This window comes from Ochotona princeps, chromosome 5 (genome assembly GCF_030435755.1).
Source record: "Ochotona princeps isolate mOchPri1 chromosome 5, mOchPri1.hap1, whole genome shotgun sequence".
Classification (NCBI taxonomy): domain Eukaryota; kingdom Metazoa; phylum Chordata; class Mammalia; order Lagomorpha; family Ochotonidae; genus Ochotona; species Ochotona princeps.
In genome coordinates, this window is record NC_080836.1 from 83,349,432 (window position 1) to 83,599,622 (window position 250,191).

Here is a 250,191-nt window from a genome sequence, read left to right on the forward strand (position 1 = left end):
AATATGTGCTGGGCAGAACCAGACTGGACAGCAACACCCATTGGTTCCAGTGCAACTCGGGACTGAAAACAGAACCAACCCAGCAATTGAAACCACCAGCTGATCGGGGTGATGGACTGTGCCGGGCCCTGTGCTTTCTAGAACATACAAGAATCTAGTCTGAGAATACCTCAAAGTTTCTTTGGAGATCTCCCCAATCGAACTGCTGGACTCAGAACTCTAACCAAGAAAAGACAGAAGACAGAACAGGTCAATCATTCATCTCAGCTGTGTATTGTTGGCAGCGACATATGGGGCGAACGGAGACTTTATGATGGACCATATCAATCAGTGGACGACCTCATCGAGCGAAACTGGCAGCGATTCATAACTGGAGAACTATTAAAACCACTTGAGCAAATATCTCAGAGCATGCCCCACATCCGGGACTTGGGGTGGGCGTGAAACCGGGTGAGGATTCTCCCTCAATATCCCCCTTTACCTCGGATACATGATGGAAACAATATGGACATAATAGTATTACCCACTTCCCTATACCCCCGAACCTTTTTATTTTTTACCCGTAATTAACTATGTAACCATTGTCAACAACAATACAATAAAATAAATTAAAAAAATTAATTCATTGCATTACATTGATTACATTGATTACATGTACATTGATTACATTGCATTATGTGACACAGTTTTACAGGCACTGGGTTCCCCCCCTCCCCCCCATGGTGGATTCCTCCACCTTGTTGCATTACCACAGTTCAAAATCAGTTGAGATTCTTTCATTGCAAGCATCTACCAAGCATAAAGTCCAGCATATTGTTGTTCAGATAAGTTCAATGGTTTCTTGGGGAGACCATCCCTGGTCTGAAGGTAGAGCTGGCAGAGTATCATCCCGATCAATTAAAAGCCCCGGCATTACATCAGTAACAATTTATAACGTTATGGAATTAGTTGACATGGTATCGAGTAACTAATATGTTAAAAGAGAAAAAAAAAAAGAATGCAAGTTCTGAACCACATCCTGTGACTTCTACATTGACATTTCAATTATTAGTTTATATACAATTGGGTTCTATACACCTTAAATATCATTGAGTTCTAACAACAACATATGTAGGAGTTAAATTCCCTGGAATGACTGAAGTGAGAGTCTGGTTCAGGCTCCAGAAATTTGTGGAATGTTCCAGTTTGGCTTACTGCTGCCTCAACAGAGTTTTCAGGAAATTGGAGCTATGGGGAGCAACTTTGCTTTATTGTTTCAGGATTGCCAATAGCTTGTACATTTGTTTGAAATTCAAGTTTTGCTCAGATGATTAGATGATATTTTGACAGATTTAGCAAAATGTAGACTTCCAAAAATTGAAGAAAATCTAGATATTGACATTAATGTTTAACTGAGCTGTTGGAAACAAGAAGAGTATAAAGCATGCCTGGTGTGTGGCTCACATGTGTAACACATCTTTACAAAATACAGGTGTAAATTCGCGTGTTAGTGAGATGCTTCATGAAAAATTTTCTACTAGTAATTAATAATGCATCCGCTTTACAAGGAAATCTTTCAGAAGAGACATCAGAGTTTAATAACTAATGATTTGTGTGTTTCATACAGCTAAAAGTAAGCCTTCTTCCTTTTGCAGATTCATTATACAACATGCTACCTCATTATTCAAAAAATATATCAAAATTTGGTGATGTTTTGGTTTTCAAATAACTTCTTAATTTCTATGAGTTTTTTTTTATTATAGACCTTAATTTGGTTAACTTCTTAAACTATGTCTATGCTTAACTAACATTGATAGAAAATATTAGTAAACTAATTTTTTAAGTAAAAAAAAAAACCTCGAGAGACATTTTGGTTAAGGTTTTTGTTTGTTTTGGCTGAGTTCTTAAGTAAGGCCACCAAAACTTTCAAAGGAACATTGCTTTTGTATTATTCCACTTTTTGATACATTTACTAATTACCCAAGAGATGCTTCTTGTGTAGGAAAAGAGTTATTTCAGCTTATACACTGCAGGTTACAATTCAGGATCAGGTGACCCACAGCATGATGTCTGTTGAAGTTTGTCATGATGTGTGTGGAGTAGGAAGGAGAGGGAGAGAGAGAGGTAGGCAGAACTGGAAATGAAATGTCAGTCTTCTCCAGACGCATGACATGGGTTACCTAAAACACTTGGCACTGGCCTCCCCAGCTAGCCACCACAGTTAGGGCAAGCCTGCACCACTAATCTGTCAACATTCAAATGACAGAAGTTTAACGTCTGCCTAAGTCTTGGAGAGAGATCAGCCAATAACAACTACCAAAGTGTTTGCCCCATTGCAAATTATTAGAGAATGTACTAAAAGACACTGACTTCTTAACATTTCAAAAATGTGTCTTTATTTTATTTTTCCAAAATATAATTTTTTTCTGAATTTGAGTGTACCAAAATTTGGAAAGAGAAGAGCATACAGTTAGGAAAATCCATCTCTGGTCCTAGCTTAGATGAAATATGAAAACAACTTAAAATACACTGGTACATACACACACATCCAGTGGGATATTGACAATCCACTTAATTGCTGATTTGTTTTGTCTTTGCCCTAGTAAAATACATTAACATAATTTCATTTAATTTGGAATATTTACTTTCCTATGGATACAGAATATTTAATCTTTAGAAATAATAATAGTATCTGTTATGTTTGGTCTTTTGAGGGTTAAATTAGTAATGCGTGTGAGTTACTTTGTGTAATGCCTAGGTTGTATTTAATATACAATGCTAATTTCTTACTGTTGTTGCTGTTGTATTATAAATACTGCTTTAATTTTCATATAGTGAATTGCATGATTCAGGTATTTCAAAGTACTTCATATTAAATGAATGGTCATTACTTCTAGTTACTATGACACCCAATGATTTTGTTTGTTTGATTGATGTTGTGACAATAGATGGATGAATTATGTCCAATTCCTAGCAAATAAGCACTGCTGTTAAGCCTTTACTTTTAGCTGCCATTTTTATGGCTACTGCAACAAACATGTCAGAATACAGAACATTCCATTAAAAGCAATACTTAATACCTAGCTTCCTATGATGCTGTTTTATATGAATAATACACTGTCCAAAGGCAAAATTAGTTGAAGCTTCCATGACTCAGCCTCTTTTTTTCTGGGAAATGACTCACTCCATGCTTATGGATTCCAGATTTTGTGACATATGCTACGCTAAGTGCTAGAGAAATAAAAATGGTTTTGATGGGTCACTAACCCCAAGCAGCCCACGTCTGGGTCAGCAGGATATGGTATTCATTAAAAATAAATGGGCTTACACATAGCCAGTACTCTATTAACGTTATACCAACCTGTCAAGGCAAAGTGTCATTACATGTACAATAATGTGGGCTGTCTAGACAACTTAATTTCTATAACTTGGAACACATACGTCTGACTGCATATTGATTTTTTTTACAAAATTATATCATCAACATGAAAAATATTTTTAATTTTGTTTTAATATGACGATTTCACCCTCCTGTATATCATATCCCCTCACGAAAAAGTCAGTTTTCTGATGAATACCTTCATTTTTTAAATGTTTATTTATTTTTATTAGAAAGATTTACAGAGAGAAGGAGATACAGAGAGAAAGATATTCTGTCAGTTGGTTCACTCCCCAAGTGGCTGCAATGGCTGGAACTGAACCAAAACCAGGAGCCAGGAGCTTCTTCCAGGTCTCCCATGCAGGTGAGAGTCCCAAGGCTTTGGGCTGTGCTCTACTGCTTTCCCAGGCCACAAACAGGGAGCTGGATGGGAAGTGCAGCAGCCAGAATATGAACCAGGACCCATATGGAATCCTGGCCAATGCAAGGCAAGGACTTTAGCCTTCTAGGCTACCATGCCTGGCCTGGATGCCTTCATTTTATTAATCTTCCAGAAACTCTAAGTTTATGTGTTTTTAAAAGCCTGCCATTCTGATAGGTAATTCATAGACACCAGACTCGAATCAGCATTAAACAATAGTTAAATTACAAAGACATATAGGGGGAGCCAGGAGCAATCCTGACAACATCTTAGCAGTAGGTCATATGCACAGAACAGGGGGGTACCCCAGAGTGGACCAGGTGGACAGGAGAAGGCTTGTATTCCAACTCTGAAGACTCTGATCCTCACCAAAGACTATCAGTATGGGCACCAAGGACTACATCCCAACAGACAAGGAGAACAGGCAGAATTGGAGTACCTTCGGAGGCCGAAAACTCTGAGGTCACCCAGCCCCGTCTGGATCTACCACATGGGATGGAAGAGGTCCAAATCCTCGCAGGACCCAAGGTCATCAGAACAACAGCCAGGAGCCCTGAGGGATCTGCAGAAATAGAAGAACAGCAGACTTCCTTTGGGATTAGGGAGAGGAGCTTCTCCTGGTCCTTACTTGGTTCCAACTTTGGATCCCCATCCTTGCTTGCAGTGATCATCAGGATCGCTCCGGAGCACCCCCTCCCAAAAAAAATAGGATAGATAGTCAGAGAAATACAAGGAAAGCTTAGAACCAAACAGGAAACGATCAGCGTGGATCCACATATACCTTAATACATAGCACACAAAGATTAATTACTCCTCACTAGGGGATGGAGGATTTCTCTGCACACCCCTCCTAAAACTGTTCTGCACCTCAAGTGTTGACAAAGGCCTTGTTAGATTTATAAATCAGTTTAGATTATCCTAAAATCTACCAAGTTCAGCAAAATTATGCGTCAACACAATAAACTGCTAAATACTAAAATGAGAACAGACACGAGACAGCTGAATAGTACTCTATAGCCACTTTAAGATGTATAGCAGCCGGTTCTGTGTACAAACAAAAATTGAAGGGTCAATGAAGTAGTCACAGGATGTGGTTAAGAACTTGCACTGTTACAACGTATTGATCACTCAATACCATGTCAATTCCATAATTTTGTAAATTGTTGTTGATGTGCTGGGGCTTGTAATTGATCGGGACAATATTCTGCCAGCTCTACCTTCAGACCAGAGATGGTCTCCCCAATAAACTGTTGAATTTATCTGGACAATAAGATGCTGGACTCTATTATTGGTATATGTTTGCAACAAAAGAATCTCGACTTAATTTGAACTGTGGTAATGCAACAAGGTGGAGGAATCCACCATGAGGGGAGGGCATGGGAAGGGGATAGGGGAATCCCAGAGTCTATGAAACTGTGTCACATAATCCAACGTAATAAATAATAATAATAAAAAAACCTGTCATTCTCTATTCTTCACCAGCAACCTTATTTTCCTTTGGCCTCTTCTGTTTCTTAGAATGCCACTGCTTCTCTGGGAGTCTGCCTCAAATCTTCAAAATTCTCTTGGTTCCTTTTCTCTGACCTGTTCATATGATATCCAATCGAGCCCAGAATTCTAAAGATTAAATACTTATGTGAACTTTGCGGCCCAACCCCATTCAGGTGTTGAAGTCATCATCCTCAATGAAACAGTTTTCTGAGGTAATAAGTGCTAGATCATGCCATAAGAATCACAAGTGTCTCATCTAGTAGGATTGGTGGTCTTCTGTGAAATGCAAGAGATGGCTGATGTGTAGTTGACCAATCTTTAACCTCTCCCACTCTTGACATGTCTTTCTCTACCAAAAAGATGAGTCAAAGGGTGGCTACAAGCCAGAAAGAGGACCCTCCTCGAAACTGAACCTTCCTAATAATCCTGCATCAGGCTTCCAATTTCCAACACTATAAATAAATTCCTTTCTGTGATTCAAGCCACCCAGTTGGCTGTGTTTTGTTCTGGCAAATGAACACACGTGTCTACGAAATAGCTGGAGCATTTTTTGGCCAATGTGTTAATGGTGTCGATTTGCCTCTTCATTTCCATTCACTTGGACTTCTGAAAGAACTTAATGAATGAATTATTATCCTTTCATCTCTCCTTTACTTTGATCCAATCTACACAGCATTGCCAGGTTAAACTTCCTAATTATGCCATTCTTGAGTTTAAAATCATCAGTGGTTGACTTTGGCCTATGAAACTAAATACAGTTATATTTAGCTATCGAGCCTCCTCAGATATCATTCAAGTGTGTTACTCCCTATATAGACCAAATCTAGTCAGACTGCTGTTTTTTCTTTTATGAAGTAAAGCTGTTGGTGTTTTTAGACATCCTCTTCACTGCCGCTTCCTGTGTTTCTGCTGTGTCTGTTGTGTGAGTTCCTCTCCTTCCCATTCCATATCAACCTGTCAAAATGCTTTGCTTTTTTCCAAGACTAACTCAAATGTGATTACCTGTTTGAAAATTTATCTGCATAGAAGGATTTCGTTTTCTGTACTCCTTGAGCTTTCACGGTTTCTTGTTAGTATTCTCTTACGATGGTAAGGACTGTTCTGCTCTTTGTCATGGCTCTCCACGCATTAGCATTTTTATCGTCACCTCTACCCTATTTGATACTAATTTAGAGAGTTCTGATGGAGCCCCCAAAATATTACAACATGCTTTTAGGAAGTTAAACACAGAAGAATTGTAAACAAATAAAAGCCTATTGATGTATTTTAATAAAACAAATTGTTTTATAATATCTTATGAATGAATATTGTAAACATTCACTTCTATAAATTTTAATTCAAGCATTTCTATTATTGAATCCGTAACAATTTCTTTAAGTTAAAACTTAAGTGTAAATTTATTTATTTTGAAGAGTTACGTATTTACTTGAAAGGTAGAGTTACAGAGAGATAGAAAGGGAAAGACAGAGTGGTCTTTGATATAATGGTTCACTTCCTAAATGGCTGCAAGGGCTGCAACAGCTGGACCAGTCTGAAGCCAGGAGTCAGGAGCTTCCTCTGGATCTCATGCATGGGTGCGGGACCCAAACACTTGGGCCATCCTCCGCCGTCTTGTCAGAAAGCTGGATCGGATGCAGAGTAGTCCAGACATGAACAAGCACACATACAGAATGCTGGTGTTGTAGGCGGTGGTTTAACCTGTCAGCTTTACCCACTACACCACAGTGACTGCCCCTCAAGCAGAACTTCAGCAAGAGAAGGTTACTGTGATAGATTAAGTCTACTATTTTCAACTGCTATTCCATATGAGGTATAAACAGGAAGACATCTATTTGATATGAGGTTTATGTTATCTGATTATCCTAATGTAATATATAATATACAAGCTTGAAATCATTTTGCATTGGAAAAAAGAAAAAGATTTGTCATTGAACTCTGGGAATTATTTTCTGATGTTTTCCCTCCCTTTGCATGAGAAAAAAAAAGAGGATGGAGAAGTGGTATTTCTTGTATGCTGACACATTAAGTTACCTAGAAGCAGATACTGAATTTTATTGAAAAGAATTTCATTTGAGTTATGCCTGGGGCATTGTTTAGCCAAATGCCACACCCCAGGTCTTGACCTGTATGTTTGAAATGGCAGATGTTAGCAGTGAGTCCTGAACCTTAGGCAACATAAATCTTCTCTACTCTATTTGCTCCTTCATGTGCTTGTGTTTAAAAAAAAAAAAAAAGAAAACCTTTTAGATTTATTTATAAAGCAGCTGCCATGGTACTACAAATGGAAATGCTCCCCGGAAGATAACGAAAGCAAACAAATAAGTGCAAACCAAGAATAGCTGAAGCTATTCAGTAGGTCAAAAATGAACATTTCTTTTCCGTTAGAACTTTGCTTCCATCAAATATTTTAAAATTAAAGTATATTCATTTATACAACATGAACTTTGATATGCAGAGTAGAAATACTGACAGTGAAGCAAATTTGCATGACCTAAGACCGTTTGGCATATTTGTTAGCAGATTTCAACATACCTCAGATTATCATTAAATGTAGTTGTCATTGTGCTGTGCATTCACCTTCTGTGACTGCGACTTCGTGGTCTTTGACCAACGTCTTCCCATTCCCTCGCCTCCCCACACCTCATAGCTGCTATTCAACCCTCTGTTTCTATGAATTCTGTTGTGTAGATTCAGAACATGACATCATGTGCTATTTTTCTTTCTGAGCTTTATTCTACTTAATAGAATGTCTTCCAAGTTTATTTTGTCGCAAATGACAGTGTCTCGTTTTTAAAGACTGTGTGCAGATTTGTAGATCTCATACTTTCTTTATCCATTCATCTAATGGTGGGCAATTTGGTTGAATCCATATTTTGCTTTCTGTGAGTAAGGTTGTACTTAACATCTAAGTGCATCTATCCTTTGAGATACTTTTTCTTTGGGTGTATGCCTAGGAGTGTGATTCCTAGCAAGCTGCCTACTAGTCATCACAATGAAAAGGCAACATATTAAATGGAAAAAATTTATAAACCATGCACATAGTAATGGATAAATATACAAAATAAATAAGGAATTCATACAACATGGTAGCAACAAACAGATGAATCCATAAAAAACAACCCAATCAAAATATAAGCAGAGGATGAGTTTTATCACTAAAAAAAAATCACAAGTGTGGGAGCATGTTCAATGTTACTAATATTAAAATGAAAACTAAAACCATAATAAAATGTTAACCTTATAGTTACCAGGATCTCTATTATTAAAACAATAAAAGGTAAAACATACAATGAAAAAGAAAAAGAATAATATTTATATTCTTGTGAAAGATGAGTTACTACAGGTATTCTGGAAAATAGTATGGCATTATCTCAAAACACCTATTTCTGGCTTAAAAAAGGCTTTGTTGATTTCTTTATTTGAAAGGCAGAATGATGGAGAGACATTGAGAGGGAAAGAGATCTTCCATACACTGATTTCCTCTCCTCAAATGCTCAACCAGGATTAAACCAGGAGCCTAAATGTCCTGTGGGCTGTCCACAGGGTGGCAGAGTATCAGTATGGAAACTGGAGTGCAAGCAGAGGAGTCAGGACTCGAATCAACAAACCAAAATGGGATATGGAAGTCTCAGGCATCACAGTGTGTACCCCATTTTTTTTTGCTTCTGTTTGAACTTTCCCTATCAGATCCAAAAAAATCCTTACAGGACTACCATTGTGACATAGCCAGTAAAGCCATTGTCTGCAATGCTGGCATTCATTATGAGCACCAGTTTGCTTCCTGGATGCTCCGCTTACAATCCAACTTCCTACTAGTGGTTTGGAAGAACAGTGGAAGATGGCCCAAGTGTGTGGGCCTCTGCACCCAAATGGGGTCCCAGATGAAGCTCCTGACTCTGGTTTTGGCTGGCTCAGCTGTGGCCATTGTAGCTGTTTGGGGAGAGAACAACATGTGGGACATATCTGTCTCTCTCCCTCCTTGTAGAATGTAAGGAATAGAATATGGTAAAAATTCTACCCCAAGTAGGTAGAAACAGCTGAAAAGAGAAACAGAGTCTAATGTTGGCATTTAATATGTTCTTTAAAAGAAAATGTACAGGGCCCGGTATGCTAACCTAGTGGCTAAAGTCCTCGTCTTGCGTGTGCTGGGATCCCATATGGGCACCGGTTTGTGTCCTGGCTGTTCCACTTCCCATCCAGCTTTCTGCTTGTGGTCTGGTAATGCAGTCAAGGATGACCCAAAGCCTTAGGACCCTGCACCTATGTGGAGACCCAGAGGAATCTCTTGGCTCCTGGTTCGGGAGTGAACCAGCGGACAGAAGATATTTCTCTCTGTCTCTCCATCTCTCTGTAAATCTCACTTTCCTATAAAAATAAATAAATCTTTAAAAAAAGCCAAATCTAGAAAATAGTCTTAAGTGTAAAGTGCTATTGAATTTTAAGTTTGAAGTATTATATAACTGTGTTATCAATATTTGTGTCTCAGCCAGTACATTTTGTGGGGTGAAAAGCAAGTCATTTACTTTCTGACTTTACTTTTCAGTGTAATATGGTCTACATTTTTATACTGACTTAACATCCTGAATGTTTTTCTCTCTTTTTTTTTTTTCAGATTTTATTGCTCTGACTGAAAGTGTCATATGACTACTGGCTGGAATTAAGGTTGGTGCTCTATTCATATTGATCGTATATAAACTGCAAAATAAAATAAATGCTATCTTGGGTCTTCATATGGCAGGGTTAGAATGTTCATGTGAATTGTGATGGAAAGCTCATATTTTGTAGGAACCGGAATGTATTTCAAATGTTATACAACGTTGGTCACTTATCACAATGTATTTTTGTAATGAATTGAATTGCTTTGGCTTTTTGAATGTTGCACTCATTTTACTTTTCTGAATTTTAATTATGTGAAAATAACTCTAATTCATTCACTTAATTTATAGAGTATTGATAGAAATTCTTCAGAATACTAGCTATTGATCAGTTTTCAAAATTTCAGGAAAATCTTTTAAAAAATCACATAGTACATTTCCAAAGGAGAATAGAGTTGAAAATATACTTATGGATCACAAATTCCAGTTAGTTTGCATTCTATTAAGATGTCAATCCTGTTGTTCTGTTTTCTCATTAACTGGATTTTGTAGGCGACTCAAATCCAGCTTAACTGAAGTTAGAGTAACACTAGACTTAGAGGGCCCCCCAAAAAATCAATAGATTCAGGATGTTATTTATCTTTTCTGTCTTTTTCCCCCTAGAATATGTATTTAGATTTAAAAATAAAATAAAAAGTTAAAGTTTGAATGAAATGATGGCTTTGCTGCTCATAAAAGAGCGAAATGCCAGGTATTGCTAAACCATTTAAATGGGCCTTTGTTTAAAGATTAACAAAAAAGGAAAACATTGACTTTCATTTATGCTTCCATTAACCAGGAATTTTCCCTTTTACAGCCCGTATTTTACTCTTCCCATGGTGGAGTATAACATACAGTAAATATTCACCTTTTCTGTCCTCAAGTCTGACCTCATCCTCACATGCCCATATATACACCTTACACACACTCTAACAAAAAACTGCTGTTGTTTCTCTTTCTCCAGTAGAAAGTAGGGTTTCCTCTCTGAAATTTATGTTGAATGTAGCAAATAGAATATGCTGGAAGCATGCCTAATGATAGTTGTCAACATAATAAAGAAAACAATTTGAAATTTCTACACATGACAACTTAAAATCTACTTACACACTATATTATTTTATTATGTATTGATATTGTTTGGGATTGAAGTCGCTGAAGATGCTCAGCCTGGCTTCCCGTCTTGTTCTCTGTTTTCTGCATTCCTCCTAGTGTGGTATACTCTCACATGTGAAGTTTCTCTTAAGATATTTTGGACTTTTCAAACATTTTTCTACTGCTGATTTCCACCCCATATTCACAACATTTTTTTTTCTTTATGACTCATTTTCTATATGGAGACATTTTTTCTGGGTTTGTGAACATTTAGTGTGTTTGGATAAATTTGTAAGACTTTACTATTTTCAAATAAATATATCAATTATACTAATAAATAAACAAAATATATCTAGAAAGGGATACATTTGAATCTCTGTTTCCAAGTACTTCCGTTTGAGTGAAAAGAGTGTTAAATTAAATTTGACTACCAGTTATCTAAATCACATTTCATAAATGGCTAGGTGTAACAGCCTTTAAAAACTGTATTCACTCTCTAGAAACAGCTGGAGTCTCAATAAAGGATGTTTACATGTACTCAGATTTACTGTTTTCCCCTCCACTATAGCTAAGAACTTTGGATTACAAAAAATAAAGTTTATTTAACAGGAAAAAAATTTATGACATTAGCTGAACCAAGTAACCAATTTTTCTAGAGAGAGACAAGCCCTAATTAGGGATATACGAAATAGGATAGCGGAATTGCCACCATAATACTACATCATTCTTAAGATGTGTATTTTCACAATGCAAAGTCAAATCATGTTATTTCTAGGTGGTAAGTGATGTGTATTTTATAATGCATGATATTTTAGATTATGTGAAATACAATATTATTGAACTTAGGAAATAATTTTAAATCACAAGTCGTTGAGAAAGGGAATCAGAGTAAAGTCCAGAAACTAGAATGGCAAATATAGCACTGATTCTTAACATCTTTTGCTATACTTTCTGCTCTTTGCAAAATATTGATTTTTATGATTCTCCATTTTGTTATGTCATTTTTGCTATGATTAATACTGCTACCCTTATTTTACTGCATTTTCTGTCACTGTTTGTCATGTTTTGGTTTTCAAGAATTGAAATTCTCTAAAAACTTCATTGTAAATCCCAGTTACTTAAAATATGATTTTTTAATGGCTATGTAATATTTTGTCCTATAGTTGTTCTATAATTAATTTCACCATTTATGCATTTTGGGCTATTCAGACTGTTGTTAATATGCTACTGTTATCAATAGCACTGTCTTGAGTATTCTTCTACTAAAATGTTTATATTCACACACACACACACTGAAATTGTGCTTAAAATTCCTGTGTAGAAGTAGAAACATATAGGGGCTGCTGTTATGGTGTAGTCAGTAAAGCCCCTGTTGTAATGCCAACATCTTGTTTGGACGCTGGTCCAAGTCTCAGCTGCTCACTTCCAAGTTCCAGTTCCCTGGTAATGGCCTGGGAAAGCAACAGAGACTGGCCCACTTGCTTGGACCACCGCAGCCACTTGGGAGAACCCTAAGAAGTCCTGGCCCCTGGCTCCAGCCTGAACCTGCCCTTGCCATGGCAGCCATCTGGACAGAGAATCAGTGGACAGAGAAGCTCTTGCTCTGTCTCTTCTTCCTTCTCTGTAACCCTAGCTTTCAAATAAACAAATAAATCTTTGAAAAAAGATGTAAAATCATAATCTAAAGATATTGCTGTATTTGAAGTGACAGATACGTTTCCCAAAATTAATATATTCAGGTGCACTTCAATTGTACGTATGGAGTCAGAGTTTCACAATGCCAATGCTATTATTAGAACAAGGATTTGACTGCTTTTTCTCAATTTGATAAGCAACCAATAGTGCCTCAATTTTTATAATTTAGTATAAAACAGAAAACAGAGGGTTATAAATAAATAGCCACGAATCATTAAAAGTATTAAAGTACCCAGCATAGTTTCCTTTTTTGACAGGCATACTAGGTAATGTTGATTTCACTGGCTGTGTCACTGTCAGACCGGACAAGCTGTTGGATTATGTGCCATTGAAACAATAGAAGAGTTAGAAGCTTTGTGATTTCCTGCTGTAAAAATAGATGACATTGTTAATTAAATTAACTGTGGTTTTCTTGAGAAGTTGAGAACCCTGAGGAATAGAACAAAGGACACCTTTGATAGAGTCCTCAAGCTTACTGGTAGTGGAAATATTGCTTCTAAGTGATAATAAGACACCATGGTTTTTCCCGCAAGGTTTTGAGTGCTATAAGAAGAGAAGATTTAAGATCATTCTATAAATTAGAAAATAATCAAGGTTATACGGCACATAAGCCAATGCTAAATACACAAATGCCTTTTCTCAGTATTTTAAACATATTTATAATATTTTTCTGAATTGTTATTGTCCACTGCTTTGCAAGCCTAATTTTGCAAAATCAGAAGTTAAAAAAATACTATTTTATAAAACTGTTTGCCGTTGTTTATCCACATTTCTTTAAACAATAGTTTTCATTTATCCTTCTCCTAATGCAATCAGTATTTCACATCTGTAAGACCCAAAGTCTAATCCCACCGTACGCCTTCCCCAAAAGAGGAATGACATCTTTGGGATTCACACCTGCTGTTCAGGAATATAATGCTGCACATGAGGCTGTCAGTACCGTAATACTTCCCCTATGTTTGCCACAGCTTTTTACTATTTTGAAGTGTATCTGGAGGTATTGACTGGAGCACCTGTGGTTGAAGTTAGATGAGTTTATGATTTCTTTGATCTAGAATCTTTAAAGAGATGACATTGTGTGATTGAATTAATGACAATTGCATAAAATTTTTTGTTAGAGATCTGATCTTGATCCCTTATTATCCCTTATTTCAGATCAGTATGGATCTTCTATTGCTCTTTTTTTTTTAAAACCTGCCTCTAGGACCTACTTATTTATTTTATTTTTATTTGAAAGGCAGAGTTACAAAGAAGAGGAAAGAGAGAGAGAGAAAGAGGGAAGAGGACAGAGGACCAGAAGGAGATCTGCCATCCACTGGGTCACTTTGCAAATGGCTGCATTATTTTAACTGCTAAGCCAAGCCCTCATACAATGCAATATTTTAAATTAGTCCAAAAATAATATCACTATAAACTTTGTGTGATATAACAGACTTTATTTGATTTTGTTAACAAATCAAGCTTCGCACAGTGAAAGAGTATTATGCATTTTAAAAATAATCTGTATTAGAAGAGTGCTAACAGGATGATCTTAATACCTTGGAAGTATATCTTAGTGCTTTCAGCTTTTCAGAGTCAGCAAAGATCTGACCATCCACTTATTCATATATATAGAGACTCACTCCACTTGCTTATTTTTAATTTATTTCAAAGACAGAGTGAGAGAGAGAGTGAGAGAGAGAGTGAGAGAGATCGATCATCTGTTTACTTATTCCCTCCCCAAATAGACACAACAGCCAGAGACCAAGAGTCAGAAACTCCATTCTGGTGTTCCATGTGAGTGGCAGGGAACAAGTTCCTGAGCCATCTTCTGCTGTCTTTAGAGGTATATGAGTAGGGAATTGTCTCTATGGCACAACAGTAGAACTTAAACTGGTGCTTCTATAGGGGATGCTGTTATCAAAAAAGGTAGCTTAGCTTGCTGTTCCATGCCAGCCCTAACTTTATCATTTTTCTAATGCCACATCAGATAGAATGTTCTATTTCTTCTTCAGTTTGCTTTGTGTTGTTCACACATTTTTTTATAACTGACTGTGCTTCTTCATGTAAGGATTATTTCTGGATATGTCCTATGTTCCTCAGCAGTGCAGGTGCTCTGTGAGGAGGACTGGAGTCCTTATCCTTGTCCCTCCGGCCCCTGTAAAACTGTAGAAAGTGAGCACATAGGAGTTACTTAAGTGATGAATTATCTAGATCCTCCACTGAAAATAGCAATTTTATTTCATGCCTATGACTAAATATAGAGCTATAAATATGTGGATATATGCCGTAGTTAATTATTAGTAACTGCATTCTCACCTTTGGTGATGGAGCACGTTAAGCAAAAAAGAGAGCTTTAAATAATGATCACTCAGTAAAACTTCCAAATAGCAATAATCATTAGATTGAATTTGAGGAATTTAGAAAAATAGGGCCTCAGTAACATATATACTGAGCTGCATATAAGAATGTAAGAAAATGATAAAAAAAGAATTTTTATTGGATTGGCTTATCATACAAAGTGACCTCAAGATTCTTGAAAGATTTATTGAATGCCCAATTATCTGTTTACCCTTTACAGAGAAATACAAAGCTACTAGAATCACATTTCAAACTGGAAACACCAGTTAGACCTAGGATAGCTTGTTTTCTCTTGTGTAGATTTCAGAAATCTGAAGCCTCATAAATATGTGTTTTCTTCCATTTTTTAAAGTAACCCTTTTCTGTTAAACACATTACTATTAAGGAATTAGCTAAGAGTAGGATTCAGAATGGGAGAGATGAGAGAAGGGTGAAGTAGGGTGTCAAGCAAACTTGCTATCATTTCTTATCTCCTCCTTGGGAACATATTTCTGCAACGGTTCCTGTATTTTGACAATCATGAAAAATAATGTCCCCCATTTGAAAATGTATTTATTTTGCTTAAAGAGGAGAGAGAGAGATCTTCCATCTGTTGGTTCCCTGTCGAGATCCAGAGCTGAACCAAACAGAAGACAGTAACCTGGAGCTCCATAGGTTTTCCATAGTTGTACAGGAACCCAACTATTTAAGACATTTCCTGCTGACTACCAGGATGCTTCTTAGCAGAAAGCTGGATTGGAGACATAGTAGGCACTGTGATGGGATGAAGGTATCCTAAGCATTGTCTTAGCTGCTGTGCTAAGTCCCCACCCCTTGGCAGAGTCATTACTGAGGAAGGAGCCTTGTTCGAACAACAGAAAACAAATCTGAAAGCACCTTAGCACTGGAAGCATCTTAAGGACAATGTTGGATCTATCATTTCCCTTGTGAGAAGTGAATATTGTAGCTGGATCCTTGCTTCTTATCTGAATGTATTATCAAATGGTTACTACAGACCACCTTGTGGATATGCTTTTATAAATGCTGATGAAATCAGTGCTGTGAAGTTAATTCACTGACTAGCTAATCTTTATTCATTTTCTGGAATCATTTGAAAGAAAAAGCATAACAAAGCATATATTTTCAGACTATTTACATAATTGAAGAATATTATTAATTAAATTCAGCCTTTATTTCTTAAGAGCAAAGTTTGGAATATTTTAAAACAAACATATTTCCTTCTTATGTAAAAAGTAGTTTAGTCATTTAGAAGTCCTTTATATTTCACTCATGCACAATAAAGAATTTCTGTCATCAAAAGGGAGATGCTTCCTTATTCTTTCTCACTTCTATAAACTGACAAAAGATGGTATTTTTATCAGTAATTTATCTCATAATGGAAAATTATCAATTTTGTAACTTAAGCACAAATATAACATATACCATGCATGTAAATGTTTGTGATGGATGGATGAATGGATGGATTGGAAGACAGGTGCTGAACAGATAGGTGACAGCTACTCAGATGGATGACAGATAAATAGAGGATAAGTAGATAATGAGAGAGAGGAAGGAGAAAGAAAGATGATTTCTGGTTTGGTATAGTTTGTCAATAAATAATAGTGGGGCTTCACTGGGAGCACATTTTCAGGTTCATTCTTTTTGACATGGGTGAAATCATCTGTGTTTTCAAAAAAAAATCCCTTCCAGTTATTCAGTAACATGAAAGCATTCATTGCAAGGTCATCTGTGATCACAAATTGATTTGGATTTTGTTTACTACGTATTATTTACTGTCAGATATGTGTTATTCTAATGCCATTGATTTGTTTACATTTCTTTCTCTCACTTCAAATGTAGTGAGAAAAAGAGACCAAATACATTATAGGCATATAGCTATCTATGAATTCTTATGTATTCCCTCTCTTTCTTCTCTCTCTCCTCCCATTATTCCTCTCTGTAAATGTCATATGCCTATCAAACAAAGCTTATGATTCAAAAATGAAGTGATCGTTTTAAAAAACATTAATCTTTATATGTAAATATGTATGGTAAATTTCAAGCACTATTGTCCTCATTTCTGAACAGAGAAATACAGTCAATAATCTAAACATGATTATTAGAATAGATTATTTTTGTAAGCATGAATGCTCTTAAAATCTAGAGAAATGTATTTTGATGGGATTACAGAAAGACACATTTTCCCAAATATTATTATGTGCTTATACTGTGCATGTGTGCATTATTTAGTAATAAGTAATAAGATTTTGATATTCAGCATGGCAAACAAGAGATTCATCTTGATCTTTTGTCTGAAGAAGTTTCAGCCATAGGATGGAAATGTTTCTTTCAGTTTTTCCTCAAACCTCTTGCTGTGTTAGTATCCTGCTACAAGTCTGTCTGGTACATAGCCAAGGTGCAGGTACTATTAAGTAGCAGCTACCAGGGATATCAGCCCCAGGGGAAAAAAATAAAACAGCAAGGAGCAGTGATTTTTAGAACGTGCGACCATGAAGGAACAAAGGATTTATTTCTGGGACCATTGGTGACAGTAAGATTGTTAAGTATTTGCTCTTGCAGTTGTAATTTTTATTTACTGTCATGATTTATTTCTTAGGTTAACTACTTGATAAACTTGGAACTAAGGAAAATTGAGTCAGCAAGCAGGATATTTGACTTCAGTAATTAACTCAGTAGATTAGAATCCTTTAAAACTTTACTATGACTTTGCAATATCTCTTGAGGGCTCTGAGTCCTAATTTAAAGCTTCTGGGTTCTGATATCACAGAGACAGAGGACTGTATACTTGGGAGAGCACTTGGAGTTTTCTATTTGCTTTGTATATTTGGAAATTAAGGTAAAAATCTTTGGCTGTTAGTGGTAAACTTGAGGTTTATATGGAAGCAACCACCAGAAAGAAATTGCAAACACATATATATACAGATGAGGCTATATTGCCTTTTCACTGGAGTGTAATTACCTGTTCCTCTGTTTCAAAAATGTTGTACAACATAAAAAATGCATTTGTTCCACTTTAATAATTTATAAGATCCCTTGAAAGATTATATGCTACTTGAATAGCATGCATCTACTAGAAATATAAACCCCCCAGTGGAGTTAAGCAGTTTTTGCTGTCAAGCACCTTCCTTCTTCTCCATCATACACAAGTCTACTGCCTTCCTTTACTCTCCAAAGACTAAGCAAATATTTGTCAATTTTCATAATTTCTCCTCTTTGGACAGTTGTGATAAACTTTCCTGGTGCATACAACTGAAGTTCTCTGTCTTGGAGGGAGGCTCAGGTGTACAGCACATCGGAGTCTGCCTCTTCTTCCTTTCCTTTTGTATCAGTCTTCCACGTGTTTCTTTTCGTAGGTACTTTGAGCCACTTTTATGTGTATGTGTGTATTTTTAACTGAGCAGAAACCAAGTTCGTCATGAGGTCAGGCACATTGTCTCTATGAACAGAGGATAGCTATACAGAGCTTAGGGGTGTGGATGAGTCAACAGCGTCCTCTAATAAGAGTACACTTTTATGGTAGGTTTTGTGAAAAGGAGAAGTAAACACTGGTATCTCAGCACATAGGAACTAAAATGTTCCAATTAGCACTCTTGATAGCTGTATTTATTTTATTTTGTGTTAATATTACAGATCTTGGGATGGATGTTTGTTCAATAGGTTAAGGTGCCAATTGGGATATTTGCCTTTTGTACTACAGAACCTGGATTGGAGAGTTCTGATTCCAACTCCAGATTCCTGCTATTGTAAGCTCTGTAAGGCACCAGAGGGTATCTCAAGAAGTTGTCTCAGCTCAAGAAGTTGGTTCCCTGCCATCCACCAGGATTCACTGAATGAAGTTCCCAGCCCTGGGCTTCAGTTTCCAGAACAGGCATTGCAGGCATGTGGGAAGTGAATCAATGGATGGGGGTCCACTCACTGTCAGCTCCTTTTCCTTTGTCTCTCAAATTAGACTGTGTGTATGTGTGTGCACAAATATAACTAAATGCAAAACAAATGGTAGAATTATTATATCTTTATTAAAATTTCAGATAGGCAAATTGGAGTGTTACTCCTTTTAAATCCTTTGTTTAGTATTTAAAAGGGCTTCATTACAGCAAAAAAGATTAATTGGAATAGAAGTTGTCAGAGAAATACAATGAAAAATAAAATCTTTTACATCCCTTAAATCCTCTGCAAGGATGGTAGAAAAGGAAAACATTTTTTAAATCAAAGAAGTATTAATATGAATGTGATGCACATAACAAGCAAGCGACTAAAAGACTGTAAAGGCAAAATGAAATTTTGCTTTTTAAACACCACACAAACCCAGCCCACTGCAAGGTACAGAAAGCTAGTTCTCAAGCAGAGACTCAGTTCACATGTAATTTTGTGATCTTCTGTGTTTGGTAACCCGGAGAGAAAATTTGTCCCTACTCCATGACTGCATGACTCACGTCTCCTCTATGAGCTGTGCAGCTCGAGCAGAGCACACTAGTCCTGCGGCACAGGGGAAATAGGGGGACTATCTCCCTTGGTGCTGTGAGACTGACAAGAGGGGTGTTTTGCCATTATAAAAATTTGCATTCATTTGAAAGGATAGAGAAATCCTAAAGAAAATGTAGAAAACTCTACCCTTTTCATGTGGGATACATGAACCTCTTAAGTTGTAATTTGTATTTGCTTTTGTAATGTAAGTGCATTAGATATTTCTCAAAGGAAGAGTCAAGGTTTGCTTTTTTGTTTCTCTGGATATATTGTTAAGTATATTAGTCTCAGAGACAAAAAAAACTTTGAAATAAAAAATGTTCAAATCATAACTACTTCTTTGTAGACATAGAAACCTGATTACAGGGTAAATTTTGGGGGACAATACTCTTGTGATTGGCCCTTGAAAGGAAGGCGGGTCTCCTTAGAGAATGCAGGATGAACAACATTAAAAAGAACTTAAATTACTACTTGAAATGTGTTTGGGGCTAGACATTTGCAGCTTTCTGGTGCATTTAACCTAAATCTGCTCCCATACAAGATCTCCAGTGTTCATTCAGATGTTAATGCTTGGCCATCTGCCCTTTTAATTTTTTTTTCAAACAAGAACAAGCTGAAGGTCTTGTGACCCTAATTACAGCAATTATGAGCTTTCTGGCAGTAATCACTCAGGGTGCACCCAGAGTGGGCATCTGCTGATGATAAATAGATCTAAAGATTACTAAAGACAGCCCACACTATGAAACATCCAAAGTTATAGACAGATAAATCCATATGCTCTAATAAGAGCACATTTCCCCCCATTTGTGCCTTTAAGTTCTTCAAAATTTAATAGAGACAGTTTAGCATGTTCAGTGTGTGTGTGTGTGTGTGTGTGTGTGTGTGTGTGTGTGTGTGTGTGCAATATAGCCAGAATTTTAAAAAATGTGGGCGGAAATGTTGTAATGATTACTGATAATGAAGCTGCAGCCTTTACCTGCACAGATTTTAGTCTTTTAGTCTCTCTTCAAGGACATGAAAGTCACGGGGGCTGAGTCTTCCAGGCAGAAGCATTACTTTGCATTATTTTAGTTTGTTTCACTAATTTAGATTTTAAGAACTAATTTGTAATGCTAGGATTGTTAAGGAAAACAGTCTTCAGGACACGTAGGAGCCTTCTGAGAATCACTATTTGGTAAGGCAAATTATTTTCCCTTTTATAAGGCCATATGCTTCTTAAAAGATTTATGTTTCATAGGATTTTTTAACAGTGCTATTTACCTTGCTCCCTATACCTCAACTTTTCATATTGTAGAGTACTTATAACTTTAAATTTCATGGATTTACTTCTAGTGTTTCTCAGCTCACTCAGTAAGTTCTGCATGAAACTGACCACTTTGAATTGCCACTTGGATATGTATGTGGCAGTATCTTTTTGGTGTCATTGGTTGGTTTAACCCATTGGGTTTTTTTTTTAGTTATCTTTTTTTTTATTAATTATTTTGCATTATGTGACAGTTTCATAGGCTCTGGGAATTCCCCCACCCCTCCCCACGCCCCTCCCCCCTGGTGGATTCCTCCACCTTGATGCAGTATTACAGTTCAAATTCAATCAAGATTCTTTCCTTGCAAACGTATACCAAGCATAGAGTCCAGCTACTTATTGTCCAGATGGGTTGAACAGTTTCTTGGGGAGACCATTTCTGGTCCAAAGTTAGAGCTGGTAGAATATCATCCCAGTCAATTAAGAGTCCCAATATAACATCAACAACAATTTGCAACATTATGGAATTGACATGGTTTTGAGTAACCAGTATGTAAAAAAAAAAAAAAAAAAAGCAAGTTCTTAACCACAACCTAGGATTAGCTCACTGACATTTCAATTTTAGTTTATATACAGGACCGGCTGCTATATACCTTAAAATGGCTATAAGGTACCATTCAGCTGTCTCGTGTCTATTTCATTTTAGTATTTAGCCATTTGTTGTGTTGAAGTATAATTTTGCTGATCTTGGCAGATTTTAGGATAATCTAGACTGGCTTGTAACTCTAACTAGACATTTGTCGACAATTAAGGTGCAGAACATTTTTTTGGGGGGCTGTGCAGGAAAATCCTCAACACCATGGTGAGGAGTGACTAATCTTTGTGTCCCACCCAGCGAGGCATGGGCCAATCCACGCCAGCTCTTTCCTGTCAGATTCCAAGCTCTACTTTTTGTTGTTTGTCTATTTATTTTAGGTTTTTTTAGTTTGTATGATTGTTTGCTGTGAGGGGTTTTCGGAGCGATCCCGATGGTCATTGCGAGGGAGAGTGGGGGTCCAGAGTTTGTGAACTGAGTGTTATGCCAGCTTGCTTCCAAGGTTAACTTTAGAGCTTCTCATGATTTCCTATTTTAGTATTTAGACAAGCTGCACTTCCATTCTGAATTAAATGGCTCTAAATGAATTGTTTAATCATAAAACCTATGCTTTCTTGACCAGCACTCTCTGCCCTGGGTGCTGCAAGAGAACATGAAAAGTGTAGGCTCACTCAGCTGTGATGTATCTGTGTACATGTATTTTACAACACAAATATATAGTGCACTGAAGTATAATGTGTTTGCTGAATGAGTCATCCTCATTTTAGACAATTTTAAAATGAATGAATTAGTAGATTTTTGGCAGTCACACCTGTCATCTCTTTGCCAGTTCCCTACTCTTTTTAGGGGTATTACTAGAAACTGACAGATAATGCAGTTTGACTGGATTGTAGCTTTTTTTCCTCTTGCTTTTATCTGTATGTCTTCATGCTTTCTCCTTACTTCTTTCAAATTCCTTGATCTTTCAAAAAAATAAAAGCTGCCTTAGCTGAAGGATATCTCTGCCTTTTAACTTCCTAGAAAAAAGAACAGGAATGGGAGTGCAGGGTTGGAAGTCTGTCTACAACTCCCCTACGCCTTTTAAAACACAACATTGGAACTGCAGGAAATTGGGAGTTTAAAATCAGTGTTTTACATAGCCATATCTATATTATGTTTCAAATGAAAAGCTTTGAATTCCGAATTCCATAATTATTGTTTTCATAGGTACTAGAACTTCTATAATAATATTTTATCCAGTAAAGTGGGAAAAATAAATGTATGATAATGTAGTTCAAATTTGTAGGATATCTTATCCATTAGATGATGAATCACACACAAAAGTTTCTGGAAAGGCCATTTGTGCTTGGACTTTTGGCTCAACATGTTGTTTTAGAAAGTAAAATTCACCTAATAGTATGATCTTTCACTTTTCAAAGATGTATCAATTTGCATTTGAAATGCAGAGTTACACAGTGAGAAGGAGAGACAGAGAGAGATCTTACATCTGATGGTTCAGCCCCCAGATGGCTACAACAGCAGAGGCTAAGCTGTTTTGAAGCCAGAAGCCAGAAGCTTCTCCTGGCTATTCCACATGGATGCAGGGCCACAATGACTTGGGCAGGTGAATTATCAGGAAGCTAGATTGGAAGTGGAGCAGGTGAGACTCAAAGCAGTACCCGTGTGGAATGCTGGCAATGCAGTACAATAGGCATTGGCTTGGCCTACTGTACCATCATAGTGCTGAACCCTGATATTTCACTTTTTAAACAATAGTAAATCATATAATAAGCCATTTCTCTTTCTGGGTGTAGAATCAGATAATTTCTTTTAGCAGTGTTTTTACCAATGTCCCAGTATAAATGACACAAGGTGATTGATTTTACCAACTGCATCTTAATTGTAACATGTGAGAAGCATCAAGAGTAACATGCATACCAAAGAGCAAATCAGACAACACAGTTCATGCAACTTTGGGTAAAAGCCGAAGTCAGGGGTGTTGTAAACATGGCCTGAGAATCAACCTTACAGTTCTCACAGAGCAGCATTTTTCACTTGCCAATTAAAGTAGCAGAAGAGCAGGGGAAGAAAGTGATCGGGAAGAAGTCTGAAAGACTCAGATACGTACACCCTGAATGAGGGTGAAGTGAGCTGCTGATTCGTAAATCTCAGCTGGAGGGAAATATCTTATGTGTTAGAAAATCTTCACAATAAACTTTTTTTTTTTAGGAGCTATAAACTTTATTTTTTTAATTATTTATTATTTAACTTCATTAATTACATTGTATTATGTGACACAGTTACATAGATACTTGGGTTCTCCCTCCCCCCCCAAACCCTCCCACCATGGTGGATTCCTCCACCTTGTTGCATAACCACAGCTCAAGTTCAGTTGAGACACAATAAACTTTTAAAATAACCTGTGAAGGTTCTCTGATTATATTCTGAGCTGCATGATTCAGGGTCACTGATTGAGAGATCAAGTCAATATATAAATTAGTTTCAAAATCATTGATGTATTTTAGGAGGCCTACAGTGTTATTTTCTGTAATTCTGCAGTCATGGCCTAGGATATAAATCCAGGACATTGGTTTTAACAAAGTTATTAATTAGGCTGCTTTTCAAAGCTCTACCTGGAATTTAGTTTTTGTTTTATTAACCATTGGTGCAACCTTAAATTTTCCTCTTTCAGGAAACCTATCAGTTGATGCTACTTTCCCTTCAGTAATAACAGTGGGCCAACACATAGCTTGTGGACAGGAAACCGAGACCAGTGAATCAAAGAGGCATTGGTTTATTGCACCCCACAATTATCCATAACAAAATAAGTGTAGTTGTGACTTTTGAACTGACAGTTCCTTTTCCTGTTTGTGACTGCCTGAAGCAGGTCTTCAGATACAATATGTGGCATACTTAAAAGTCTGCTAAGGTACAAATTAAATTGTCATGTGTAGGCATCCTAAATTAATTGATAATGGTAAGTAGTCATTCAGTTTAATATTTTGCAATCTTTGGTCCTTTTATTCCCTGTTTTATTTTTTGTTGAAAATCAGTGCTTAAAGTATCAGTTGCTTAGAATTAATGTTTGCTTCATGAGGCTTGGTTTCTGCAGGGTGAATTCCCATCAACGCTCCAAGTCTAATATGTCGCAATATTTCCGTTAATGCCCATTCCCTAATCAAAACCCTTATCATTGTTGTTATCATTTGTTTTTTAGTATTAATCAGACTGTTAGTTCCTTGAAACCGGAGGCCATATACATGTCATTACAGTTGTCTCACTGTGTGATACAGCCATTGTTGATTATTGTTGGTATTCTGGTACCTTTTGGGTCCCTCACTATTATTCTGCTGAGCATTCTCTTTCCGAGTGCCCTGTTCTCTTTCTGCCCAGACCTTCTGCCTCTCAGAAGCTGGGCGTAGCACCACACCCCACTTGTTCTCCGCATCTTAGAGGAGCCACTTCTTCCTCCACTTTGGAGTTCCTGCCAGACTTAGTGGTCAAGCAAACCACAGTGCTTTACCCTTAAGGAGCTTGGTAAATAAGCAAATATCGCTTCAAACAGCAGAAGAGGAATCAACAGACCTGTTTGGTTCCATGTGGCATTTTAGTCGTTTGTTTTCTGTCTTGCTGGGTGGTCTGATCAAGGCTTGAAGTGTGATAGATATCCAGATTTGTCTCCCAGGGTTTAGTGTTAACTATTTAACATTGTTTATACTCAAAGCATAGCTTTTATTTAAAAAAAAAATCTATTTTGAAAGCCTATGACTAACTATGATACACATAAAAAGATATTAACAGAAATGAAAGTGTCCTTCAAAACTGTTTATTTAGGACTTCCCACATTTCAAAGGACAAAAGTTAGGCTGTTTGCCTCACCAATGACTGGTAATAATTTTATTTTCTCCCATTTGCTAAATTTTCAAAGCTAATTTGGGGTTATTAAAAAAATACAGGGAAACAGTTTAATGCATCAAAGGCTGCAGATTGTAGTGTGCATAAATGTTGTCTCACTTCTTATTTTAGAATTCGAGAGACGTTGGCATGGAAACCACAAGAAGGCACTTTAGATGCTCAGTAATACAGAAAAGCTTTCATTCTGAAGGCCATGGTTCACTTTTGTATCTTTATTTAGGATCTGTTTTAATACTTATTTCTATAAAATTTTAGAAATATGCAGTTTATCCACAAACAGCAGGAAGCAGGTTCTTCAACATATATATTTTTAAAGGCTTGTAATATTGCCGGACAATTGTATGGAGATAGGCAGTATCACAATTTAACTTTCTTGAGAAATAAACAATATGATTTACTGTATAAAAATATACATTGTGGACTCGTATGGACCTAAGGTCAGAATGCTAATGCTTAGCTTTGTGGCAGTTGCTGTGTTAATAATGTCCAAAATGAGGTTGGAAACTCACAGTACTAATCAGTGGAAACACTGAAGTAACATATATAATGCTCTATATATTGTATTAGCAGGTAATCTATGTAATGGACTTGGTAATATACACATTAATCAACTTTCATTGTTATATATAAGAGAGAGGATAGTGGGCTAAAGAGAAATTCAAGAAGCTGTTTTGGTTGAAAAAGCTTTCCTGACACCGGCTCTTAATCTTTGTGTGTTTTTCCTGAACATTGTAAAACGATTATGTCTCAAGACTTCTGTGAGCTAGCTTCTGTGGGTTAAAGCATGCATGAGAAAGAGTTTCATATTCATCTTTGTGCTATTTTATTACAACCAGACCTCTCTTAGCCCGTGATAATTAGTGATTATCAACATCTTTTTGACTCCTGAGACCGGTGTTCAATTTTTGCCTCTTGGGCTGTTTATATAACCCTGAAAATAAATCTCAAATCTCAAGGACTGGGTTTTCTTGTATATGAATTAAATGGAGATGAGTCACATTGTTTCTAATGCATATTCCAGATTTCTCATACTTTTCATATGTTTCACATAAGATATTTGAAACAAAATAGATTCTTTCCCATCATGTACCATGCTGAACCTGCTGTCTCTGCAGATGTGCCTGGAAGCTATCCGAGTTTTACCAGTGACCTTCATTAAATGGATTAGTCAAGGATTTTTTACAATTTAGAATCTGAAAATTCGACAAACTTGATAATACTGGCTTTCCATAAACCTCCTGCAAATAAGTGTTGATTATTTCTAATCTCTTTTAGAAAGCACAAAAATCAACTCTCTATGTCTGTTTAGGAATTTTTTGCTTAAACTTTTACCAAGGCATAAAGTAGGCATATAATGGGCATATTTAATACTAAAATAATCAAATAATGTAAGTTAAGATTAATAAATAACAGCAACAACTTTATTTTATAAAATTCGTGGAATCTAATCATGGTTTTAATAGTATAGCAGAAAAATTCCAAGATAAGCTTGGGAAATTCCATTAAGTAAAAATCCTGTTTTTTTTTTTTATGGTACATTCTAAAATGTAGATTCACATAGAATTCTGTATGCTTAGAGACTATACAAATAAGTTTGTCTAAACTGTTGCTTCCTATATAAACTTGATAGTTTTCTTTCTCTTCTCCGAAAAAAAGTCTGGGGAAAAAATCCTCACTAGGATCTGCTTAGTTCCATTTCCTGCCCTATTTCTTTTCTTGTGGTTGCTGGGCTCCAGCCAATTCTATTTTTGCATTTATTTTCCCCCATTAAATTCTGGTTATTATTTTTTTCTGGGTAGAAGAATTTTTGTGTTTGTCACTTTGTCAAAATGAAATTCTCACATTATGATTTTCTTACTTTCAAATCTTAAAAAGCAGCACAGAAGGGTAGATCTACATAATTCTACATTTTTGTGGGCTTTAAATAAAACCGCATAATTGAGAAAGTATTTTCAACTAGCAGAATATTGGGAAAGCCCGATAACTTTTTTTTTTTTTTTGTATCTCATGCTGTGGAATTCAGCAGTCAGTGTGGTGCAGCTGTGGTTTAAAAGAGAACACTAGGAGTCTAGGAGGTGAACTCATGAAACTCAGAAGGCTGAGAAATGAAATAGTGATGATCTACAAAAAGTACACAGCACATTTCACTAAATGGGGACCTGGTAAACCTGAGAGCGGTGGGAAATCCTTGAAGAGCACTATCCACAGGAGAGCACGGAGAGCAGGGTATGAGTGAGGACAAAATGGTTCTCAGGCTTTAGTTTAGGGTTTTGTGTGTTTTTTTGGAATACATGTTTGGAGCATTCTAGACTTGTATAGCTGAGACATAAGAGCATTTACTGTTCAGGATGTGAGCATTTACGCATTTAAAAGAGCAAGGATTCTCCCACGGGCAAATGTCTTTGTCCCCTATTTGTTCGCTGTATGTTGAAAAATAACCACAAAGTACTTTAGAATTCATAAGAATTGCCTTCGGAGGAAAAGATTTTTGTTACAGAAGCATAAGCTAACCTATGTTTTGACCATTTCTATCATCCTGAAAGTGAAAAAAGGAAATATTACTATAACAAAAATTGTAACGAAGTCCGTGGCTGTTTTCTGATGATGAGCTGAGTGTGTTCGAAAAGTTTCACTACAGATCTGAGGTGTAGAATATGCACACCTGTTTCTGAAACCCATTTAGATTTTGGATGGGATAGAGTATGGATCTTCAAAGCTGATTGATGTCAAAACTGACAAATACTTTCTCTTTTCTCTGACAATTGTATTAGGAATTCTGTGAATGTATGAATATAGAGGTAACTAATGGAAACACTTCAGTAAATTCTAGATGCACATCTGGATTTTTTTATACTAATTAGTGGCTTAGGGGGAGGAGTCTTACTAAAGTTACGGGTTGAAATTACCCCAGTTTCTCGTCACAGCTCTTATGCCTCATATCTGTTAGGCATCCTTCCTACATCACTTTGTGAAAAACAAATTGTATCTGTCAACTACTCTGTTTTATTTCCTCCATAGCTTATACATTATTGATGTGTCTTTTATGTTTTGTATTTTATTAACATTTTGATTTCCATATGTTCGTGGGGATAGAGATATTTTCTGTTTTCATCACTGATAAATTCCTAACTCCTAACTCATTTTTGGCATGTAATAAGTGCTTGATAATATTTATTAAAGGAATAAACCCAATCATTATTTTCTTTCTTTTTTTAAAGATAGTATTATTATTATTATTATTATTATTATTATTATTATTAGAGAGGCAGATTTACATAGAGAAGGAGAGACAGAGAGAAAGACCTTCCATCCACTGGTTCCCTCCTCAAGTGCTTGCAATGGTGGGAGCTGAGCTGATTCAAAACCAGGAACCTGGAGTCTCTTTCAATTCTCTCACATGGTTGCAGGGTCCCAAGATCCTGGGCCATCCTCTACTGCATTATTAGGTCACAAGCTGGAAGCTGGAAGAGAAGTGGAGAAGCCTGTACATGAATCTGCACCCATATTGGATCCTAGTGTTTGCAAGGCAAGGATTTAGCCACTAGACTAGAGCCCTGGACTCAGTCACTATTTTCATTGACCAGCCTTTGCTTTTCCCTTTCAAAAACTTACACTCTGCTTCTTTCTCTTAAACTCCCCACAATTCCAATCCTAGTAATAGCTTTTGTTTCACTACAATAATGTTATTACTTGACTAAAGAACCATCTCTTCTAGATCTTTCTCATCTGTTTAGTAGAAAACCTGATTAGCTGTGGTTTCCTGGATTTGAAGACTCTAAATATACATTTTCTATGAACTTTTTAGTGCTTCCCTTACATATCTTTAATATTTTTAACTCTTTGGAAAGCAGATTCACATCTTTAGCCATTATTTCTAGAGAAAACTAATTAATTACATTTCCTAAAGAATCACTGTATATGAACTAAGTGTAAGGTGGTGTTGCCTTCCAAAATGGAATTTGCTGTAGCATAGATAAGAACTAAGTAGGGTTTAAGAGGCGTACGGTGACATGAATGATACATCAACAGTGGTCAAAGGTAATGAGAACATCAAATCTTTCTTGTTACAGTAGGAAAGGAATTGCATATTGAAAGGAAATAAGAAACCATGAGGATGAAAATCTGTGACCAAGATTTCATTTAACTAACAGGTTAGTCAGTCTAAACCAATTCAATACACAATCATCAAACAGTTGGATATGTGACTTAATAAAGAGGTTGTGATTGAACTTGTTGGCAGAGGAGCATTGGTGTTAGGGAGGAAAGCATTTCTTCCCTGTGAAGATCATCAAACTGTATCAATCAACACTAAACCTGTATCAATTAACACTGAAACTATTATTCAACAGGAAAAACGTTTTGATAACCAGGAATTTTATTTGTCATCATATTCAGTAATTTAACACTAGATTCTATAAAATCACTTTGTAACTGACCTAAAGGTAGAATTCTCTTTGCAAAGAGATTCATCCATTTTTTTTCATATTCTTATTATTGGTATTTTTTCTATGTTATGGTTTTGTAGGTAAAGAGATTCTCCCCTCTACCTCTCCTACCTCCTTTCGCATTTTCCACCTCCACCACTTTCCCTCATATTACAATAGTATAGTCTTCGACCAACAATCACAAATCCACCATTCTGCTGTTTAAGAGCATCATTGCATTGTAGGATTTGGCAATAGTGGAAAATCAAGTATCATATTGTCAAGGTATATTTAACAGTTTCATTTGGGAGTCCTTTTATTCGGAAGTAGAGATGCATACTTGCAGATATCTTGACTTCTCAATATACTAGTCTCCAATATACAGTTCATCTGTGAGAATATATGTATATACATGGTTATGTATATATATATATCCGTTTTTTGTATTTTGCATGAATGTTGCCTTATATCAGAGAAATATATGTTCGAATTTTTGCAACTGGCTTATTTCACTGAGCATAATTGTTTTCTGTTTATTTTGTTGCAAATGGTAGAATTTCATTCCTTTTAATGCCTGAGTAATATTACTGAGTAGGTGTACCACAGCTTCTTTATCCATTCCTTTTTCAATGGGCATCTGGGTTGTTTCCACATCTTTACTATTGTGGATTGTGCTGTTATAAATAAAGGGTTGTAGGTCACTTTCACATATGCAGATTTCACTTGCTTTGCTGTATTCCCAGGAGTAGGATAGCTGGGTCATATGGTAGATTGATTTTCAGTTGTCTGAGCATGCTCCATCATACTGTCTGCCATAGTGGCTGCACTAGCTTACACTTCCACCAACAGTGGAATTGGGTACCTTTTCCCTCACATCATCATCATCAAGTTTTGTCAGTAGATTTCTAATTTTCTAAAGGGACCATGAAAATTGATCTAAATAGAAGCTAGGACTACTTTGAGGAAACATATATCACTAAATCCCTACATGCTATGCATGCATCATTTTCACCATTATCTTTTACTGTACTTCTGGCAATCCTAGACCAGTTTCTTCTAGATTGCTGGATATTTGTTATGATACAATATTTTGTTGCTGTTCCTTTTTTTAAAAAAATTAGTGATTGTAGAGGTGAAAGAGATTCAATGATTCTTGAATATTAGGTATTTTTTTTAGTTTTTATTAATTTTTTACTGATACTTTGTTCATGTTAATATGAAAAGCAAAGATTCAGTGTAGCTCATAGAATTCCAAGAAAGCAATGAGAATATAATTAAATTCACTTCCTCCCTCTATCCTTATTCCTCCTACCTATCCTCATTTTCGCTCGCTCTCTCTAGTTTTTTTAGATAGCATATTTTAAATTTATATTATACTCAATGGCCTAATACACCACGAAAAATAATTATACATGATTTTGACGTACCCAGAAGAAAATAGCAGGAAGTATAGAAAAACAGTACCTGAAATCAATCCAAGTTTGGCATGTTGCTCCATCATCATCAAGGGCAAGTTTCTCTATTTTCACCCAATCATTGTCAAATAGTGCGTTGGTATTCCAAAATATTTTGCTATAAAGATGAATTATGGTCATTTTAGCAATCATGTGCTCAGTTAATATTTGACAATTATTTTACTGAAGTAAAGTAGATAATAAAAAGTGTTTTGTAATCACCACTTTACTTATATAACCAAAAGGGGAAATACAGATTATTAGGGCTGCACTAAATGAAAAACCTGTTCATGTTTCAGTAACATGATCACAGGACAAATAAAGATGGGAAATGAAGTGCCTGTTCTAAATTGTGTAATTTGAGATCTGAAAAATACCCAAATTTTATGAGGCTAAGTGTTTTTCTCGACTTGAGTTAAATCACATTGTAAACCAGCAATTAGTGTTTTTAAACACAGGACATTTCCAGTCTACATGTAAAGTATCTCGTGTGTGTTATTGTTTTTATTGTAACCATTAAAAAATAGAAGTATTCATGTTTTCCTCTGGTTGCTTCATCTGAAGATTTTAAAAGGATTAGCCCTCTTCAGCTTGAATCCTAACCTTCTCTGTATGATTCATAAATTCGTGTTTTCCCACAGATTGTTCCTTGCCCTCTGTGTACTACCTAGCACTGCGTTCAGTTTGTTTTACCTTCAGATCTTCCATGTTATGAACAAATCATATCTACTAATTGAAAAAGTGAAAAATTGAAAAAGGATCAGCGTTAATAGGAAGTTGGAGTGAAAAGCCAGAGAGCAGATCCAGTGCTACCAGGTGCTCACATACGGGATGCAGACATGTTAACTAGTGTCTTAACTACTAAACCAAACACTCATCCCAGATTACTGTTTTAGAGAGCTCTATCATGTTATGTTGCTAAGTCCTCATCTATATTCCCTGTCTAGATGTCTGTATTCTTACAGCCTCCTGCGGTGTACCCCCCAGGCAGGCAACAAGGCTGGCTCCAGTACTTAGGTTCCTGTTGTTCTATGTGGGACATTTAAATTGGGTGCCTGGTTCCAAGCTTCAACCCAGCCCAGCCCAAACCATGCCAGACATTTGTGGAGTGAATGTTTGGGATCACTTTCCCTAAATGTTCCATGCCACCCTACCCCCTCTGCAACCATATCACTTTTTTGTCTCCCTCTCAATTAACTTATTAAATTAAAATGTATTAATGCAGGAAGTTGTTGGTTAAGGCTTTCTTCTGGTTCAGGCAATTACCTTGGATAATGTACTAGGTTTTCCTGGGTGTCAGTGAGTACATAAATTAGCTTGTGTTGGGAAGCTGAAGTAATGTAACTTTTTGTGGGAGAATAAGAGGTTTGCTCACCCATCAAAATCATTTCTGAGGAAACTGGGATGAGATGGGGGAAGGAAGTGACTGGTCTCGGTAAAAATGTGAGCAGTGTTTGTTTTTTGTTTTTAGAAAAATGATTGCAATTTTTTATTAATATAATTAAAATTGATTCATTCCACAGGTACAGTTTTTTTTCTTTTTAAAAATTATTTGTTTTTAATTCTTCATTTTTCAGGAACTGTGTTGTGAGCAGTGTTTCAGGTAGCTTTTTCAGGTATTCTATTAACAAGAGGAGAGTGGGAACAGAAACCAGCTCAGTTAAAGAAAATGGAACTGAGTGCTGAGGGCAGGAACTGGGGGATGAATCCCTGGAAACGGGTCCTCTGTCCTTGAACCTGGCTGCCCCACAGGGCAACACAAATTACCAAGGTAACAAACTGTGGGAGCTCCACCTCAGAGCATAGGTGACTTGATTATTTCTGAAGCCTGTAAGTAAGAGATGTGTGAAGCCTTTTATTGTTTTGCCATTATTGATGCTAACATTTCTTAAGTATACTATGTGTTAGTACAGGCTAATCTATTTCCTGGTATTATCTCACTGAGCTCTTACAACAAGTTAGTTGGCACCAGGATCTCCATTTTTGCAGATAAGGAGTCAGAAGTCATGAGAGCTAATGGTTTTGTCCAAGGTCACTTGAATGCCAGTCCAAGGATGGTCTGAAAATAGTTCCTACTATTAAACTACCACAAGAGTGGTAAGTTACTTGTTAGGATTGTGATGCTACTCTTACCTAGTAGAAGCAACTGCTGTGTGTGAGTTTATTCTGAGGCCTTGAATTAATGTACTGCGGCATTATTCGTCAAACTTTCTACATCACTGCATGTAAATTTGTTCTCTAAATATGTCAAATATTCATGTTAACTCCAAACTTTGAAATATTTTAGGCTCTTCATTTTTAGTTTTTTTGAAATAGATTATTTTGTAACTTAAATCATAAAATTGTGTAAGAATAGCTCAGCCAATTGATCCAAATTCAATAGGAGTTATATTTTAATATCAAAGGAAAGAATAGCTTTGTATTGGCATTCCAATTTTAAGAATTAATATTTACTAATGTAAAAGGCTAAAGGGCAAACAGAGATTGTCCATTCCTTAGTTTGTACCCAAATGCTAACAACAGCCAGAACTGGAGCAGGCCAACCTGGAAGCTGGAAACTCAGTCCAGCTGTTCCATGTGGGTGGTAAGAAACCAGATAATGAGTTACCATGGTTGTCTTCCAGGGTGCACAGCATTGAAAACACAGCCAGGAATTGAACCCAGGTACTCTGATATGTCACAAAAATTACTACAATCAACTTAAAAATGTTTCAAAATAAAATAATTTTTTTTATTATTTCAAAAAGAAATCTGTTGGTGCTACTTATCTACCACCTCCTGAACCTTCCTACCCTCTTCTCCCATCTCCTACGGTAATTCTAAGCAATGGCTCATCAAATTTGTATCTATAGATTTCACTGTGGGATATTTATATGAATGTGAGTTCACAATATCTTGGCCTTTGTGACTGCTTCTTTCATTGTGTAGTATCTTTCAAGGTTCATCAAAGTTGTAGCAAGTTCTCCAATTTTCTTTGAGTTGTGTTTTGCTTAAGTTTTCCCACCCTTCACTCTTGGTGTCAGGAACATATACCTTTCTATTTACCCATGAAAACTTTACTGGATCATGGTAAAAAATTCTAAGAATCCTTTAGAAATTCAAATTTTATATGTATTTTCTGATTTTATTTTTGTTTTTATTTGTCTTTTCCTTTAAAATTGACTTATTACTTACTCACCTGGTATAACATGTTCTAGGTTTTCACTATAGTTTAATGAAAAATAATATAGATATTTGGTAATATACTTGTAAACCTTAGGTAGATTTTGTATAATGCACTAGGAAATTAGTGTCCCAAGAACTTTCTCAGAATGAGATTATTGATAAAAATAAAATAAATTATATTTAATTGACTTGTTAAGCTATTATACTTTTGATTTCAGCACAATTTCAGATTGAGTTGACTGATTTTGTTATTATTTTCCTAAATAAATACTGATAACTTGAGCTGTGCCATAGACTGGACTAACTGCTTTTTAATTACTTATGCCAAATACAAATGTAGTATCTCTATATTATTATTCCAGCTGTCAGCATAACTCCTGATAGAGACCTAAATCGGTTGTTCATTGTGATTCACCTTGTGGTTGAAGTGACATCCAGAAACTAGACTTCCCTGGAAAATTTAGTGTTTCCATTTGTAGTTGTAGGGCTGATACATGGATTCAGATACACTGTAAATCTATTTATGGTTCTGCAAACATGGAAAAATTAAATATAGATGATATAAATTAATATAAAGAAGATATAGGTTCTATCACTGAGTACCAGTTCATTACATTTTCTGCTGTAACTGTAAATCATTCCTTCATTCTGATTTTTTTAATGGATTCAGTGTTTCTGAAATAAACTCTATACTTCTCAGGTCTTTAACCCCCGGATTTTGGTTGGTTTGTTTGTTTGTTTTTCATTCTAATACGTTTGGTTCACATCAAGAAGCCCCGTGATTATTTAATGCATTTTGTCTTTGCATTTGATAATTTGCTTTTCTTTAATAGCTCTGGAATTGCATTTTGATATTTTTATTCAAGAAATAAAAGACAATCTGAAGATAGTGTATACTGTCAAGATGTTAACTTAGAAACATTGGCATTTATCTAGCATCTTTTCATCAACAAACTAGTTATTGGAATGGGAAGATATTTCAGAATTATTTGTGGCCTTTATTTGTATTATTAGTAAAGAAATAATTCCTTATTATAGTCATGTTTTGCTCAGCAACAGGGGTTTGTTTGGAGAACTGTGTTCCTGGGCAACTTCTTCATTATGTGAACACTACAGAGCACCCTTTGTCAAACCCGATGGTATGGGTCAATTGTTAAATGTGGCCTCTTTTACCTTTTATTTTTTGTTATACATTTTTAGTTTTTATTTTTCTTTGTGATTTATTTTTATTTGAAATACAGATTTACAGAGAGAAGGAGAGACACAGAAGAGGGTCTTCCATGCACTGATTCACTTCTCAAATAACCATAATGGTCTCCTACGTGGGTTCAGCGGCTCAAGGAGTTGAATCTTCCTCCATTGCTCTCCCAAGCCATAAGCAGGGAGATGGACAGGAAGTAGAGCAGCCAGCACTAGAGCTGGTGACCATATGGGATGCTAGCACTAGCAAACCTGAGAATTAGCCTGTTGAACCGCTGTGCTGGCCCCTAGCTTTTTAGTTTTCTTGTGTTTGTTTGTGTTTAGCAAATTCAATATCTCTCTTAGGAACAAGTCCTCTACACTTTTCCCTCTCTGCTGTAGAGGATAGCTGCCTCATAAGAGTTCGGGGGCAGTTGTCACTGAGCCTGCTGTGCTTGGCTATAAAACATATTTATGAAGGATGTAGTTGGTAGGACAGTTGAGACACTGCCTAGGGTGCTCATATCACACGTTGCTGTGCCTGGCTTCCAGCCCCAGCTCCGTTCTGCTAATGTATTATCCACGAGGTAATGGCTCAAATACCTGGGTCCTTGCCACTCACATGGAAAACACATTGGAATTGCAGGTTCCTGGCACCAGCTTGGCTCATCCTCGGCTACTGTGTGCATTTGTGAATTGACTAATTGAAACACTCTCAATCGTTCACTTTTGCTGTGTGAGTGTGTATTTCCCTGTCTTCATCTCTGTGTTTTTCAACTATAATATTTATATATTGGTTATTATTCAATCACTAGAGTGATTTTTATGTGGCTTGAGTAAATCAATAAATGAATATTCTATTAATTTATACTATCCCACTAATGTACAGCCAGAAGTAAATTGCTAACTTTAAAAGCTCCTAGCACGGATTATTAAAAATAAGTATGATGAGATTATAATCTTTGCTTAAATGATATTCTTAAGAAAATACAATCCATGGAATCTGTAATCTCCCTCAAAATTAGATGTTTCTGAATATTCTTTTATGGACTCTATAATTTTCAAATCAGCATCACAGCATAAAGGCCAAATCCCCTTTTGTTTTCCTATGTTTTCTAAAAATTTTCATCATGAATTTTTTCCATTATTTTCCCTCAAAAAATACTACCTTCGTTTGTTAACTACCTGTGCTCTTCTGACTCATATCATAAGTTAGGTCAAATGAGTGGCTGAATTGTAAAGAAGCAGAGGTTAATATAAAATCAACTAAATCTAGCAAATGATCCCATACAAAGTGCATTCACATTTATTAGAGAAACATTCATATTTCATTTATTTTGTCTTTGTATGTTAAAAAATAATCCAAATATTTAATTAGAATCTTATAAATAATCTCCAAGCGGTAATGAAATTGGACAGTTGTAAGGTCAGCAGGTCAAATAAACACAATGTTAAATAAAGATTCCAGTATTCTTCCCTGTCATTCTTTCCTACTTTCAGTCATGAGGACTGAGCAGAAAAGATAAGTATCGTTTTTAACATTGTATTGAAAATCCAGAAGTTGTCTTGATCTACATTTGAGTTAAAATGCAGCATGCACTATGGACAATTACTCAGCCACAGAAAGGAATGAAGTCATGTCTTTTTTAGCAAAAGATATGCAACTGGAAACCATTATGTTTAGTCAAATAAGTCAGTGTCAAAGAGAGAGATATCGTATGTTTTCCAGGATCTGCAGTAGCCAATAGAGTACAAGAAATGTATTTTGTATGAATAAGGTTGATGTTTTGAGATCTGATTACTGCTTTAAAGGAGCCTTTGTCTATACTCCTGAGAAATAGTAAAAAGAAAAATTTTTAATGTTCTGTTTGCTATGTGTTGTAATCTTTATGTAATGGAGTGTTAAACTTGATTGCAAAATGAAAACAAAGTAGGCCATTGTAAAAATTAAAAGACAAAAAGAAATAAGGAAAGGGAAGGATGCGTAGGGAAAGCAGGCAGGAGGGAGAGTAGGGTGGTAAGTTTCACTGTGCTATTAAATGTAAATTATGAAATTTGTTCACTTTATATAAATAAACTAAGTTAAATAAGAAATCCATTAAGCTGTACCTGATTCTCAAAGACAAGATGGAAGCCATCAATGATTTTTCAGTAACTGACATAATAGCAAGGATGAGATTTTTTTGGTAAGTATTTTATATCTGATTGAGCATGAGTTAAGAACTTCCTGCTCCTTGAACAATTCAGGTACTCAGTTATAGGTTTGACAGAATCAGTATGAACAGTACTGGGAAGTAAATACCTCTATTTTCAGATTTTTTTTTGTTTCACAGGTTTATTGTTGTTAATTTCTGAGGTAGAGCGTGATAATATGAACGCCTGCACATATTAATTCCCATTGTGTTACACATTTGTATTCATCTTTCCAAATGCTCTGCAAAGCCAATTCATTATTCTTTAGTTTATACCCAGTACTCTATGCAGAGAAAAATAATAGATTGTCTTCTATGCTTTCCTTTGGCCCCACTGATTTCTTGGCCTGAATTATGTGGAAATACAGCAGCTAACACTAAGTTCACTCCTTCATTATTTTAATGGAAAAAAATTAGAGGATTTGCAGGTATGTCAGCATGTGACATGAGGGTTCATCAAAACATCCATGGAATTAATGTTGGTGGAAAAATTTTGAAACGTTTGCACATATTTTCCAAAAATGCACTTTATACAAACTTTCTGAATACCAGAACTGTCCAAATCACAGCAGGAAATTCAGTGATAAATCTTTCAGTCTGAATCCCTGTGGCCACAAAGGCCAAGAGGACAAATGTGATCCTGACCCTGTTCTTCCCTGTCTCCTCGAAACATTTCAACTTGTACTTCTTTTGTCTCATGGCATCATCAGTTGTTAAGCACTTTTGAATTACTTAACAAAGACAGTGTCCACAGACAGAAATCCAAAACCTCAAAGTCCCTGCGGGAAAAATCGGACAACAGATTTATGGATGAGATACTGTCAGACGTGATCTAGACTTAAGATCAAAATAGTCCACAGTTGATGCTCTGTGACCTTGTGTGAGCTGCTTAACCTTGCTGAGGCAGACACTGTTATCTATTTGAAGATGAATGATACAGTCCTGTGTAATGTGGCACCAGGGCCAAATGTCAAACACTGCCCTGAGACCTCTAAGAGTGAGAGAAGAGAAGGGAAGTGAAGTTCGTTTTAGTAATGCATCAATTTTGCTTCTTGATAAAATGGATGGAAGGCTGAGATGGAGGCAGTTGAAGGAAGAAAGTAGCACATGTGAGACCATCAATGAGAGTCTTAATTGTGAGCCTGGATTTTATTAGAACTGAGTCACCATTGCCCTAGAGCTTTATTCTAGATTTAAACAGCACAACTGATACAGAATGCTGATGTTCAATATACATTAATACATACATATATAATATCTTTGGAAATGACTGAATTATCATCTAAAGGCAGAAGAAAATTGCAAACAGAAATCACTCACTTGTTTTTCATCCAGTTTTTTTTATTATTATTTTTAATTCATTAATTACATTGTATTATGTGACACAGTTTCATAGGTACTTGGGTTCTCCCCACCCCTCCCCAAGCCCTCCCACCATGGTGGATTCCTCCACCTTATTGCATAACCACAGCTCAAGTTCAGTTGAGATTCCCCCATTGCAAGCATATACCAAACATAGAGTCCAGCATCTTATTGTCCAGTCAAGTTCACCGGCTTCTTAGGTATACCCTCTCTGGTCTGAAGACAGAGCCAGCAGAGTATCATCCCGATCAATTAAAAACTCCAACATAACATCAGCAAAAATTTACATCATTATGGAATTAATTGACATAGTAATGAGTAACCAATATGTTAAAAGTAAATGCGAGTTCTTCACCACCTTCTGTGACCACCTCATTGACATTTCAATTTTTGTTTATACACAACATATAACATACATAACATAACATGTTATGCATAACATCATATCATCTTAAATTAAGGCAAACATGTGGTATTTAACCTTTTGGGATTGGCTCATTTCCCTTAGCATTATGGTTTCCAGTTTGGCCCATTTGGCCACAAAGAACTGCATTTTGTTTTTTTTAATAGCTGAGTAGTATTCCATGGAGTAGATGAACCATAGCTTTCTTATCCAATCCTCTGTTGATGGGCATTTTGGTTGCTTCCATGTTTTTGCAATTACTGATTGTGCTGCTATGAGCATAGGAGTGCATGTTGGTTTCTCATAAAACAAGTGTTCTGGCTATATTTCTAGGAGTGTTATTGCTGGATCATACGGTATGTTGATTTTGAGTTGTTTGAATGTTCTCCATACTGATTTCCATAGAGGCTGTACCAGCCTGTAGCCCCACCAGCAGTGGAGTAGTGTTCCCTTTTCCCCCCCCGCAACCTCACCAACAAGTGTTGTTGGTGCTTTTATTCATGTGGGCCAGTCTTACTGGCGTTAGGTGGTACCTCATTGATGTTTTAATTTGGATTTCCCTTATTGCCAGGGAACTTGAGCATTTTTTCATATGTTTATTTGCCATTTGGGTTTGTTCCTTTGTGAAGTGTCTGCCCATTTCCCGTGCCCATTTCTTGAGTGGCTTGTTTGTTTTGACATTTTGGTTGTTTTGTAGCTCTTTGTATATTGTGGAGATTAGCCCTCTATCACCTACGTAGTGTGCGAAGATCTTCTCCCATTCTGTGGGTTGCTTTTTTACTTTGTTGATTATATCTCTTGCTGTACAGAAGCTTCTTAGTTTGATGAGGTCCCATTTGTTTATTCTGGTCTTGATTTCTATTGCTTTTGGTGTCCTTCTTAGGAAGTAGGGACCTACCCATAGATCTTGCAGAGTATTTCCAACATTTTCTTCCAAAAGTTTAAAGGTTTCTGGATGTAGGTTTAGATCTGTTATCCATTTAGATTTGATCTTAGTGTATGGTGAGGGATGTGGGTCTATCTTTTTGTTTCTGCAGGCTGTTAACCAGTTGTCCCAACAGCATTTATTGAACAGACCTTCCCATTTGCCTGGATTGTCGTTTGTCTTTTTGTCAAAGATTATTTGACTGTATCTGTGTGGGTTTCCTTCTGGTGTTTCTATTCTGCTCCATTGATCTTCCTCTCTATCTTTGTGCCAGTACCAGGCTGTTTTGATAACCACTGCCCTATAGTATGTCCAGAGGTCCGGAACTGTGATTCCCCCTGCTAACTTCCTGTTCTTCAGGAGGGTTCTACCTATCCGTGGTTTTTTGTGTTTCCAGATGAACCTTTGAATCATTGTTTCCACTTCCATGAAGAATGTTTTGGTCAATTTGATTGGGATTGCGTTGAATGTATATATTGCTTTTGGGAGTATAGATATTTTAATGATATTGATTTTACCTATCCAGGAGCATGGGATGTTACTCCATCTTTTGAGGTCTTGTTCAATTTTTTTTTTATTTTTATTTTTTATTTTTTTTAAATTATTTTGCATTATGTGACAGTTTCATAGGCTCTGGGATTCCCCCCCACTCCTCCCCATGTCCCTCCCCCACGGTGGACCCCCTCCCACCCCAGTCTCGCCATTCCCAGCTCGATGAGGTCGTTGCAGAGTTCACTGGTTGACACTGTCCATCATAGAGTCTTCATTCGCCTATTTTTTGCTGCCAACATATATCTGAGATGGTTGATTGACCCTCTCTGTCCTCTCTCTTTTCTTGGCTAGGGTTCTGAGTCCAGCTGTTCATCGCCTCAATCAGCTTGTAGTTGCAGTTCCTGGGCTGGTTCTGTTTTCGGACTTGAGTTGCACTGGAACCAGTGGGTGTTACAGACTGGGTTGGTTCTGCCCAGCACGCACTCGGCACTTACATCAGCCAGTGGGGGCTGCAGCCTAGTCGGGGCGACCTACAATGATCCCCACTAGGCCCGTCCCCTATCCTGGTTTACCTGTGTGCATAGCAGACTAGTCCAGTCTGTCCCACATCCCGTTTAGCTCTTGTATTTGTCCCTGGGTTTTAAAGCTTAGTTCTAACCCACCAACTCAGCCATGCAGCCCCAACAGATGTTAAGTTCTTCTCTGTCTAACCACCCCGGGCCCCTTCCATGTTATCATGTCCTCCCGCGGGAGTAGTGATCCAGGAGGGGGGAACCCATTGTTTCCCTCCTGGATCTCTCTCTGTCCTGATTTATGCACTCTTTGGGTGGTTCCGCAATTTGACTTAACAGAATTGGCCCCCAGAGCCATCATCTGCCAGTTGGTGTTGCGTCTAAGTCCTTACAACCCCCATCCATCCTAATTTATGCTTGCCCCAGCAGGGGATAATTTGCTCAACCTGGCTTTTCCCTGGTCTAGTTCCCATGCTGCGCTCAGGTGTTGTAGCCCTGCTTAGTGTGGTCTGTCCCCAACCCAGCCCACACTCTCCAGTAGGGGTAGCTGTCTGGCGAGGGGACCAGCCCCTAAATCCCCATGCCAGCTCTGCCCTTCCCGGTTCTCAAGTGTGCTGGGTGGGCGCTGCAGTCAAATCTAGTACCGGCAACCTCGCCCTGGCATTCCACATTGTACGCTGGTTTTGTCGCGACCAAAACCGTCCCAACCCACACTCTGTTCTGGTGCCTGGATTAGCCAGTGGATGACATGCACTGACCCAGCCTGGTCCGTCCCTGTCCCGTGCCAAATGCATGCCCGTGGGAAATTTTCCATGGCCTATTCTGGGCTGTTTCCTATCGTACTTCTTGCATTAAACTGGAGGGTCTGTGTCTTACCAGAGGAGTTGCCCAGGCATCTCCCTCTGAGCCTCTCCCATTGCCAAGTTATGCGCATACCAGGGGGTTTTGAGCCAGCTCTTCTCAGTTCACCTCCTGTCCAAGCAGGAACAGTGGCTTAACCTGGTTGGCTTTCACCCCATTCTGATTCTTGTTATAGGATGTGCCAGCCCAGCCATGGCTCGTCTACACCCACATACAGTTCACAAGTGGCTCAGTAGGGGGTCGAGACCCAGCCCAGCCAGTCCCATGTCTACCCTGATCATCCAGGAAATAAGACAGTGTTGGGGTCCAGCACAATCCGGTGCATCCAATCCCAGCCCGCACTGGTGCCTTGGGAGACTACAACTGTTTCTAAGTTAGAACACAGCCCCCATTTCAGCACACGTTCCCCCTGGAGGGAGCCTAAACCCGGTTAGGGTGTCCCCTTGGCTCCCACCCTGGGCTTGTTACTAGCCGTAGATCATATGCCTACCAGTGGTTGCTCTGACTCATCTTGTTTCATTCCCTCATTTGTCCTAGCCTCAGCCCTAGACTTTATGGCTTCGGGTCCTTGGTTCAAGCAGCATAGCAGGTGCAGTGGCCCAACTTGGCTTGACCTGTGCTCCATCTTGGCAGGCCCAGGCACAGTTTGCCTCGAGCACCTGGTGGCTGGAGTCAGGATCTGAGCAAGACGCCTCATCCTGCATCCCCCTGGCAACCTCCCAGCTGCAGGAGGTTTGAACCCCCGGGCCCTAGATCGCGCCATTTCCCAATCCCGTTCACCATCCAACAAGGGCGGGGCTGTGTTGTCCTAGAGATTCAAGCCTCTGTACCTGGAAATGGCAAGGAATCCTGTCTCCCTTATACCAATGTTGGGCCTATTGATGGGTGTCCCCAAATAGCTTTCCACATCGTAAAACCTCTGAGTTCGCCGCGGGGAGGCCAGCAGGCAAAGCCTGGCCCCGCTTGGTGCACTGTCCGCCCAGAACAGAGTACTCGCCCACAGCCTCCCTGCTGCGGGTTTGGCGAATGGAACTCATCCGAGGTACTCTGCTCCCGCCTAACTGGAGCAGGGTGGAGCTCAGGCCTTAGCACGGCTCTGAGGTGGACCCCTTGGCTGCTAACCTGGGGTCTCCATTGCCCCCTGGGTCTGGGGAACCGAGAACGCGCCCGCGGGGTTTGGCGCCATTCTGCGGCTGTATTCCATCGAATAGGGGCACCCCCGGCATGCCGCAACCTTGCCAAGGTTTCAATCTGCCCCCACCCTAAAAATGGAACTCACCTGAGGTACCCTGCTCCCGCCAACTGGAGCAGGGTGGAGCTCAGGCCTTAGCCTGGCTCTGAGGTGGACCCCATGGCTGCTAACCTGGGGTCTCCATTGTCCCCTGGGTCTTGTTCAATTTCTTTTTTAAGTAGTTTGTAGTTTTCTTCAAAAAGGTCTCCTACATTTTTGGTTAGATTTATTCCCAGATACTTCATACTTTTCTGTGTTATTTTGAATGGTATCTTGCTGGTTAAATCTTTTTCCATCTTGGGGCTGTTTGCATACACTATGGCTGTTGATTTTTGTTCATTAATTTTGTACCCTACCACTCTACCAAACTCTCGTGTAAGTTCTAGCAGTCTCTGTGTTGAGCCTTTTGGCTCTTCTACATAAAGAATCATATCATCTGCGTATAGTGAGAGCTTGACTTCTTCGTTTCCCATTTGGATTCCTCTGATTTCTTTTTCTTGTCTTATGGCCTCAGCAAGTACCTCTGGGACTATGTTGAATAGTAGTGGAGAAAATGGACATCCCTGTCTTGTTCCAGATCTCAGTGGGAAGGGTTCCAGCTTTTCTCCATTCAGTATGATGCTGGCGTTGGGTTTTTCATATATTGCTTTAATTATGTTGTGGATTTTTCCATCTATGCCTACCTTGGTTAGGGTTTTTAGTAGGAAGTGGTGTTGGATTTTGTCGAAAGCTTTTTCTGCATCTATTGATACTATCATGTGATTCTTGTTTTGCAGTTTTTGGATGTTGTGTATCACATTTATGGATTTCTGAATGTTGAACCACCCCTGCATTCCAGGGATGAATCCTACTTGATCTGGATGAATGATCTGTCTGATGTGTTTTTGAATTCTATTGGCTAGGATTTTGTTGAGAATCTTAGCATTAATGTTCATTAAAGAGATAGGTCTGTAGTTTTCCTTCTCTGTTGGTTCTCTGTCTGGTTTTGGGATTAAGGTAATGTTGGCTTCATAGAATGAGTTTGGAAGGGTTGCTTCCTTTTCTATTGTTTTGAAGAGTTTGTAGAGGATTGGGGTTAGTCCTGTTCGGAATGTTTTGTAGAATTCTGTAGTGAAGCTGTCTGGGCCTGGGCTTTTCTTTGTTGGGAGTTCTTTAATCACTGATTCAATCTCTGCTTCAGTTATGGGTTTGTTCAGGTCGTTTGTTGCCTCTGGGCTAAGTTTTGGCAGGTGGTAGAAGTCTAAGAACTTTTCCATTTCTTGGTGGTCGTCTGATTTGTTGGAGTACAGTGCTTTGTAGTAATTTCTAATTATGTCCTTAATGGTTGCGGTGTCTGTTGTTATGTTGCCTTTTTCATCTTTGATGCTATTAATTCTTGCTTTCTCTTGTTTTTTCTTTGTCAGTTGGGCCAGTGGGGTGTCTATCTTGTTTATCTTCTCAAAAAACCAGCTTTTTGATTCATTCATTTTGTGTATCATTTTTTTTATTTCTATCTGATTAATTTCCTCCCTTGTTTTGATGATTTCTTGTTTCCTATTGTGTGTGGGGCTCTTCTGCTGTTGTTTTTCCAATTCCTGGAGGTGTGTGTTTAGTTCCTGTATTTGGCGCCTCTCTTGGGCCTTGACATGAGCTCCAATTGCGATGAGTTTACCCCGTAGCACTGCTTCAGCAGTGTTCCACAAATTTTGGAATGTTGTGTCAGAGTTTTCATTGGTCTCCATAAATTTTTTGATCTCATCTTTAATTTCTTCTCTGATCCATTGTTCATTTAATAGCATATTGTTTAGCCTCCAAGAGTTTCTGTATTTCCTGGGGCATTTTGAATTGCTGATTTCCAATTTCATTCCGTGGTGGTCTGAGAGGGTACATGGTATGATTCCTATCTTTTTGAAGTTATTTAGATTTGCTTTGTGTCCTATCATGTGGTCGATCCTGGAGAAGGTGCCATGCACTGCTGAAAAAAAAAAAATCTGTGGCCTTAGGATGAAAAGTTGTATAAATGTCTACCAAGTCCAGTTGTTCTATTGTTTGTATGAGCTCTGTTGTTTCTTTGTTGAGTTTTTGTTTTGTTGATCTGTCTATTGTTGTTAGTGGGGTGTTAAGATCACCCACTATTATTGTGTGCATATCTGTGTTTCCCCTTAAGTCTGTAAGTAATTGCTTCACGTAGCTAGGTGCGTTTGAATTTGGTGCATATATGTTCACAATGGTAATTAATTCCTGATGGATTAGTCCCTTCACCAGTATATAACTTACTTCCCTGTCCTTTTTGGTGTGTGTCAGATTGAAGTCCACATCATCTGAAATTAGAACAGCTACCCCAGCCTTTTTTTCTCGTCCATTGGCATGAAATATCTTTTTCTAACCTTTCACTTTCAGTTTCTTAGAGTCTTTTCTGGTTAGATGTGTCTCTTGTAGGCAACAGATAGTTGGGTCCTGTTTGATAATCCATTCTGTTAATCTGTGCCTTTTGATTGGTGAGTTCAGGCCATTTGTGTTAAGAGTTAAAATTGAGAGGTTGTGATTTTGCACTGCCATACTTGTTTTTGTGGGTGTTGATATCTGTGTAATTGCCCTTCCTTGTGTGGACTTTAGTGGGGAGACCTTCCTGTTTGCCATCTTTGCTTATGATTCACCTCCTTTTTTTCTGGATTTAGTGCATTTCTAAGGAGATTTTGTAGAGCTAGTTTTGTGCTGGCATATTCTTCTAATTTCTCTTTGTTATGAAAGTATCTGATTTTGTTCTCAAATACGAATGAGATCTTTGCTGGGTACAATATTCTTGGTTGACAGTTGTTCTGATTCAGGATTTGGAAGCTCTTTGTTCATTCTCTTCTTGCTTGAAAGGTGTCTTCAGAGAAGTCAGCAGTGATTCTGATTGGTTTTCCCCGGTATGTGATCTTTTCTCTGCTTCGTACTTGTCTCAGGATTCTTTCTTTGTCTTCGTTGGAGTGGAACTTGAGCACCATATATCTGGGTGAAGATCGCTTTGGGTCATATCTGCTGGGAGTCCTCTGACCGTCCTGGATTTGGGCTGGGTTCATGTTCCAAGTGTTTTGAAAATTTTCCTGTATAATTTCGTCGAGCACAATTTGCATTCCTGACTCTCTTTCCGCTCCTTCAGGAAGGCCAATAATCCTATTATTCGATTTTCTGAGGTTGTCTTTCATTTCTTGTATGGTCTTATTGGCTTTGTTCAGACTTGTATCCAGCTGTTTAATGAGCTGGGTATGTTCATTTTGTGTGTCTTCCGTTTCAGAGATCCTCTCTTCTGCTGTATTTATTCTGTTGGTTAGGCTCTCAATTTTGTGCTCTAAGTCAAGGATTTTACTTTTCATTTGTTGTATTTCTGCGACTATGTGGTTCTTGAATTCCTTGAAGTCCTCCCAATTCTTCTCATTGTCTCTGACATATTTTAACATTATTTTTTTTAAATTCCTTGTCTGGTAGATCTTCCATGTCTTCATCTCGCATCTCCGAAATAGACATTGGCTTTTGATCCTTTATTGGTGGGGTGTTGGCTCTCTCATCTGGATCATTACCTTTTCTGGTATTTCTTCCCATTGTGTTAGTGTTTCTTTTTTGAGAGACCCAGGTACCAGCGTGCTGAGGGGTCTCCAAGTGCTATCCCATAGAGATCGGAGTCTGCAGGCGTGGAGTAGCAGGGTGCGGGAATTTTCAAGGCACTTTTGGTGCGTCTCCAGTACACTGGACCTCAGGGCACCACTTCCAAGGCCCAGCAGATTCAAAGCGCACTCTCAGCTCATCCCCTACAGGTATGCTACCATAGGGTGTGGGGGAATGAAGGCACTCTCTGTGCGCGCCCCCTGTGCGCGGGATCACAGGGCTCAGAGGATTCTAGGTGCTTTCTTGGTGTGTCCCCAGTGCCAGAGACTGCAGGGTGTGGAGGTTCCAGGTGCTCTCTGGGAACGCCTCCTGCACACGGGTCCACAGTGCCCTCCTGGTGCGTCTCCCAAGCACGGGACTATAGGGCTTGGGGTGTTCCAGGTCCTCTCTGGAAGCGCCTCCTGCGCAGGCCCGCCCACCCCAGCAGCGTGGGACAGCCCATCCCAGCGCTCGCACGGGACCGCCCAGCCTGGATGTGCACCCGGGGCCGGCACAGCCCAGAGTCGTGCTAGGGTTCCTGTGGGTCAGCACTGCCCAGCCGTGTGCCAGTCTGCAAGGCACAGGGGAGCACTCAGTGTGCCCCCCACCCTTCTCCTCAGCGCACAGGACCGCTGTGCATCACCTCCAAGACACAGTCCTGGCAGCTTCAATGCGCCTGCCCTGCGTCCCCAGACGCCGGAATCTCGGGGGGGGGGGGTGGGAAGACGAGCACCAAGGATGCTCAGGCTCTGTGCGTGCTCCTGGACGGCCAACTCCCGGAGCCTCTGACCAACCACCGCCCCCACCCAACTCACTCAAACCTCAGGTTCCCGCAGTCCACCTCTGCCTCTGGCGAGGACCCTCACTGCGGGTGCGTCTCCTGGCGACTGCAGGGGGCATGGGTTCTGGTGGGTCCCGGCGACTAGGGTGGGCGCGGGTCCCAGCGGGTCCTGGCGACTGCGGCCGGTGCAGGTCCTGATGACTGCGGGTCCTGAGGACTGCAGGTCAACTGCGGCTCCCAGCGGCTTCACTCAAAAGTGGCTCAGCAGGTCAGGAGTGGAAAGCCGTCTTCCCTGCCTTTTGTTTTGTTTTGTTTTGTTTTTCCCTGGTTGCTCTTCCGAGTTGTGTGGATTTTTTTGGCTCCACACTGTCCAGGGAACTTCATGTTCTTCTCCCTGCAGCTCTATGCTGCTCCACTTACGCTTTTGTCGCGTTCTAGCCCTCTCTGTCTGTGAGCTCCCTCACAGCCATCCTCCTATGTCGGCCATCTTGCGAGTCTCCCCTTTCATCCAGTTTTAAAACTAATTTAATCCAATAATGAAATTTAATTTTGGGTGTAGGCAACATCGCAAGCCATCAATATTTTTATGGAGTAAAAGTCATCTTTTGTGCACACTGAAACACAGTTATATCAAATGCTTCATTATTTTTGGTGTGAATAGCTAGGATCTAAATTGTATCAGTCTTTTTAGAATTTCAACATTGTTTTGGTCATTTCACGGTTCATTAAACTAACAGAACATGTGCATTGGAACGGAAAGCAGATAAGATGAGATTTAAGCTATCTTTGCCACTCTTTAAGGAAAAACACTTCTGATCATTTTCAAGTGGATTTTAGGCATGGAATAATAGTGAGTTTCTTATTTTGGATAACTGGGTGTGGGGATAGCAATTATTTGATTATTTTAGCACATTTAAATTAGGTTGCTTATAATCCAGCAATTACTAAAGGTAGTTGTGAATTTGCTATAATGTGGTTAATCTTAATTTATACTCTACCATCTCTGCTTTAAGGCCCCATAGATTTCTCTGTGTACTATTCTCTTGTGGATTAACGCCATCTCTGGCAAAGTATTTCTTTTGGAAAACTGCCTGGTCTGCACTTTTGGGTCTCTACATCAGAATTATACCACCTTTTACAATTCAAGAAGATAATTATTATTTTTTAATGTTGTTTTTGCTTTCATGGGATAGGACTTCGATAAATATTAATCAGTTGATCTGGCAAGAACAATAGTGTTGTAGTAATTTTGTTGACAATGTTGTAATATGTTAGTCCAGTCACATATCTAGTATTTTATTAACCCGAGACTTGTTCTCTTTATAAACTAACTGTGGACTTCTCTCATAAGAGAGAAAGGACAAGCCTGCAAGTGAAACTTTATCTCATTAAAATTAGCACTCAAATTAGTATTGTTTTTGCTTCAATTTAATTTTTTAAATAAAAAATGGCTTTATATAGTCATACTCAATTTACACATATATGGGTTTCATGCATTTATACAAAAATACCTGTCTCTCTGTATGTATGTAGATGTATCACTGAGTGAGTAGAATACATACTTATTCAGGGTCACAAATTCTTTATATGCATATTTAGTGCTACAGCTAAAATTTACACACTGATGTTTGTAGCAATTTAGTTTACAATAGCTAATACATGGAATCCACCTAGATGCCCATCAACTAATGATCAGGTAAAGAAAATATCACATATATGACATATATATGTGTGTGTATATATATGTGTGTGTATGTGTGTGTGTATAGGTATGTATGATAGGATGCTACTCAGCCATAAAATCTAATGAAATCATGTCTTGCAAGAAAATAGATGCAACTATGCTCACTGAGATAAGCCAGACCTGAAAAGACAAGTATCATGTTTTTTTTTCTGATTTCAGTAGTTAATATATAGAATACAACAAAAACCTGAATATATTCAAGTGAAGTTGACATCTTATGATTTGATTATTATTCATTGCCCTTGACTATATTCCTATGGAACAGCATCATTTTATACTTTGTTGAATATGATGGTTTGTGCTGTTAAGCCTGTGATTATGAAGTGAATTGGAAGTGTATAATTGCATTTTTTAAATGATAGAAATGAGGAGAAAGAGAGGAACAGACGGAGGGAAGGAAGTATCCTTATGCTTTTACAATTGTGTCTTTGATACACATTCTATAAGGAGATGCAGCATAAGAACAATATACATGAAATCTATTCTCTTTCTGTTGGTATATTTCTTAAAATTTAATTATGTACTCTCAGTGTTGTCATAGACAAATTGCCTGATCTGTGAGATCACATACAACTGAGTATCCACTGAATCTATCTCTTCCTGCTTATATTATTTTTTTTCATCTTGGAGCCCTCATTGCCTCAATAGAATTTACTCTAAGTCAGAGAAGGGCAACTTGAGTATAGTGATCAAGACCACAGAAATATTTCAAGCAGAGCTTCTGAGATATACAAGTCTCTCAGAGTTAGTTTACTTTCTTTTAGGAATGAAGCAACACATCATTTGAGTCTCCAAGGTCTTTGCAAATTAAAATACAAGATAAGAATCTGACAGGAGTGGCTTCCAAAAACATGCAGTTAGCCCAGATTATAAAACACTTCTGCAATATGGTTATGTAACATTCTCCAAATAATTCAGATTTTAGAGGGATTAAGTAAGTTCCCCTCTTTTATTTTGCACTGGTCTTGTATTTAAGGAAAACCGAAAGATCAACTAAAAGATGAATTTACCAATTTAAACAGACCATTGTGACTTCATATTGGTGTTAGAAACACAGTAAGCATTAACAGTCAAGTCCATATTTAACAACATAGTAAAGTTTAAATAAGGGGTTGTTGTTATAATTCCATTATTATTATTATTAATTGTGAATATATTAAATACAACACATTTGTGAATGGCCTTGAAAACCATAATTCTTTTATACCCTTTGTATTAGGATATAGTCAGCCTTTTTGATGATAATTACCAGAGAATCAAGATAGCGGAATAGGGTAAGGACATGTTTAAACAAATGGAGAAATATTAGCCATTGTAAAGCAGAGAGGGCACATTCCAGGAAATAGGAGAAGACAGAATAACGGCAGAGGGGTACCTGGAGACAGACAGACACAGGAAAGCATCGGACACAAAGGTATGGTGTTGCAGTGACTGATACCCCAGCGGCATTCAGCAAACGGCGATCTGAGCTCCACCAGCAAGAAGGTGGGATGGGACATTTACCGGGAGCTCTGGAGATGAACCCAGACAAAGAACTGCTTGTCCTCCTGGTCTGTTTGATTTGACCAGGGGCAGAAACAAAGCGGCAGGTCCCAGATGGGCAATGTGGGAACAAGGAGGATTTCACAGCCCAGTCTGCCTCCTAGAGCCAAATTAGGCACCATTTTAAGGAGGCAAGGGCTATGGACAGTACTGTGCATTCAATGAGGTGGGAGTTAACTCCTTGCTGACTAAATGAACTGCAACAACATGGCATTCTACAGGTCACACCCAAGACAGGTCCAGGCAGCCCTCAGACCTGATGGTCAGCAGATCAAGAACTAGTAGTGGCACAAACGGTGCCATTTCATACAGTGTGGCAGAGAATTTAAGATTGCAGGGACAACAGTGACTGCAGGGACCTACGTGCTGAGCTCGGCAGGAACTCACTGAGCTCAGTGCATTGCACTGGTTCCACAGGAAATAATACCAACTATGGCATCATACTGGTCAAAATAGGTCCGTGTGGCCCTCAGACCTAACGGTCAACAGGTTCCGGCAAGATCAGCACCACCAACACCCTAGCTATATAGGACACCTGGTGTCTCTCTAATTCTGTGAGCTGTTCCAACCAGAAGTGGGAGAAAGGTTGTACAGACAACGGTGCAGCCTCAGCACGGTATCACAGGAGGTGGAAACTGGTCAGTCAGGAACTGGGGCTAAGGAGACTATGGTAGAAATCTAACATAAGAACCCAGACCTGGAACTTGCTGGAGGGAGTGGCACAAGTGACTGCAAACAAAGAGCTGTGTACCAATGGCAATTAGTAAAATCGAACTGTAGACCTGTGGATGATACAGCTTAGAAACCTGCCCCCAAGGAGAAGAAACTGATAACGAGAAGTGCAATGACCAAGAGCAAAAGAAGAGGACAGATTCACAGTGAATATTACTGAAGACTCCCTTGCGAAGGAGCAAAACCCTTTGCCAACTTCAGAGTTCGAGAAAATTGGGGATACAGAATTCAAAATATTTTTTATAAAACTTATCACCAATGAGAAGCAAGTAAAGAAGGTGTTCAAGGAATTCAAGGAATATGTCACACCAGAAAATCAAATGAAAGCTGATATATCAGAAATGAGGAATACAGTGGAGCAAATCAAAAGTACAGTGGAGAGTCTCCAAAATAGAATGAAGGAGTCAGAAGAAAGAATTTGAAAATTAGAAGATATTTCCTGTCACCAGGGGGAAACAAACAAAAAACTGGAAGCAGAGCTGGATCAGGCCAAAAAAAGTATTCAGGAATTGAAAGACATGATTAAATGGCCAAATATAAGAGTCATGGGAGTCACAGAAGGTGCAGAAAGAGAAGCTGGGTTTGCAAATGTATTTAATGAAAAAATAAGGGAAAAATTCCCTAATCTAGAGAAAGAATTGGGAGACAACATCCAGGAAGGCCACAGAACTCCCAACTGGGTTAATCAAAAGCGATCTTCACCAAGATTCATGATAATCAAACTCTCTTCAATGAAACATCAGGAAAAGATCCTTAAATGTGCAAGTGAAAAAAAATCAACTGATATATAAAAGATGCCAATTAAACTCACAAGAGACCTCTCAGAGGAAACTCTACAGGCAAGAAGAGAATGGAATATGTGTGACATATTCCAGATTGTAAAAGCAAAAAATTGTTGGCCCAGGATAACATACCCAGCAAAACTTTACTTTGTCTTTGAAATTGAAATAAAATTCCTCCGTAGTAAAGAAAAGTTAAAAGAATATGTCTCTTCCAGACCTGCTCTACAAATGATACTTAAAGATGTTCTCTTGACAGAGAAGAGAAATAGCACCCACCAAAACCAAAGGCAAATGCAAAGAACATCCCAGTAAAAGAACAACAGAAGACTGAATCAATGAACAACCCATTGCTAAAATGACAGGACCAAATTACCACCTATTTGTGTTAACCCTGAATGTATGTGGCTTAAATTCATCAATCAAATGTCACAGATTAGTAGACTGGATTAAAAAACAAAACCCATCTATTTGTTGCCTACAGGAGAGATTTCACCAAAGATCAGCGGAAACTATTTCTCATGAATTTTGATTTTTTTTGTTAGTTTCGTCTCTTCAAAACACTTTCTTCCCATTAAACTCTTCAATGACTGATAATCATACAGAAACATCATTTTCTTCAACAAGGTTCTTGATTCTCATTTTCATTTCTTCAGCGACACATTAGTCATTCAGTAGCATGTTATTTGACATCATGGTAGTGTTAATTTGTTATTTTTTTTCTTCCCGTTGTTTATTTTGTGGGTTTTCATTTAAGAGGATGTATAGTAACTGTGTAATGGAGACTATCATATCTAGTAGCATGTTATTTAACTTCATGGCATTGTAAATTTCTATTTTTCTTCCTGTTATTGATTTTGTATTGTGGTTTTTCATTTAAAGGGATGTACAGTAACTGTGTAATGGAGACTATCATATCCAGATGTGAGTATACAATGCAGTATGCATCTCTACTTCCAGACAGAGATGGACTCCCAATGAAACTACTTATTATATCTTGACAATAGGATGCTGGACTCTCTGCCATTGTCCGTGCCTTCAATGATGGACATATGACTGTGTATGAAGAATTATACTGCAGTAATGATATAGGAGAACTCAGTGATGGAGGAGGGCATTGGGGAGGGGATAAGGGAAATCCTATGGAACTGATTGATAAAATGATAATAGTAAAAATAAGTAAAAAATTTTTTAAAAAGAAGCAAAGAAGGTAGAACATGAACCTACACACAAAATTAGGATGAAGGGGTCTCAGACGGTGTCTTTACCTGCTGGGCTACAATGTGCATCCTGTTATCACCAATTTTTGAAAAAACAAGCTGCTGTGACTTAGTCCATTTCATGCTGCTGTAACGAAATCCTGGATAATTTGTGAAAAATAGAAATTTATTTCTATTTAACAAAACTTTAAAATAAGCCTCAAAGGAATCTGTTTTCAAACCATTTAGCTGCATCCCAGAACAGAGCTCAAATACTTTTAAAGAAATATATAAATCTAGCATATTCAGCATAAAATTCAGTGTTTGTCATCCAATCAAGTATTAACACTTTGTGGAATAAGAATGGCTCCCCAATACTGTTCCCTAATCCCAAGGATTGTAAATACAACTTGAAAATATGCCCATCATTATGTACCATGACATACTTCAAAGGAAGTTTGAGGGAATATGATTATGATCACTACTCAGTTAGGCTGCACTCACAAATGGGGTTGGGGCAGGGAACCCGCTGAAGCTGCACCTTCACCATGTGAGGGCCATGTGAGGTCGTCAAGACCCTCATGCCCCTTCCTTGAAATCACAGTGCACCAAACTAGAGACATGCCAGAGGGGGCCACTGAGGGCTACCTATCGTGTATAAGATGGTTGCTTAGGACCTCCACAGTACAGACCACTACATACATCCACATGTGAGTAAGCGAGCTCGGACAGGTGGTGGAGCAGAGGGTCTCCCAAGGCTGGCCTGTTCATCTGCCAACAAAAGGAGAGCTAGACCTATGCCAACCAGGTGAGGGTGCATGGAGGATCTTCTGGGGCTGGGCTGCTGCACCCACTGATGCACATGTGGTCAGAGGATGGGGGCATTCTGTGCCAGAATGCAACATCCAGTCGCTCATGTGCAGGTGGTTGATACCTTGGTCTGGTCAGAGAGTGCAGTAGTCAGGTCTAGGAGTGAATCCAACCAGGCTCCTGCACCTGTCAGTACATGCAAAGGCTGGGCAGAGAGTGGGACCTGATCACCACTGGATGCTGCACAGGAGAACCAGGTCTAGGGATAGGCCTGGTGGGAGCTCTTGACTAGGTAGCTGCACTGACTGGTACATGTGAGTTAGGGCTGAGAGTAGGCAGGATCATTAAAAAAAAATTACCTTCATTTTCCAGTGTTCTTTTAAATGGAAGAAAGGAAAGAAACCAGAACACAAGGCATCCCTTTGTGGTACACTGAAGCCTTATTAGGTGTCGTTCTCAAAAGACACTAAAATTGAGTGCTATTTATTGTTTAAACACAGAGTATCCTTATTGCTTCATTGTATTTAGATGCATAAATCATGCAGCTTTCCACACTAAACTGGACATTAGAATTCAAGCATCAGTAGGAAAATATTCCCTGAGCAGCTTAACTAAATGTATGTTATTATAATAAGAACTTCTATGGCAACCCTGTGAGGAAACAAATCATTTCATTTTGATAATGAAAATGGGGAGTGCCATGAAACGCCTATTTTCTTCCAGGTCTAGTTAATGTCCATTCAGTAGCCCGCCTAGAAAGAATACATTGTTTTATTTCCATTTCCTCTTTCTCAGCAGGACCTGAGTCCCATGTTTGTATTTTTTCTTCACTGAATTAATAGCAGAGTGTATGTACCTGACCTGCTCTGCATATAAAGTTATGGTTCATTTTGGCAAACATGAAGAACTTAAGATATCCTAGATATGGATCCCAAGTGCGCACTGTCACGGATGTCATCAGCGAGCCAATGACAACATCGTCTTCTTCACATCCGTCTGTGTTGGCTGTATTATTGTTTTCAGTCATGCTTTTTGCCCTAAAATCACAAGAGAGCTGCAGCACTTTCTCACATCCTATCTATATTCCGGTCAAGAATGAAGAAGGATACCTTCCTTCTGCACCTAAGAGTTTGTGTTTTGATTTGGGAAGAAAGGCTTTCTCAAGGAGGATTTTTCCCTTGTATTTCACTAGCTGGAACTGATTGTTTCTCAAGCCTAACCTCACACCATTGAGAAGGAAACTGGCTGCCAAGCATCCCACTTCTCTCTTCAGCTGACAAAGTTAAGGTCAAAGCACTCTTGTGCAAGGATTCACAGTTAGCTGCAGAGATGAAAATTACCCTTATCTCTTCTAGATTCCTTGATACCACTCCATTAATGGCAAATCCTCTCTAGAAAATGAGTATTAATCTTAATTACACTTAAGGGATAGTTCAGATCATACCATATACTGCTGAATAATTCACCAAACAAGGTGCCAGGAAAAATATTTATTGGAAGATTGTTCTGTTTCTTCCACCTTTAGAAAAGCTGGTATAGGTTTTAATCTGTCAGATTCTTGAAGCATTATTGTTTTCGTCTCTGCAGCTACTGTATATGCTGCTGCCTGCTATTTTCATGACAACAGTCACAGGTTGGATGCTCTTTTTAGCTGTAGCAGTGTCATGCTGAATAAGCCAACTGAGAGCTATTTTACAACAAAATGTAGCAATCACTTTGTGGTAATGGATATGGGTTTGCGGCACATCCGTTCCAGTTGCTGCCTTGTTAAACATTTTAAAAGCAGCTTTGGTTTACTTAGCTTCTTGTTCTGACCCTCTGGGAACTACAGGCTTATGCATCTTCACTATCGTTACCACTGATTGCAAACAAAGCCACACTGGACTTCATCACTTATTGCCCATTCCCATTAATATGGAGAAGGTTACTTGAACGTTTTATGACTTTTGATTTTATGTTGCTTCACATAACGGAGATATAACTACTTATTTAGACCATAAAGAACCAGTATACTCTGGTTTCAGATTGTTCCATGTTAAGCATTTTTAATTGTTTAGAGAAAGGAAGCAAATAATTTGCTAAACCCACATTGCCAATTCTTATAGAAAATATATTAGTGAATTACCTTACCTTCCACAAGGGCTCTTCAAAACGTTCATGAAAAATATGTATTATGAAAAAACTATTCCTGGATTTCATTTATGGCACCAAGATAAACATCTCTTAATTTCATTTTACCATGAACTGTTTGAAATAACCTTATGTTTTAGTTTAGAAGCATTACATATATATATATACATATATATATATTTGGAACTACACCCTTGGTAAAATGTTTTGTTTAAAGCAATATTATAGCCTCTCCTCTGAGAAAAATTAACCATATTCAAAGCACTGAAGCTATTCCTACTATGTATTTTGTGGGCAAATGTATAGAGAGCTCAGGTATTTACTATGATAGAAATATGCATATATTCATAGAATGGTATTCTCAATTATAGTAGTGTGAGGTCATGAGTGTTGTGTTATAAATGCATTGGTACTTTATTGCATATTCATTCATGAAAATACAGTTGATTAATCTGATTCTAACTCCTACACTTAGCATATTTTCTGTTCCTGGAACAAGGTTTCTTCATTAGTGACAATTAATATGAAGAGTCTCTTGTATAGTATTTCCTGATTCCTAAGCCAGAGTAAATCAGGTGTAGCTAAATCTTTTCTTTTTAAAGATTTGTTATTGATTGTTATTGGAAAGTCAAATATACAGAGAAGAGGAGAGACAGAGAGGAAAATCTTCTGTTTGCTGATTCACTCCCCAGGTGGCCAAATGGCTGGAGCTGAGTTGATCCGAAGCCAGGAGCCTCTTCTGGGTCTCCCACTTGGATGCAGGATCCCAAAGGTTTAGGCCATCCTCTACTGCTTTCTCAGACCTCAAGCAGGGAGCTGAATGGGAAGTGGGGCTGCTGTGATTAGAACAAGCACCAAAGTGGGATCCTAGTATGTGCAAGGTAAGGATTAGCCATTGAGCATTTAAGGTGAGGACTTTTAGCTGCTAGGCTACTGCACCAGGTCCTAGCTGAATCTTAAGAAAAGAACATTTTTAGATTATTAACAGAGAATGAGGAATACTTATTGCAGTTATCTACAGGGTATAACTTGCAATATTCAGAAGACTCAAGAATAGATTGGTTTTGTCATGGATTAAATATTTCTGGAAACACTTCCTACTAATCACAGTTCTCATAATGTACTTTCACTTCATTTAATATAATTAAGTCATTAAAACCTCTCCAGTTTTGTCAGATCTCAGTTCCTCAGAAATGAATCCCTAATTGTATATGTAATTTGCATCAGGGATTTTAATGTGAATAGTTATCTTGGTCACCTTGAGGAGGTCAGCCTGATCCTTTCTTGCTTTTCATCTTCTGTTGCCATCAGTTCAGTTTCCTCTTAGCAACGTCTAATGTGAGGAAGATAAATATGTCACTGCTGTCAAATCTGTAGCACTTGTGAAACATTTTATATCATCATGTCATTAACTCTCAATTAGTGTAGGAAGAAAAAAATTCCTTTTGATGCACAGTTGTAGAACTAAGTAGAAAACAGAAAATCCAGCCTGTTTTGATGGAATGTTGAAGCTTTAAAAAAAACCAAGGGCTTACTTATTGTTGGAAATAGATTGTGGGGCAGGCTTTGTGCTATCACAGGTTAACCTGCCACTTGACAAGGCTGATAGCTTGTGTCAGGGTTCCAGTCGGAGTTAAGCTGTTCTGCTTCTGGTCCGATTTCTTGCTGATGCACCTGGGAATGCAGCAGCAGATGACCCAGTTACTCAAGGCCCTAGTGCCAACGCAAGAGACCAGGGCGGATCTCCTGGAGCTTGTCTTCAGTCCGACTCATTCCTGGCTCTTTTAACCATTTGGGCAGTGATAGAAGATTTCTCTCTCTCTCTCTCCCCCCCTCCCTCTCTCTGTATTCCTTTCTATATCACTCTGCCTTTCAAATAATAATAGTAATAGTAAACAGATTGCACTGTTATATCTATTAGAAAGAATTCCAAAAGTGTGGATTTATTCCTCAGTCTTTTCATAAACTACCTTCATGTATAAAATTCTGTTTCACTTTTTAGAGCTAACATACAGAAAACATTTCTTAAGATTTATTTATTTATTTATTTATTTACAAAGTCAGATATACAGAGAGGAGGAGAGACAGAGAGGAAGATCTTCCATCCGATGATTCACTCCCCAAGTGACCGTAACGGCCAGTGCTGTGCCAATCCGAAGCCGGGAACCAGGAACCTCTTCCGGGTCTCCCACACTGGTGCAAGGTCTCAAGGCTTTAGGCTGTCCTCAACTGCTTTCCCAGGCCACAAGCAGGGAGCTGGATGGGAAGTGGAGCTGCCGGGATTAGAACTGGCGCCCATATGGGATCCCAGGACATTCAAGGCTAGGACTCTAGCTGCTAGGCCACGCTGCCGGGCCCAACAGACAGAAAACTTAAGACATTCTTTTATATTTTATAGTTCACTCTAGAAAACCTGTCACACACACTTTATAAAGTTGATTTTCTTAAATAAATTATTTCATTTTGAATGCTATTATGTTCTTGCTTGAAGTTCAAAGAGCTCTTGAATAACTGCTCGGATTTAGAAGATATTTTGATAATTTCATTGTATTTAGAGTTAATGTAAACAAAATACATAACATTATTTTCAAGGTTTCCTGAACTTCTATATAAATTGTCATTTTGAAGATTAGCATTATGGTAGAGAGAAAGCATGTTCAGTTTTAGCAACTTTGCATGAACAGAAATAAATTCTTTTTGGAAGTCAAAAATTATCTTCTTTCCAGGGAAACCAAAATTTGGCATGTCTAATTAGGAAGAAAAGTAGACTCACCATTGAGAGTGGGTATGATGGACCATGGCTTTGTATACATCAGACTATTTCTCCTAATTATCTTGGAAAATATAAATTTATTGAACCTCAGGTGTTTAATGTCCAAAAGGTTTTTAGCTAGCCACGAACAAAATTCCTCTGTAAACTTAAAACTCATCAAAAACCACATATCCTTCCTACACTGTTCTGCTGTTAAAATCAAATGGCCCAAGTGAATAAATGCTCCTTTGGATTTAACAAGTTGTTTATGTCACAGAATCATAATTTTTAAACCCTGCCAAAGCAAAAAGGTTGCATAATTATTATTGAAAACAAATATTCTTATTTTTCTCTGCTATGAATTAGGAATAGCAATTTTGTAGGTAAAAATACAAAAATAAGACTTAATTATCAAAAGACATCCATTTTGTTCTTTCTTTTTTCCCATAAAATTGTCAAGTCCTAACCTGTTATAAACAAAATGTCTTCCAGAATATTTGTAAACTTTGCTTATGACAACTTCCGACATTCATTCTAACTACTTCTATTTTTAAACATTGGAATTTAGAGACTGACTTGGCACAGTTTTAGGAATGTAATGTGTTTACATAATGTTGAATTTGTGCTTCCAATAATACCAGGGTTTATATTGAAAGAGCGTATCTGATGTCACTAATCTTTTGTGCATTTGTGTGTCATTGCCATCTTTTCATGAATAAACCATTCTTTGGCCCAGTGCGGTAGCCTAGTAGCTAAATCCTTGCCTTCTATGTAATCTCATGTGAGTGCCATTTCATATCTGACTGCTTCACTTCCCATCCAGCTCTCTGCTTGTGGCCTGGGAAAGCAGTAGAGGACGGCCCAAAGCTTTGGGATCCTGCACCAGTGTGGGAGATCCAGAAGAAGCTCCTTGCTCCTGGCTTTGTATTGGCTCAGCTCTGGCTGTTGTGGCCACTTGGGGAGTGAACCAATGGAAGGAAGATCTTGCTCTTTGTTTTTCCTTCTCTGTGGAAATTTGCATTTCCAATAAAAATAAATCATTTTAAAAATTTTTTAAAAAAGAAAATTTTACTATGTGTGTAACCAATGCTCTTGGAAAACATTGGTGAAATTAATTCAAACATAATTAATTTAGCTTGAAAAACTTTAAGAAACCAGCAAACTCGGACACAACCTGCTACTGGATGTAAAAGTAGATGTAAAGCTTTATTGAAAAAATGTGGCACATATACATAATGGGACACCATTCTACAGAAAAAGAAGGAAATCCTGTTATTCTAGAAAACATAGATGAACCTTGTAAATATTATGTTAGGTCAATTCAAAATTGTGCTAGTGAGTTAGTAAGGCAGGTAATTGGTAAATTCAGTGAGAAGAGTGTTGTAGTAGCAATTGTGAAAAATAGATCCTGATGTTGTCTTGTCCATAAACTGTTTACATTGATTATCATATCATATCATATCATATCATATCATATCATATTTCTTAGTATGAGAAGTAAGAAACTCTTAGACCCTACAGATTTATAAGATTCTCATAAACATCAAAGGTATCATGCTGGAGGATGCTTGGTAAACAGTATACTGACATCCAGATAAAAATGCTTATGTGATTGCTGTTCATTTTAATCACACTATTTAATAGTGGTGACAGTCTTAGCAAATAACCACAGTTGTTGGTTCAACTGCTCAGCTGAAAAGGAATGAGTGATCTGAGTCATTTTCCCTCCTCTAATACTTTCTTTAAAGCCATCCCTACCATATTGCCTACTTTGTGCTTGCCCCTAATACTCCCAAATGGAAATGTTAGTGCTTTCTTGAGAGGGGTGTAAAATGACAGGAGAAGGTACCTTGAAATTGTTGGTAGCCTGGTAATTGGATCTTAATTGCAGTAGCAAGGAAATTAGTAAATCAGCCCTAGTATATGGAACTAGTGCGTTTTCTGTATGTAGATGGTCCTTTGACAGGCCATTTTAAGCTGCACGATGTCATCAATCACAGAGTTGAGAATAGATGCACACAGGTGGCTCTAATAATCTGGGAGTGTCTAAGGTTGGCATAAATGCCATGGATCAGGTTTCAGGAGGGTCTATTTGAAGTGATCGCTTCAAGACTTGTGTGCAACAGTGGCAACAAATGAGTACAAAGGCATGAAGGAAAGGCTTGCGCAGTCCCCTGCAGGAGTTTACCCTTTGGTTCTTTTACTGAGGTCTTCATACACATCTCTGGTGTCTAATGGAGAGTTGAAACTGAACCATTTCAACATTTGAATTTAAACTCCACCATCCCAAACTGTGTGTTGGCATGTTAGGTGGTCTCCAGGATGAATCCTCCACTCTTCTGCACCACTGGATTTGGTCCTCAGGCTGGCCACATATGTCCAAGTTCCGTTTATGTGTGCCTTGTTTCCCTCCTGACTCCCTCCTCCTAAAGATGGAGTATTGAGACATGCATGGTGTCACTGTGAGTTAGTAGGCTACTGTGAAGAATACACGGAACAGGGAACAAATTCTACAAACTTACTTGGAAGTTAAAAATTAAACTTTATCTTAATAACAGCAAAACTGAGAGCAAAGGATTTAAACAACTGGTAATTATTCTATATGCTTTTAGAAGTTTATTTCTTCATTGTGTTCTTTCTTGCTCCAGAAACAATTTAAAGAGTCTGAAAAGAATTTAAGGTTAGCCCTTGAATTTACACGAAATATTTCAGTTCTGGTACGCAGGTCTTTTAACTGAAAAATAACAAATGATTCACACAGGAAAGCAGCAGAAGAGTTCTGGCTTTCTAGCAAATTAGCGATCATCATTCACTTATGATACCTCTTCTCTTTTTTACTATCACTATTGTTGTTTGTTTCAGGGTTATAGCCCACAATTTAATTATGGGGATTCATTTGATAAAGTTCATCTGCCAGGAACTATTTCTTTCACTTAAAAATGTGTGCATTCTGAGATATCTAAAATGTTGGCAAACATGCATTAAGTTCAGGCATTGTTTACCTTCCAACAACATTCTGAGTAGAATCTGTTTTAGGGAGACATTTGGATTATGCAACATTCTGGGGAGATGGGATTTCCCCATTGAGATTTAAAATTTGGCCAAGCATATGGTAAATCAGCATTGAGAACATATGGAACCACAGGAAATGGTCCCACTTTTTATTCATAAAAAAACTTACCTGTAAGTTTTCAAGGCCTCAGCTTTATTCATTTTTAATCTAAATTTCTTGTATTTATCCATTTGACAATTGCAAAATTGTTAATATTTTCTGGACACAGTGCTACCAAAAACTCCTTAATATCAAATTGATACTGAGACTCAAACATGTTAAGAATTAAATATATTCTTTTGACTGGCCAGAAAATCCAGGTAATATTTAATAATCTTCCCAAGAATGATAGTATCCCACTTCCACCTTGCTCCCATGGGTACATTACAAAATGCAGGTTGACCCTCATCTTTCTGTGGTTTGTAATTGGTGTGACATTCATAAGTAGCCAGTGTTGTTAGCTCTCTTGTTTAGGGCAAGTAACTTCACTGTCTATGCTTCAGTTGCATTATCTGTGAAATGGAGACAATACGGATGCTACCTTCTGAATTTGTTAAGTATGACATGAGCCTTGTACAACACTTAGTACAGTGTCTGGTGAATACTAAATGCTACAATTCTGCCCTCTACTGCTTAAGGAAAAACATGGGGACCAAAAATTGACAACAGATTTTAATCTAATACACTTTCCTGCATCCTTTTTCAGGTGTTCCCATGCACAAGCATATGTGCCCATGAACGCATGTGTACACACACACACACACACACACACACACGGTGGCAACATAATTTGATCTATTAGCAATGGAAGAATGTGCTTTAGAAGAAGCAATCAAAATGAAAAGAATACTGTCAGCTATTAATGTACTTGAATAAAACCAATTTACCTGTATTGACATTTTTCATTACAAAATATTCTAGCCTGTTTCCTGAAGGTTCTTAAAGGTAATACATTATAAACCTACAAAGATCACATCTATAATGCTGAGATTTTGAATAACTAATCAACAATTCAAAAGAAAACATAATAATGATACAGAATGATGCTCATCATTCTCCTAAGGAAAATGCATGATTGTTGTGTGCGTATGGGAGTAACATATTATTCATACCAGGGAGGTCCATCAGATGAGGAAATGAGTATCTGTTATATCTAATTAAGCAGGAAACACTGTTCCTCCTTTTGAACTATTAAAAATAACTAAGCCTTTAGAACACAACTTAAAATTCAAGTTTGGACACATATACTGGATTTGTGTTCCTGCTTGCTTCTGATACCATACTCCTTTTAATGTGGGTGTTTGAAAGCGCTGGTGAAGATTGAAGTGCCTGGGTCCTTGCTGCCTCAATAGAGAATTGAACTGAGATCCTTGCTCCAGATTTAGCCTTCACCCCACTGGCCATTGCAGGCAATTGAGGTATGAACCAGCCAATGAGATTTGTTCTCTCTTTATATCTCTGCCTCTCAATTTTTAAATCATTTAACTTTTTAAATAAGTAACAACCCAGTGTAGGCTTTAGAAATTCCATAATCATATACTCACTATTGATTAAGAATATACCTATAAAGTACTATCCAATTTAATTTGAATTCTGAGATTAGACAACAAATTCATGGCATCATCTTGTTGAGTCGTGTAAAGTGAACACGTTGGCTGTGTTGAGAAGACTGAATCTTCAGTCCAGGATGTGAGTTTAGTGACAAAATGATGTCCATGTTACCTATCTCATTACAAAAGAACACATTTGTCTAGTGCTTCATAGGTAATACGAAGGTACTTGGAAGGAAATGGTGCTTTCTTTTTTATTTATTTATTTTATTTTATTTTTAAAGATTTTTTTTATTATTATTGGAAAGCTGGATATACAGAGAGGAAGAGAGACAGAGAGGAAGATCTTCCATCCGATGTTTCACTCCCCAAGTGAGCCGCAACGGGCCGGTGCGCGCTGATCCGATGCCAGGAACCAGGAACCTCTTCCGGTTCCCCCACAAGGGTGCAGGGTCCCAAAGCCTTGGGCCATCCTCAACTGCTTTCCCAGGCCACAAGCAGGGAGCTGGATGGGAAGTGGAGCTGCCGGGATTAGAACCGGCGCCCATATGGGATCCTGGGGCGTTCAAGGCGAGGACTTTAGCCACTAGGCCACGCCGCCGGGCCCAGGAAATGGTGCTTTCTCTGTTTAAGTTGCTAGGTCACACTTGGGCATGGCGTATCAACATGCCCAAGAGAGAAACTTACCTGAAGACTCTTGTCCAATACAACTGCTGTCCAGCTCCAGTATCAGGTATAACTGAAAGGTTTCCTGAAGTATACCAAAGTAGGTGCACAAGTACTAAAGTAGTGTCCCTAGGCTTGTACCTTCACGGGATCTGGGAACGGAGAGTGAGTCATGTCCTATTAGAAAACTAAAAGAAAAGGCTAAATTAACATGGAGAGAAAAGGTAGAAAAGTCATGGCTCAAGTCCAGAAGTGTAGGAGTGTGGAAAGGGCACTGGGCATGGCCATAGGAGCCCAGAGATGGAATTCTAGAATGCAGCTCATTATCATCAATGCTCTGATAGCATCCCTCTCTTAAGAAAAATTTTTGTCACTTCTGTAGGGTTGGATTTTTCTGTCTCTTACTCTCCCTCTCTCTCCTTTCCATTTCTGTTTCTATTATTCCCTCTTTCTCCCTTCATTCTTTTGTTAAAATGTTCTTTTACCAATTTCTTATACTCTAATATCATAATCAATCATGAGATTTTGTGTCAAATATAATATAACCTCAAATTTGGGCCCCTAGGGCCTCTCTGGTTTCTAGAATAATAAGGTGTCCAAGGACCCTCTGTATTTTCCCTCCTCCAGATGTGAAGTCGTCAATCATTTCCGTGATAGGTAATACTTAGAAACTAAGACCAAGGTAGTGCTGCTTCTAAAATAAAATGAAATAACTGGCATAAAAGTAGTTAATAAAATATGTAGTACTATAGTGTCATGCCTTTTATTTACAGCAATGCGGAGGCATTAACCAGAATCTTTTGGTCTTTAGAGATTGAGGAGGAGACCTAAGACCGTGACACATAATATGAATTTGTCTTTTAGACTCTAAGGAAGTAAACAGAGGTGGACTGTCATCTCATCTGTTCTTGCAGTTTCTTTGTTATCTAATATTTCTGACAGAAAATAATAAAATATGTTACTTTGTGGAGAGATTATAATTTAGAAAAAATAAGAAATTTTTTTTCTGTTGAATGATGAAACATAAATGTGTTGCTCTTAGCTTTTTGCCATTCTTAAATTTATTCACACTGAAAAAGTTGGTTTTGTGATTTTTAAAAATTTCAAATATATTAGCTTCTTATTTTCTCTGGTAGATGCTGAGCCTACATCACATTTAAAGTGTTGGTGTAGGACAGCTTTGGGTTTCTGTGTGATGGAAAAATGAATTTTTCTGAGTTTTATGCCTGTGATTTTATTATAAATACTGTATACTTGTTCTATATTGTCGATTACAACTTAAGAAATAGCATTTACCTGTGAGATCATAGGTTGTAAGAAATTGGATAAGATGCAAAGATGAATAAACAGGTGCTGCTTAGCATCTCATTAATTGCACAGAAGGAAAGCAAGATGGCCCAGATGTCCAAGAAACAGCAGTCCTTTTTTTTTTTTTTGAACTTTGCCAGGACTCTTCTTCTAACCTTAGTGGCAAAAGGAGGGACTATGGTAGAGTAGACAAACATAGAACTAATGGTTTCACAGGCCCTGTTTTCACATGAAGCCAGGCTCAAAACAGGGCAGAACAAAGAATGTGTGATTGTGTTATCTATGTTTGAATGTTGTTTATTTCTTTTATTTTTCTATTCTTGGTTTTGTAACATTCAAATGAAGGATGTCAGATGCCTGTAAATGTGGGCTGCCTAGGCTAGGCAAGAAAGTGACAGTGCTGTGTTTTAGCTGTTTCAGTGATTTCTTGATTTCAACTTTGAACAGAATGGACCATTTTCATGAAGAACTTGATACACATGCAGAAACATTCAGATTCATGGAGAAGCTCAAGCCAGACTGTGTAGCCCCAAAGACTACAATTTACCAGCAGCTTGTCTCAACTTGCCCTTCTGAAAGATGGGGGTAATAGGACCTTCCTTCTAAGATCCTGTTAATATGCATAAAGTGCCTAACATAGTACAAAGTATTAGCAGTATTAACTCTTATTTTAGTTGCTTTTCCATGTTCAAATAGAAATATTGACAAAATACGATCACTTCTTACCAATATTTGAAATTTTAACAAGGATCCCATCAACAAATAAATGAAGCATTTCATGTTTATATTTTCTAGCTATATTTTGTTACTGATTTATTTCCTTCTTTAGCAGTGTGGTAGTTATAAAGACTGCGATGACCTCTGTGTTACCCAGTTCCACCAACTCAATGTTTGATGTTCGTCACATTGATGGACCATTCACTGTGGCTTGGCATTTTTCTAAGGTGCTGGAAATAAACAAATACAATACAATATATGTCCTCAAGGAGCTCACTCTGGACTACTAGAACTGGGGAACCTTTATTTTTCTGCCAAAGTCCGTTTCAGTTTATAAAATCATTCACAAGCCACACAAAATTATCAGCTTAAAAATTAGCCTCTATACTTATGTTGAATTTTTAAACCTGCTGATGGTTGCCTTGGCAGGGCCAGACCATGATTTTATGGGCTTTATATGACTCATGGGTGGGCCATTTCTAACTACTGGAGAAATGTCGTTTGGTGTAATCATTGTTATCACAAGAAGCTGTTGAGATAGAAGCTTGGGATAATTAAAGAATTCTCTAAAGTCATAAAGGATGTTCCCTATATTCACAAATCAGTGATGAGTTTTCCAAAATGAAAACAAAGATGAGATAATTTGATTAGTGGCCAGAAATATTTTAAACAAAGTATGCTTTAACTCCAAAGCAAATGTGAACACATAGCTCATACTGAAGTGACTATATTTTATTCAATTTATCCTAATGCCCAAGGTTCCACTTAGAATAAATTTACTTTTTTCCTCTGGGCTTTTTGTAATTTAAGGGATTAAAATATTTCCTCCTTTATATCTGGAGCACATTGAGACACAAAGATACCCATGCACTGAAGGTACTTCCAGCTTGCAAAAGAGCACATAAACATAGTACCCGTAGGAAGTCCAGAGAAACTGAAACCAGGGTCTCCAAAGACTAACACTAGTTCCCCATCTCCACATCAGCTCACGTACCAAAAAACAGAGGCTTTGTATTATTATTATTTTTTAACGTGTCCACTAGTCTTCAGATATATATAGTAGGGTGGTTTTTTTTTTAATTTCACTAGATTACTCTTTGCTTAAAAAATTATTTATTTAAAGGGCAGATTAACATAAAAGAGAAAGACAATATTCTCCCATCTGCTGATTCACTACTGGAATGACTTCGATAGTGAACCTTTGAAAAGGCTGAATCCACGAGACTGGAGCTTCTCCCAGGTCTCCCATGTGGGTGTCATGGGCTCCAAACACTTGGGCCACCTTTCTTGGCTTTCCCAGATGGATTAGCAGTGAATGGATTGCAAGTGGAGCAGCTGGAAACTCAAACTGGCGCCTCTATAGAATGCTGGCATCAGGAAGCATTATAACCCATTTTGCTACAGCACAAAACCCTCATTTTAAAAAACTGAATGATGAATGTTGAAAATTGAAAAACAAAGAAAGTGTTTTGGGGATTCCAAAGCTCTCCGGGTATACCAGATTTTCACAGTTTGTATACTACTAGTGTCAACCTGTAAGTTTTCAGCTGCAGGATCAGTTCCAGAATGTTAGCTCTCTTCCTGCTACAGGAACAGTTTAGAGTTGATACAGACCATGCAGAGTACAGAGTAGTAGGATGTAGTTTTCAAAGCACAACTGTAGTTTAAAATTGAGTTCAGGTCCCTCCTGTGTTGCTGGGATCCATGCAGTGGGTGTGGAGGACATGAAGGTGTGAAGAGAACTATTCCATTGCAGGCAAAGCTGCAAGGAATTTCCCGCTGCATGGCAAGGCCCAACGGATGTCTCTGCATCCACCTGAAGGCAGTTCCACCTCCCTTTGCATGAACACCGGACAACCCTGCTGATAATTCAGTTATCTATCTAGGCATTTTCTGCCTTTGCAGAGTTGGTCCTTACTACCAATGTGAGCTTGGAAGTTGATGTTGCTGATAAAGCTTTGGCAAAAGGGTCATTTATAATTCATGCTATCTCTGTCTCTGCTGCCCCCATTGACCATCCTTGATCTTTAGCTCCCTCCTGCTGTGATGCATTTCTTCCCTTAACTGAGTCAAGGTTAAGTAGTAGAATGAGGATTGTAATAGGAATGTGTTACTGATTGATACGCACCATCTATTGAAAAGTTTGTGACCACAGGGTCAGGGTGGATGACATCCTGCTTTATGGTGAAATAAACGGCAGAATTATCCCTGGAAACACCCTCTTAACCATGACTTAAAAAGTCTGTGCCAGAGCTTGTGACTGCTTCTGTATAATTAAAGGGGACAGCTTTCTTGCATTGTCCATTATGATCCTGAAATTGTAGCAGTTCATTTCTTTTCTACGTCTATTCCACGCACCCTTCTCTAGTTCCGAACTCAGCTGGAGCTGGACTCCAGCACTGTGTCACTGTTTAATCATTTATAACATAAAAATAATAATAGTAACCACTTCACAGAGTTGTCAGGAGTATTGAATTAGTTACTATGAACGAATGCTCGAAAATGTGCCTAGTTCTTTACAAAACCTGATAAGATGTTTCTCATTATTTTCTATAGGGTCTCATGGAAGCAATTCTCCTTTTAGAGGGGATTGCCATTTAAATCCATAATGAAGTCTTGTAACTGCTCTCGAAGTGAACATTGTGCCTGAATTCCCTAGTTCTGTAGCCAGTCCGATATTCTGCAGACCAAATTAATATAAATATACTTTTGGGCATTTCCTTTTGTCAGCTGTGCTACCCCCAAAGACTTGTGAAAGTTATTGTTCCTCTACCAAGATATAACTCTGAGAAAGCTATTATCTGAAATGGATAAGTATCTTATTCAGTTCATATTTGCTTTTTGTTTAGAGAATAATCTTTCCTCTATGATCTGTTGGTTCTGAAACACCACGTACAGAAGTTGCATTAAATGGTAGAAATATGGCAAGAATGGTAAAGGTAACACTTTTATGTGTGGTATTTAGAGATTTTATTTATGTGCGTGTTAAATGCAATCTTGAGCTCCTCTCTATACTTTCATTTGTTTCTTAATGTGAAATGAAGGTCAGTTCTTCACAAAATTTATTGGAGCGTATTTTTCTAGATTTTGTGATTTTTATTGATTAGAGCTAATAAAGAAGAGGGACTAGGAAAGAAAAATGAGGAAAATAATAAAAGTGTTATGCCCTTTGTAAATGAATTTCTAATTTCAATGTAATATTTAAGTGTAGAAGATATTGATGTGGTTTGCGATATTTTGTTGGTACAAATATACCTTTACATAAAGGAAGCTTGTTTCTTTTGGAACTTCTCGTTGGTTTCATCCCTAAAAGAGACATACAATTTTGTATTTGGTGGAAACAGTTTATCTGAGTTATTTTGTTTTTCAAATTGCATTCCATAAACCAGTGGCACCTGAATTGTATGGGGTAGTTAATAAATGGGTCATCTCGAGATTCCAGAATCACATTAAGCAGCAGCTGCATTTTAGCCCAGTTCTGTACAGTCAAGAAGAAAAGATGTGAGCCACAGCCATGCTTTCTGATTTCAATCTTTCCCTAGTTGATTACGTGAGGGAAGTGATAGCAAGGCCTCCCCTCATAATCTGTTGCTTTTACACATTATCATTAAACTCTGAAAATCCCTTTTCTTGATTCATGTGGCTTTACATCGTTTCCTTTTTCTCTCTGAGATCCAATTCCATTCTTCTATCCCGGCATGTACTCCTTGCAACATATTTGATGTGTATTTCTTGTTGATACATATGTCATTCTGTTTCTGCTCTTTTGACTCAGCATGCGTGCTTACGTAGTTCAAAGATGTTAACAGCTTATACAGGATCCCGGAATTCCTATTAATATTTTAGGCTTGCCTAGACCTCTTACTGTCATCACCACTGTTGTCTTCAGCTCACACCATCATCAACACCAAATTGAACCACTTCACAAGGTTCACCGTTTGTTGGCTTGCTTGTGGTAAAGCCTCATGAACACTGTCAGAATTTAATCTATTATTGAATCAATACTTGAAAACCACTTGCTCATTTATGATGTTCTAAGCTAGCTGGATAATATGTTCTAGGTATTAAATTTCAGATTTAGTAGAAAATGTCTTTAAATTAGATTATAGAGTGAATGACACCCAGTTTTCCTTTAATCAACTCTTGCCAGCCATGATTTATAATTTCTCAAAAATATCTTTTTTGGGTAAAGTGTAATCTATTGGCAGAAAGCATCATTTGTCAATGAGATATCTACTTTGGATACAAAATCATGATTGGAAATTATTTTTGTATATGTGCAGTATCAAGCTCTCTTGGTCAGAAGTTCATTGAGTCTCTGTACAAATAATTTTAAGTAAATTTTAATATCCAAGCAGTGAAACATTAGACTGGAAGAAGAATGCAGCCATCCAGAAAGTGGTGGTGAAATACCTGTCTCTTTTTCAGTCTTACTCAGGACCTGCTGATGGTGCACCTCCAGGCCATAGGCATACTGTGGGTGACATTCTCTTTTTTCAAGATAAACTTCATGATAGGATACACTTAAGTCATACTGCTGATGAAACTTCACTGACCCAATTTGCATATCAGCAATGCATGGAAGTCCTAAATAAGGAATCAACCACAAAAATTAAAATATTCCCTGTCAAGGATATGCTGTATCAAGTAAATTCCTGAGAAATGCTGATGCAGTACTTGGTGGATATTGACATTGTTCACAATTTACAAGACTGTACTGGAAGGCATGTGAAACTTAAGATTTCCTTGGAACAATGACCCTGTTTAAAACTACTCTTCATTCAGACCCATCTGGCATTCAATAATGCCAGCCACTGAATAAGACCTTTCAGGAGCCTCAGCCTGCTTCACCTGTAAGGACTAACTTACTGCTTTATAAATGTAATCCATTTGCTTCCAGACTCTTGATTCCCTCTCTTCCCATCTCTCCTATTCTTGTTCTTTTGTCTCATTTGATCATCTTACCTCTCCTAACACACAGTCAGTTCTCTTTTACTTTTTTTTTTTTTAAAAATAAGACTTTTAAAAATTATTATTTTATGATACAGTTTCATAGGCTCTGAGATTTCCACTCTCCCTCCTCATGTCCACTCCCTCAACTACTGATTTTCCCTCTAGTATTACAATGGGTAGTCCTTCATGAGCAGTCATAAGTACATCATTCCACTATTGAAGTATTTCCCGGCATTGTAGGCATGGACAATGTCAGAGTCCAGCATTCTACTTTCAGGATTTGCTTCTTAAAGTGATGCACAGATTGCTGAGTCAACATTAGTCCTTCTGTACCATTTTATCATTTTCACAGCCATCCTTTTTATGTGAAGCTTTCTCCAGTGTAAAACAGGTTTCTCTTTCATCACACTTGCCTTTAACTGAATGTTATAAGTGCTAGTTTCTCATGATTATCCTTTCTGCATCTTTTATGCATTTCTTAACACAGACTTTATTGTTTGCTCATCAATCATATCTATTATTGAGTAACTCAAAATAAAAAAAATTATTTCTAAGAGTATAAGCAGCCCATTGCCTCCTAGGAAGGGCTACAGAAATGGTTGTTTAGCCTAGCAGACAAGATGCTGGTTATTGCATGTTCATATCATATTAGCGTGCCTGGGTTTGAGTCCCAGTTTTGCTCAGCTTCATGCTGCTGTGAGTATTAGGAGATAACAAGTGACATATCAGGTTGATGGTTCCTGCCACACAGTTAACAGACCGGAATTATGTTCCCAGCGCCTAGCTTCACCGCTTTTCAGGTCTTGCTGGTGTGGGCATTTGGAGAGTGAACCAGACGAATATCTTACTTTATGACTCTGTGCCTCTTAGATAATAAATATAAAATAAACATGCTCCTCTCTCGAAAAATATGAAAACCCCTTATTGAGGCAACTCCTGCATTTTTCTGTGTCATCCATATGATCACAAATATTTCATTAGGAAGTATCTGTGAACTGGGCATTTAATTCCCTTATTGTTGTTACTCTAGTTCTATAGGACTCAAAATAAACAGATACCCTGTTGAACTACTACAATCACACAAACAAATGTTTTTTTAGTCTCTGCTTCTCTTTCAACTTTCTCCCTGTGTCAGCATACACACACACACACAAAATAATAATTTTACTTATTGTGCATCTACATAAAAAGTGTCTGCTGGATATTATAGGAAGAGAAAATTATCTGAAATATGTTAAATCTGCCTTGAGTTAAAATGAAACTGAAGATATTTTACCACTTTTTCTTGCCTATATTTCCATAACCTTGAGATTGGGAGAAAAACCAAGAGAATAAAAAAGGTGAGCAAAAATCAAAACAAAAAGAAAGTGTGACGTTTTAGGAGAAAATTTAGTGTCTTTGGAGATACAGAAATTGAACAGATTCCAATGGCGACTATTGCCATGATCATATATTTTCAATTCATTTGAAACTAAGTCGAGAGCCCAGCATGGTAGCCTAGCAGCTAAAGTCCTCACCTTGAATGTGCCAGGATCCCATTTGGATGCCGGTTTAGTATCAGAAGCCCCGCTTCCCATCCAGCTCCCTGCTTGTGGCTTGGGAAAGCAGTCCAAGGCAGCCCAAAGCCTTGGGACATTGCACCCGCATGGGAAACCCAGAAGTAGCTCCTGGCTTCGCATTGGCTCAGCTGCAGCCTTTGGGAACACTTGGGGAGTGAATCATTGGATGCAAGATCTTCCTCTGTCTCTCCTCCTCTCTGTGTATCTTACTGTCCAGTAAAAATAAACCTTTAAAAAAAAAACCTAAGTCACAAGAGATAGGTAGTGGCTATCAAAATGATTATAGATTGGTCTCTACACTTTGACTCAACTGATTAATCCTCCTCTTGGAAGTGCTGAGATTTCATATGGTGCCAGTTCCCATCCTGGCTGCTCCTCTTCCAATCCAGCTCCTTGTGTATGGCCTGGGAAAGCAGTGGAAGAGGCTCAAGTCCTTGCACCCGTATGGAACACCCAGAAGAGTCTCCTGGCTTTGAATTGGATCAGTTTTGGCCATTGAGGAGTGAACCAGCAGATGGAACCTCTTTCTCTCTGTCTCTTCTTCTCTCTGGAAATCTGCCTTTCCAATAAAAATAAATAAGTCTTTACATTACAATAAAATGTTTATAGATGAAGAGCTGTGTATTTGGGGCTTTACCTACTTTCCCTGTGTCCTAATAAGGAATGCTGACTTCTCAATTTGCATCCTTAAGCCTACTGTGACACATTACCAGTACAAATATATCTTTAAATATTGAATTTGGCCATTAGATGATAATTTTGAAAACATGCATTCTTATACCAGAAATTGAGCATGTGTACTCTTTCCATTTAATTCAATAGTCAGTATGTATGTTTTTTTTTATTTTTTTTATTTTTTTTTAATTATTTATTATTTAACTTCAGTAATTACATTGTATTATGTGACACAGTTACATAGATACTTGGGTTCTCCCCACCCCTCCCCAAACCCTCCCACCATGGTGGATTCCTCCACCTTGTTGCATAACCACAGCTCAAGTTCAGTTGAGATTTCCCCATTGCAAGCGTATACCAAACATAGAGTCCAGTATCTTATTGTCCCGTCAAGTTCAACGGCTTCTTAGGTATACCCTCTCTGGTCTGAAGACAGAGCTAGCAGAGTATCATCCCAGTCAATTGAAAGCTCCAACATACCATCAGCAAAAATTTACATCATTATGGAATTAATTGACATAGTAATGAGTAACCAATATGCTAAAAGTAAATGCGAGTTCCCAGCCACCTTCTGTGACCACCTCACCTATACTTCAATTTTAGTTTATACACAACATATAACATTCAAAACATAACATGTTATACATAACATCATATCATCTTAAATCAAGGCAAACATGTGGTATTTAACCTTTTGGGATTGGCTCATTTCCCTTAGCATTATGGTTTCCAGTTTGGCCCATTTGGCCACAAAGAACTGCATTTTGTTTTTTTTAATAGCTGAGTAATATTCCATGGAGTAGATGAACCATAGCTTTCTTATCCAATCCTCTGTTGATGGGCATTTTGGTTGTTTCCATGTTTTTGCAATTACTGATTGTGCTGCTATGAACATAGGAGTGCGTGTTGGTTTCTCATAGAACAAGTGTTCTGGATATATTCCTAGGAGTGCTATTGCTGGATCATACGGTATGTTGAATTTGAGTTGTTTGAATATTCTCCATACTGATTTCCATAGAGGCTGTACCAGCCTGCAGCCCCACCAGCTGATGAAACATGAAATTTTAATGGAAATATGAAAGTTAATCTCTCCATTGTAGTTCCTATTTCTCCTCTCTCAAAGGAGTGTATATACATCACCTGTATTATTTGACCATAAATGATAGAATGTGTGACTTCAGTGCATGTTAAGATGCATAACTGAAAACATTTTAAATATTCAGTGTCTGTTGTAATTCTTGACTGTTTAACACCCTTAAAAATACCCACATAGCCAATCAGGTTTCTCTTTTCATGTCTGATTTTATGCAGATCAGATTTCATTGATGACCTACAGAGTATAGGGAGTAGAAAGATAGGAACTAAGATATTACCAATTTAATTCTTAATGACCATTTCTTTAGTATAATTTCCTCCTAAGTGCTACAGAGGATAAGTAGATTCTGTAAGTTTGGGGAATGTGGACTTCAACTATTTGAAAAAAAATAAATTAATATATACATTTTCAGAAATCATTCCACATTATGATACTTGCTGTCACAAAATATGTCATGATTTAAACCAATGATACTAAACTTTCAAAGTGGTATTGTGCATCTTGCAGAATTTAAGACTTTTCAGGATAATTATAACTTTAGATATAATGACTGCTTAATTCAAATGGAATGACACTAATTCCTCCAGGACTACCATCACTCCAACTGTGTTACTGAGTCCTGAAGGAAAAACACAAGTTTAAAATATTGAGATAAATCTTTTCAACACTGAAGAAGCAGTAAACAAAATAACTAATTTTAGCACTTCAAAACGAGATGAAGAATTTAGATTTAATAGTTAATGTAGCATTTGATTATATAGGATTTGACTGTGTGTAAGTACCAAACCTTCCTTTAAAAAGTCCCATTTGTAGAGACATCTGATAAACTGAAGGATCATCTCCTGCTTCCAGAAAGATCAACCAAGAAATTCTTGATTCACGAAGAAGGTTCTGCTTGATTATATACTAAATGAAAATGTGATTCAGTAAAAATGTCCTCCATACTAAATCTCTAATTTTTCCTTAATGGTTGGCCCAGTTCTGTTGCAGATACTTCAGTAGTTCACCTACAGGCAGGTTGTATCTCCAGTAGTAAAAGAAGCATATTTTTCAACTTTCAGGTAGTTCGAAAAATGAAGATAAGTTTGCAGGTTTTAACTACAGATTCACAGCTGGGTAAAAGAACAAAAATGACTATTAGAATTTTTTCAGAGATAATTAAACTCTGAGGTAAAGACAGAGAGATAAGCCCAAAATGGCCATAAATGTGCCAAAGATGGAAAGTCTAGCACTGTTACATTTAAACAGTTATCCAAGACCCCAAATTAAATGAAAACAAAAACAACAACAACAAAACTTGTTTGCCATGATTTCTGAAACTGAGCCCAGAAGACTTGTGGGTAATAATTTGTGCTTGTGATGTTTTTTCCTTCATTTGAGAGGCAGTAGGGAGAGGTGGAAGAAGATAAGGAGGTAGAAAGGAGAGAAATCTCATTGGTTAACTCGTTCTCCCAGTGCCTGTGACAGCCAGGGTTGTGCCATGCTGGAGCCAGAAATCAGAAAACAATCCACAGTGCCTATGTGATGGCAGGAACCCAATTACTGACCTCTCAGAGTCTGCAGAAATCTGGAAATGGAACTGGAAATTGAACCAAAGCAATCCGTTGTGGATACAGGTGTATTAACTACAAGTTTACATATTTAATTCCAATTTATGTTTTTTATGTGATTACATTTATTCATGAAGCCTAAATTCATTTTGATTGCATCTTGATTTTGTACCAGCTATAAACAAATCTAGTTCTCCATACTTTTCTAGTAAAGATAATAAGCAAAGAGTCTCTCCTTCATGAAGCTTACAGAGAAAAACATTCATGAAAAATAAATATAACATAAATAAATTGCAAAGTATGTTTGAAACTAAAATAGATAAGGCATCATAGAATTAAGGAGATAGATTGGATACAGGACTTGGAGATTGCAATTATAAATATAATGACTAGGAGACACCTCATTAAGAAGGTAATATGTAGGAAAGACTTGAATGTGCCCATAGTCTTCAACCACAAAAGAATTTAGCCTATATTATACTTGGATTATGTAAGATGATATTGATTCAATTTTCCAATGTAAAATTTAAAATCCACTGTGGTGTTAAATGATTTCAGATGATATAAAAGGAGAAGGACAATGATGGACTGTGTTAAGGAATGCACTCTATTATCATCTGTTCTTAGATACTACTTTTTAAAATCCTAAAATACTGTAAAAAATGAAATAAATCATAAATCAGTGGAGTTTTTAGTAACATACAAGCACGTATCTCATTGTATTCCTACTTTTTCTTCAAAAAGCAGATCAGATAAATAGTAAATAAAATCATATTTTGTTTCCAACAAACAAAATGTTTGTCTTTACACATATTATTTAACCATGAACAGATGTAATCTGATATAATGCCTGAAATAAAATGTGTGCTTCTTACCCTATCTCTTTGGAGACAGCATTCTGAAAGAATAAGTAATTTTAGAATACTTTGTGAGACAACATTGTGAAAGAGACAGAACTTCAAGTGGGCCAAAAAAAAGGATAAGATTTGGGCTAAAAGAGCAGATCATTCTGAAATAAACTATAAAGTATGATAGATATTAGGAAGAGTTTTTTTGAAAAAAATATTGAAACCATTTTAGTTTTCTATTCTTTAGTCATAATAGTACAGTTAAGTAAGGGATGCCATAGACAAATTCTTGCACTAGTTGATGTGTTCCTAAAATATGTGTTTTTTCTCATTATTTTTTTCCTTTTTCTTTTTTACTTATAGTTTCCAGTTGTATATTGAAACTCAGTGTAAAAATTCTCTACCGGAAAAATGTATTTGACATACACATAAGTCATATGACCTTCATTGATTCGGGCACTGTTAAAGCATGCTTTCAAAACATTTGCTTGTAATAAAACACTTTTGCATGATATTCGCTGAAGAACCTAAAACTTGCCCTGAATGAAGAGTTTGTAAGACAATTGGACTTTAATAGTGATTATTTCTGAGATTTAACATATGCTAGTAGAGTTCACACATCTTAGTTTCTCACCCCCCTTCTTCTCCATCCCATGACATGATCACTGAAGTAAATAAAACTGTACTTTTCCCCAAGTCAGTATTGTCTCTCAATCTATTCCTCAAAGTAAATTGGAGTATTAATTTTGTGTTTTTGAGCATAATATGATGAAACAATGAATTATAGATTTTACTCATTCATGCATTGTCATGCTTTTGGGATTATCTATGTAGCATGGCATGGCAATTTCTCATTTTGTTTTCCTTTTTAAATGTATAGTATTTATGTACTTTGTGATTTTTGTGTTATTATGAACAAAGCTAAGAAACTTAAAAAAATGTTTTTATGAGAGCACATGTATGTGTTTCTCTTCACTCTGTATACCTAGAAATGGAATTACTCAGTCATGGGGTACATGTGTATAACTAGACACAGCCAAAAAGCTAGCTTTACTATGTACTTCCAGGTAGTTAGCCAAGTGGTTTTAATCATTTAAACTCCCACAGAAGTATAGGAAAGCTCCAGGGTTTTTTTTACTGTGATAATTTTTCTACTGTGATAGTTTTCTTTTCAGTTTTTATAAAGTTTTTATTGTCCTCATAGGTCTTAAAGTGCGACGAGGTTAGGATTTAATTAACTGAAGTAGCAATTATTTTTCATAATTACATTTCATATCATACTTTTACAAAAGAACTTTGACTCACTTTACTTTGGTGAAAGTCTGTGAGCAGAATAACTTTATGGAAATGAATTCCTAAGCATAGATGATAGTTGCATACAAAATCTAAATATGGCTGTAGGGCTAGCTATTTCACTAAATTGCAGTCATTCTTTGAAAGCAAAAACTAAGAAAAATTTCTCTCTGTCTCTCTGCATTTGTACTATGCTATTGCTTTCATCTTGGTGTTTTAATAGAAAACACTGCCGGAATAAGGAAAACAACAGTATTTTTAAAAATTTATCAAATTTTTAATTTATGCAAATTTATCATTGAGTTATGAATATGCCTGAGGTTCAAAATAGATCCATAATGCAAGAACAGTTTGAAATGTGTTATCTACTTACACTTAAAAATATAACTGACCTTTAGAGAAAACCGCACAGATTCTTCACATGAAATTGTGAATCCAAACACTGATCTTGATGATGCGGAAAAATTAGAGCTGGACTCAAGAGGAATTGGGAAGTGCTTCCCGTTATCTTAAATTTCATCCTATTGGCTAAGAATAAATTCATCCTTCCACTGCAGGCCAAGACTTCTCACAGTGAAGATGTTAAAGGTGACTTCAGTTGGCCCATGTGCCCATTTGTTGCTTGCTTCTTTACAAATAAACCAGTTTGTTTTTTTTCACCTAGATTCACTCTTTACTTACATGTAGTGGAGATTTTGAGCATCTTAGCTTAAAATTGGTGCATCTATATGTCCCGACCTGCAGGACACGACGCTCAAACCCTGAGGGTGGACTGGGAATGCCGGCTGCTAGCCCCCAGGCTGCTGGCCTAAGAGGGCCTCCTGCTCTTTATTTTACTCCTCATATATATACCTTCTTCTTTGGGGAGGAGGAGAAGGGGAGGGGTTTCCTGGAAGTAATTACCTTCATTGAAGCAGGGAAGGAACTAATCATCTATATTGAAACGGGGAGGAATGAATTATCTATATTGAAACAGGGGAGGAGCTAATTATTTGAACAGGAACAAGAGTGGAGGTTCTGTTCCACTTGCTTTACACAGGATGTTCTGGCCTAGTATCCTGCTTGCTGTGGCCCTGCTTGCCCAAGGCAGGCTTTGCAATGCGACAGGCTGTCAGGTATGCCAAGTCTTAGGCCCATAAGTCTGTGGCTCCTAACACCTATGTGTGAATAAAAGTAAAGCAAATAATTATGAGACTTGTGGTCTAGACAATATCAACGTATGTTCCAACTTTAGTTGAATAAATCGTCCAGAACAATGGCTTGTAATTCCTAGTAAAGGTAGAAGAAAAAGATTGCACAATATGCAAGAAGCTTCTGATTGTAGACTCCTTGCTTCAGATCAGCTCAGCTCCAGCAGCCACTTGGGGAATGAACCAGTGGAAAGATCTTTCTGTATCTCCTTCTTTCTGTAAATCTGGATTTCCAATAAAAACAAACAAATCTTAAAAAGGGGGGGTTCAAGAATTGTTTCTAGAAAAATTTTCAGATCCTCAAATGGATCATAAAACTCATGACTTTGGATTTAAAAGTGAACAGCTTGTAGCCATGCTTCTAATAATTTGTAATCATTTGCAAGATGCAAAAGAATGAATTAGAAACTTGTCAGAATTTACTGGCAATTGAAAATTATAATTATTTTATAGTTAATTGTGGTTTATTGAAATATAATTCATGTAGTATGGATTTCATCTTTTTGAGGCATATAGTTAAATGTTTTCTTTAGAAAATTTAGTTATTAGTCATCACTGTCATCTAATTTCAGAACATTTCCGTAACCGCTAAAGAAGCCCTTAGGCCATTGGCCTTTATTTTCCATTGCCCCTTGGCCTCAGGCTCTTGCAAATACTATTGTGGATTCTATTCCTATTGATTCGTTCTAGACATTTTATATGCATGAAACTGGGCATCGCATAGCCTTTTGTGACTGTCTTCTTTGACTTAGCATGATCTTTTTGGAATTCATTCTTGTTGTGGCATGTATTCACATATTTTTGTTGCCTAAAATATTCTATTAAACTGATATACCACATGTTAAATTATTTAGTTTTTAAATTATTTTTGAAAATCAGAACTACATGTATTTATGATACAATATGATATTTTCCTTTGTTACAGTACAGTTTTATTACCTATCATCCTCTTGCTGCCTACTAGATGTCTAGAGACTTGTATACCAGTTTATCTTCTACTTTGTCTCCTCCCTACATGTCGCAATTTCTCAACCTCTACCCCAGCTAAACACTGGGTTGTTATGAATATCTATGCTTGATTCTTTTTTTAAAGATCCTGTATGAAAGCTTGATCATGCAATGTTTTTCCGTGAGTGTCTACTTGTTTCACTTAACATAATGATTTACAAGCTTTTCCACACAGTGGCAAATACTAAGACCTTGTTTTGTAAGGTCTAAGTAGTATTCCACTGAATGTAAATAACACAATTTCCTTATCCGTCAATCCAGCAATGGAAATTGAGATTGTTTCCTGTCTTTGATATTGTGAATAAAGCTGTTATAGCATGGAAGTCATTATATGCAACTCACTGTGTTAAAGAATGCATCATTTTATGGTTTCTCTAGGTGTTAGGTCAAATCGTATGAAATTACCATCTGTAGGTTAAATATACTAAAATCCTATCATTTCTGATAAGTCAGACTAAGATGAAGATGATAACACTTTCCTTTTCCTGCTTAAACACTTTACACTTTGGTTGAGGGGATCAACTTTGTGGTAGAAAGATGTCATCTGTAGTAAATAAGGAAGAACTTGGAAACTGACATCAAAAGAATTTGGAAGCTGTTATAGCAAATTCAAGAAGTTGAAAGTATAATTGTTGTTTTTAATTTAAAAAATAAGTATAACTGACTTTGTGGAAAAAAAATGAAGAAAAAAAGAAACTTGACTTTTTTAGACACCATAGAGATAAATTGTCAAACAGACTCAGACATTAAAAACTAATAATCCTATGCTAAATATCTCGCAAAATCTAATGAAGGCACAACTCTTATTTTGAATCAATTTTAAGCTAGAATGGAAATGACCAAAACTATCAATTTTATGACATTGATATATGGCTCAAATCAAAAGTGTTATTTATGAAAGAGACATACCTAGAACAGGGAAAGCAATGTAGGATTCAATGACTTGTGTTTAGATATGTAATTCATCACTATGAGTTTCTTTTTTACAAGATCTATTTATTTATTTTTAAAGTCAGAGTTAGAGAGAGAGAAACAGAATCTTCCATCTGCTGGTTCACTGTGCAAATATCCAGAATGGCCCATGCTGGGCCAGGGCCACAGCAAGGAGCCAGGGGCTTCAGACAAGTTTTCTACATGGTGGTAGGACCCCAAACACTTGGGTCATCTCCCACTTGTTTTTCCTGCGCCATTAACAGTGAACTGGATCAAAAGTGTGGCAGCTGAGACGGGAACCAGAGTCGATATGGGATGCTGGCTCACAGGTAGTGGCTTTACTACCATGCCACAATGCCAGCTTTCATGGTGATGTTCACAGCCCTTCATTTGAAAGGTGTTTCTTAGTGCCAGTATGCCCCAGGCATGGGATTTGGAGCATTAGATCCACCAATGCCCCAAGGCATAAACATGACTCCCTTCATGGAGCAAGCAGAATGAGTTTGGTACAAACTAAATACCTTCAATCCAAACATCTGAAATAAAAAATGCTCCAAACCCCAATATGTTTAGGATGCCGGATATACATGACACATAAATCTATTTCATATTTCGGCTTGGGTTCCATCACTGAGGTACCTCCTAATGTATATACAGCTTTGCAAATCCAAAAAGAAAATCTGTGATCAGAAACACTCACATCCCCAGTATTTTGTCTAAATATATGTAGCCTATAATAAATAGTAAACATGATAAAGGAGAGTATTTTAAGGTTATGGAAAGTACCTTGGGGAAGGGGGCAAGTAAAGTGGGAGCTGAACGGCTTGGTGGGGCATGGTTTCAATTTTTAAGTCAGGAAAGTCCTGGTTAGGAAAATCATGGAATAACAAAAGCTTCAAAAGGAGGTATGCAAGATGTGCTTCTATCATTTATTCTTCAGCAGTTTAGAGGGTCACATACCAATAAACAAGTCGGTTTGGTTAGGAAATAAAACCAAGGATCTTTCAAAAGATCCATGAGGATGAGTTCACTGAATTTGGATTTAGATTCCTAAAGAACAGCTCTGCAAGAAGGGGCACACCAGAGGGCAGAGTGATATTATCTCATGCAAGTAGACAAAGAACGTGAAGTTTAATTCTGTGTTATCCCAGCTGTACAAAATCTTTCTTGAGTTGTAAATACTGTTGCCCATTTTTTTGCATTCTTGGAACCTATTGAGGGTCTGAAATATATGTATATGTGTCATTACAGTTGGTAAAATGAACTGATGAATTGTGCTAAGGTTTGGACTTTTGTCAGAGAGGAAGAGAAAAATAAAGAAACAGATTAATTTCATAGAAATAAATATAAGAATCTAAATTCATGGAGTCTTAGTTATCTGTTGTCTTATATTATTAAAATGTGACATATAAAGAGCAGAATATCTTACATGTTTTTGAAAGCTGTGTTATGTTTTAGGTTGACCAGGGCTTGTATGTGAGCTATCTGAGCACTTAATGGAATATGATACATAATTGAAGAAATAATCTCTTATGTATAATTTTATCTGTTCATAAACAGATGACTTTATATTAAAATAAAACATTTTGGAAAATCATCTTCTCTAAAGTCACTGAATGAGAGTAAACACTTAGGGGCATGCACCATGGCCCCTTCACCCATGGGGAGACCCAAAGGAAGCTCCTGACTCCTGGCTTCAGATCAGCTCAACCCTGGCAGTTGTGGTAATTTAGGAAGTACATCAGCAGGTGGAAGCCTTCTGTCTCTGTCTCTCCTTTTCTCAATAATTCTGCCTTTCCAAGAAAAATGAGATAAATGTTTAAAAAATAAAGCAAACAATTTACAGAGAGATCATATTTAAAGGAACACTGGGATGGAGAAACTCACCAGGGTAATCACTGTAGGATTCAGTGTAGGACTCACTATAGGATTCACTGTAGGATACAGTGTAAGATTCACTAGAGTCTGAAGCCGCTTCTGAGTTCAATACTCACTATCACCTGAAACCTTTTGTTAGTCATATTTTTAAAAATGTGATTTGTTCATGTTATATAGCTGATGTTCTGTGGGAAGAGAGTGATAGTGTTTGCAGCAGTTGTATTTTAGACAGTGAAAAATGCAGTGTGACTTCATTTGCAAAGAAGTTCACCTGAAAGCCATGAGTCATAAGAACCAAATATTGAAAGGACACTTTAGAAGGAAAGTAAAACACAAGATCAAAACCATAACCACAATTTTCTTGGGTGGCTCAGAAAGATTTTAACAAATACTGAGCCCTCCAGTGGCTGCTTTTGAGACAGGGCTCCTTTTTTGGAGGGGGAGGTTTTGGGAGGGGGGATTTATTTTGTATCTTACCCTGGCTCTCAATTTGACAGCTTTATTGTTTTTGGATAACCCAGGAGTTTTGGGGTGTCCGTAACTAGGAGGGACCAGGGGAGTCTGCCTCAACACAATTGTTCAAGGTCATTTGTGTGTAAAGAATGATTCTCAAAGTGACGGTACCTAGTGATTAAGTTCAGGCAGTAATATAGATCTATAAAAGTGCAATCATGTTTGGTCCATATGAGTGCCAGACTAAAAAATAAAAGAAAAACTATTACCATAATTACCCCATATTCTTCAGACCTCAAATTCAATGAAGCACAGATTGCAAGCCAAGCTTACAATGATTGTAAGCTTACAAAATGATTGCAGTGCCTTTTACGCAGAGAAAGTATTGCTCTAGCAAATAAAATGTTTGAAGGATCAAAGACAAAAAATGTGTCTGGCATCTGCGTTGCTCCCAGCCGAAAGAGAAGAGAAAGCAAGTCACTCAGTGAGAAAGAAAAGCAGGGGCCTGAGTCAGCAAGCGGCTGGCATCTCTGTTTTGAGACTCTGGTCAGACAGACCCCTTGGGCCTCAGCTTTCCTAGCCATGAAACAAAGACTGTGGGCGAGGTTGCGTGATTTTCCTATATCTAGGACATAGGCACAAGCCAGAGTGGCAGGATCAATCTCATACGAAAGAACCATAACTTGAATATTGATGGGGAAAAAAATAGCTAGTGATCAAAACACAGGGAAGAGAGATGGCTGAAGGAGAGTGCCAACTCCTCTTGATGAGCTCAGAATGCAGCCTAGAATGGAATTGTGTCTCTAAATTCCATCTTCTGAATCTCATCCCCTTGTCTCTATCATCAGCTTATATTTTCTCCTGTACTTTCTGCTTCTGGTAACCATGGTGATGCTCCTTCCCAGCAACCTTGTTCCAAGCTGGTTTTTTGGGTAGACAGCAAGTTTTATTCCATTCACTGGTGCAGGGCGTTAACGATGCCGTAAAATTAATTTATTAATATTCTCCTCCTTCTCTCTTTTCCGTGAGCTAAATGCAGGGAGTTATTTCACACTTAACCTCCCTGCCTAAGGGGCATTGTAAAACAGGAATACTCAACTGGTAATTTCAGTGGAGAGCATGCAGGATTCTGCAGATGCAAGAGTCAGTTCTGTGCCTTGGCCCTCAGCAAAGTTGCAGTACTCGGACTCATGGGCACCTCCTCTTGCTTGTGTATGGAAGCGGAATAAGAATAGATTGTGCAAGAAGTCACATCTCAACCCTGGTTTCCTAACCCGCTTTGTGTTTGGCTTAAAGGAACACACTGCCATGTACATTATTGTCATAGTTACAAGGGGGCTGAATTTTCTGTAGGAAAATATATGTAAATATATGCATTTCTCTAATGGGCACAATTATTTATTTTGTAATATCAACTACCAGTATCCACCAGTTTTAATGCTATTCTAATTACGTGTCAATGACAAAACATTAAGCAGTCTCTGACATTCCTCATGAGGTTAATAAAAACTACCATAATCTATTATTTCATCACATTCATTTATATAGTTTAACTTGTTTAAATCAGACATGTCTGAAAACTATTTGTGCGTGCATGTGTGTGTGTGTGTGTGTATGCTCAGGGGTGTGTGTGTCTGGCATTGACACAAAGGGACCAGATGATGACATTTATAGGCATATAGACTCGACTCCAGGGGACACACTTGGATGGAGACAATTAAAATGCCTGTCAGGCATTTGGTGCCAGAAGCCCCTATGGCAAACCACTAAATCGTAAGCCACTACTGCACCCTATTGTCAGTGAATGATGGCGGAGCTGAGTGGCTTGTCATCATTCTCGAAAATTCTGAGGCTAGTGAGCTCGCTCTCCCTCTCCCACTCGCCTTATTTTCCTTTTCGCCACTGCGGGGACTTTTTCTAATTTGCAGCTTCCCTTCCCGACACACACAGACGCGAGCTGGTGGCTTGCAGACTGCGTCTGTCTGGAGCTGGAGAGCCAGAGAGCCAGCCCTTGGCGATAATGGTCCTGGAGGAGGATTCTGCAGCAGTTTTCAAAGGCTAGACTTGGGGGGTGTTGCTGCATACACGCTGGTAATAGTTCGGGCCTTTTTATTTTGCCTTGTTTTGTTTTTAATCCGTTTTTCAAAGGATCTGCCTTATGTGATCGCCGAGAGAAAAGCTTTTCTATTCATTATTGAGCTGCTTAAAGATTGAGGTTCTGCATATTTTTTTTTTGTACTACAGATTGCAAGGCATGGGCTTTTTTATGTCTGGATATAAAAGAATGCTTTTGCTTACTGGTGAGTCGCCTTTTTTGATATTTATTTAACAAACCTATATATGTATTTTCCCCTTTTGTTTTGTCTCGGTAGATTCTTCATCTTGTCTCTAACTGAAGAAGCATTGATTGGAAACCACTCACTCAGAAAATTAAAAGGTACCACATGTTTTGTTTGGATGTTTAAATGGGGGAAAATCAGGAAACAATTGGAAAAATGCTCTAATTGTAATTACCCTCTGTATAGTTGATCTTTTATCTGTAAGGCTATATTGGTTATCGTCTACAGCATGTATGATTTCCTATGCACATACAACCATTGTTCATGGTTATTTTGTTTAGATGGGGTCTAAAGAATTATGTCTTTTGTCTGTTGTAAATTATTAACAAATATCATCATATTTGACTTATTTCTAGATTTTAGCATTGTAACGGTTTTTAGAATGTCCAGAATTCTCTATCATCATGAGACTTCATTAGTTTCGTTTTAAGATATATGTTAACTGAGATTTTGTATGAACAAGTCTTGTTGCTAAGGTTGTTTTTTCTGTTTTTTTTTTTTTTTTAAACTGGTCAGATGAAATGGCTTACTCTTCCCAGGTAGAATGAGCACTAAGAGATGGAACCAGGAATGACTCAGTATTGTTGGGTTTTGCAAGTAAAAATCTGTCTTCTCCATTTTTGTTTTAACCTTTAATGAATGATCTAGTTAAAGGTTATGGTTTTTATTTATCCACAGTACTGATTTTATGTATGCTTTATTCAGAACTGATAACATGAGAATGTAATCCTTTATCTTGCCATGAAAGCAGTTGGAGCCAATGATCTTGGGCCTTATGCCTTTTGTGAAAAAAATAATTTCCAAATTCAGCATCAAGATTCATAATGATTTAGAAGGCAGTATTGGGCATTGTACATGAATTGGGCTTTAATACATGAATATTACCTTTGACTTTAGTATATATTCATATCAGTAAAACCTGTATTTATGATTTACCTTTTAAAAAATGGAAGACATTTTCTGCTTTGCTGAGAAGATCAATGGCACCATTTAAACCTTCTCTAGGCAACCATATAGTATTTCCCCACAAGGTATCAGATAAAAATGTTAGATGCAATAAAACTAGCTTTTCATAATAGACTTTAAAAACTGGTCCTGAAATACCCTAAGTAGATGATATGTAACTTATAAATGAAAATATTTGTAGCAGCTGAAGCATTGTCCTTGGTTAATTTTCTCTGCAGTGTTTAATCCTGAGAAAGTTAATTTATTCATTCCACAAGCACTTCTTAAGAGCCTCGCTGCTGTGGGTAGTTATTGTGGGAGAGAAGGAAGGGGCAGATGACACCGTCTGCAGGCTGCCAGGGTGTAGGCAGCATCACAGAAGCATTTTGAACAGGAGAATGAATTCGTTAAAATAAATCAGGGTGCTAAAAAAGGAAATTACATGGTTTCAGATACTGAAAACTGAGTAGACTAGTCTTCAGAAACACATGAAATTATATCGCATTTTCCTTGGTGGAATCACGTATGAAAACCTAAGCAGAACTTACTATTCCTCCAGGACAATAGAATCTGTGAGACCATTCTCCTTTTATTTTGCATCCAGAGTAAGGGAAAACATCTCATGTTTGGTGAAAACAAGTTTTTGATATTCCTTATCTAACTAAATCCATAGTGCATATTTTTAACATGAGAATCTGTTTCCTTGCTTTCGACCTCACTTGACAACTCCTATTAATTTGAACGTTCTCATATTTGTATGATTTGAAAACAATCATATTATCAATTAACAGCTGAAAAATGTTGAGTATATTGTCAACAGGAAGTAATGAGCTTGACTGGTATTTGTTGATTATTGGGTAAATTGGTATATACTCCAGCAAGAGGCTGCTGGTGTCTACACTTTCTAGAACCATTTTAAAATTCATCCAGGGATGTGTTAACAGATTTGCGCAAAAAACCACGACTTTATCAAGGCAGTGCATTAGTCATATCACAGCATAGTTTGACTATTGGATTCTAATCATATAGCTGTTGATACTGACTAGAAAACAGGATTGTCTGGATGTTGGTTAATTCTTTTGACAATGTGCTTCACTCATATATTTTGCCCATATAATACTGTCCAAACCACAGTAGAGATCTAATAAATATTCGTAAAATTGTTAAATATACAAAACATATTTATAAACACTTCCCTCATTACTTCTGCTCTTTTTCATGAGACTACATACTATGAAAAAGATATTTGATATTTGATATTTGTTACTCAAAGTACTCATAAGTCTCTGACCAGTAATAGTCAATTAGATATTTAGTCTGAATAGAAAAGCTGATGAACCATGTGTAGAGATTTCCCCAGGTGGTATAAAAGAGAAGATTTTTTTTGGTAAATTTTAGGTTAAGATATTAAGAATTATTGAAACATCCCCTTTCACTGGAATCAACTAGGAGAAAAATGTTAACCTGCAGTATGAGCTTTTCTTTTGGATGTTTCTTCAACATTATCAACCTTGACATTGATTACTGCTCCTCATGGCTCCAGCCAAGGTGCTGCAGCAGAGGAGAGGAAGCCTTTCCTCTGTCTCTGGAAATGTAATACTGGGAATGATGTCATAACTACCAGTCCTTAATGAGCAATAAAGCACTCAAAAAGTTCACGGAAATGTGTCAACTTCGAATTCCATTTTCTGTGATTTTTTGAAATATCCTTGTGGATAGATAGGTTTTTGAAGCTATTCACTCTGCAAATGAATCAAGGAGACAGCAAAGAAATTTCTAGAATCTAATAGCTTTTATAGAAGCTTTTTGTTTGTTTGCATTTCCATTATTTAAAAAGCTAAAATTTTTTGGTACTAATTAGGTACTAGATTGTATCCTGAGCCCTTACCATAGATTAGCTCATTTAACTCTCCCTGTAATCCTGAGTGTATGTATGATCCTCATTCCATGAATGAATAAACTGAGACTGCAATTTGACAATCAACCCAGATCTGTCCCTTGAGCCTTTCATATAAACCATCATACACTACATTTTCTTCTAGCTTTTTTTAACACTGTTTTTCTTAGTTGCTTTTTCAAGAAAATGATATATATTAGTGTACTTTACTATATAAAGTAGAAAAGAGCATACTTTTTCTTATTAATATGTTTTCAAATACTGAAATATTAAAGCTCTAATATATTTGTGTATTTTACATAACCAGAATAATTTTATTCCTCAGGGTGGAATATAACACATAAATTTTGAAACTTTAAAATAAGTGAATTCATATAGCATTTTCTGTGCTATCACAAAGTACAAAATACTATTGTTGAAATGTATAATCTATATAAGAAAATTACCCAGATAGCCGTATCCTACAAAAATATTTTTAGTAAAATAATGGCCAAAGATTTAAACAGCCAAGCTAAGTAAACAAGCAGAAAAAAGATATGAATGGTGAAAAAAGTACCAATTCAAAGTGGAAGACAATGAACCAATGCAGAAAAACCACTAGATGTGCTAACAATTACACAAATGAATATTAAAGTCCTGTGGTTGCAAAGAGGTTTATGCCCAATAAGATGCTTCCAGAACTTATAGTAAGAAAGTAACATGAAGCCCATCAGTATGATAAGAGAACCTTGAGTTGTTTCTTAAGGAACTTTATTCCAGGACAAGATGACCAACAGCAGAGAAGGGACTCACAGGCAATGTTTTATGGAGGATGACTTTTTTTCAGGTAGAATTTAGGAATGAATCAAATAGTCAGAATGAAAGAGGACATACAGAAAGAACAGACATTAGCAAAGGAAGCAAATACATTTGGAAAGCATAGAGTGTTCTCATTAGCACAAGGAGAGAAAAGGGTGGAAAGGTTTATGAATACTGTCAGACTGTGCCATGTGAACTAGCGAATTATTATCCTTTTTGTGGATTACCAGGCAAAATGTTTTTCAGTGCAATTTAATACAACGGAAGGAGTGTTTAAATGGCAAGCGGGGGAGCATTTTGTTCCATAATCAATAGAAAGCTACTAGTTGCTTTTTGCGTAAAGGATGATTCTCAGATTATTTAGTTCAGGGCTCTGCGGGAGTTCAGTTTGTGTGTGACAGCATGCTGGGAGACCATCACTACGGAAGATAAGATCATCTCCCCAAAATAAAGACCCAGTGTGGGTGTTGATTGCAGACATAAAGAAGCTGAGACAATGAGCAATGTTTCTGAGCTCAAATTCACATACAAAGAATAGTAGGTAGGAAGAATGAAGAGCAGAAAAAAGACCCTAAGGTGATTCCAAAGTTTGAATTGGATCATTGGAAAATACAGAAATGAAGGGCAGCCGAGAGTCCTGTGGGGAAAAGGCCGTTTTCCATCTTATTAAGTTTGTTGTCTGCAGCAGATTATCTAGACTGTGTTGGACAAACAGTTGATGGTAAATGAATGAGAATGTGAATAAAAAATGTAGAGGTATGTGTGGCTCCTACAGGCTAAATCCATGTGAGTAGATTGGGCAAGTAGATTGTAGGTCATGTGGATGCAAAGCTGGGGAGGGGAAGTAAGGCTGTGAGTGACAATAACAAGAAAGATGACAAGAAGAGGACGAGGCAGAGAGCTCATGGCAACACGTGCAGGGAGGGTTTGGAATGAGAGACAGAATTGACAGGTGGAAAGAAAGGTTCCTAAAAATACCAAAGAGCACAGGCAAAATAATAGAAAACAAATCAGATATTTAAATTCTCAAAAAAAGTTATCTGTATGAAACAATAAATTCACATTTTATAAAATTTAAAAGTGTATAAGGAAAAAATAATAGTCATCTTTAGTACACATGCAGGGATTATGATTAGCTCTTTTTTTAAAAAAAATAAAGATTTATTTATTTTTATTGGAAAGTCAGATATACAGAGAGGAGCAGAGACAGAGAAGAAGATATTCCATCTGCTGATTCACTCCCCAAAGTGGCCACAGCGGTCGGAACTGAACTTATCCAAAGTGGCCTTTTCCTGGTCTCCCACGTGGGTGCAGGATCCCAAGGCTTTGGGCCATCCTTGACTGCTTTTCCAGGCCTCAAGTAGGGAACTGGGTGGGAAGTGGGGCCACTGGGATTAGAGCCATTGCCCATATGGGAACCCTGGGCGCACAAGGCAAGGAGTTTAGCCACTAGGCTACCGTGCCAGCCTCATGGCTAATTCTTAAATCATCTGGGTTATTTACTTTTTTATTAATGTATTTTAAATTAAATTGTTTTTACTAGGATATTTTTCTAAATTCTGCCTTTTGGATATTCGGAGGCATCTTTTACAGCTTCTTGCCATGATTACAGGATTGTTTCTGGATTTTTTTTTTTGTCATTATCCTGCATCAAAATTGTTTGTACATTATTCTTACATGATAGTTAAAATTAATTCCAATGGATATATCCTAAGAAAATCACTGTATTTTATGTTGTTAAATTCTTGGCCAGGTAAAATTCAGTGGTTTATCTAGCACCTGCTGAGTGGTTTATCTAGCACCTGCTGAGTGCCAATATCTGTGACAAGCAGTTCAATTACCACAGTAACTCTAATGTCTGTTCTGTTCTGTCTTCATTACAGAGCAAGTGACAGAGGCACAGAGGGTTCCACACATTTTGGGATGAGTTGCAAATCTTTACCTCTAACCTCATCAGATTATAGGGAGAGAAATAAGATCTGGAGGAGGGAATCAGTAAGGATATGAAAATAGCAGCAAACAGTGCCTAAGTCCAGAACTCAAAGGAAACAGAGATGCACTGTGGGAGGCAGGGAAGCAGTGACTTCAGAGAGCTTTTGCTGCTTATTAACATGGAGAGTTCAAGCCAAATGGAAGGCAGATAGAGAGGGTGTAGTAAGTATGAAAGCAGAAAAAACACATTTATAGAACAATATCCAAATGGAGTTGGACTTGATAAGCAAAATGCATCTTTCATAAACAAGAGCAAGAAGAAAGAGTAAGACTTTTCAAATGGAGAACAAATATTGAATATCTCTGCTGAGAATGGGTATTAAAGGGATAAGCTTAGATCTCAGAGATGAGCTTTTCAAAGTTTAATGCGGAGTTGAGTAACTGAGGATCTTATTGAAAGACAGATCTAAAATCAGTAGGTCTGAAGTGAGGCTGGAGGTGATGTTTGTGAGAATGTTTGTGCTGGTGGTCCTTGGAACTTAGTTTGATGAGTGAGCAGTTGGAAAGTAAACATCCAGATGAGAGAAAATACATGTGATGAGGTCAATTATTATGGGCAAGAATGATGTAAGTCCTTTTTGTGAAACGATATGAGGTAATAATAAATTTCTTGGGAGATGCGAGAGAACCGTTCCCTTTTATTTGTGGGCTTTTCAATTGCAGCCAGGTGTTTTATGATAGAACCACCAAACATCTCTAATGAGCTACGGACGTGTTATACTGACCAGTGCTCTGTGCTTACTATGCTACCGAATGAATTCGTGTACATCAGGATTAGGGATGTGATTCCATCTAACCCTGTGCTAATTCTTTAACTCTCTCTGGGTACTGAATTATGATCTCTTCCTCTTTTTAAGCTCTTCTCTGCCTGGGTCCTTGCCTGTTGAACTCTGGCCTTTACCTCTTCATATGCATCACATGACTTTGTGGAGAGTTCAGGCCTCCTCATCTTGTCCTCTTTTATGAACATCCTACACAAACCTTTGGTTGTTCCCTACAGTTAGAAAAAGCATAAATGATGATCTATAGATTTTTTCCACTTCAAAGTTGTTTCTCTTTGCTGGACAGTTTTGGTAGCTGCCAGCCACCTGACTGTCTGTGAAAGATTCATCATAGCTGTGCACAGCACGATGGAAATGTTTGCAGACAACCAAGTTTGCAGGGGAGCTGAGTGGTTCTAGTGAGACTTTACAGGCTCTGTCAAGGGATATGTTATCGTTTTGGCTCTGCTGGTAGCTGTGACAGTCTTCTTGTTTTAGCTGCAGGAGCCCTCCTATCACACATCGAAACTGTGAAATACAGAAGTCAGATATGCCAATTTACCATTAAAGAAGAATAGCTTACATGTCTATGAGACATCTGAGATATTTTGTTCTTTATTCTATGTTTAAAGAGCCAGTTGTATCACTATACCATGCCATGACCTAGCTCAAGACTGTGTCGTGTCATTTTTGGTGCTCTGTACTTAAACAACCAAGTTGACATACACAGTGCCTTTAGAAACTTGAAAATAAAACTTTCAGTGAAATATAAAATATCATATGAATAGATATCAATCAGATTGGTAACCATATTTCTTTGAGAACACTTAGAAAACATCCTTGAGAAGAGAGCTAAGTCATCAGTACCTTGGCACTTTCTGTCTTGTCTGCACAGAAATGCTCTGAATCCTTCTGCCAAGTTGAGGCTAAGTAAATGAGAGTTATGCATGAGTGTGGGTGGGTGGGTGTGTCTGGTTGTTCTTTAAAGAACAGAGAATCTTTGCACCATCAAAAGAAAATTAGTAGAATTTCTGGAATTTGCATTTCACTTTCACTGTTCTTTCAAAAGTTAGAGGTCTACCGAGTACAGTTTTGATCCTCGTCTTCGTAACACAAATTCCTCTCTCTTAAGAAAAGTCTCAAGGAAAAAAATCTCCTTTCTTGTGGATGCCATTGATGTGCCTCATGTGGTTTGCATTAACCTTTGTTCAGATCCTCTCCTAGTGTTATTGACTGTGGATTACGGCCATTTAAAGAAGCCAGGTGTACATTGACCTACATCTGTTAAAACAAGGCTACTCCATCTAACACTTTACGAAAAAGATTTTTCTTTTTTCACAAAATGCAGATACTTAAGAAATAATGTTTCTTGTTTGGAAATATGTTTCATGCTAAGGATGTTGATTGTATGTTATTTGGAATTTTTTGTCACATGGGTCTAAGAAACCACCTGTTAGTTGGTTTGGAACCTAGCTGTGGAAGAATTTGTGATATTCTACAATCCTAAAAGATAAACTCCCTACATTTTCAATGGTGAGGTCATAAATCTCTAAAATTATTGATTCTCCAAGATTATATTGATACTTGAGGAAGTATGGGATCTAAAAATTAATTAAGCTTTAAATCATGTAGGAATTCATGATCCTGAGTTAAGTCACTTAACTGTAGCCATGCTGCTGTACTATTCCTCTAAAAGAAAGTATGTACTCCAAGGGATAAGCTAAATAATAAATGTAACATAAAGCTTAATACATGTACTTTTAGCTCTGCCCCCTATGTTATAAACACTCACAAGCATATACACACAGCCACCTAGGATGTAGATTTTGGACTATAAAATTGTTGAAATAATGTAACATTAAGGAATAGCATTTAGACTTTATTGAGGGCAAGGTTTGTGAACCACATTTCACATCATTCAAGGAACTTTCTCAAATGTGGTGCCCTAAACTTCTCAACAATCTCTACATGTGGAGGACAGACCTCGTTATATTTATTCCAGGTGAAAAAGTGTGAATAATGCAAATGATCTCTGCACTGTTTGCTTGGAAACAGTAACCCTGATGTTCTATCTTTGTTCTGACTCCAGATTTTACCTTCTCTTACAGTAAAACACAAACAAGTAAATGAGTATGTTTTTATCTAGAATGCTTAAATTATATATTGAGTTGGTTGCTAAAACAAAGACCCTGTCCAAGGTAGCAGTGATCTTTATAAATAGATTTTCCCAGCATCTCAAGACCTTTGGGGTCTTGGGTTAGTTTTGTGTGGAGCTAAGTAATAATTAGTAAAAACGACATAGTGTTTCCTGGCTCTGTATTTAAGGGGATGTATAATGGAAGTGTAGTGGAGGCTGATAGGTTCAGATGTGCAGACAAAGTGCAGTATGCCTCTCTGCATCCAGACCAAAGATGGACTCCCAGCGAAACTGTTGAATATATCCTGATAGTAGGAAGCTGAACTCTCTGACATTGTCCTAGACTATAATGTCAGGAAACACTTCAGTAGCAGAATGATAGACAATTGACTGTTTATGAAGGACTACCCAATAGAGGGGAAATCAGTAATAAGGGATTTAGGGAGGGGAACAGGAAACCCCAGAGTCTATGAAACTGTTTCATAAAATAATACTGAAAAAAGAGGGGGCATGGGACTCAGGTCCTCTGAGATCATCCTTGGTGCAAACCTATCCCTGCGTCCTCTTGCCCACTCTCTTCCATGTTCTCATTGGCATGTCAGGATTATCAAATGATTTCATTTTGTCTTATTGTCCCAAATACCTGTTGATTCACACAAAACCTAATATTCTCTTCATTATGTTGGCTTTCTTCTACTCCAGAGGTTCTCCATGATCTCCCTGGTCAATTAATATGGTCGCTCTTAGCCGCACATCACCATTAAAATTTAAATTAATAAAACTTAAAAAATGAGTGTTCACTTCTCTAAGTATACTGGCCACATGCTATGTGCTTGAGTTTTTTTCAGATTGTTGTATATCACACACAGAACATACATGTCCATCATCACCAGTGTCCTGGGGAAGTGTTGCTGTGCAGTTCAGTCAACTTCACACATAGCTTTCAGAGCCCACACTCTGTTCATCTCCCTCCCCACTCTAAGCACACAATTTCCACTCTACAGGCTCCATCTCTCTGCCTTGTTAACATTCTCACATTTATAATTACAATGATAATACTCCTTATTTGTTTAGTTCATACTGTGTTACAAGTAAATAAATGTCCTCACTAGGTCATCAAAGAATTAAACAAAAAGTCAAGTCTTGGAAGACAGTTTATTTTTTATCCCCATTTCACAGATGAAGAAAATCAGGCTTAATAAGGTTAAGTATGGAGAATAAAATAAAAAGCTAAGTTTATTTTTGCCGAAAAAAAATCCATGATTATAGGAGGCCTTAAAGTGTGTATTGCTCTGAAAATCAAGACTTGATCATTCTTTTTTTTTTTTTTGCCACAAAGTAAGCTTACTTTTAATTCCATTTTCAATGAATTTTTGAATGTCAGTTTCTCAAAAATGACTGATAATTGGTGGACCTTCAGATAAAACCCAGACTTGTCTGGCTCTATAGTTGGATCATTTCCCTGCAATAGAGGACTTCTTGTTTAGAGGTCATTTTGTGGGGAAAATGCCTGTAGATATTTTTGATTGTCACAGCTAGGACCAGAACATTTAATGGATGGAGATCAGGGCTGCTGCAAAATACCCTGTCATGATCAGCCCCCTACAACAAAGAATGCTGGCATTTATTATTTCCTGTATCTTCCATTAAGAATTTAAACTCGGGCCCGGCGGCGTGGCCTAGCGGCTAAAGTCCTCGCCTTGAAAGCCCCAGGATCCCATATGGGCGCCGGTTCTGGTCCCAGCAGCTCCACTTCCCATCCAGCTCTCTGCTTGTGGCCTGGGAAGGCAGTTGAGGACGGCCCAATGCCTTGGGACCCTGCACCCGCGTGGGAGACCTGGAGGAGGTTCCGGGTTCCCGGCATTGGATCGGCGCAGCACCGGCCCGTTGCGGCTCACTTGGGGAGTGAATCATCGGATGGAGGATCTTCCTCTCTGTCTCTCTTCCTCTCTGTATATCTGGCTGTAATAAAATGAATAAATCTAAAAAAAAAAAAAAAGAATTTAAACTCTAAGAAAGTGAGGACTTTGTCTACTGCTGTTTCCATAGAGCCTTGCAAACTATTTAGTTTAGAGTAGGCATATAGCATGTTTCTGGATGAGTTAAGCATATTTATTATTTTTAAATAAAAAAACAACCTCATGGTGAAAAAATCAAATCAAACTAAGGGGCCAAATTAAAATGAAAATTCCCCTCCCCTCCTTTTCATCCCTAATCTGACATCCAGTGAAGTCCATTTTCAAAACTGCATTTTTCAAGAGTTCTTCTGATTGCCATTTTAATTATAAATCACATCTATATCAATTTCTTAACTTTGGGAAGTGTCTATAGAAATCTCACAATAAAAAATAGTAAATTTGGATAACTGATACCTTCTCCTTTCCCCCATGTGTTAATTATGTTATCTTTTTATTGCCAAGGTTTGCAATGTTTATAAACTCTTCTATAACTATAATTATCTGCATTTGTCTATGCTGACTCAGAATATATGTAACTCCATATTTAAACAAATATTTTAACTAAACAGCTGAAAAATTTAATCTAGACTACTCGACTCCAGATTTTCAAGTGAAGAGTGTCAAAATCCAATGCCTTTAAAGTCTCTTTTTTAAATTGATACATAGGTAGGGTGGTTAACCTAGTGATTAAGGGATGGACACCTGCATTCCACTTTAGAGTGCTGGGTCCCATACCTGTTTTAGGCTCCTAATTACAATGTCAAATACTTTGGTTAAGTTCCCAGCTGCCAACTTGAGCTTCAGTGGGAAGGTAGTTGTAGGCATTAAAGAAATGAAGCAGCAGTTGAAGTAGCTCTTTCTCTGTCTCTTCCTTTCTCTCTCTCTCTCTCTCTCTCTCTCTCTCTTGTGCCTTCCTCCATCTTTCAAACACATTTTTAAAACATGCACTTACAAAGTGTGCACAGGTTTATAAAGAGAAAAAGAGATAAGGACAGAAAAATCTTCTGTCCACTGATTCAGTCCCCAGAGCTGGGCAGAGGATGGCCCCTTTTCATGGGTTTTCTTCTCTTTCCTCTTCTTTCTTTTTTAACCCTAATTAGTTGACAAAGATAAAATAGACTAGGAATGTAACATATATTATCAGTGAAATGTGATTTTAGGTTTGGCATAACTTATATAACATGTATGATCCTTGGTAAAAATTAAAATTTGAACATTTGTATTGAAAATGTACATAACTTTGGGCTACTGATTAGCCACCATCAACTATTATTACTATCTGCTTTCAGTTAACTGAAAGTTTTTGCTTTCCCAGAGTGAGATTGGAACATGAGACGTTCATCTAAAAATGAAAGTAATAGGGCTGACACTGTAGCATCCACATGGGCACCAGTTTGCATCCTGGCTGCTCCGATTCCAACGCGGCTCTTAGTTGATATGCCTGAGAAAGAAATGAAGGATGGATGGCCTGAGTCATTGGGTCCCTGCACTAACAAGGGATACCTGGAAAAGTGCCTCGATCCCGGCTTGTGATCAGCTTAGCTTCAGTTGTTGCTGTCATTTGGGAAGTGAATCAGTGGATGGAAGAACTCTCGCTCTCTCTTCTCTCTGTAAATCTGCCTTCCAAATAAATAAATGAGTCTTAAAAGAAAACAGATAAGTAAATATAAAAACAACAGGAAAGTCATATAACTAAACATGTTAAGAGGAAATGAAATACAGAAAGGGAGGTTTAATGATGGGGTGCTCGTCATTCTTAGTTTGGGTATTGGTAATGTGATCATATGAGAAAAAAGTATGTATACATGTATGTGCATTTCTAGGTATGTATGTTGTATTTCAGTCAAATGTTTAGAAACAAAAAAAAAGTTGGGATGGGGCAGAGGCTTTTAAATTAAATGTATAGGTGCATTGTCTGTGGATGATGAAAGGAATATTTTCCCTAAATTGCTTAAATGCAGCATGTTTATTGCTCACCTTTATTCTTAAAAAAATAAACTGTATTTATTCTATACCATATTAAATGTCACATACCAGAGAAAACATATGATATTTGTATTTTTGAGGCTGTCTTATTTCCGTAGGCACTATGGTCTTCAGTTACACCCATTTTGTTTCAGAAGACAAAGTAGTATCCCATAGTATACGTATATACCACATTTTCTTTATCCAGTCATTAATTAGAGGGCTTCTGGGTTGATACCATATCTTGGCTATTGTGAATTAAGCAGCAGTAACCATGGGGTACGAGTAACTCTTTCATGCTGATTTCATTTTCTTTAGGTAGGTTGCCGGGAGTGGGATGGCTAGATTATATGGTGGATCTAGTTTCACATTTCTGAAGAATTACCATAGTCTCTTCCAAAGTGGTTGTACTAGCTTACATTGCAAACAACAGTGTGTTAGGGTAACTTCTTCCCCATATTCTCACCAGCATTTATCGATTTTCTGGTTTTCAGGTGATAGCTATTTTAAATGGAGTGAATCCAAACCTCATGGAGGTTTTTGTTTGCATTTTTCTGAGTACCTACTGGTTCTGACCCTTTTTTAATGTATCTATTGGCCCTAAATTCATCCTTTAAAAATTGCCTGTTCGTGTCCTTTGCTCATTTCTTAACTGGATTTTTTGTTTTGTTGGTTTTGAACTTTTGAGCACTTCATAGATCCTGAATATGAATACATTTTCAAATATATAGTTGGCAAATATTTCCTCCCATTTTATTGGCTGTCTCTTCATTTGGCTGAGTGTTTACTTTACAGTGCAGAGAAGCCTAAGCTTGACGTAATCCTGTTTGTCTAATTTTGCTCTCATTGTCTGTGCTTCTGGGGTCTTTTTCAAGATGTCTTTTCCTGTATCACTCATTTGCTGAGTTTCCCTCATGTTTTGCTCTAGTAACTTAATAGTATCAAGTTATAGATTTTGACCTTTTATCTGTTTAAAGTTATATGTAAAGGTGTAAGGTATGGGTCTTATAGCTTCATGCATTCACCCAGTTTTTCAAGTACCATTTGTTGAAGAGACTGTCCTTTCTCCAGGGATTGATTTTAGTTCATTTGTCAAAGATTAGTTGTAAATTTGTGAATTAATTTTTTTTTACTTTTCCATTGGTCCACATGTCTATTTTTATACCAGTGCCAAATTGTTTTGATTATAGCTGCTCTATATTATGTCTTGAAGTCTGGTATTATGATACCTCTAGCTTTGTTTTTATTGCTTACGATAGCTTTAGCTGGGGCTGGTACTGTGGCATTGTGCGTTAAGAATCTGCCTGAAGCACTGGCATTCCATGTGGTTGTGTTTCAAGTCCTGGTTACTCTGCTTCTAATCCGGCTTCCTGTTAATGTGACTGTGAAAACAGCTGAAAATGATTTAAATTCTTGCACCCTTGCACCTCCGTGAAAGGCCAAAATGAAACTGCTGGCTCCTTGGATTGGTCTGGCCCAGAACCAAGCATCACAGTCATTTGAGAATGAACTGACAAGTGGAAATCTCTGCTTTTCCACCCCTAACGTTGTAACTCTGCCTTCCAAAATTGATAAATTTAAAAATTTTAAAGGTTAATTTATTTTTTTGGAAAGGCTGATTTATAGAGAGAAGCAAGACACAGAGAGAGAGAGGGAAGAAAGATTTTCCATTCACTGATTCACTCCCCAAATGCTTGCAATGACCAGAGCTGGGCTGATATGGAGCCAGGAGCCAGGAGCGTCTTTCTAGGTCTGCCACCTGGGTGCAAGGTGCCAAAGTCTTGTGCCATGCTCTGCTGCTTTCTCAAGCCCCAGGTAGGGACCTGGATGGGAATTGCAGCAGCTGGTACATAAATCTGCACCCATATGGATGCTGGTGCTTACAGGCATAGGATTAGCCAATTGAGCTATCAAACTAGCCCCAAATAAAATAACTCCTCAAAAAAGATTGCTTTAGCAATGCAGGGCCTACTGTTTTTGCATGTGAATTTTAACATCATTTTTCTAATCAGCAAAGAATGTCCTTGGCATTTTGATTAAGATCACATTGATTCCATAAATAACTCTGTATAGAATGGACATATTAGTTATATTAATTCTTCCAGTTCACAAACATGGAAGAATTTTGTGCTTTTGTGTCTTCTTCCATTTCTCAGCCAAGGCATTGCTTGTGTATACAAAGGCCAATAATTTTTGCTTGTTGATTGTATATCCATCAACTTTTACTCTGCTATGAGTTCCTGTACCTTCATAGTAGGGGCTTTTTATTCCTCTATATTTGGATCATGCCGTTTGCAAACAGAGGGTGACTGACTTTATCCCTTCAAACTTGTATACCTGTAATTTCATTTTCTTGCCTAATGCCTCTGACTAAAAATTCAGAACTATGTGGACCAGCTTGTCCCCATTCAGTATGATGCTGGCTGTGGGGTTTGTTTGTTTTGTTTTGTTTTGTTTTGTTTTGCTTGTTTGTTTGTTTTTTTACCATAAGTTGTGTTGATTGTGTTGAGGAAACCTTCTATACCCAATTTGCTTCAAATGCTTATCATCATCATTAAATGACTTACTTTATCAAATGCTTTTCATGCATCTACTGAGATACTAGTATGATTTTATTCTCCATTTATTACTCTGATGTAACATGGTTATACATTTGTGTGTGTTAAACCATCCCTGTTGATTCAAAACCTTCCGGCAGTTCCCATACACGTCATTATTAGGTCAAGTACCAAGAATTGTCCTGGGTACAAGGACATCTGCCATTTGGCCTATGCCTGACATCTGGACCCATGTTAAGTTGTTTGCCCAGGTGTTTACAAACATTTGAATCTTCTCCTCTTTCCTGGGACCCTCTACCTACACTTTTACCATTCCTTTCCTATTCGTATTTTCTTGTTCTTTGACTTACTGAAGTCCTGTTCATTGGTTAAGTGTCAGAATTTACGATTAAGCTTTTCTCAACTCTGCTCTAGGTGAGGCCTGCACATTACATACACTCATATCAGGTACACTTCACCCACTTATTTTTTTATCAGCTTAATGGCCACTCTTCTCAAAACTGGGATCTCTTTGAGTGTTTGTCCTGTTCCTAGCTTTCTGGTATCTAGTGCAAGGAGTGTTAGACAGTAAGAGTTTAAAGAATATTGGTGACCAACTAGCCTGTGTTTTATTTTTTTCTCTTTTGTTAAAAATATATTAACGGCTGTCTCTAGCAAAGTTCCACTTATTAAGAAAGTCATCTATCTTCTGGATCATAAAAGCCATGTAAGTGCTCTCTCCTTCTAATTAGGTTTTTACTATTTTTGTGACCATAATGTATATTTTATTCAGAAGTATTTGAAGATTTCTAAATCATTTGGGCACACATTCTAGAAAAGACGAAATATTTTAGAAAAGTTTTATTGTAACTGCCTGCATTGGAAAGCCATTTATCACTATTGAATTAATCCCAGTAGAACAAGAATTTCTGGAAGCTTTGGCTGGTAGCTTATTATTTTTGTAAGCAGAATATTTGGCATCTTAAATGTTGGACTGTAATGTAGTAGAGTAAGTACAGACTTTGAAGTTAGATACCCTTGGGTCCAAATTCAGGATATCAGCACCTGGGTAACAAGTTTATCAAGCCTCGGTTGTTGTAACAATGGTATGATAACATGACATTTATCTGGATTTTCAGAGAATTAATGAGGATAATTTGTAGAACAAAACCACATAATTAGTAGTGACTTTTACAACCTATTTACCATCTCTTTATCATATGCAGTTAGTGTGAAGTTCTTTGTATGTGCTGTGTTGAAGCTGCATAATAAAACTGGGTAAAGACAGGACCTAACATGAGGCCAAAGATAAGTCCTGCAAAGACACTCTCAGAAAAAAACTAGTTTCCTTTAATATGCCCCTCCTCTTTCTGCCTTCTTCACTTCTTCCAAACATCATAAAACAAAGATAAACAATATGACAGGCAGGTGAAAAACAGGAATGCAAAGATGAAATTATGCATTATCCAAGGTCACCAGAAAGATCATAAATTATACACAGTCTGAATTAACCCCCCTGAGGCCATTCTGTTCACAGGAGGGAAGCTGGCTGGGGATGCTAAGAGTTCAGCTGTCCCTGTGAGGCTTATCTGCAATTCAGATTTGTCTGAGCTTTCCTTGGAGGTTCAGCTTCCAGCTAGATCAGCTGCTCTCAACCCTCCCAGCTAGCTTAATAGGATTTATCTTCTCTATAGCCTGTTTCCTGGGTAGACAGTTTTCCCTCCTAGCTAGAATAGAAAATCCTTATCAGTATCCCCAGTTTATTGCCTGTCTCAAACAAAGGTCCAGTTATTGAAGAATTATGATCTGTTGTGTGCCTCTTGCCCCATGCACAGATATTATCTTTGCAGAAGACCTCTGCGAGTCCCTACAATTAAAATAAAAAGTGCCAAGCTTCCATGCGGTTCTGGTGGAACCAGAACACCATGAATAAACTGGAAAACAGTTGCTTGGAATTTGCAGACTTCCCCAGGGTTAGCGATGCTAGGCTATCTGCTTTCAAAGCATGTAGCAACAAAACATGTTGGCTTCACTAATGGAGTCAGTATTGTGTTTCTGAATCCGGTCCTGTAGAGTTAGGTTATACTTTTTTAACAGGTGCATATTGTGCTAAGTTTGTAATGACTGAGGAGATGTATTGCTGAGAGAATAACAGCTCAGATCAGTTTGAGATTAATCTCATCGAGACCACTGTACACTCTTAGCCCAGTTACTCTGTAGGGATAATATTCTCAGAAGTAAATTTCAACCATACATGACCTCATAGACTTCTTGTGAAGAATAAATGCTGTGTTGGTTATTACGTACTCAGTAAGGTGTCAAGCACTAGGACATAGCAATAAATTATGGCTGGAGAGTATAAGTTAGTTTGGCTACATTTACTCACATTATTTTTATTCTTTTCCATTTTCTTTAGTTACTTCGTTTCTTATTGATAGTTGACTTTGTTTTCTTTCTTTTTTTTGGTTTCACTTGCTTTTTTAGTCATGACATGGAATGGTGTCTTCAGAACATTGTTATGCAAAAGTATCTCATTCTTTTTGATAGCTTACACAGGCAATTTTTTCTTATTATGCTCGACTTCAACCATGCTTTAAATTCTGAGCATATGAACTTTTGTATCTACAGAGGAAATTATTATTTACTTTTAGTCTAGTTTCACATGAAAAACATTGCTTTAAAAAGGTAAATTGTTCCTTGTTTGCAAAGAGAACTACTGTTTTATATCTGAAATTCAGTGAGATTGGAACCACATCATATCATGGTATGCTGTTCGGAATTTTTATGGCTTTATGGTTTTTATGGTTTTCTCCTGTGCCACTAATGACCTACCAGGTGTGTAAATGAATCAGATGCTGATTTCTGCTGGGTTCTGTCAGTAAGGACTCTGGAGACAACAGCAAATCCAAACTGGGAAAGCTGAATTACACTTGCATGATAGAATATGTTTTCTGTATGGGATATGCAAAATAAAGATAATACATATTCAGAATTTTTATGTAGCCCTTCCTTAGTCTCCTTTGGAGTGTCATTTTTAAAAACAAATATTAATTTTTAAAAGTCTATTTTATTCTGAATATCTATAACCAAAATATAAATTATAAAATAAAACTGTACTGAATGACACAAGAATGTTATTCACTGTGTGACATGCATGAATTCCAAGCTTTAGTTTTCATTTTTAATAAATCCATATTTTCACACACATTGTACGTGAAAAGCTTTCCAAATACCTGGTTGAAGCATATACTGTTGTTTCGCTAAACTGCATTATTCATTATTTGTATATAGTCTGCGAAGGAATTTGACCAATATGTCTTCCTTCAGTTTTCATTTCAAAAAGCCTTAAATACTATCCTTTTTACGTTCACACTAAAGGAAATGAATTCGCTGAAAAAGATGAGAGTGTATATATTGTTGGAATTTATCATTGACTTTTAAAATGAATATTAAAACCACTGGAATTTTTCACATGTATTAAGGTTAAATTCGCAAACATGCAACGGGTTATCTGTTCAGTGGCAAACTATGTTCTTTTGACTATTAACTGCTGTTGTTTTCTCATGCTTCTCTCCAGTCGGGCTGGAAGCCATGTTGACTTCCTTCAGCTGTCAAAAGAATTGAGCCTACTCTAAACCCACTGCATTAGAATTCTTGAACTTAGAGGAGTTAGCATAAATAGTAAGGTGAATACAGTATTTAAGTCCTAAACCTTTATTACTGATACCCACTGTCACCATTGTGCATCTGTTTTAGTGAGCCCAGGGAAGAACAGGAGCCAGCTCTCCTGACAGCTGAAAAGGACCAGAAAGCCCAAGGTTCTTGTGAAAACCTTAGGGGATTGCAAGCACAGCAAAACCAGACGACTCTTCAATAGAGATGAAGTAGATCTGAAGAGCTTCTGGGAATCTGAAAGCCATGCCAGGAAAGCCAATACTATGCAGTGGAATCCTCCTCCAAACTTGACATGGCTACAGAGCTTATCCTGTTACCTGCAAACAGGAAGTTAGTGACTCCAAGTTCTCAGCCAGAAAGGAAAGCTAATCTCAAGCAGAAATTGCAAACTCAGAAATCAGTGCCTTGAAGCGTACACATTTATTATAGAAACCAAAACAACCATATATTGCAAAACTAAGCCATCATGAAGGATCACTAACTGTGCATAGCCTTTTGTTTTTGTTTTTTTTTTATTTGTTTTGTTTTGTTTGTTTTTTCATTTAGCTCCAAACTGGAGCCAAACTGGCTTCAAGTGCAGGGAGAATAGTAGTTGAACACAAGTGCCCATCAAAATAGAACTGAAAACTATATAGATTTAGGGTAGAAATAAATACTTTGGCTGATTTAAAACTGAAATGTAATGTAGAATGTAAAATTTTGAAGGTATCATTACTCTTTTTCTGTCTATCATGGTACTCATGAAGGATGACTTAAAAACCATTATCTGGGGCCAGCATTGAGGTATAACGAGTTAAGCTTCCACCTGCAACACTGGCATCCAATATACATACTGGCTCAATATAGATACTGCTCTACTTCCCAACCAGCTCCCTGCTAAAATGCTGAAAGATGGCCTGGGTGCTTGAGCCTCTGCCACCCATATGAGATACTGGAAAAACTTCTGGCTCCTTGCTTTGCTCTGACTCAACACCAGGTATTGCAGAAATCTGAGGAGTGAATCAGTAGATGGAAAATTCCCCCTCTCCTCTTTCTCTCTCCACCCCTTTGCTCCCTCCCTCCATCTTTATAAATCTTCCTTTCAAGACTAAGTAAATAAATCTTAAAATTAAAACCATGACACTAGTGATCAGGAAGAAGAGCTATACTACAGCAATATACATTCATATCCATCAATGTCACTTGATGGAGAAACTGGGAGAGTTTTGGTAGAATGGCAAGAACAACTCCCCCCAGTGATGGCCCATTTCCCTTTTTCATGTGGAGCAGACAAGCAGGTGCAGCATAAACACTTGAGCAAGCACTGTCAAAGTTTTGCGCAGATGGTGGGCAGCCTCTACTCAATAAATGCTAATTGCTAAGAGGAGGTTACTGCCAATCTTTGATCCCTGTATTGCCTTTTCTCAGATCTGTCTCCTCTCTTTTTGGACATATGAAAGAAAAGCTCTTCAGAGAATTTAACAGAATGTCTCCCACGTTTTGTGATAAATATAGTCATATAAGATAAAACTTTTTAGTCACTGTTCCAATCTTTTCCTTGGAGCAACAACCCAGAATTGCTGTCAGTGATTTTAATGTTAATCTAAAAATCTGAAGACTGTATGTTTTTTGATAGCAAGGAAACAAAACAAATTTGAAGATGTTTATATAATACAAGGAAAAGCCATAGACGCCTTGCTGTTGCTAGACAGAGGAATGTGCAGTTTTGCCAACAGACACTCTCAGTTTCATCTTGCCCAATATGAAGTTGACCTGCCTTTTTGATCAGCAGCTGTCCCCCTCAGTCGTTGGAGGGCTTTGTTTGCTTCCTGTGTGGATTCACTAGTTCCTAGCGGTTTGCACTCAGGCACTTGTGGAACTCACTAGTCCTCATAGCATCAAGAAGGAGAGGTACCAAAATAAGGCTGTAGATTAAGGTTGTGATCAAGGAACAGGAACGGACTTTTACTCAGCATATTTACACTTGTCTCATCATGGCTTCATGTCAGTATTCCATATAGATAAAGGCATATTTATTAAATCTTTGCCAAGGACTCTTGAAACAACAATGCTATATAAATCCTTATCTTAATCTACACTAATCCAGATGAGCTGATTTTATAATTTGGCTGTTGAGTTAATAAAAGCAATTAAAACAGGGAATCTGGTGCCTTATCTACATAATTATACATTATAGAAAAGGGGGTTTTACACTTGGTTTTTCAAATCTCATGAACATTCATTTTGGTGATGCCCCATTCTCCACTATTAAACATTGCCAGTAAAAATATAGTAGGAGGGCCCAGCATTGTATCCTAGTGGCTGAAGTCCTCACCTTTCATGCACCAGGATCCCATCTGGGCACTGGTTCTAATCCCCATGGCCCCACTTTCCATCCAGCTCCTTGCCTGTGGCCTGGGAAAGCAGCCGAGGACAGCCCAGAGTTTTGGGACCCTGCACCCATTTGGGAAACCCGGAAGAAGCTCCTGGCTCCTGGCTTCGGATTGGCTCAGCTCTGGCCATTGCAGCCTCTTGGCGAGTGAATCAGCAGATGGGAAGATCTTCCTCTGTCTCTTCTCCTCTCTTTATATCTGGCTTTCCAATAAAAATAAATAAATCTTTTTTAAGAAATGTAATTGGAACTTAATAAAGGGAGAACATCTTCAATGTGATGATCTTGTTTTTTTTCAGGACTTCTATGAGGGGTTTCTGTAAAGAAGTTTTGTATATGAAGAGTCTTCACAAAATGTGTTTTATGAAAGAACTATATATGGATTCATATCTTTGGCACCATAGTAAACTCCTCTGTATTTTCTGTGAAGTTATTGAGATTCCCTCATCTTACGATGATGTAGACAACAGTGGCAGGTGGTTGCATGGACAGCAGCTGGAATCTTTCTGATCTTGCGCACAAGCAGTCATAAAACCATACACATGCTCTTTGTGTGTGTGTGGGGGGGAGAACTATTAGATTCTTCTATTGCTTAAGCAGAAATAACAGATAATTACCCTGCCATCTAAGGAAATACTGATAATTACAGTTTGCCAGGCATGTTGTATAAGCAGACAGGAAAGACAAAGAGTTAGTGTCAGCACATTCCAAAACAGGATACTTGTGCAGATGGAAATAACCTCCCACAAAACTCTAACAGAGCCAGGAGCTGTTGTACAAGATTAAAGGGCTATAGTTTATTATGCATAAAAGATGAAAGTTTTAAACATAGTCAGGAATCCCCCAACTGTATTTTAGTGAGTCCAATGGAAATATTCTAAAACCATGTATGTGCCCCTTTACAAAAGACAGACACATAAATTCTGCCACAAAGCTATTTAGAAAGAGATAACTGGACTGATGTGGAAAACAAATATTAAAGTAGTTTTTTCTGTGTGCTGTTCATTAGCAGTCCTCTTCACTAACGTTGTAGGGAGGCACAATTTAAAGTCTTAGCTAGTTGTGTGTGACTTGTTGAGATTAGTTCTTTTGCAGAAAATATGTTAACAGGACCTCATAATCTGGCAATAATTTGTAACACAAAAGGGAACATTTGAAGTGAATCTTTCTCAAATACCAGTCAAGTTGCATTAAAAATGTAGTAACAAAAGTTTGCGAGGATCTTTCTTTTGAAAATATTGAAAATAGCTGTTATGAGAACAGGCTTATTCCTATTCTCATAGAAGGATTTGCACACAATTTATTCACAATATATTGCACACAATATATTCACTTTAAGAGGAATGAGTTAAGCTCATTTATTTGGCTTAGTTATGAATTATTTCCCCACAAATTTTATTCACCATCTTTTATATCACATTTGATATGGTCAGCAGCTTCCTTAAAAAGATGACTTCTCTTTTTTTCAATATGTATTTAATTTTATTGGAGTCAGATATACAGAGAGGAGAAGAGACAGAGAGGAAGATCTTCCATCTGACAAATCACTCCCCCAAGTAGCTGCAACAGCCTGAGCTGAGCCAATTTGAAACCAGGAGCCAGGAGTCTCCTCTGAGTCTCCCACATGGGTACAGGGTCCCAAGGCTTTGGGCCATCCTTTACTGCTTTCCCAGGCCACAAGCAGGGAACTGGTTGGGAAGCAAGACCCTCAGGACATGAACCAGCACCCACAGGTGATCCTGACAAGGACTTTAACCACTAAGCTGCTGTATCAGGCCCCTAAAAATATAGCTAAAAATTCTTCATAATTAATGTGATACTTAAATAAATATCTTTTAAACTGAACGTTGTGTTCTTGTAGTTTTCTCTTTTTCTGGTAACTGATGTAGCTATGCTCTGTTCTCATTTTTTTCATAGGAACTATTTCTCAAGCATTTCTCTAGCATTGTGCTCATGCTTTGTACACGGAGATGCATGTTTTCTAAGACTGAAAATTTTCATTTCCAGTGAGGTCCAATTTGTGCTGGACTCACAGATATTACCATCTTCAAGCAATCACCTGGGGCTCGGCTAAAGAGCCAAACGTTTGTTCTTCTGAGAAGTGATGTGAGCCAGTGTTAATCAATGAGTAGATGAAGATTTGAGTGAACACTCATTTCACACATGTGCAGTTTGTTAATGGCTATGTTCATATTGCGATGCAGAGAACCGAGAGAAAAGAAATTTTCCGGAGTTTAAATTATATACCAAGCGTTTTCTTTAAGAAAAAATGCATTTGATTCATGCAACCATTACAATAGCAACAAGTTGCTCAGTCATTTTTATTGCTGGCCTTTGGAAATATTTTAAAATATGTATCCATGGAAAAGTATAAAAGAAATACAAAATATCCTTAGGTAAGACTACCCATATTTAATTTCCAAGCATTGTAAAACCCTAAATTGTTCTTGTCACTGTGAATTGAAGTTAGAAGTATTCAGTCTACAGGACCCAGTGTAATCAGAAACTACTTAAATAGTATCCTCCTCTATTAAGTTGTGCATTAGAAGTGCTTCATAAAAATTGAACAAATCCTTCCCTTATAATGACACCATTTTGAGTGTAAAAAAGTAATCATTACATTTTAGAGTTGCAATCATGTCTGTGAGTCATTTGATTTTTCATCTGTTTTTCCTTTTTGGACCTTACAGCATAAAAAATTGTCATGTAATGAAATAGTAACAACAAAAAGTCAAATGTTGACTCAACAAGCAAGCAGTAAAGCTGTGAAATATTATTTCAAAAGACAACACAATAAGCTATTAGAATAAATGATCTTACATGTACCATGTGCTATTATGCACCTATTGATTTCAGCAGAAATACTTATTAACTTTATTTTATTGTGAAGTTGTTATACTAGTAAAGTTCAGACAAATCAGTAACATCCATCAGTTAGAATAAGATCATAGCCACTAACTCATCTTTTCACCAACTGATCTTTATTTCACCAACAGTTTATCAAGTAGGGAACATTCTACTTTCAAGTAATGCTAGTAACAGTGTAACTATTGCATATAATTTAACATTGAAGATGATTTTGAGACTTGAAGGATGCTGTGAACAGTCAACTGTTTTTTTCTTTCAGTGTTCTGAGTGACATTACTAAATGAACTTTTCTTCATTGACCAAGATGAGTTAATTAATGAGTAGATAGGATAATGGTTGATCATAGAGCCAGTCTGCACCAAGCAGATTTGGGAAGATAAATAATTATTCCCTCGCTGACAAAGATCTTCAGGGTGACATCCTGTGCATCCTTGCCCCAGTGGGTACGCACCATCACTGACGGCTGATGATCTGGCATTCTTTTACTGAAACATTCTTATATCTGAAAACCTCAGAATGAAAGCTTTCTACCCACATCTGCTAATACACGTTTCTATCTGTGATCCCACTTTGCCCCATTTTATGATTCATACTCTTTTAGCATTTTACTGGACATTTTTCCAACCTACTTCTTACTGTTCTTGCTTTTTGAGAAGCATCCTGTGATCATTTCATTAAAAATGAAATGGTTGCCTCTTATGCTGAATGACCTCCCTTGTGACAGCGTTGATGCAGTGGAAGGAGTCCTGGACTCTGCCACCTACCCCTGACTGTAAGTCCTATGCATTTGTGAAGCATCAATAGCCTGATAAAAAGACTAAATGCCATATAAATAAAAATAGTGATACTATGAAAAGACTAATAGTCACCAATTTCTTCTAATTTTTTTACTACATCCTATAATGCTGTTTTCTTTAGTTTTTATTGATGTCTTTACTGTCTTTTCCTCACATTACCCCTTTGTCATTTATCTATCCCACGATTCTTGCTCCATATTTATATATGAGATTTTCCAATTCACTGCAAAATTAATCTGCATAAAACACAACTGTTCATATCTCAAGATAAAACCTTTAGGAACTATTGTTAGACATAAATATGTAGTCCTGCAAGAGGGGTACCATATCCTCTGTCACAGATCTCCAATCTACTTTTGTAATCTTTCCTCCCACGTTCACTTCCAGATACCTGCAGCCCTCAATTCCCATCCTCCCTGCTACTATGCTGTTGCTTCTGCTATTTTCTTAATCTCTTCTCTTCTACCACCATCCCTTGCTTACTCAAATCATATGGAATTTTATGAAGTCTATCTTAAATATCATATTCTTCAGATAATTGAAATTGAAATCTTTCCTTAATTCAGCGTAGGCAGTGTTTCTTCTGCACTCTCACCCTGTGGTTTTATGATAATTTACACCCCAGATATGCATATAAAAGTTTCCTAAAGTCAGGAAGAGTCTTTCATGTATCTTCAAACAAAGTCTAAGGATAGAAGATATAATTTAATATCTGATATATAGCAACAAATGAAGAAATCTTTGGAATGAATATCTGAATCATTTGTTCCATTATAAGGAAACTTTATCATTACTTTGACTTAAGCATCCTTGGAAAAAATTTAAATCTCTTAAAAGCTCGATATTTAGTAAATCCAATTTCTATTTAAATATCAAAAAAGCAGTAATTAACATCATCTATAATTATTGCTTTTTGCTTTATAATAGTTATATTGGAATATAATTCACATATGAAATTAACCTTTTTGGGGTCAGCATGATGACTTAACTAGCTAATGTTCATCTATAAGTGCCAGGATCCCATATTTGTAGCAATTTGTGTCCTGACTGCTCCTCTTCTCATCAAGGTTCCTACTAATGGCCTGGGAAAGCAATAGCGAATGACCTTAAGCCTTAGGACCTTGAACCTGAGTAAGAGATGTACCTGGAGGAAGCCTCTGACCCCTTGATTTGATTGGGCTCAGCTCTGGGTTTGCGGCCATGTGAGGAATGAACCAGTAGATGGAAGAGCTTTCTCTCTGTCTCTCCTTCTCTCTGTAAATTTGTCTTTCCAGTAAAATAAATAAATATTTTAGAGAGAGAGGGAGAGAAACTCTTTTGATTGCATGCATTTATTCAAGAGGCAGAGAGAGAAATAGTGTGCTCACATTTATTTTTATTGCCTAGATACACCAATAGTTGACACTAGACCAGTTCAAAGCTAGAAGCCAAGAATTCAATCCAGATTCCTTACATGTATTCCAAGGACCCAATCAATGGAACTGTAGCGTGCTGCCTACCAAATTCTGAGGAGCTGGAAACCAAAGCCCAGTATTGTACCCAGGTATCTTAATTTGCTAGACCAAACACCTTCCTCCCACCCTTTTAAATTATACTGTTGACTTGTGTTATATGCAGTTTTACAACCATATTGACTATCCAATCTTAGAGCATTTTCTTCACCTTTAAAGGGATCCCCTAAGGAATCACTCAATCTGAACCTCTCCTCGATACAGTCATTAGTCTATCATCTGTATGGAATCATCTCAAAATATTTTATGATTATATTACAATATGTAGTTTCTGTTAAGAGGGTTTTTTCACCTTAGCCCCCAGCTAATACAATGTTTTCAAGGTTCTATCAGTTCATGGTGCATACGCAAGTTGCTGGACATTTGCATCGTTGAGTCACTAGATTTAAATATTTGTTTATTTAAAAGTCACAATTACAGAGAGATAGGAAGAGATCAAGATCTATCTGCTGGCTCACTCTCACATGAGCAATAGTAGGAGTCAGCCAAGCTAAAGCCAGAGTCTTTCCCAGACCTCCCAGCCGGGGACAGGGGCTCATGTGCTATGGCCACTCATTACTGCTTTTCCATCCCACTGGCAGGGAACTGGCTGAGACGCAGAGCAGCTGGACTCTAACTGGTGCCCATATGGAATAGCAGTGCCACAGGTGGTGGTTTTACTCACTATGTTGGCCCCCTGAGTTACTGATTTTTAAAAACTGAAAGGAAACTCAGTGAATATTTAATGCAATACCTTCACTTTATGTAAATAAAATTTGAGATCATGAAAGTATTCCAAGACATTTACCTAGACAGTTACTGAGTTTCTTATTTTAAATGCTATGTTGGAACACAATGCATGTATTCACGCATGCTTTTACTTGCTATTTCTCATAGTTAATATTTATGGAGCACCAAATATTTATGATATGAATAAACAAAAACAGTTTTGATCCTTGCCATCATTACAGTCTAGTTAGGAATAATAGTTTCATGCAATAATTACACAGATAAATGCAAAATTAGTGCTACGACAAGTGCTATAAAGAAAAAATTTACCAACTGACTTTGTTAGGAAGGATAATTTAACTGTGATAAATGGGTAAGTAATAATCCACTAGGGAAAGGAGATGGAGAAGAGTGTTCAAGATAAAACAAGAGCACATGCCTGGCCAGTAGCTCCAGGAGTGTGGGTTATAATGGAGAAAGATGGAAGAGCTGTGTATGAGGGGTAAAGACAGCATGAAGCTCAGAAAACAATGCTGGGTGCTATAAAGATTCCCAAAGCAAAACGGAGTTTTCATCTTTTCCAGAGAGCATGAAACCATGGGGGTAGTTTAATTCCAGGGGTAATACAAGTTAAAAAAAATTAGAAAGTGTTCATTCCCCTGCATTTTTCCTTGAACTTAAACGCATTACGAAAGATAATATCTGGATAAGAAAATATGCCAAAATTTGTGGAAGTTTGGTCTTTATGTGTTTAATGAATTCTTTATTTTCCAAAGTAAAAACTTGCTTTCTACAGAATAAGCAGTTTTTTAGTTTAAATTTTCCATGTTATGTAAAGAAGTGTTCTTTTCAACCCTTCTACAGCTATTGAAGCTACTTATGCAGTAATAGAAATTTAAAGCTCATATTTTCGTCTGTTACACAATAACAAAAATGTAAAGAATGTAGATACTCTTCTCTAAATTGAAATCGGTTTGTACCTTTTTCTTTAGCCCAGCTGCAGTCTACTTGAGGTACCTTTCTGCCAGGCCTGGGACTCGGGAGGCTTTTGTAAAATGTAAAGTCCGTGCCTGCTTTGATTCTGCTCAAAAGCTGTTGTTAAATTCTGCCAAGAAGATCGTCTTACACACATACACACAATTATAATCAGAGATTTTTAAGAGGAGAAAAAAAAAACTTACAACTTAATATGACTTGTTTTATCACTTTGAGAAATTTACACGCAGTTTTAAAAGAATGGAAACACTTAACAGCTACTTCTACAATAATATCTTAAGAAAAATATTTTTTCGTTAGGAAAAATGTTGCGGTGGTAGTCCAAATAATCCTGCTATTCCAATGGGGTCCATTATAGATTGTATGGTACTTATTTCTCACATTCCCGCCCCCAGTTCATGCTCTCGGGGATCACACTGGGACAGATGGTGACTCTCACTCTCACTCCATATCTCTGGACTCAGTCTCTTTGGAAGGGGACCCACGACTCACACTTCAGTCAGGATTCCAGATGCTGATGGTGCCCCTCCCTTTTGGAAAGTTTTGCACAGCGCAGTATAGAGCAGCACTCTTTCTTTGTTCAGTGTACTGGCAAAACAGCTTTCTCCAACTCATGGACGTATTTGATATTAGGACATGTAAGACACACTGAAAGTGCACACACGTACACAGACACAGTTATGTATGTATGTATTTCCATCTTGATCTATCTTCACTGATTAAAAAATCATTCTTTACAAACTTCAATATTATTGTGTATAACTTACAATTGAAGGAATTATGAGCCAATAAATTCAATAACTTATTACATAGAGGTTTGCAGACTCCAGAGTCTTGATTTGTATAGTGGGACAGCTTTTTGCTGTAACTACTGTCCTAGGTTTTACTGCCTGAAACATCCAGAAACATGAAGTGAATGGAGTTTTCCAGGATCCTGTAACAGCCTGAGACAGCATCCCCCGAAGCTCATGGTCATTAACAGTTGCAAATAGATAATGAGCAAGGTACAACACAGGAGCCAGTTGCAAACATAACCATCTAACTCTTCTAAAACATACTTTAAGAGACAAAGCTGAGTAATCAGTGAGATGCATGTCAGAAAATTGCTTCAGGTTCATACAATTTAACAAGCAGAAGACACAGGGAAAAAAAACTGCAGTCTGCAAACACTACTGTATGTAAAGTAACCCAAAGACTTATCAACATGTGTCACTATGAAGAAGACAAACTCTGCATAACCTGACTCAGGAACTCGGAGACAGGTATACTGGGTTGCTGTAAAACATGACGCTTGACAAGGTTTTTCCAAAGTTGGTTCTGTTGTATATGTGTGCTCAGTGATTTCATATAATATTTTTATGGGCACTAGAAAGGAAATCTTTTTGACTTTTTAGGAAAATGTTGGGAAAAAAAACCTCAGTTTAAAAGATTTACTCATTTGAAAGGTAGACTCTCTCTCACATACACACACACAGGAAGAGAGAGGGAGAAAGAGAGAGACAGGCTGGTTCATTCCTCAAATGGCGACAAAGCCAGAGCCGGGTCAAACTGAAGCCAAGCACCTGGAACTCCATTCAGGACTCCCTCATGGATGGCGGGGCCCAAGTACTTGGGCCATCTTCTGCTAGGTGCTTTAGCAGTGAACAGGATCAGAAACATAATAGCTGGTACTCGGACTGTCATTCATCTGGGATGCCACAACCATGACCCAATCTATCGTGCCAAAATACTAGGCTCGATTACCTCTGTCTTAAAGGATTGCTTGAAAAAGTTCAAAGCTTGTTGACTCTTTAATATGATCAAGCCTTGCAATATTCTGAGAGTGGCAAAAGTAGTTATTACTGCAGTATTAATTTTAAAATATGTGTACATTTCAGATACAATGTTATCTGACTTAAACTGTGTCACATAATACAATGTAATTAATGAATTAAAAATTAAAATTAAAAAAAATCAGCATGATATTTTAAGAAGTTCTATGGCAATAGCAACAATTTCCTTAAAAATACCTTCACAGTATTTTTTGAGAAAAAGGATTCTAACTCAGATTATTTAGAAAAAGTTATGGTTCATTTGTGTAACATTAAAAACAAATTCGCAGTGAAATTGGGAATCAGAAATTTTTCCAGGATCTGTTGTGATTATATCAGCGTTCAAATAATAACATAAATATCACTCTTTGTGGTTCCCACTGAGAACCCACTGTGTTATTCAGCAGGCGACTACAGTGAGAAATTGTTCATTGAATGAGACATTCATGTTGCACTAAAATGTTAGACTTTTTAAAAATGATGCAATAAATGGTCAATATTTGGGAACCTTATAGGTCTTTTTTAATAGTGCCCAGGCTTCATGAAAGCCTAAAAATGTTGCATTATGACAAGTTTCTTTTGGCTTTTTGAAATTTTATTTATTTTTATTGGAAAGGCAAATCAAAATTACAGAGAGGAGACAGAGAGAAAGAGCTTCCACTCCTCAGATGGCCACAATGGCTAGGGCTGAGCCTGTCTGAAGCCAGGAGCCGGGAGCATATTCACAGTCTCCCATGTAGGTACAGAGTCCAATGCCTTGAGTCATCCCCCACTGCTTTCCCCAGGCCATAAACAGGGAACTGGATTGGAAAGTGGAGCATCTGGGACATAACCCTGAGCCCATGTGGGTTAGAGGCATTTGCAGAGTGAGGATTTAGCCATTGAGAATATCGTGATTGACCGATGAAAAGTTTCTAAGGAAATCTTACCCAAGAACAGAGAAGGTTGTGGCATCTTCTGGCTCTTTCCACATAGCAGTGGAATTATATGTGTTTTCTAGCATCCTCGTTGAAGTCTGTATTCCAGATTTTATCATAATTTTGAGATTATAGGGATATTTGGTGCTTCCTTGTTCCTGCATGCCTGTCTTCTTCTGTGGTAGCTCTCGGTGAGTTCCTGGAGCCTTCTGGTAACAGTATCTTTTCTTAGATCAACGTTTAACTGCCACCCTGGAGATTTCTGAAGCACCAGTTAGAGAACTTCATGAGCTTCAAGTTGACTTGGTGCATCGGAAGAAGTATTCAGTTCATGTCACTAAAGTCATGAAGTAGAGAAGAAGTCATAAATGACTTCTAGTCTCTTTTTAATTGTATTTCTGTTCTTTATTTTCATTAACTACAGGAATTTTTAGATTTCTTTCAGCTTAATGACTTTAGGATAGATTTAAAAGAAAAAGAAAAAAAGTCCGGGGAGGGGGAAATGTGACAGGCCACACAGTGAGTGTCTTACGTAACTGGTAGCTGTGTAATGCTGCTGATGCGATGATCTCAGATCAGAGCTGAATCTCGGATGAATGCCAGCTTGTGTCCTTGCTTCTCTGCTTCTGATCCAGCTCCTTGCTAGTGACCTGGCAAAGGCAGCCGAAGAGGGCCTACTTGTTTGGGCTTCAACGCCTCACAGGAGAGACCTAGGTGAAGTTCCTGGAGACTAGCTTCTGCCGGCCCAGACAGGACTGTTGCTGCCATATGGAGAGTGAACCATAGAAGATCTCTCTGTCGCTCCTCCTCACCTCTGACTTCCAAATAAATCTTCTTGTGACCTGGGAAAGCAGTCAAAGATGACCCAAAAGCCTTGGCACCCTGCACCTGCTTGGGAGACCCAAAAGAAGTTCCTGGCTCCCGGCTTCGGTTTGGCTCAGCTCCGGCCGTTGCGATCACTTGAAGGAGTGAATCAGCAGATGGAGGATCTTCCTCTTTGTCTCTCTTCCTCTGTGTATCTGACTTTTCAATAAAAATAAATAAATCTTTTTTAAAAAATAGGATATGAGATTGACAGAAAAAGTAAAACCAAGTAAATCAAGTATAAAACCTATGGTGAAACTTGTAGCTTTGTTTTTTTATTAAGAGAACACTTTTGGAAGCTCCTTTATAGCTAAAACCTGCTAAATGCAATATCATGCCAATTCCCACTTGAAGGAACAGCCATAGCACAGGTTGCAAACCCTCCCCGTATTAGGAGGGCCCCAGACAGATGGATCAGTGGGGTTTGGTAGCCCCACGTTTGGAGTTAGCCCCTCAAAGACAGAATGAGGGTTTTTTAAATTGTAATGTAGTTATGCAAGGTATTATATTTTCAAATTCCGCCAACTAAAATAGCTCTAACAAATTGTCATAAGGTTCAAATCTATCTCTGAAATAAACTTTCCTTCCTATGAAAAACTAAACATGGGAACTGGTGCTGTGGCTCAACAGACTAATGAATTCTCCACCCGCAAGCCCCTGCATCTACTGTAGATACCAGTTCATGGCCCAGCTGCTCCATTTGCCATCCAGCTCCTTGCTTATGGCCTGGGAAAGCAGAAGAGGATGGAGCAAGTCATTAGGCCCCTGCATCTACATGGGAGACCAGAAAGAAGTTCCTGGCTCCTGGCTTCAGATCAGCACAGCTCCAGCCTTCGTTGCCATTTGGGGAATAAACCAGCAGACAGAAAATCTTTCCTTCTGTCTCTCCTTCTCTCTGTAAATCTGCCTTCCAAATATAAATAATTAAATCCTGAAAAAAATTGTCAGATGTTGCTGCGGAGCCTGGGAAAAGACAAACGTGGAATTAGCAACCTTCCTTTCTTCAGAATAGCAGTCATCAACCACCTCATTGGCTTCCTTACTGTGTTTTGTGCTCCAGATTTTGATTTTATTTTAGTCTTTCCTATGTTTTTGTGTAAATCAGACACATGTGGTTTAACTATGGATGCTCAGTGACCAATGAGAGCTTCAGGTGAAAGTCTGCCAGGGTTGTGACCTGCCTGTGTTGTCTCTTGCCCTGTTTGCCTGAGCACCTCCCTCTGTGTTGATTTTGAACCTCCCCTTCCTCCTCCAGTGCCCTTTCTCTTCATCTTAGTGGTGGTGTCTGTGTACATAGATCTAATCCTGTTGAGTAGAGAATAATCATAGAACATCCTTCTGAAAAGAACGAAGAGGAGGGGAATTGTGTGACCTCCCCCAACAGAATAATGGAAGAGGCATAAACATTTGAAAAGAGCTCCCAGAAGGCTGCCTGCCTCCTCCTTTGCCTTCTATTCAAGAGAAGATAACTCTTTGTTCCCAGCACCACCATGCAAACCCTCCCTCTTGTCTTTGCTGAAATATTAATAATATATCTTTATGCATCTCAATATTCTGAAAGTTGAAATGAGAATTATTAAGGCATGCATGAAGTAATGTTGTTATACAATTTGTAGAACATTTGGGAGTGCTAACACAGTGGATTCGTATCTATTTCAGGGCCAGCTTTTATGTTGATATATTTTCTCAGCCAGTAAGTAATATTCATACTCAATTAAGAGATCCCTACTTTTTAAAATGGATCATTACAGGCAATTTCTCTGGCAATAAAGTGTTGCCTGCCACTATTAGGAAAATAACTGAGGGAGGGAAAGAAGATCTTGCAAATTAACATGGCAGAAGGGGGAGGGGAGGCCGCTGACCCAACCCCCAAGGTGCTGATTAACTTGTCCTGTGTTGACTCTTGAACAAAACGCAGCAGAAGATAAAGCCTTGGGATCAGATGGGAAGTACTCTTAATTGTACTCTTCACCAACACTCCTGGGAGTGGATGAAATCCTACTTCTAGAGCTTTTAGCTCTTTGGGCTGAAAGTAGATTGGTCGGAATTTCATGTTTCCAGTATGATGACTACAGAATAGTCTGAATTTTGCTTTCCCTGGTGTGGAGTGTAATTCTTTTCCTCATCGGGAATATCAGTGCAGGAGCTCAGGCAAGCAATATAATCACTAAGCTGAATTCTGACTTCTGTAGACCACAGCTGGAATCTGAATGCTCACATTAACCTCAAAATAGCCTGGTACCGTCACCAGGGTGCAGCCACATGCCTTTTCCATGAAGTCTTTGTATGCTGCTGCAGGTTGACAGATGGCTCACAGCAGGTGAACTCTGGGCTATTATGAATAAAATGCTTGCTGACTCTGGCATGGTCCTTTTCAAAGACACCCTATGTCTTATTTTTAAGCAAAACTAAACAGTTAAAGCTGAGGAACTCATGGTAGTGTGAACATAGAGATTCTGCTCAACCTGATACATGATCATCTTATGGGAATACAGAGCAGTGCTAAGTGGTAAAAGAAATAAAAAATACTGTTGAAAGACTACAATTGACACTTCACAATTTTCTGCACTTGGCAAAGCACTTTTCCAACCTCATGATTTTATGTAACATTTGGAAGGGAAGTCCCATTAATCTTTTTCATTTTATTGGTAACACAGCATGAAAAAAGAAGGCTTATCTGATATTATCGACGTAGTAAGTCATGGTCTAGGTCTCTAACAGCTTCTGAATTTGAAAGTTTAGTTGTTTTTATTTAAAAAATGGGATACAAGTAATCCCTAATCAGAATGGTGTGTACTGTAGTTAATACAAAAGAGCTCTTCTAGAACTCATAGATCAGTTTAGGTGGAGTAGGGCAAACATTGAACCAATAAATAACATGCATTGTTGGTAACATTGTACAGAAACAGTGGTGGGGTTGTATACTAGTCCACTGTGGCTGCCATAAAAAGTGCCAAGTGTTAGTTATTTTAAAAGATTGGAGAGTTCTAGTTCATAGGATGTTACGATATTATTATGCACAGTTAATTCCCACAACCTGGTTCTTTATCGTGAGCTGAAACACACCAGACGCAACGAGGTATCTTAGGAGGTTTATTCCAACGGAGCAGGAACAAGGTAGAGGTGGTGAAGATCAGGAAAGAAGAGGAGAGAAGAGAGAGAGAGAGAGGGGAGAGACCAGAGAGACCAGAGAGGGAGGGATAAGAGAGACCAGAGAGCCGGCCGCACCTGGGGGGGGCCTTTTTGTCCGTCAGGTGTAGGGGGTGGGGATTGGGAGGGATTGAGGCCAGGCCCCCAGGGGATTGGCGCCTGCAGATGAATGCCTAGGGATGATTGGCGAGTGGGCAGGGTTGGGGAGGGGGCTGGAAGATTGGGGTGAGATTCAGGTGGAATGCCAGGTTACATCTGATTGGTGGACGGCTGGACCGGCGCAAACTTCATGAGCTGTGAGGAAGAAGGAATGGCGCTGGGTCCAGGGAGGGATATTGGAATAACTCCTTACACCAAGACTAGGTGGCTTCAGCAATAGAAATTTAGTTTCTCAATTCTAGTGGTAGAAGGAAAATCTGGTCATTTGAGACAATGTAGGTGATGAACTAGAGAATATTAAGTGAAATAAACCAAGCAAGAAACCTAAGTACCATATGATCTCACTCACATGAAAACTAAAAATGCTGATCTTGTAGAAGTAGAGGATAGGATATTGATAATCCCAAGCTGACAAAGGGGAGGCAGGAAGGATAAAAGGAAATGTTGGTCACAGGTTACAAACTTACCCAGGGCGGAGAACTTCATTCAAGAATTTTATTGTACACTACAGTGACTATGCTTAAAAACAATACCTTATATTCTCGGGAGAATGTGAAGGGAGTAGCTTTTGAGTGTTCTCACCATAAAAATCAAAACTTTGCAAGATATTACATTTGTTAATAAGCCTGATTTATACATTCCACAATGTACATGTTTTAGGACATCATGGAGCACATGATAATATATGCAATGTTTTCTGCCAATTCAAAATGAGTAAAGAGATTTATATTTGCATCAGTATTAGAAACAAATGAACAGATGGCTTTCTGTCAAGCAAAAATGTATTATATTCTCATTCTGAACAGAAAACAGCCATGTAACATACAAATGAGCAAAAATAGTGTTACATGTAGCCCATTGCTGCTCAGAGTTTTCTACATTTCATACAAATTCATACTTATGAAATGAGTTTTTAAAAATATGTATGCCTTGAGTCAGACTCAACATATGGTAACAATTTAGCAAAATAAGCTCCAAACTGAGGAATCACCCTCTCAACAACGAAAAAAGTCTAAAGTAGTCTGCTGGACCAATGTCATCATGCCTCATTCACCCTGTAAGGGAGATATTTATGGCTCACCAAACATGCATTTATCCTCACTCTCTCTCAATGTCTTGCATTTAAGCAATGCAATGCCAAGTTCGGTTCAGTGAGCTGAGAAGTAGGAAGTGTCATTTTCTCATTAAAGCTTTCAAGAGCCAGGGTTCAGCCATTCCGATACCTTCTTCCCCTACTAATGTAATCCTAAAGACCCAAAGTTGAGCCAGAAACACAGAGTTCCCAGTTATGTCAGTCAAGGCAAAGAAGAGGCCAGGAGAGTCATCCTATTTACATAAAGATCTGTGTACAGGATATAAAACTTTGTTATGTAAAGCCTCTGGGACTTTAGCCTGACTTCTCTGACTAATCTGATCCTTTATCCTTCACCTGTTTGTGTACTATTTTTACTGCCTTGAATTATGTTGAGATGTTTTGGACTGGGCTAAATCATTTATACTAAATCAGCTTAGTCCAACCTGCTAGATCAGCAGCAGCCTGGAGAATCAGGTTTTGAAGTGTAAGGAGAGAATTCTTATTGCCTGTCTTACCTTAGATTCTGTGCCCCACTAAAACTGCATTTTTGTTTTTGTTTTGTTTTGTTTTTTTATTTAGAGATTTTGATAATGTGTTCCCAACGAGCAGATACAAAGGAGCTCCACACTCTGATTATAACTTGAAAGTCATTTATTGCTGGCAGTGAAGAGGGGACTCATGTCCTGGAGTCGTCTTCACCCTGAACTACAGAATCAGCAAGGTTTACCTTAGGGATAAAACAAATACTGACTGTTGAGCCTTTGTTACTCTAGCAAGTGAAACTCCTTTTTTCCTACTCATGTCTGAACAGCCTAGCCAGCGGTTTGAGAATTCTTGCCAAGCAGGATGCATATTTCTCTGATTGTAAACATCCCGAGGAACGAATTATTGGCTCAGTGGCATGTGAGACCAAATGATCTTATTATGGCAGCTGGCTTCCTATTTAGACTGCTTGGATAATAAATATATTCCCAAGTGGTTTAGAAATTCAGTCCCCAGTAACAGAACTCTTGTTGTCCTGAACAAGTGCAGTGAATTATATATGGCCTGTTCTTAGTTTAATAGAGCAGCTGGATAACAGAGATGAAGAACAACGCCATTATTGCTTGTTTGAAAGCCAACTGAGTTTGCCAGTTGATGAGGTTAAGCTTATTCTTCAGAAACACTATTTAAGAGTCCAATAATTGCAAATGATAATGTTTTACTTGCTGGGGTCCGTGCAGTAGGTGTGGATGGCACCAAGGTGTGAAGAGAACAGCTCCCCTGCTTGGCAGGCCCCGGGGGAGTTTCCAGCTGTTTGGCAGGGCCCAGCGGATTTCTCTCTGACCACCTTGAAGCAGGCTCACCACCTTTTTGCATGGAAACTCAAGCACCCCACTAAGAATTCTGTGATCTATTGAGGCATTGTTTGCCCCTGTGAGATGGCTTTTGCCACTAACGTGAGCTTGAGAGTTAATGTCACTGATAATGTCTTGGTGAGTGGGCCTTTGACAATTTACACACGGGAGTACAATTAAGCCCATGCTATTTTTGGACACCTTATTGGGTATTTAACCATTGCCTCAGAATTTGGTCCAGACATGTAGCACTCCTTCTGGGAGGGGGCTTGAAAATATCCTAAATATTAATGCAAGTGATGGGAGTGAGAGCTGAAACTGCTATGGCAATAAATATAGTTATTGTTATCTCATAGGCTAGCCTGTCTTCGCAACTTTTTTGGAGCATAAAAAATGTAGCTGTTTTAGCCGCTTTTATAATTTTTAGCTAGAGGAATTAAGGTTGCTTTTATTAAAGCATTACTTACATGCAAAATCTGCAAGAACATGAAAGTAAATAACCACATAATACTTACACTGCAATGCGCTTCAAAGGCAAATGGAAAGTAAATATTGGTTCAACAATCCATGAGGACCTTATCTTAATAACTTTGCTATTTAATGAAATACAGGTTCTTAACATCAATTGAGGAAACCACACCTTGGCAATATTTCACCTAGAGGATTGTAAAAAGTCATCATCAATTTATCCTTTTAGCTTCTGTACTCTACATCTAAATAATGTGCCTATGAATGTGCCAGCAGCCAGGTCATAGTCTGTGCAGCAAACACTTCCATTTATCTAAGTAATCAGCTGATAAAATCTGATTTAATTTCTAGTTGAAAGTTGTTTATCTTAGATACCTCATATAATGGCTTACTCATCACAGTGTATAGCATGCATCATGTTCTGCATTACACAGGGTAGCTCTAACATGATTGTAAATCAATCCATTTTGTCAAGTGATTTCAGTCACAAATCTTTCTTTTTAAATTTTTTTATAATCTTTGCATAGTTGATTAGGGCACAGAGGGTCAGGGGTTACAGGAAAGTGGGTAAGACCATTGTTTCCACAATTCTTTGTGTGTGTAACTAGGATAAGAAGAGAGACAAAGGGAGAAGCCCCACCCAACCTCCCACCAATTGCTGGGTCCCCCACATGGGGCAAGCTCCGAGGGCACTGCTCAAGTGGTTTCAATAGTTCAATAGTTCTGAATTGCTGCCAGTCTCGCCATTCCAAGCATAATGAAATCTCTCTAGAATCCACTGGCTGACATAGTCCACCTTAGGGTCCTCTATTGTGGTACCAGGTGTCCTCTCCAGGCTCTGAAGGACCACCATTTCCTCCATGTGTACTTGGATATACTATCTACTGTTCCAATTGAGCCTCCAAGCAGGCTCTGCTCTGACACATGCACTCCATGATTAGACCATGGAACCTGCAATTGTCTTCATGATTGGGGTTCTGGGATCAGCAGTTCAGTTGGAGAGATCCCCAAAGAAACTTTTTCTGAGGTTATCCCAGTCCTGAATCTTGTGCGTGAATACCAATACAGGGTCTGGGACAGTCCATCGCTCCAGTCAGCTTATGCCTATGCTGGTGGTTGCAATTGGTGGATCACTTCTGTTTCCAGCCCTGTCTTCCACACTAACAAATGGGTGTTGCAGTCAAGCTTGCTTCTACCCACCTCATGCTTGACCCTCACGCAAACCACACTTGGCCCTCATGCAAACCAGTGGGAACTGCACTCTACTCAGGGAGACTTCCAATAACCCTACCAGGCCTTCCCCCTACCCTGGTTCCCTAGCTTGCCAGTATGTACAGCAGACTGGTCCAGTCTGTCCCACATCCCATTCAGCTCTTATACTTGTCAGTGGGCACTGAAGCCCAGTTCAACCCAACCAGCCATACTTTTCAGCCTATACACATGCTGGTGGGTGCCATTCTGTCTAGCCATCACTGCCCCAGTTGGGGTTTTCATGCTCTCCAGTGGGAGTGGTAACCCAAGAGGGAGGTGCCCACTATTTCTGTCACAAATCTTAACAATATCCATGCCCACTTACAAGAAGTTCTGGAAAGTGTCATGTGCTGATTAACATGCTGATTAATAAATATGTTAGTAAATATTTCTAATAAGTTGAAAGTTGTCATTAATAAAACGCCACTGCTCAGATGATTCAAAAGACTTTCTGTCTCAAATTGGCTTTAACTAGAATTGAATTTGAGAGCTTCTCACACGCCTTGATAACCTCATCTTCTATGATTCCGAGTTATAGACTCAGAGGATCAGAGCCAAGGAGAAAATAGCTTGACCCCTCTTACACAGAGGATGAGTGACCAGTTTTCTTAGATCTCAAGATACCTTTTCAATACGAGATGATGGAATACCGAGACTTATGGAAGTGTATTGCTTAGTACACATAAAATATCTATAACATTAAAAAAAATAAAAATAGAATTGGAAACCAAATGCCAAGTCTCAATTCTATCAAGAGTTGCCACAATCAGTAGGTATGGCTACTTCTGACTGTGTGATTCTGGAAAGGACACATAAGCCATATTGGACTGTTTTCTTGTCTTTAAAGTAAGAATAACTGTAGTTAGCAGGTGAAATTGAGGAATACATGAATGTAAATACTGGTAGCATTATTTGGGGGCTCCTACAACCACTCTATATAACATATCTGTTATTAAAACAGTGCCAAATGATATTGACATCAAAAACTGTGCTATAGTAACTTAATCCTTTTGAAGTCTAATAAAAATTACCACTTTGAAATAGCACTATGAAATTCAAAATATCTAATTTTATGTGCCTTATGAAATGGTCCATTAATTCCATTAAAAATAACTTCCAAGTGATACTAATCTCTTTATAATAAAATAAATCCACAGAAAAAAGGAAGTTGGTCATTCTCTTTTTTTCTTTTTTTTTTAATATTTATTCATTTTTATTACAAAGTCAGATATACAGAGAGGAGGAGAGACAGAGAGGAAAATCTTCCATCCGATGATTCACTCCCCAAGTGACCACAATGGCCGGTGCTGCGCCAATCCAAAGCCGGGAACCAGGAACCTCTTCCAGGTCTCCCACGTGGGCACAGGGTCCCAAAGCCTTGGGCCATCCTCGACTGCTTTCCCAGGCCACAAGGAGGGAGCTGGATGGGAAGTGGAGCTGCCAGGATTAGAACTGGCGCCCATATGGGATCCCGGGGCTTTCAAGGCGAGGACTTTAGCTGCTAGGCCACGCCGTCGGGCCCAAAGTTGGTCATTCTCACAGAAGTCAGAACTGACTTAAACCAGCGCTCACAAGGCCACTGGTGGCTAACCAGTTGCTGCAATACCATCCCTAATTTTAATTTTTTATAGCATTAAAAGACTCACCAACATCAAGATTATGTAAAATGTGATTTTTTAATGTAAGTATTGAGTCTGAATTTTTTATATAAATAGTGAGCAATTAAATTTTCATTCCATCATATAATCCTTTGGCCAAATATTTTCCAGTTCTTTGGGGGAATGAAATTAGCCTTTGGAATTTCATTTTGAAATATAAATACTTCATTAATTGTTAGACAGAAAGGCTGTATATTTTTTACACTTTCTAATATTACTCAAATGAGGACATCAGATATATCAGCAAACATTTAGCAGTAAGGCCACACAGTGAATGCTCAAGTTGTGCAGGCTACACAGTGTCTGTCACAGCTACTCGACCTTGACAGCAGAAAAGCAGCCATAGATTACAGACACTGAATTTAGAAACAGGCACCAGGCAGAGAGACAGATCATGGCCATACCTTGCTGATCATTTTTCCACAAAGTTTCTTGTTTTTTGTTTTTTCTTTTTTTCTTTTTTCTACTTGGATTAAAAAATACAGGAGCTGGCACTGTGGCTTAGTGGATTAAGTTTCCACAGATGGTGCCAACATCACATATGGACCTAGGTTCAAATCCTAGCTGCTCCACTTCTGATCCAGCTCTCTGCTGTTGTGACTCAGAAAGCAGCAGAAGATAGTGCAAGGGAGAACTATATGAGAGACCTCAAGGAAGCTCAAGGCTTGTGGCTTCAGACCAACACAGTTCCAACTATTAAGGCCATCTGGAGACTGAACCAGCAGATGAAAGATTTCTTTCTCTCTCTGCCTCTCTGTGGGTCTCTAAATATGCCTTTCAAATGCAAATAAATTAATCTTTAAAAAAACACAGATAAAAGTATATTGTGTGTTTGCCCCCTTGTAGGCATGGACCCTTTAATCTTCCCTGGAGATGAGAATGTCTACCCCTGAATGGTAGGCAGGCCACGGTGTTTTCTCATTTGTGTGGTTTTCTTTCCAAGGTACCACACCAGTAAGAAGTAGTGTGTATTTTTAGGTAGCATTACTAATCTAAAATGATGTTTAGGATTCTGAATATCAAAATAATTGTAGCACTCTACAGAGAAAATTTAATTACTTAATACATTCTCTCCATCCTGTGCTAAAGGGAATCAATGATGACTGGGCTGAGTCCCAATCCTTTAATACTTACTAGATATAATTATCAGTTTACATCACAAATGTATTCTCTTGGGAAGAAAGTATGATTGCCTGCTATTTATTAGCTGAATACAATTTAAAGTTTATTCCTCAGTGGATATGATACTGAGTAAAGCATCATCAGACTGACGCTAGAAAGTGAGCAGAACATGCAGCTCTTAGAATTTTCACTGTTGTAGATAAAGCATCTGAGATTGTGCCTGCTAGGTTGTAAACGCTCGAGAAAAACTATAAAAGGCCTCATAAAAATTGATCTTGTAGTCTCATAGTTCCACTGATATAGAGGAAGTCATGAGATTCATTTTATACTGAAATACATGATGTAACTGATGTGTATGGATCAAGCATTATGTTATTAATTTTCTTTTTTTCTTTTTTTTTAAGACAGAAGCCAGAACACATTACTAACCTTCTGAGAACACGACACAACCAACTTTACTATTTTGCCACCTCCCTGAATAGGTAAGACCCTATTGCACTAGGAACAACTCATCCACAGCTGTGAAAAATGTCCTATTGATAACCTTGTTTTTACAAATCTTTAAAGAAGTATTATTTCAAATTGTTAAGGAAGCAATTCACTTCGTATTTCTGTAGACAATATATTTAGAATTATTAAATAGTACTTCAAAGTGTTTAAAAGTAAGAGAATGAAAATAATTTTTTCTGCCGTGGGGATTGAACTAAGCCTGTCTCTTGTACAGTAATGATGACAAGAATGTTTCTGCAGCATTTGCTGCATGTTGCACGTGGTCTTAGCTTACATTATTAAGTTTGCCAGCTCTGTGAAACAGATATGATGATCCATCTTGATTTTGCAGATGAGTGGCAGAGGACAAACAGATGTAAGAATAGATGGAGGTGTTCCCTGGGTCTGGGAGCAATAGGCACAGGAACAAACTTCAGCCCTAGCTCTTAGCTTGACACTGGTTTCCTGTTGTCCTAGAAATGTCTGCAATCCAATTCTTTTACATTTAGGATACATTCTGTTATAATAGTAGAAGACATAGCCCTTTGCACCCCTTCTTACTTTCCTATAGTCTACTGTTCTCACAAGAGTCCAACTGATCATATCAAAGAAAATTGACTAATTTAGGTGACTCCATTCAAACCCACAAGTACCTATAATAAAGACCACACCCTCATGACCAGCACTGTACCTCCCTGACATCTTCTCCAATCTCCTCTTCCCCCTGAGCGGAGGCCCTGTGATGATCTGAGCTATGTTACTAGAGCTTAGAACACCATCTTAGATTGCATCTTGGTGGTCTCTCGTTTGTTGAAGGGATAGCTAGATAGGCAGGAGTCGTTGTGGAACCATGCAGGTCACATGATCCTTAACGTATATCAGCAGTGATTGTTGTCTTTTTAACAATTCCTTCACTTGTGTTTAAAAAAATCACTTTTGCAACACTTAAACACTTTAATGTTTGGGTCACTATTTTATGCCACAATGAGAAAGCTCTATTGTTTTCTGACATATCATTCTGAATCAAAATGTACAGTGCTGAAAACCCACATAGATACAATAGGGACAAAGAAGCTATATGGACATGAGAGTACCATTTGAAAAGCAGAAAATATTTATTATTCCTTGCAGTCTTTCAACTGAACACCAGTACAAAAATTTGTGAAAATCCAACATTGGTACAATTTTCCTTTATCTTCAGAATAGTTTTTTTTTTCTTTTTGGTAAATGGATAAAATGTACCCTTTAAGAAAATTTTCTCTAAAACTCCATTACTTGGTTTTATCTTCACACTATGCTTAGGAGCAGCACTTGATGAGTATTTATGTTGTAGAGAACAGCTGGCAAGAGAAAAACCAAACCATAGGACCACAGCGATCCGATGGTTAAAGAAAAAGCAAAGAAAACCTTCTATTTTTACCACCCTGTCTGAAAATAAGCACCTCTCGTTGCCCTGATTACTGCCTCGCCTTCTGTGGCACTCTGTGGGAGTGATGGTAAAAGCAGATTAAATCTGCTCTCAGAACATCAGTTTATCGTACTCCGCCCTACTATCAGCTGGCAGTCATAACCGGAACCCAGGCTATTCCAGCTCTTCCTGAGGCAGGAGCATATTCCAGGATGCGTCCTAAAAAGGGATCTTTCAGGTTCACAAGAGACTTGAAAAAAAGGAGAATTACCCACATCCTTTTGCAGGAATTAAAATAACAGGCACACTCCTCCTACTTAACAGGCTGAGTAATCAGCACATTCTACTGATTTCAGAGATTCTGAGCAGATTGTTTGGGTTGCAGTTCTGCCAGCAGAGGTGGTCACCACCTGCTGGGAAAGGCTCCAGTGTTTGTTCAGAGACTGCTGCTGCTGGTAAATCTCGCCTTTTAACAGTCTGGACAAATGGGGATAGGAAAAGAAAAAAAAAAGTGCTAGCAATTTTTCTACTGAATAAATTTTTAAAAAGCATCACTCAGTTATATTTGCATCTTCAAGATGTGGCAGTGATCAGAAATTTAATGGAAAAGTCACTTGGAGCTAATGATTAAATTGAGGGAGTAAATTCAGGATTAAATTTAGGAGTATCTGTATATCCAGCATAGGAAGGATTAAATGTGAAGAATCATGGGGAAGAGGAGGTTACCATAAAATAGAGAACATTAAAGGAGTTTAGCATTTACTGGGAAGAAGTGGAGAAAAAACCGGAAGATGTGTAGACGGGGACTCATGCCCAAGATGGCCAAGGGACATGAAAAGCTCAGTAACTGAAGTCTGGCTCCTGCTCCACCTGTCTCGCCGTGGAACGTGAACCTTGTATGGTTCCCTGCACACATTCACCAAGATGTGCTGTGGTTTGTTACAAATTCTAAATGTCCAAAGCAGAATTGGTAGTTTCCTTTCTGGTCGTTTCTGTCCCCAGTCTTACCTATCCCTATCACTATATACCAAAGTGTCCATCTAGACGCCTAAAAAACCCGTTTTTACCTGTTTCTACTAAATTTAAGTAGATACCAGGTATGTATCTCAGGCAGGTAGTCCATCTTTCTTCCACACTTTGACTCCTTCATCCCAGGCCTTCAATACATCTACTGTAACCTCTCGGGGGCCCACACTTAATCTGCCTATTTCTTGTATTCCTCCTTGCTATCCTCATGTGATTTTTAGCGTGCTTCAGGTCAGTCCCTTTCATGATGAACATTTTCTTGGACAATCTCCAGTTCCTTCCCTACCAGTGAGTGACCTTGCCTTCATTCTAGGCATAGCAGAATATTTGTTGCTTCGCCACCTTTATTGGGTGTTTTTATATACCCTGTCACTGTCTCCTGTTACTGTCCCCTTTGTTATTTCTATTACTACAAAATACCCAGCTTCTCCCCTCCTACTTCATGGAACCTGTGTCTCTTTCTTTAAATAGTTATTTTAGTGAAAGGGTAGAGTTACAGAAAGCAAGATCCCCCAGAGAGAGAGAAATCCTCCATATGCTGGCCTAATTCCCAAATAGCCTCAACAACTGAGGATAAGCCAGATTGAAGGCAGAAGACAGGAACTTCCTATCATCTCTCGTGTGGGTGGTAGAGGTCCAAGTGCTTGGGCCATCTTTCACTGCTTTTCTCAGACTGTTAGCAGGGAACTGGATCGAAGCAAGAACAATTGGGACAGGAACTGGCGCACACAAGGGATATGCCAGTATCACAGACAGCAGCTTTACCTACTATACCACAACACTGGCTCTAATTGTCTGCCTCTTATGTTCAAATGTTCTTCCTTCCATGAAGTTTTCCTTTCCCATCCTAATGTTGCAGGGTGCGAGCGAGATCACACCAGACATGTCTAAGGTTTATTAAGGAGTCTTTATTAATCAAGCTTGAAGACAACAGAGCACAATAGCAAATCACAAGTCCATACATCAACCCAACCAATCATAATCCAACCAATCATAATCCCAAAAGAAACAAATGGTCATCATCCTTAAGTCCATTAAGCTGAAGACCTATGTCCCAGCTTCCCCAGCAATATAAGTTATCCTAAGAGACATACAGCAAATAACCTGGACACACTTACAAAGAACCTGGACACACTTACAAAGCTGCAGACATTCACCTTTCCCTGGCTTCTCTGCCCACATTCCATCACTGCGAGGCCTCACCTCTCTTGGAATTCCTGATAGCACACAAACCAGTAACAACATTATTATATCCGTTGTCCCATCTAAGCAGTACACAGGGACCATGCTCAGGGGATTACCTGTCCTGGGTCAGCCAAGAGTCGAGGTGCCAGAGTAATGGAAGCACCTGGCCAGAAAGAGAGTGAGAGCCCCTGCTTCCTGGGCCTTTTAAAGGGGCTTGTGAGGGGAGTGGTTACACAACAATTCAATACCGTCCCCTCTCAGTTGATAGGTGAGTCACAGGTAGGCAGGAGCGAATACCTAAGTGTTGTGGGCTAAGGAGTTGATTAGTGCTCGTTGGGATGGCAGGAACAGGAACTGGGTTTGTAGCTAAAACATCTAGACTAATTGGACTTCCAATATCCTGGCTAATTTAGGATGTGGGGGAAGTGGTTGAGGATGGAATTAACATTCCATTGGTGTTAGGACTCACCTTCAGGACAGAGGGTAGAGAACACAGCCAAATTTTATTTGCCCACTGTCAATGGGTGCTGGCTATCACTGGCTGCACCCCATAACACTAAAAACAGGGTGTTAATTGGATCTTTGGGCAATGAGAATCATTCGAAGTCTTTTAAACACATCTGAACTGCAGATAATTCATCTTAGTTGTATTACTGTTTCCATTTCTATCTTTATAAAGTCGTCAAAAGCAAACATTTTCATTGTTTCCATGTTTATTCCTCAAAAGGTAGGTGACTAGATTTTAAATTCAGTAGTATCACTGAGTAAATATTACTTAATGAATAATTACTGAAAGACCGACTAGAGAATCAATTAATTAGATGTTACAAAGGTGAAAAGAAATGAGTTGTAGCCCTGAGATAGCATATTTATAAAATAAATTTCATGGTTATGATTATTAATTGTTTCAAGTCATTTTTTCATGGTTGTATATGGCTGTTTGTTTTGCATAGGTAATGGTATATGCTTGTAGTCAGAAAGTAAGAGATGGAGAAAGGATGAGCTGACGCTGTGAGACCAGGAGGAGATATCTGAAAAAAAGAAAGTTTTGGTGGAGGCTAGAAAAGAATTGCTAAAGAACAGACAGAACAATGTTAACAAAAATGAGAGCGTCTGATTCCTCCAAGGAAGGTGACCCTCTGAGAGCAAGGGGGAGGAGAGTAAAGCGCTTCCTGTGGAAAGGCCCTTCCTTCCAGCACCCGGGAAAGGGACACCTTCCACTTGATCCTTGACAAACTTCTGTGCTAAGGTTCCCTGAAAGTGATGGCAGTACTTCCTCCACTTTCACCACAAGACAGCACAAAAGGACCAGCTTGAGGCTGAGTCAGCTTTGCTGCATCCACACCAGAACAACTGAAGGGCCCGAAGAGGGTAACTCAGGAAAGGCCTTAGGAAAAGCCAACTTTAAGTTTGTTCTCTTATTTCTCCAGTTCCAACCCCCACTGAATAAAAATAGGGAGAGTTACTTTAATGTGTTTCATTTAATCCTCCAACTTCTATTAGTATCATCATTAAAAAGAGGTCTCATGATTCTTTTCATTCAATGTGTTGGAATTAGTTAATTGCTATAAGAAATAGATCCAGAAATGGGTCACAACTTTGGTTCCTGCTTACTCAGTAATCCTGATTGGGTGTGCAGGCTGGGAGGATGTTGCCTCCCACAAAGTCATTTGGGGAGTACAACATCTTCCATTGGACGCTTTTCCTCCGTGCTCCTTGTCTGCATCCAGCTATTGGAGGGGTACTCTGTGTCACTGCCTTTGAAATAAATATTTTTAAAAGCTACATGCTAATCCCGCCATCAAGAAAAATGTGAACCATAATTTTAATATTATCTTAAAATTTAAAATGTGATAAATACATCAGTTTACCAGTTTATAGTATTATGGAATAATTATCAGTTTATGGCATAAAATCATCAGTTTATGGTATTATGAAATAAGAAAAAAATTTAATCCTTTCCTATAGAAAAGTTCCCAATCCAATAATGGTTTAAAGGATTAATCCTACTACAGCTGTTGGTTTCCTTCAACAGTTTCCTGTTGAAGGCTAAGAGATTCAGAAGATTCCATTGTGAAATAAAACAACTATTTGTACTTTGGTAAATTTAAAAATTGATATAATAAAGATATTGGCCTAGTCAAAATATTTTGAATTCAACAGAGGTATCCTTTTTAAAAAGAGAGAGAGAGAGAAGATTAAAGATATAGCTACATTTTACAAAAGCAAAAATAAATATCATGCAGATGATACTTTTGCAAAACTGTTTTTAAAATGTGGTGCTTTGATGACTTCATAAGTAATCATACATATAGTCCATGCCTTGTATTCTGTGTTTGTCCAACTAGTGCCATGTTGGATGGTAGCAAACACTGCTGTTGACATGAAGGTTAGCAATGTATTTGATTATTTTGTATGAATGGAGTATTGTATCTCAGGATTACAGGAGTTGTTCTATACATTAAATAATCTACTGAAACCAATTTTTTCTTTAAATGGTTCTGACATGAGTTTTGGCTTCCTGTGAGCAGAGAACTCTTAAATTTTTGTGAAAATAATTGCTGTTAAGTGTGTGACCACTGCTTTTTCCTTGAAGGCTTCTTTTCTTCTTCAGGCATCAATAACATTTTAAAATGAGAAAATTGCTCGCTTGCTTATAAAGGAAGACAGTTTGATGCTTCACTATGTGTGAAAAAGGGAAGTTATCAGAAAGACACTGTTTGCCTGGACATAGAAGCTGATTCCTCCTGCATGTCTTTGTCAATTTTTTCTTCCCAAGACGTGTAATGATTTACATAAAGCCAGCTGACTTGCATTTTTTTTTAAATTTTTCTGTGTTCATCCACCTGCACCATTTTTAGATGATTGGCAAGGATCCAATCCTGCAGTTTCACTTGGGGATAGTTGTAGCCTCGGGAAGAACCTGAGACTTCAGGAAGGCAAATATTTCAGTGAGGGTGTGCCAAGGCCTGAGTCATTTAAAACCATTGTGAACAGAACTCAGGGGAAGACCCAGTAGTAATCAATCCTGAATAAAAAGCAAAGAGCCAGAACACTCAACAAGGCCTTTTCCTAAAACAGACTGTTGTGACCCAAGAAAGTTCTGGCTCCTGAGAAGCAATGGCTATGTACTTTGGGCTCATGTGTTCTTTTTTGGCATATGCTTAAAATTTGGGAGAGTTTTGTTTTAGGAACTAGAGAATTCTAAAGGGAATTTCGTTTTAAAAAGAAAAGGCATTGGAAAAACAGAGTAATATAACAAAGACACAATTCTGTACAACATACTGAAACACATATACATTTATGGGTCATTTAAACACTGACTAGAAAAGTGTTATTTGAAAGAAAAAGAAGAATACGGGAATTCATCAGTGAAACTCTAGAGTAGCATAAGGATGTGTGCTATGGCAGTATTATTTAATATTATTTTCTCATGACCAAGAGGAGGAATTGCATTATGTAGTGTAAATATTTACAAATTCATAGAAATTCTTTTCTTTCCAGTGTAGTTTCTGTCATGACAAGTCTGTTGTGCAGCTGCTGCTTCTGACCTTCTGAGTCCTCTGTCTTAGCATCCTGTGATCAGCACTGCCATCATACCCTCCACTTGCAGGCGCAGTGGCCTTCTGCCTCGACTCCACTTTCCACCCTTGTCATCCTGCACTGAAATAAACTCATCCTACAGAATCCTGTGCCACCTGATCCTCAAAGTACTATTCATCACCCCAGAGCGACCCCAAAAGCACCAAGCTCATCCCCATGTTAGGCCTCTCTTCTTTCCACACCACTTTACTGGGAAATGCTTTCCCTAGTTCTCCGCATTCATTTAATATCATTTCAGTCTCTCCCCTGAAGTCACCTGCTCGGTGACACTTCATGTACCACCCTGTTGAAGATAGTGGCTCCTGCCTCTTGCTTTGCTATCTTTTTCTCATTTTAAGCTTTTTATTAAAAATGTAATACAATAGCTTCTAATAAGTGCACACTTAACATTAAATGTCAACAATTGATAGGTGTTTGATATGATTACCTCCATTAAAATGTAAGTTTGGGGCCCGTTACGGTAGCCTAGTGGCTAAAGTCCTCGCCTTGCACATGCCACAATCTCACATGGGTGCTGGTTCTAATCCTGGCAGCTCCACTTCCCATTCAGCTCCCTGCTGGTGGCTTGAGAAAACAGTCGAGGGTGGCCCCAAGCTTTGGGACCCTGCCCCTGCATGGGAGACCCAAAGGAGACTCCAGGCTCCTGGCTTCAGATTGGCTCAGCTCTGGCTCTTGTGGCTACTTGGGAAATGAATCAATAGAAGGAAGATCTTCCTCTCTGTATATCTGACTTTCCAATAAAAAAAATGAAATAAATCTTTAAAATGTAAGCTTTATGAGCACAGAAGTGTTACATGCTCTAAGGTTTATAAAAGGACCTTCTTCAGTTTCATTGCTACTATATTAGCCTAAACACTTGGGTGCACTTTCACTGACTTTTACATTATGCATACCACATGCACACCAATATAATTTTTCTATTTATAATTTTATGACTAACTTACTGATTTGAAAAGGAAAAGGAGGAAGTAAGAGTGAGAGAAAAGCAGAGAGAGAGAATAGTTCATCCACTGATGCTCTTATAAAATACAGCATTAGCCAGGGCTGGGCAATATTGAAACCAGGATTAAGGAGCCTCGTTAGCATCTCCTATCTGAGTAGCAGGCACAGGTGCACTTGGTCCATTATCTGCTGCCTTCCCAAGAAGCTGAGTTGGAAACCTAGGAGCCAGTACTTCAACTGACACTGTCATGTGGAAAGTGTCTGAGGTGGAAGTTTAATGCACTGTACTGGTTGATGCCTAGCTCTACTCTTCTTACGTCTCATCATAACTTACAAAAGTCCCTGCTCTGTCTCATGTTTCCTTAAAGTTTTCAGTGTTATGAAATGTGTTCTGATGAAGGGTATACCATGCTGTTTGATAAAAAGGGTGTCTCATTGTGTGGAAACTTTCCTCTTGTAGCGTTGGCTGTGCTGTTTCTGGTTTAGTGAAGTAGTATCTTTCTTCTCGTTCAGCTCCTGTATGGTTTCACCTACCTCCACATTTGTGCTGCAGTCCTGTATGTGTCAAAGTATTCCCTTTCAGCCATCAGTGTCCTTCCTGATTAAAAGCAAATTGATTATTCCAATTTCCACAGAACTTGTGGAGAGTTCCTCTCTGTCTCTTATGTTTTATGTCAGGATTTATGGTATTGTCACCTGACTGCAGCTTGACAAGTCACTTTTACTTAATGTCACCTTAAGCATATTGCTAGCGTTTGTATATCCCCAATCTCTTGAACTTTGTCCACCCTTTCTTGTCTGTGGCACAAGTGCTATCAGATGCCACCACCAGAGGAGAAAGTTTTAGAATCTCCTATTCCTCTTCTGTTTTGTAACATACATTTGGCTCCCTTTCTATTCTTTTTTAAAGGTGAATTAGATAATCTAATGTCTTACAAATAAGTCAATCCTTAAAGCACTTTTATTCCTTTCTAAAGCATTTGGAACTACTTCACACTTAAGGTTTTCAACCTCTCAAAAGTGATGTATCTACACGTCATAATTTGGTTTTAGGAAGAAAATGTATTTAGCTGAAATGTCAGATTCCCCTTGCCTCTGTGGTTGAAATGCTAGACATGAAGTAGAAGTTTGCTGTCGTTTGATTTATTTCTTAAGAAAGAAAGATAAATCAAGGGGAGGAAGTGGTGTACATCTTGCCTTTAAGGAAACCTTGAGGTTGGGATCCTATGTGAATGCAAAGGACAGTTGTTTGTGACTATCTTCTTGGAAAAAAAGCAGGTACCTAGAGTTCTCTTATTTCATCCATTATATTTTTTCTGTCATGTTTCATGTTCTCTTAACTCATTAACCTAAGTTTAGATATTTCCCTTTCCTTGTTCCAATGTATAATTTAGCAAACAGAAGATTCTGAATAAAAGAAGGAAGCAAATTATTTTGTCCCCATACTTCTTTTGGTGAAGATACCAATTGCTCCGTGTGTTTATGACATTTCTTCTTTAGAATACTGCATCACTTTCTTCATAAACTTTTAAAAATAATATTTCTAAGTATAATTATCAATATCTGAACTTCTTAATATTTTCCTAAGTTGATTTGGTTATCTTACTGTATTATAACTAACCCTATAGTGACATGCTGAGTTTCAATGTAAACTTAGATGCAATCTTAAAAGAGAAGAACTTTTGGAATTAATTAATCTGCATCATGTTGTTGAGGAGCAGTTTTGTTTGGTAGGTTTGCTTTTGAGACCTTTTTACTTCAACCTGGGATTGAGAAGCGTTTCAGAGACTATTTTAGACAGTAACACTGGCAGAGACACCAAGATCCCCCGGATATTCCAGATGTTTGTCTCTGTGAAGCCCTTAAGGTGAATTCATAGATTTATACATTACAAATCTAAAAAACAGGTAGGAATGACCTAAATAAATCTCCTGTGGTGGTAGTGGAGAAGATCCAGTGGACTGTTTTCTGCTTTCTTCAGCCAGCCTGTTATCTTGGGATGAGACAGAGTAGTCGATCCACCTCCCTTTGTCTCCTGTCTGTGGGTGTTACTGCCAGTAGCACCTTTCACACGCCAAAGATTTCTCATCAGTCTCATCTGTCATCTCTCCCTACTTTCCATTGCCATTAAAAATATATGAAACTCTCATTCTTTGGCTTTATGATAATTACGGTGGAATGTTAAAAATGCATTTGTTGCATTTAATAAAAAGTAAATTCCACATAATGAGTGTATAAAAATAATATGGCTCCTTAAGGTTTTTGTGAAATTACTTTAAGAGAGTTTCCTACAAAAAGATGAACTGTATAATGGAGACTAGCATACCGAGAAGTGAAGATATGTTGTAGTACGCATCCCTAATCCTGAATAAAGGGAGGACTTCCAAAGAAACTGTTAAATATACCTTGACAATAGGTTATTAGACTCTCTACCATTGTCTATACCTGTAATACCGTTATTCACTTAAATAGCAGAATGTTAGACTTGTGACTGTTGCTGAAAGACTAAACTATTGTAATAATATGGGGGGAACTGGTAGATGGCACAGAGAATAGGAATGGAGGAAGATGAGGTGAAGGAGGGAATCCCTATTCCTACAAAAGCAGCATCATGGAAAATGAAAATGACAATAACAATAAAAACTAAATAAATAAAAATAGATAAACTTATTTTACTTTTTGAGTTACACATCATTTTTATTTGCTCTTGGTCAGGCCCAAATTATCTGACATTATATGATCCATTGAGTTTTATATGAAACTTTTTCTTTCCTGCAGACTTACCATGTAATATTGCCATATTTGTGCCTTTACTTACCTAATCTATTATATTTAAAAGTGAAATATTTATTTGTGGAAAAATTATTTATTGTGAATTTTTCTTTAGTTCTTTCCAAATTCTAATCAGCTCATTAACTTAGACTCATTATATACATTTCAGGCCAAGAGGATTTAGTGAATTTATGTCATATCATATCCTTCCAGAAGTTGAACAGAATAAAAGTCACAAGCTGTAAAAACTGACCTGATTTCTAGAATTCACTCTAGGCTACACAAAGGTCTGTCTGTTCTAAGAGAAAAGTCAGACTGTATCTGAAGCCTGACCCAATTGGATCAGATCTTAGTTGTGAGGGAATTCCAAATGATAAGGATTTGTTTTTTTTCCTTTTTTGGCTCAGTTCTACTGATCCAGGTAACAAGGCTACTTCCAAGTTGACTCAGACTTCCTCTGAGTCGCAATTACAGCCGCACTGAGAACAGCACTGCATAGAACACCACCTCTCCTACATTCAGAAAGTAAAAAGAAATAAAGGAGAGTTTGCTGGTTTTTGATTCACTTTTCACTGTTTTATGACTAACAGTTTTCTTTCCTCTAAAAAAACTGTAGTTAACATGGTTAAGTGATTTTGACTCCCAATAGATACGGTAGTTTAGTATATTTTAAAAATGAATGAAATGCAAATATTTTGCACCAATATAAACCTCAATGCAGGTTTATATTCATAAAACACCTGTTTCATCCTGTTTTTGCATTTACTGAGTTATCTTGTAGGTTACATTTTTCAGACACATGAACCAACTGAGAGTTATTGTTACTGCCTAACAAAATCCCTGGGATAAAGCTAACATTCAGTCAGGATTTATTAAATAAAGAGGTAGAATAAGTGAATTGCATCTTAGAAATTAAGTAGAACCCATGACCTGTTCATTAAAGCGGTTTGTAAGCCAATGCCTCCCATGGAAAGGCACAGTTCTGTTGGTCCCACAGGCCATCTGCATTTTTTCCTCCACATTTTCTCTGTCCTCACTTCAGTGTCTCATTGTAGGACGTATTCCTGACCAAGCCACGCATTTCTGTAAACCACCACCACATCTAACCAAGCATGGCATCTCTGAGAACCTTCTGGAGCTTCTACCAATCAGTGACCAAAAAGAATGATTCTCTTAAATTGCTCATCAAAATCCTAGCAAAATGTTCTCTAACCTAATAAGCATTAATGGAAAAAGAGTTTATGAACACATGGTATATGACTGAACTAAAAACTGAACTCAAAACAATAATAAGGTAAATGTTTGCCAAAAGAGTACAAAACATGATGTATTATTCATTATTCCTCTTCTTGCAAAAAGCAGATGTCATAAAGGTAGATAAGTGACAAATGGCAAATAGGTAAGTAAAATATGGAAACTTTGATTATAAGGCAGTATGTTAATTAGCTCATTAAATATTCAATATTATTTTGATGGTCAGGTTCTGTTTTGTTTTGACTAATTAGTTTTTGAACACAGAATCTAGCATCTCATTTTGATCCCGGACATCTGACCATAAATCAGGTCAACAAGCTTTTCTAAAGCAATACTCCCCAAGAGATGTTTGTCTTTATTCATGTCTTCTTCCAGTTTATTTCTTGTGTCGTCACTGGATCAACCATTCCAAAAATTTTTTTGCATATTTCACTTGCTACTCTTTCATCACTCAAGGTTGTTTCGGTGGGGTCTAGATATGGCTTCCTACACCCCTTTACAATTCTGCTGTTGCCTGATGTTCGGCTTCATTTCCTCATATCCCACTTTATTGAGGGACTCTCGTGAGCACTCTGCCTTATGCATTTATTTCACTCACTAAGTGTTTATTATAGAGCCTACTGTGTGCCACACACTGTAGTAGATCCTGGAGGTGCAAAGGTGAATTAAACCAAGCCCCAGTAGTTCACAGCCTCTTGGGAGACACAGACCGAAAATAGGATGAAAGCTGGAGTTACTGGAATGCTGCAAGAATGCATTTTATGGTATTCTTTCAGAATATTGCCTACTCCAATGTTAAATACAATCAAAATATAGATTTTGGTCATAAAAGCACTTTCTTCCCAGAAAACATATTGCACTTTCTTGAACTAATGCCTAGTTCTTCTTTAAACTCAACCCAGATGTTGTCTTCTCCAGGAAGTCTTGGATCATTTCTGAGTGTGGTTGGAACTGTCTGTGCACCACCACAACATCCATTATCTCCATCACATTATTACTGCACTGTAGTTAGTGTTAGCCTGTCTGTGACCTCCGTCAACATAAGGATTTTGTGGGGGTATTTTTCTTAGGTTCCCAATGCATTTTCTTTTTTTTTTTTTATATATATTTATTATTTAACTTCAGTAATTACATTGTATTATGTGACACAATTACATAGATACTTGGGTTCTCCCCACCATTCCCCAAACCCTCCCACCATGGTGGATTCCTCCACCTTGTTGCATAACCACAGCTCAAGTTCAGTTGAGATTTCCCCATTGCAAGCGTATACCAAACATAGAGTCCAGCATCTTATTGTCCAGTCAAGTCCAACGGCTTCTTAGGTATACCCTCTCTGGTCTGAAGACAGAGCCAGCAGAGCATCATCCCAGTCAATTGAAAGCTCCAACATACCATCAGCAAAAATTTACATCATTATGGAATTAATTGACATAGTAATGAGTAACCAACATGTTAAAAGTAAATGCGAGTTCCCAGTCACCTTCTGTGACCACCTCACCTATACTTCAATCTTAGTTTATACACAACATATAACATTCAAAACATAACATGTTATACATAACATCATATCATCTTAAATTAAGGCAAACATGTGGTATTTAACCTTTTGGGATTGGCTCATTTCCCTTAGCATTATGGTTTCCAGTTTGGCCCATTTGGCCACAAAGAACTGCATTTTGTTTTTTTTAATAGCTGAGTAGTATTCCATGGAGTAGATGAACCATAGCTTTCTTATCCAATCCTCTGTTGATGGGCATTTTGGTTGCTTCCATGTTTTTGCAATTACTGATTGTGCTGCTATGAGCATAGGAGTGCATGTTGGTTTCTCATAAAACAAGTGTTCTGGATATATTCCTAGGAGTGCTATTGCTGGATCATACGGTATGTTGAATTTGAGTTGTTTGAATATTCTCCATACTGATTTCCATAGAGGCTGTACCAGCCTGCAGCCCCACCAGCAGTGGAGTAGGGTTCCCTTTTCCCCGCAACCTCGCCAACAAGTGTTGTTGATGCTTTTATTCATGTGGGCCAGTCTTACTGGTGTTAGGTGGTACCTCATTGATGTTTTAATTTGGATTTCCCTTATTGCCAGGGAACTTGAGCATTTTTTCATATGTTTATTTGCCATTTGGGTTTGTTCCTTTGTGAAGTGTTTGCCCATTTCCCGTGCCCATTTCTTGAATGGCTTGTTTGTTTGGACATTTTGGTTGTTTTGTAGCTCTTTGTATATTCTGGAGATCAGCCCTCTATCACCTATGTCGTGTGCGAAGATCTTCTCCCATTCTGTGGGTTGCCTTTTTACTTTGTTGATTGTTTCTCTAGCTGTACAGAAGCTTCTTAGTTTGATGAGGTCCCAATTGTTTATTTTGGTCTCGATTTCTACTGCATTTGGAGTCTTTTTTAGGAAGTGAGGGCCTACCCCTAAGTGTTCCAGTGTGTTTCCAACATTTTCTTCCAAAAGTTTGAAGGTTTCTGGATGTAGGTTTAGATCTGTTATCCATTTAGATCTGATCTTAGTGTATGGTGAGAGATGTGGATCTATTTTTTTGTTTCTGCAGGCTATCAACCAGTTGTCCCAACAGCATTTATTGAACAGACCTTCCCATTTGCCTGGATTGTTGTTTGTCTTTTTGTCAAAGATTATTTGGCTGTATCTGTGTGGGTTTCCTTCTGGTGTTTCTATTCTGCTCCATTGATCTTCCTCTCTATCTTTGTGCCAGTACCACGCTGTTTTGATAACCACTGCCCTATAGTATGTCCAGAGGTCCGGAACTGTGATTCCCCCTGCTAACTTTCTGTTCTTCAGGATGGTTCTAGCTATCCGTGGTTTTTTGTGCTTCCAGATGAACCTTTGGATCATTGTTTCCAGTTCCATGAAGAATGTTTTGGGCAATTTGATTGGGATTGCGTTGAATGTATATATTGCTTTTGGCAGTATAGACATTTTAATGATATTGATTTTACCTATCCAGGAGCATGGGATGTTACTCCATCTTTTGAGGTCTTGTTCAATTTCTTTTTTAAGTAGTTTGTAGTTTTCTTCAAATAAGTCTCCTACATTTTTGGTTAGATTTATTCCCAGATATTTCATACTTTTCTCTGTTATTTTGAATGGTATCTTGCTGGTTAAGTCTTTTTCCATCTTGGGGCTGTTCGCATACACTATGGCTGTTGATTTTTGTTCATTAATTTTGTACCCTGCCACTCTACCAAACTCTCGTACAAGTTCTAGCAGTCTCTGTATTGAGTCTCTTGGCTCTTCTACATAAAGAATCATATCATCTGCGTATAGTGAGAGTTTGACTTCTTCGTTTCCCATTTGGATTCCTCTGATTTCTTTTTCTTGTCTTATGGCCTCAACGAGTACCTCTAGGACTATGTTGAATAGTAGTGGAGAAAGAGGATATCCCTGTCTTGTTCCAGATCTCAGTGGGAAGGGTTCCAGTTTTTCTCCATTCAGTATGATGCTGGCGTTGGGTTTTTCATATATGGCTTTAATTATGTTGTGGATTTTTCCATCTATGCCTACCTTGGTTAGAGTTTTTAGTAGGAAGTGGTGTTGGATTTTGTCGAAAGCTTTTTCTGCATCTATTGATACTATCATGTGATTCTTGTTTTTCAGTTTTTGGATGTGGTGTATCACATTTATGGATTTGCGAATGTTGAACCATCCCTGCATTCCAGGGATGAATCCTACTTGATCTGGATGAATGATCTGTCTGATGTGTTTTTGAATTCTGTTGGCTAGGATTTTGTTGAGAATCTTAGCATCAATGTTCATCAAAGAGATAGGTCTGTAGTTTTCCTTCTCTGTTAGTTCTCTGTCTGGTTTTGGGATTAAGGTAATGTTGGCTTCATAGAATGAGTTTGGAAGGGTTGCCTCTTCTTCTATTGTTTTGAAGAGTTTTTAGAGGATTGGGGTCAGTTCTGTTCGGAATGTTTTGTAGAATTCTGGAGTGAAGCCGTCTGGGCCTGGGCTTTTCTTTGTTGGGAGGTCTTTAATCACTGATTCAATCTCTACTTCAGTTATGGGTTTGTTCAGGTCGTTTGTTGCCTCTGGGCTAAGTTTTGGCAGGTGGTAGAAGTCTAAGAACTTTTCCATTTCTTGGTGATCTTCTGATTTGTTGGAGTACAGTGCTTTGTAGTAATTTCTAATTATGGCCTTAATGGATGCGGTGTCTGTTGTTATGTTGCCTTTTTCATCTTTGATGCTGGTAATTCTTGCCTTCTCTTGTTTTTTCCTTGTCAGTCGGGCCAGTGGGGTGTCTATCTTGTTTATCTTCTCAAAAAACCAGCTTTTTGATTCATTGATTTTGTGTATGGTTTTTTTTATTTCTATCTGGTTGATTTCCTCCCTTGTTTTGATGATTTCTTGTTTCCTATTGTGTGTGGGGCTCTTCTGCTGTTGTTTTTCCAATTCCTGGAGGTGTGTGTTTAGTTCCTGTATTTGGCGCCTCTCTTGGGCCTTGACATGAGCTCCAATTGCGATGAGTTTACCCCGTAGCACTGCTTTGGCAGTGTCCCACAAATTTTGGAATGTTGTGTCAGAGTTTTCATTGGTTTCCATAAATTTTTTGATCTCATCTTTAATTTCTTCTCTGATCCATTGTTCGTTTAATAGCATATTGTTCAGCCTTCAAAGAGTTTCTGTATTTCCTGGGACATTTTGAATTGCTGATTTCCAGCTTCATTCCGTGGTGGTCTGAGAGGGTACATGGTATGATTCCTATCTTTTTGAAGTTATTTAGGTTTGCTTTGTGTCCTATCATGTGGTCGATCCTGGAGAAGGTGCCATGCACTGCTGAAAAAAATGTATAATCTGTGGCCTTAGGGTAAAAAATTCTATAGATGTCAACCAAGTCCAGTTGTTCTATTGTTTGTATGAGCTCTGTTGTTTCTTTGTTGAGTTTTTGTTTTGTTGATCTGTCTATAGTTGTTAGTGGGGTGTTAAGATCACCCACTATTATTGTGTGCATATCTATGTCTCCCCTTAAGTCCGTGAGTAATTGCTTCACGTAGCTAGGTGCGTTTGAATTTGGTGCATATATGTTCACAATGGTAATTACTTCCTGATGGATCAGTCCCTTCACCAATATATAATGTCCTTCCCTGTCCTTTTTGATGTGTGTCAGATTGAAGTCCACATCATCTGAAATTAAGACAGCTACCCCAGCCTTTTTTTCTCGTCCATTGGCATGAAATATTTGTTTCCAACCTTTCACTTTCAGCTTCTTCGAATCTCTTCTGGTTAGATGTGTCTCTTGTAGGCAACAGATAGTTGGGTGCTGTTTGATAATCCATTCTGTTAATCTATGCCTTTTGATTGGTGAGTTCAGGCCATTTGTGTTAAGAGTTAAAATTGAGAGGTTGTGATTTTGCCCTGCCATACTTGTTTTTGTGGGTGTTGATATCTGTGTAATTGCCCTTCCTTGTGTGGACTTTAGTGGGAAGATCTTCCTGTTTGCCATCTTTGCTTATGATTCACCTCCTTTTTTTCTGGATTTAGTGCATTTCTAAGGAGATTTTGTAGAGCTGGTTTTGTGCTGGCATATTCTTCTAATTTCTCTTTGCTGTGGAAGTATTTGATTTCGTTCTCAAATACGAATGAGATCTTTGCTGGGTACAATATTCTTGGTTGACAGTTGTTCTGATTCAGGATTTGGAAGATCTTTGTCCATTCTCCTCTTGCTTGTAAAGTCTCTTCAGAGAAGTCAGCAGTGATCCTGATTGGTTTTCCCCGGTATGTGATCTTTTCTCTGCTTTGTACTTGTCTTAGGATTCTTTCTTTGTCTTCGTTGGAGTGGAACTTGAGCACCATATGTCTGGGTGAAGATCGCTTTGGGTCATATCTGCTGGGAGTCCTATGACCGTCCTGGATTTGGGCTGGGTTCATGTTCCAAGTGTTTTGAAAGTTTTCCTGTATAATTTCGTCGAGCACCATTTGCATTCCTGACTCTTTTTCCGCTCCTTCAGGAAGGCCAATAATCCTAATATTTGATTTTCTGAGGTTGTCTTTCATTTCTTGTATGGTCTTATTGGCTTTGTTCAGACTTGTATCCAGCTGTTTCATGAACTGGGTATGTTCGTTTTGTGTGTCTTCTGTTTCAGAGATCCTCTCTTCTGCTGTATTTGTTCTGTTGGTTAGGCTCTCAATTTTGTGCTCTAAGTCAAGGATTTTACTTTTCATTTGTTGTATTTCTGAGGCTATGTGGTTCTTGAATTCCTTGAAGTCCTCCCAATTCTTCTCATTGTCTCTGACATATTTTAACATTATTTTTTTGAATTCCTTGTCTGGTAGATCTTCTATGTCTTCATCTCGCATCTCCGAAATAGACATTGGCTTTCGATCCTGTATTGGTAGGGTGTTGGCACTCTCATCTGGATCATTACCTTTTCTGGTATTTCTTCCCATTGTGTTAGTGTTTCTTTTTTGAGAGACCTAGGCACCAGTGTGCTGAGGGGTCTCCAAGCACTATCCTGTAGAGATCGGAGTCTGCAGGCGTGGAGTAGCAGGGTGTGGGAATTTTCAAGGCACTTTTGGTGCGTCTCCAGAACACTGGACCTCAGGGCGCCACTTCCAGGGCCCAGTGGATTCAAAGCGCACTCTCAGCTCGTCCCCTACAGGTATGCTACCACAGGGCGTGGGGGAGTGAAGGCACTCTCTGTGCGCACCCCTGTGCGCGGGATCACAGGGCTCGGAGCACTGGACTATAGGGCGTGGGGTGTTCCAGGTGTTCTCTGGAAGCGCCTCCTGTGCAGGCCCGCCCGCCCCAGCGCTTGCAGGGGACCGACCGCCCCAGCGCTAGCACGGGACTGCCCAGCCCAGATGGCGTGCTTGGGTTCCTGCGGTATAGCACCGCCCAGCTGAGTGCCAGACCGCAAAGGCACGGGGGAATATCCAATGTGCCTTTTGCCTTTCTCCCAGACACAGTTTTGGCAATTTCAAGGCACTCGCCCTGTGTCTCTAGACGCAGGAGTCTGGGGGTGGGGGAGGGGTGGGGAGAGGAGCACCAATTGTGTTCAGGCTTTGTGCATGCCCCTGGGGGGCCAACTCCTGAAGCCTCCAACCCACCACTGTCCCCACCCAACTCTCTCAAACCTCAGGTTCTTGCAGTCTGCCTCTTCCTCTGGTCGGAATTCTCGCCGCAGGTGTGTCTCCCAGCGACTGCTGTGTCCGTTGCTGGTCTCGGCGGGTGCAGGTGGCTGGAACCTGGAGGCTGAGGCTGGGGCAGGTCCCGGCGGGGCTTGGCGACCAGGGTGGGCGGATGCCAGCGGGTCCCGGTGATTCAGGGTCCTGGTGACCAGGGTGAGCAGATGCCAGCGGGTCCCAATCACCGCTGGTCCTCACGGCCACTGCGTCTGCGGGTTGGTCTCCGGATCGGTCGGTGGCTTTCAGTGTCTGCACTCAGAGGTGACTCAGCAGGTCAGGAGCGGAAAGTCGTCTCCCCTGCTCTTTCTTTTGTTTTTTCCCTGGTTGCTCTTCCGAGTTGTGTGGATTTTTTTGGTTCCACACTGTCCAGGGAACTTCACGTTCTTCTCCCTGTAGTTCTATGCTGCTCCACTTACGCTTTTGTCGAGTTCTAGCCCTCTCTGTCTGTGAGCTCTCTCACAGTCTTCCTCCTATGTCGGCCATCTTGCGAGTCTCTCCCCAATGCATTTTCTATTGTCTAATATTTAGAAGCCTATGTAAGATTTTGAGAGATGTTTTTAAATGTTCGTTTAATGAATTAGGATTTGCGTTCTTAAAGGTGTAGGAATTGTAGCAGTTATTAACACCAACCTTTCATCAGCCAGAACCAAAATTTTTCTATAATATCATGACAGAATAGTCGTTCATCATTTGCTTGACCATATCTACTTATAAGGAGTACCTAAATTTCATAGAAAAGCAAAAAAATGTAAATGCTATGACTGATTACGCTGTACATTCATGTACACTTCTTGCATTAGGAATAATATTTTAATCTGAACATGATAGAGGCAAGGTTTCAGTCATATGGCTTGTTCATAAAAAGTAAAGTTGTTCATAAAAAGTAAAGGAACCGAGCAAGTCCAGTAAAGAACACGAAACAGAATTTAAAGGTATCATGACTACAATTCCTCATACTATATTCTTTTTTTGCCTTGAATAGTCAAAACACAGATCCCTTACATGGAAACTCATAAAGAATTTAGTCTTTAAATTTATCTTCCTATTCATTCTTCACTCTTGAGTTTTAATCCTTTTTCTTTTCATGGCTGCCAGTTTGTTCTCCAAGTTTTAGTTTTGTTAGTTTCTTGCTTTTAATTCTAGTGTGCTGTTTTGTTTTATATATAGCCAGCCTCTGAGTTTGCCTCAGTTGTGACACTGTGACAAACTCTAATAATGAAATCCGAAGCATCATGCCCTTCCGCTCTGGTTACACTATTTAGTTGCAGCAACAATAGAAATCCAGCCTAGGCCTTCCAATAATATTGATCTTGGGTGACTAGAATAAAAGGACCTTCACTCTGCAGTGAGGGAAGTAAATGGGTATGGCCTAATATTTTCTTTGAAATTCCTGTAATTTTATAGAACATTCCTCAGATTTATATCTAGATGAGACTTCTGTATTCAACATTTTTATGTGACATTGGACAAAGTGTAAAAGGGCTTGAATTACATTTCAAACCAAATAAAATGTATTATCATAGAATTTATATATTTGAAGAAAAATACTATTGTAAGGGTAAAAATTTATTCCATAGGTCAATGGTTACATGAATATCAAACTAATACTTAAGTTTAGCACTGTGTTTAAATTCAAGTTATCTAGCGAGTCGTAGAACTAGGGTGCAGCCTAAATTCTGTGGTTGGAAGTCTCTTACATGTTGTACCATGTCTGTGTTTGATCTTAGTTTTCCAATATGAGGTAAACCAAATACTGTATCCTACCGCTGAAACATTCAAGCAAAAGCAATGAGTGATGATTAATGGGTAGCATTGATCATGTACTTCTGACTGCACTGGAATTATATACTTCACTTGCAGTATCATATCTAGTTCTAACAATAACCTAACACTAGGTTGTTTTGTACGCAGTGGCCATTGTCATCACAAATGACTTTTTATGCACCCACTGGTTTCTTCATTCTTATTATTTGCCACAATGTGTTATAAAGAATGTGTTATCCAAATAAATATTTTTGAATCAGCGAAGAAAAATGAAACAAATACCTAAATTTTCAACTTTTTCACTTCATTATAAACCCTTTATTTTTTTTTAATTATTTATTATTTAACTTCAGTAATCACATTGTATTATGTGACACAGTTACATAGATACTTGGGTTCTCCCCACCCCTCCCCTAACCCTCCCACCATGGTGGATTCCTCCACCTTGTTTGGAAGACAAAAAGGAAGAATGTATGGCTATAGGCCATTTATCAATGAATATTTAAGCTTAAGATTCCCATTTATAAGCAAAGATAAAGATTCTATATCAATACCTAATGCTGTTGAAGACTATAACAAAATATTTTGTTCTGTGGTACTGATATGAATAGCAATGCTGAAGACATAATTGAGCCTATATGGAAAAGACAAGCAAGAATAACACATGTTTATTTATATTATACATTATTTTATTTCTTGGCTTATATTTGGGAGTGTAGTAGCACACAATAAATTCAGGGGTGTTTTAAATTGAAATGACCCCTTTTGTGATAGGACAGAGCATCTTAGAAAATATTCTAGAGTTGGGCATCCCAAGCACATTACAGAATGAACACCTGCTCATTAGGCACTCAGTATATTTTTCCTTCATATTTTCAAGCTTTCCTTGTTTCTACCATTGCAAATTTTTGATGGTGTTTAATACTGCCTAGATAATCAGTGACTTTCTATGTTTTGTCATAATTTTTTAATGTCTTAAAGCAATGCAAAATGAGCTTTGTAGATAATTAAAAATCCCAGGAGAAAAAGTCCTACTCAGCAGCATGTTCAGCACACACATCTCAATTATGTAGATTCTAAATCACTATTTTACTTTGAGAGTACTATTGGTTTGCAATTTTTTACTCCACATTTGTTTCCTATTATCCCACATGCATCTCCGAAATAATATAATAGGTAAAGAATATAAACTGATGCTTCTTTCTGTCATAAACCATTACTGAATAGCCTAGTAATGTCTAAAATAAGCATTATAAAGACATGCTGAAGATGCTAATAGACAAACCAGGAAGTAGTCATTGTTTTCACCACATAAAGGTTCTCCCACCACAGATAATGGGTAATTGTAAACATTTTCTAAGTTAGTTCTGCCTCTTTCCATGAATTGGTACAACACAGCACTACCTTGGTCTTCATAAACTAGAGTAATGCAGTCAGTCTTATGATTGGATTTATGATACGTGCCTAGGAAAAGGAATCACAAGACTCCACTAATGAGGATGGTCATGTGACCCATCGACACAATTGCCTTAAATGTTTACTTCATTGCTCTACAGTATTGCTTCATATGTTTTGTGCATTTCTTTTCTGAAGTCCTGCACAGCAGGCTTAGATAAAAACACTACCATTCATACTTTAGTGTATCAGAGTTGCTTGTTCAGTTTGTGGAAATACAACTTGTAAGCTCTGGAAATTCTAATTAAGTCCATGTTGGACATAATTGACTGGCAACAGTTTAAGGTACATTTTGTAATGGGTGATTACCAAAGAGTATTTTGTTTTTGTTATTTTTTAATGGGATTGGTGGAAATATTTCATCTTAAAGATATGAAGTACTTCAGAAAGCTCATGGGAAAAAATGTAATTGAAAAATCAGCTTGTTGGGGAGGTCTTGTGTTTAGTGGATAAGACATCCCACACCCCCCCCCATCCTAGAATAAAATGCTTGTTTACACCTTGGCTCTGCTTCCATACTGGAGGGCACCAGTTATGGCTCAAGTAAATGGGCCCCTAATACTCACACAGGAAACCCGGATTGGATTCTGGGTGCCTGGATGTTATTGTCGTTTGAAGAGTAAACCAGTGGAAGGAAGACCTTTCATTTCGCCTTCTGCTTCTTCTCCCCTGGCACCACCCCACCCCCATTTTTTTGTTTTGATACAGAAAATGGAAATCTCTGAGAAATTTTTTTCATAATTTGTGTTTTATACAAACTTCTTGGAAACCACTCAGGTTTCTAAGCCTATGATCACTTGGCTTCTACTGCTTCTACTAGGACATGTTCCAGTCTGGTAGATTGCTTCATTTTGTGTTATTTTTCATAGGCATGAAGTGGAGTTAGACATTCATCTCCAGTTGGCATACCATGTTTTGTAACCCTGAAAAATTAGTTTCAAAACTAATCACCTGGTAACCATTGAATATATCATTGGCCAAACATCCACAGCTCTCAGAACCGTTTCTCCTGTGTTTACATCAAGTTAGGCATTGATGATCAATTTATTCTGTACTCAACAAATATGTGAAATCCATTTTATAACTGGCGAGTTCTGTGTGGCTCTTCTATATTATTGTGATAGTTTGGTTGTATGCATCTTTCTTTTTATTGTCTTCTTCGGTCTTTTTAGGAAAAAATATCACAAGCTTCAAATTTGAATGTAGGTAGAAAATTAGAAAACAGTTTTATCATTAGCCAAATTTATCTCCATTTTCTATCCTTCATCCTAAAATTGTCCAAAGAAAATATTTCAAAATCAAGAAAATCGAAGTACCGCCAGTGACATTATCTTCTAGATATTTTTGCTTACTTCTTATTTCATCCCTTCAGATTGTGTATAGAATGTGACAACTGTACTTTATTTTCTTGAGTCTGCAAGCCTTCTGGGCACATGTGCTCCAGGAACTATTTTTTGATACACTTACATATATCTATACATAACCTGCCTTAAAATAGAAAAAATATGGTAAACAGTAGAGTATATTAGACTGTTTTATTCGTATGAACCACTCAAGCAATCAAGCTATAGTTACAATTCTAGATGAAAATTCTTCTCTACTTAAACTAGCAATTAGGTGAATTAAACTTGAATGTGCACACACAGTCATAGACCCATCAGAAGCAACCAGAAATAGTGTTATTCGACCATCTCCAATATCATATGGCATTTACCATTTTAAAGTTATTAATTGCTTATTAGCAACATTTACTTGGATGATGATTAAAATAATATTCCAAACAAGATGGACAAAGGGGAAATTAAAAAAAAAAACCTAGAAATGTTGCCAATTCCAAGAAGAAAGATTTTTCTGTTTAAAATATGTTCTGTTTAAATGAATACAATAAAATAATTAGGAATGTTGTATATGAAAAAGATCATATTGCATTTTATTTCCTTTCTATAAAGTATGAAAGTGATACTGTACTGTAAATGTTATTATGATTTTCTCTATAGAACTACATACTAAAGTAAAACCTTAGATGAAAAATACATAACATTATTATTTATTTATGATGCAAGAGAGTGCTTCAAAATTTCATGGAAATATAATTAATTGTGGATCCAAAAATTTTAGATCTATGCATTTTTATAATACTCATTTCATGTGAATCTTATGAAGATCTCTCATGTATCCTGCCTGTTTTAAAGAAAAGACAAGTTTTGTATTAATTTTCAATAAAATAAGGAAAAGAACATGACATGAAAAACTTAGAATGAAATAAATGCTATATTTAAAAATTTAAGCTTCCAGAAATTAATGGGAAATGTGGAAGAGGCAATCAGATCACAGAAGCCACTGGTTTTTACAGATTTGGAGCTTTTTTTCTCACACTCAAAGCAGCATTAATGCATTTAAGTATTTCAACAAGTACACAACTTTCATAGTTTAGAAAAGTTGTAAACCAGATGTAGTAACATGCAAAATAGTGTATGTATCTGGTTATGTATCTAGAGATGTGTTCATTGCTGTTGTAACCAGTATTATATAAATCTGTTAAGTATGTAATCTGTCTGTGTAGACTGACAAATCTACCCATAGTAGGTCTCTCAGAGGTTACAATAATTACATTAGATAATAATTTTGTGAGTCACTGATAATTGGAACAAACCATACTAAGTCATAACTTGCACTTTATCATGGTGCCCATGTTTTATTTTGAGCTGAATGTTTCCTTTCATTCTTTTTTTTTTCTTTTTGCTGCTTTCCTCAATTTTACCTGCTTTGTCTCTCTTGTCTAATACTTGAAATTTCTTTTTGTGAATGTTGATTTATTTATTTGCTTGTTTGTTTATTGAAAAGTCAGAATTACAGAGAAAGAGAGCGGCTGCAATGGTTAGGGCAGGGCTATCCTGTATCCTGTAGTGAGGAACCAAGAGCTTCACTCGGGCCTCTCACACGGGTGCGGACACCCAAACTCTTCGACCATCTTTCATTGTTTATCCCAGGCCATCAGCAAGAATTCAGACTGGATGTGGAGGAGCCAGGACATAAACTTATTGGAGATGCCAGCAGCTTAAGGCTGCTATCCACAATGCCAAACTGTTGATGTTTCTTAACTAACATTAACTAAGATATTTGGCTATTTGTAAAATTCCTAATTCCTGATGTCCAAGTCTTTTAAACAATACAGGATAAAACAGTAGCTTCACTTTGTAATATTAAATGGATAGTCATTAAATTTAGCTAAAAATGAAATTGAAGGATTTTTCATATGTCAAATAATCTAGGCATTAGTTCATACACTATTTCATTGTGGAATTTGATGTGTAGAAAGATTTTTCTTATAATTTCACTGCATTCTGTGATGTAAAATGATATGTACATAATGTCCAGTAGTTTAATGCACCACCTCACAGTTTGGCTAATGTTATTGAAGTCAAAGATTTACGACACATCAACAAACACGACTGTCACAGTCTTCCTTCACTTAAATTAATCAGAGTCTAGCAGAGATCAGAAGTTTTGATTAAGGCATGCATACTATTTCCACTGATACTGGAAATGAAGAACTAGCTCAGAATTACTGAGAGTAAAAATTAGAGTGTTAAGAGTGTTATGGTTTATCTTCTGTAGAAAAACGTATACATCTGTTTTCATAGCACTCTCACATTTCAAGAAAAAAATTTATTTAACATAACAAGTAGCAAAAATTAAAGCTCACTATTCAAGTCTGTAACTAGTATTTCTGGAGGCACAAGGCCTTTTCCATCCTTCTTTTCTATCTGTGTGCATTGTAACTGGCAGAAATACTGTTGTACCATGACATGTATACTTACCATCCCCGTATCACATTGTCAAGCGAGGCTTTATGTTTTCAGGCAGCTCCTCGGTTTGCTTTAATGATCCTGAGCGCGTGGCAGTGACAATCTGTGATCCAGCAATCTGGAAAGAGGAGTATTTCTCATTACACACTAGGAAGGAATATGACAGTTCCTAGTACTTCTCAAGTTTTCTTCCAGAGGCTTGGAGAGGGTTTGCCTTTGTGTTTACTTTCCTATCCACATTTCACATACTTTTCAGACATCTGTCAGGAAGAAGAGATCAGAAGAAGCTGTAATCACTTTAAACTGCATTGGAAAAACAATTTTAAACAGTGGAGATAATCTTTGGTGTCAAAACTTGGATTAATGTTTAAATAAAAAGGCTTAGTACTATCCAATGGACGATACTGTAATAACTATATGTTACGATTATAAATGTCTCCTTTGATTCAAGCTTTTCTGTACAGCAGCGTCGGTCTTTTTAAATCATATTTTTTGCCAGAGGAGCTTGATGGAGCTACGCTAATTCCAGTTTAAAATCTCCTAAAATTATTGCCACTTAATAGTTAGTTCAAATATACATGTTTCAAAAGACCAAAAAATGAAAAAATGCTATTGGAGATCCTGTATACATTTGGGGACATATTGTCTTTTTTTTTTCCTATTGGAAAATCAGATATACAGAGAGGAGGAGAGGCAGAGAAGAAGATCTTCCATTTGTTGATTCACTCCCCAAGTGACTGCAACGGCCAGAGCTGCACCAATCTGAAGCCATCTGCCAGGAAACTTCCTGATCTCCCATGCAGGTGCAGGGTCCCAAAGCTTTGGCCCATCCTCGACTGCTTTTTCTGGTCACAATCAGGGTGCTGGATAGGAAGCAGGGCTGTCAAGATTAGAGCAAGAGCCCAAAATGGATCCCAGCTAGTGCAAGGTGAAGGCTTTAGCCACTAGGCTATGGCACCAGGCCCATCTGAATATTCTTATCACAGAGTTGAATGATGCCTTTTAGACAGCAACTTTTATTGATTTGTGTCTCAAGTTTTCAGTGAAATCAACATATCTAGTCATCCCTTTCTTCCAAAATCAGGGTTTTCTGATTTTGTAAAATAGAGTCTAAAATTCTTTAAGGCATTAAATACTAAGGGATTTACTTTTTAAGTGCCTGGGGATGATCACCAAGTAGCACTCTTACCATTCAGATACTGATTTATTAAATTCAAGATGAAAAATTTTGGTCACTGAAAAATCTGTTCCAGAAATATCCATGGGTTTATCGCTACTTATATTTTTTCACTTATTTTGATTATATGATGGCTTGGGTTTTAGTACAGACCTAAATACTTCCCAGATCTTCTTGGAGATGTTAATAGGTTTGGCCTTAGAAAAAGTGTCCTGTGGCCAGCTGGTTTGGGATGCCTTGCACATACTGCTTTTGCCTGAGAGGATGTACAGTGGCTTATCAGAAGCTTCTGTAAACTGCCTAAAAGCCCAATAAAGCAGGCATTGTTTCCCTGGTTTTACAAATGAAGAAAATTCTGTTCATACAATTCTTTGTACCTAGTTGGTGATATAGGGGTGCTCCCTAGTTCAGTCACAGGTTCCTCTGTCAGTGGTTTAGAAGCTAACCTCCTTAGGACGTGTTTCAACATGTTCTTCAGGAGAAGAGATAGAATTCTTTCTGAAAACAATTTGGGAGGATGTTGGTGTCACTGCCCCATTAATTGAAATAAATTAGTTCATCTAGCTCTTTCTGGTAGGAGTCAAACATGGAGGCTGCTGACTATAGCATCAAAATTCAATAAAAAGTAGACAGATGGTTGTTAGGAATTTAGTATAACAGCTTGCTTTTGAAACACAGAGAGAAGCTGTGGGTGGCCAGACTGACACAGGGTCATGGGGCTCAATCCAAGTCTTCCCTGTGGGTGGCAGGACCTGAGTGCTTGACAATCTTCTGCTGTCTCCCGGGGTACACGTTACCAGGAAGCTGTCATTGATGGTGGGGGCAGCTTCTCTGAAATTGAATGTATACATCTTAATCACTGTACCAAATGCCCACCCCAGACCACTTAATTTTTTTAACAAATTATTTTTTTGTGGTTCAATACATAGAGGTTTAGTAGTAATAAGTAGATTTGTCTTCATATGCTTTTGTTTGCTTAAAATCTTTGTTGACTTGATTGAAGAAAGGAAGAGGTTCTGAGTTTCTATAAGAGAGACATGGATTGTGTATGCTGTCATCCTAATTGTAGGTACAAGAAGACATCAGTGCGGTTTCTGTGCTGTCAGCAGCTTTGCTGAATAGAGTGGTGAATTGCTTCTTTTCCGTTACATCTCTAAACTTAGTACCGTCAACATACAAGAGAAGAGTGTGCAATAGCTGCAATTCACTTAATGTGTTGTAAACCTCTATCACATGACTATTCATCATTTGCTATAAAATACAGTTTCCTAATATATGTTACTGACCTAAGTATTCCAGGCATAATTTGAAATAGCTGTGAAGGAATGTCATAAAGCAAAAATGAGCTTAATATTGTATTTTTATTCTTTCTATGAGATTTATGTTGGTATAAAATTGTCGATCTTTCTTGATCTATAGATGGAATTCAGGAAAATTTATTGTAGTACTAAATACAAGTTACTCTTCTTTTAATTAAAAGTATTCAGAAACATCAACGTCTGACTTGATTTGAACGTTTTTGAGAAACTATTTTAGAAATTACGCAAAAGTCCAGATTTGACACTGGCTAGTTCTTGACATTGACAGGTTATTGTACATACTTCCTTAACTACAGAAAACCACTGGATTTGCTGACAATTTTCCCTATCTTGGTACTGCTAATGTTAGATCAGAAGATTACTCAATAAGTGTGACAGTTACTATTCTGTTCTTTCTCTTCCAGTTGCAGAAGTTACAGAGCTTTGAAGAATGGCTGATGAACGGAAAGATGAAGCAAAGGCACCTCACTGGACCTCAGCCCAACTAACAGAGGCATCCGCACATCCCCATCCTCCTGAGATTAAAGATCAAGGCGGGGCAGGGGAGGGACTTGTGCGAAGTGCCAATGGATTCCCATACCAGGAGGATGAAGAGGGTGCCTTTGGCGAGCATGGGTCGCAGGCCACCTATTCAAATACCAAAGAGAATGGAATCAACGGGGAGCTGACCTCAGCGGACAGGGAAACAGCAGGTAATAGAGGGTTCTTCTGCTCTATGCTTTGAAGTCATTTAGGTGTGAAAGTAGATTCATTTTCAGGGCTGATCTCTTTCACTAGTGATAGGACTGGCTTCAAGTCAGGCAAGAGAAATAGACACCAAAAAAGGAGAGACATGATAACCAGCCCAACATTCCCATTTCTAAACTCCATTCCATGTTGCTATTTCATTTCGATGATTTTAATTTTTATGCACAAATGCTTCAGTATATGGTGATACTGTGTGCATTTTAATTTGATGAAAGGAAGCGTCTCAAATATTTTCTCCTTGATTCTGTTGAATGACATCAGATCTCAATCTGGTGAATTGTTGGTAGCGTTTTTACTTTTTAAGGGAATATAAAATCCATATCTACCCCACCTGTAAAACTAAAAAGAAAAAGAAACAGAAGCAAACATATCTATACAGCAACCATTTTACAATTTCTGCAGATGCATGTAATTTTTTTTAAGATTTATTCATTTTTATTACAGCCAGATATACAGAGAGGAGGAGAGACAGAGAGGAAGATCTTCCATCCGATGATTCACTCCCCAAGTGAGCCGCAACGGGCCGGTGCTGCGCTGATCCGAAGCCGGGAACCTGGAACCTCCTCCAGGTCTCCCACGCGGGTGCAGGGTCCCAATGCATTGGGCCGTCCTCAACTGCTTTCCCAGGCCACAAGCAGGGAGCTGGATGGGAAGTGGAGCTGCCGGGATTAGAGCCGGCGCCCATATAGGATCCCGGGGCTTTCAAGGCGAGGACTTTAGCTGCTAGGCCACGCTGCCGGGCCCAGATGCATGTAATTTAGACTCGGGCACTTTTAAAGTGATTTCCCTCAATAATTACCTTTATTCTATTGTTGATATTATCATGGTATCATTATATAATGTTAATAGTATGAACATTAAGCTGTATTATAGTATTGTTTGCCATGTTTTTTTGTATTTGTATTCAGAGTTTATGACAAACTCTGACAATAAACTGCAGACAACAACTTAACCTCAAAATAGCAGGTAAACCTACTAGGAAAGTCTTTAGTAAGAGAGACTATAGCCCTTCAAAGGCATCCCTTACTTATTCAAAAACTGTTTTTTACACTCCAGAATTGGTTGATAACACTTACCAACTATATTCTCTGTTCAAAAAAATCAATTTTAACAACGAATCATAAATTATTTCAACAAAGGAGAATTTACTGAGGTACATATAGTACTTTTAAAACCACTTGCACAGCAAAGTATAGTAGAGACCACTATGAGCCACATTATATTTTTTTTAAAGATTTATTTTTATTACAAAGTCAGATATACAGAGAGGAGGAGAGACAGAGAGGAAGATCATCTGTCCGATGATTCACTCCCCAAGTGAGCCACAATGGGCCAGTGCGCGCCGATCCGAAGCCGGAAACCAGGAACCTCTTCCGGGTCTCCCACGGGGGTGCAGGGTCCCAAGGCATTGGGCCGTCCTCGACTGCTTTCCCAGGCCACAAGCAGGGAGCTGGATGGGAAGTGGAGCTGCCGGGATTAGAGCCGGCGCCCATATGGGATCCCCGGGGCGTTCAAGGCGAGGACTTTAGCCGCTAGGCCACGCTGCCGCAGGGCCCTGAGCCACATTATATTTTTACAGATTTACTTATTTGGAAGTCAGGGACACAGAGAAAGAGGAAAAGACAGAAAGAGAGAGAGAAACAGAAGGAGGGATATAGTAGGCAGGGAGAGAGAGAGAGAGAAAGAGAGACTGTTTCAGTCTCCAGGTGGCTGCAGTAGTCAATATTGGGTTCAAGGAACTTCATCCAAATTTCCCCCATGGGTAGCAGGGACCGAACACATGGACCATCTTCTGCTGATTTCCACAATCAGGGACTAGATCCGAAGCTGATCAGCCAGGACATGCACCAGTACTGATTTGCATACTGGCATCACATGTGAAGGCTTCACCCATTACACCACAATGCTGACCTCAGCCACATTGTATTTTAAGTTATTATTTATTTCAGAGAGGACCAGGAGCTATGTATCAGCCAATCTGCTCTTTTATGATTCACCTACAACCTATGCATTTCACTCCTTTTAGGGATTTTCTCCAGACCCAATAATCATGACAAATATCTCAATGATCCGGTCCCAGCTATGTATGGTGGTATCCAGGTCATCAGTGATGGATACTAAAATCTTTCCTCTGCTTCCTTCTCTAGTATAGTGTTGTCTTTATTTGTAGAAATAAACCTTTTGCATGTTTTTCATTCATTTGTATGAATAGGATCACGCAATAAAAGCTTTCCATATTTCACAGCATGATCCCCTACCTTATTTCATCAAAGTTGGCACACTTCAATAAGGAGTCTCAGTTTAGTCTATCCAAACTGTCTTTTCTAATGTCCCCCTTCATTTATGAAGTGTAGTAAATTTGAAGATGGCAGCCCATGATCAGTTTATACTTAACATTATGCACAAAGTGGTAGGGGAACTGGGAATGTTAACAGACAGTAATATTTTAAGTTGTTTCTTTAGAGCTGACTCATGTAGGTTTTGTCTCCTCTATAATTTAAAGCTGTGACACAGAAAGGTGAACAAAATGATTTTCCTCAGCTGTAACATAATTTTTGACACATCGAGATCTTTTTCTTGCAACAAACTGTTCCCAAAGTCATGAAAAAAAATAATGTTATTGAGAATCAAACTACTTAGGGAAGACTATTATAATAAAACAAAATATCATGTTTAAATTGTTTTCAAAAGCATGAATGCTAAGAGCAGTGGCTTACAATGATCCCTTCTTATTGTTGCTACCTTATCTGTATTGAAGAAAACAAAGAGGAATACCTAACTATGCAACAATAAGGAGCCTCATCTTTATGTTATTCATCCAGGCATGCAACCCCAACTCGGGTTAGTCTGAGTCTCAAGATAACACCATGCTTATTGCCAAAGAACAGAAGGAATGATTTTACTACAACTTCTACTACTACATTTCTTCAGAAAATGGAAAACAAAAAGATAACCTTTCAACTGATATCTTAAGGGCATGAAAAAGCCACTGATTTCTGTAATCATTATGTACATGACTTGGCAATATAGCTGGGTGTGAATTCATTTGGTATCCCATTCTCTTTTGATCAAATTCCATCCTCTCTGTAGCTGTTAATATAATTATTTTGAATACAATGTTTTCTGATAGCAAAGATAGGAGTCTGAAAAACAAATGGTATGTTTTTTGCCTGCTCTGAAAAACATTATTATATTGCTGTTGTTCACTTCTCATCTACATGGAAGTAACAATTTTTTAATTCTATCCATTCTTTAAAGACGGTTTAGTATACAGTTACAGAAATGTTTATAGAACTATAGCTTAGAAACTTGCATAAGATAGTACCCTTCTATAGTGCTCTTAATATATAAATCAAAATGTGCTTCAGTGTTTAAAGTGCCATCATATCTCTTCGTTTTTTTAATACATTTCCATGAATGTCTTTCCATTAATGTCTTCACTCATAAATGGGAATGGCTGAGTGACTTGCTCAAGGTTACGTTAGAAAATGAGAGAGCTGATTTGTGTTCCTCATGCTCGGGAATCCCAGGATGTTCTGTGGGATATTTTTCCAATGAGTTGCCATCTCCTTGGCTCTAGACTGTTGCTTGTGCTCTTTCGCTACTCCACTGCCACACCCTGAGAAGCACACTGCTTCAGAGCAAGTGTTGATTATGGCCAAGAAGGGCAGTTCTGTTGCAGAACTCTCATGTGTATGTCCTTCAGTGAAAATAGCAAATCAACAGTGTTTCTGCTTTTCAGCTTGAGCAGAGAAGGAAAGGAGGCCGTTCTGAGATGTTTATAAATGTGAAAAGATTGATGCATTTAAAAACCAAGTTTTAACTTATCTAAGGTACAATGCCTAAAACATTGTGAGTAGGAGAAGCACTAGTCACAGTACAAGGCACCATAAGCACCATGCAATTTAAGTGACGTCTTTCTCCCTGGATAAATAGAATATAAAATGGTATTTTGTCAGTTTAATACCCAGTATTTCCCAGAGCACCTTTGTTGCTCTAACTTTTCCAAGCATAGACGGCAGGTCCACTCCCTGCCAAGGAGGTAAGAGCTGCAAAACCCTTTTCTATATGTGGTCACCTTTTTTTCCCACTGTCTACTAACTTGGGGTAGGAGAGAACCACTTCTTACTGCCAAACTACATCAGAATCTGGGGATAGGGATAGTCATTTGGTGTTATCTTAGAGAGCCTAATGTGGGTGAAAATGTTCTTAGGGTGTTGCTTGAGTGGTTTCAGTAGTTATGAGATGTTGGTTTTGTTGCTCCAAGGTTGAGAATATCTTTCCAAGGTCTATTGTTTGACAAAGTCCATCTTAGTGCACCCACACATCCACAGTTGCTACAAAGCTTGGCTAGGAGAGCTGTCCAATCTGCTCTGGTTTCATCCTCTGATGAGGCACTCGACATCCTCCACTGGCCTAGATGAGCTGGTTGTCGTGTCCCCGAAGTGCCTCTGGGCATGCTGTCCTCTATGCAGACATCAGCAACTGAGGAGGACAAGTCCAAATATATGTATTCCAAGGTCGAACCACATGTCCTTTGATTTTCCCTGTGGTAGAAATTTGAGTCCAACTATTTAGTTGTGGAGTCCCCCAAGAAACCTTGCCTGGGATAGCCATAGACCTGACTCTTGTGTACTAGCTAGTGTGTGATCCACTGCAGTCAGTTGCTTGGTCATTTCTATTCTCAGCTGTTTCTTCCATGCAAACCAACAGGTGCTATGGCCAAGCCCAACCCAACCCATCACAAACCCAATCCGTACACACACCAACAGAAACTGCAACCTAGTTGGGGTGACTCCCAATAACTCCCACCAAGCCCAGCCCCCAGTCCCAGTTCTTGTGCATGTGGCATATGCAACATTTTAGTCCAGTACATCCACATCCTATCTGGTTCTTATATACACCCATGGGTAGCTTAATGTGACTCACTCCCAGATCCAGCCCACATATATGCTGATGGGTGCTGTCATCTGTTCATCCCGGCCCATCCCCAGCCCTGGCTTCATCTCACCAACGGGAGCAGCAGCCTAGCAGAGGAGTGCCCAGAGTCCCCTAACTAGACCCATTCCCAGCCCCTGCTGTTGTGCTTACCAGAGTACAGTGGTCTAGCCGACGTGACTTACGCCCTGCCCTGGCACTTGTCAGCAGATGCTATAGCAAAGCCCACCTGATTAACACTTATTCTGACTCTCACATGTCCCAGAGGAGACAGTGGCCTCGCCTGTCCCGACCTGCAGGACACGACGCTCAAACCCCGAGGATAGACTGGGAATGCCGGACTGCTAGCCCAAGAAACACACTGACACACGTAGTTCGTGAATGAGAATGCCCGTGCTTTTTATTTTACTCCTCATATATATATATATATATACCTTTTTCTCTAGGGGAGGAGAGAAAGGGGAGGGGTTTCCTGGAACTAATCATCTACATTGAAACAGGGGAGGAATGAATTCTCTATATTAAAACAGGGGAGAAACTAATTATTTGAACAGGAACAAGGGTGGAGGTTCTGTTCTGCTTGCTTTGCATGGGATGTTCTAGCTGCAATATCCTGCTTGCTGTGGCCCTGCTTGCCCAAGGCAAGTTTTGCAACGGAGGCAGGCCAACAAGTCTAAGGCCGTAAGTCTGTAGCTCCTAACACTATCCTAATCCAGTCATCCCCCAAATCCAGCTCACATGTGGGCCACCAAGTGTATGTAGTAGCCTTGCTCAGTCTGATCTGCCCCCACTCCCAGCTATCACACTTAGCAGTGGGAGCAATGTCCTAGCAGGAGAGTCCCTGAAGTTCCCCTTCAAGTCTCTCACCTAGCCCAGGTTTTACACATGATGATGGGTGTTATGGCTCTATCTGGCATGGCCCTTCTTGCCCTGCATCCTGTCCTAGCTCTTGCATCTGCTAGTAAGTGCTGCATACTGACCCAGCCAAGCCTACCCACAGGCTCAGCCCACATGTATGCCAAGCCTACCCACAGGCTCAGCCCACATGTATGCCAAAGGGCACTATCCCAAGCTGGGTGCTGTCCTGCTTGGCCTCAGCTGCTCCCTGCCTCAGCTCTCACACTCACCAGTGGGAGATGTGGCCTAACAGGAATTCCCCAAGTTCCCCCATCAAACCTTATCCCCAACCTAGGTCTCACATGCATTGGTGAATGCTTTGCCCAGCCTGACATAGTCCCAGTATTTATCAGCAGGCACTGTGGCCTTGCCCAATTGGCCTGTACCTATTTCAGCTCTCACCAGTAGGTGTTACAGCTCAGTCTAGCCCTGCCTGACCCATCCCCAGAGCCAGCTCTTGTGTGGACTGGCAGGTGCCACAACCTAACCCAGCACACTCAACACCCACTCTGTCTCTTGCAAGTGCCAGTGGGTGCTGGGGCTTACCCAATCCAGCCTGCTCCTGGACCTCACTCTTACACATGCCAAGGGGCACTGCAGCCATTTTAAGCCCAGTTTCCCCAAGCCCTGGCTGTCATGCTTCACCAGTGGGACCACAGCCTAGCAAGGGAGTCCCCTTAGATCCCCTTCTAGGCCTTCCAGCCCAGATCTGCTATAGTTAACACAAGTTTGGCATTAACCAGCCCAGAATGCCTGCTAGTTATTGGCTGCTTTTATCTCAGCAGTTGACTAAGTACAAGGCAACCTAGACAGTTACCTACAGCCAGCGAAGCCGTATCTTCTAATGCATTTCTAGTGCTTCAACATACACATAGTTACAACCCCCAAGCACAAGTTTATCACTGCTTGAATCATAAATTTAATCATGTAAACATGTGCTGGGGAAAGCTTTGTATCTCTGCAATGCAGAAAGCTGAGTATTCCCTTAAGGTTCCTTTTCCATCCTAGAACATGCAAATCTACTCTTTCCTAGTCTTCCATTCTTCCTTGACTCCATTTCTAAGCTTAAAATGTACTAAATTTACAAAAATGAGTCAGTATCCTCTTTAAGATAAGACCTGTTGTATATAATACTCCATCAATTTATGCACCGCGGAGTAGTGCACAGCCAGCCCTGTGTGCAAAATGGCTAAAGCCATGTGCAACCCTCCCCCCAAGGCAAATAAACAAGCAGGTCTAGCAGTACAAGAGGTTGCAGATTTTCCTTTCCTTGTTGCCATGCCAACCACTCATTGCTCTGGCTGCCATTTCCCTGAGCTCTGCAGAGAGGGAAGTGTGCAGAGCAGTTATTTAGCATTCAAGGGTGGATCTGCGGAAAGCCACACGGCCTCTCCACGAACGTCTGGGCCTCACAACACTGATGGATGAGGGAAGAACATGAGGATCTTCTCAATGTTTTCCTTCTAAAGGTTAGGCATCTGGGACTAGACAGAGAAATGACAAGGACTGATAGAAAAGGCAGTGCCACAAGGTTTGTACTTAATATTTATTTATCTTCTGTGATCTGCCAGATGAAACAAATGACAGGTATTAGCTTCTATCATAATATACTGTGTCCTGTTGAAGAATAGGAAGATCTGCATCTAATTTGGGACTAGTTGTATTACATGGGCTGTCTAGAAGGAATTGCGTCTGTTACTCGTGGTATGGGCTTTTATGTAGCAGTCACTGCCAGTTATAGGAAATTTCCTACAAATTGGAGGAAAAGATAGGCAATGGATAAAGTTGTTTTTGTTTAAATACGCAACTATGGGTGAGTCTGGCCCGTAACCATCTGTCTTTGCTCCTCAGTCAAAGGGTAAATGTGGGATGAAATTGTCTTATGCCAGTAATCATGAATTCAAATATGAGGGGGGAAAAAGTTGGCTTCTCAGGACTTGTTTTAATTAAACCCAATGACTAACAAATTGAATTATGATTTTATTCCCTGGAATTTTAATTGCCTACAAATACTTCAAGTTGTGAAGAGCCAGGCTTTATGTAACACATGTAATGTGATATTTAAACAGTGATTAATTGCATACACTTATACTCCTGTGAGTGTTACTCAAGAATATTCCTCCCATACACTGTGGAAATCAGTTTTGATTCATGTCTTGCTGTGTGCTACATGTCAGAGCCACATCATAAACGCTAGAAAGAAAAAAAAGAAAACAAGTTTTATTAGATGAGTGCCTTGACAGTTTGAAAATTTAGTTCCCTGACTATGAACCATATTTTATGCAACAGATTTTTGCTAATAATTTAGGCTTATTTATGAAAATTATTCTGTCTGATTTGTTCTTTCTTTTCAAGATTGGTTAGCTGTCATTCTTCCCCCTTCCTCTACAATCCTTAGCAAATTTTCTTTCCTCTGAGTTGCTCTCATGTTTTTCTTTAATTTTAATCTGTTTTTTTTTTCTTTTAATGTTCTCCAATTTCTTGAGGCTGGAAAGGATTTCCACTTAGAGAAAAATTGTAAACAATTTATCAGATGTTTCTTATTTGCTGTGAGAGGTGACAAGGATCTATAATGGAAGTGAAACTTCCTGGATTCATTTTTGGGCTGTCAGAACCTTTGGCTTACCAGGCTTAGTCATGCCTTTATCGAGTCCTTATTACATTTTGAGGTATTTCTCTTGACGAAAATACAGGGGAAAAAAGATAAAAAGAAAAATATGAAAGCAATTTTGGATAAATGAATGCTGAATTGTTTGTCTTCAGGATATATTCAACTTTAAGGAGCATATGGTTTTTCCTAGAAGTATAAGAAATATATCGATGTTTATATATGTTTTGGTTATATAGTTTATACTTATCAGAGAAAAATATTTGCTGTTGAATGCCAAATGCCGCCCTGAAGCTGGGCTTTGGTTTGATGGCATTTGCTTTTGAGGTTAGTAAGTATAATACGGAGAACCTAGCTGTTGTCAGTCCCCTGTGTCACCTCCGCACGTTGCTAGGGGAGGAAGTGATGAAGGACCCTTTCTGCCTCAGTGCACCAAGTCTCTTTCTCTTCCTGTCATTCCCTCACACTTCACTGCATCTTAACTCATTGCTTAGAAAATACGCTCTGGTTGTCAGGGGAGTCTGGAAATGCATCTCAGGAATAGATGAATAGATCAACCGGTGCTGCATTGCAGACTCGTCTTCCGGCCATGTCTCACCTGGCATTGTGAGTCCTAGGGTAAGGATCCTTCATCCTGTCTGCTCACCATGTTGTTTGCCTCACCGAAGGAGTGGCTGTTTGGTGACATAGAAAAAAAGCAGTTTCAAAGCCTGACAGACATGTGTACTAGGCTCTTGGGCAACTTATTAAAAATACTCAAGTGCTTGGTGGTGATTAGAACACAGAAATGAGAGTAAAACTCTGTTTGCAATTTATTTCATTAATATTCAAAGTTTAAGGTCAGATTAGGAAGTAGCACATAAACAGAAAAATCATCCTTGTAGGCATTATTCAACTTCAGCAGCCCAGTAATACTATTCAAGCTTTACAGGCAAAATTTTCCATTTGAATACAGTTCCAGGCAGTGCCAGCATAGGAGCACCTCTGATTCCTACAACAGCATCGTTAGCACGGGTGGCCAGACCTATATTGAACTAAGAATCTTCTCATTTTACCCAAATCACATTTTGCCCAGGCAACTTACAGTGGTCTCATGTACAGACAGCACTATTCAATGTGATGGAAAAACGTTGTGGAAGGGTACAAATTCTTGGGCAAATTACTGAAAAACACAAAATTGAAGATCAGCAACAGACACTGCTCTCGTCCTCTCAGAAGAGTCTCTCTCTTTTGAACACCTCTCAGTGTTAAACTTGCATCTTGTTAAGAGCATCAGTCATAGCAAACCCTTGACTTAGGTTTCTTGTTACTGTTTTTTATCCCCTAGTTATAAATGCTTTGTAGGTAGAAATTATGCTTTGTTCATCTTTCTGTTCCTTTATGTATATAATACTGTGCTTATATTTCATGATAAATATTTTAACAAATATTCTTTGAATTAATATAAATGTCAATGTTAGTAACCATGTATATTTTGAAAATGAAAAACATCATAAAGAAAATAGTACTATGAGATTATGCCATACATTTGTGAGAAAGATTGGAAGAGAAGAATATTAACATAAACGGGGAGAATTGAGAAACTATTACAGGCTTGATTGAGAATACAGACTATAGAATTAGTTGTAACACAAGAAACTAAGTAGGAATTTCAAAATAGTTAAAGAATATAATGGAAGACCTAATTAACATGGTGTGAAAATGAGAGTGTATACTGGGAATAAAGAAAACATCATTGACTGAAGACAACCATTAAGACTTGTAACTGGAAATGGTGTCATTTTGATGAAAATTACTTAGCTGGAAGGAATATGAAAAGTCAGAGTAAATAGCCTTTCTTAGAGATACTCGTAATCTAACAGTGAAGAAACACCTGATACTGAGTTAATTCTTGTGATCAGTCCTTCAAACTGAACCCGGTATAGTAATTGCCCTGGTTTGAAAGGGTTGCTGAGATATCTTATTAATGGGACTCTGAAGTATGTGTACTTCTCGAACCTCTGACTGCAAGAATTCCTTTACCATTCTAGGTAAGGAGATAGAGATTTCATTCCTGATGAGTGGACTATCCAGTTCTTAAGGCAAATGGATTTTGCTAAGTCATGTACTCAATTTCGTTTTTTCCTTAAAAGAATACGCCAGTATTGGTTTGAGAGATCTAAGAGTTCCTAGCTTTGAAATTCAACCTCATCAAAAGATCAACAATGAGACATTTCTATCCATTTCATCTTGGAGGCTATAAAGTGATTGATAACTGGAGAGTTACTAGGTAGTTAAGGTCATTTCTATATTAAATTAACTGGGGAAAATTATACTAAAGAAAACTTTAATTCCTATTAGTCATATTTCTTTCATTTTTGAGTAAATTGTTTTGTTTATTTGTTTTTTTTAAAGATTTATTCATTTTATTACAGCCAGATATACAGAGAGGAGGAGAGACAGAGAGGAAGGTCTTCCATCCAATGATTCACTCCCCAAGTAAGCAGCCCGGTGCGCACCGATCTGATGCCGGGAACCTGGAACCTCTTCCGGGTCTCCCACGCGGGTGCAGGGTCCCAATGCATTGGGCCGTCCTCGACTGCTTTCCCAGGCCACAGGCAGGGAGCTGGATGGGAAGTGGAGCTGCCGGGATTAGAGCCGGCGCCCATATGGGATCCCGGGGCTTTCAAGGCCAGGACTTTAGCCGCTAGGCCATGCTGCCCTTGTTTATTTGTTTTTGAAAGACAGCAAGAGCTCCCTTCCTTTAGTTTCCAGATCTCCTGGCCTCTACAGAGCAAGCAGTCCCATCCAACTTTCCCACATGTGTGGCAGGAACCCAAGAGGTGGAGATAAAACTACACTAATAGGGGATGCTGCTGTGACTCCAATATGGGACGCTACTCCAAGACAGGGCATTGCTGTGACTGAACCACAATGTTGCCCACCCCAACCCTGCCACTTTGTGTTTTCTAATTCTAGGTACTAAAAAAAAATTACCTTAGGAGGAAACCAACAATCATCGTAATAATAATTCCAACAAGAAATTTAAAACAAGAAATCAATTCATAATATACATTTTCTTCGTACCGCATTCTGCATCTTAATACCCAAGGTCACTTTAAGCTTTCATTTAAAATTGGCAATTGTCTGCTTCTCTTAATTGTCTGCTTCTGTTATCAACCTAAACGCTTTGTGACCAAAGCATTGAAAAGATTAGAATAAATCTGCTTTCTCAGAGAGATACTGAAACAGAAAGACTGACATGCAAAAAGCAGATTTTTCTTTTTAAAAAGTAAGCATTATTGAGGCTGGAACAGTGGCTTTGCAAGCTAATCCTCAACCCACAGCACCAGCATTTCTTGTGGGCAACAATTCCATCATATCTGCTCTACTTCCAATCCAGCTTGGTAAAACAGCAGAGGGTGGCCCCAGTCTTTAGAACCCTGCAGCCATGCAGGAGATCTGGAAGAAATTCCTGACTCCTAGCTTAGGATTGGCTCAGCTCCAGCCCTTGTGGCCATCTGGGGAGTGAATGTGCAGATGGAAGATCTCTGTCTCAAAATTTCTCTCTCACAGTCTCTCTCTGCTTCTCTCTCTATAAATCTGCCTCTGATTAATACACACGCACGTGTTTATTTATTTATTTTTAAGTTGACATTATTTTGCTATAGTTCCTAAAACATCCACACGTTAATTTTCTCTAGGCCAGTTCTCACCTAATTATTTTATGTCATGATTACAATCAGATAAGAAGCCAAGAGTTGAGTTGGAAGGAAATACAGTAGACACGGAAGAGTCACATTTCAGAACTGTGAGTTTATTCACAGGCCTCTGCTCCCATGAAAGCATCAGTCATCCAGGTGGAAAACATAGTATTTGAAATGCGCTGTGGAACACATGAACTCATCATATATTCTGAATATGACACTGAAAATACTGCTAAAGAACTGTTTGAGTGACAAAACCTTTCTTGTTGGATTCTAATGTTCAAAAGTCAACTGCAGCTACTTAAACTAGCAACTCAGCATTTTAGTACTGCACCATTGGATAAGTGTAAATTTAATCTTCAAACACAAAGAAAAAAGATTAAAGTGTGATTAAACAAATTTTTTGTAAATATCAGGCATCTCTTCATTTGGATAATGAGCCTCAAAAATAGTTTCAACTTCTCTTCATGTTCTGTGTTACAACTTAAAAGTGGAACAACCTAATGCACTTTATGAACACAGAGTTCTTTTCTTCACCTCACTGTTACGTGAACCCAGTAATTTTCCCATCATAGGATTCCCAAATTCTATATGCTGTTAGGTCACAGGTTTCTAATACTGCTTCATTTTATATATTTGTGTATATGGAAAAGGTACATATGGAAAAGGTGGAACATTTTTCAATTTTTTGTCATAGCTTCAGTGTCAGGCATTGCTAGGTGTTGCAGAGACAGAAGCATTGAATCCTCCATAAGCACTAACCTCATGGCTGGTGCCCACATACATCAGCATATCCAAATACAGATGTGACCTTAAAAGCATGAAGTCACTGTTAAAGCGTGAGTCCTGACATATACATGAATATACTTCCAACTTGTGTGTTTTTATTTTGTTTAATCCATGGTTATTTTTAATGGAAAATTCATTTGACTGATATTTAAACTCTCCATTATTATTACTAATAATGTCTCGTACTGAGACCTTTTGGCAGTGTTGTGTTTTGAAACATAGTGGAAAAGATGTAATTTTTCAAAACTCTGTCATAATTACAATCATTTTGATGAAGTGGGAAATAGAACATGTCCTAACTGCAAAAGCATTATCAGTTCCTGTGGTAACTAAATATATATAGTCTATTTATTGATATTAGCGGTTTGCAAAATTTCATGGAGTCAACCTGCCCAATAAACTTACATTTCTCAAATTAATTTAGATTGATACAGGTTTACAATTTGACCTAATTAGTAAAAGTTTAACAGGCTGCAACTGTATAAATATGCATACATTAGCACATTGTAAATTGGCACTGGAAACTGCCAAGCCCACTAGGAATAAAAAGCTTTAAATAGAATATGACAAATATAAAGCTAGAGTTGGATTAGCTTTATATTCACTTACTGTATCTCTTACACTAAGTGAAGTTTTTTCTTACTTCCATCTGCACCCTTTAAATTCGGAGTTAAATTTTCCAATAGGTACTATTTCTGACTTTGCTTTTCAAATGACTTTTGATTTCATAATATAGCATCCTTAACCCAATGCATCCTTTCACTTATAATCCTATTCATTGTGCTCATCTTTCTCCTTCAGTGTAAATACTAAGACAGCTCTCTCAAAGGTCGGAATTCTTCCTTTGAGTGCCTTAAGGTACAATCTAAAGATTAGGAATTTGAATACATAGGTCAAGTTGGAAAAAAACAATGCAAAGAGGAAAATCTCACAGAATACTACATTCCTGTTTTATCAGTTTTCAAGTAAGGGCTTGTGGCAGGAATAGTCAAAAATGTATGGCCATGCTATTGCCTCCCATAAAACACAATTTAAATGTAGGAACACCTTATCTTACTTATGCTTGAATTTCCCATCTAGACTAAGCAGATGCTTTGTCTGTAGCAGGTGCAAAGTCAATTCTACTCAATTTAAATGCCCACTAAAAGTAAACTTTTTCCTTAAGTGCATTTACCTCTATCAACTAACTTTATCTCAGATTAATCTCCCCCCAAAAACCAAATTAATTTTCATTTTAACCACTGAATCTTTAGCAAAAAATTAGGCAGGAAAAATGAGAGTATTGATCTGTAGAAGCAGTGTTGGTTATTGTGGCCTTCTAATTGCAGTAGGAGTCTGACATGCCAATACTGGCCTCTTTAATTATTGGGAAGGTGCCAAGGAAAAAAATAAACAAAACCCCTACAATCTGGTCTTCTAACTTCCTTCATCATCAGTTGATTACAGGAAATAGTTTCAGAGGAACCAATTACACTCCAAATAAAGGAAAGAGGAGAGGCAAGGAACTTTTCTTCCTACTTTCATGAATTGATGTTGGGTATTTGTTTAGCAGAGCGTTTGGAACTACACAGCGCTTTCCTTGTTGACTGGATTCTATCAGCAGGAGCAATTAGGATTGGTTTCCTAGGCAACCCTTCTCTACCCTACTGTGAAGAACCTTTTCTTGACAGGAACATCCTATCTTAAATGGTTTTCTTTTCCTTCTTCCACAAGTGTATGGTAGGCTTATTTGTCATTTCTTTTGAAGCAGCTTTATTGTGTCTGTGATTCTTAGATGCAGAAGCATTTACAGGCTTTTATATTACATATAGTTGAATTTACTGACAGTGTCTCTTTATCTCTTGGCGTGGAAAAAAATCACAAAAATATGTTCTCAATCATATGCCAACTTTTCTGGATTTTTTTCTTCACGCTCTAATTGGTGAATCATTGCATGTTCATGCAATCATAGGTGGTCCTGATGAGAACAGGAAGGGTATACATTCAAAATAAATTTCTGGAACTATCAATAATGTCAATGTCATACATAACTCAGAAGTAAGTTGCCGTTTTCAGGACTATTGAAGTGTCAACTCCATTTTTTTTTTGTTATTAATCAACCTAGAATGATATTGATGCATCACTATAGCAAAATAAATTAAAATATGCTAAAATCAGGACCTCAGACTAAGTTATATTGACATCATAGATACTATGATGAAAAGCTTATGGCTATGATTCAACACAAATCAGCATCAGGGTAAAAATAAATTAAACATAGCTCCCAGTACTTATAAATGCTGAGTAATTTGGTACAATCAAATTTTGCTTTGTATATTATCATATTATTTTAAATAATTCATGAGTGGTGGGGGTCGGTTTATTCTCTATTGGGCAAGGAAATATCTATTTAAAAAAAATAACAGAAGGACCCAGCACAGTGGCCTATCAGCTAAATCCTCACCTTGCACGTGCCAGGATCCAATATGAGCACCAGTTATTGTCCCAGCTGTTCCATTTCCCATCCAGCTCCGTGCTTGTGGCCTAGGAAAGCAGTAGAGGATGGCCCAAAACCTTGGGACCCTGCATCTGTGAGGGAGACCCATAGAAAGCTCCTGGCTTCAAATGGGATTAGCTCTGGCTGTTTCTGGCCCATGGGGAGTGAACTAGCAGACATAAGATCTCCTGTCTCTCTTCCTCTTTGTGTATCTGCCTTTCCAATAAAAATATAAATCTTAAAAAAAAAAGACTTGTCTCATAGTATGGCAAAGACTTTCAAGGCTTATCTAAATTGGCTTAGTCAGATGCGTAATTTAAGTGAACACTTGATATACAGTATTTCATTTAATAGTCACAGCACACCAAAAAAAGATAAGTACCACTTCTATTTCCCACTTTGTAGGTAGGAAATCTAAAAGTAAGAGAGATTGTCATAAAAGTAAGGCTTTGAGGCTGATAAGAGATGGAAGCAGAGTTTGACTCCTGGTTTTACAACACTAAAACCTAGTGTTTTGTAGAGTATTTGTATTACATTGGTATAAACCGAAATGATATCTAAAGAGGGAGGCAAGAAGATGGCTTTATGCACTATTTTGATGATTTCCTACCTGGAAAATATGTAAATTAAATAATGCTAACAAGAAATGCACATGCCTAGTGTAATTACTTGAAAACTTGTGTATAAATAATGAGGTTTATTCATTAGGGAAAATGTAGATGGCTTAGTATGATACCTGTAGTGTGTTAGCAGGTAACTTTCTGTAGATGATAGAAATTGCTTCTGTCTTAACCCATATAGAAAAAGTCTACCCAATATATTCATGCAACTCCTCGCCTAAGGTCCTAATACTGTTTCACTGGAACTGCATTATCACTCACAATTAAAATGTGATATGCAGTACATGTTTGCTTACATTAGGCATGGTTCTGCTAACTGAATTAGTTGAGTGGCATTTGGTGAGCCAGTAGATGGGATTACATTTTTCTTTCTCCTATGCTCCCTATCTCTCAAATAAGTGAATAAATAGTATGTAAGAGTATTTATGACACATCTCTTTTTTTTAGATTTATTTATTTTTACTGGAAAGTCAGATATACAGAAAGGAGTAGAGACATAGAGGAAGATTTTCCATCTGGCTGATTCATTCCCCAAATGTCCACAGTGGCTGGAGCTGAGCTGATCCGAAGCCAGGAGCCCCAAGGGTCTCAAGGCCTTGGGCTGTCCTCAACTGCTTTCCCAGGCCACAAGCAGGGAGCTGGATGGGAAGTGGAGCTGCCGGGATTAGAACCAGTGCCCATATGGGATCCTGGCATGTGCAAGGCAAGGACTATAGCTGCTAGGTTACCCCACCCAGGCCCTGAGATGCATATCTTAACAATATACATAGTTAATGGCTAGTAAAACTCAGGAAAGTAAGCTTATAAAGAGAAATATGTTTAGTCAAGTAATCCAACTTTTAAAATTTAGATAACTGTTGTCCAATGTGAATTGCCGACCTCAGATGCCTGCATTCACTATACATTCAGAGGGAGGTAGAATGTCAATAAGCCACCTAGGTAAAAAAATATAAGGAGATTCCCGTGAACCTGCTTACAAAAATGCACATCTGAGCATTAGCCATAAGAGAATTTCAGTAAAGAATTTGTTCTTACATGTGAATCAAAATTAGGAGATTAACATTAGGTAATCTGACGCAACATGTTAAGACTCTACCTGCAGTGCTGTTAGCCGATGTGGACACAATCTAAGACCCAGCATATCCGCTTCTGACCCAGCTCCTTACTATTGCTCCCGAGAAAGCAATTAAGGATGACTCAGATGCTCGGGATCTGACAGTCACAGGAGAGAAGCAGAAGAAAATGGTGCTCCTGCCGTCAGCCTGGCCCAAGCCCTGCTATTGCAGCCACTTGGAGGGTGAGCAGACAGAAGGCAGTTCTCTCTGTCCCTCCTTCTCTGTGATTCTGCCTTTCAGATAAATTAAAACAAATCTCTAAAAATAAATAGGAGACTGATCTCATTAAATTTGTTTTAGGTAAATAAATGGGGTATTTTTTGGTACTAAGCCATTTCATATGTAATTGCCATATAGTTTATAGAAGTTATGTTCCTTAAAACTTACGTTTTCCACATACATCTGTTTAATCACAAATGAATAGTTTGAGGCATTTTCTTTAGATTTAAGTCATGGCCTTGTCTAGAATGGTATAAGAAAATTATAAAATATACTTCAAGTCATACCTTAAATGAACTTTCTTTTTCAGTGTTTCACTAACAGCAAAGTTACATTTTTCATATTTTTATAAACAGTTTTTCAAAAGCGCTATGCAAGTTATTTTTCTTTAATTTTATGCTTCTATTGCTTAGCTCCCAGAATGCACTTTTCTTTTTTTTTTTAAGATAATTTGTTTTTATTGGAAAGGCAGATACACAGAGAGGAAAGACAGAGAGGAAGATCTTCCATCCGATGGTTCACTTCCGACGTGGCCACAATGACTGGAGCTGAGCCAGTCTGAAGCCAGGAGCTCTTCTGGGTCTCCCACACAGGTGCAGGGCCCCAAGGCTTTGGGCTGTCCTTCACTGCTTTCCCAGGCCACAAACAGGGAGCTGGATGGGAAGCAGGGCCACCGGGATTAGATTCAGCCCTTATGGGATCCTGGCACATGCAAGGCGAGGACGTTAGCCACTAGGCTATCGTGCCAGGCCCCCAGAATGCACTTTTTTTTCTCCTCCCCTTCCTCCCTCCACCCTGCTCTTCCTGCTCCACTTGCATCTTCTTGAGTTTACATACATGTTTGTGTTCCATTTCCTGTTTAAGAAATAACACTTTTAAGGAAAAGATGGCAAAAAATGAAATTTTAATCTGTCTAGGCTATTTGGTTACTTTGCTCTTTGCTACCTGCTTTGGGTGACTTGCTTTATCTTTTCTTCTGTTTCTGTTTATTGCAGAGGAAGTGTCTGCAAGGATAGTTCAAGTAGTCACCGCTGAGGCTGTAGCAGTCCTGAAAGGAGAACAAGAGAAAGAAGCTCAGCATAAGGAACAGCCTGCAGCTCTGCCTTTAGGTAAATGAGAAGGACCTCGACTCAGGGGCTTTGTCTGTTGCCCCTGCCATAGGATACAGTCTTCTGAATCCCAATTTAGGTCTCATACTTTATCCTTATCCGCAATATTCATCAAACGCTTCCAATGTGATATACTGGGACGCATTTTTACTTTCCTCAGCAGATTCGTTGTAGTCATTGGGTAGTTTTTAGGATGATTAGCTGTCAGATTTTCCCCCCAAATGTTTGTATTTAATGTTTATATTTAATATATTTAATAAAGAATATTAGTTTGTTAATTTATTAGTTTATTAGTTTAACAAAGGAGAATAGTTTATAAAATTATAAAGAATAAGTTAATGCTTTTTAAAATATTTGTGACCACCCCAACTCATAGGAAAGTGTGGTAAAACTGTAATTAGAAATAATCATTCCTTATATATGTTTTAGTGAGTGATTATCTATATAATGATCTAGTTTGTGTCTTCCTTACCTGCCTAATAAAACCTGTAGCCAAAGCAGGAAGTGCTGACCCTACCAGCATTTTCTATAAGGACTTACAGTCTGCATTTCACAAGGCCTAAAAACTGTACATAACCATTTTTCTTTCTTACAAGTTAATGCATGTATAACATTTGATATTCTGTTCAGTATCTTTTAATAAACAACCAATACAATACATTGCTGTTCTGTTCCAGAATAATAATTTAGAATTCACTCATTATTTTAATAATAAATTTCTATAAAGAGGGAAAACATATACTTTAAATCATTGGTCTTTAGTCAAACCGCTTCTAATCTTTGAAGCATTCTTCTATTACTGCTTTGTGAAAGCAAGATCCCCATCATCTTGGGGATCTAACCATGCTGTTAACTGTGAAATATTACCTTTTTAATTTCCTTTTTAATTGCCTTTTAAATTTTTACCTTCCTGTGAGAGGTCATTAAGAAGGTAAGCATATTGAAGATGACATTGTAGAGTTAACTGTGAATGAATTGTGTGTTTTAGACCTTTTCTCTCTGGGCCTTCCACAGGTGTAAGGCCCACTCTGCTCCCCAGGACATGATTTCTCCATAAAAATTGTATCAGTTTGTGACAGTTTCTATTTTCTTTTCTGAAAACACACACAAAAGTTTTGCAATTAGATTCAGCGGAAAAAAATGATGTTTAACAAATAGGTCACCTAAAATCATTGCGAATGGTCGAGGTAATGTTGGCTTTCAGGTCAAGCCGCAGAACAAGTTCTAATGTATTTTTTAGTTCTTCCAGCTAAAGCCAAGCAAAAATGCCAGCCTGCATTTGCTGTTGTGTGGCAAAACTAGAGGCAAAGTGAAACATTTAACTAATTGAATATGTAAGATGCAAATGAGCAAGATTAATGATAGAATTTTAGGTGGGCATCTTTAATCCATCTTTATGGATGGATTAGAAAATGGGTAGAAAAAAGATTTTTTTGGTGCAAACTGGCTAAATTCATGTCCTCTTTGGTTTCAGTAAAATACAGATCAGCTGAGGGGCCTAAAAATTAGCCAAATGTGGCTTCCAGTTGAATCTTTCCCAGAGACCTTTTTGACAATGGCAAGACTGGCCACACGTCTACCTCCCTAACAGGATTATTTCTTGTGTCTCATTTTTCCATTGTCTGACTTTCAGCAGCTGAAGAGACAGTTCATCTGCCTCCTTCTCCACCCCCATCACCAGCTTCAGAACAGACTGTCCCAGTGGAGGAAGGTAAGACCAAATGGAAGTTTCAGGGTTTGTCTTCTCAGAACGGAAAAACGATGAGCTTCAATCCATAAACACTGGACTCTGATATTGGTTAGTAAGTATATGGCCATGCTTCGGAGCTGTGTGTTTCAAGTAGTCAAGAAGAAACAAAGATTTTAAATAAACATGTAATCGCTTACTTATATAAAGTCGGAAATAGGGAAATACGCTAAATACAAAGGAAAAATAAAACTTGGTAAAGGAAAGAATAGGTCTGTGCTAATGTTACTAGAAAAGCTGTGGAGAACCAGTTCACTTCAAGTGAAACAAGTTAGACAGGAAAGATACAATCTTATCTTCTAAATATCTAAAAATATGTAATAAAAATCAGTGCAGTCCTTAGTGCATGAGGAGTGGGAGGAAGTCAGATCCGTTGATGAAATCAATATTTTCCTATGGAGGTGTCAGGAATTGCCTGTATTTTGTTCATCAGTGTATTACCAAGACCTTGTCAAGGACCTGGTCCATAGTAAATTATCCATACATCTTAAAGAATAAATGAGGAAGTTAATAAGTGAATCTGATACTGAGAGCAGTGGACTGGAAGCTGATAGTCTGGCTTCTTTCCTGCTGAGATCCTGTTGTGGTATCACACTCACATGGAATGCCTGTCGGCCTTTCAGTCTCAGGGAATAAACAGAAGGATGCCTTTGAAGAATAATCCTTCAGAATCCGAAATCTGAGATGGAAGGGATTTTTTTCTAGCAAGCCAGTTAGTTAATTTTTGTATATTGCCTGAAACCTACTGGAAAAGACAGAGGAGAGCTACAACTCAACTGTTGTTTCATCAATTTTAATTTTTGTATATGAAAATCAAAAATTTATACTATACCATTTTATCCATGTATTTCTTTCATTACTTTTTGGTTTTATTTCATTTATCACAAAAGACCTATCATTTATAATTAGGCTGCTTTAAAATATTATTTGATTTCTTAAGTATAAAAAGGCAGATCATTTAATTTTGCATTATCAACTGTAATATAATTTATTTTGTCACAGGTGTCTAAACCTAAACGTTTTACCAGGATTTTCTTTCCTATACTGTAGTCCTTTTCTCTTTTTTTTTCTAAATTTACTACCTGAAATAGTATTAAGCATACTAAATTATTCTAATAACGAAACAAAAGTTGAAAGTTGTAACCGGTGTATAACACCCTCTGTTAAGTAGTTAATGCCTTAAACTGTGATTTAACCTTTGGATTTGTGGACTCAATTATTCCTTTTGGCTTCATATCAATTCATTTGGGATATATTTACCAAGCATCTACGGTGCTCCCGACACCCCTTCAAACTCTAGGAGCAAAACTAGCATGATCCCTGCAGTGAAGTACATGCCAACCAATGGAGAACAGAAATTCAGTGAATGAGTTTACAAGTAATTTCCTTCTGCGAATGCTTCAGGAAAGGAGAGAACCTGGAACTTACTAGTTAGAACATGGGAAACCTGACATTGCGATACAATGAAGAGATCATTACAGAGCTGAGTCCAGAAGCATAAAAAGTGTTAGCCAAGTCAAATGGGAGAAAGGGGCTTAGGGGGCAGATGCACCAGGAGGCAGAAGGGCATCTGGTGGGCAAAGATAGAGTGTGGATGAGGAATTGTAGGAACTGAAGGAGTCGTAGTTGGCAAAGAGTGAGAAAATGAGAGAATATTGGAGCAGTGAGAATGAGCAGTAGCCAACCCGGGTAAGGGCCTTGATTTCACTACATCTGCAGAAGGGAGTCTTCCATAAAAGTTGTGTATTCCTCACATTGTAGAAAATATTTCTGAGCTCCTACTTAGAGTCTTTCAAGTGTTAGAGAATCCTCTTACATCAGAAAGGTATGTGCTGTTGAAAGATTAGGCCTCTTAAAAAGTCTGCCTAAAGTGACATTATCGGCTCTTCTTACCCTGAACCAGAGTCAGAGCAGAAAGTTTTATTTCTCCAGGGACCTATAACAGATATAATTAAAATAAGATTCATTTCCACCATTTGGTAACTTGGGTATCAACTTGCCAGAATAACTGTTCTCTTACCTTTCAGAACTGCTTTCTCCCGAGCTGCTTCAATACATTCAGGCAAAATACCAACATATTTGCTATTGAAAGTCACTCACAATGGTTCTCAAGTCAAACTCACATTTTTGTGATTTTTTCCCTAAAATCTATGAAACTATGTGAAGCTCCAATGATTTAAATGGATAATCACTTGTGGATTATGTGAATACTGGTATATATCTTATAAACTGTATCCCATTAAAGATTAGTTAATCTTTTTATGATGAATACATGAAATATATATGTAGTATAGAAAAACTACTGCCGCTGCTTGTTTTAAACTACACCTAACTTTATTTTATAAATATATATATATATATACACTTTTTTAAGTTTAGTCTTGTCAGAAAATAAATTACTGACAATTACAAGATTGAAGTATACTCTTTCAGTCTATTTAGCTTGTTAAAAAAAAAAAAAAACCATCCCAAATTCCATCAGTGTGTTGCTTTAGCAGAAAGGATAAGGGAGCAGGGGGGTTCCTTTACTTTGTCCAGGGGATCGTTTATTCTCCTTGACAGAATATCAGACTACTTTAAGGACATAGGGACTACCATTCACTTACACAAATGAAGGAGAGTTTTTGGGCCAAATCAGGTAATTCTGTGGTTGTTCAAGGTACATTTTTTTTAAAGTTGTTCTGTCCCCTGATGCTTCTACTAAAACTAATTTGTTAATTATCTCAATTATGACTACTCACTTATCATTAATATTAATAATTCCAACAATATGTGCTAGGTACATATTCTTAGAAAAATTTATAAGAGGTTTTGATGAAGAATGTGACAGGTAGCACACTTCAAAAGGAAACCATCATTTATAAGCCATGCTGTAGTAGTGAGGATATTCTTAAGTTAACCTTTATTTTCTTTGGGGCCTGACTATCATAGCTGTCATTTGGATTACACTGTTAGATTTCAGAAATGTATGCAAGCACAATGGAGTCATCTGAAAATGCATCCAGGAGCCCTTCTGCCCTCTTAGGTTGACCCCAGAATTCAAGGGTGATATTTTCCTATGTCGTGAGTATAGTGACTTAATAATTGTTAAACTGAAAGCAATTTTTACTCTAAATCATTCTGGGAGCAGCAGTAGTCATAGGCAAAGTGAGGAATCTTCATTCAGAAACGTGCAGAATGGGAAAGTCGTAGAGATTGTGGGAAACAACTTAAGTGTGACCATCTACCTTTTTGCATACTCTATGGGGGCGGGAGTTGCGATGTCTTAGTAATTATAAATCAGAATCACTGATATCCAATGTAATGCTGTCTCTTATAAAAGTGACTGCTCAATTTTATCAAAGGGGCTTACTTTAATGAAGTATTAAGTTTCAAATGCTTTTTCTCTTCAGAGAATATTTCAATAAAAATAAACTGGGGAGAAGTTATTCTTCCATTAAATTCAAGTAGTGTTCAGTTTTGACCTGGCAGTTATGGAAGGAACTAAGTGCATTTCCAAGTTTCATAATATTACACTGTCCTTTACTTTATCACATTATTGATTAAATTAGTATATTTTGTGGCAAAAATGAGACCCCCCCCCGAAATGTTTATTTGTAGTGGAAGAATGAATGCATTCAGTCTTGACCTTAAACAAGAGAAAATTGCAGCTATGAAATAAGTTCAACTTTTCATGAGCTTCTCAACCCCAAATTTGATGTGTCAAGTAAGGGTTTAGTACTTTCACACTTTCCACATTTTCACTTTTTTGCTCCTAGCAGATACATTATACTCATATTCTGAGATACGTTGTACTCATTTTCACCTTCTTTTGGTCACACTGTAGAGTTTTATATCTAAATTAATGCCTCATTCAGCCTAAATTCCTGATTTAAGCCCAAGTCAAACCTCAAAATACACAATTACACTGTATCTTTAATGTGTCTCTTATAAAAGCACTACACTGATATTCTGAAAATAAATGATTTTCAAGTGAAAACCCCTTGTGACAAGCTGCAATATTAATGTCCTGTTTAAAAAAAACATGCTCCAAAGAAATACTTATGATCTACTAATTCATCATTCCTCTGCTTACCAACTTGAATGATATGTTCCATAATCAATTGCTATGCATAATTCTGTAGCAAATGAAAATCTAATGTCTTCTGTCATTATCATTGGAACCAAGTACTCTGTTCAAACTTAGCTCTCCCCATACACAAAGCTTTCCTGGAAGACATTGGAGCTTGCATTATAGATAGACTTTAGGCTTACAGGTCCTAAGCAGAAACCTGGAGTCTATACAGACCACAATCTCAAGAGAGGGCTGCACTTTGCAAGACCCTCTTTTTGACGTAGCCTTGACCCAGAGCAAAATATCACAAAGAAACTACTTTTCCACAACAACTCTATTACGTGCTGTTTTGTTGTTCTTTGATTAAAGTTATTCAAAATAGAAAATACCAGATTTTTTTTCTTAACATATGAAACAAAGCTCTAGCTGCTTTTACATCTTTGATACTTTCAAAAAGAAAAGGACCAGAGGAGGCCAACATGTGTAAAAGGTATTGTCTCTCCACTGTGAACTAACAGGTTACAATTAATTTATGCTGCATTGTGTTTTGCCACTCAGAAATCAATGCTGAGAAGCAGAAGGGTGAATACTCGATTTCCACTTACTGATGTCCTGTGCAATCTGCCAAACATATCAGAAGTTTTAGAGGTACCTTGGCTACATAAGAAGTTTACAGGCTCCAAGAAGCCCTGGAGTTGTGAAATGGCCGGAAGATAGCAAAAGCCCAGGATATGAGTCAGTGTGAGTCAGTGTTGCAGCCTAGATCCTGGACATCCATCTGACTAGCTGAGAAATCATATATTGTTGAAATAAGAATATCAAACATTGTTATTTGCAATTCTGAAATAATAGCAGGCATTGAAGTTCTAAACATCCATCCATTAACAGCTTCCACAGAATAATCCATAAATACTTATATTTGGTCATAAATATTAAAAGTATTTCTCTTTATAATGTTGTTTTAGTGTCCTTGTGAATTCTGATGTATTTTCAGTTGTCAGCACTTGGGTATTAAAATAAATTACTCTCCTAAAAATACAATAATATGTTTTCAAATAAATGCTATAATACTATCTGCTTAAATTCGCATAGAAATGAAAACTGTATGAATAGATTTTATAGATTTCATTGTTCATAAGGAAAGTTATGAAATCTTAAAAATATTTGTCAATACAAGTAAAGGAAAACTGACTAACAAATTTAGTCACCCGCTGTGTAAACCTGAGCTGGTTTGTCTGCACCACATAAAAAACCGCATGATTTTATTGTCATAATCCTTCAAACTCATTGGATTTTTATAAGATCCAAATAAATGCTAACCATGCTGATCTAAAGTTATGTATTTAAGGAAATATATTTAAATAACACAGATTTCTAAGCCAAGGCACAGGAAAGAACAGAAATTAGAGAAGTTTCCTTAGCAGTTCAATGAGAAATATGCAGTAAAGGATTTAAAATATAAAAACCTCCACAAGCTAGAGACTAAAAATAAATGGAAGAAGTCTGGATGTATCTGAGGTCAACTTTATAGAAACCGTCAGGTAATTGTATCTGTTTAGCCTTCAAAAAAGAAACAGAACAGAAGAAAAAAAGGTTATGATGTTAAATATTGTCTTGAGATTATGGGCTGTACTTCCATAGTCATAGATGTGAGAACAGGTATTTAAAATGCAGCTGGATAATATAATAACTTTAGCATGCCAAGGGTTAGGTGGATTGCTCCATCCTTATCAAAGCAGAAAAAGGGAATGCTACATTTTACTCAAATTAAAAATTAACAGAATTGAAATTATAAATGTTTGAGGTGCTTGATTAAAAGTTAATCGAAGTGTTAAGTATTTGTACAACCTAAAAAAGTTGAACTTCTATTTCATACAAGACTTTTTCCCACATAATTATACACGCTCAGATCCTAATAACTTCTTTTTCAACTCATAAAAATGTTGTTCAAAGTGTAAGAAGAAATCATTTTCATGAAAATATTTGTTTCAAAGAATGCATTTGTTTGGTAATGCTTTGCTTCTATCCCAGTGTTTGCTTGGTATTGTGACTTATTTGGGAGAAATGTATGGATAATTCCAGGGGTGTCAATGCTTTCAATTATCATAGATCGAAGGCAACCTGACTTAAAAGAGAGACTAACTTCAGCAGCTCCTGCGTCATGAAACATTCACTGTCTCCCATTTTCCATCAGTTGGTCTTGCTAGTTCCCCTTCCATCCTGCTGTGCTGCTTCTGTGGCCCCTGTGTCCCTGTGCTGATCTCTGTCTCTTGTGTCTTATCTTGGGTCTGTCTTGTCTAGTTCTCCCTGCAGTTTCTTCCTGTGTCTGTTTGTAGATGAAGGGGCTGAGGATCAAGTGGGTGCTCTACACAGGTTCCCCAGCCACGAACCTTCCACCAGCGGGGAGAGGCGTAGACTCCTTGCCCCCTCCATCTCGGTGTCTGTGCCTGATGATGACCCTTACAATTCCGATGAGGAGTACTATGAGCATCCTTTGTTCAGCTCAGAGTGGACCACCTCTAGTGTGCTCCCCAGTGTCACAGCGCAGAGTGCAGAGGTCCACTTAGGCCAGGAGAAAGGTGAACCAAGCATGGTCCCCTTTTGCTCCTCCTCCCCAGCCTGCGGCTTTGACCATACGCACCATGTTAAATGTGCCTTCATATGGTATGGGAGGGGACGGGAGCCTGTTTTTTCCATATGGAAGTGAAGTCCCTATAGAGGCTATATGTATCCAAATGCCTCAATCATGGAAAAAAAAAAAAAGCTCTACTTCCTTTTCACTGTTTCTGAGATGTATACAAGGAAAAAGGAAAAGCTAAAACAAATTTCATTTTTAACACTTTTCCACTTTTTGCTCCTTGCAAGAGGTCAGTGGGGAAGAACATACACTCTACCCAAGCTAAAGATGATGATCCAGAATATCATTTTTGCATCTTTGAATCCATCATGTATTTAGGACCAACTTAGAATTACCCTTCTAGTTAATAGAATGAGTTAGTGCAGTATTAATATCATACCTCTTTAAAAAAGAAAGGTGGCAGATAGATGTTATGGAATGTATTTAGCTCCTCATCACTGACCATCTAGAGACTAAGAAGGCTCCTTCAGATGACTCAGTCCTGACTCACACTAGGAGAGTAGGGCTAACCTGAAGGAAATGTTTCAAAGCCTTTGTTATTCTAGTATTTAATTGGCTTTGGTGAGGATGAACACAGTAGACAATAAGTTGAGCTTTGTTTCATTCCAAAGAGTAGTTTTGCACAGAAAAAAAAATAAGCTAATAAGATATATTTTTCTTAGGGTAAAGACATTTATTTCCAAATTGGAAAGAAACATAACTAGCTCAGATAAGAGTTTATTTCTGTATGCAGCAATATTTACTGCAAGGGCAGATGGTCCCATGGCCGTGAGAAATAAGCGCAAAGCCCACTTAATACATTCATGAAACTAAGCTACTTAAGGGTCCTTTTGGAAAAGAAGAGAGTGCCAATGACTCAGACACCCTGATAAACAAAAATTACTCATATTGAGCATTAACTTAAAATGCAGCATGGGTGGATTTTGATATAAGGATTAACTGTAGTAGAAATAAAGTAGAAATAAACATGAATTTTCCTAACTCAGAAAGTAGAGAGCTACAAAGTTACATCAATTTGAAAGCATGCACATTAACTTCATGAGATTTCATCCATAAATTATTACTGAACCACCTATTTTTAAATTCTCTTAACTATACTCTAAATCTCTAATTCTATGATACTTAAAAATTGCCCTTAATAATACATTAGAATCAAAATTTGATTTTTTTTTTTTACAAAATCTATTTATTTGAAAGGCTGAGTGATAGAGAAAGAAGAGAGGAAGGAGGAAGGCTATTATATCCACTGGTTCACTCCCTGATGATGGCAATGGCCAGGGCTGGACCAAGCTGAAGCCTGTAATCAGGAACTCTGTTTGGGTCTCCCACATAGGCAGCAGCAGCCCAAGCACTTGGATCACCTGCTGCCTTCCCTGAGCACTTCAGCAGGGAGCTAGATCAGAAGTTGAGTAGCCAAGACTCAGTGCTCTCATGTGAGATGCTGGTAACACAAGCTGTGGCACTGTAATGTTAGTCCTGGAACCAGAATTTTAAGGCAGTTATGTACATAAGTTACAAAGTTGGAGTATGTGAATGTTAAATGGAAGGAGATAGTTCAACCAGTTGTATTTCTCTCTTTTTTTTAACTCCCTTTTAAATGTGTTAATATTTTTCCAAAATATGAAAATACCTTTCCTTTCTATCATCTTTCTCACAGCAATTTAAACAATAACCAACTGTTACATAGAAATTTATTTTCAGAACTGTAAAACAGCTTATATGTTTCCCTGTACTTTCTGAAGCAATAAAATAGAAGTTATTTACTGGCATTTCAACTGCAAATAAACACATAATCATGACAATTTACAAGCTCATAAATTTGGTTTTTTACATTGTAAATGTTAGCACTCTTTCTGTGTGATGTTCACTCAGGGAAAATATTTTGGCAGTTTGGCTACCACTCAATTACCTTTCTTTGGTAATGTTATTGCAGAAATAAGATGTTATTGATAACATGTGCACTTTATTTCCTAATGTTAAAGAGAATCATACATAAACTATGTTACTGATATTTCAGGGGTAGATAATATGATTCATTCTTGTGTTCCAAAGGCAGATTTTTTTTTTACAGACTACGTAACTTAGTGAAAGTTTTCATTTTCTCTGACATTATCTCTTAAATAGATTTAATAGAATTCTGTGAGCTGCTGAGGGAGTTGAGTATTATTTCAAGGCAAGACATATTTTATTCCAAAAGATTCTTCAGTGAAATTTGCATATTTTACAGCCAACAAGATTATGATGTAGGGACTTCCTACATTGGAGAAAACAGCACATGTCTAACCAATTTAATGTGTTTTTTCAATGCATATATATATCTATCTTTTCACAACCATCTGTTAACCTGCAGCATCTTATCTCCAATAAGCTTTCCACACATGCGTGCAACTTACTGCCATTTCCACTAACGGTTATCAGTCAGTAAAACCCTTTCAGCTCTTAAAAAAATAGTCTTTTAATGACACTTTAAAAGGCACCACTATTAGCAGATTATACACTGCAATCTTCTAACCGGTGAACAATGCACCTGCGTTAGAATATCTATTTGTCCATCCAAACAGTGAAAGAAAATACACAGAGGTCCTTGTGAGAATATTCCAAGAGAGCTGAAAGTGTTCCTTAAATAATATTTCAGTCTTTTGTGTATTGTTGTGTGATCATGATGTCAACATCTTTTTCATCCCTAAGAAGAAGAAACGCTAGAGGGTCCGGTGCCTGAGGAAGAGAAACCTGCAGCTCTTCCTGGGAAAGAGTGTGAGGCTGCTAAGTCCTCAGTTCAACCCACAGGCCTCAGTGAAGGCCACGTGGAGCTTAGTGCGGAGGCCCAAATAGTTCCTGAAGAGAGTTCCCCAGCAGGGGCCCTGCAGGAGGAAAGTGTAAAAGAGATCATGGAGGTGTCTCCAGAAGTAGAAACCCCTTCCTCTGCCAGGGAAGGTGTGTCTTTCTCAGGATTTGCATGTGTTCTGTTGCAAATGATTTCTCCCGGTGGCTTACCAACCTGATGCCTTTCCAATGCTGTGTCATCGCTGGGACTTCTCATGATCCCAAGACAACTGTTTTAGGCTTACTGAGCGTGTGTGGCTTGCGCAGGTGCTGTGTAGCAGCTTGGTTTGTCTGCTGCTACAGCTGAATCTTGGTTTTCTGTTGCCATGATACAATAAGCTTTGCAGCCAGGCTGATAATGCTATGTGAGCTTTTATTTATTTGTTTGTTTATTTTACCCTCCCCTCTCATCTCAAATGTTTGCCAGTCACATTGCTGATACATGTATATTTTTGTTTTTATTTTGGAGGCAGCAATTCATATGCTTTTCTTTCCAATTGTGGAGTTGGAATTTGGCACAAAGAGGCTTAAATGGTAGAATCATTTTGTTTGCAACTGCAGTGTGCTATTATGCTTCAATGAATACTGGCTTGGTTTCCTTAAGAGTTACTGCTAATGCTTCTCATGCTTTTCTTTCCTTTGATCACCCCCATAGCTCTTGAGTTTTCATTCATCTAAACTTTATCGAAAGTTCATAAAGTATTTATTTTCAATTGTCACAATAGGATACACAAGTATGCAAGGTAATGATGACCCATACACTTGCTCTGTGAAATTTTATTTGGTGGCCCCAAGGCTATTCAAGATGACTCTAGTGGCCACAATGGAATACCTTTGGCCTTGAAACAAGTGCCTTTCAAATTCTTGAATAAGCAAAAGCGTGTTCATTTCTCTGAAGTGTCACTGAAGCTAGCACTTGGCCAATGCTTCACCAGCTGGTATTGTTCCAGAGAGTGAAGATATGACCATGAGAAGAAAAATGTTTTGCTTTTCTAGCACTAAAAATTCAGATTTTGCTTCTGTCTATCCTACAAACTAAGAAATAATTCGGAATTAAGAATTTAGAATGTGTAGTAGAATTTTTTTCCCATTTCTGTCATCTCAAATAAATTTGTTAGCAAATACTTTCTGGGCTTTCTTTGAATATCTTTCCAGTTCATTTCCAAATGAGAATATCTATTTAAAAAAAAACTTCAGTAGAAACCAGTCTTTTTTGATTCCTTAATATATTTAGTCTTTTGTATCTTGGATACATATTCAGTACAAATTAGTTTATAAATTTTACCCGTAAGAAGGCTCAGGAATTTTCTTCTACTGTCATATATGTCATAGAATCTTCAGAACAAAACAAAGAACAAAAAGCTTTTCACAAGCATGTGATTTCTTGCTATTCCTGTACTCATTAATTTACAGTGGGAGTCCATTTTACTTATGGAACCCATATATCTCAGTCCTGACATTCTCATATATATTTTTCAAAAGACAGCATGTTTGCATGTTTCATGTTTTTTTCATTTTACCCTACCATTCATTCATCATTTCAAAGCATAATTTTAAGCTTACTGCCTGAACGCACTTGCCTATAATTTGTTAAAGAATCAACCCCATTACTTCAGATTTACTTACAGCCTCGAAGATGGTGTTTCCAGATCAGAAGGAGTTGACTCCCTCTAAAACCGATCCCTTAGACAAGCAGGAAGAAGAGTTCAAGAAACAAAGTAAGCCTGGTGAAGACCTTCAACATGCAGCCTTAGTTTCTCAGCCTGAGACAGCCAAAACTTCCCCTGATGCAAAGGACATGAAAGACACAGAAGAAGAAAAAGTACCTCTTGCTCTATTTGGGCATGCTGTTGGTGACAGCCTCGATGACATGAAACAAAAGGCAGAACCAAGCATAGTAATTCCTGGCATCGGCCTTCATGCGGAGCCCTCAGCTCCAAAAGAGCAAAAGGACTGGTTCATTGAAATGCCAACAGAAGCCAGAAAGGATGAGTGGGGTTTAGTTGCTCCAGTATCTCCCGGCCCCCTTACACCCATGAGGGAAAAAGATGTACTTGAGGATATCCCTAAATGGGAAGGGAAACAGTTCGATTCTCCGATGCCAAGTCCCTTTCAAGGTGGAAGCTTCACTCTTCCATTAGATGTCATGAAGAATGAAATAATCACAGAAACAGTGCCACTTACTCCTGCCCTCTTACAGCCAGATGATAAAAAATTTCTACAAGAAACCAGTGGCCCAGCTACAGCCAAGGACAGTGCCAAAGTGGAAGAGCCACATAGGGATGAACCTGACGAAGTGGCAGAAGGACAGGGTTCCGAGGCAATTACCTTACCCAAAGACACCCTTGTTAATGCTGTGGAAGAAAGTGTCATAGTGAAAGTTTCAGGGGAAGAAAAGGAAGCCAGCGTTCAAGAGACTGAGCAGATAAAGGAGATTCCTACCCCCAGTGGACAGGAACCTACATTTTCTGGAAATGAAATCCAGCTGAAGTTCGAAAAGTCTATTTTTGACAAAGAGCCAATACCAAAAGACAATGAACCTCTAAAGCTCGGAGATGGAGAGACGGGTGTGATGCAGACCTCCACTGATCACACAATATCTAAAGAAGAGCAGAGAGGTCAAGAGACTTCCACAGATGCATTAAAACAGGAACCGTTCCCTGTCGACTTGCAGCAAGCAGTTACAGATTCAGCAGTCACCTCTAAGACCTTGGAAAATGTCATGACTGAGCCAACTGCACTAAATGAGAAAAGTGTAATCCAGGAACTTTTGGAAGAGAAAGTTGCAGACAAAGGTAAGATTGAAGGAGCAGGGGCTGCAGCATCAGCTGAACTTGACTTGTCATTTTACGAAGATAAGTCTGGAATGTCCAAGTACTTTGAAACATCTACCTTGAAAGAAGTGACTAAAAGCGTTCAGTTGAGCAGTGACTACTATGAACTAAGCGACACAAGAGAAAGTGTCTGTGAGTCTGCAGACACCGTATCTTCCACACACAAAACTGATGACAAGGAGCTTCAGGCAGGCAAAGAGTCCCAACCCGGTGCTCCAGCACAAGAAGCTGGTTACAGTACACTTGCACAGACTTACCAACCCGATCTTCCTGAAGAACCCAGCTCTCCTCAAGAAAGGATGTTCACTATCGATCCAAAAGTATATGGAGAGAAAAGAGATCTTCACAGTAAGAATAAGGATGATCTGACACTCAGCAGGAGTTTAGGACTCGGGGGTAGGTCTGCCATAGAACAAAGAAGCATGTCAATCAATCTGCCCATGTCCTGCCTGGATTCCATAGCTCTCGGATTTAACTTTGGTCGGGGGCATGACCTTTCTCCTCTGGCTTCTGATATTCTAACCAATACTAGTGGAAGCATGGATGAAGGGGATGATTACCTTCCAGCCACCACACCTGCCTTGGAGAAGGCCCCTTGCTTCCCAGTGGAAAGCAAAGAGGAAGGAAAGCCCAGTCAGGAGGAAAAAGCTGCCAGAGAAGAAAATGCTCCAGTCGAAATATCCCCCGAGCCTCCAGCTGTAGCCAAAGAGTATTACAAAAATGGTACTGTCATGGCCCCTGACCTACCTGAAATGCTGGATCTGGCAGGCACAAGGTCAAGATTAGCTTCTGTGAGTGCAGACACTGAGGTCACCAGAAGGAAATCAGTCGTCTCAGAGACTGTGGTTGAGGAGAGTAGTCCTGGTTTGCCTCCTGTAACTGATGAAAACCATGTCCTGGTGAAAACAGACAGCCAGCTCGAAGATATGGGCTACTGTGTGTTTAATAAATACACAGTTCCTCTTCCATCACCTGTTCAGGACAGTGAGAATTTAGCAGGCGATAGTGGCTCCTTTTATGAAGGCACTGATGATAAGGTTCGGAGAGATTTGGCCACTGACTTGTCCTTGATAGAAGTAAAATTGGCAGCTGCTGGAAGGGTCAAAGAGGAGTTCGGGGTTGAGAAAGAAGCATCTCAACTTGTCGCCGGTGACAAGTCTGGACCAGGCAGGGAATTCGACCAGGAGAGGAAAGTGAATGATAAGCTTGATACTGTTCTAGAAAAGAATGAAGAACATGTTGATTCAAAAGAATATGCCAAGGTAGCAGAAGAGGCTGATAATAAAGTTGAAACATTTGGATTAGCAGTAACCCATGAACAAGCTCCAGGCAAAGAACCAGCAGTATCAAAAGAAGCTCCATCTGAGAAAGCACAGAAAGGCCTTAGTTCAGTGCCAGAGGTAGCTGAGGCAGAACCCCTCAAACAAGCTGAACCAGACATGGATGTTGCTGCAAAGATAGATGATCAGGGTCAACTGGATGTCAAAATCAGTGATTTTGGACAAATGGCTGCAGGGCTAAAGGCAACAGAGGTTAAATTGGAAGCTTCCCAGGCAGTGACCCCAACATCGAAAATAACTCAGGAGGCAGATGCATTTATGAGTGTAGAATCTGGTCACGTGAAAGAAGGTACCAAAGTGAGTGAAACAGAAGTCAAGGAGAAGGTGGCCAAACCTGACTTGGTCCACCAGGAGGCTGTAGACAAAGAGGAGTCCTATGAGTCTAGTGGTGAGCATGAAAGTCTCACCATGGAATCCCTGAAACCTGAAGAGGGCAAGAAGGAAACATCTCCAGAATCATCTCTAATCCAAGATGAGATTGCCCTCAAATTGTCAGTGGAGATACCTTGCCCACCTGCTGTTTCGGAGGGTGACTTAGCCACAGATGAGAGAGCCGAGGTCCAGATGGAATTTATTCAGCTGCCGAAAGAAGAGAGCAAAGAAACCCCAGATATATCCATCACACCCTCTGATGTTACAGAGTCAATGCCTGATGCTGTTGTGCCTGAACCAGCAGAGGCACCAAGTGAGGAGGAAGAGATAGAAGCCCGGGGAGAATATGACAAGCTGCTCTTCCGCTCAGACACCCTTCAGATTGCTGACCTTGGTATCCCAGGTGTCAAGGAAGAACTTGTGGAGACATGCCACGGTGAACACAAAGGAGTCATTGAATCCGTGGTGACCATCGAGGACGATTTCATTACTGTCGTGCAAACCACAACTGATGAAGGGGAGTCCGGGTCCCACAGTGTACGATTTGCAGCCCTAGAGCAGCCTGAGATGGAAAGGAGGCCATCCCCTCACGATGAAGAAGAGCTGGAAGTAGAAGTGGCAGCTGAAGCCCAGGCAGGACCCAGGGATGGCTCCCCAGAGGCACCTGCTTCCCCTGAAAGAGAGGAGGTCGCACTCTCAGAGTATAAGACAGAAACCTACGATGAGTACAAAGATGAGACCACCATTGATGATTCCATCATGGACGCTGACAGCCTCTGGGTTGACACTCAAGGTGTGCATTATACTTTTCTTAATCAAACCCAATAATCTAATGGGAATTATTTTTTAAAAGAGCATTTTTGAATGTCTCTTTAACTATTTTGCATTTTGTTCAGTATGTGGAAGATCTTGTACGTTTGTTACTAATGTTTTCATTGTTGTCATGATTTGCTTTGATCCACAGATGATGATAGAAGCATCATGACAGAACAGTTAGAAACTATTCCTAAAGAGGAGAAAGCTGAAAAGGAAGCTCGGAGATCATCTCTTGAGAAACATAGAAAAGAAAAGCCTTTTAAAACCGGGAGAGGCAGAATTTCCACTCCTGAAAGAAAAATAGCTAAAAAGGAACCTAGCACAGTCTCCAGAGATGAAGTGAGAAGGAAAAAAGGTTCATTTAACAATCACTTCTTTTCATATGCTTTTGAAATAATTATTAGTCTTTTGTAGAAGAAACTACCTAACAGTAATAACTATCTATAAAATTTTGTTCAATTTTGATACAAGTGTTTATTTTTTTTCCTGATGGTATGCTTTTTGTGTTTTCTTATTCATAGCAGTATATAAGAAGGCTGAACTTGCTAAAAAAACAGAAGTTCAGGCCCACTCTCCTTCCAGGAAATTCATTTTAAAACCTGCTATCAAATATACTAGACCAACTCATCTCTCCTGTGTTAAGCGGAAAACGACAGGTGACTGCTCAATTCTGCAATGTGGCTGGCAAACATAGACATGTTCTTTTGTTTGTTTGTTTTCTTTTTTAAATCTCATTACTGTAGAAGCTTCTTCATTTTGTTTTTCTTCCAAGAATCTCAGAAGTCATGAACGATTTTGCTATTACATGTCTTGTTTCATTATTCTTTTTTTTCCCCTCCCTGCAGAAAAGGTCATGACCATCTGTTTCTTTGTCATGCTCAGACATAACAGTGCGTGATTGTATCTTGGCATTGTGCTCTAATGTCACCTTCTGGGGATTCCTATTTTCATTCTCTGTGTTGGGTTAGACGATGGCGATGAATTTAACCTTGGTATGCGTTTTCATTATTTTGCTTCTTTATCTCCCTCATGCTTAAACCCATACATATTTGTCCTAGTTCTACCTTGTTCCTACCAAATCTGTTACTGATGTTGACGACTGAAAGCCACCAAGAATGTACGACGATTTCAAGGTTGAAAGTGAGAAATAAGCCTGGGGTAAACTTCTGGGATAAAATTTACTTCAAGTGCAAAAACAATAAAATAAGGAAAATGAAAATGCCTGGTAATCTCATTAGATTTTAGTACACTTATTCAAAACCAGCACAGATTCCATTCTGTAATCTACATCTCTAGCTGATATTTTATGGAGATTTTATTAAGTGAGTTGGAATCAAACTGCTAAATTTTCCAATTTGATTCTTTATTCGAAATTTTAAAATCGATCCCTCCATAGAAGAAATTTAAGTTAGAAATAAATTAAGAGCTATTTCTGTTTTGCTACCGACTTATTTCTAAACCTTCTCCATTTTTACTATTTGAAACAATGGTGAATAAAGTAAGATCCATACAATTGCCTGTAAGTTAATAAAATAATAATAGTAACCCATACAACTTCCTATAAGGCAAATTTCAGTTCAAATTTTTAATACGAAGTGTTAGGGGTTATGTGTACATTTGTGCTAAGGTAATCTTAATTTACAATATACTTTATTATAATATTGATTGGGTGACTTGCTTATAATCTACAAATTATCAGATTAATAAAGAAAGAATTATTTTCCTTTCCAGTATGTATCCTAAGTGTCTCTATGTAGATGTGTGGGTGGTCTTTGAGATTAAGGGCACATAAGCCTTTATAAGAGAAAATCAAGATAACTGATTTGTGATAGCCACATAAAAGTTCAAGTGTTTTGTGTTTGTACTCATAATAATCATATCATGTTTATTCTCTTAAGAACAAGTATCTAAAGCAGGATTTGAAAGCTGAGGCTTTGTAAGTACACATTGACAAAAAGACAGGATCAGGAATGCCTCTAAATGAGGAGTTAGCTATAAGACCATTGTTAAAGTGTACATTATGTCAAAATGAACTCTTTTTCTCCGGGTTTTACACTGCTTAAATTAGAAGTTTCACTTCTAGTCAAACAACTGGTTAGGCAAGTAGAATGTCTTGACTTGAGCACAAAAAATTCTATTTCCTTTCTGAAAAAAGAGAAGATTTTATAAGGATTTTGTAATTTTGGAGAAAATGCAAAAATGATTTAATAACCTGTCTACATGTCAACAATATTCAGTTTACTAACCTTTAAAATAAATTGCCCATATTGTTTAAAGGAAATATAAATGCTTTGAGCTTCTTAAGATCCTTTTTTATTTTAGACAAATTTCCAGATCAAAAAGTGTGAAATAAAAATAGATATTATTGGTTTTCAGCAAAAACCTGTATACCACAGGAATTTGAGATACATAACAAAGGCAATAGAAAGCCATAATTTTGACTGTTTACCTAAAAATCTCTTCTAGAATCTGTGAATAATCTAAGTGGTCAGTCCTAAATGGCCTAACACATGGGGCAAATACTTAGGATTTCTGGTAAAGCCACAAATGACACAAAAAAAGCTGTTTTTGAAAATCATTTTAGAGATTGATAAGTGTGTTTATGAAGTTTTATCTCAGAAAGTAACATACATGCTTGAGCATTTTCTAAACATAGCTGCCAAATACAGAGGGTTTTTCAAATTATAGAGAATTGTTTTTAATGCTGAGACAAGTCTGGTAAGTCAACAGAAAATACACTCGCTAGGCAAGATGGGAGTCTCAAACTGAAACCTGAAATGTCCAACAGGAGTACAAGAAACAGCAGTAACAGATGTGGTGGTAATAATTCCATAGAGGAAGTGCATGTGTAGAACATGTTCCGTGTTTACTGAACTTGAAATTCCACTCATGTTTCCTGCCCTTGACAATTTATTTTTCTTTTCATCTAAAATTGTACATTCTCACGTCAAATAAATGCGTTATTCCTATTGGGGAAGGGTTGGCTGACCAAGACAGATTAGAGTGTAAAGCACAGGAGTATCTTTGGATATGCCAGTGGCTTCCAGAACAAGAGTTTGAAAATCTCTCTAACTGTTTTTGTGTATCATGCAAACCCTGGAAACAAATCAGATTCCTTTTCCTGAAATTCTAGAGCACTCCATTGCTATTCCATAAATTCCATTTTCAAGAATTGACCATTTTGTAAGACAGACTCAAAGGCACCCTGGCATTATTTGGTGCACTTACCTTTGCTTCAGTATTTACGGGGTCAGAGTAGCGAGTATGTTGATGAGCACACACTGTAGTTAGAGCCAGGAGCTGTGCATCTCAAAATAAGCAGAATTTTGTTTTACATTAACCTGTTGAAACAACAGAATATCCAAGAAGATATTGAAAAAACATTTATGTGGGTTTTAGCTGTTAAATCCGGGGTTGTTTCTTTCCCACAGCAGCAGGTGGTGAATCGACTCAGGCTCCCAGTGTATTTAAACAGGCGAAGGACAAAGTCTCGGTGAGTAAAATAAACTTTTGTTGTTCTTCATGTGATGTTCGTTTTGGTAATTAGTTGCCGCCATGTCTTAACAACCTTAGATATCCACTGTTGCTTTTTCTTAAGTGTCATTGTTAATTATTCACTTAGCTAAAAGAGTTCTTAATGGCATGTACATGAACTGATACAGTATGTGATAGTAATGAGGATAGAGCTGAGCTATCCTTTATTAGTAAGATAAAAAATACAGCACAGTGATCTATTGAAAATGTGAGAGCCCAATTAATTCGCTTCTGGTAGAAGAAACTCATCTTATTATCATCACCACTAATTATATTTTAAAATCTGTCTTCATTGCTTCATTACAAGTATGTGACCAAATTAAGCAATATAGACAAATGAAGAGAAATAAAAGTCAATTTTAGCCATTTTTCTGAAGGTAGCCACAGCAACCATTTTGATGTAAAATCTTTTTTTTTAGACATTGCAGATTTAGCAACAAAAATGAAAACATTATGTGTTAACTGTTTAATTGAAGAGTGAATATACCCTTTAAGTCATTTCAGTGACCACATAACAATGCATTGTATTCATCAACAATAATAACTAATCACTTTTCTATTATTTGACATTCAAACTGTTTGTGGTGTTACTCTAACAGTATTACTATTAAAATACTTTTGGATAAGTTTGTGAATGTGTCCAAGTATATTTCTGTGAATAATTTACTACTGAGGAAGTTGTTGCTTCAAGAGAATGTTCATATTCAACATTTTTTGCTACATTTTGCCAAATTGTTCTTCACAAAGTTTCCACTCACTTATTCCTCACTTCTGCACACATCCTGTAACTGTTCATAAGGGTGTTTGTTATTTTTACAAGATATTTATAAATTGTTCCATGTCTAAACAGTTATGGAAATGGAGTGTACTATAGTTTTACTTGTATTAATGATGCTTAACTACTTAATATGTTTATAAATATTTTGTTTATTCTTGATTGAATTTTATTTTATGTTCGTCATATTAATCACATTTTGAAAATCAAAACCAACACAAGATTTTTTTTTTACTGCTTCATAATTGAACAAAAAGTGTTAAAGGCCACTGATGAAATCTTGAAGTTACAACAAATAATTTGAAAGATGTTTACTAGCAGCTTGTCACAGTTTTCAGTTTCCAGGAAATCCTATATAGAGGGTAAATCGTAACTTTTTGTCTAGTCTTCTAAACAAAAGGAGTTTAGAGTACTAATTTTTATTTATTAAGAAAGATAGTGGTTTCTTTTGACATCATCTTGTGTCCTCAAGGCTCTTAATGAAAATACTTGATTTTTATGAAAATATTTTTAGGCATAGCCCTAAACTAAGGCAAGCAGCAGAACAAATTTTTCACTTTTGTAATATTAGTCTTTACTTGGTGTACAATCTGATTTCAAGGTTCATAAGTTCACCTTCTGTTTATCTTAATGGTAGTGAAGAGCAAGGCTATAAAACAAGCCATGTCAAGTCTTGAATACATGTTAGCTGTATGATCTTTTCCTGCCTATGCATTTGGTATTAAAAGGGAGTTGGGGATAGGAATTCCTGTGTCGTGTGTTACTTTAAGAAATTTTATAAAAGCACAGGCAGTATAATGTCTAGAACACAGTTGTCCCTCAAAAGAGAGCAATAGTTACTAGTTATTATTTTGGTGAGTATTTGAAAGGTAGAAATTTTCAGGAGTGTATGTAGAAATCAATATAAACATTTTTCCCATAAGGAAAATAACTTGTAAGTAGACTTTTTTGGAAACCTTTAGGAAGTTTTCAATCTCCTGGGTCTTGGAGTAATTCAGTAGGATCAGCACTTACTGCTTATGTTTAGAACATAAACTACAAACATTACTTGACACAAAACAGTATATTTCCTTGTAAATGTCCATTCTGTCTGTCTAAAGAAGACATGAATACATCAACATGCTTTATTAGTCCGTCATTTACGTTACTCTTTTCTCCTTCCCAATATCTCATCATCTTTCTACACATTTTCTAAAATCCCAAGATTGATGCTTAGCTTTGGTGTTTAGTACATTCAGCAGAGCAATCCTTTAGCTTTTCCACTTGTTTTTAATATGATCATGACCTACGCATAATCCTTTGTTTCTTTTATGGTTTGGCTTTTTGTTTGTTTGTTCAGCGTATGTGATTTTCTTCTTAATCAGAGGCAATATAATAACTTTTTTTAAAATTTCCTAGATCACACTTTTGGAATTCACTCTCATGTGAGTAGGGTCAATCAGAGAAGAATGAGTTGTAGTGATCCAAATACACCTCCCACTCAAATTACCATTTCTGTAAAACGAGAAGTGGTTTGCACAATCTATGAATGCTTATGTCTCTGCTTAAGTGGCTACAGAAATTAAAACTTGAAATCTGCTTCCTCAGATTTATAACAGCTTAAATAAATTAACTATTTGAAAACAATGATCTCCTTGACTTTGTCAGTTTTATCTATCTTGTGATTAGAGTCTCCTGTGAGACCTGTGGCATGCCACTATAGCTTTCTTCAAAAGCCATGAATCCGGCTCTTACACTCAGTCTCCCAAAAAGTGATCAACACCTGTAAATTAAGTCTTGTGATCTCTATCGGCATCTTGAAGTGTTGACTTTCCCAGTTTGTATTTGTAACGGTTACTGTAATACATGCATGAAGTGGTGTTAATTCTCCAGTACATTTTGTTGCAAATATATATGTTACTCATAAAATCAACTCTTATAAATTTTCCAATGAAATCATCATAGGCAAATGAAAAGACCTTTTTTTTTCAATTTTTAAAAAATATTTTCTATAATTAGTCCTCAACCAGACCTTGTGAAGTTTCAAAAATGGGGCCAAGATGTAAGTTTTATGTACATTATAAGGGTTTTATTGACTACAGTAACACTTTCAGATATTCAATTCAATATATTTTGCATATATAATATCATTGTAAAACCTGTGAGTTGAATAGAACTCTTATATATATAATCCATAAATATATTTATCCCTATTCCAATTAAATAAGATAAGCAAATAAAATAATTAAAAGCCATGCAATTTATCCTGTATGCATCATCTTTTAAACTAACAAAATAGGAATTTTTTGCTGATTGCCATTTGTAATATTCTGCCTATCATAAAGGCTTATTTATTTTTGCAAAATGGTTCTTGTTGGCAACATGTCTTAAACAGTACAATTTATGATTTGAGGATTGTATCACAGTTTCTGAGAGTTGAGTAATTTCAGTTACATCAAGAGGATCTGTAAACGGTTTTTATTTTCCAAAGAGTTGGCTAGGTATTAATGCCAAATCTCACTTACTGATCAGTTAAAAAAAAAATCATTGGGGAGCTTATTTTCCTAACTGCTGGAAGACACGAAAACAGAAGTGGACTTTAGTTGTGAAGTAAATTCACTAACACTTAAATATATTAGGACTCTTTGTAATTGGCATAAACATGCAGTGGGAATTGTTTCCACAAACCTCCCCTAACTGGGTGCTCAGAATAATTCAAACTGTTGCAGAGAAACAAGGATGTCTTGAAACTGTTTGGGGGTGTTTGTTTGTTTTGTTTTTTGTTTTTTCCTTGAACAATTCACATCAGAAGCACAGCAACAACAGCATTGATTGCTTAACCAGAATAGCCCACCACAGTGAAGGGTGCTCATATTGTGTTGCACTTCAGATATAAACTCTATCCCTGGACTTCAATGCTAGGAAATTGCAGCATTAGCCCATTTCTTCTCATAAGGAGTTCTCTTGTCCAGCTTTACATGATTAATTATAAAATTCCTCTCTGGAAAAAAATTATTTTAAAAGATTTATTCATTTTATCACAGCCAGATATACGCAGAGGAGGAGAGACAGAGAGGAAGATCTTCCATCTGATGATTCACTCCCCAAGTGAGCCGCAACGGGCCGGTGCTGCGCTGATCCGAAGCCGGGAACCTGGAACCTCTTTCGGGTCTCCCACGCGGGTGCAGGGTCCCAATGCATTGGGCCGTCCTCAACTGCTTTCCCAGGCCACAAGCAGGGAGCTGGATGGCAAGTGGAGCTGCCAGGATTAGAACCGGCGCCCATATGGGATCCTGGGGCTTTCAAGGCGAGGACTTTAGCCGCTAGGCCACGCTGCCGGGCCCCTCTCCGGAAAAATTTTATGTAGATCTGCTTCTCTGGGAAATTTTATGAGCTTGTAGGTTTCCAAATCAAGCCATATACATTTGCTTCATTCTCAGAATTTCAAAAATCAATTTCTATGCATATAAACAGTATTCTCTCTTCCATTCACCTACCAGTTACCCACTCACCATTTATTTTATAATGATCTGTTTTGTCGCTATTGATTATGAAGTATAGACAGTAACACCATTGGAAACTAAAGGAGAATAAATACCAGATACATATTCTACACCTGGTTAATATAACATAAAATAGTAACTTATTTCTGTTTTTATGTATTCCAAACATTTTTACATGAGTACTGCTAACTCCAGTTAAGGAGTATTTAATGAAAGTTTCTTATTCTTACTTACTTATGCATCTGTTATCATTGGTTCAAGCCACTTATCAGGTGTCGTTAAACATGGACATTTAATTTCTTGTATGTTTATGTTCTTTTTTGCTTTCTATTACATCATAGTTTCATTTATTTTCTTACTTTTGTTTGTATTCTTTCATAGCTGGAATTCCACCTGGACAAAGATTTCTCCTTTGCAGAGTAGCACACAGTTCCCAAGATGCAACTCAGTCTGCCCTCGTTAGAATTGAAAGGCTACATTATCTGACTAGTTTTTCATACACCCCACCTCAACAGGCTCCAGAGAGTGATATGTTTACAATCAGGGAATAAAACTGAATGCAATGAAAATTACACAAAGGAGTAGAAATTGAGAGATTTTCCGACACAGTTCAAAAGATGTATGTTAGCAGATGCTTTAATTTCCAAAATGTTTGACATATGAACAATACAGGCTGTTGAAAATACCTTCTAAGTTTTGTTATATAAGCAGTCTATCTGATAAAATAAATGCATAGAAAATTTCCTTTTCTGAATTTACTATCCTATTAATTTATTATATCTTTATCTTATAAAATATCAATAGCAAATTAATACAGAATATACTCCAGTGTCCATACCATAACATGCATTATTATTAACTAATATTGTGTTGTATGATCTTGTATGGTCTAATAATAATGGGTTATATGTCTATAATACAATGGAAACATACACCCAGTAGGAGACACATCAGGTTTTAATATGGCTGTAAAGCGCTCAGAGCTTTTGTAACAAAAGCGAACATCTTACACCATTGTTTATCATGCTTGCCATCCCATACTGACTATCTTTTCAGAATAATAAAACATTCTGGTAGGAGGATTTTTTTTTTTAGTAAAAGTACTAATTCACTAAAAGTTGATTACATAAATTTATGTTGTTCATATTATCATGTAGAATTTGAACTTTACAATTACCAGCACTCCAAAATCATGTTTCTTTAGAAAATATCCAAGCAAGTGTTAACACTCTAAGTTATAAAGTAGAAATGTTTATAAGCATGTCAAACTGTCAAACATAAGAGTATGAAAAGAAGTTTTGATAACTCGGTATGAAAAGTAACCAGAAGACTGCAATGACTTAGTATAATTTTCCCCCTAACCCAACTCCCTTGTTTGCCCACATCAGGATGGAGTGAGCAAGAGCCCAGAAAAGCGCTCTTCTCTCCCAAGACCTTCTTCAATTCTTCCTCCTCGCCGAGGTGTATCAGGAGACAGAGATGAGAATTCCTTCTCTCTCAACAGTTCCATCTCCTCTTCAGTACGGAGGACCACCAGTAAGCTGATTTTACTTTGACTTTTTTAAATATGTATTTTAAAGTCCTTTAAACAGAATAAAATCTAGGATGTATTTGTATTTTTTATTTTGAGAAATGAAACATGCATTATATTTATTCTGAGAATAAAGAAATTGCAACCAGAAATAGCTCAGAATGCCTTTTGTGGCAAAGTAACTTGGTGGAGGAATTGGAAAATACCACCCTTATTATCTGCTAGGGAAGACCACAATAAGAACCATTTTTTCAAAATTATGTTCCTCTTTTATTTCAAACTTAGAGTAAAAATGAAAATCTTGAAATAATTAATCAGCAAAACCAATACAAGTATCTTTAAAATACACAGCTATATAAGGTTAACACAATCGCTTCTCGGCCTTTTGGCTAAAATCAAGTGTAGTATCTGTTCTTATCAGTTTAATAAGGTTAACACAAAAGAATTTTCACTCCTAAGGTCTAGAAGACAAAAATCAAAACCTAGGATCCTGCTCAATTCATTAAGAATTTGTATTTCATATGAACTACAAACACATCATGTTCTGTGGAACAGTTTCAGTTTCCTTTGACTGAAGGATTATAACAAACTGACTGGACATTACAGCAGTCTATGTAATGTTCCAGTGCCTACACATGTATATGTTCCATTGCTATTAAAACTACTTACTAAGTTTAAATTGTTTTCCTAAGTATTTTTATTGCAAGAAGAGTAGCTACCATCTAAGTACGCATAATGCAAAACTATTTAGAATCTTGCTTGATCTAACAATTCTGATAAGTAAGTTCAACTACTTATTTTAATGAGAAAACACCTTAGCAAGGGTAAGTTGTAAATTGTTGAATTTGGTTTTCAGTCAAGTGAAAAGTTCATCATCTAAATTCTCAATGTCTCTTCTACATTAAGTAGAACGAAATAGTACTGGACAACTGTTCTATAGAATCATTTCAACAACAGTATCTTTTGTCATTGAGAAGCCATTATAAAATGATGGAAATTGCTACCATCACCATTGCAATAATTGATCACTTCACTTATTTTAAAATATCTGATAAGGATGGTTCTACTCAGAATGTGAATATTTTGCATAACACTTAAGTGGTGTTTTGTCTACCATGACTTGCTTATTATAATTAGATTAATTGTGCCCAGTATCGTTGACTTTTATGAAGAATGAATTGCATCCTTTGACATCTATTGTAGAAGCAGTTTGAAATTATTGATACTCCTTTTTTTTTCCACAGCAAAAAAAAATAAATGATGCAAGTAACTAGCAGGCAGATCATTTAAGAGCTGGTAATCTCCAGGGTGGGGACTTTTAGCTCCTAATATCTGGAGGTGGAATTGGACATTAGCACTAATTTCAAGGATGACGAGACAGGAATTACGTGTGGATGTGTTGCTATCAAAGCAAAACAGCACTTGCTCCATAATCCTCCCCTTCAAGTCACTGTGTCCTACCCTTTCAAATGTGTCCATATATGAATCCTTTTAAACATTCTGAGCCAGTGTTATTTGACTTTCTAAATTTATTTACATTCCCAAACACATTGCATTGCATTATTCAGTAATAGGGTAATTGATACCCTGGTGATCTAAGTACAGTGAGTCAATTTACTCTATATGTAGTAATACCTAAAGCATAAGATAATTTGGACAACAGGCCATTTGCCTACTTTGCCTGCCATCATCCTAGCAGCACACAAAATGGTCTGTTGTTTTGTGCAGCTGGTAGAAAGATTTGAAAGAAGCAGTGCTGCATGGGAAGCTCATTTAACCCCAGAGGAGAGAAAAACATTTTCTCTGAGGAGTTGGCAGGATAAATCAACACAGTTCAATAAAGAGCCACTTTATTTAGAACTGGCTCTTCAGATTTAATCCTTTCGATTTCAGTATTGATAACAAATACAAAAGAGGTTTATCATCTTGACAACTGAAACAAAACTTGTATAATAGGAAGCTGATCACATGTATTGAACACCAATATGAAAGCCTTAAATAGTTAAGATTTATCCTCACTCTTCAGTAGTAATAGAAAGTGTTTCTTTACTTTTGTGAAGTGTAAAGCCATTTTCATCAAATGATTTTTGCTTTAGAAAAAAAATCTTACAGTTCTTGTTATTCACAAGCCATGTATTGGGCCTAGTGGGTATGACACTCACAACCCACAGCAGACTCTCTGGGCTCAGTGCCCAGCTCTGGCTCCTGATTACAGCTGCTTGCTGCTGTGCACCCTGGGAAACAATGGTGGTGGCTCAAGTAATTAGCTCCCTGCCGCCCATGTTTGAGAACTGGATTCAGTCTCCCTATATCTCAGCCTGGCTCAGTTCCGGCCTTCCTTTTTAAGCATTTGGAAAATGGGCCAGCAGTTACTCTCTCTCTCTCTCTCTCTCTCTCTCTCTCTCTCTCTCTCTCTCTCTCTCACTTTCTCTCTCTCTCTCTCTCTCTCTCTCTCTCTCACTTTCTCTCTCTCTCTCTCTCTCTCTCTCTCTCTCTCTCACTCTCCCTCTCTTAAAAATAATTGTGAAAATTACTGTTCAAATCTAAAATTTGCTTCATCATAATCTCCGGAGTATAAAAAGTACCTGAGCCTATTTGGATAAATTCTGAATCCAATTCATTACATTGAAGAATTATGTTGTGCACCTACATGTTCAACCCCCTTGAAAGCAAATGATGCAGACAAGAGTCCTGTCTGGTGATTATCTGAGCTATTGATAACTGGTTGTGTCACACAGAAAACATTGGAGAAAGATATGCTATTTCTGGAGAGATTTTTCAGAAGCAGCCAGTGCTAGATGAAAGCCTGCCTTAAAAGCAGTCCATAAACAAGCTGTGAGAGGTGAAATTTAATATAGTATATCATCTTGCTTTTGAAATGTCACCTATGAAAGCCACGAAACTCACAAAATGAATGTTAACACACCAGTTGATTCTTCTCATAGCTCATTTAACATTGTCAGTTAACGAACCTGTTAGTATTGTTTAGTGTTTAAAGACTAAAAGTTCACAGAGAATCTTGCACTTGTTACATGAAAACTTGTCAGTGAAGGATGAAGTAAAGTGCTGTATGCTTCTCTAAGAGATTTACCTCTGACCCATGAGTGGATTCACATTGTTTATAGACAGACAATTATCTAAGAAACTCTCTTGAGCTTATGCCTTTAACCAAAAACTAAATGTCTGCTCTGGAAGAACTGTCTACTCAGATGATTAATTACATTAGATGGTTTGTCAGATCTCTGTTACATCAAAGATTTTTTAATTTGAATTACGTCTTTGTCTTCTACAACAAAATTCCAGGAAATTCATTGACTGCATAAGTTATTCATGCCCAGTAGTAAAGAAAGAAATAAAATTAATGCCTTGTTTATAAAACATATTATAAATTAAGTTTTGGTGTTTTTAAAATGTAAATTTATAAAATATAAATATTTCACCTATCAGTCTATGATTGCTTATTTTACATCAAAATGATGACTAAAGCAATGGAGAAAACAGATGCAAGCTACACCCTGAATTATCCAGAGAGAAATAGACATTTTGGGGTTATGAAACACTAAGATAAGTTTTCTTTAAAGGGATATGATATGGTAAAACCATGTTGGCTGTCTTTCATGAACAGGTCTTCGGTACTAGCTAAGCTGGGAGAATAACATCGAAGTACAATTCAGTTCCATTCCACATAAAAGTTATGTAATACAAACACACAGTCCTATGTAGCACAAACATATTCACTTGCATCTCAGAATCAATTCCCCATTTAGGGGAATAAATGGTCTACAAATGATTCAAACATTCCTCAATAAATATACGTCCACATATGTATTCAACATCAAATGTGGGCTTATCTTCCAAATAAGGTAAATACCTGTACTTTAATGATTGCATAAGTAGAAAATGATTTTTGACACATTCATAATGAAAAGTACAGAGAATAAATTAGGAAATAAGTATAAAGTTTGTCCTTGAATTACTAGTGATGTATGTTGTGAAACCTGTCACCAGGTAATGAAATGAAGGAAAAGAGGCCCCCATCATAAGTATTTATATATGCTTTAGAAATCAGGCATATTATTCTGACAATCTATGGGAAGAAGAATACTTGAGAAGAGCTTTCTGATGCAGTGATAATAGTGTTGCTCTTGTTAATACAGGGTCAGAGCCAATTCGCAGAGCAGGGAAAAGTGGCACCTCAACACCCACTACCCCTGGGTCCACTGCCATCACTCCTGGAACCCCACCAAGTTATTCTTCACGTACTCCAGGCACTCCTGGAACCCCTAGTTATCCTAGAACCCCTCACACACCAGGAACCCCCAAATCGGCCATCTTGGTGCCCAGTGAGAAGAAGGTTGCCATCATTCGTACTCCTCCAAAATCTCCAGCTACTCCCAAGCAGCTGCGGCTCATTAACCAACCACTGCCAGACCTGAAGAATGTCAAGTCCAAAATCGGATCGACAGAAAACATCAAATATCAGCCAAAAGGAGGACAGGTAAGAACCTACCTCATAATATAGGTTGGCAGTTCTTAAAGTGAGAAAGAGTCAGGTGCTAAGAGCTACTGCATACAATTCATTGCCAAGGATACAGACATTAGCAGTAGAAATCAGTCTATACAATACAGTGAAAATCACGTGACTTATACATTGTTTCTGGTTATGATTCGGTAAAAGAATATTAAAAGATACAGAACTTTTTGGCGGATTGCCTAATAACTTTCCTGAACACCTTTGTATATCTATCACTTTGTGAATTGAAGTTTTCCATTTTAGGTCCTGACCATTTCATTATTACCTTCTTTCTTCCCCAAGAAATTCCTATCGCAACTTCCGCCATTTTTTTAATGTCCACTCCCTAATCAGAAAGACTTCTAGTTTTACTCTTCATTTTTTTCTTTTTTTGCCTCTCTTTCCTTGTTTTCTATTTCCTGATTTCTGGTGTGTGTGCCTCTCTCATATTTAAAAAATATCTGTATTTCTCCTACTCCTATTGTTCGTTCTTGTTCCTACTCCTATTGTTCATTCTCTCTGGTTTAAAAAATCTTTGCTGTTTTATTAATATTCTGCATAGCCCCCCAAGTCACCCTTCTCTGGTCCTTAAGTCTAAAGATAATAGCATCTTAAAGAAAGTCACCAGTTTAAGGAATGAGTGGTATTCTTGTATATAAAGAACATTGTACAACTTGTTACCTTATTAGTCCCCAAGTTTGTATTGCCTTAGTATCTTTTACACTTTTAAAGTTTGGAATAATCTTTAAGACTAATCTCATGTGAGGTAAAATGATACATCCTAGAAGGCAATCAATCTAATTCCTCCCTCTCAGTTCTATTTGAACTCATTAGGATGGTAAAGGAACAATTCTGGGTATAGCAAGAAAAGGAAAGAGAGGTTTTATCTGAATAGAAACTCCAGGGAAGTGAAGGACTACCCCAGAAGGACAACTGGGGATCAAAGCCTTTGGGTACTGAGAACCATGCATGTAAAGGCCTGATGTAGAAGCAGATCTAGCACATTCCAGAACAGTAAGAACATCAGTGCAGCTAATACCACCAATTGTTGAGTAGAATGTTCATACTACATTCTTAATCTTATTGTATCTATTCAAATAATCAGACCTTAATAATGCTATACCAAAACCTACAAATCTTCTCGTTGTCGCCCTCTCTCTAACTGCACCTTCCAGCCATCTTTAAATGCTGAGTCTTTGTGTTCTGAATAACTGTTAAATCTTCCCATTTCATTGGCCTAGTTTCCTGCTCTTGTGCAGCTTGTTATCACTGGTGGATACTGCAGTAGTTGTTACCTTGACTCATCGCATCTCTTCTTGCTTGTTTGATTTATGCTGTCCCTTAGCCAAAGCTTATCATCTTTATAATTAATTTCCTCCTAACATTATCTAATATCTGCCTTGCTCTGTTACTTTAAGTAAGCCCCATGCTGTTTCAAAGTCCTGTACATTATAGATGCTCACTAAATGTTTATTTAAGGAAAAATGAGTAAACATATTAAACTGTATTTGTGGAGATATTTACTATTTAGTGACATTATCAAATGAATGTGGATGCCCTAAGCCATTCCATTTATTACCCAAAGAAACATTTTTAAAGACTATTAAACCGGAATGCGAGGAATGAGTTTGTAGTGCAGTGCTTTTATTAAAGTATTGCAACACTTTGGTATGGGTAGCTCTGGTCCTCAGATTGCTTATTTTTAAATAGAAACAATAAAATAAAATGTGCTTTTGTATTTAGCAGTATTTCATTAAAATGCTCAGATTAATAGCTTTCCTTAAAATGTGATTGTTTTTTTTCATTACCAGTCATCAAATTATCTTTAAATGCCCTAACAGATTTCATATCTATTTGTACCAAAAAAGGCTATTCATACACAAAGGATGGACTGAGGCATATCCAAAAGACACTGGCTCCTTCTAGTGTTATGGAAAATATTTTGTAAGGAACATCTTATACTTGTGTTTTTTGGGAAAGTATGTGTTACTATGTTTTTGGATGACAAAATATTTACACATATAAATATGGATTCAATTATGTATTTTGATGTATGTTTATACATAGATATTTAATATTTATAATAAAATACTTAAAGACAATTGCTGTTTAACATACAATCTTTATTGCAGTCATGTGTCCTAAAAAATAACTAAGCAAGTGTGAAGATTTTAAAAAGTCAATATAACTGAAATAGAATAGCATTATTGAATAATTTGGAAGCAAAAAGAAGGAAGGAAGTAATGAAGATAATGAACTATAAAGCAATTGATAAGCATCTCATATATTTACAGTATTGACTTGTTAGCTTTCAATCTTATTTTCAAGACAGAAATTAATTCTGGAGGCAATAATGACTTACAGTGAAATTACATTGAAAGTATCTTCTTCCCAAATAATTGTTACCACTGAATATTTACTGTATCCTATTAACAGAGAAACATGTTTGTAAAATATAAGCCTGAAACAGAAAAATTCAATGAGACCTTTTTGTCATTCACATATTTATTCATTCACCAAACATTTGTTAAGATTGCAGTCTACTATACACAAATTTCAAAAAGTTGATGGAAATGCTTATTATAAAAATAGACATAATTTTGAAAATATATTTAGCAGAATAGATTCATCTCTTAATTCTAAGAAGGGGAGTATGAAAAAGATAAGCATGGTCCATTTAATTCAGGCAGGAAGGAGAATTTTTGTTGTCTTGTCCTCCCCTCGTTGCCTACTGAATACAAGTTTTTTCTAAGCCATTTCTTACTGTGTCTCATAGAGGTACAGTAAGTGCTAAAGTAAGAACACTAAAATATCTAATGGAATTTTAAATACTGCCACTCAAGCCAGCATGAAGAAAAACTATTCACTCAAATTAATTGCATAATATTAACAAAGCGTTTCTTTCTCAGTACCAAAGTCATCATTATCTCAAAATGAAAGGCCTTTGAGATCAGGAACCCTGTTTTTAGGAACAAAACTTTGATAACTATAAAGCAAATATCTTTTCTAGGATAATAATAAGTTTTGAAGCTAAAACCCATAAATACTAATTACAAAATAGCATGAGAAAATTATCACATTGAGTTTACGAAGTTAATCCTGTAGAGCTCCACTCTGCTGTTTGATCACAATCCAAGTGAGCTTCTGGGGAAAAAAACCTTCAAGTTCTCGTTGTTTTCAGATAATGGAGCAGATTGGAAAGGCTGCTTTCTTGACCAAATTGCTTCACAGTTTCTTAGCATTTCTTAACAATCTAAAGTAAAATAATAATAATAATAATAATGGTAAAAAAAAGTATGAGAATTTGAAAAAAATCTCACTATTTGCTCATCTTCATGCATCCAGTAACTGTTGTGCTCCTAATTCACTTCTAATTCCAATTAAGAGGCATTTTAAGGGTTTATTTAATTAATTTGGAAGTGCTAGAGAAAGAGAGAGTCATCTTCCATACACTGGCTCACTTCCCAAATGGCCACAACTTCTGTGGTTGGAGCAGGCCAAAGTCAGGAGCTTGAAGTCACTTCCAAGTCTCTCACATTGATGTCAGGTGTGCAAACACTTGAACCATCTTCTGTGACTTTCCAAGGTGCATTGTCGAGAGCTGGATTGGAAGTGGAGCAGCCAGGATTTAAACCAGGTTCCATGCAAGATGCCCTCAGTGCAAACTGTGGCACAAATCATTGTGCTACAACAATGGCCCTTACAGACCACTTAAAAATACTGAAATTGGGCCTGATGCAGTTGCCTAGTCCAAGGCAAGGCTAAAGTCCTTGCTTTGCATGCACCAGGATCCCGTATGGGCCAGTTTGTGTCCCAGCAGCCTCACTTCCCATCCAGCTACCTGCTTGTGGCCTGGGAAAGCAGTGGAAAACAACCCAAAGTCTTGGGACCCTGCCTCTGTGTGGGAGACCCAGAAGAGGCTCTGGGCTCCTGGTTTCGGGTCATCTCATTCCAGCCGTTGCAGCCATTTGCAGAGTGAATCATCAGATTAAAGATCTTCCTGTCTGTCTTTCCTCCTCTCTGTGTATCTAACTTTCTAATGAAAATAAATAAATTTTTTAAAAAATACTTAACAGTGAGTCTAATGACTAATCTCATTAATATTGTTTCATTAAACATGCTTTACACATTCTCCAGCACTATCCATTCACCACAAGGCTTTTCAGCATAGTTCTTTCCATAAGGGCTTTTAGCCTCACTGCACCGTCTACTTAGGAAAGTTGGTCCTTTCATTGTTCCTTTTCTTTCTAGCTTTATGGAATGTCATATTCAGACAAAAATTAGAATTTCTACTTAGCTATGCATTTAAATATGTTGATTGCATTAAATCTGAATAATTTCAAGGAGATTTTTGGTAAATATCATCAGGGTTATTACAATTCTGGGAGGATTATAATGTTGGTATGCCCATGTATTTCAAGCAGAGTGCAAACTTGCTTCAAAGATGAATCTTTGAAGAACATCTACGCCAAAGAACTTTTAGTCTTTATGAATATCTTTTATGCATATTTTTCTTGGGTCTATATTTTCTCTGAATATTACAGAATTTACATAAATAGTTTCTATTACATTGAATGCCATGGAATGGGAAATACTTTTGCGAGAGACAGAACAGTGGAATTAAGGATGAACAGATCATCCTAAGTAATCCTGAGAAATTCTACAAACCTAAAAATGAAGCTTCAACTTTGCAAGGTTGAGAAGTTACTTGCATACCACTGCCTACAACCCCTTCACAAAAGCATTCTTTGAGACAATCTTAAAGGAATAATGACACTAAATCAAAATGACATTAAATCAAAATGACACTAAGGTTCACATCAAGAGGGATGGCTAAGGTTTATAAATAATCCAACTTCTAAGCTTGCAGTAACTCCCTGTCAAACATCTTGACCTGACATGGAGGTTTCTTGTTAAAGAAATAATGTCAGAGAATATCGAGTCAAAGAGATAAAAATTCCATTGCTTCAAGATTTCAAGTTCACATCAGAATGAATACTTCTGGCTTATAAATTATTTCGCTGAAAATTGTATTTGCAAAAATTATCAAAAAATTGGCTAAATGTTAAGAGTAAAATATTTTTGATAGCTGTCACAATTTCCATTGTGCAATAATTGCATGAAATTTAAGATTGAGTTTCAAATGAGTTACTTGTTGAATATTCTAATGATTTCTAAATCAAAATTTGTAGAATGAGTAAGAAACATTTATATCACGAAATATTAGTAAAACTGACCATATCAATTCCATTTTGTTGTCAAAATAATTAGATGTGTGAGAGAATAATCTGTGGTATTACTGTTATACATAATAGAAATTATTTGTTTCTGAAAATAATCTGTGAGCTTTTAAATGTCATGTAATGGCAATCAAATGTATTGGTCTTTTGATATAAGACTATCTACAGTTATGTGAAACTCCTGCAGTATTCTTTCTGTGATGTTCCCCCCACCCTCTCTCTTTAAAATGGAATTTGTATTGTGCCCTGAAGAGAAGCCCAGTCATCCTGCCTTCTGAATTCAAGTGTTGACAATAGATCCTTTCCCTGGGCTACTGATGAAAGCTGGCAATGACATTTTTCTGTAAGGGATTAGCTGTCTTGTCAATGTGAGTTAGTCTCTGATATAAGCTTTGCCTAGTTGTAAAGCAGTCAGGATTCAATGTCTCTTTGAATATCTAGTATTTATTTGCAAATACTGAGATGTCTAAACATTTTTGAAATTAGACATGCATCTAGGCAAAATTTGTTAAGGTTTTTAAACAAAAGAAGATAAACTGTCCCCTGAAGTACTGGACTTGTGATTTCTCTTTAGCTATGGTTGTTGGTGGAGAAGAATATTAGTAGCCAAAATAGAACAAGAACAAAATAACAAAAAACAGCAATACAAAAGTGAACATTCATATCCATGCTTACCTTTCTAATCTTCCCTTTCAAATACACAAAGTTCAAAAAACATGTGCAAGAAATCCCTAGAGTTATGGCTTTGTATGCTGCATTATACCATTGTAATGCCTAGCCAGCCTTGACTTTGCTGTTGCTTTTGAGCTGAGTGCTTAACTTGCTGGAAATTTAATAAAACCTGTCAACCAGAAATCTACCATACCAAACCAAGGCTTGGGATACTTCCTTTTGACCCAATACAAAAGTCAACTAGCCATTGGGTCTTAATTTTCTTACTTCTACAAATGGCAAGAATGTTTTCACATGACTGTTCATGGCTAATGGCTCCTTGTGAACAGTAACCAGAAAGAGGCATTCAGAAAACCGCTGAACCAAACCTGCCAGGGAATTTGAAAGCTCTGTATAGCAGACAAGGCCCAGAATCTCTTCATTAATCCTCCTGAGAAGCTAGAAGTTCTTTCTCTGAACCACGCTGAGGTATTCAGCCAAACCAATTATGAACCACACCTGTGCCTAGTAGACCACTAGAACAAACAAGTTTATGATGTGATTAATGATTATTATGGCTCACTCTGTGAAGAAAAGTAAAGGGAACCTACATATCTGTTAGGAACATGAGCTAAACTACACTGAACTATGCTATTACAACTTTCCGAGTGACGCTGAGTTCCAACATCGACTATGATATTAACAGCCTCTCCATCACAGATGACCTGATTTTATTTTTATATCCTTTAATTGTTTCCAGGTGACTCCTGGGTATAGCTGGGAAAACTAAGACTGACATGTAGACCTGAAGGTGTGCAGAAAAAGGACTCATAGTTGCATGATAGAACTGCTTTTCTGTTCTGCTGTTTTCCTTGTAAATGAGCACATAGGTAGAAAGGAATCCGTGGCCTCATTTGTGCTGTCCATTCTAGTCCTTTAAACCCAGCATCTTGAAAGAAAAATGCACAGTGAAGTTGCCTCCAATTCCTTTTAGGTTAGAATTTTAAACAAGAAGATCGATTTTAGCAAAGTTCAGTCCAGATGTGGTTCCAAGGATAACATCAAACATTCTGCGGGGGGCGGAAATGTAAGTAGATGCTTCTGTTAGAAAGCTGCCCTGATTGTGTGGAGCTCCTTGCACAGCCAGCACACTGTCCGCTTTCTTGCCACCTTCCAACACACTTTTCCCTTACGCCTGCTGTTTCCCATGTCCCCTTGGTATGGCAGCTTGTCAGTCTTGCATTCTTAAGGATGGATTTTCCATCCTTTCCTGTGAGATTATTAATGAATTTCCTGCTTTTTCACTGGGGATCAAAACCTTGATAGGATGCACCATAGTTTTCTGGGGCATGGAAAACCCACTTCATTCTCCAACTTTGTTTCTTGGATATTTTATCCCCACAGTATTACCTCATGCTGTTCCTACTCTTATGCAAGAGTCAGCTGGGCACACACTTTTCTAGCTCTATTTGATTTACCCTTGAGGCAAAAACTGATATACTTGAAAGTACCTATAGGAATGGCACTTCGGTGATTCATTATTCATGAAAGTTAGGATATCATCTGGAAGAATAACAAACTTGGTGGAGCATAATTCATCTATTATTCAAAGCAAAAGAGTTCAAGTGGCACTATATACTTTGTCTTGATGAAATTTTTCCTGCAATTTTCATTAGATGGAAATAGTATCCTAAGGGAGGAAGGGTAAGCTCTATGCATATGCATAAGACTTGAAATGGTTGGGTGAATTCAACTACAGAAAGTATGATTCTTCATAAAATAAGAATAATTTTTAAAGGGTGAATCAGGCTGGCTTTATAGATTCTCTCACCTAAACTTCAGACTCTGAGAATCTGTGGTTCACCTGATTTATAAGGTTTCAAATCCAGAACGTTTAATTGCTCTTGGATACTTGAATGCTCCTCAACTGAGCAGGAATGGAATCACACAGTGAAGAGAGAGAACAATCAGCTGCCTCAGCAAGGAGCTGCTACATGATGAAACAAGGTCGCTCTGCTGATGATAGAAACATCACTATCATGGGAAGTCCTCCACGGTGTTTGATGGACTTCCTCAAGGATGGCTGGACTCATTGGAGTGAATATTTACACTCATGTGGTTTTCTTCTCATTGCTGCCCCAACTTTTGGCTCATAACATGTGCTCCTATCACAGAAGCAGTACCAGTTCTGGTAATTACCTTGAGGGTACCAGAGAGAGATTGGACCTATCTACCCTCCACCACAGGTACTGCTGGTCAAAACACCTCAGTGAAGAGGATAAACTGGAATAAGTAAAGGTCTTAAAAGCACAGTTAAAGTGACAGTATAACAGAGTAAGCACATCTACAACTTTCTTCTTGCATCTTAAAACAATTGTGTTCTTTTAACCATGAGCAACACTGGTTATTTGTGTGTAAAATCACTTTTTAAAGAATATGCATCTCTTCTATTGTCTCTGCTTGCGGACAGGTTTAACATGGCATGGCTTAGTTCTTTGAAGGCATTTCTTATTAATACTCAAGTTTCTATCCTCTTCAAGCATGATCTCTTTTCTACTAATAAAATCTTCTATTGCAGGATTTTCTTTCACTAGGTGCCCTTCTAATCCAACATGTGGGAATATAAATGGAAATTATTGTGTGTGTGTGTGTGTGTGTGTGTGTGTCCCTCTGGATATGTTATTTCATGTTGTTACTTTGGGTATGCTTATCTATTTGGGGGTTTGAGCTTGGGGGTGTTTCATGTCTACACTGTTTTGAATATGGCTTTGTGGTTCATACAGGTACAAATTGTCACCAAGAAGATTGACGTCAGCCATGTGACATCCAAATGTGGCTCTCTGAAGAACATCCGGCACAGGCCAGGTAAAGACATAGTTTTCAGTAGTTTGAGAAACATTTACAAGGTTCTAGAAAATTGATATGCAGATTTGCTTCAGCATATTTCATGCTTTGACTGAAGAAAACTAAAGTTAGTATTTTCAAGACATCTTCATTTGACACACAGGAGCCCCAAATACCATGAATTGACCATATGTTAGAGGACAGATCAAATTTAATAATATGTAAAGTACAATTATCTTCATTTACCCACTGTGTGTATTGGCACTCATTTGAGATGTAGTCTGTAGGCATATTCTCCATATGTGCATATGTAACAGTGCAAGCACCACTACCAAATACTAGTCACAAATTATTTTTCTGCATCATGTAAAAAATGATTATCTTAGCAAAGCTGAAGATATTTATCTGCGTGATGATATCTCAGACCCTTTATTAGGAAGAGAAGCATTGTGAATCCTTAGCAGAAGAGAATATGCCATTCCAACTTATTTGACCATGGCATGGTACGTTTTATTTTTCTAAAATGTCTCATTAGAGTAATGTTCTAAAATAGCATTTATATCCACAGGTGTTGGGCTAAGGAAGCTGGGGCACAGCGTCTTTATGTTAAACGTGACTCCAACGTATTATGAGTCAGTTTCTTCTTAGTGTCATGTTATATACTTTTGCTAAATTCTAACTCCATACATAATGGATAAGGATCATTTTTATTGCATTGATAATGTTTTTACATAATTTGTGCCTCATTGAATGAGAGAAAAACAACTGTAAGCAATTAGATTTAACTATCTGTGGCTGACATCTTAACATTAAAAAGAGGTAATAGGTTATTTTCATTAACTGCTGTCTCAAATGTTAAAAACAAAAAAGAATAAGAGCACTTGAACATAACAAGAGTCTGGCCATAACAAAGTTATTGAAAATTTTACTTTATGAACAACAAAGAAGTAGCAAAAATTTGAAAATGGATGAATACATTGGAATGGTCTAGAAACTAGGATTCATTTTTAAAAATGTGTTCATAAAGCAAGTCAAGGAGTAAGAAATTATAAACAGGGAGCTGGATGGGAAGTGTAGCAGCCAGGACACGAACTATATGGGATCCCGGCAGTTACAACGTAAGAATTTAGCCACTAAGCCACCGCCCTGGACCCACCAGAATTTCTAATGAGACCTCAACAGTAACAGACTCCCTACTCCATGTATATTTTTGGTTAACATCTTTTTTTTCTCCGTCTCAAGAGACAGTTCAAGGAAAAATTGGTCAGCTTCCATTGACATAAAACTTAATTAGAAAAAAAAAGCCTAAGAAAGCAAATTTTCTCAAAAAGTACATGCAAATAAATAAATAAATAAATAAGCAAGTTCCTAGCATTTGATCTCATCTAGTTGAAAGCCCAGCTTGCTCTAGCTTCTAAGCTGGATCCATATGTTTCTTTGAGTCATCATGAATTATAACCAATAAATAAAGCACATGAACATGTAAAATGTAACAAGAGTTACAAAAAATATCCGCGAAATGGTGCATATTTTGGGGAGAAAACAATGTGCTTTCCAGGACACAATGATAGCATCATTGCATTGTTTTTGATTATTATCATATTATTATCATTTTATGATAATAGTTCCATAGGCCCTGAGATTTCCCTCACCCCTCTCCAAACCCCCCCCCCCCGTGTCTCTCATATAATTACAACAGCATAATTCCTCATGAACGGTCATAAGACCATCATTCGGGGCATGGACAATAGCAGAGTCTAGCATCCCATTGTGAGGACACATCTAACAGTTTCACTGGGAGTCCATCACCAATCTGTAAGTAGAGATGCACACTGCGCCGTATCCTCACATCTGGATATGTCAGTCTCCACTGCACAGTCACTGTGCATCCCCCAAGTGAAAAGCCACAAAGCAAAACCAGCAAGAGGAAAAACAAATTTACAATGCCATGTAGATAAACAGCATGCCACTGGATATGATGGTCTCCATTACACAGCCTCAACTACAATTACTTCTGAAAGAGCATCTAAAACATTTTTCTTTTCCCCTTTCAAAGGTGGTGGACGTGTGAAAATTGAGAGTGTAAAACTGGATTTCAAAGAGAAGGCCCAAGCTAAAGTCGGATCACTTGATAATGCTCATCACGTTCCTGGAGGGGGCAATGTCAAGGTAAGGAACAAAGACTTGACCTAATCTTGTCTTTATCAATTATTATATCATTATTATGATTTAGAATCAAAATGGATCCCAGATTGAGCCTTGAGCACGAAACTTAATGGGAATCATGTTAATATGATCTCAGTGTTAGGGGCAGAAACCAGATAATATGTTTGACTTAATGAGAACTGGTGCTTGTTTTAAACAGATTGACAGCCAGAAGTTGAACTTCAGAGAGCATGCTAAGGCCCGTGTGGACCATGGGGCTGAGATCATCACTCAGTCTCCCAGCAGATCCAGTGTGGCGTCTCCCCGACGCCTCAGCAACGTCTCCTCCTCCGGAAGCATCAACCTGCTCGAGTCTCCTCAGCTTGCCACTTTGGCGGAGGATGTCACTGCTGCACTCGCTAAGCAGGGCTTGTGAATATTTCTCATTTAGCACTGAAGTCGTAACATTTAGGCATGAGCTCTTCGCAGGAGTGGGCTCTGAGCAGGTATTATACTCATTCTTTACAAACCATAGATAAATAATCTCATCCCCAAATTATAGTCATTGTTACGATTTTATATAAAAAAATGAATAGTATATGCAGAATTTGACCTGATTTCCATTTGCAACAGGAAGACACTGGCTTTCTATGGGTATAATTGGACAATTATTTTCGCTCTGCTCTGTTTTGCATGGAGTATTAATTTTAAAAAAATGCATTTTTACCTTTTATGTGCCTGAAGGCTACCCACCACATTCTGAAAGCCTTGTTAAATTCAAAGCTGCTCATTTTACTCTTCTGTTTCTGAGTGAAAAGATTAAAAACTGCCCATGGTAACTTATTACAAGTTAAATTAGATAAATGAGTCAGGTTGCAGAAGGGGAAAATCATGTAAGAAATAAGTTTTTTAAGGTGTTATTTTGTATAAATGGGAAGAAAGATTCAATTAAGTTATTAACATTTGGGACCTGGATTATTATATCAGAGTATGTCAATTCAATAAATTATTTAACTAATTAAAAATATTTGCAAAGCATTTGAGCTACGGTTGAGGAAGTGACGTAAAAGTGTATCTCTTAGAAACGAGACACTTTCATTAGGATGGACTTCTGTCTGATTAGAATGTCAGTTGATCGGTTAGATTTGTGTCCACACTACCAGTTCTAACATCCCTCTCCATCTGTTTGATACAGTATTATAGATATAAATATATATATATTTCTCTGTGGCCATTTGTGATACTCCTCATATACTTGAATATTACATTTCTTTATTCACAGTATCTGTGTCACCTGCACCCTTCGGTGTTGCAATTTTAGGTGTGTGAAAGTAGATGTTAGCAGGGTTCTCTCCCTGTTTTAAAAACACATTTTAAAAAAAGCTTTAGCATGAAGTTGCTTTCTGTACCAGCTCAAAGCTGTAACCCTGTTTTAGTGCCAGATAAGTCTCTCCCGTAACGCTAGAAAAATTATTTTTCTTTGCTTTCACCAATATGGAGTTTGTGGGGATGGGTCCAGTTATACCTGAAAGGATATAGAGATTGTTGGTTTAAGATTTTTCACCAAGGAATAGTTTGGGCTTTATTCCAATTCATGAAACTGATTTCTCAAGATTTATTTCAGTTTGATTTTTTTCATTTGCTAAAGTTGAAACTAACCATTGTATTTTGGGACTTATTTTCCAATTATTTGAAATAATACCTATTTACTAGATGCTCCAATACAAGTTGTTTGGCTTCCTTATCCAAAGTGAACCCCTTGATCAGAAACATTCGAGACACAGATATCTAGGTCAGTTTTTCAATAACTCCAATACTGCATTCTTAGTGTGATTTGTCAGTAGATAATATTATTCTTATTTTATATATAATCCAGAATCACAAATCAATAATTCATTTCTCTCACACATCCTTCATCTTAGACTGCCATAATAACCAAACAAATCATCAGTGGCTTCAGTAAGGCGAAGAATCACCAAACTGAACTGACACTTCTGAATATTTGATTGTTCTTTTTCTTGCATGGGGCTGGTAGGCTGAATCTGAAAAGTTATAAACACTTAATACTTTGGGTGCTTGATGTCATTGAGCTAAGTTATTTCCTGAAAATAAAGATAGAAATGATGACATGGACTGAGGTAATAAAAACGAAGAGGTAGTATAGCTTCATCCAAGACCTAAGGCTAAGAATGTGAAGGCAAACAGACATGGTACCATTTTATGACCACTTGGATACCACAACCTGACCATTAACTGCCACAAGAGAAATCCTAGGAACAAACACCATTCTTTCATATCTAAGAGATTAACATGGGAAATGTGTCTTTAACCATCTGTAAACACTAATTTTTGAAAAAAAAATTTAAGTAAGAGTGTAGATGTTTCTGCTTTATGCCTGATAAATACTGTGAGGTTTGAGTTGACCAATCTGGGCAATTTATTCATCAACTTCCCTTGAAATGCACCAGAAAATAGAAGGGGTAGTTGTGTGAAGATCAGGTGTATTTTCTTACATGTTTTAATGAAGTCAGATCGTCATGATGTGATCTAGAAAGAAGTCAGATGGTGGCTACAACAGTTTTAACCTTTGGAACAAGTTTTGTTTTGCTTTGTTTTGTTTTTTAATATTTTTTTATAAAAGTTACAATGATGTAAACATGGTCTACATAGTACACTCAGTTTCTTACGTTTATATGTCCAAAAGACAGACTATAGAAAGCACTCAGTAGTGTTTCTGACCACACCCAAAATTATGAAGAATAAATGCCTTTGGTTTGTAGTAAACGGAATTCTTTATGAAGTTTGCAAACGGTAGCTGATAGCTTGTACCAGTAAGGAAGAAACACAGGCTAAATGTCTTCTCAGGATGGGAGGAAAAACCCATCTTGCTTTCATTCTTAAGATAATGACACAAATTAAGCTTTTGAACACCACACTTGTGGGGACACACATACGCTGATCTAAAAATGATAGCTTGATAGCTCCATTTCTAGATCTACTCATGCCAGTTTCTCTCTGGCGTTAGCCTTTGAGAACCTGTTTAAGAATACATGAACAATCCAGAGCTGTGAAGAGTTAAAGGCCAACTTCTGCAATAAACTCACTCTCTCTGGGTCACCTGCAACTGAAAATTGGAAAATTCAACTGAAGTGCAGGAAGATCCGAGTTCATGATGAGTTTCTAAGGCCAAGTTCATTTAGGAACAAACTCTCTCTGGACTTACCTGCTGAGTTGCAGCAGGGTGATGGGATAAAGTCCCATCCACAAACAAGACACCTGTGTTGTATCAGCTAACTCTGGATAAAGAAGGGTCAATATCGAAAGCCGCTAAGTGGAAGAAGGTATTGATCATGTCTGAACTTCTCCACACTCACTCATAGTGTAACACAGCAAGAGCAGGACTAAAGTAGCCAAATGTAACATTGTGGCAGTATTATATATAAGAAATAATCTCAACATGCTTCATTCTACCATTACAGTTATTAGCGTTTTTCTCCCATTAGTCATGCCACAGAAAGTTTCTTATTCGTGGTCAGTGTAGCAAAGACAAAGTAGAAGGTAAATTCCAGGCATTCCTTCAAAGACAGTTGCTCTAAAATCAGTACTGAATCTTTCTTTTCAACACCTAGAATGTTAAAACTGCGTGTTTAGGTTAAGGCCAGGTCCCTCTTCAGGAAAAAAGTCTTTTTTCAAATTCAAAAAAAAAAAAAAAGAAAAGAAAAGCAATGTCAGTCATGAAAGTCCTCTTCAACTTTAGCAAAAAGGAAAAAAAATCAACAAAAATTATACTCTGTATGCTGGGATTGCAAGGGTCCCATATTCCACAAGAGATCTGTGGGGGGTTTCTTTCTTCTGATAATTGTAGAGCCTTTTACCACAGAAAGGCATTTCTTCAATGGCTGGTTGTAGTTAGTTCATGTTTTTCAATCAAATTTGCAAATGTATTTGTTGCTGTATAGTGATTGTTTTGCAAAATAAAATTGCTTGTCACCTAATTGCTTGTTTCAGTTTATTCTAAGTTGATTTTTTTCTGGGTAAAGAAAAGTGTGTGTGTGTGTGTGTGTGTGTGTACATGCACATGTGAGCGTGTGTGCCTACACCACAAGTGCACTTGACGCCAAGACCCATTCGATGTGATTTTTTTTTTAATATTATTACCTAATTAGAAAAGGATTTTTAATCACAATTATATCGGTAGGATATTATCTGCTGCAAGTGACAAGAACTCATTGTTTCAACAGAAAGGTAGATTTATTGGCTGAAGACTAGACAGGCGTATCAAAGCCGGGCATGGGGGGATGCAGGCACTAAGAGGACATTGTCAAGGATATTTCTCTTTCCAACTCTGAACTCAGACATCCTCAGTATGTCATGGAGAAATCTGTTCCAACCTGCTTCCTCTCTGTTGTCCATTCTCAGGCAGGAAACACTTTCATGGAGGATTTCAAAAGCTGCAAATTTTTCAGCCTAACCAAAGAAAGCCCACTTAGCCAAACTTGATTCACAATCACCAGCCACTGATGGGTGGGATGGGAGAGTGAGGGGACAGAGTGGCCTCATCTCAACTACATGAACTACTCATAGAGAAAGAGGATTCTCCAGAGTGAAGTTGGGCTGATACTGCCCAAAGGAAGAAGGTTCCAGCTGCTCAGGCCTTGAAAACCAATATTCACTACTTTCAGACATTCTACCCTCTGTCGTTATTAATCCTTTAGTTCCTTACCACTCAAATTCTGCTCAAACTTTCTGATGTATGGAGAAACTTATTAGAAAAGCAAATTATCTGGTCCCACCCCATACCAACTTACTGTATTAGCTTAAGCAATTCATGAGCATACTAGATTTAGATTTCAGTGATATTCAGTTCATTGAAGTCCTACTAATGTGCTTAAGGGAAAGGAGCTTACTCACAGTCCTCTAGGTAAACAATAATTATCCTTTAAGCTATTAAAGAAATATCACTACCACTAGTGTCAAAAAAATTGTGGTACCAAATGACAGGAAGCTGCGACTTGCCCCAGACTTGGTTTTCTAGATTTCAAATCACCTTATCTTTGCTAGCACCTAATTCTCCTTTCAGTGACATCATCACTTCCCATTTGGTATCCTTTCACTAATACTACAAAACTGACACAATTTGATCAAAACCATTAGGGTTTTTCTTTACTTTTTAAAATTAAATTAGCACCTTTGTTGTTTTTCGTTGTTTTTAAACCACAAGGCATTCATACGTATTTTTGTGGGTACATAAAACAAAATTATTTATTTCCTTGCTTGCTAATGAACAAAAGAAATAATTCCTTTACCTGGAGAAGGGAACAATAACCATGTTATAATGTAGAATAACAGGATAACAATCGGGAGACCTTATGCACAAAATATAACCCTGATAGGATTGTGACCCAAACAACTCAGGTCTGAAATGTTGCCAAAAGTACATGGTCTAGCAGCCTGAAATTGTTTCAGAACTCAAGCACTGCACTAGCTTTTCTTGAGCTTGGTAAAAAAATCGTCAAAGACACACTCTTTCCAGCCCCGCTTTTCTCTCATGTGGTTCAGTCACAAATACACCTCATCTGCTCTCATGTTTACTCCTCTAGATTCCATTAAAATTCCTGACCCCAGACCTGGCTTATGATAATAGACCAGTGAACTCCAGTTGCACTTTGACCATTACAGTAATTTCAGACTCATGGGGTTCATACACACATGCACATAATGTAATCTTCAGGAAAGTCTAAATATTTGGCAAGTCAAGCCTTTATTCTTCTTGAGGAAATTTGGCTGGAGCTGGAATATGGGTTCCCTGAGAGTGAGATCTCACCAACTGGCCGCCGTACCCCACTGTGCTTATCTCCTCCCAGCCTACTGTTTACACTGTCCCTCATGGCTGTGGACAGTAGGCTACAGATTGAGCTTATAACCCATTGTTTTTGTGTACCTTCCAAGTTATTTCCCATTATATAAAATAAAAAACCAGAAAAGATCCATAATCCTAATCCTAATCCTAAAGTAAGGGGCTCTAGGCATGTGAAATCTGCAAGAGGCCATTCGTATCTTTTTAACATTAGCTGCAGACCACACAAACTTATTAACTTAAAGATTAGCTTCCTATGAACTTCTTGAATTTCAGGTTCTGCCTGTGATTGCCTTAGCAGGGCCAGACCCAATGAATCCTGCATGCCTTACAGAACAAAAAGGTGGGACATTCCTCACCCCATGAAAGTAAACCCAACTACAACACTCTGAGGTATGGAAACACTGATTTTTTAATCTTGTCCCAAGAAAATGTGGAAAAACTTTGAAGTAATATATTTATTTGGCAATAGCAACTACTAATTTTCATATTCTCAATACACCAACTTACAATTCTGCTTACTGCCTATATTTATCATTAAGGGAAAATAAATATGCAGTAGAATTTGTTTTCTTATTTCTCCACCTGCTAATAAAGATTTTTTTGTCAAGTGAAATACGACACAAAGAAGTTCTCACTGGAAGCCTTGAATATATAAGATTGCCTGTTACCCAGAGAAGCAAGGAGGAGTATAGAGGACAAAGGTCTAGCCCAGACAGCCAACAGCTAGGTTCTTCAAGGAAGTATTAATCTTCAGGCAACATGTACATACCCAGTTGAATAAGTTGTTAGCATAGTGAAGTATGTGCTTCCCAAAACTCCTTTCCCTGACAGTGATCGCTCTTGAACCAATTTCCCTGCGTTCCAGAGTCTCCCATTCCAAGCACTTACAAGCTTGATGCTGTAACACTAGAGAGCCTCCAAGAACCTGCTCCATTCCTGACAAAAGTCCTACACTCTTAGTGTCACCAGTCGTTACTGTTCCTGAGAACTCTGACTGACTTGTGCATTGCCAGTAGTCAGAGAAAGCCCAGGTGAAAACTGAAGGAGGTCTATGCTTGTACCTTGCAGCCTGCTGGACTGGCAGTCAACCCACCTTGGCTCTTGCATGGGTATTCCTTTACCTTAATTGCCTCCTACCACCCCACCAGGTCAGAAGAATGAAACTCAGAGAAGATGCCTTTGGCAACATCCTGACAGACACATTTCTTATCACCATGGACCAATCCATTAACAATGGCTACCTGTTGCTGTCTCCTTCCTGCTGTCACCAGTACCTCACTCACAAAATTGCATATGAAAATCATAGTCACCACGTAACTTCAACTCTTAATAAAAGGTGAGAGGCATGGCAAAAAGCACCATCAAAGAAGGACCAAATACTGAGGTCAGCAAAAGAAAGAGGTTATGAACAATAGGTAGGTCCCAAGGTGCAACTGGGAACGATTGGACGTCTAATGGAGAAGCCTTTTTATGAGTTGAAATTTACTCCTTGGGTCCGGCATGATAGCCTAGTGGTTAATTCCTTGCCTTGCAAACACAGGTATCCCATATGGGTGCAGATTCATATACTGGTTTCTCCATTTCCCATCCAGCTCCCTGCTTGTGGCCTGGAAAAGCAGTCAGAGATGGGCCAAAGCCTTGAGACCCTGCATGCGAGACCCTGAGGAAGTTCCTGGCTCCTGGCTCCAGGCTTCAGATCACCTCAGCTCTGGTCACTGCAGCCACTTGGGGAGTAAATCAGCAGAAGGAAAACCTTTCTCTGTAAATCACCTTTTCTCTGTAAATCTGATTTTCTTAATTAATTAAATCCTTTTTTTAAAATTTCATTTTATGACACAGCTCTATAGACTCTGGGATTCCCCCAAGCCCTCCCTCCATATTGATTTCCTCCATGTTATTACAGTAGTGCAGCTCAACACCAGTCATACCTCCATCGTTGTGGGCATGGACCATGCAGGGAGTCCAGCATCTTATTGTCTATATAAATTCAAGTTTCATTGGGAGACCATCCTTGATCTGAAAGTAGAGCTGGTAGAATATCATCCCCTCCAATGAAAAGCAACAACACAAAATCAGCAACAGGAAGAAACATGGACATTTACAGCATCATGAAGTCAATTGACATGGTACTGAGTGACCAATGTGCTAAAAAATGCTAGTTCTTAACCACATCCTATAGCTACTTCATTGATATCTCAATTTTAGTTTATGCATAACCAACTGCTTAAAATGATTACAGGGTACTATTCAGCTGTCTCATGTCTTTTTTTGTTCATATTTATATTCAGCAGCTTATAGTATTCAAGTGTGATTTTTACTGAACTTCATGAATTTTAGGATAGTCCAGACAGACTTATAACTCTACCAAGGCGTATGTTAATTATTGAGGAGCAGAACAGTTTTAGGAGGGATGTGCAGAGAAATCTTCACTGATTTTTGTGTCCTGCCTAGTAAGGTATGTGGAAGTCCAAACTGATTTTTTTTCTTGTCTATTCTAAGCTTTCCTTATTGATCTCTCTTTCTGTCTATCTTATCTAATTTTGGGGGCTCTGTCGCGACCTGATGGTCATTGCAAGAGAGGTTGGGGAGCCCAAGTTGGAGCTAAGTAAGGACCAGAGGAGGCTCCTCTCCTGAGTCCCACAGGAAGTTTACTGTTCTGTTTCTGAGGACCACCTGGGGCTCCTGGCTGTTGTTCTGATGTCATTAGACCCTGTGAGGAAGGATCTGGGCTTCTTCCATCCCATGTGGGAGATCCGATAGGGAATGGATGACCTCAGAGTTCTTGGCCTACGAAGGCACTCCAATCCCCTGTGATCTCCTTAGCAGTTGGGATATAGTCCTTGGTGCCCATACTGATAGTCCTTGGTGAAGTTCCGGAAATCTCCAGGGTTGGAATAGAAGCCTCCTTCTGTCCTGCTCCACTCTGGGTCCCCCCTGCTCTGTGCATAAGGCCTCCTGTTAAGAGGCTGTCAAGATCGCTCCTGGATCCCACTGTATGTCTTTATAGCTTTTGCTAATGTCTAATGCAGATTTGAGTCTGCTGTCTATAAGTTGCCTGTTACAATTTTGATAGATTATACTTAACATCTTCCTCACACACTCTAAGAAGGTGGAAGATTTCTCTGCTCTCTGAACCCATTGCAAAATAACATAGAATATTAAAAGCATATCAGGCTTTTCAGTTCTTTGATGTAGATCATAAGCAGTCTGTCTTTCATTGATAATTGGTTCATTGGTTACATCACAATATCTTATTGTGTGTTATATAGGTTGTTTGAGGGTTTCATACTATTACAATTTACTGGTACTATTCTTAGGATTGACATAGTTTCATCTAAAATCAAGGCAAATATGTGGTATATAACCTTTTGGGATTGGCTCATTTCCCTTAGCATAATGGTTTCCAATTGGGCCTATTTGGCCACGAAGAAATTCACATCTTAAAAAAGAAATTCACTTCCACCGAAAACCTAACTTAGATGGAAAAGTAAACAAGTTGCAGCATTGCAAAGCTCAAAAATATTCATACTTACACTCATGTGAACCTATTCTAAATACTCAACGTTTTATGATGTGCTCATTTTAAAACTAAGGTAGCTTTAATTTCCAAGGAAGAAGTTCTGGGTTGGCTCTTCCAAGAAGCTGTGAGTCTTCCTACCTTTGTAATCTATGATTGATTTCACTCCTGGTGGCAGAGGAGTAATCATGCCTGATTAGAAAAGCCCATTGTCAGCACAAAACTCATGCCAGATTGAAAAAAATTAGGAGGAAATGAGGTTTGATCTTCATTTAGAAGACAATTTACCAACAATATAAAGCCAACAATCATTTTAAGAAGCAGTAAACAGATTAGTTATTTTCATTCCTTTAGTAACATAATTAAATGAAAGAAAACAAGTAGAACAACTCTTGTAAACACATTTAACAATGCAATTTGCTATATTTTGCATTTTATCATCAACATTTACCATAAACATTCCCAATGAAAGTGTTGGACATATCTAGATAATGGGATGATGGACTGTCTGCCAGTGTCTGTACCAGCAATGTTGGGGCACACTTAATAGTAGACTGATGGAATTGTAACACCTTATGAAAGAGTGAACTCTTGTGACAATATGGGAAAAAATGAGTCGGGAGGTGGGAATCAGGGTAGCGGCATCCCCGACTACACAGAATTGCACAACAAAATTTAACATTTAAACTGAAAATTTTTTAAATGCTAAAAGAAATTTTAAAAATGACATATTTAGGGGGTATGATGCAATGTTTAAGTACATGTATAAATTGCATAATATCAGATCAGGGTAAATATATTTATTTTTCAACCCTTTCACATGTCGATAGTTGTTAAATGTAACAAATTCAGAAAGCAACAAAAAAGTCTTCTAGGTTTTTTTAAATTAGAGAAATCCGTAGTAAGTTGCCACATGCAATCACTCAGTGCAATGGAACCCCAGAATTCCTCACTTCTCTGAAAGTTGGTACTCATCATTTAACCTACCCCCGTTCGTCCTCATCCACCCACTCTACTTCCATACCCAGCCCCTGACAAGCACCATGGTTTTCCTAACTCCCATGAGATGTGATCATTGTTCTTCTGTGATTGGCTTATTTCATTTAATATAACAATCTCTAGCTCCATCCACACTGTGGCATATGATAGTATTTCATCATTTTTACGGTTAAGTAATATCCCCTTGTGTTTAGGCACCACATTTCCTTTATCCATTAGTGCACAGAAGGACATTTAGTTCATTTCATTTCTTTGATTCTGTGAATACTGATGAAATAAAAATAAGCATGCAGATGTAAAAAATTCGAACTACTGTAATATTGTAAAAATGGAATGTGAACCCTTTAAATCTTTACTGTGGAGATTGCAACTATTATAATCCCTACATTAAAATGTTGAGTGATAGAGCTCAAATGTGATGCCAAACATTCAAAATGCAGGCAGGGATCTCCATTTGTAGGTGCGTAACTTTTTTTTTTTTTTTTGGTAAATATCCCTAGTCTTTCTTTTATAGCTATATTGAAGCATTCAAACCGCATTTTTTGGCTGTAGAAAGAGACAATGGCAACTTAGCATTGGTTATAAAAATAGAAAAAGGGGCCCAGCACAGTAGCCTAGTGGCTAAAATCCTCACCTTGCATGCACCAAGATCCCATATGGTTCATATTCCAGCTGTTTTACTTCCTTTTCAGCTCCCTGCTTGTGGCACGGGAAAACAGAATAGAATGGCCCAAAGCCTTTCAAGGACCTTCGGGACCAAACCAACATACCTGCCCACGTGGGAGAACTGAGCTGGGCATCCAGCACCATCTCCTGGTGCACATAAAAGCCATGGCTGGGGGACCTACCTGGCAGGGCTCAACCACAAGGGAATGAACCGTGTTAGGCTGAGCCATAACACTAACCAACTCACAAAAGAACTGGGTCTTGGAACCAGATTCTTTGGGGGATTGTGTAGTCACTCCTGTGGGACTGCCAAATCAGCTGGTTTGCTCGAGGGCTGGGATGGTAACAGGCTGAGCTAGGCATGACCATGGAATTCAACAACATTCATGGCTACTGGGATTGGGAATAGGTCAGGCTGCTGATCCAGGCTGTAATACCTGCAGGTGCACCAAGAATTGAGTGTGGAGTGGGCTGGGCTGCAACATCCAATAGCACACAAAAAGGCCAACGCTGGTAGGTCAGACTGCCAAGTAAGGGCCTAGCACCTGCTAGCATGTGAGATCTTGGGCTGAGGGTGGGCCTGGTGGGGGAACTTGGAGGAACTCTTCTGATGGGCCTTTGCTCCTGCTGGTGATATTGTGAGTCAGGGTTGACTGTTGGTAAAGGGCATGACTGATTCACTTGATGGCAGGTGTATGGGTTGGCTCTCTAGAAGGTAGACTGGTGACTGGTGACTGGTCAGGGTCAGGCCAAATCATAGCACACTGGCTTGTGTGGGAGCCAGAAAGGCATCCCGGCCATGCCAAGCTAGGCTCGGCTGTCACATGCACTGGTTTACATGAAAGCCAAGGATGGGAGCAGGATGGGCAAGGCTAGGCTAGAGCACCCACTGGAGAATTGCATTTTTGGGGGGTGGGCCAGACTGGGTAAGACTGCAGCATCTGAAGGCAAAGGCCAAACGGGGTGATGGGTTATGCCAGGCTGTGTCAGAGCAACCATTAGCATGAGCAAGATCTGTGGGTAGGAATGAGTTTGGTCAGGGAGCTAAGGGGATGCCCTGGCTGGGCTGCAGCCCAGACCAAGCCAGGTTACAATACTAGCCGGCAGTTGTGTGGGTCAGGCCTGGAAGCAAGCCAGGCTGGGCCAATTCCAGCCAGTTCACACTAGGGCCAGGAATGAGGGCTGGCTGGCCTGGGCCAAACTGCAACACCTACCAGCATGGGCTATAACTGGGGCAAGCTAGGCCAAGCCAAGTTGCAGCACTCACCAGTGGATGCCAAGGTGAGACAAGCCATGCCAGCCTGGGTCACAGCACCTACCAGCACACATAAGACCAGAGATGGGGGTAGGGGTGAACCCAACAGGAGATGGGGGTTGCTCCCCTGCTGGGGCACTACTTCTGCTGGTGAATGTAAGAGCTGAAACTGAAGGCAAATCAGTGTGGGAAAAGCTACAGCACATATTGTCCTGCATGTGAGTTGGGTTAGGCAGAGAGCCAGGCTGGGCTAAGTGACCATATCCACTGGTGCTTGGATGACCCAATTTAACTGCAGGCTAATTGGGCTTTGCTGGAGCATTAACTTGCAAGTGCTGAGACTGGGGGAAAGATCTGTCAGATTAGACCACTGAACCACCTGGAAAGTGCAAGATTGGGGGCTGGGAATGGGCCCAGTATGGAAACTGTGGGAACCAGGACTAGAGGCAGGCCTGATTAGACAGATGGTAGCATCCACTGGCATAAGTGTGGAATGGATAGCAGGATTGGTTTGGTTGAACTAGGCTCCAAAGCCCATTGACATACACAAGAGGTGCATGGGATGTGGGACAGACTGGATCAGTCCGCTGCAAATACTGGAATGTACGGGAACCAGGGCCGGGGGGTCTGGCCTAGTGTGGGTTATTGGGGGTTGTTCTGACTAGGCTGCAATTCCCATTGGTGTGTGTGAGAGCGGAGTGTGTGGTGGGCAGGATCAGGCTGGGTTGCAACACCCCTTGGTTTGCATATGAGATGGAGCTGGGAACAGAACTGACTGGGCATCTGCAACTACCAGTTTGTGTGTAGGCTGATGCAGGTGATAGGCTGAGCTGGACTCCACACTGGCTGGTACACACAGGAATCAGATTGGGCTCACCTCTGACAAGGTTTCTTTGGGGATCCCTCAACTGAACCATTGGACTCAGAACTCCAACCACAGTGAAAATCACAGAATATTTGGTCTGATCATGTAGCACATATGTCAGAATTCCACGAGGCCTGTGTAGTTGATGGCATGCACAGATTTCATGGGGAACAGGACAACCAGTTCATTGAGTCGTGCATAGGACATCTAGTACCATGGAGGGCAGAACAAATTGGACAGCTCACCCAGACAAGTATCTGGGTGAATCGAGACTCTAAGGCAGTCTATGCTAGCCTATGGTCCTTGGAAGAATTTCCTCAACCTTGGAGCAAGGAAATTAACAGCATCACAGAACTCCCAAACTTCTTAAGCAGTATCCAAAGAATGATCCACATCAGGGACCCTGGGATGTCATTGGGTGGCCATTCCCCATTCCTGGGTATTGATGCAGTTGGGTTGCTTGAAGCAGCCCTCTCCCTTCTCTCTCCACATTCCCCAGATAACAGAAGGAAAAAGGAGATTGAAAGAAGTTGTCTCATCCATTTTCTTCCATTCCTCAACCCTCCCAATCTTAATTGGTGGTCCACATTGGGCATTTATCTCTCTCAACTATGCAAACATCATAAAAAATAAAATGAATTTATTATTAAAATGAAAATATATATACATATATATGAAAAATGGTACTGGTTAAATAAGCTGTCAATGGAGATGTTGGCTTACCATACTGAAGTACGAATTTGAGTCCCTGATGTTCCACATCCAATTCCAGCTCCCATTAAATATGCTGAGAAAGTTGTGTTAGGTGTTGAAATTCTGTTATTTCGAGATTTTTAACCAAACCACTTGGAAATTTCAGCTCTTGCATTGTCGGTTTCTGGCACCTTTTTTTGCTCTGCAGGTGAGGTCGTTAGTCCCTGGAAGTTCTTGGTGCTTGTTGAGCTATAGCATCATCCGTACATTGAAGATGAGCTGTAGCAATCTGGCTTCATTTGTGGCTATCCTCCTAGGAGTCCTAAACAGTTTGTTCATTCTCTCTCCTTCTCCTAGTTCAGCAGATTACACCCTAAGTCACAGTTTGCCCCAGGTCTGCTGTTGAAATGGCTTTGTGATTCATTCTTATAGTACTCTTCTCATCAGTAGCAGATAAATGTCAAACTGGTCAGCTTGGATAATATTTTTCTGTGTAAAAGATGCCTCTGTAATGGGAGGACCACAAAATTGTACAGCATGAACTCAGAGAATGATCAATATGTTCATAAGCTATTTTTCCCTTTAGCCTCATTTCCTTGAAAAGCAGAACAAAAGAATGATCTCCTCCATAAATTTGTAGTTTTACACTGGGAGTTACCAATTTAAAAAGCAGAATTACATTACACAGTCGCTCTCCTAGTATTTTCAGCAATCTGTACACAGACACACAAAAGTTAATCATGGTTCTCATTGCTTACTATGCTTTTAAGGAAATCAAAGTTTATTCTTTTTACAAACATGTCTTATAAGCTTCGATATATTGCCTGTTTTAATCTTCACAATAACTCTATGAGGTAAATACCATTATATCTGTTTTATGATAAAGCAATGAGAATTCATAAGATTAAATGCATCATCCACTTTCATACAGAGAAGAAATAACTGATCAGTGAGTTACATAGATCTTTGTGATTGAATAAAAATCTCACCTAGACAGCACTATGTCCCAAAAAGTCATCAGATTTTCCTAACAAAATAGTATACCCAGGGTACTAACAGATTTTTATTAAAATAAAAAAATTTAACGATCCAAAACTAAAATAGAACAAAAAATTAACCCAACACTGAGAGGAGAAAATATGTTGTTGAATACAGAAAACATGAACTTTTTAATTTGAAAATTATTGTTTATTGGTTATATAAGTTTGGGGTAGTTTACCTAATTTTTATGTACCTTTTCCCACACCTGTAGGGTGGCACTCCTAGGAATGCTAAATAAGTGAATCCCTCACTGCCTAGCAGAGCACTTGCTTTCAGTGATACTATAGTTTCTATTGTTTTGCTTTTTAAGTTTCAAAATAAAATTCAATATCACAACATGCAATCTTAATGTAAGAATATCCTATACATATTATTCAGTGTCATGTATTCCCATCTTCCAGCTCACATTCCCAAAAGCTACCAAAGCTGAGATTGCACCAGACTGAAGCCAGGAGCCCCGAACTCAATCCAGGTCACAATGAGAATGGCAAGGAACCGACTTTTCCAGGGTCTGCATTAGCAGGAAGCTGGAACTGGAAGCTGACCTGAATTCAAGAATTGCGTGCAAAAAGCAAGGGTCCCAATCAGCATGTCAATAGCTTGATCAAATTTTTGTTTCGAAAACTTCCTTCAATTTTTTACTTTTTTTTTTACTTTTTAAAGATTGATTTTATTTGACAAGCAAAAATACAGGACTCTTCACAAATTTGCACCTCAACGTTGCCCAGGGACTATGCTAATCTTCTCACATATAGTTCCAATCTTAGTACTTGTGCTGCCAAAGCAAGCACAGCATCTTTCAATTTACCAAATATAGCATTAAGCAATTTTTATGATACTGCTGTATTACATTCTGTAAATATAGTGTAACTAAATTAATTATTTGTGTTTAAACATTTAGCTTATTTTCAAAATTTTAATAATATAAATGGTCTGTTTTCCCCATTATTGCAATGATTTTTATACATCTCCTTAACAAAAAAAATCTTAAAAATGAAATTACTGGGTCAAAGGATATCTAAATTTATACAAGGGCTTATATATTTGCGTAAAAATTTTTTCATAAACACTGGAATGTGAACTTCATAAAACTTTATGTTTCAAGATTTTATTCTTTGTTTCATTTCTCTTTCATTTAAAAAAATACAAAGGAGAAGAGGAGGTGGGGGAATCTCCATACTTACAAAACTGTAACAAAGAAAATAATAGCAATAGAAAGCAAAATTTTTAAAAAGACATAAAACATTTGATGCAAACAATAAAACAGAGGAAAGGGAAGGAGAGAAAAGGAAAGGGAAGGAAAGGAAAGGAGAAAAAGTGAGACGAGAAAACAGAGGAATTGCTAGCTTATGGCCCATGTTATGGAGGGCTCAGCTCTGATCTAAGTAGATGTTTCATGTGGTTCATAGGTCCTGATTTTTAACTTACACAAGCGACAAAGGAAACAGCATGAAGAGGAACAACCACTGAAGATACTAACATTTAGTGCAAGAAAAAAAAAACTTGCACACATACACAATAAAAACTAACTCCAAATTCTGGACTTTACCTGCTACTGACATGGACTTAAGGGTATTCTCTCTTTAACCTTTACTTCTTTCTCACCTCTGATGAAACTAGGATCATTCACATGGTATGACTAGCTTGCATGGAAATAGTAAACTAATGGTCACTATTTTTCAACATTCTGGAAAACTCACACATGAACCATTTGCAATAATTTATTGGATTCATGTGTGAAACATACAACCAAGCTGATATTTTTCATAACCATATATCTTGCACTGCCTCTTTTACAATTAATCTGACAGTATGATATCTTGAAGCATTTGCTGCTTTTATATTTAATAAATACTTTTAAAAATGTTTATTAATTTGTCAAATAAATCACTAGCCTTTCATGTATTTCATCCCTAAAATAATCATGCAAGATTTATTACTGTTTAATTTTTCATTTTTCAATTCATGTAAAATTTATACACATGGGTCTGATACTGTGTCATAGCAGATTAAGCCTCTGCCTATAACACCAGCATCCCATTTGGGCAACGGCTCAAGTCCCGGATGCTCCACTTCCAATCCAATTCCCTGGCAATGATCTAGAAAGGCAGTGGGGGATGGTGAAAGTCCTTAGCCTGGCATCCATGTGGTTAACCCAGAAGGAACTCCTGACACCTGGCTTCCAACATGCCCAGCTCCAATTGTTGCAGCCATCTGAGGAATGAACCAGCAGATGGAAGATCTCTCTCTCTCTCTCTCCCCCTCTCTTTCTGCAAATGTGCCTTTCCACAAAAATAAATAAATCTATTCTTTTTTAAAGTTTGCCTTCTTGCCAAATTTTGTGGAGAGAAAACAGGAGATAATTTTCCAAGTTAATACTGAATATGGCTAATTCACAAAGAGCCATAGATTGAATATGGGTCTACTAACCGCAAATCCAGACTTCTTTTTTTCCTCATCCAGATAAATCCCCCAAAATGTGCAAAGGCTCAGAACTGCCTTTTCTGCTTTCCCAATCCTGGAGTTTCTACTCAGTGTCTGACTCTTCCAGAGGTGCAAGGTGCCCCTTCTCCACAGCCCCAGCTGTCATGAACTGTCACATTGCATCACAGTTTATTGAATCATCAAAGACTGTATGAATCCAAGGCAATGAACTCCACCCAGATCCTCTTCAATAGGGCTGGGCCAACTTCTGTTTGTGATGCTGCCCTTCCTTTTAGTTAGTTGTAATAGGTTTTAATTCCAACAAAATAAACTCCAAGTAGCATGCCTTGATTGATGCATTCAGCATTATTTCCTTTAGATTAGAGGAGGATTGTTAAGAATAATCCAATACATCAGGAAATAAGATTGTGAAAAAAATTTTAAAAGGAAACTCTCACTTAAATTTTAAAAGCGCATCAGAAGCTGTGTATCTCTGTATGTACTGAGCACATTTAAAACATGTATCTAAAGCAAGCAAACTAGATTTTACATTATTTCACAAAGGAGAATACTGATTATTATAAACCATGGCACTTATTTTGGGTGGGTACTATCTCATGACCAGATATTCACCAAAAATTTAAAAGTATAATTAGTAAACTGTTCATCAACATATTTTAATTTAAACAAAAATTTAAGGATAAAACCACCAGGATCATCCAAAATATTTTTTTAAATTAATAACAATTTTTAAAAGATTAAGTCATTAGGATAAATTGTAATAGCACTGAGGTCCTAATAGGAAGGGGAAACTTGAACATAGAAGCAAACATACAGAGAGGGAAAGATGACAGGAAAACAAAGGGAGAATTCCATGTGCAAGCATGGAAGCCTGAGGCTTCTGGAAGCTCTCCCTCCCCAGCCTCAGGAGAAATTGACTCTACCAATGCCTTGTTTTAAGACTTGTAGTGAGGGCCTGGCGGCGTGGCCTAGAGGCTAAAGTCCTCGCCTTGAACGCCCTGGGATCCCATATGGGTGCCAGTTCTAATCCCAGCAGCTCCACTTCCCATCCAGCTCCCTGCTTGTGGCCTGGGAAAGCAGTTGAGGACGGCCCAATGCATTGGGACCCTGCACCCCCCGTGGGACACCCGGAAGAGGTTCCAGGTTCCCGGCTTCGGATTGACGCATACCGGCCCGTTGCGGCTCACTTGGGGAGTGAATCATCGGACGGAAGATCTTCCTCTCTGTCTCTCCTCCTCTCTCTGTATATCTGACTTTGTAATAAAAATAAATAAATCTTTAAAATAAAAAAAAGACTTGCAGTGAATGGTGGACTTGTGTCTGTTTTTGAAGGACTGTACTATTGCAATAATATAGGGGAAATCAGTGCGGAGAGAGGGGAAACTGCATCATAAAATTAATTAATTAATTAAACTTTAAAAACACTTCTGGTTTCCAGAACTGTGAAACAATAAATGTATGCTATTGAAACCAAAAAAAGGAGGAAAAGAGTAAAAACCCAGCAATTTCTGTGCCCTTTTATGTATTGTTTCTGCTTCTTAGTGTGATAAAATTCCACTTTCTTGCCTAATCAATTCTACGCAATAGAATACCTTACTTTTCAATCTTTTATGCAGTTACCTGTTCTGTACTAAAATAATAAAATTAGATAATGGTTACTTGGTTCCTCTAATAATTTTAGTGCTTCCTTTGAGCTTAACCGCTTCTTTTTTGCCTTATGTTCATTTTTTGACTCATCTGGACTCAGTTGCCCTAGTTTTTATACTGGGAAGAATCACATGAAAAGCACCATAAACACAATTAGTGGCCTGTCCCTCCTAGATCATGTATAAACTCAGGTGTTAATAATTTTAAGTATTTCTGGTGAGATTCCAATTACCATGGTTGTAAACCATTGCTTGCTTTCTTTTTTGTATTCCTAATCTTGTTTTTTTAAATAAATTGTCTGTTTTTCATGATACGATTTCTTAGACTCAGGAATTTCTCCTTCCACCTCTCCCCACCTCCTCTCCCCTGTTTCCCCTACGTTGTAACAATTCAGTCCTTCAGCAACAATCACAAGCTCATCATTCTGCCACGGCAAGTGTGTCTTGACATTATGAGTACAGAGAGTGGTATAAAGTTCATCATTCTAAGTTCACAGTTTCACTGGAAATCTACCTTTTATCCAGAATTAGAGATGCATACTGTAATATATGTCTACTTCATGATATGCCTGCCTACATTATGCAGATCCTCTAGATAGATATATGCATATATATGCTTACCTATAAATTGATTGACTTTTATATTTTGCAGTTACCCTATATCAGAGAGAATATATGATATTTATCCTTTTGGAATTGGTATATTTCCCTGAAAATAATGGTCTGTAGTCGGGACCATTTTGTTTCAAATGGTAGAATTTCATTCTTCTCAATGATTGAGTAGTATTCTACAGAGCAGATGTACCACAGTTTCTTTATCCACTTCTTTTTTTACGGGCACCTGGGTTGTTTCCATGTATTTGTCATTATAGATTGTGTTGCTCTAAATATAGAATTGCAGATCATTTTCTCATATGCAAATTTCATTTCCTTTAAATCATTGCTTTCAATAAAGCTACTCAACACATGCTAGAAATACAATTCATCAGCACTAGGATCAATAAGTGTGTAGTTTACCTCTTAATCAGATATCAGATCTGGGTGCACAAAGGTTTGAACCAGGAAATGAGAGAAGAGTCTGGATATATGAATGTGTGTAACTCACTTGAGAGGTGTGCAACAGACATCTCTAAAGAAGCTAGGAGGACTTACACGAGCTTGATTCCATCCAGAGAAATTATTATACTGAAAATACAGACAAATGAAAGTGTCTCTAAAATGTCAATATTTACCTGTGTTAGCAGTGCTTCTGAATCATAATCCACCTGATTGCTATCCATCAATTTTGATGCCAGGTATCCCCAAGTGTTTTTTGGTTTTTATTATAGTTACTGTTCAGCTTTTGAACTGAGAGACTCATGAGCTATCAATGTTGGGCAGTCTTTTAGACCAGGTTAGACCTACATTGCAAAGAAAGAGTCTCCCATTGCATCACTGTCATTGGCAGACTCGCAGATACGACATTCAAGAAATAATAGTCATCTTCATCACAGAACAAGAAAGCTCTCTCTGGAGGGAAGTCAGGATTTCCGTGCTGGGGGGAAGCCAGGTTCTAGGGTATGCACTACCACCTGTGACTGGGTGAAGGAAGGAAGCTGCCATCTCAGGAGAGAGCACTTCCATTGGAGAGGACAAGAAAAGTGGAGAAAAGGAAAAACCAGAGAGCAGCTACTGCAGAAATACTTTCTCCCTGTTTTGCAAAAACTCATGGACTCTCTTTCCTAAGTAACGCAGTTCTGAACTTTCAGCCAGTCCCACACAGGCATTCAGTCATAGGGCAATGAACGACATATGGATAGTGAAGAATTTTCTACAATTTAAATGACCACATTTTCTGAAATGAATGTGATACTGAACCACCATACAAATATCCCTAATGCAGAATCAAGATAGCAATATGTCCCCAACCTCTTGCCTGCCTTGTTTGATACAAGATGTCTTTACCTTTAGTACAAATTATTTAGCAAAAAGAACTCACTCATTTGAGGGGGTGGTAGAACTGGCCCTACAAGGTGATCATCACTGGACTCAATAAGTCATTTATTTCTACAATGATTACCTCTCTGTTGTACAGTATGATCTGAAGGGATGGGGGTTGGGGAAATTCCAGATCCAGGCATGGAAATTCCAGATCTTGGGCACAGTGTAATCTCCCAGACCTGTCTGTGCATCGTAAGTTCCCTAAAGGGTAGATGATCATGAATCGATCAAAAGATGGTCAGGAGCACCACTGATTAACCAGGAACTTGGACATGAACGGAGAATGCACCTTTCATCCCCAGATTTCCCACTTAGATCCATAAGAACTTCACTTCTACTCCCATGAGGAATCTGGGAATTAAGTGATATTTGCCTTACTTTGTATTCTGTACTTTCTAAATAAATACCTACTTTCTTTCACTACAAGCACTCCATGTCAGTGATTGACTTCCTGCATGCTGGATGAATTGACCCAAGTTTGTGGATACTATACCACACCTCCAATCACTTTGGTTCTGCAATATATATTTCCTTTATATTAATCTTTGGACTCTGAAGAAATGTTTTAGACTCTAGGAAAGCATTTTGTAAACTTATGATAAAAATGGAATTTTTGGAAATATTTTTGTAGGCTACAAGGAGAAAACTAAACTAAAAGGTAATTTTCTAAGTGACCATTCATCATTTCCACTGTAATAAAATGAAGTTGCCTTCACGACAAAATAATATATAGTGAAAGCCAATATCTATTCATCATCTCAATGTGACTCGCAGTATATTTCTTAAAAGGCTGAAGATTAAATGTTTTTCAAGCTTCACTGACATTTAAAGAAAATGAAAACTGAGTGACTAAGCAAACATGGCTTCCAGAATAGTGAGCCTTATATACAATTTAAAAGCTGAAACATAGCATTTATAAAAGGAGAATCTGGTAAAGGAGGCTGTAAGAGATTGAATTCTGCCTGAAGTACAATCATTTCTACCTGTTTTATTAAATCACTATAGAAGAAAAATATTTTTATGCTCCTGAAACAAACGGTACGAACCAGAATACTGCTATGAATTCCTTCAGTGAAGCCACTGAAATTAAAATCATTGCAGGGATCTGTTTGCACTGCTCAAGAACTGACCATCCCTGTTTTATGATTCAAATAAGTGATTTTTTAAATATCGTGAAGAACTGGAAGCCACCCTGGACTATGCAACATCCATGTACAATGCTGAGTCACTTAGCCCTGGGCTGTGGGGATGTGTTAGCTAGCAAGTCCCAACCAATGTCTCCTGGGGAAAGAACCAAACAGAAATGAGAGGGCTGCCTCCTGCACATAGCCACCAGACTTACATAACAGGGACTCTGAGGATTTCCTTATTTCTGTTTGTCTATCTTCCAGACTATCACTCTGTGCAGGCCACTGTACACTGCATCTTTAAGGCAAAATGAAACAGATTGAACTGGAGAAGGGTTCATTTGAAAGGTTAAAACCGTGCCGGGACATCAGAAGAATACTAATATTACAGTAGAGCAGGTTTTCCTTGTATTACATTTTGCCTTTACTGTATTTCCAAGTACTTACTACATTGTAGTTATTTTTAAAACCTGTCTCAGAAATATTTGACATGTCTCTTCATTGAAGGTTGGAGGTCTATTTGCTTTCACCTGATTTTGGAGTCACTTTGAATGATTTTTTAAAGTAATCGATAAATTAATGCATTTTGAGGCACAATTAGAAAAGACTGCAGCTGCTATCTGCTTCTCTCGGGATAATCACTTTGAATGAGGGGAAAAAATTAAAAGTCCAACTTTTCTGAGAAGGAGCCTAAATATAGGCCCTTTATACTCATCCCAAAACAGTTGGTCCAAGCTGAGCTTTCAGTTAAGAACAGACCCGGTGATGATCTAATGTGTGATTCACAAAATGCAAGCAACATTAAAATAGTTACTTTATATCACTAAGATTTAGACCAGTAATCTGTTTCACAACAGTAGAACCACCTCCATTTTTTTCATTAAATATTTAGAATAGCCTTACAAAATGACAGTTCTTATTACCTATTTTCCAGATGAAGAAATTTGTGAAGATGTGAAGTGATATTTCTTGAATCACATCACTTGGGAGAATCAATGCTGGGAGCATCAAATCAGGCTCTAGATTCATTGCTTCTAAGCATCTTGAAATGGATGTTACAGTCTCTCAACTTTTTATGTGCCTTTTCAGAACCCCTTGGCCGGACTTGTCTCTGGAGGTTGTAGTTGGAACTGTTCTTGGAGACCTGTTCTGTATGGAATCTTGCTAATGTTGGCTACTATATCCATCACATCCTCTCACGTAGCAATTCAGAAACTCCTCTTGAAGTTGAAGCATGAGATGCTGCAGGACCTTTTTTCTACATTTAAAAATATTTTATTTTGTTTTATGATATCGTTTCATAGGCTCTGGGGTTGTCCATGCCCTTCCCCCAAGGTCCCTTCCCCTTCCCCTTGATTTTCCCTCTGGTTTTACAATGGATGTTTTTCATGAACAGTCACAAGTCCATCATGCTGTTATTGAAGTATTTCCCGAAAATGTACGCATTGACATCATCTTATTGTTAGGATATAGTCCATCATCTTACTGTTAGGCTGTAGTCAGTTCTTTCACTGGGAGTTCATCTTTGGTCTGTATGCACAGAGACATATAGCACTTTGTCTCCATATCTGAACATATCAATCCATGCTACACTTCCATTTTATATCTCCTAAGATACAGCACCAGTGAGCACAGTATACACCAGGGTGAAAATAATAAATTTTCACCAACATGAAATAAAATGCAAATTGAAACAACAAAGAGCCAATCCATAAGAAGATGAGCAAAACAACTCCTAGCCATATTAACATTGAGTTTTTTGATAGAAGTTATTTTACATTAGAGAGAACATGTGGTATCTGACCTTTTGGAATTGGCTCCTTTCCCTTAGCATAATGGTCTCCAATTCGGCACATTTGACTGCAAACGACTGTATTTCATTCTTTTTAATAGCTGAGTAGTACTCCTTAGATTAGATGAGTCACAGAGTCCTTATCCAGTCCTCTGTCAGTGGACATCTAGGTTGTTTCCAAGTTTTTACAGTTGTTGATTGTGCTGCAATGAATACAGGAGTACACATTGTTCTCTCGTGTATCAAGTCTTTTGGTTATATTCCTAGGAGTGCAATTGCTGGGTCATATGGTACTCAGTTGCTTGAGTATTCTCCATACTGACTTCCATAGTGGCTGCATGAACCTGCATTCCCACCAGCGGCGGAGTAGGGTTCTTTTTATCCTGCATCCTCATCAGTAGATATTGTTACTAGTTTTCTCCATGTGGGCCATCCTTACTGGAGTTACATGGAACCTTAGTGTTGTTTTTATTTCAATTTCCCTTATTGTTAGGGAGTTTGAGCATTTTTAAATGTCTGTTAGCCATTTGGATTTGTTCCTTTGAAAAGTGTCTGCTCAGACCCTCAGAGCATGCCCCACATCAGTGGACCCTGAGGTGGTGTCAGGTGGCTGTTCTCCATCCCAGGGTGCAGAGGCATTTGGGAGGCCGGCTGTGGCTTATCTCCTTCTCTCCCCCCTAGTGCTAGATACAGGAAGAAGAAAAAGAGACTGTGGAAATGGTATCTCATCCACCTTCCTGCAGACCTTGACACTTCTCACCCTAATAAACTATGTAAAACTCATGAAAAATAAAAACAATTAATGGAAAACTAAAAACAAAAACAAAATAAACAAAAAACATTTCCATTACCCATTTCTTAACTGGTTTGCTTCTTTTGCTGTTATGGTTATGCCAGAACAGAAAACAACCCAGGAGAGATAGATGGTCTCTTCAATAAATGCTGTTGGGACAATTTGATAGAAGCCTGCAGAACGAAGAAACAAGATCCTCAGCTTTCACCATGCACAAAGATCAAATCTAAATGGATAAAGGATCTTAACCTACACCCAGAAACAATCACACTTTTAGAAGAAAATATAGGAAATACTCTACAAGATATAGGCACAAAGACTTCCTAGAAAAACCATCCAAAGCAAAGGAAATCAAGACCAAAATAAACAAATGGGACCTCATCAAACTAAGCAGCTTCTGCACAGCAAAGGAATCAACAACACAAAAAAGTAACCAACAGAGTGGGAGAAAATCTTTGCACACTACACAGGAGGAAAGGAGAAAAGGAGAAAAGGACCTTTTGTGAGCCCAAATATGGTGGTCCTGAAAGTGTGAGACTATAACATACCATCAGGCAAACTGCTTTAACTTTTGTGCTTTCCTGCTATGATGTTCTCCTAAGAAGATATCATCCTGAAAAGGCAGTTCAAGAAGAGACTCTTCAGAGCAAACAATCAATCGCATTTGATAATAAGAAACACTGTGCTGAACAACACTCAACGCTATTAGCTGTGCCTTCCTCCAACCTCCTTCCTCTTTTCTTCACTTCTACCACCTTTGGATGGTACTTCTTAATAAGTAACATAAAATCCATTGTTCCAAGCCTTACTTTCTGAGTTCAGATAAAGTAATATATTTTAATATATAACAAAGACACCTTCTATCTGCTGATTCACTATCCAAATGGCCACTACACTTAGTGCCAAGACAAAACAAAGCTGTTAGACTGAAACTCTATTTGGGTCTCTGGCATGAATGGATAGGATCCATGTACCTTCGCCACCTCCAGATGCTTTCAAAGATGCAATAACAAGAGGCTGAAACAGAAGCCAAACTGTCAGGTATGGAACGTAGCATTCACAAAATCAGTTAAATGTGTTGGGCCATAATGCCCACCCAATCCTACATGTTCTTAACAACACTTGATATTGTGATACTATTTAACAAAATGTTTAATTTTATACAATCGGAAGTCAATGAAATTGTTTTATTTTAATTTTACAAATTATCAATGAAATTAAACCTGTTTATGATAAATATGGGCATATTCTAATTTTTTAATTTTTAAGTAATAAACTTTCCTTGTGGACTTTCTAATAATTCTTAAAATAGGCTTCTGATCCTTTTTAATAAATACAGTGTAACAATCTAGACATACATTTGTACTTTCAACAAAACTTATAGAGAATAATATTTTGAGTTATTTATATGCTCTTACATAGTTTTAACTTTTTGAGTATTTATAGAATTTGTAAAACATCAGGAACCAAAAATTCTGTATCTTTTTAAAAGCCCTTAAGTTCTAGTTATCACTTTTGGGTTTAACCAACACAGAACGTAATTTTAGTAGGATTTCAGATAAGTATGTCATGTTACAGTTTTCCATAATGTCACATGATTTTTCTAACATTCCAATATTGGGTACCTTATTCTGTTCCACCAGTGAGCTTTACTGTTTGTTTTTATAAATCACATTGCTTTCATTACTACACAGTCCTTTGATTCTCCAACCATTTCCTTTTTCCTCAAATCTGCTTTACTTGTTAAGGAATATGCTTTTAGGATTTTTATGAGAAATCTTGAAATACCATTGGATTTAAGGAGTAACAAAATATCTCTATTGAAACAGGTCTTCTTATTTCTGCAAATCTTTGTAACTTTAAGCAGTTTTAAAGTAAAAATATACTTGCTTGCCGACAGTTGTTTTGATGCCTCATATTTTCAGTTGCTGCTCTTTAGGCAGAACATAAGAGAATCTTAACATAAATAAATACAGAGGCTGGTGCAGTTGGGTGGCAGGCTAATCCTCTGATTGTGATGACAACATCCTATGTGAGCTGTGGTTTGAGTCCTGGCTGCTCCACTTCCAATACAGCTTCCTGCTTATGATCTAGGTAAACAGCAAAGGATGGTTGAAATTCTTGCACCTCTGCATCAACCTGGGAGACCCAGAAGAAGCCCCTGGCTCCTGGCTTCAGATCAGCTCCATTTGGGTCATTGCCAGCATTTGGGAAGTGAGCTAGCAGATGGAAGACCGATCTCTCTCTGTCTCTTTCTCTGTTTCTCTCTCTCTCTCAAATCTGTGATTCAAATGAAAATAAATTTGTCTGAAAAAAATAGATGTGACATATTCCAAGAACAATAATTGAATTCTATGAAGCAGAAACATAGAAGCATGCAGCAGAACATTTATGACATAAGATAGAGAGGACAATTTTAAGCAGGTTAACAGGTGGTCTTACACTTGATCTTCACCAAAAGGCAAAAAAGCAGATAATAGGCAGATTAATGAAGAAGTTACATTTGGGCTGGTGAAAATATGAAGATATGATCTAACAATACTATGCCCTAGATGCTCCAGTATGTTTAGAGAAGAAGCAATGATAGACATGAAGTTATATCATACATCACTTATCAGCTACAGTGAGGAATTTATATGAATATCCACCATGAAATCTGGCTCCTGAAAGAATATTGGGATAACCCTTTATGGATAGATTGGTTATGCAGCCTAAGCTTGCCCAAAACACTCAGAGTATAGTACTGGTATACACTGTGAGTGACTCCAAAGTAAGTGTCCACTCTCTCCTCCAACTCCAAAACTGTAGTATCAATATAATCATGATACATTTTTGAATATTACATACATGACACCACAACCATGCTTCACCTTCACTTCTGATATGCTTCCATGGAGTAATGGTGGACTCCTTCCAAAACCCATTTTAGCTAATTGCTAAGAGCATTTATATTATTGGCAGCTTTCACGCACTTACGTAACATTTTCAATTATGCTTACTTCAGCAATCTTTTCCAAAATCCAGTCAGAGTTTTCCTTGGCTCAGTCTCTCTGCCATAACTAACAAACAAACAAACAAGCAAGCAAGCAAACAAAAAACACACTTATTTCCGTACACATAGGTAAGTTAGCATCTACTCACTATCCGCATGTGTTCTTCCATTAATAATACACAGGAAAATCATCAGAGTTATATTCATTTATTAGCATCTTTCTTGATTTTACAGTTTCCTTTCAAATACTTCTATGGTCCAGACACAAGTTTTTCTCTTTTGACCAAAGGCCATTTCATCTTGAGACCGTCTTTGGAAAATCTCCACGAGTCCACTCTCTGCACATCCAGATGGCAATAACATGCATTGACTGGTGTGACTGACAAGATGAACTTGATCTTTAATTTGCCTTCAACACTGTTCATCTGATTCTTTTAAAAGATTTTATTTATTTTTATTACAAAGTCAGATATACAGAGAGGAGAGACAGAGAGGAAGATCTTTCCATCGATGATTCACCTCCCCACTGACCTCAACGGCCAATGCTGCACCAATCCGAAGCCGGGAACCTGGAACCTCTTCTGGGTCTCCCACACGGGTGCAGGGTCCCAAGACTTTGGACCGTCCTCAACTGCTTTCCCAGGCCACAAGCAGGGAGCTGGATGGGAAGTGGGGCTGCCGGGATTAGAACTGGCGCCTATATGGGATCCCGGCACGTTCAAGGCGAGGACTTTAGCCGCTAGGCCACGGCGCTGGGCCCTCATCTGGTTTTAAACATAAACATATGAAACAGCCTTTGGAGAGGCAGTTTTCTGATCAAATGATTGAAAAATTGAAGAGATTTTAGTAGGGGCATGAGAAATAAACCATAATGCCACCACTTCACTTTATAAATAAGTGTTATTTATAAAACTAATTTTTCTGTTTATTACATATTTCTCCTATCTCCAGATAATTCAATGACTGAAAGGTATATGAAAATGGAAAGCAATATGAACTCCTCTACATTCGATAGGGCACCTCTTTCCTATGCCCTTGAGAAACCTCCGTTAATATGACTTGGGGCACTGTTTGCAAGTTGTCACAACCACATCATCCACAGAATTACTTATGGTACAAAGTTGAAGCAGAGCTGTGAAGGTAGGTTTCAGTTAGCCCTGTCGTTTACTGTGCAACTTCAGGAAGGTTATGTAATCACTGGCATCTAGGTCTTTCTCTTCCTTGATCTTGATTTTTTTAAAGCTATAGATTGATACACCCGAGCAGACTTTGAGACACAGTAAGCATGCATTTCACATTATCTGCTATTATTTTTTCTAATAAATTCCCTGCTCCTTTGGTGCTTCTATAACATAATATCTAGAAAATTACCTTAATGAATACTTCACAGCTTAGATTGGCCATCGGGCTTAAATTCATCCCTCCACTTTTCCATTTACTTAACCTCTACATTCTTACAAAAAGGAGCTCCTAGCCTCACATTTATTCCTCTTGCCAAGGATGATCATTCCAGCTGTGCATCAGATGTAGGCTGCTTCAGAGTCTCCTTCAGAATCCTATTCACTAATTATCCCTTCTGTCAGCTATTCTTAGCAACACCCTCCTTTAATTTCTCTTTAATTCTGGCCCATGAACATGTCTTATTTTCTAAAATGTTCATGGTACAGCTATTTCTTGGGCCAATTTGGCAGTTTCTTAAAAGCTAATCAATATCATATCATTAAATGAAGATATCTTGAATCTAGGCAATAAATCAAATAAATTGAGAACTCACCTCTCCACAGAAACATACACACAAATGTTTGTAGCAATTTATTCACAATTATCAAAAATTGGAAGCAATCAAAAAGTCTTTTAATAGGTAAACGAATAACAAAATGTAATATATTCATATGATAGTCAATTACTCAATGAGGAGAAATGAGCTACCAAGCTTCCAGGTACTTGGAGTAACCTTCAATGCATATTATATAATGTGGAATCCTAACTAAATGCTGTATTATTCCAACTGTGTGATTTTCTGGAAAAGGCAAAACTTTGAAGCTACATGAGTAGTTGCCAGAGGCAAAAAAAAGAGATGGGGGACGAATGAACAGATGGAGCATGGGAGATTAATAGGACAGTGAAACTATTTTTTTGTTATGGTAGTGATAAATAAATGATATGATTTGGAAAACATAGATCTGTATAGCACAAGCAGTAGAATCTGATGAAAACCATAGGTTTAATGTTAACGGTAATGTATCAATATTAGCTCATCAGTAAATAAAAGGGACTACATCATTGCAAAACATGAATAGTAGAACCTATAATTAGGATCAAAAGAGAAGCAGGAGAGAAGATATGAGAAATGTCTGCTCAATATTTCTATAAATTTAACATTGCTATGAAAAATAAAGGTTATTAGTAATCTTTTTAAATATCAAGGTTTATATAAATCATTCCATGATAATATCTAGTTTTGTATTTGATGAATACATGGTAGGTCTGTGTGTGTGTGTGTGTTTACCATAGGATGGGAAGCTTCAGGGTCATTTGAAAAATTCTGTCTATTCCACAATTTTACCTATTATATTCTGTCATATCTTTACAGCAATGTTTTGTTCCAACAGACTCAAGCACACATCCCCTACCTTGCTGAAATAGGTCTTTTCCTTTCTCTTTCCATATGTGCCTGTTCTATTTTTTCTCACTGTTCAAATTTTTCATACAGTATTAAGCACTAAATTAATATATTTCACATAAGTAACTCATTTGGATTCCATACACATATTTCAAGCTGTCTTTTAATTGTATTCATAGGGATTGCCAATGGAAACTCAAAGAAAATTCATCAATACTCCAACATGCACAGAAAACAAGAACTGTGATTCTTCCTGTCCAATTGATTCTTTCTTCAAATAACATCACCACATACTTAGTCTTAAATTGAGAACTCGAAATTTAGGTTGATGTTATTTGGAGAACAAGTATAAATCAAGGCCTTTAAGTTTTTACAAGCATTAACATTTAATGCTCACATCTCGATGGGAAAGGTCCTATTATTTGGAAAACTTGACACAGAGTTTTTCACTTTTTCACACCAATAAATTGAGTAAATGATAGCACTATAACCAAGCTTATCTGGATCAAGATTTTAGCCAGCAGTCACTGTTCTGTTTTTCTTTCCTCATGTTCACTTGATCACCCAACCTAATAATTCTATCTCTATGATATAATTCACACACACACACACACACACACACACACACACCTTTAACTGAAGCTCTGCTATTTTGATCTTGGTTCAATGTCTCTGAATCTCTCTCATCTCATCAGTGAGATTCCTATCTACAGCTTTTACCTTTTACAAACCGCTACTATCTTTGGGTCACATCAATCACATGTACAGGAAATGAAATAATTATGTCTCCACTGAAAATCTTCCTATTAAAATTTTTAGCTTGCCATACCAAGTCTTTATTCCTATAATGTTCATGGCTTCTGCTTTGTCCTTTTTTCATGACTAAATCGACCATAACTTTATTCACATGTGTAGCCTTCCTTCAATATTGTGAGTTGCTATAAATAAGAAAAGTGATTATAAAATGCCCTCAATAAACATTCATCTGCTAGATTATATGTAGAATCTATCTAGCTTGGTTTCAAGATTCATATTTAAAACCAATTTCAGGGGCCCAGCGTGGTGGTCCAGTTGGCTAATCTTCCCTTTGCAAACACTTGGATCCCATATGGGTGCTAGTTTGTGCTCTGGATGCTCTATTTTTCATCAAGCTCCTTGCTTGTGGCCTGAAAAATCAGCAGAGATTGGCCCAAAGCTTTGAGCCCCTACATCCAAGCGGGAGACCTGGAAGCAGCTCCTGACTCCTGCTTGCAGATCAGCTCAGCACTAGCCATTGTAGCCACTTGGGGAGTGAACCAGCAGAAGGTCTTTATCTCTCTTTCCTTCTCTCTATAAATCTGCCTTTCCAATAAAAATAAATAAGTACATTTTTAAAAAGATAATAAACAACCCATTCAGTTTTATAGCTGAAAATACAAGTATAGTCCTCTGTTTTGCATACGGATATACATATTTTTACTGGTATAGGAAATGTTTCTATCTGATTGTATCAGGCCCAGGCTGTGGTTACTCATTAAATAGGTTATGTAAACATCATGATTTTTAAAAGCTGCATGACTGTATTGTTAGTCCATTTGTTTTGTAAGTAGTTGTATCCACAGCAATCATTCTCTATTCAGATGGTTTCACCCCACCGCATCCCACTCTCGTTTGTCTAGCAATCACCTCGCCATAAACTACACAGGCGTTTGACCAATACA

At 38.0% G+C, this 250,191-nt stretch overlaps 1 protein-coding gene, 1 non-coding gene and 1 pseudogene across 9 annotated transcripts; 2 read left to right on the forward strand and 1 right to left on the reverse strand.

Annotated features, from left to right (window-relative positions):
* The first annotated feature begins 9,879 nt into the window (after positions 1-9,879).
* Positions 9,880-220,830, forward strand: MAP2 (microtubule associated protein 2). 8 transcript variants are annotated; one of them, XM_036493175.2, is made up of 16 exons: positions 9,880-9,932; positions 86,604-86,668; positions 128,703-128,780; positions 158,059-158,346; positions 176,745-176,858; positions 178,492-178,569; positions 187,986-188,231; positions 189,737-193,459; positions 193,631-193,837; positions 194,004-194,138; positions 196,914-196,975; positions 202,662-202,809; positions 206,962-207,302; positions 215,992-216,073; positions 218,109-218,221; positions 218,418-220,830. In XM_036493175.2, exons 4-16 carry the CDS (start codon positions 158,085-158,087, stop codon positions 218,631-218,633), a joined length of 5,727 nt encoding a protein of 1,908 aa, XP_036349068.2. In that variant the 5' UTR covers positions 9,880-9,932; positions 86,604-86,668; positions 128,703-128,780; positions 158,059-158,084; the 3' UTR covers positions 218,634-220,830. The 8 variants fall into 8 exon arrangements, with proteins under 8 accessions (XP_036349068.2, XP_036349095.2, XP_036349096.2 ...); XM_036493202.2 differs by lacking the exons at positions 187,986-188,231; positions 189,737-193,459; positions 193,631-193,837; positions 194,004-194,138 and adding an exon at positions 214,203-214,295; XM_004576876.3 differs by lacking the exons at positions 9,880-9,932; positions 187,986-188,231; positions 189,737-193,459; positions 193,631-193,837; positions 194,004-194,138 and adding exons at positions 86,174-86,322; positions 214,203-214,295.
* On the forward strand, positions 203,174-203,261 carry LOC118757984 (U2 spliceosomal RNA; annotated as a pseudogene).
* A 12,946-nt stretch (positions 220,831-233,776) lies between the features above and the next one.
* LOC118757931 (U6 spliceosomal RNA) lies at positions 233,777-233,884 on the reverse strand. Its single transcript, XR_004995438.2, has one exon. It is a non-coding gene; the product is annotated as a U6 spliceosomal RNA (small nuclear RNA).
* Positions 233,885-250,191: the final 16,307 nt, after the last annotated feature.

What these genes read in the sequence shown, in the direction of transcription:
- MAP2 (XM_036493175.2), top strand. Translation starts at nt 158,085, where the DNA reads ATGGCTGATGAACGGAAAGATGAAGCAAAGGCACCTCACTGGACCTCA. An exon ending in TGTTAAGCGGAAAACGACAG is followed by an intron (nt 194,139 to 196,913) that starts GTGACTGCTCAA and finishes TCTTTCCCACAG; the next exon opens with CAGCAGGTGGTGAATCGACT. An exon ending in AGGCGAAGGACAAAGTCTCG is followed by an intron (nt 196,976 to 202,661) that starts GTGAGTAAAATA and finishes TGCCCACATCAG; the next exon opens with GATGGAGTGAGCAAGAGCCC.